Source organism: Delphinapterus leucas, chromosome 12 (genome assembly GCF_059928025.1).
Source record: "Delphinapterus leucas isolate spDelLeu-1000000601 "Yukka" chromosome 12, BTC_Dleu_Yukka2, whole genome shotgun sequence".
In the NCBI taxonomy this organism is placed as follows: Eukaryota; Metazoa; Chordata; class Mammalia; order Artiodactyla; family Monodontidae; genus Delphinapterus; species Delphinapterus leucas.
Genome location: NC_143140.1, coordinates 68,386,616 through 68,674,973, shown reverse-complemented (window position 1 = coordinate 68,674,973; position 288,358 = coordinate 68,386,616). Strand labels below are relative to the sequence as shown.

General features: G+C 38.5%; 3 protein-coding genes across 9 annotated transcripts; 2 read left to right on the top strand and 1 right to left on the bottom strand.

Moving 5' to 3' along the window:
- Positions 1-22,219: 22,219 nt before the first annotated feature.
- Positions 22,220-56,283, bottom strand: MYB (MYB proto-oncogene, transcription factor). Its single transcript, XM_089921675.1, has 15 exons — positions 56,242-56,283; positions 54,039-54,380; positions 51,938-52,009; positions 50,342-50,434; positions 49,875-50,095; positions 47,929-48,163; positions 46,512-46,592; positions 45,967-46,071; positions 44,396-44,650; positions 41,472-41,614; positions 40,149-40,263; positions 39,931-40,056; positions 38,714-38,824; positions 35,947-36,054; positions 22,220-25,006 (listed from the first exon to the last, which is right to left on the bottom strand). Exons 1-15 carry the CDS (start codon positions 56,281-56,283, stop codon positions 24,890-24,892), a joined length of 2,166 nt encoding a protein of 721 aa, XP_089777801.1. The 3' UTR covers positions 22,220-24,889.
- Positions 56,284-164,269: 107,986 nt separating this feature from the next.
- Positions 164,270-245,738, top strand: HBS1L (HBS1 like translational GTPase). 7 transcript variants are annotated; one of them, XR_002642532.2, is made up of 18 exons: positions 164,281-164,464; positions 167,890-167,955; positions 176,167-176,295; positions 179,175-179,369; positions 215,864-215,972; positions 220,349-220,611; positions 221,083-221,248; positions 223,954-224,071; positions 226,649-226,795; positions 228,482-228,556; positions 229,274-229,391; positions 230,021-230,089; positions 232,834-232,938; positions 235,797-235,887; positions 236,315-236,423; positions 240,496-240,596; positions 241,843-241,949; positions 243,088-243,192. XR_002642532.2 is itself a non-coding variant. In XM_022557220.2 (18 exons), exons 1-18 carry the CDS (start codon positions 164,422-164,424, stop codon positions 245,221-245,223), a joined length of 2,061 nt encoding a protein of 686 aa, XP_022412928.1. In that variant the 5' UTR covers positions 164,282-164,421; the 3' UTR covers positions 245,224-245,738. The 7 variants fall into 7 exon arrangements, 6 of the variants coding, with proteins under 6 accessions (XP_022412944.1, XP_089778143.1, XP_022412928.1 ...); XM_022557220.2 differs by lacking the exon at positions 241,843-241,949 and adding an exon at positions 245,212-245,738 and having other exon boundaries at positions 164,282-164,464; positions 243,088-243,232; XM_089922017.1 differs by lacking the exons at positions 240,496-240,596; positions 241,843-241,949; positions 243,088-243,192 and adding an exon at positions 245,212-245,738.
- Positions 245,739-245,851: 113 nt separating this feature from the next.
- On the top strand, positions 245,852-277,048 carry ALDH8A1 (aldehyde dehydrogenase 8 family member A1). Its single transcript, XM_022557206.2, has 7 exons — positions 245,852-252,877; positions 256,247-256,394; positions 258,346-258,501; positions 260,102-260,251; positions 264,976-265,232; positions 267,076-267,237; positions 273,070-277,048. Exons 1-7 carry the CDS (start codon positions 252,728-252,730, stop codon positions 273,520-273,522), a joined length of 1,476 nt encoding a protein of 491 aa, XP_022412914.1. The 5' UTR covers positions 245,852-252,727; the 3' UTR covers positions 273,523-277,048.
- Positions 277,049-288,358: the final 11,310 nt, after the last annotated feature.

Below are 288,358 nucleotides of genomic sequence, written 5' to 3'. Positions count from 1 at the left end.
CGTTTGCATTCCAGAGCTCCCAGTAGGATCAGGCTGAAGCTGGAATTTTGCTTGAAATCACTCCCTTGTTTGGTTTCTTTCCCCTTGCCTGTCCCTGCTCCCTCGTTCCTTTTCTCCTGAGAGCACTTTCACTGTAAATGACTTGAACACATAGCCCCTTCACAGGCTCTGCTCCTAGCAAACCTGACCCAAGCCAGCATTGACTCCTGCACGGTCCATGAGTTTCTCTCCCTGAGATTTTCACTCCTGGAGTTGGGAGGTAGAAAGCTTGTCAGGATGAGTCTGAAGCTGACCCACAGAAAGCTGGGGAGACAACCCTGAAATGCTACAGTCCCCACCTCCAGCTGTCCTTGAGGCATCTCAGGACACCCCCAAGGTGTGGTTGAGATAGAAGCTGTGGTTCAGGTAGTTAATTCCATCCCTGTCAACAGACGTTTGGGAACTTTTTGAGACCTGGGAAACTTTATTTCCCTCTGACTGTGTTATCTTCTGCTTTATGAAAAGCCATCTTGGGAGTGGGGGGAGGGTGAATGGGACGAAGGTAGCCAGAAGGTACAAACTTCCAGTTATAAGATAAATAAGTACTAGGGATGTAACATACAACATGCTAAATATAACATGCCATATGTTATAGTTGAAAATTATTAAGAGAGTAATTCCTAAGAGTTCTTATCATAAGGAAAAAATATTTTTTTCTTTTTCTTTTCTTTTGTATCTATATGAGACAATGGATATTCACTAAACTTATTGTGGTAACCATTTCATGATGTAAGGAATTCAAATCACTATACTGTACACCTTAAACTTAGTGCTGTATTTCAATTATATCTCAATAAAACTGAAAGGATACAAAAGAAAAGCTGTCTTTATAAAATGTAACTTTATATTTAGCTATCCCTTGATTTTACAAAAGAAAGAAAGACAAAAGGAAAAAATAAGAAAGAGAAAAAGAAAAGAAAGTAAGCCAGACCCTACGCTTGATAATGGTATCTGTCAGCATCTTTCTGTTGAACGCATCATCTTCTCATTTTGACAAGCGCATGGCAAACGTTAACGCTGCCCTCACTTCTGTGCCTTAACTGAAACTTGGTTTTGCCTAATGACAGTTTTCCTTATGACCAGTTCTCAAGAATAGACTACTCATATTCCCTCTCCTCTTTAAACTTCACACCTTTAAACTGCAGTCATATGTTGCCACATAACAAATTACCACAGGCTTAGCAACTTCAAGCAACACCTAATTATTAGCTCACAGTTATGTGGTGAGCAATTTCAGAAGGTCTGGCTGGGTTCTCTGCTTAGGGCCTCACAGGCTGAAGGTGCTGGCCGAACTCAGCTCTTATCTGGAGGTTCTGGGGAAGAGCCTGCTTCCAAGCACGTCCAGGCTGTTGGCAGAATTCTCTTCCCTGTGGTCCTCATTTCCTTGCTGGCTGTCAGGTGGAGGCAACTCTCAGCTTCTAGAGACTTCTCTCTGGTCCTGGCCCAAGGCCCCCTCTATCTTCAAAGCCAACGATGGGCGTGAATCCCCATTATGCTTTCTGACTTCCTCTTTTGCTACTTTCTGGAGAAAATTATCTGCTTTTATAGGGCTTACCTGTCTGGCTCAAGCCCACCAATGGAATCTCTGACTTGGGGCTATAATTACATCTGCAAAATCCTTTCAGAGCAGCACCTAGATGAGCGTTTGATTGAATAACTAGGGCACAGGAATCTTGTGGGAGGGGTCATGTTTAGAATTTTGTCTACCATGGCTACCAACTTAGAAGCATTTTAGTACCCCTTGAGGGTCTTGGATTAATGTGGAAGCCTCCCCATTCCATAGCTGGGGTATTTTCTCCTAGGGTAACTTCAGCTTTTGGAATTATTTGCTGCTCACTGTTTGGATGTTGTCTGCTACTTCTTCATCATCTTATTTTTGTCTTCGTTGAGTTGGGTGGAGGGTTTAGAGATTCCTTTCACTTTCTTGTGAGGCTAAAAAATATTCTTTAGAAAGTATGTTTGTGGAAATTTGTATAGGATCTCGTTATGTTGTAATAGGAAGGCATTTTGGAGTATATAATCCCCTATAATGATGCATTCAATGCCCACCGATTCTTTAATTAAATGAGAGTGTGTGTGTGTGCGTGTGTGTGTGTGTGTGTCCTTACGAATGATACAGCGTGGCTACTGAGCAATCAGAATGGACACCAGCCATGAATGCCCAGTACAACTAAAGAGCGGCCCTGCTAGCTCCAATATCAAAGAGGCACTTTATAAAGTGCTACGAGAGACACAAAGATGAACACAAAAAAGAAGATATGACAAACAAATCTTGGGAGGAAGAAGAGCTATGTGTATAAAAGATAATGGAGAAAGTTTAAGCATTAAAAGAGAGATAAAACGCTTTGTGTAAGAGGGGAGAAAGATTATTTCCAGCTAAGAAATCCAGAATATTCTATGGGAATACAGCCCCTGAGGTGAGGCCGTTGGAAAACAGGCATCCCAGGCCTTTCAGTCTCATCTAGAGAAAAACCATTTTTCAAGATCCTGCTGGAGTGCCCTCTGTACCATGCAGGTTAATGTGCTGGTAAACTACTAAAGATACTTTTGTGTCTAATGCAGGTATAACTCTGTTTTCTGCGTGAGGTCTAATTTTGATTATTTAAAGATAAACCATAACATCAAGACATCAGTTTCTTGACATCAAGAGACTCAGAGACTAGCCATCAGGTTATCAATTGCTTTTTATTCTCTGTCCAAAGTAATATTATAAAAGATTCAGATATTATTGCCTTGGTGTTTTAAATTGAAGTATAGTTGACTTACAGTATTATCTTAGTTTTAGGTGTACAACATAGTAATTTGATATTTTTATAGATTATACTCCATATAATGTTATGATAAAATAGTGGCTATATTCTCTGTGGTATACATTACATCCTTGTATCTTATTTATTTTATACATAGTAGTTTGTATCTCTTAATCCCCTTCACCTATTCTACCCCTCCCCCTAGTCCTCTACCCCCTGGTAGATGCTAGTTTATTCTCTGTATTTGTGTGCCTGTTTCTGTTTTGTTACATTTGTTCATTTGTTTTATGTTTTTAGATTCTACATAGAAGTGAGAACGATTCAGTATTTGTTTCTCTCTGTCTGACTTATTTTACTAAACGTAATACCCTCCAGGTCCATCCACGTTGTCACAAATGGCAAAATTTCATTCTTTCTTATGGCTGAGTAAAACGCCATTGTATATGTACACCACATCTCTATCCATTCATCTGTTCATGGACAGTTTGGCTGCTTCCATATCTTGGCTGTTGCAAGTAATGTTGTTGTGAATATTGGGCTTCATGTATCTTCAAATCATTGTTTTCATGTTCTTGGGATTTATACCCAAGAGTGGAATTGTTGGATCATATGGTTGCTCTTTTTTTAATTTTTTGAGGAACTTCCGTACTGTTTTTTATAGTGACTTCACCAATTTACATTCTCACTAATAGTGCATGAGGGTTCTCTTTTCTCCACATTCTTGCCAACACTTGTTATTTCTTGTCTTTTTGACAATAGCCATTCTGGCAGGTGTAAGCACATTGGTTTTTCATAGCTCAGGCCTCTCACCTTTTTTTTGCGATACACGGGCCTCTCACTGTTGTGGCCTCTCCCGTTGCGGAGCACAGGCTCCGGATGCGCTGGCTCAGCGGCCATGGCTCATGGGCGCAGCCGCTCCGCGGCATGTGGGATCTTCCCGGACCGGGGCACGAACCCGTGTCCCCTGCATCGGCAGGCAGACTCTCAACCACTGCGCCACCAGGGAAGCCCGGCCTCTCACCTTTTGACGGTCAGTCCTGAAACAGAGGATTTGGTCCACGACTGCACAATTGCTTTAAAGAGGATGTGCTGACACTTTCAGCAGCATCTTTCCGGGTAACAGTGATGAATGTGGTGATTACTTTGATAGACTGAAAACATGGCTACAATTATTTGGCTCCCTTTGCAATGTGACTTGATAGCTCTTCCCATCAAGAGGTGGGGGGAGCCTATTTCTGCTCTCCTTGACTCTCAACTGACCTTGTGACTTGCTTTGACCAACAGAATGCAAAAGAGGTGACATCATGCCTGGTCTGCAGAGACTGTGCCTGCTGGCCTGCTCTTTTGGAACTCTCTGGAGCCACCAGGTAAACAAGCCCAGCACCCCATGCAGACGAATCCAGAAGCAGAGCTGGATTTCAGGTACTTGAGGAAACACAGCTGAGATAAGCAGAAGTGTAGGTTCCCAAGAAAAAGTTAATGGCTGTTATTTTAAGACACTAAGTTTGGGGTTGCTTTGTTATACTATCACAGTTCCATTTCTTTTCTGAGGGAGGTTAAAAGGGCAAGTCCCACCCTATTCTTTAGTAGCAACATTAAATAGGGACCTGGGACAAAGATGTCTCACAGGAACTTTGCAAGTGTATTTCATTTGTTTCAGTAATGGGCAAAATTTCTTTCTGTGATAGGTACACATAGATTTTGTGTAATTACTTAAGAACTACAGTTAAAAGTCACAATATTTTATTTCCATCTATTTTTTTCTCTCTGAGTGAAAAAAACCCATTGAATGTGTTATGAGTTCCAGGTGCTTCAGAAGAAAAAAGGTTAAGTTTAATTGAGAGTCTCCTGAACTTTTAAGCTTTCAAAATGCTCCAGCAATGCTATTAGATAGCATTGGGCAAATTGGTGGGTGCAGTGTGGGGTGGGACGGTCTGAAACATCTGAATAACATAAAAGTCTTTTTAGTCTTTGTAATTCTAATAGTTGATTTCTTTTTCTAAGTAACATTTATAACTCTTTAACTGTAAGACGTGGGCATCATTCCTCACTCCTGCCCTCCCAGCCCATTTTATACGCAAGAATACCAAGGCTCAGAGAGATTGTCACTTGACTTAATGGTAGAGTCATGGCATTTTCCCATTACCAGCTGACACCAAAACCCATACTTTTTCTTTGTGTTAATAAATGATCAGTTGTTTGAAATTTGATAGTATGTTTCATTTAAGTTCTTTAAAGTGGTAATAACTTTTCTTCTTGCATAACATCCATGTCTTTAATTTGGAAAATACTGAGTAGGGAAATGATTAATTATAACAATATATCATTTAATTTAAAAAAAAACACCTCTACAGTCCTACTTGCAGGCTCAGCTTTCAAGTATTTATAGTCTACTACTAACCTCACTGCTAGCTTTGTGCTCATCTCCCCTCCTCCCCGGCAATATTTGATTTGTGAATATTTTAAACATCCAGAAAAGTTGAAACAATTTTAAAGCAATCATGCATCCACCCACTGCCTTGATTCTATAATTAACATTTTATAATACTTGCTGTATCATATCACCTACTCATTTATCCTTTCCTATCCATCCACCAACCAATCTTTTTATATTCACCCTTAATCGGATAGCTCCATAGCCCAGGACAAAACATTGCTAAGAACATTGCTTTGTGGACAAAGGTTTGTCACCTCACCTTGGCACCAGGGTCTGCAGACAAAACCACTGATGATCTGAAAGTCAACTTCAAAAGAGGGATGCCAATAAAAGCTCCAGCTGCAATCAGTTTCAAAATGACTTACATGGCCTGAATGGAGGCATTGCCTGCCTGCTAATGGGAAGGGTTGGCAAGAATGCAACTCCTGCCCACTGGCCTAGAGGATGTTCCTTTACTGCAGCTCTAATTCTGAGTCATATGTTGGCCCTTTTCTCTTCCTTTATTTCCTTTTGTCCTTCTTTTCTGTCTTTCTTCTTACCCTTGGGACTTTCTTCTCAATAGTGATATAAACAAAAATAAAGGACAGGGAAGGGAATCATGGAATCACAGGATATAGAAGGACAGGAGAACACCCTATGACTCTGCCAAAGGGGCCAGGTGCCTGAGATTAAGGGTAAAGTTCACTGAACACAAAAAGCTAAAAAACATGTACAATGATGGAGAGAAGAGGCAAGGCAAATCCAGAAGAGTGACACAGCTAGATGTTAAGGACAAGTGGTCAATATGTGCTACTAGGGGTCTGGAGGAAGGGCCCTGGAAATATTCCATCCACTACTGTTTTAAAACCATAATGCCCACATAGCCTGATAACTGATTTTTTGGCCCTGGAACATGCTACTTCATGCTTTATTCCATTCACTAAACACAAGTATTGAACCAAAGAGAACCAGTCTTACAAATGGATTTGAAATTTATGGCTTTGGGAGCCCCAGAAATTCCAGTGTATGCCGAGAGTTTTTGTAAATCATGTGGGAAGTTCTGTGGCTGCGTGCCCTGGCTGCTGGGAATTTCTCCAGTAAGTGAAGCCCGTTGAGTCCTCCCGCTACTAAAACCACAACCATCCTGTTCAGGGATACACAGTTAAGCAAAACGTCACTGCTTACCAGGAGAGCACTCAGAGGGGAGCATTTAGAGGAATAGAAAGAGGGAATTCTGGAGGAACTTAGACAGTATGAAGGGTAAGGAAAAAATCTACTTGACCTAAGTCTATTATTGATGTAGTACATTACTTATGGGTTTCCCTATGCACAAGATTACTTGGAACTTTGCTTGAAAAATGAGGGTTTCCGATAACAGTTTGTGAAAAAGAATTAAAAAATTAAGCCCAGGACAAAACCAATCGTGTCATTTTATGGTTATGGAGATCACATGAGGCTATATCTGTTGTGAGAGAAATGGACCAGGACTTGGAGAGGGCACTCATGGTGGGAAGGGCTATAGAACCAGAGTGGCTGGGAGAGAACAGCAACTGACCCATGGGAATGGAAGATTAGTTGGGGCAATTGGGCCGTCACAACTGCCTTGATATCCCAGACAACCATCTGGGATATCTAGCTCTTTGCATTCCTGAGTCTGAGTATGTCTTTGGTCTTTATAGTCTTAAGCGGCTCAAATAACTGAAAATGATGACTTTCTCTCATATAAGGTGTGCCAGCATTCCAGAAGCTCTATGCGTGTGAGAGAAGCAGAGAAATGAGCCATCTCATCTTTACTCACACCTCCATGTTTTTCTTCCTAGGAAGTATTAGGATCTCAGCTATATTAGAAACAATATAATTTTATAGTTGATTAAATAAACCTATGTTTGTAGTCAGTGGTTGCTATGGACTCAACCACTGACTAACAAAATATTGAGTGTCCACTCAAAATTTATATAAAATTCATATGTTGAAGCCCTAAGCCCTGATGTGACTGTATTTGAAGGTAGGGTTTTTAGGAGGTAATTAAGGTTAAATGGGGTCATACAGTGGGGTCCTAATCTGATGGGATTGGTGGCCTTTTAAGAAGAGGAAGAGAAAAAGAGATCTCTTGCTTTCTCCACATGTACATACTGAGGAAAGACCGTAGAAGGATCCAGTGAGAAGGTGGCCATCTACAAGCTGGGAAGAGAAGCTTTACCAGAACCTGACCATGCTGGCACCCTGATCTCAGATTTTCAGCCTCCAGACTGTGACAAAATACATTTAAGCCATACAGTCTGTGGTATTTTGTTATGGCAGCTTGAGCTGACTAACGCAGTGGTAACAAGACCAAAATAGGAACCTAGATCTGACTCCTGATCAAATACATTTTTGCTCTTTTTTAAATATATCAACCGGCTCTCATTCATTCTTGTTCTCTCTTTCTCTTTTCTCTCTTTCTCTGACTTTCTCTCTCTCCCTCTCCATCCATTTTCCCAAGTAAGTGTTGTGTTCTTGGATTCTAGCTGACCTAGTGATGACAGAGCTTGGCAACATGTAACTTAAAAGGGGCTTTTCAGAGGTCTAGGAACCATTAGGCAGGGGATTTCTATGTGCTGCTACAGTATTCCATGTTTCCCTTTTGTAGTATTCATATACACCCTTAAAGTTTTGTATTTTTCCCTAGAGCATAAGCTCCATGCGGACAGAGGCTTTTTGTGTTGTTCATTGCTATATCTCCAGCACCTAGCACAGAGAAAATCATCAGCTGTACCTTCTGTCACAATTCTCCCATTTATCTGGTTTAACAGCATTCATGAAAGACTTACTTTGAGCTAGGCACTGTGCCCATGGAAGATAGTAATGGTATAGTGGTTCTCAAAGTGTGGATCCTGAACCAAAAGCATCAACATCACCTGGGACCTTGTTAGAAATACAAATTCTTGGGCTTGGCCCCAGACCTACAGAATCTAGAACTCTGAGGATAAGGCCCAGCATCTGTGTTTTCACAAGCCCTCCAGGTGATTTAACTCAGGTTTAGGTTTGCAGTAGTGATGACCTCAGTCGTTCATTACAATTGCCCTCATTCTTCTATCTCGGTGGAAGGAGTCCTTAACACACATCACCTGGGTATTGCCAAAAGCTCAGCTCAGAACTGCTTGAGCCCGATTGCACATTGGAATCACCTGGGGTGTTTTCTAAAAATACCAAATGCGGGGTTCCTTTCCTGGAAGTTCTGCTTCAATCAGTTCTGGCTGTGGCCTGGGCATTAACGTTTTAAATGCTCTCCAGGTGATTCTAATATGTAGCCAAGACTGAGAACCACTGAGGTAGTTGGAAGGCTACAAAGGGAAAGGGGAATTGAAACTGAGCACACTGAAGGAGGCTGAAGTATTAGATTGAGTCACATGAAGTTACCATAGTTATAGATCAACCTCTGTCGAATGTCAGCAATTATATATGATTTAACATATAAGATGCTCTCAACTCCCAAACAAAAACGGTCACGGCATATAGCCAACAAAGGCCCAGAAATGAAGAAATTATAATAAACTCAATCTGTTTAACTGAAGCAAAATCCATTATCTTCACCACTAATAATGAAACTGCTGGGAATTCCCTGGCGGCCCAGTGGTTAGGACTGGGTGCTTTCACTGCCGGGGTCCTGGTTCGATCCCTGGTCTGGGGAACTAAAATTCCGTAAGCTGTGTGGCACAGCCCAAAAAAGGAGCTGCTATTGTGATTTTTGATTACTTTTCCTCAAGGGCTGGGGTCACAAACTTTTCTGCAAAGGGCCTGATAATAAATATTTTAGGATATGCAGGCCACATGGTGTCTCTTGCCACTACTAAACTCTGCCATTGTAGTAGGAAACCAGCCAGAAACAATATGCAAATGAAAGGGCATGGCTGTATTCCAATAAAACTGTATTTACTAAAACAGGCAGATTTGACCAGGGACCATAATTTGCCAACCCCTGTTCTACATTATGAATTTTCCATAAGAGTGCTAGATATGAGTTGCCTAAGACTTTTGCATGATGAAACAGCTGCCAGTTGACTTAAGTAAAGTTATACAAATCAGCCATAAGACACAAAGAGAGCTTCCATATGTCAAGTAGCTTTCAAGTGATATGATGTAGTACTGTTGAGTTCCTTGGAATAGAAGGACTCCCATGTAGGCAGCAATTGTGAGCCTTGGGGACAGAGATGGGAGGAGTCCCAAAGTGTGGAAACCCCTTTTCCCTTCTTACACAATTAATGTTGAGCAAATATTATTGTATTAGGCTGCTAGGGCTACCATAACAAAGTACCACAGACTGATTGTATTAAACAACAGAAATTTATTTTCTCACAATTCTGGAGGCTGGAAGTCTGAGATCCAGATGTTGGCAGGGTTGGTTCCTTCTAAGACCTTGACTTGTAGATGGCCATCTTCTGCCTGTGTCTTCACATGATCTGTGTGTGTGTGTCTGTGTCCTAATCTCTTCTTCTTGTAGGGACACCTGTCATATTGGATTAGGATCTACAGGTATGACCTCATTTAACATTAATTACCCCTTTAAAGGTCTTATTTCCAAATACAGACACATTCTGAGGTACTGGGAGTTAGGACTTCAACACACACATGGGGGTGGGCGCATAAATTCAGCCCATAACAGTTATTAAATGCATTACCTTCATAAACAATGCACACGTCAAATAAATCCTCTAAAATCACTGTAGTTTCCCTTTGCAACATTTTAATGAATGACCTCTCCTACTCAGAGATGGTTAGAGCTGGAAGGAGTCTACAGCTTAGCTCATCCAAAGCTCATTTTGTAGCTGAGCAAACAGACCCAGAGAGATGAAGTGGCTGGCCACAGTCATACTGATAGGGCAAGGGTAAGATGTTGCAGGGATATTCATGTTCTTTTATGGAGTTTCTAAGTATTTATTGAGCACCTACCACATGTTGGGAATTGGGTTAGATGCTAGAGATAAAAGGGGGGTTCCTGCCCTGGAGTGGTTTGGACATGGACCAACCCATGGGCCATAGTTAAGCATGTGGTGCTGATGTGCATGGGAAAAGTGTAAAAAGTTTGTAGGAATGCTGAATACCTGTTGTTTCATCACTAGTAAAAGGGTGAGGAGGAGAGTGGTTCACGATGTGGAGTAGAAGGATGTGCTCTCACTCCCTCTTACAAGAACACCAGAATCACAACTAACTGCTGAACAATCATCGACAGTAAAACACTGGAACTCACCAGAAAAGATACCCCACATCCAAAGACAAAGGAGACGCCACAATGAGATGGCAGAAGGGGCGCAATCACAATAAAATCAAATCCCATAACTGCTGGGTGGGTGACTCACAAATTGGAGAACACTTATACCACAGAAGTCCACCCACTGGAGTGAAAGTTCTGAGCCTCACGTCACACTTCCCAATCTGGGGGTCTGGCAACGGGAGGAGGAATTCCTAGAGAATCAGACTTTGAAGGCTAGTGGGATTTGATTGCAGGACTTTGACAGGACTGGGGGAAACAGAGACTCCACTCTTGGAGGGCACACACAAAGTTGTGTGAGCATCAGGACCCAGGGAAAGGAGGAGTGACCCCATAGGAGACTGAATCAGACCTACCTGTTAGTGTTGGAGGGTCTCCTGCAGAGGCGGGGGGTGGCTGTGTGTCACCGTGAGGACAAGGACACTGGAAGAAGGAGTTCTGGGAAGCACTCCTTGGCGTGAGCCCTCCCAGAGTCTGCCATTAGCCCCACCAAAGAGCCCGGGTAGACTCCAGTGTTGGGCCGCCTCAGGACAATCAACAGGGAGGGAACCCAACCCCACCCATCAGCAGACAAGTGGATTAAAGTTTTACTGAGCTCTGCCCACCAAAGCAACAGCCAGCTCTACCCACCACCAGTCCCTCCCATCAGGAAAGTTGCACAAGCCTCTTAGATAGCCTCATCTACCAGAGGGCAGACAGCAGAAGCAAGAACTACAATCCTGCAGCCTGTGGAACAAAAAGCACATTCACAGAAAGATAGACAAGATGAAAAGGCAGAGGGCTATGTACCAGATGGAGGAACAAGATAAAACCCCAGAAAAACAACTAAATGAAGTGGAGATAGGCAACCTTCCAGAAAAAGAATTCAGAATAATGATAGTGAAGATGATCCAGGACCTCGGAAAAAGAATGGAGGCAAAGATCAAGAAGATGCAAGAAATGTTTAACAAAGACCTAGAAGAATTAAAAAACAAGCAAACAGAAATGAAAAACACAATAACAAAAATGAAAACTACACTAGAAGGAATCAATAGCAGAATAACTGAGGCAGAAGAATGGATAAGTGACCTGGAAGACAGAATGGTGGAATTCACTGCTGCAGAACAGAATAAAGAAAAAAGAATGGAAAGAAATGAAGACAGCCTAAGAGACCTCTGGGACAACATTAAACACAACAACATTCGCATTATAGGGGTCCCAGAAGGAGAAGAGAGAGAGAAAGGACCAGAGAAAATATTTGAAGAGACTACAGCGGAAAACTTCCCTAACATGGGAAAGGAAATAGCCACCCAAGTCCAGGAAGCGCAGAGAGTCCCATACAGGATAAACACGCCGAGGAGAAACACGCCAGGACACATAGTAATCAAATAGGCAAAAAATTAAAGACAAAGAAAAATTATTGAAAGCAGCAAGGGAAAAATGGCAAATAACATACAAGGGAACTCCCATAAGGTTCACAGCTGATTTCTCAGCAGAAACTCTACAAGCCAGAAGGGAGTGGCATGTATACTTAAAGTGATGAAAGGGAAGAACCTACAACCAAGATTACTCTACCCAGCAAGGATCTCATTCAGATCCGATGGAGAAATCAAAAGCTTTACAGACAAGCAAAAGCTAAGAGAATTCAGCACTACCAAACCAGCTCTACAACAAATGCTAAGGAACTTCTCTAAGTGGGAAACACAAGAGAAGAAAAGGACCTACCAAAACAAACCCAAAACAATTAAGAAAATGGTAATAGGAACATACATAGTGATAATTACCTTAAATGTGAATGGATTAAATGCTCCAACCAAAAGACACAGGCTTGCTGAATGGATACAGAAATAAGACCCATATATATGCTGTCTACAAGAGACCACTTCAGACCTTGGGACACATTCAAACTGAAAGTGAGGGGATGGAAAAAGATATTCCATGCAAATGGAAATCAAAAGAAAGCTGAAATAGCAACACTCATATCAGGTAAAATAGACTTTAAAATAAAGAATGTTACAAGAGAGAAGGGAGGACACTACCTAATGATCAAGGGATCAATCCAAGAAGAAGATATAACAATTATAAATATATATGCACCCAACATAGGAGCACCTCAATACATAAGGCAACTGCTAAGAGCTCTAAAAGAGGAAATCGACAGTAACACAATAATAGTGGGGGACTTTAACACCTGACTTACACCAATGGACAGATCATCCAAACAGAAAATTAATAAGGAAACACAAGCTTTAAATGACACAATAGACCAGATAGATTTAATTGATATTTATAGGACATTCCATCCAAAAACCACAGATTACACTTTCTTCTCAAGTGCACACGAAACATTCTCCAGGATAGATGACATCTTGGGTCACAAATCAAGCCTTTAAGAAATTTAAGAAAACTGAAGTCATGTCAAGCATCTTTTGTGACCACAACACTATGAGATTAGAAATCAATTACAGGGAAAAAAACGTAAAAAGCACAAACACATGGAAGCTAAACAATACGTTACTAAATAACCAAGAGATCACTGAAGAAATCAAAGAGGAAATCAAGAAATACCTAGAGACAAATGACAGTGAAAACATGATGATCCAAAACCTATGGCGCGCAGCAAAAGCAGTTCTAAGAGGGAAATTTATAGCTATACAGCCTACCTGAAGAAAAATCTCAAATAAACAATCTAACGTTACACCTAAAGGAACTAGAGAAAGAAGAACAAGCAAAACCCAAAGTTAGCAGAAGGAAAGAAATCATAAAAATCAGAGCAGACATAAATGAAATAGAAACAAAGAAAACAATAGCAAAGATCAATAAAACTAAAAGCTGATTCTTTGAGAAGATAAACAAAACTGATAAACCACTAGCCAGACTCATCAAGAAAAAGAGGGAGAGGACTCAAATCAATAAAGTTAGATGGACTTCCCTGGTGGCGCAGTGGTAAAGAATCAGCCCGCCAGTGCAGGGGACACAGGTTCGAGCCCTGGTCTGGGAAGATCCCACATGCCGCAGAGCCCCTAAGCCCGTGCACCACAACTACTAAGCCTGTGCTCTAGAGCCCATGAGCCACAAATACTGGGCCCTCGCGCCACAACTACCGAAGCCCGTGCGCCTAGAGCCCGTGCTCCGCAACAAGAGAAGCCACAACAATGAGAAGCCTGCGCACCACAACGAAGAGTAGCCCCCGCTCGCCACAACTAGAGAAAGCCCGCGTGCAGCAATGAAGACCCAACTCAGCCAAAAATAATAATAATAATAATAAAATAAAATTAATTTTAAAAAATAAAATAAATAAAATAAAATTAGAAATGAAAAAGGATAAGTTACAACAGACATGGCAGAAATACAAAGCATCCTAAGAGACTACTACAAGCAACTCTATGCCAATAAAATGGACAACCTGGAAGAAATGGACAGATTCTTAGAAAGGTATAACCTTCCAAGACTGAACCAGGAAGAAATAGAAAATATGAACAAACCAATCACATGTAATGAAATTGAAACTATGATTAAAAATCTTCCAACAAACAGAAGTCCAGGACCAGATGGCTTCACAGGTGAATTCTATCAAACATTTAGAGAAGAGCTAACACCCGTCCTTCTCAAACTCTTCCAAAGAATTGCAGAGGAAGGAACACTCCCAAACTCATTCTATGAGACCACCATCACCCTGATACCAAAACCAGACAAAGATACTACAAAAAAAGACAATTACAGACCAATATCACTGATGAATATAGATGCAAAAATCCTCAACAAAAAAAAAAAAAAAAAAAAAAAAAAATCCTCAACAAAATACTAGCAAACAGAATTCAACAACACATTAAAAGGATCTTACAACATGATCAAGTGGGATTTATCCCAGGCATGCAAGGATTATTCAATATATGCAAATCAATCAACGTGATACACCATATTAACAAACTGAAGAAGAAAAACCATATGATCATCTCAATAGATGCAGAAAAAGCTTCTGACAAAATTCAACACCCGTTTATGATAAAAACTCTCCAGAAAGTGGGCATAGAGGGAACCTATCTCAACATAATAAAGGCCATATACAACAAACCCACAGCAAACATCATTTTCAGTGGTGAAAAATTGAAAGCATTTCCTCTAAGATCAGGAACAAGAAAAGGATGTCCACTCTCTCCACTATTATTCAACATAGTTTTGGAAGTCCTAGCCCTGGTAATCAGAGAAGAAAAAGAAATGAAAGGAATACAAAATGGAAAAGAAGCAGTAAAACTGTCATTGTTTGCAGGTGACATGATACTATACATAGAGAATCCTAAAGATGCCACCAGAAAACTACTAGAGCTAATCAATGAATTTGGTAAAATTGCAGGATACAAAATTAATGCACAGAAATCTCTTGCATTCCTATACATTAATGATGAACAATCTAAAAGAGAAATTAAGGAAACTCTCCCATTTACCATTGCAACAAAAAGAATAAAACCTAGGAATAAACCTACCTAGGGAGACAAAAGACCTGTATGCAGAAAACTATAAGACACTGTTGAAAGAAATTAAAGACAATACCAAGAGATGGAGAGATATTCCATGTTCTTGGATTGGAAGAATCAGTATTGTGAAAATGACTATACTACCCAAAGCAATCTACAGATTCAATGCAATCCCTATCAAATTACCAATGGCATTTTTTACAGAACTAGAACAAAAAATCTTAAAATCTGTATGGAGACACAAAAGACCCCGAATAGCCAAAGCATCTTGAGGGAAAAAAACGGAGCTGGAGGAATCAGACTCCCTGACTTCATACTATACTACAAAGCTACAGTAATCAAGACAATATGGTACTGGCACAAAAAGAGAAATATAGATCCATGGAACAAGGTAGAAAGCCCAGAGATAAACGCACGCACCTATGGTCAACTAATCTATGACAAAGTAGGCAAAGATATACAATGGAGAAAAGACAGCCTCTTCAGTAAGTGGTGCTGGGAAGACTGGGCAGCTACATGTAAAAGAATGAAATTAGAACACTCCCTAACACCATACACAAAAATAAACCCAAAATGGATTAAAGGCCTAAATGTAAGACCAGACACTACAAAACTTTTAGAGGAAAATACAGGAATAACACTCTTTGACATAAGTCACAGCAAGATCTTTTTTGACCCACCTCCTAGAGTAATGGAAATAAAACCAAAAAGAAACAAATGGGGCCTAATGAAACTTAAAAGCTTTTATACAGCAAAGGGAAGTATAAACAAAAACATGATGGAGTACGGGCAATGAAAGTTCATGTGGCATGGGCTGCGGGAGGACGCAACAAGAGGAAGTGGTGACCAAACCCTCAGAATGGGAGAAAATATTTGCAAACGAATCAACAAAGGATTAATCTTCAAAATATATGAACAGCTCATGCAGCTCGATATTAAAAAAACAAACAACTCAATCAAAAAACGGAGAGAAGACCTAAATTGACATTTCTCCAAAGAAGACATACAGATGGCCAAGAGGCACATAAAAAGCTGCTGAACATCACTAATTATTAGAGAAATGCAAATCAAAACTACAGTGAGGTATCACCTCACACCAGTTAGAATGGGCATCATCAGAAAATCTACAAACAGCAAATGGTGGACAGGGTGTGGAGAAAAGGGAACCCTCTTGCACTGTTGGTGGGAATGTAAATTGATACAGCCACTATGGAGAACAGTATAGAGGTTCCTTAAAAAACTAAAAATAGAATTACCATATGACCCAGCAGTCCCACTACTGGGCATATACCCAGAGAAAACCATAATTCAAAAAGACACACGCACTGCAATGTTCATTGCTGCACTATTTACAATAGCCAGGTCATGGAAGCAACCTAAATGCCCATCAACAGACGAATGGATAAAGAAGATTTGGTACATATATGCAATGGAATATTACTCAGCCATAAAAAGGAATGAAATTGGCTCATTTGTAGAGACGTGGATTAATCTAGAGACTGTCATACAGAGTGAAGTAAGTCAGAAAGAGAAAAACAAATATCGTATATTAATGCATATATGTGGAACCTAGGAAAATCGTACAGATGAACCGGTTTGCAGGACAGAAATAGACACAGATGTAGAGAACAAACGTATGGACACCAAGGGGGGAAAGCAGCGGCGGGGGGTGTGGTGGTGTGATAAATGGGGAGATTGGGATTGACATGTACACACTGATGTGTATAAAATGGATGACTAATAAGAACCTGCTCTATAAAAAAAAAGTAAAATTAAATTTAAAAAAAAAAGAAAAAAGCTGAGGAGTTCTTTCTGAAATTCCTGCTTTCCAAGAATCCCACACTCTTCCTTTATTTTATGGTATCATCAATTTTATGGCTGTACAGATTTAATGGCAATTTTCAAAGAAAGAAAAAAATCAGACCATGTTAAAAACATATCCTGATGTAAAATGTTAAAACATGAAAAAGGACATTTTAGGTTTAGAGAAATATGGTTATGGTTATGAAGATTTAGAGAAAAATGTGAAATAGACCATTTTCTTAGTACTTTGGGGGTATCCAAGACCATATTGCTCTGCCAGTTATTTGAAAATTATGTATATCAATTTATGTATAGTTTTGAACTCTGCCTTGCATGATAAGTGCTCAATAAATATTCAACAAATATTACATTTGTTGGATAAGTGACTTAGATTCTTGGCAAATATCTCTTACCTGTTGTTTTCTATTCTCTTTGACTTGTATATTTATGCCCCTTATTTGTCTCCTCTTGTCATTTGGTGGAGTTTCCTGATGGAGTGTCATTAATTCATGTCTTCAATACACTATGTTCAACCAGAATACATGTTTCTAATGTCCTTTCATTTTGGAAGATTTGAAATAGGGGAGAGAAATGGATTTGGGATGATCTGAGTAAAGCCAAGTGGCTATGACCTTATGCAATAACCATCTTTCCAGTGTGCTTCAGGCTGGTCATTGTTCACTGCTTGCACTGACTCAGAAATTGACCAAGGAAGGGAAGGTGAAAGAGTCTTCCCATCATTAGGTAATTGGGACCAATAAAAAATAGGTGGATGAATTTATATTCTTTAGGTGAATAAAAGAAAATCGTAGCTCTGTCCTTAACATCTGCTCCCAAACACAGGCTAAGGGAGATTTATTAATTTTCAAATTCAGTTCAGAGGATGTTTTCCATCAGGAAAACCTAACAATCTTAAGTACTCCAGTGTCTTTGGGTTACTAAAGCTTTCTTTGAATTTCATTTGTCTTTGATCTGAGGACCTCTGTGTGCTTTGTAACTATATACAGGATTAAATACTTCCTCCATTTAACTAGAAATCCCAAAGCACAGAGGTGTAAAGTGACTTGAACAAGGATTTTCAGTAAGTTCATTAGAGACTGGTTTAGAACCAGGGACTTCTGGATTAAAATAGTGTTGTTGTTTTGTTGTGTTAATATGCTAAACTTCTTGAGCTTAAAATCCATTTTGATAGATCATGTGCAATAGAATCATACTATTAAAGAGGTTCAGATACACGGTGTATAAAATTATGCTTCCCCACATCTTGTAAAAATCAAACAAAAGGTGGATCTGAAGGCCAAGGTTAGCGTTAACTAACAATATCTGTCACATAGTAATTCTCTGGATTTAAGAAACCCTTGTTATAGTTATGGGCTTAATATTTTTCAAATATTCTATAGACCAGTGGGCATTTTAATGAAGTATTATGGGCTCCACTGGAATTGAACGCTATGGGGAGGGTTAGAATGAAAGCACAGGGTTGGGGGACTAGAAGGCTTTTCCTAAGGCCTTAGTGTGATCCCCTAAGACCACCTGCCTTAGAATCACCTGGAAGCTTGTTGAAATATTTCTAGGTCTACACCTGACTCATGAATCAGATCCCTGTGGGCGAGGTCAAGAATCTTCATTTTAAGTAAGTTCTCAGTGTGTTTCTGATGCCCCCGAAGTCTGAAAACCACTGGAATATAAGAATATGTTCTAGATTAAGGAGTGTAATAAAAGAAATGTTAAAGTAAGCTGAAGATACCCTCGAGAGCAATACTGGCAGGATTCCTTAACGGGCAAAACACCAGGCAAATCAAGGACTATGCCATATTTTAAAAAGTCTGTTGAAGATTTAGTGTTTGAAAACAACAAGGAGGATTTTAGATAAATTATTGGTTGAAAATATTCTGCTCTTAAAGGGGAAAAGTGTTTGATGCAAACGATTCTTCCAAACAATTCTTCCTTAACTAATTACTTTATATAAGATAAACTATGAAAACAGCCTTGATATACTTCAGATCAAAGGATATTTTTCAATAAGATTTTCTGGGATTAAAGCATATTCTTTTGAAATTAAGAAGCAGTAGGAAATATACTGTGTAGAATCCAATTAACTGGGTATAAAATTCAGACTGCAATCATTTGGTCCTGTTAACATGAGGTTTAAGTTTATATTATGTATAAAAAAGGGATTCGAACAGAATTATTTCTACAAATCAGGGGTAAATTAATCATTTTATTTCCCTGAACTAAAATCATTCAATGACCACCCATATCTCTAAGGACTAAGTCCAAACGCTTGCAGAATATTTATATGACTTCCTTCTCCAGCCTCATGTCTTTCCCCCAGGTTTCCCATTCGGTTTCTCCTCATTCTGACCTCTCAGATCTCACCAGTCTTCTTCTCTCTGCTGGGAACCTTCCCTCTTTCTCCTTTCTTCTCCAGCATGTAGTCAGCACTTAACACATATTGTATTATTGCTAATAATTCCATTACTGACAATGGAGAAAAGTGGACACATTAAGATATATTTTCAAGGTAAGAGTAGTCAGGTCTTTCTGAGCCCTTGGGTGTAAGAGGGGTGAGACATCAAGGATGATACTTAAATTTTTGGCTTGAGAAATGAAGAAATTAATTTAAAAATTAGGCCTAATTACCGCAAATGAGAAAAAAAGAAGCACTGAGTGATTGCAAGTTTTGTTTTGTTCATACTAAGTTTAAGATACCTATGGGTGAGGGAGAGATGTTAACATGGAATAGGATACAGGAGTCTGGACTTTCAGAACAGGGTTAGAGCTGAAGATAGAGATGGTACTTAAAGCAACAGCAGTCTTGAAATCCCTTGGAAAGAATGATGTAGAGAGAAGGTGGAAAGGACCACTTCAAGGCCAAAGGGAGAAGGAGTAGCAAGCAGAGGAAACCAGTGAGGAAGGGAAAAAAGCCACAAGAGGGTACCCTGGAGCCAAGAGAGGAGAGTGATTCAAGAAAGTGGGAGTGGACTTCCCTGGTGGTCCAGTGTTTAAGACTCTGTGCTTCCAATGCAGAGGGCGCAGGTTGGATCCCTGGTCGGGGAACTAAGATCCCACATGCCATGGAACTCGGCCAAAAAAAGAAACGAACAAAAAAAAAGTGGGAGTGTCGATTCTGTTGAAGGCTGCCAATGAGTGAAGTAAAATGAGGCTTAAGAAGTAACCACCGGATTGGGCAACATGGAGGCCATTGGTGACAATGACGAGGGTGAACATGATGGAGTAGGGGCGATGAAAGTTCATGTGGCATGGGCTGCGGGAGGACGGCAACAAGAGGAAGTGGTGACCAAAACCATAGAAGATCCCTTAAGCAGTTTTGCTGAAAAGAGGAGCAGATAAATGGGGCTTTTTGATGGTGATATGGGATAAAGAGAGTGTTACTTTTTACTGCTGGGAGATGTAGACCATGTTAATGTGATAAGAATGATTTGGGAGAGAGGAAGACACTAGCATATAGGAGAAAGATAGTATCTGCAGGATGAGGCCTGGAGGATATAAAGGTTGCAGAGGCCAAATGGAAGGGCCAGCCCTTGTTTGCAGCCAGGAGTGTTCGTCCATGCTAACAAGAGGGAAGGCAAGGATGTCAGTACATGTGCTGGTCTGTGGGTGGCTTTGGTGTGGGATGGTGAATACTTATATTTTGTCATGGATGTGTATGAGTCAAGGTTATCAGTTGGGAATTGGATGGAGATGGGATGGAGAGGGCTGAGAGAAAGTGGTGTGAAATGGTTGCCCAGAGGGAGGGAAGAAAAATACACTAGAGAATATCTCCAGGCAGTACCATTGCCTAAGTGTCCATTTGCAATTTGTCATCATGAATTTAAAGTAAGACAAGTCATTATATTTGGGTGTTTTTCTCCAGCAAACTTCAGATGCTACCCTCACCCTGCTGCCCCCCTCTTTAGCTTGGCTTTGTCTGTCAGTCCTGCTAGATTCTTCCATGGAAACTTGTGTGGCTCCCCCAAGTCTAGATCTGGTCCTCTCCAGTGGTTTCTGTTACCCCTATACGAACATACCATAATTGTCTACTTATGCATCTGTCTCTCCCATCAGAACATAAGCTCACAGAAGGCAGGGAATTTTTTTTTTAGATTTATTTATTATTTATTTTATTTGTAAATTTATTTTTGGCTGGGTCGTGTGCAGCTCGCAGGATCTTCATTGAGGTGCACTGTCTTCTCTCTAGTTGTGGTGCACGGGTTCCAGAGCTTAGTTGCCCTGGGCATGTGGGATCTTAGTTCCCTGACCAGGGATCGAACCTACGTCCCCTGCGTTGTAAGGCAGATTCTTTACCATTGGACCACCAGGAAAGTCCCGGGATTTTTTAATCTATGTTGTGCTGCGTTCTAACCCCAACTTCAAACACAGCACTTAGCATACAGTAGGTGCTGAACATATACTAGTTGAATAAGAGAAACATGGTCCATAAGGCAGATATCAGTCTCTCCAGTTTCCACATTAGCATCAAGAACATTTGTGTCAAATGTTAATTAAAAAGAATTCTAACCTATTTGTTGCCCAAACGCTAATTTCCCTAAGATTTATAGTTCAGCTTCCTCTTACTGTAATTCCCAAAGTTACTACGTATAATTGTATACAATTTCACTTCATTTCTTAAAAGAGGTTTTGCCTTTTGGCTGATTTCTTTCCTTTACCCTCTAAAAATGATGAATAAGGAAGACCTTATTTTATAATTGCAAGATTAAAGGAGAAAAATAAGCACCAAACTTGTAAGTATTTTAAGTGCAGTGTAACAGATCTGCCCGTCACATTTTATCTACTAGATAGTTTTCTTTTTCGAATTAGAAACCCATGCGTTTAAGGAAAATATACCCCATATTTCCCACATACAGTTGTACAAGAAGGAGAAACATATATTTAAATATGTTTAGGAATACTTTGAATGATTAGGAGTATTTTGAAAAGATATAATTTAGATTTAAAGTTAATTTTAATACAAAGAGTAGATATAACACACAATCAAGGATGTGGGCCTCAGTGGTACTTACTTCTCCATTGCTAGGTTACAGACCTGCTTTTTCTTTGACGATAGTCATTATAGTGACTTATGTCATCAATAAGCATGACAACATTTTACAAAGATGCAAGAATGCATTTACTATTTCATATGATCTTCACAATACCCCACAACCTTGAGATGTATTTTTATCTCCAATATAAGTAAAGTAAAGTTTAGGGAGATTAAGTAAAACTCTTACCAAGTCACAGAGCTGGTAAAGGGCAGAGTCTGAACTTAAAACAAGACTGTTTGGGCTCCAAAACTGATTTTCTTTCAATAAAGCAGTGTGGAGAACCTCTTATTGGAAGTCCCTCATGTTGTTAAAGGTCTCTTGCAGTTCTAATGTTGTATAATTTCTAAAGAGAATAAGTTCTTCCTTGTACATTTTATCCACCTTGGATTATCAGCCCTATTAATGGCTGAGAGACAGTTTAGGATATTCTCTGTGTCTCTCCTATTCTCCGGATGTGCACATGTGGACTCAAACTTTACACATAGTGACTCAAAAGGACAACCATTGTTTGGGTAGTAAGTAATGCTGTTTCCATTTATTTTAGTACTGGAATCTCTGCGGTAGACAGCAGGAGAATTAAAAAAATGTCTAGGACAGATAAAGGTTTTAGAGATGCTTGTGAAATGGGTGCTACATTAATGTATTTATACATAAAACCTAAATTTACACTTCTTTTCATTAGTTTAGGTGCTTAGTCTCTAGTTATTAGGTTATGTGCTTATTTCAAAAGTAAATATTTTGGTTCTATATAATGCTGAATTCACTCTTGCCATTAATTTATTTTAATAGATATTCAATGACCCCTAAGTTGAACTCTGCAATTGGCAATGCACATTATCGATGAGATGAACATTTGACACACCACACAGCATGCATCACTTAATTATGGAAAGCTTATGTAATAACGAGCATTTGTATAGTGCATTATTTAACAAAAGTGCATTGTAGGAATGAACTCATTTTACAGATGGAGAAAAAAGGCTCAGAGAGGTTAATGACTTGTTTAAGTTCAAGCTCCTAGTAAGTGGCAGAATTAGCACCTCGAAAAGACTCTGCGGGTGTGTGAATGTAATAAGCTTCCTAACACTGAGATGTGTTATTATCTATTAGAAAGACAATCAAAGAATACTAAGCGGTCTTAAAGACTAATAATTAGGGGCAACAGATCCTTGGCTCTAGGAACACCAAGTGCATCATGCATATGAGAATTCAAAATCTGAGTTGGAAAGGAGTGACTAAAGGAAATTGTAAGGAAACTATGTGAAAGGGATATTGTAGCACAGTGAGGAAGAACACTGAGCTGAGAGATGGAAGCCAGTGGAAGTTGGACAGAATGGATGCCTCGGCTGGGTCGCCCTGTCCTTACCCCAGTGGAAAAATGTCCTCTGGCTCTGCCCCAGGAGGCTGATCAGCTGCCTTGCATCCAGGTACTCCTGTACCTTCTAGCTTCTGGTTGGTTCTGCCAATGAGGACCCTTGACAGAGATGGGAGGGACAGGGAATATAAAGATAGGGATTACCCTTGGCTCTCTTTCTGTGAGAATTCCAAAGGTCGCTGCTCCTCTCAAGAGCTCCTGCTTTCCATGACTCTCCCCTTCCACATGACAGTGTCCTTCAGGCCTGCATCCATGAGCACGCACTACCCTTTGTGGTCCTGCTACCCGCTGCCCACATCCGTGGTATCAGTACCCTTGTAAACGACCTCTCCTTGCATTATTCTAATTCAAACGCTGCTGGAACCCTGAATGATAGATTCTGGACGATTCTTCCCAGCTGTCATTCTGCACGTGATTATTTTGGGAACTACTGAACTTGGTTTGCTTGTCCTTCTTTCTCCAAAGTTATAATTCTTGGCTTCTTCAAGTGAAGTTCAGATGGTGTGCAAATTATTAACAGAGGAAAGTGCTCTGCTTTCACTCCATTTTCTTAAAATTGTAACTATTGTCCACAGTCGAAAGTAAGACAGAAGTCAAAAGTAAGTAAAATAAGGGCACAGCTTTATTTCACTACAAGGCAGTAAGTACACTGTCATATCAAAAGTTCAGTGCCGGCCATCTTGCACCGAATGTTCTTAAGGCAGCAACTGGCTATCGACCCCAGCTGCAAACACAGGTTCTGTGTGGCAGTTCTGAGACTATACACTTAGAGACCACGGGGAATGCTGATTAAACACATAACCCCTGAATTAAAGAACAGTCAGGCTGAACTCAAAACAAAACATAGGACTTCAACAACACAGATCTCCCAAGAAAGAAGTGCAGTGCATGCTCTTATAAACCAACAATAACAAAAGACAAAAAACAACCACAAATGCAAAATCTCCCAAACAAGTTTTCCAATGTATTACAAAAGGAAAAAAAGTATATATATATATAAAAAATAAAAAAGTTTGAAATACTAGTGCATAGTCAATTACCTAACACCAAGTTTCTTTTCTCTCCGTCCCAAGCTCTACTGCCCCTCTGATACTAGCAGCATGTCTACAGGCTAAGACCATAGCAGCAAAACACATTTTTTTTCATTTGGCATGTACAAAATTAAATTACTGAATAAAAATATAATTTTTTATAAAACTATTTCATACAGTAATAATTTTTAAAGCAAGCTAACAAAAAAACCCTCATAAAATGGTTTAGTACAGTAAATGTACCTCCAATGTTATTAACCATAAATGAGCATTTACAATATTGATTACTTATTCCATGGTGTTAAGCCAACATTTATAGTAATGCATTGTGTTTAGTGATTGAGAAAAGTGAAATATTGGAGTACCTTTTTGTGTAAAATTTCAAAAACCCTATCACAGAAAAAATACTGGTCCTCTTAAAATACAGATAAATCACTTTATGTTTTTTTTTTTTTAATCTGCAGTAAGATACTAACTGACTACAATTCATGACCTAATAATTTAGGTAAGACTGTTATTTATTAATTTTTTTAAAAAAATTCGTTTAGTTGGGTGAAATCTGATACGATTTCATCCACCTAAATGCACTTGGTGCTGTTCTCAACTGTTGTACCACAACAAAAATAGGCTCTTCTCCCATTCATGAAAAGTTTCATGTAGAGGAATGCTATATCCCAAATCAACTTGAAGTGTTCTGAAAACCATAATGCTTGTCTGCAAACGTCTCACATGACCAGAGTCCGGGTTGAGAAGGCCTTCACGTATTTACGAGCCTGACCGGAAGCCGTCATCTGATCGTCTGTCTTCCCACAGGATGCAGTTTCCCAGGCACCGCTACAAGGCTAATGGGGAGAGAGAAGGCAATGGCAAGGTCAGACCGGGAAGCACACACTTTAGCCCACAAATGGATTCCCAGTCCCAGCAGGGCCAGCAGAAAAAAATGGTGACCTCCAGATAGCAAGTAGTAGACACCAGGGAGCCTTTGTCAGATAAAATCTTCCCTCTGACAACCAGGAATCCAGCATTCTTAAGTGATATTAATTATCAGAAATTGTTTATCGCGAAGAGAGAAAACCCACTCCAAGCACTATGATAAGATACAGCTGTATCTTCACACTTGAGTGCCTTTTGTCTATTAGGAGATTTTACAGAGTTGGAGACAGGAATGAGTCTAATCCCCCAGGTACCTAAGGTGAGCTGTGGGCATTTACTTATTAAGCAAACTGGTGAGTGCTTGAGCCACCCAGCAAAGAAGCTCCTGTAGGTGCTGGAATTGATCAACACCTACTAAACATAGTATATCTTTTTAAACAATTAAATTGATTAAGTTGAGTTATGAAAATTTAAATTTATCAATTAAAATGGATATTTATCAATTAAATACCAATTAATTAAGAAATATCGGTTTACTTGGATAGCTTACTTTTTAAAGATACAGGATGGAACTAATATCTCATGGGCAGCATCTCGATCCTTCACACACATGATCTCATTTACACAGCACAACTACCCTGGGTGGGAGGTTCATTCTCTCTTAAACTGGGCAGGAAATGGAGACTCAGAAAGTAAGGATAACTTGCCCAAGGCCACTCTATGGGTAACTAGAGTAATGGTTTTGAACGTGTGTCTGTCTTCTGCGAGCCCTGGCTCCTGCCTTCCCTCCATGTTGCTTCAAACCAAAATATGTACTATTTGTGCCCTACTTAGTTCCCAAAAGGATTTAAGATGCTTACAAGGTAAATATAAGCAAAGAGAGTTTAAAAAGTGGACAAGGCAGGGTCACAGAGAAATGTGGAAAAAATAAATAATACGAAGAAGAGGTGAGATTTGCATTCAAAACACTTGCCATGAACTATAATGCACCGGCAAGATGTAAACTCCAAGCACGGCTCTGAGCTCTCTAGCAGTCAATGCAAAGAAGGAAACAGAAACACAAGCAGATATAAGATTTGCTGTCTGTAAGCTCAAAACGAAATCAGTGGTTTTAAAAAGCACAACTATTCCTAGTATTGATATCTAAGAGGGATGCTTTTCATGGACAAAAGAAGAATAAGAAAAGAAAGGCCTCTGCTGTCCTTTAAGAGAAAAAATGAACACATGTGAAACCGGTGGAGTGACGACAGGCAGATGAGAGGTTTGTGGTCCCACGGCCAGAGGAGGAGGAGAGGGGACACCAACGAGCAGCCAGGGCCATGCTCTAGGCAAAGGGCATGAATAGGCAGGGTTTAGATAGACAAGTGGTAAAGAGGGTAACCCAGGTGGGAAAATAACATGAAAGAGTCAGGAAGCTGCAGTTTGTACATTGCTTGTGGGAGGGACTGGGAGACAGAGAGGAAGGGACACAGTGGGTTAAATGACAACATTTAACAAGTGCTTACTACGCACCACTCACGCTTCTAAGTATTTTACATGTATCATCTCATTTAATTCTCATACAAAACACCAGTGGCATAAGTATGGCTCATTACACATGTTTTACAGAGCAGGCAATTTTAAAGGAAGAGAGGGCTGAGGCAACACCCTTAAAGTCACCCAGCTAAGAAGTGATGAAGTAGAAATATGAATCCGGGCTCTAACTCGCTGCTTCCATTAGAGTTCTTATCAGTGGGAAGTTGTAGGGTCCGGTCAGCAGGGCCTTGGAATGCAGGAAGAAGTGCTTAGATGAGGTGTCAAAGTCATCAGACTTTTAGCAAATAGGTAAGACAATTCCAAATGAACGTGGTATTTGTATGGTGATGGGGCTTCCTTGCCTAGGGTCTGGAATAAATTTTCAGTGACATAAGGTTTACAGTGCCATGTTTCTAACTTGTAAACTTTCACAGGACACAAAGTAGATTACCCAGTTTCTGCCCAGTGTGTTGTGCCATCTCACTGCCAATGTAAAGGCACCATCCAAGTTTACACATATTTACTCTCAAGGCTCAGAGGCTCAATACATAACTTGAAATACTACATAGGCAAGATTGATTATCATAATATTTTCCCGGAACGGTGAATCACAAAAATGACAGGACAAAGATGACAAGGCGTTCTGGGCTGACGTCTGCCATTGAGTCACATTTAATGTTTTACTAAGTAAAATCACCAGAGTAGTTTAAGCATTCTTTGATACAGTTCTGAATAAATGATGTTTGTCTAGTTTGAAGGAAGTGGGTTACATGTACATATTTCTTTGGTGTGTTATCTGCCCATCCAAGTCTCATATTTTAGTTTAGTCGACTGCTTACATGTTGTTGCTAACATTTTTCAGTGCAGCACTGAAACACCTAATTGACACAAGGAATCCAATTAACAAAATAAAATTTAATGTTATCATTGTAATTTTGAGCTTGTATTTGTAGTGACACACATAGAACATATATGACAATGTGACATATAACAATGTGACATCCTAACATATGACAATGTGACATACAATAGCAATATGACATATACTAACTACCATTTGAGAGTGAATAGTTAAAGATGATGGCTGTCCATCATGAGTACTATGCAGGGCTTAGAATCAGTGATGTACACAGAACAAAGTACATGGATCTTAAAAGCAAGTGACTAAAGAAGATGCAGAGGGCTTCCCTGGTGGCGCAGTGGTTGAGGGTCCGCCTGCCGATGCAGGGGACACGGGTGCGTGCCCCGGTCCAGGAAGATCCCACATGCCGCGGAGCGGCTGGGCCCATGAGCCATGGCCTCTGAGCCTGCATGTCCAGAGCCTGTGCTCCGCAACGGGAGAGGCCACAACAGTGAGAGGCACGTGTACCGCAAAAAAAAAAAAAGCAGAATAAAATATCTTAATATGCTAATATCTTATATGTAAGCAAAAAATAACAAAGATACACACAAAACCCAAAAATACATATTTCAAAAGAATACATACAAACAAATGAAGGGGAAGGGAGAATGTAGGTGAAAACGGAGATAAAAGTGAGGAGCAAGGAAGAAAGGATTGTTTCTGTTTTTCTCTGGTTAAGAATTTTTCTACTTAGCCGTGCTTCAATTAACATAGGATTAATTTTCTATATTAAAGTAAATTAAGTATCCTAAAATCCTATATTAAAAGAATCTCATGCTTGCTTTTACAATGCCTCTTGGTAAAAGTCAAGTTCTGATCCTTGACAACATAGTACTTAATTCGGGATTCCCAATGTCTGTTCAAGAGAATCTAACACAGTTACCAGCTTAGTATATTTTCAACTTGGACTTTAACTGTGTTCTTGTTGGATCTCCCAGATGGCTCATCACTTATTCATGTTTGGCTCTTCCTCCAGGACCAGATATTTAAAACAAGATCAATATAAAGAAGGTACCATATATTTTTAGTTAGTACTTTGAAAACACTTTTCAAACAGTCAGCTTCCCCCAAGTCAAAATGAAATTTATGAAGAAATAAATCAAATTGACTGAACTATCCGAATTTCAGAAAGCAGAGCATTTGAGGGGCACCTAAGCCCTGAAGCTCAGAGTTGAGGGAGGGCAAGACGACTTGGAACACCTGAACCTCCCAGTGTAGACAGACACCAAGACACAGTAGCCACTGTGTGCAAGAACCACTGAGCGCAGAACAAAAAGGCGAACGTGAGTGGGCAGCTCCTTTTCCGCACCGTGAGAGTACAAAGCAAGCACTTCTTAAAACCATGAATGGAAATACTGGTCAGAACAGACACATACCTACTTTGTGAAGGTAAAGGAAGAGCAGAAGGTCGAATACTCGGGTAAGAAAGGAAATGCTGAGGTCCACCAGCCAAAAGGGCAGCTGCCTCCTCCTGCTATTTCTTTCTGCCTCCTTACCTTGAAGCCCTGGGGCCCTGGGCCAACTTTTCAAGCTGATGGAATAGTTCTGACAAAGGAGGATTAAATGTCTTCGTGCTAGGAGGATGTTTTTTAATACTGTCATATATATCCTTGGGCACCCTCCTCATTCCCTCTCCTTAAATGTTAGTTTCATTTACACTAAAGGATTAGTAAGAATTACAGATTTTGGGCTTCCCTGGTGGCGCAGTGGTTGAGAGTCCACCTGCCGATGCAGGGGACGCGGGTTCGTGCCCTGGTCTGGGAAGATCCCACATGCCGCGGAGCGGCTGGGCCCGTGAGCCATGGCCGCTGAGCCTGGGCATCCGGAGCCTGTGCTCCGCAACGGGAGAGGCCACAACAATGAGAGGCCCGCGTACCGCAAAAAAAAAAAAAAAAAAAAAAAAGAATTACAGATTTCGGCACATGAATTCTTGTTAAATGACTAACTCATGGTGCTGTTGCAGACATGTCACTCTACCCTAATTCATTACAACATTAATAATCCTACTGCACATCCTCCTCCTCTTGCCCGCGAGTTATCTTACTTATCCCATAATTTACCTTTAATTGCCCCTGGGCAGAAGTGAACTGAAAAAGGACTGTCAGAGGTCTAACTGGGATATCCTGCTGAAGCACTTTAAATAAATACGCAGATCCTTTATATAAAACAGAAGACAAAAAATGAGACAAGACCATGTCCACAGGTGGTTTTCTGTCAGAATTAAATTATCTCCACATTTTCACTTAGAATATGAATGGTTTTTTTCATCATGCTGAACAAGAACTGCCATTGTTGTTATATTCATAGAGCAGCTTCATATAGTAGCTGCTGCTGTCAGTAGCCTTGGCAGGGCATGTGCTTTACAGTTCACAGGCCTCATAAGAAACTTGCGTTAAGTCATAAAAAAATGATTTTGCAAAAACAAAACAACTTATAAGATGGTGTTATGTTTTTCTGTTTCATCTTTTAAAATAATAGGCAGATATAAATAGTGTCCAAAAGACTAAGAATTATTTGATAATTCCATTTAACCTATCTGAAGAAAAGAATTACTCTGGACTAAAATTCTAAAAGTCAGAATTCCTTCCCAGTGGGGCATCCTTTAAAATGTATTAGTTATCTAAGAGATAATGTTGAAATCTTTAGCTGTATCTTGAGAGTCAAGAATAAACCTGAGATGAAGTGTGGCTAAGGTAAGGTTAATGGTTATCAAACTTTTCCCACGCATAAATGCTTCCCTATGTCTGCACAAAACAATTAAATGCTCCCAACTTCAGAGTTGCTAACTTTTCATAGAAAAGAGACCTAAAAGTTAGCGTGGGTCAAAGGTCCAGATGGTGATGGAGGGTGTTCCATCCACCAGTGCCTCCACATCCCACCCACGTCTAAGTTAACAATCGCTAATAGGGATGGACTTTTCCCAAATTTGGAGTTTGTCGCCAATGTCTCTAGGGTTCTTTTCATCTTACATGTTGATAGACTTCCCAACAGTTGTAATCACATAGCCTCAGATGTCACAATTTTTTGGAAGAATAGCTCTTTCCTTAGTCACATATTGGTTTTCAACTATTGAGATTAAGATAAGTGCCAAATTGCTCTAAAGCAATTCTATCTTTGTTGGCCCAAGGAAGATTCAATATCACAGTGTTTACCAAACCCAACCAAACAAAAAAAAATCCAGGTCGTGTACTCTCTGGGATAGAACACTCTGAATTTGAGCTCAACTTGCCTTCCCCACTCATTTAGCCTTTCTCAGTTCACCCCAAAAACTGTACATGGTAAACTTGCTTATTATATAAGATATATTGAAAGCAGGTCACTGAAATATTATTGACAGCTATGTGAAATCTTGCCAGGGCAAGTGGAAAAAAGTGACCCAAGGGAGAACCAAATGGATACAGAGGTATCCAGGGGAGTAGGTCAACAACAGCACACTAACACTAAGAAATGCCTGGAAAGATCTATGTCACATGGAGACGGACTGTTTCTATGTCAGTTGACATGCCAACACAAGCAGCAGAAAAATAGAGAAAACCAGTAAATCAGTTGTTTCATCTCCATAACACCAAAGAGATCTGACTACCTTTATTTCAGGAATCAGTTGAATCAGCAATCTCTTTTGGTGACCCACTGACACAGTTCTGCCAGAGTGGAGCAAGGAATGAGAAAGAACATGTGAGAGGAAATAATACACCAGAGTGCAAAGTGAGGCCTCCTTGCCTATGTTTCTAAGGACAGGGACAGTGCATACCCTTTGTCTGAAAATAGGTACCACCAATGTACATTGGCAAGTGTGCCGCCATTTTTTTTTTTTTTTTTTTTTTTGCGGTACGCGGGCTTCTCCCGTTGCGGAGCACAGGCTCCGGACACACAGGCTCAGCGGCCATGGCTCACGGGCCCAGCCGCTCCGCGGCACTTGGGATCTTCCCGGACCGGCGCACGAACCTGTGTCCCCTGCATCGGCAGGCGGACTCTCCACCACTGCGCCACCAGGGAAGCCCTGTGCTGCCATTTTGAAAGTAATATTATATCCATTTGATCTTCATAGAAACCTTGTATGATAAGTGGAGGAAATAACTATAGTCCCCAATTTAAAATGAGAGCATTTTCATCTGAAGAAGTTAATGAATTAAAAACATGCAGTTAGAAACTGCTGATGTCTAGACTAGAACCCAGGTGCCTGTTGCCTGCATGCTAGCTTATTACACTCCTTAGCAATGCCAATCATGCAAAAAGCCATCCAAAGCACATGGAACTGAAGAAGTGAGCTTCAACTGCTTGCAATAATATCGTAAGATGCTTTGATGCTGTGCAAATGTGTTTAAGTATTAATGGCTTGAGAAATTTACTCAAATTAAACTCACTGTTTTTAAAAAGTAAGGCTAGGACAAGCCAAGTCAGGAAATTAAAATTTAAGGCTGTCATTCTGTGGTTACAAAAAAGAGGAAAGTGAGTGAGTAAAAAGCATATGAACACATCTTTTACATTTGGGTTTTAAACAGGAATAAAAGGAAATTATAATTTAAGAGAAAAATACAGAAGTTCTGAGGCTTATAACTTAAGTACAGTTTCAGATCTACCAATGAAAATGTCTACCTTAGGAAATGTTTATTGGCATAATGTATTTATTTCAAAATGTAAAGCAAATTGAAAGCACATTGAGAAAAACAGGCAGTTCTTTTCTCCTTGCTGAGGGAGCTGTGTGTGTGTGTATGTGTGTGTGTCTGCCTTGGGCTCTTTCAGGGTAACTTTCGAACAGCAGAATCCAGTAGTGTTCCACAGTGAATCTGCCTTTCCTGCTCCAAACTGCAAGCTTTCTAGGCTGAATGTCTATTTCCTCATTTGTGTATAAGCTTTTAGACTCCATTCTCTACTACCATACAGCGTGAGGAAAACAGCACAATGGTCTGAAAATCTCACATATTCTGAGCTGCATGAAAGACACAAATATCAAAAATGTCTCAGGACATTTTTATTATAAGAGTCGCTGTTTGTTTTTACAATTAAAGTTAAGGCAACTAAAAAAAAGAAGAAATCCAGCTATTATACTATTATGCAGCTGCTGCAAATTCCTTTTAAAAAAAGATCAAGCATAAATAATTTCAAAACCAAATATAACACTGTGCATAATGGTTTATAATAGCCTCTAGACATTATAGCTTACGGACTAGGGGTTATATGGAAAGCTCTGAGTTATTAAAATTCTTTGCTTCTCAATGACAACCCGCATAAAAAATGGGCATACTTAGCACCCTGAGTTTGGTCTCTACATACCATTTCCCACTAAAAGGATCACAGCACCTTAGGGAAATGGCTGGTTCCAAGAAGAGAGGAAGGAAATGTAACTATTACACGTATTCATGTATAAGCACATGCATTTATATATGCATTAGAAGCTGAACTATAAAGCCCCAATATTTGGGGCCTCAAAACAGTAACTACTCTGTCTAAAGTGTTACAGCTATAATTAAGCCAAGGATCATTACCATTGAAATGACAGAACACAGAATTGCACAGTTAGTGTAGTCTTCAATAAACTTTTCTTGTACCTAAGTAAATTTATTTAGTCAACTAGATGGATAGACAATCAACTGTACTATACAAATGACATTTTACATTTTAGAAGTTTTGGAAATTTAAAATATTTTAGAAGTCATATTTAGTTGTTTTAATTAAATGCACTCTAACAAAAATGTCTAGATTGTTTGGTTAAAATCCCATTTAACATTTGATTTATTATAAGTACAAATGACAAAATTTCTAGGTTATATAAAGCACTCAAGTTGAATAGCTAGATCATTTAACAAATGCACAATATGTTCAACAATACTGTTCATGAGAAATCTGCCTAATTAGGTCAAATTGAATTATCAATGGAAATATATGATAAAGCATAATGGTTTTAATAAAAAATTACCAAATTGCTTAAAATTACCTACATAAATATTGTTGAGTCAGGGTTATATGAAATATAGGCAATATATGCTTAAATATTTAGAATCACCTGATGCATTTTCTGATATTTATCACAAAAGTTTGAAACATTTTAGAAATCACATATTTCTATGGTACGAGAAGCTACGTTTCCATGACACAAAATGAAGGAGATACATGGTGCGTGCCATTCACTCATTCATTCTTAAAATGAATTAGTTATCTATTATAGCAGGTTATTAAAATATATTTGAGTGGTGTAAATCACTAAAACCATATAATGTAGATAGAAGCATTGACTCCAAAATCAACTTATAGGTCTCAATTATTTAGTTTAGTGGAGCCGACAAATGTTACCTTCACCACGTGATGTACGTAGGTGGCTTAATCTCAATATACAGTATCAGAATCTGTAGAGTGCCACATATGGCTCACCAATATACTAGAAAATACTGACTAATAAAAACAGAGCTACTAGACTTCCCTGGTGGTGCAGTAGTTAAGAATCTGCCTGCCAATGCAGGGGACACGGGTTCAAGCCCTGGTCCGGGAAGATCCCACATGCTGCGGAGCAACTAGGTCCTTGCGCCACAACTACGGAGCCTGTGCTCTAGAGCCCGCAAGCCACAACAATTGAGCCCGCATGCCACAACTACTGAAGCCCGCGGGCCTAGAGCCCATGCTCCACAACAAGAGAAGCCACCACAATGAGAAGCCCGCGCACCGCAACGAAGAGTAGCCCCCGCTCGCTGCAACTAGAGAAAGCCCGCGCGCAGCAACGAAGACCCAGTGCAGCCAAAAATAAATAAATTAAATAAACTTTAAAAAAATAGACCTACTACTTAATACTGAGTTTCAAAGATAAGTAATATTTCCATCAAATAAAATATAAATATGCTGATAATAAAGTTCCATACTGATTTTCTTTTAATTAGTATCATTAAAATCTTCAAGGTAAAAATTAGACAACCTATTTTTTAGAAATCTGACACTCTTGCCAAATTTTATGTAATATATATATTTTATATCTGTACCATGTTTGGCTGGATATATTTTATTTATATCTGCATAAAGGTTTAGATTTAGGTTTTGCTAAACACTATTTTGTTAGGCCAAAAGCTTTAGGATTTAGTTTTAGGGAAAGAACCAGGGGTTTTCAACCTACATAATGATAACTGTCCCTAAATATATATACATGTTGCACTTTGCCACTTAGAATGCACTTTTTTTATACTATTATAAATATCGGTCAGATCCTAGCCTATGTTACAAAATATACATAAAACTCAACCTAGTTTAATTAATGCACTAATAGCACTAGTCAAGTTCTATGCTCTGGTTATAATCCTTCTAATCCCCTTTCTTTGTCCCCCATATGTCCCCCTTCTGTTCTTTTCCTCATCTTCCAGTTCTTTGCCATATTCTGAGTCTTCTTCACATGGCTACCCAAGCCTGATTGACTCAGGAAGGACTCCAGATTCCCCGCAAGGACAGACTTTCCCTAGTCCACACTCCAGTCAACAGTCGCCTTTCATCAAAGCAGTTGGATCAGATAGAAGCCACAAGGAGAGCAATCTGATGGAATTAAGACACAAAGTGTGCCTACAGCCCTTCCAGCTGTATTTGTCTTTCTTAAAAATAATGCTAAATATCACAAATGCTTTAAAGGAGGTAGTCTTAAGAGTCTCACAATTTGGAGAGAGAAGGCCTACTACAGTGATGGGAAAGCCCTTCCAGGAACAGGACACTTTTTCAAATCACACTGCCTAAAACAGTGCCTTTCCCTCACAGGACAGCTGTGACTTTCCACTTCCTAATCCAGGTTCTCTGCATGCTGCAGGGGCTTTGGCTTTTCCTTCAGTGTAGCACAGGAGGATAGAGGGGAGGGCTCAGCAGGTGGCTGGGTATTGGGCTATTGAATGTTGGGAAATGCTTTAAATAATTTAAGGGAACAAATTTGCATTCTTATTTACATTTGGCTCGGGATTAATTTGGAATTTGTTGTATTTCATCAACATACACCTCCTTCAAAAAAGGGAAATCTCTTTCGATATTAAAACCCGTGAGCAGATGTTCAACTACAGATTAGCCACATAACACTGACAGTTGAGTTTGTCATTCTGATAGTCAAATATGTTGTAATTCCTTTCTAACTATCTAATTTCAAACTTCATTGAAAATCTAAACAGGGTCTGAGCTTTGATGGCTTAGTGAGGGAGTAGAAAACATAAAAAATTTTGAAACTAAAATTAAACTATACCAATTTTTTATAAAACCTTTAAAAGTAGAAGAAGGAGGTATTGACACATGTGTAATTAACAATCTTAGTCTCAGTCACAGTAAGAAATGTTTCACTTCATCAGGCTTTGGGAGCCTGCTCTAGTTAAAAATTTCCAGTGAGTCTCATATGAGTGGCAACAAGGAATTTTAGGAGTTTTTTAGACATTGGGAGTTGTTTAAAAGCGTCACTCCTCTATGTCTAAAATGTTTTTCTTTTTTAAAAAAAAAAATTTTTTTAGTGAATGACTTTTAAGATACCAATGTTGGAATAATAATTACCTGCAAGGGACTCGCCAGGGACCTGTTTTTAGGTACTGTAAATGCTTTGAGAACATTGTCTTCATCTTCTGATACTGGTGTCATTAAAACGGAACTTGTAAGAATATTCTAAAGGGAAAGAGAATAATTTGAAATTTAAATGAGGTTGGATAATAGGAGAGCCGACACAATTCTAACACTTTAGAGAGTAGATTACTATGAGTTGACACACATTGGCAGGAAAAAAATGCAGGTATTTGCCAGAAATTCTCTTCCCAATGAGCTAAACCGAGAACTCAACTATGTACTAACACTAATCCCGCTGTGGCAAACGTCACTAAAGCAAAAAGCTTCAGGGTCCCACACAGTTCTAGGCATGAGGCAGGCACTCAAAATACATCTGCTAAATGGATTAATAAATTTGTGCTTTTAAAAATTTACTAAACTCTGGTGAGAGAAATGTTTATTTTATATATTGGTAAAGAAATATTTTTGACCTACAGATTAATGGCAGTATAATATAATGGTGAAAAGTATGGAATTTAGAACTAGACTAAAGTTCTAACCCAGAACCGCCACTTATAAGCTATACAATCTTGAGTAAGTGACTAAGCCTCCCTGTGCCTCAGTTTCCCCCCGGTGTAATAGAAATGATAATGTTACCAACCTTGTGAGGATTAGATGAGTTATTGTATCTAAAGCTCTTAGACTATTACTCACCACTTAGAACACACTGAATAAATATTAGCAATTGCTATTAGCTTTGATTCTTCATAAGAGGAAAGGGCAATCATTCACAAGTTACAAACTTTAAAATCGATGGTTAACCAAGGGCAAAACAAAAGAAAACAAAACTACCAAGCCACGAAAAGACACAGAAGAAATGTAAGAGCATGTTACTAAGTGAAAGAAGCTAGCTGGAAAAAGCTACACACTGTATGATTCCAACGATATAATATTCCAGAAGAGGCAAAACTAGAGACAGTAAAAAGATCAGTGGTTGCCAGAAGTTGGAGGGATGAATAGTAGCAGAACACAGAGGACTTTTAGGGCACTGAAACTACTCTGCACGATACTATAGTGGTGGATAAATGTCAGTACAAATTTGTCCAAATCCATGGAACGAATAACACCAAGAGTGAACCCTAACATAAACTCTGGGCTTAGGGTGATGATGTATCAATGTAGGCTCACTAGTTGTAACAAATATACCCCTCTGGTGGGGTGTGTTGATGATCGGGAGGCTGTGCATATGTGAGGCCAGGGGATATATGGGAAATCTCCGTACCTTTTGCTCAACTTTGCTGTTAACATAAGACTGCTCTGAAAAATAGTCTATTAAAAAAATGGTGGTAGGGCTTCCCTGGTGGCGCAGTGGTTGACAGTCCGCCTGCCGATGCAGGGGACACGGATTCGTGCCCCGGTCCGGGGGGATCCCACGTGCCGCGGAGCGGCTGGGCCCGTGGGTCATGGCCGCCGGGCCTGCGCGTCCGGAGTCTGTGCTCCGCAGCGGGTGAGGCCACAACAGTGAGAGGCCCGCGTACCGCAAAAAAAAAAAAAAAAAAAAAAGTTAACAGGGTTAACTATTATGTTAGTTTAAAAAAAAAAAAAAAAGGTGGTAAGCAAAGCAATGCAATATCGGGTACAATAAAGGGAATTTACTATAGACACTGTGATTAGCACTATGCTAGATGCTACATAAAACCAAACAGGAGACAACTTAGCAAGGAGGAAATACAGGCATCCCCTGCTATTCAAAAGTTCGCTTCACACCACTTTGCTTTTATGAAAGTCCTATATTAGTACCTAATATTTTCGCTAACTGCTAACCAAAAGAAACCTGAAGAGAATTTTTGCTTTTCTTTTGCAGCCACAACTGTTACAGAGGCAGCACACACCCTGGGCAGTTAGAGTGGCACCACCAAGCTCCTTCCCCAGGCGCTACACTCAGCGTCTCAGCATCAAGCCCCATAGTTTTGAATGGTGTGAGCACCTGTGCTTTATGTCAATTTCCTTATTTTTATTCACTTTTTATTGAAGTATAGTTGATTTAAAATATTATATTAGTTTCAGGTGTACACCATGGTGAGCTGATATTTTTATAGATCACATATCATACACAGTTATTAAAAAATACTATCTTATCTGTGCTATACATTACGTCCCTGTGACATCTACTGTATAACTGGGAGTCCGTACCTCTTAATCCGGTTCACCTATTTCGTCCCTCTCCCCACCCCTCTCCCCTCCGGCAGCCACTAGTTTGTTCTCTGTATCTGTGAGTCTGCTTCTATTTGTTACATTTGTTTCTTTGTTTTTTTTTTTTAATTTTATTTAATTTTTGCACCTGTTAGCAAGATATGTCCGAAGGTAAACTGCTTCTTTGCTTTACGTCATTTTGGCCTACTAAAGGTATCATAGGAATGCTCTACTTTCAGATAGCAGGGGGAAACCCTATACTACATTTAGAAGACAAATAAGTAAGTTAAAAGAAAATGTAAAACTTAATATTCTGTTTTCATGGAAATGTGTATATACATGCAGCAGATTTTTTAATTGGCAAGGACTCAGATCATAAGAAAATAAACAAGTCTGCAATGGAACACAGTCTATTTCCAACACGTGTAGAAAATCTCACTTTATATTCAACATTAATAATCATAAGAAAATAAGCATGTGAGAGAATATTCAGAAGTATGATGCACTAAATGCCGAAACCACAGTGGTCCCACATGCCACACACAGAATTCTGTGAGCCGCCCACATCTCATAACATGTCATAACTTACGGGCACATCTGCCACAGGCGACGCCTGTGTGAACAGCTGAGTGTTCAGACTCTCCCCTTCCCAGTGGTCTGAGCAGAAGAAGTTTCCTGCTTTATCAGTTGGAGATTCCACCTAAAAGCAAACAGGAAGTGCTTTGTTGTTTCTAGAGCTAGAACTTCCCATGAAACTGTTAAACTCAAGAGTAAACTTCTGTAAGATGAATAAGGTCTGGGGATCTCATGTATAATACGGTGACTATAGTTGCTAACACTGTATTGTATAACTGAAATTTGCTAAAAGAGTAGAACTTAAATGTTCTCACTGGAAAAAAAGGTAAATATGTGAGGAGATGGATGTGTTAATTAACTCAATGGGGGAGAATCCTTTCATAAGGTACACATGTATCAAAACATCACATTGTACACTTTAAATACTTTATAATTTTATTTGTCAATTATATCTCAGTGAGGCTGAAGAAAAAGTAAATCTATGGCCAATCTCTCAACCACTTATCCTTATATGAAAATAAATTCAAGAGGCACTGTATCGAACCTGTTGGAAATGCTTCTTGACACCAATGTAAAACATTTAGCTAGTGGGAAGCAACAGCATAGCACAGGGAGATCAGCTCGGTGCTTTGCGATTACCTAGAGGGGTGGGATAGGGAGTGTGGAAGGGAGGCTCAGGAGGGAGGGGATGTGGGGACATACGTATGCATATGGCTGATTCACTTTTGTGTACAACAGAAGCTAATGCAGTATTGTGAAGCAATTATACTCCAATAAAGAGCTATTAAAAAAAACTACAATGAGGTGCAATGCCACACTCATTAGAATGAAAAAAATCAAAAAGACCAAAAAAATAGATACTATTAATTTAATTAGTTTCAATTTTCCATGATGTCCAAAAATTAAATATCTATGTATCAACCAGTCATCCATCCACCTATATATCAGTGATTTTAAAAAGTACAATACAAAACTGCTTCCTTCTCTTTCCTTTATACTCTCTCACATGTTTTCTGTTCAAACAGGAAGGAAATAGAAGTGGCTCGGCTTCCCAAATGCAAGATTGCATGCCTACAGCTTGGCAGTACCTCGTAACTGCATCTTATATGAAAATCTTTTCTGAAAAGTGGTGTTGTTACACAGTGCCTCCCCCCCTCCCCCAGACACATCAAGCTGCCCACAAGGGACAAAAACAGCAGGGTTGTTCCTTCCAAAGAATCTTGTGTTTACCTCTTGTTTGATCTTCTTCAGTAAAGGTGGTCCATTTTCTTGAAACTCAGCAACAATTCCAGATTCATCAGATTCCTGTTTAATCACATCTTGTAGGTCTTCTACTAGATGAGATGGTGTCTGAGGCTGAAGGGATGATTGGGTACATTTGTATCAGAGGAAAATTTCTGTCTGTGCTAATAAACCAACTAAACCCCAAGAACTTTGTGAGAACTTACTAGCATCTTCAGGGGACCGTATTTAATTTCTTGAGCTGCGAGTGCATGTTTGAATGGTGTAGGAGTTCTCGGAGAGCTTTCTAGGATTGACCTTTTGATAGCTGGAGTTCTGAAACTTTAAAAGGAAAACAAGTTTTGGTTAAATATAAAAGAACATATGTCCCTTACATTTCTCTACCTATTAAATTTAATATTTTTCTACTGAATACAATAAACTCATTGATATGGAATAGGGTATGATGATGAACCATATAGGTATTGTTAGGGAAAAGATAATATGTACATCACATATTTCAAAATATCATACCACAAAACTAAGAGCATTAAAATATTTCTCATCTTTCTTTAATCATTCTGAAAACACATGTAGTACCCCTAAGCCTTTATAATGACCATAAGTATTGTGAAGATCTGATGTCATTTAAAAATCAATTTTATCTATTCATTATCTCTTATCTACCCACAACAGAAAACATATGTTAACCTTTTAAAGTGTATTTTATATTGGAAACAATAAAATTGCTTTTTTAAAAGGTTTCTTATAATTCTTATTGATGTTCTCTCCCATTTCTTTGAATTGGTTAAGGCTTTATTGACTATAAATGACTACTTAATCACTCCTTGGCTTCTAATCATATAATTTTCCTGGGGATGGCAAAAGAGGTCCCATCTATAGATAAATTTCAAAAAGAAAAAATAAGATTAAAAAATTATGAACTAAGTAAAGAACCATACTCATTCTTAAGTTTATAATCAAAGAGGAAAGGAGGCTGAAAAAGCTTGTTTTTGGTGAAGAAGAAAAGGACTTATTGAACAAACAGAAAAACTGAATGGAAAAGTTATTTTAAAATTACCTTTGCATATATAGGAAATTTTTTTTTTTTTTGCAGTACACGGGCCTCTCACTGTTGTGGCCTCTCCCGTTGCGGAGCAGACTCCGGACGCGCAGGCTCAGCGGCCATGGCTCACGGGCCCAGCCTCTCCGCAGCATATGGGATCTTCCCGGACCGGGGCACGAACCCATGTCCCCTGCATCGGCAGGCAGACTCCCAACCACTGCGCCACCAGGGAAGCCCATATATAGGAAATTTTGAAATGAACTACAAAAGGTAATTTAGTTTATTCTCCTACCTTCTACCTCTAGGTAGTCCTAACATGCCCAGGACAGGCATATTCAATGTGGAGATACACATGACTGTGTATATAAAAGTGGATCAGTAAAATTACATACATATAAATAGATCAGACATTTGGGGACTATATTCTATTAATTAAATATAAGTAAATAAAATAAATAATTTTTTTCTTGAAACAAGGACTTACATAGTATTTTCCTTTTGAGTTTTCACAGTCTGCTCTCTATGAAATGGTGTTGTAACAGTCAATTTGTGACCATTGAGAGGGGTGGAAGTTAAAGAAGGCATTTCCAAGTCTAAGTTTTCATGGTTATTGGAAGTGTTTAAGAACTAAATATGGGAAGAAAGAAAATATACTTACATTAAACAGTGATTCTTTAGTCAGCCCAATTTAAAAATGACATGTTGTTAACAAGTAGGTATGTTTTACTGGCTCATTATATGAGATAACAATGATGTTAACAAGCACATAGTGTTTAATTTCAATTCAGCACCCGGGATTTGGAGTATGATTTCCAAGAAATAAAATCTAGAATCAATGCTGAAAAACTTGCAAAATCCTAAGAAAACATTCTCAATAAGGACACTTGTCATTAAAGAGAATGAGATGCACTTCTTATTAACATTAAAGGCGTTAAAGTGATTTTTTTTGGAAAGTAATCATTTTTTTCTTTCATACTTTGTTTTTTCTCTTTAATGATCTAGGAACCATTATTATATAAAGTTGACATTATGTGGAAAATTCTTGAATAATTTAAGCTGTATCTCTCAGAACACTGATGTTCTGGGAAAGTAATAGGTGTTCCTCAAATGGTTCCAAGGTAAAACAAATTTGGGAAACACACATATTGTAATCTCCTCCTGGAAATTCACAATGCACATCCGTATATTAAAAACTTTGAAAGGTCCTGCAGTAAAGAAACCATTTTAATTTTGTTTGATTCAGTGTTTCCCAAACTTATATACCTATATATTTAGATGTTTTTCTGGAACATCATTAAAGTCTTGTAGAACTAATATACTTCAGAACAGGGTTTGGAAAATACAAGCAAAAAAAGAAGATGTTTTTTTAGTGGGCATATCATTTGCTCATACCTAAGTTGTTCTTATAACAGACTCAACAGGCATAATTGGAAAAATGTTTTAAAGTGCCAAATTATCCTTTAGCTTCAATTATTTTCATAATTAAGGAACACAAGTCTTTGATAAAAAATTATAATTTCCATGCCTTAAAAAAGCTGTACGAAATAACATTCATTGGCAAAAACTGCCAATAAAATATTATGGCACGACTCAGAAGAGCCAATGTTGAGAAATTGAAATTAAAACATACGTTGTTTTTCTTAAGCATTTGTTCCTCATTTTCTCCCAAAACTTTTTCACTTAAAGATGGACTGGAACCTTTAAATTTTCTCGTTGCAGCTCAAATGTTATCTAAACATAATTTGGTTCCCTCCTCCCCTGGGTCAGTGAATCACATAACAATAACTGAACAAAGAGGCAGAAAATCTGTTAAAGTTTTTAAAGGGATGGGAGAAGAGGAAGAAATAGAAATGTTAAACTCTAGTGTTGAAGGAAATAAAAGCACATCCCAGGCAACTAACTCTCTTTAGAATCACCAAAAAGTCAGAGAGAGAATTATGACAAAATCATCAGTCCGTCTACAGATAGCCTACACTCTGGGAGGCAGTATGACTTAGCAACAGCCAGAGGCAACAACGGAATGAAATCAGTGAAGACAACAGTAATGAGTCATTTGTTCCAAAGGATTAGTTTCTAGATTATTAAGGGTCAGGTGTCTGTTGAAAATTAGTAACAGCTGTGCAGAAATTGTGCTCTACCTGCGAGGGGGAGAAAGGTAGGCTTTTGACAAGGGAACGCTTGGGAGTTGAACTGCTGACGTCAGCAAATATCAAGGAACTAGAGTGTCCAGTGGCTATGGGGCTGGCTTGGCCCCGCTTTTTTCGAAGGATGACCCGTGGAATTGTGCTGGGCCTCGCAGGAGGGAAGGGCTTGGGCAAGTCAAGTGAACCCTCACTCAACTTGCGTTTGTTCGCCCTCTTGCTAGGCTCTCCTGCAGGCCTATTCACATTGCCCTCTCTTTGCTGAAGCTGGAGGGCTTTGCCTGCGTGGTGTTGGCTAGGTGAAAAAGCTGCTTCTTCAAAGAATTCAAAACTGCTGAGATCACCCCGCGATGAAGGATCCTGAAACAATGTGGGAGGCGCAGAACTTTGAGACAGTGTGTGCATGATGTGTGCCATCACCTGAAACACAGCACTGAGAAAGAGATGCTGAATGCAAAGAAAACACCTGGCCCACTTGCTTGACCTCCTGAGAAACAGCTTCGGGATGAACAGTTGTTCTGGTACACTGCATGGTGCGTCTCCCATGCTGCCTCAAGGCTGGCCCTACCCTGGTGCTGCAGGGACCTAGGAGGTCCTCTATCATTTGCATGCAGTTCAAAGCAAAAAGAAGACTTTTTGATAGCACATTTTGGCAATGTTCATCCTCTGTCTGATGGGGGATGCAGTAAATGCTTTTTAACCAACTGGGAAACAAAGGAAATGAATTGAGTGTCTGCTTTTGTGATACTGAATTCAAGTTTGTTTCACCAGAGATGGTTTGTCTCAGTGAATCCGTTGGGACTGGTAATCAATGTTTTGTGGAGAAAGCCATGCGCCAACAAATGAACATATTACCACTTCAAATATATTGAAAGATGGCTTTAAGCTCCGAGTGAACATAATTCTTAATGTGCTATCCAAAAGCAAAGCACAATTTTAGGGAAACACAAAGGAGTAAACAAAGTACAAAAAAACAAGTTTAAAACAATCCAAATATCATTCCTATTACCCAAACTCTACTTATAGGTCATTAACTTTACTATTTTTAAAAATATGCATTTTGAAGGAAATATGTGAAAAGCTACCTTTTTATCTGGGTAGCCTAAGAAATCAGATATTGAAAAAATATATACACAGAAACTAAAGTCATACGTTTACGTTAACATATGCTAGTAACATGATATTCGCCATAGAAAATGGCAACAATTTGAGGAGTTTCCTAATCCCCCTTCCAAAAACATTAACTTGCCTTAAAAATTCTACTTACAGAATCTATAAATTGAAGTGTTTCTGCAAATTCTAAGAGGTTCTTAACATTGTCCAGAATGGTGCCTTGGTGGACGATCATGCACCTGGCTGGAGAGGCGCTTTCTTCAGGTAGGGAACCAGGATCCACTGGCAGAGATGGAGTGGAGTGGTGGTCTTCCAAACAGGAAACAGGTGCACTGTCTCCATGAGGTCTGCTGTGGTCGGCAATGGTGGTGCTGTGCCACCCAGGGTAGCTGCATGTGTGGTTCTGTGTCTAAGGAGGGGGTGGGGGAATAAAGAAAAAGCGGAGAGGAAAAAGGGAGAAGGAACTTAGCAATGAAGTTGCACAAGGTATCAGATGCTGTTAGAGGAAAGATAAAAGTCGTTGCATCATCCAGAACTTGCGCCTATGAGACAGTTGTCAAGATGTTTCCTTCTATCAATGCAAGACCCTGCTTTTTAATAGTGGTATAGCCTGTCATCTATAGGATTACCTTCACTGTCATCATTTTGTTAAAACTGCAAATAGGGGGATTATGTTACCAAGTACAACTCTCACATGGAATGTCTTAAAAATCTACTTTAACATAATTTCCAGTAGGATCATAAATGTTTGCTGCAAATTAAGAAGTGAACTATTCTCATTCTAACCTACAAAAAGGCTGGAGGATTCAAGAGTTAGAGTTGCTTTTATTTGCATATATTCTTGTGGCTTCTACTCCTTTTTTAATGCTACAGATTGCACTGATGCAGTGAAGGGCTGCCAAATCAACGTGGTTAGGAAAGCAGAAGAGCAAATTAACAGAAGTCTCCTTTCAGCATGACCACGCAACAGGAGAAATTGCAAAACATTAACTAAAGTTAAAAAGTGGTCGAAATATCATATGCACATAATCATTTTATTATTTAACCAAAAAGAAATCTACTCCTCAGAATACCTACTGGGTATCCCATCTTTTATTCTCTTTGTTGGTTAATTACATACTTTACAAAGTGCAAGCTGCTTTCCCAGTTTGCTGCCCAATCACTAGAAAAGATGTCAAAATTCAGTAATGGTCCACACAGCTTTTGTGTGTGCAAACAAAAGAGAGACATTTATGTTGCTTATGGAGAGATTTAATATATATCTTTTTTTACATGTATATACTGGACATACATCAAATCATATTTGAAATTATAAAGTATGAAAATCTAGCTTAAAAGAATAATAGAAAAAGAAAATATCGAATGAATAGGCACCCAACAGATACACAGATTTGTAAAAAAAAAAAAAATTGCAAATTTTCATTTTTTCTCTGCTAGTCTTTGAATTGATTACAGTCCTTCTGAAGAAAAGAAAAATCAAGAATGAGAATCACACATGGATATTGAGTTTCTATGGCAACACAAAAGGACTACTTCCAACTTAGTCAACACACATCATGATACCAACTGCATTTTATTACAAGCAACCTCTAGTGTTTAAACATTGTTAGTGGATATACAGAGTCTTGATTAGTGTGATATTTAGAAGATAAGGGAAAAGATACTGAAGAGCACTGGGGTCAAGCGTTATCCCCCGCCCAGATCAAGTAGGCTGTGACATCTTACTGGAAGTGCCTGCTGTCCTTTGAGTTCATTCTCAGTCGACATTAGAAGCAACTCTAGCTCCTTTATTCGCTTTTCTTTCTCAGGGTCTTCATCGTTATAGTGTCTCTGAAATTAAAAGTTAAGGGAGAAAAAAAGACAAAGATCTTGTGGGAAAGTGTAAATACAATGATCGTGGCCTGAGGTTCACGAGGGACCACACAGAACCCAAAGAGCCCTGGCGTGGAACAAACGCCAACGGAATCTGGCCACTGTAGAAATCTCTGAATGTTATCCCAGACATAAGGGAGGGATGTGAAACCTGAGGCTAGAGGAGATGCTGACGGAGGGATTGTTTCAACTTCTAACATCAGAGAACCTGAGAATTCTGGCAGTAATTCACTCCGGAAGTGTAGCTTGCTGGCCAGAGCTCTGCCCACCTCCCCACAGCCCCCTTTTCTTTTAACTTCAGTGGATCAGGTGCAAATAATCGTTGGGATGAAAGAAACAGAACTGTGCCTTGAGTAGCTAATGAGTTTCTTCATGAAATGATCTTAAAATGGGCTTACCTGAATGGCTGCAGCAGCTGGCTGAGGGACATTGACTATATTTACATGTAACGCTACAGGATATGGGACGTGACTGGAGACCTACATCAAAAAGGCAAAACATATATACACTAATATGTATAAAATAGATAACTAATAAGAGCCTGCTGTATAAAAAAATAAATAAAATTAAATTTTAAAAAAAGGCAAAACAAACAAAGGCTGAGACATTCATGGTTACACGTGCTTCAGGGGACTTGTTGGCTTCCTGAAGTTTTGCTCTAGGACTAAGGAAAACAAACAAACAAACACTTTTCTGATAAAATTCACAAAGCAAAATAAATAAATAAAACCCAACTCCATTTGGAAAGTTTAGCCAAGCCTTTAATAATTGTTAAAGAGCTAAAGCAACAGAGCGAAAGAAATTTAAGGTGCTCATCAATCCTGATAGGAAGTATTCCTTAGAGTAAAACAGAAAGAAAAATATAATCTAAAATACATTCACGAGTGTATGAAAGTTTTGATGGTAAAAACGGATGGCACTAGCTGTTTATAAATAAAAATATTTTTTCTGTGAATTATTATGAGCTTTAGGAAAGAGTATAGCACCTCTTAAGATAGTTCATTCACCTGAGACCAGTCAGGAAGGTCTGTAGTCAAATATATGGAACAGACAGAGAAGAGTAAAAACTACTAATATGTTTTGCATAGAATTTGCTTATGAGCTCTGAATTCTTGGATAAGTTTCACCATTTATTATTGTTGATTTTAAGATTCAAGTTTCTTGATTTTTTTCTCTTTATTCTTCTTTTCCCACCCATTTTGAAGATTTTTGTCCATAAATATAAATATCAAGAAATGAAGAAAGAATCACACCGATTCAAAGGAAGACAAAAGATGTCAGATGTCAGTCACAAAACTGCTCCTGATTCACAGTAAGAAGGTAAACACTTACTGAATGAATAAATTAAGATACTTCAGCTAGATCACTACCAGAATTGAACTTACAATCATCTGTTAAATGTCAGGGTCAAACTATTTCCTCTTTAAATGTAATATTACATTCACTTTTCATTTGAGCAGAGAAAAGTATTAGATACAACTGCACCTCCATACCCCCATTCTTCTTCAGCAGTACCTTGATAAGTAAATTTACATCCAAAAGCTAACTTCCCAAATTAGATTTGAAGCAGCAAGTTAGAATCAAACAACTTGGGTTTTAGTCTGTACTATCTCTATGAGCTGTGTAACCCTGGACAAATCACTTAACATCCTCATTTCCGGATCCATCAGGGATAACAACACCTACCCCTCTCGATTGATCGTGATCATGATCATGTTCATGAAAGCTGAGAAGTATGCACCTGAAAGGTATCATTATTACCTGGAGCTAAAATAACATCTCTCTCATTAAACTAAATTCTGAGGAATGGCTTACGTTTTGTGCTTCAGAAACGTGGTAATAGGAATAGTCATTGTTAACTGAGGGCTGGCCAGTTGGAGGGAGTTGAGCTGAAGGTAGAGCATGGGCAAAACCCATCAAATGGCTGTTCTTCTGAAAACTTGTGGCCACTGGTGGCTGGCTGGCTTTAGAAGACTCCTGCAGATAACCTTCCTGCTCGACCTTGCGACGCATGGTAGAATTCCAGTGGTTCTTGATAGCATTATCAGTTCTGCACAGAAATATATCACATACACATTTTACAAACAAAAATTTCAATTCATATTACAGTTAATTGACAGAAAACTGTTTCTAACAGAGACCCTTTCTTTTGGTCCACTACGAGTGTTTTTTTCCTTTTAATTGTTTCTGTCTTCTCTGCCTCCTAAAAATCATGCTTCCACTATCACCTAATTAAAAATTGATAGGTTTCTCTAAATTACATAATATGGAACTTATATAGTTTTCTATAAATGCTGAAGTCTTTTAGCCATTTTGTTTCCTTGTTAAGAATATTTCCAATAAAACACCCTTCATGTTTATTCTGATTGTGATACAAGACTCTAATACAACTTAAAGTTCTGGCTGTTCTAGAAAATTACTCCTTTGAGTGTGGCTTAGCAGGGCCTACACATCACAACAGGCACTCAGTAAAGTTTGGTGAGCAATAATGACGTTGCTGCCATCTCAGCATCTACTCTTTATCTAGAATAGCACTAGCCAGAGATTTTGAGTAAAAAAAATTCCCACCTTTTGAAAACTACCTCAAATGGTTCCATAACCAGGCAAATGGAACCATAACCAGAGGCGAAAATGCAAAATGGGATCCCGAAGGGAAAGAGGCTAACTCCCCAATATATTTTCAAACTGCAAAGCATTTTTACCAAGGTTTTTCAATTCTCAGGAAAACAGTTTCTCAATTCAAAAAAACCGTTTTAAGCCTCCCTTTTACTATTTCGGTGGGGGTGGGGGAATGTACGCTAAAGAAAGAGGAAGTTCAATTGCCCCTTAAATTTTTGGAAGAATCAACAGCATATCCTTTCAGACCATATGGGAGAAAAGGCCTCCTTTTATCAACCTCTTGAACTCTCTAAGCTTATACTGAACCAGGAGGGAGGAAATGTTTCAGAACATCACAAGAGAGCACTGCATAGGCCATGAGAGCCATAGCCTTCTTTGAAATGACCCTTTCTCCACTTTGGGGTTATGAAGCTCAAGAATAAAAATATTTAAAATATTTCCTATCCTACAATATTTTAATGTAAGATTTATAATTAGTATCTTCCAAACTAAATGACATCCGTTATAAACTGTTTAAATGGGGAAAGTGGGACAAAAATGAGCTTCCATAGATATCCCTCATAATGAGGTCATTTTCGTGCTTTGTTCATTAAAAAGAAAGCTTAACAATGACATTATTTAAAAACCTGGAAGCAGTATGATAATTCTAGAAATACAATCTTTCTTTATTCCAAAGAAAAAATTAAGCCAAGTGGTATAATGAAATGAACATGGTATCAGGAAAATGGTAGCCAAATTCCTTCTGGTCACTTAACCAGCTGTGTGAACTCAGACCAAAGACAAACTGTCTACCCTTGGTTTGCTTCTATGTGTTTAGAGTTTCGTAGTTTACAAAGTGCTCTGACATTTGTTTTACTCGATACTAGCATTGGCCCTACAAAGTAGGTTATACCCTGTTTTGCAAATGGGGCAACTGAGGCTGAGGAAAGTTGGCCCAAGCTCACTGTTGGGTGGATTCTGGAAGTCCTCAACCAGGTAAACTCTAAGATCTCTTCCAGTTGTAAAAGCTATGGATCTAGTTTATCTTGTGAAACATTTACCATCGATAAAATGTAATTCACTCACCATACATTTTAAAGCAGAATGTTCAATACCCACTCCCTCATTCTTCCCAATCAATATATTTTTTGACATATTATTACCGTCCAGGCAGTAGCTTTGCGATTTCTGCCCATCTGTTCCCCAGTCTCTTGTGTGCCTGGTAAATAATTCTGTCTTCCTCTTCTGTCCAGGAGGTTTTCTTAACTTCTGGATTCAAGTGGTTATGCCACCTCTCCCTACATTGTTTTCCAATTCTCCCCTTTAAGTGCTTGGCAATAACAGACCAACGTTTCGGACCGTATTTCTGTACAAGCTCTATCACCTTCAGATAAACACACAAAAATAACCTATGTTTTAATGTTATGTAATGAGTCAGTGTAATCATTCTTCATGTTACAAGATCTTTAGAAAATTTCTAAAAATCCCCTTTCATTCATGGGAAATATGGGAATGGAGTCCTCTGCTTCCTGTTTGCACACTTTACCTGTTTCTTCAAGTTGGGAAACAGTCAACAATGTTGGGGAATATTCATAATTGTGATTCACACACCAACGGAGAAAGAACTTACTCTCTGATCTTCTTCTTTGGTCCAAGGACCCTTGATAAGCTCAGGGTTTAGTACTTTCTGCCATCGGTGCTGGCACTGCACATCTGTTCGATTCTAAGCAAATAAGATAAAGTGTGCACTGTCATACAGATACGATGTGATAAGCACATGAAGACTGCTGTAATAAAAATCACACACGGACAATATGCAGTGAAAACATTCAAGAACATAGTTTAGGGCATATCTGGAGAGCCCATTACTTACAGCTAAAGAACATACAAAGAATATATCAAAGTTGCATCTAAAATTAGAAGCTCTGCATCCTCAGGGAAATAGTCCTGCCATGTGAACTAAAGGTTCATCGTACTGTATACCTGGTTGTCAATTTAACTTAAACTTAACCTCAGTGTATTGCATTTGGAAGTACCCACATGGATTAGGACTTCTTAGAGATTCCATATTGATGTTGGACTTCTATGGAAACCCACTCTAAATGACTCAAGCTTGATTCCCATTCAAACTAAGAGATGTGCTTCAATTTAGGACCACAAGTGTTAATATTGCGGAAAGAACAAAGGTGAATAAAGATAGGCCCTGTTTTATAAGAGTTTATAGTCTTGTAAGAAGTAAAAGACAAATATATAATTAACTAATAGAGGGCAGAATTTGATTCATATGCAAGAAGAGACCAAAGTAAAATGATATTGGGGTGGAAAAAGGAGCATCTTCTGAGGAGGAGAAATTATGTTTCCTTAGAAGGAGTACAGAAAAGCTCTTGGCATGGACTTTGAAGGATGGCTAGAACATTTTAGGAGGTGGCATCACCAGGGACAGAAGCCCTCAGGAGGGAAAGCAGAAATGAATTCAACCAAACCTGCTTACAGAGGGGAAGTAGGAAACAGAACTGGGGCTGTAAGTTGAGGCATATGGGAAGGCCCTCATGTGCCAGGCAGTCTACCTGATGTGTGAGACTTGAAGTTACTGTTGCTAGTTTTGAAAAGTAAAGTACAGCTGCATTTTATGAAGCTCCATCTGTCAGTGGTGTCTGGAATGTATGGGAAAGTGGAAAGCTACAAGTAGGAAAGCCAGTTATGAAGGCAATGCAATTGGCCAGAGAAGAGGGAAAGGGGCCGAACATACGGAACGGTGAGAAGAATAAACAAAGGAATCCCAGATTCCTTAATCCTTGCTTGATTGTAGGGGATGGGGGAGTATGTTAAGTCTAAAAGAACGCCAAAATTTTAAACCAGGGTACCAAAATTATGGCTATTGAAAAAATAGGAAATTTAAAAGAAGCTGACTTGGGGGAAGTACCATGAGTTTAGTCATCTACCATACAACAAATCATCAAAATGCTAATTTATATTATTCTAAAAAATTAAAAGATAAAATAAGAAGCAAACGTTTAAAATACATTGTAAAAATCCTTTAAAAATATATTTAGAAATTTTAATTATATGCATTACAAAAGAAATATAAGTTACAGATAAGGCATTTCTCCCTTACTTCTTATATACAAGCAAATATGTAATGTCTTAATATCATCTCCTACAATATCTTATTTAAATCTTTGGGAGAAGATTTCCTTTTACAGAAAGAAAAAAATTACTAACTCACCGGGAGATAATTGGCAATAACTTTCCAGTCATCTGTTCCATTCTGTTCCACCAGCTTCTTTAGTTTTTCATCCTAAGACATTTAAAGGTAATCCTAGGATATCAGTCATTAACTGTACAACTCTATTCAAGTTAGAGTTAAAGGGGAACCAACCCCCCACCAAAAAAAATCTCTCAAAAATAACCAAATTCAACAAATATTAAGGTGATATACTGGTTTACAGCATAGATTTATTTAGAGTCAGACAGACCAGAGTTTGAATCTTAACTCAGCTACTGATTAGCTGTATAAACCTGGGTATATCATTTTGCTTTTCTGGACATTAGTATTGTCATCTGTACAATGGAAACGATGATGTCAGCAGGGTTATTTGGGGATTATATGAGTTAATTACGCAAAACTTTAGCATAATGCCTGGCGCATTGAATGTTTAACATATGGTAACTTTTAAAATTTTACTTTGTGGGAAAAAAGTAATGAACTCCAGTGTTTGACTTAAGAGACATTGAACTATGGCAATAGATAGACTCTCAGTAAGAAATAGTTCAAGCTCTAGTCTAACGTTTAGTAAGTTCAACCTCTTTCACATAAAAAAATGTAAGATCACTTTTCTTAATTACACTCGAAGGCATGTATGATGTAAGAAAATCATTTAGCTTTTGTATCAATGTGTTGACAATTTAAATGACACCAAACTTATTAGAACACAGAAGACGCTAAACGTCAGGGTGAAATCTTTCAGTTCACAAGTGTCTTTCTAAACATGTTCAAGCAAAAGAGAATCCTCATGTTCCTGCAAAGGTAACTTTCACACACAATGTGAGTCCTCGCTATGACACAGTCACAGCAATTAGGAAACCAGTGTTACAAACAGAACTTCTAAATCGCTGAGAATCACCCAAGTGCACAATTTCCATAGGTAAATTATGGATTTCCTATGGACCTCACTGGAAATCCCGTCTGCCTGTCAATGAGAGCTCTGGTTTAAGTGAAGGAGGACAGGATGAAACCGAAGAAGAGTCAATACCATTTATTCTAACGTGAAATCTTCTACAATTCGTAGCAAATTTTTTTAAAGAACTTTGAAGAAAAAGCAACTTTTCTCTTACATTAATAATTTTGCCTCCTAAGCATTTTTCCATTCCCATAGAGATCAAGATTTGATAACCTAGCAGACAAAGAGAGGTGAGAAGGAGACACATCTCCATCCATTTTTGAATGCCTTCAGAACAGACATCCACATATATTTCTCTGTGTAATATTATATACCAAGAATGTTAAATGAACCCATTATAACAAGACAAGTTCTGTGAGTGTTTTGCTTTATTCTTTTGTTTTGTTTTTGGAAATAGCAATTCATTCATTCATTCAGGGAACATCTGTTAATATCCCACTTTGTGGCAATCGATTCTGGGTTCAGGGAACACAAAAATGAATAGACGTTTAGCTCTGCCTTCAGCAGACTTACAGTCTACTGGGCGGGGGGGCATATACGTTACAGCAACAATAAATAAGAACATGTATCCATTGGTTGGAGGACGAATCCAACCTGTCTGGGGAAGCCAAGGATGGCTTCACAGAAGAAGTGATGTCTTCACAAGTGATGAAGAAGTAGTAAGGGGCTTCCCTGGTGGCACAGTGGTTGAGAGTCCGCCTGCCGATGGAGGGGACACAGGTTCGTGCCCCAGTCTGGGAAGATCCCACATGCTGCGGAGCGGCTGGGCCCGTGAGCCATGGCCGCTGAGCCTGCGTGTCCGGAGCCTGTGCTCCGCAAAGGGAGAGGCCACAACAGTGAGAGGCCCGCGAACACCCCCCCCCAAAAAAAAAGAAGTAGTAAGAATTTGTGGGGCAAATGGACAAGAACAGAATAGGCAGAAGGAAACGCAGATAAAACAAAGTGAGGAGGGGACCTTCAAACAACTGCAAAAAGTTTGGAAAAGGATGGTATAGTGTCCATATGGGGGAGTGGTGAGGCAGGCTAGGATAAGAGTCAGAGAGCCCGCTAAGGAGTTTGAACATCTGTAGTTTAGCTGAAATTTTGTTTTTTATAAATGGATGCACTCTAGGTTTTTCCCCATGTTTTGATTACGTGATTAGTTACCTCTTCCCTGGTCCACCTAGTTTTCCCCAAGTGACGCTTTCCAGACTTGGGAAGCAGCCCATCATAATCATGGTCACACATCTCAATGTCTTCATCATCCTCGTCACTACTGTAGATGCTGCAGAGATAAAAATGGGCAGATGTGGACTGAAACAAGAGGATCCAAACTACTGGATTACAAAACTTACACCAAAACTCCTCAACAATCTTTTCAAAGGTTACGAAGATAAAACTTTGAAAACTTGCATAACGAGACTGTTTTTGGCACTCTGTTGCTCTAGGACTATAAACTGGTTCTGCTGTTATTGGTATCCACAGATACGGCAAAGGACCTGGCACTTTCTATTGCTCTGCATGTTTAAACCTGCTGTTAATGTTAGACCAGTGACAAGTTACACAATTGGCAACCTTCCAACCAATGAAGGTTTAAGTTTAAAACTTAATGTTAAGGACAATAAAAGGAACGAGAGCCCATGTCCTTTACATAAGTACACTCGCAAAACCTTTGGTATATGTCCCATCATTTAAGTAATATTTCCCAAATACAATAAAGAAAACCTCAATTATGTTATCCTAATGGGACTGGTGTTTTATTAAGAGAAAAAAATTCAAGAAGTAATGCACCCAACAATATAATTGTAGTCATCCCTTAAAGATTAGAAGATTAAGAGAATCTGAAAGGAACCTGAGAAAGGATAAATGATCAAGTGACCAAACTGCTTTGTAAATAACATTAATACCAAACAGTTCAAAACTCCAGGACAGGTTGATCCAACTTGTGGCCATGTTTACAATCCTCAGTTTCCAGAGTAACCAAGTGAATAATTAGGCCACATGAGAGTCAGAATCTTATTCATGTTTTTTCTACCTCTGACTGAATGGTTTTTGAAAGATCTTAAAATGTACCTAATTCAAAACTGAGGGATTCCCCCAGGTGGGTTTAAAAGGAACCCATTACTGTTTTCAAAAGAGGTTTTTCTTTTACCTACTTGACCAAAACTATAAATTTTGATGACTTTTGAAGTAACTCTATACATAATGTTTATTAATCATATAATGGATAGGTGAGAGTCATTTTACAGCCAGTTTACTTTTAGTTATAATTTTACTTATAAAACTTAAGATATGAGGAAAAATTATACTACCTTTAAAAATTTACTAAAATTTATCATTGTAATATTGAGAATTCCATCAAACTAAGAACAATAAAAATGATATAAAGCAATATCATAATGCAGATCATTATTCTAAAAGGAAAATGTATGTTCATATCAGGTTTTGTCTTCCAAAAGTAACTTACAAGTATATATTACCCATCCCTTACAAGCAAGCAAAAATGCTTACCCAAAATCCTGAATTTGAGGTTCTTATAATTTAAAACTATTATTTTGGGAAACAATCTGAAGGTCCAGGATGCATAGCGACAAGTAGGATGTGATCCAAACTTAAAACGCCACCACAAAAAAGACCACTAAACTGTGTTTATAATCTATAACCATTTTTCATTTAGTACCTATCCTTTTAAACAAGAGCCTGATCCTGTTTCACATTGTCAACAAGGGGCTCTAAACCAACTTCTGATTAAAAATTACAGTAGTTTCCCTTTAATAAAAAGCACAAGCATCATAAGGTGAAAAAAAAAAGTTATAATCCTAGAGCTTTTGAAAGGTTCATAGGGAACTCCTTGGAAAGCCCCCCAAATGAGGTGGCACCCTTGTGAAATATCAGGGATACCAAGAAAACCAGAATAATCTGAAAGTGGAGTCATAGATTCAACTGAATTCAACTTTGGGGGTTTGGGTGGATCTGGAGATCACGTTTTCAGAACTGAGGACTATATTTTTTTTTCAGGTTTTTATTATCTATTTTATACATACTAGTGTATATATGTCAGTCTCAATCTCCCAATTCATCCCTCCACCACCTCCCCCTTTCCCTCCCTTGGTGTGAGGACTAGGTTTTCCAAATCAGTAATTGGACACCACTGTCTGGGCAACAGATCAACACTCAGGAATAAGCAACAAATTCAGCCGCCCATAGGGGGCAGCCTACACCAGGTGAGAGAGAATAGACATCAAACAGGACTAGGGTTCTGGAGGCAAAGGTGCTAGTTCTGCCTCCACCTAGCTGCGTGACTTGGACAAATCACTTTCTCTCTCTCACGACCTCAGTTCCTTGCCTATACAGAGGGCTTGGATTTTACGTCTAAGGTATTTTCCAGGGCTAATAAGGGATAATTCCACATCTTCCATGACTCTTAAAAATTAAGCAGAGATGTGCAAAATCAGAGATGTGCTAAAGCAAAGTCTTGGGGAAAACTTGGTGTGCAACTTCCGCAGGTCCCGAAGAGGCCATGAGGGGAGCAGGGCGAGCCCAGGGCTGCTCACACTGTCAGCTCCTGGGTCCATCAGCCGGCTAGGCGCGGGTCTCGCCCTTGAGCTTTGCATGAGATTTCCTCGTTCTCAATTATCCGGGTCGTCTAAGTAGCATGATTAATTTCTACTAAGGACCTGAAATAACTTTTCCTTTATCTGCTCTGAGAAGATCTCAGACCCAACAGTCAGAAGACTCTCAAAGGCTGATTTCAAGCTTGATGCACCCGACTCCCCACCTGCTAGACCTGGTGTGGTTACAAGAGTACGACTATGAATATTACATTCTGTCAAGGAAACAAACCGTGCAAAGAAACGAAAAAGAAAAGAAGTGTTGGGGGTTGGGAAAAGGGAGGGGAGCGGGAGGAAGTGCCTTGTGGCCGCTACTGTGATTCTAGAAACAGGGTTCAGACTCATTTCGCTGACCTGGTTAATAATCCCTGCCGAGTTGACGTTCGCCTTGCAAGAAACGGCTTCGAGCCCGCAGCCGGGTTTCTCTTCCCCCTGAAGCAGGTTCAAGGCTCCCGCCCCTCCTGGCCGCCTCCCCTCTCTGCTACCTGGGAGCCACAGGGAACCTGCGCGGCCCCGCCCCGCGGGGACAGTCGAGATCTCGGGGCGCGGAGCCTCCCCCGCGCCTCCTCCCAGCACCCCTTCCCAGCTCCCTCCTTCTCCTATTCCTCCTAGTTTCCGCTCTCGAAAAAATAGGTGACCTCCTTTGCTCCACTGTTAAGTCCCAAGGGCGAAGGTGAAACCACTTAAGGGGCAGCACCCCTGCCCCGCGCGGCCGGGCCCTGGACGAAGCTTAGGGAGCCAGCGGCCCCCCAAGTTGCCTCTCTTTTTCTCCGGCACTCGGCCATGCCTTGGTGCCGATCCTCGCCCGGCCAGGCCCGGCCGAGGGTGCTGCAGCGGGGCCCACACCCACGCTCTTTGCAACTTCCTAGCTCTGCAAGAGGACCCGTGATCGCTGATTCGAAAACAAATAAGTAAAAGAAAATCAAGAAACCCGAGGAAAAGAGGGTGGGTTTACTTTGCCTCCAGGGACTTTTTCCCAAAACCTCCTGGCGAGGGTCCGTCCCGTCTCCCCTCCTCCGACAGGGCGACCTGAGGCTGCAGAGCTGGGCGCGGGGAGGAACGGCGACCTCGGCCGGGTCCACGTGCGCGCGCCGCGCCGGGACCTCTTGCACAGGGGAAGAGCTCCGGGGGATTGCGTCCCGGTTGCGCGGCAGCGGCCTTGGGTGCTGCCCGCCTCAGTCCCTTTCCGTTGAGTGGCAACCGTGACGGCCGCCGAGCGAGCGCCTACACCCGGCCACCCGCAGGGAGCTCCGGCGCGTCCAGTCCGGGAAGTCCAGAGACTGGTGGAAGCGGGAGCTTCAGCAAGTGACAGTTCGGACCAGTCTTTTCCTCCTCCGCTCCCTATTCCCCTCCTTCCGGCCGAAATGTAAGGGCACTTCATTCAAGATACCCGGCGAGCCTCCCCAAGTGCGGTTGACATGTGCGTCGCGGGTGCGTGGGAGCGGGTGTGCAATGTTTGCTTTAGAAGTAAAAGCCTCGCAGAGAATAATGATTAGAACCTTCAAAACCAGGGCTTAAAACAAGTTGCAAATGTAGAGACCCTTTCCTCCCCTACAATCTTCTTTCCAGCCGCCTGTCAGCTGACACTCTTCTTCGCCTCCATAAAGAATGAATGAAATTTACATGAACTACCTGCAGCTACTATACAATCCGGCATTTTCCTTATATCTGCCATATGCTCTGCACTTCCAAGTCCAAACATATCGCAATGCATCCAGCAATTACGCTGCGACTCCCTCGCCGACACCCGCGGCATCAAGCCAGGGACCTAGTGGGCTCCCCGGGAATGGTGGGCACCGCTCTGCCCCCGGCTGGAACGTGCTTTTTTCCCCCTAGAGAGAACGTACCCCCGTGCAACTTGCAAAATGAGCCGCAGGGCGTGCTTCTCAACGTCCTAATGCATTTCTCGCATAGGCTCTTCCATTCATCAGTCCCTCGAGCGGCTTCTGCTGCCAAGGCAGGGGCTCTAGGTCCTCGCAGGATCTGACAGCCCCGCAGAAGATCCGGGAACCATTTCCCACCTGCTCTCCCGGCGCCTGGCGCCCAGCGCGCCCCCGCCCGCGGCCGCCCGTCCGGGATCTCCGTTACCTGTGCCGGGGTCTCCGGGCCATGGCGCGGCGGGCGCGGGGCTCCGCTGGGAGCCGCGGGAACCGCACTGGGCTGCCGCCTCCCGCTGCCCGCCGCCTGCCTGCGTCCCTCCCCGGCTGCGCAGTGGCGCTCCGCACCGCCGGGGCGAAGTTTCTCAGGAGAAAGAGGAGGAGGAGGAGGAGGAGGTCGCGGAGGAGGAGAAGGAGGAGGAGGAAACAGGTTGATATTAAAGTGTAAACTCTGTAAACAGAGATGCCATCAAACAAAGAGCTTTGGACACTCCCCCTCCCGCCAAATCTGGCGCCCCTGCAGTGCGCACGCGCCCTGTCCACCGCCTCCGCGGTAGCCTTGTCTGCCGCCCGCCGGGCTGCGCGGCCGGCGGGGCCGCCGCTCCCCTTCGGCTCTCGCGCCGCCGAGCTGCTCCTGGCGCGCTGCGAGGCCCAGGCGGCGCGCGGGCGGATAGCCCGGGGCCAGGGAGGAGCGGCCGGGGGCCGCGGCGGCGCCCTTTCCTGAGCAAAACCCGCTCCGCGGCATGGGCCGCGCGGGGCCGCGCCACGTCCCACTGATGCTTCCTCCCCTCCTTTTCGGTGGCCGCACCGCCGTCGCCCCACTCGGCTTGCTCCTGGGCACCCGAACCGAGCTCGCCGGGCTCTGCCTCACTGTCACAGGGGCGGCAAGGGGGGTGGGGGGGTGGGGGGGACTCCGGCATTTGAGATTGGATTTTCTGCAGGGTTTAAAACTCAGCTCCCTGGCGATGGGGCAATGTTGGATTGGGGGGGTAGGTAGTAGGGGATGGGAGCATACGTTTGCATAGGATGTTTGGCTATGTTTTTGTTTTTTTAAATAAAGATCATGTCTAATTTAACTTGATGACCAAAGACACTTAAGAACGAGTGGGGCTGGAGCTATCACCGCTCACACATGGCGCACCCCGGCGGAGCTTTCACTCTCCACCCAGATCCTGGAGCCAACACGCCACCTTCGCATTGTCACATGCCTTCATTCTCACCGGGGCACACGCCCGGCCCCACCCACCCTGCCCGGCCCAGGCGGCGCCCACCACACACCTCTGCCCATGCAGAATGCAGCGCGCGCCCTGGATTACACACCTGCAAAATCCACAGGGTTCCAAACAGCCCGCCCCCAGCAGAACTCAGGAAACCCCACGTGTGCTTGCATGGCTTTAAAAGTTCAACAGTTTGTGATACGGAGGTCGGTATCCACGTTGAGCATAGTTTAGGACTCTTTGTTTTACGAGATAAAAATCACGAAAAACCTTCGTGTTCATCTAAGTAGGGGCTCCCGAAGAAGCAGAGGGAGAATATAAGTGCTGAATTTATAAGGATTGATGATTGGGGGATTTTAGGGGAGTTTTAGTTTTACTTCCGTTTATACACTTGTACCATTGGGGATTTTTTTTTTTTCGTTCTCTGTACACACTAATTTATTTTTCCTTTAATCTTATAGGAGTTTGAGACTTCTGCTGACTGGGTTTGTGAGTGTCCCATGTGCCCCGGCAGTTCAAACTTAGCTCAGAAAGCATTTTTCTTACTAAAAAAGCATTTTCTTACTGAAATGAGTCACAATTTTATTAAATGGTGAAGCATGCTTGGTTTCAAGATTTTATCTGGTGTTTTAAACTTTGTTTCTTAACATTGTAATATAGTTTAAATCCTTATCAAAAAGTGTTAGTTTCTAGTTAGGTTTTAACATTCCTTTCTTCCTGAGGAAAAAAAAATAACACTGAAACAAAATTATTGTGAGATAATTCAGTTCACAGTCTTGAAAGACAAGTCACTTGCAAGTTAATATATTTTAAAAGCCAATGTTTATTTCTAGTTTCTATAATAAAGTTTCTTTCTCCATATCAAAAATAAACAAATTAAAAAAAAACCTAGAACAAACATCTAGAACCCACCCTTAAAGTAACTGCATCTGTCTTTGGGATTATTATGAATCTAACTGGCATGATTCCCAAATGCTGAGCCTGTTTGGCACAGTAAGAGTGTCTGAACCCTTCCCAAAGTGAGCTCACCACCTCTTTCCCAGGATTTTTAGGAGATGGAAGTGGTCTATGATTCTTAAACTCCTTTTAAGTAGAAAATACCAAATTCAATTTTATTTCCTTTATTCCCTTTGTGCATCATTTTCATACATGTTGTTTTGAGAATTTATAATATTGTCATTCCCCAGACATTTTGGAGTTTAGGTTTACATTTTTTTTCCCTCATATGTGTGACAAAAATATGGATGGGGACAAATATAGTCTGATAAAGAGTATGCATGCAATGATTTTACTAGGCTAATTTGGGATATATTGCCACCTGATAAGTATGTGGAAGGATAGAATCAAATGGAATTATAAATTCTTGTATGGATGAAAATGTATTTTCAAAGACATTGCAGAATATGAACTGTAACTATATTTATACATTTCCTTCCTCCACTTATAATTATTGCAAATGCATTTTTCGATGACATTATATATTTCATTAGTATCAAAATCTTTTTTTTTTTTTAAAGATCTGCTACATCGGTTATTTTAGTGTGGCAGGCCTCGGTTAGATCTAAATTCAGATACAGCCTTTTATTTGCAATGTGCTAGATGGGGGTCAGCAAACTTTTCTGTAAAGGGCCAGATAACAAGTGTTTTAGACTTTTTTTGGGCTGTGTTGCATATTCTTCTACTTTTCTTTTTCTTTTCTTTACAACCCTTTAAAAATGTAAAAACCATTTTTAGCTTGAAGGCCATATCCAGCCTGCAGGCCGTAGTTGGACAACATTAAACCAGTGATCCTCAGTCTTTAGAATAAGAATCACTAAGTGTATCCATGAAAAATGCACAGTCCCAGGCCATCCCCCTAGAGACTAGATGATTCCATAGGTTTGTGGCAGGGCCCAGGAAACTCTGCATTTTTAATAAGTATCCAAACAGTTTTCATGGAAGCCGTCTCTGAATCAGTCATTGACTCTCTCGGTATTAGAGTGAAGTCAGGCTGCTTCAAGACACTTTTCCCTCTGCCTGTTGCCTCTCACCACCTTCCCCTACCTCATTCTCTTTCACCTCTCCTGGAATAAGGAATCAGGCTCTCAGAAACCCAAGACAACTTAGGTCCATGGGAAAGTTGGTGCCAGTGGCTGCTGGGCTGTGGCCTCCTATTTCTTCTTCCTTTACTACTAAACTTCTGCCTCATATTTGAAACTTGAAAGAAAAGGAATCACTTAATCACACGCTGGTCATCATTATGATCATCTCCTCCTCCAGAAAGTAAGCACTTAAAGCATTTTATTTTACTCTAAACACTGAGGGGAAGGGCTGACAGAAGAAAGATGTATATTCCAGCGTTTTTGCTTCTGACTGCTGAGAAATTCTGGGCACATGGTGGATCTTTAATACCTGTGAGCAGTGTCCCAAAGATGAATGAGGACCAATGGTGGTGACAGACCAGGCCCCAGGGGCCCCATGTCTCTAACCACCCACCTTTTCCCACCCCCTCAAGCCAATTTGGTTCAGAGCATTAAGAGGGAAATAATTACAGTAAACACCAAATGGTTAAAGTACAGACAATTCTTGATCATTTCAGTTAATGAATGACAGCTGTAGCATGTATAATTGAAATCCATAGGTTTGAGATAAACCTCATGTTGGCTCACAGCAAACCTTTTAGTAATAACAATGGGGAAGTGCTTAGTGCAATATGTTTCATAGATCCTCCATACAGGATGGTGACCAAAAAAATTTTATCCTTAAAGGATTACTGGGTTTGGCATTTCCTGTTTGTTTTCAACCTCCAGATCTTCATAAACTTATATGTGTATTCCTGTGACAACCAAACCACATATTTTCATTGCCATTTGAACTTTGTCTTAAATAAAAGGTATGAGGGTTTTTTTGTGTGTGTGATGTGGGAAGGACATTCCAGAGGAAGGGAAAAGTGTGAGCAAAAGCACATGATCGGGAACCACAAGGTGTATTCCAAGCACAGAGAATAAGGAGGTGTCCAGATTTCCTGGAGCAAGGAGAGTTTTGAAGGCCAGGTCAGAGTGTATGTGTTGAATGGAAGATCTACATTATCAGAGCGGTGCATTTGGAAGGTTAATCTAACAGTGTCACAAATAGATTGGAGTGAGAAAAAGGGGTAGGAGAAGAGGTCGGTCAGCTAATTGGGCCGGACTAGGACAGTAACCCTATTTAAAATGGAAAGGAGGGGGCAGATCCTAAGAACACTGCAGAGGCAGAACCTTCAAGACTGTAACAACTGATTGGATGGCTATTTGGAGGCACCATTAATAGAAATAGGGAAGTCAAGAGGGGAAGAGAAGTGAGTGCTAAGGAGATTCAAAGAGGAAAGTGAGTTTAGATTTCGGTATGTTAAGTTTGTGGTTTCTTTTGGAAGAGATCCGGGTAGAGCTGTTGAGCAGGTGGTAGAGAGTGTGGGATCAGAGCCTGTGGGAGAGGTCGAGCTGGGACAGCGGTGTCCTGGGGCAAAGCTTTGGGAGCCAGTCCTTAGATACGGACATTATTAAATGCTAAATTACATAAACCTACAATTAAATAGATTTTGAAAGATAATAAATATTAAAAACTCATCATTTCCTAATTATTTTACTACACTTCACTGTTAAATATGCTTTTGAGTTTATCTCTATTACCTCTGCATGATGGAAATACTATGTAATGTATGCGAATGTGCATTTCTTTTCAATTTTGTGTTCAGTGAAGTTGTGTGAGTAGCTTGAAATTGGCTCTGGTTGGAGTATTTGCCCCATAAAAAGTGGCAAATGCTACAACAGTTAAGAGTTGTCTGCGCGAAGGCAGAAATTGTGGTATAGCCTGGCTTTGCTAATAGGCATTGTACAGAGAGATGGCCAAGGGAAAGTCTTTGGAGAATATTTAAGAGGTTGAAAGACAAGGTTGAGACTGAGTGTAGGAGCTAGGTGGAGAGACCTGTTGGGAAGTAAAGAAAGTTTCTAGATATATATAAATAAATGTTATTATCTTTTCTTCTTTTGATAGGATTCTGTAATTTATCAGCTGACTTTGAAAGGTTTTCCTTTATTTATTTATTTATTTTTTTGCGGTACGCGGGCCTCTCACTGCTGTGGCCTCTCCCGTTGCGGAGCACAGGCTCTGGACGCGCAGGCCCAACGGCCATGGCTCACGGGCCCAGCCGCTCCGCGGCATGTGGGATCTTCCCAGACCGGGGCACGAACCCGTGTCCCCTGCATTGGCAGGCGGACTCCCAACCACTGCGCCACCAGGGAAGCTCGCTTTATTTTTTTTAAAGAATGCTTTTTAAAAAATATTTATTGTATGTATGTATGTATGTATGTATTTTGGCTGTGCCAGGTCTTAGTTACGGCACTTGGGATCTTCGTTGCATCATGCGGACTTCTTAGTTGTGGCATGCATGCGGGATCTATTTCCCCAACCAGGGATCGAACCCGGGTCCCGTGCATTGGGAGCATGGAGTCTTACCCACTGGACCACCAGGGAAGTCCCAGTTTTCCTTTACTTTGAAAAAAAGTATTTATTGGTCAGTGGCTTTCAAACATTTTGGATCATGACTCACATTATTCTACTCCATTCCATTCCAACCCATTCCATTCTATTGTTAATACATCCTGGTTAGAAACCCTATGTTGTTTTTGTGCCCTGCTTACAGGTAGTGAAGGACAGTTTGAAAATCGCTTCTGAGAGGATGAAGACCTCACCTCTTTTTGCTTCACCTCTTTTTGCTTTAGACAGTAACTTTTCCCCAAGTGGCAGTCCTGTCTTTTCAAAGCTTTGGGAGAAAGTCCTCAAAACCAGTTTACAGAAGTAATGTTTCTCCCCTCTCTTCTCACAACTGTTCGTGGCCAATTCCTCCTGCCTCTCCATACTTCCTCCACATGTGTAGTAAATGTAAACTAGCAGCTTTCAGAGTCAGTAAACAAACTAACGAGCTTTTTTTTTTTTTTGGCATTTAAAATCTTTTTTTAAATTAATTTATTTAATTTATTTTATTTTTGGCTGCATTGGGTCTTCATTGCTGCAAGTGGGCTTTTCTCTGGTTGTGGCAAGCAGGGGCTACTCTTTGTTGTGGTGTGCGGGCTTCTCACTGCGGTGGTTTCTCTTGTTGGGAGCATGGGCTCTAGGCGCGCGGGCTTCAGTAGTTGTGTCTCGCGGGATCTAGAGCTCAGGCTCAGTAGTTGTGGCGCACAGGCTTAGTTGCTCTGTGGCATGTGGGATCTTCCTGGACCAGGGCTCGAACCCGTGTCCCCTGCATTGGCAGGCGAATTCCTAACCACTGTGCCACCAGGGAAGCCCAAGAGCTGTTATTAATAGAAATTGTAACAGAAACAACAGTCACACTTAGAGGCTTATCAGAGTAACGAAATGACAAGGTGGGCAAGGCAGGTCATCAAACATACAGCAGACGGCAATTTCTCTGAGCCTCGTATTCCAAACCTTCAAAATGTGGAGATTGCAGGAGAGAGCTTGAAAGGTACTTCCAGTCTTTAATATTCTGTTTTCCCTCAAAATACCTAGGTCTCCCATTTTACCTCTATATACCTGACAATGTTTCCACAGTTTTTTTGGTTTTTTTTTTTGCGGTACGCGGGCCTCTCACTGCTGTGGCCTCTCCCGTTGCGGAGCACAGGCTCCGGACGCGCAGGCTCAGCGGCCATGGCTCACGGGCCCAGCCGCTCCGCGGCATGTGGGATCTTCCCGGACCGGGGCACGAACCCGTGTCCCCTGCATCGGCAGGCGGACTCTCAACCACTGCGCCACCAGGGAAGCCCCCACAGTTTGTTTTTATTGCACTGTGTGAAGCACGAGCTTGCAGAAGGAACGGGGCATTTTGCTAGATGATTCTTGATCGTTCAAGGCCTCTGTTCCACTCCTATCGTCACCACCTTCTCCTAGATTATCATTACTTCACCATGAACTACCATAACAGCCCCGCATCAACGAATTTCCCCCCTACGATCTCTTTCTCCCCCATCCATTCTCAACTCACCGCAAGCAAGTCAATCTCACTCTAACCACTTTTGGCAGTTCAGTCGTATGTTAAAATCCCATGACTGACTCCCTAATGTTGAGAAGCTAAGACCTGAACTCCTCCACTTGGCATTCCCTGTCTTGAGCTTGCTCTGGCCTCTGTGCCTACTCGGCCTACCCCCAGGGGGTTATGGCATTTAATAACTGGGATGGCTCATGTACCGACCAATCAGAAGGCCTGGCTAAGCACAACCTGTATAGCTCCAGTTGGGCGCACTGGCTGAGTGTCGTTCTGCTTTACAACACACCTCCCTTCTAACCTTATCTCCCGCCACGCTCTGTTCACTCTGCTTCCTCCCAAAAAAAGCATTGGCAATCTCAGGGCCTTTGCTTACACCATGCCTCCTGCCTGCAATGCTTTCCTTCCTCCTCTCTGTTTACATAAGTGCCCCCCCGCATCCCTCAGGCCCCGCTGAAGCCCAACCTTTCTTCTGAAATCCTCTTAGACTTCCCTAATCCACAATCAGCGTGCCCACCGGTGAGTTGTGTTCATGCCTCTATTCCCTGCCTTTTATTGAGCATATGGCCTGCGTTACCTTCCTTTGATATTTACTTATCTCTTTTCTCTGTCTTTATTTTTTATAATGTGCCTTATCTCATGTTGAGTTTTGATTATAAACTAGAGGAGAGGGGTGTATCTTCTGACTTTCTATATACTCAGTTCCTGGAGCAGGATCTTGAGCACAGGCACGCACATAAATATTTGTGGTGCTGTTGACAATTAATGAGGAATTAGCTGGAGCTGTCGTGTGCATGTGTTGCTTTTTTAAAAAAATGCATTAAATGGGGACTTCCCTGGTAGTCCAGTGGTTAAGAATCCACCTTCCAATGCAGGGGACACGAGTTCGATCCCTGGTCGGGGAACAAAGATCCCACGTGCCGCGGGGCAACTAAGCCCAAGTGCCACAACTAGAGAGCCGTGCACCGCAACTACTGAGCCTGCACACTTTGGAGCCTGCGCTTTGGAGCCCATGCCACAGCTAGAGAGAAACCCTTGTGCCTGCTGCAACAAAATATCCCTCATGCCAAAACTAAGACCTGACACAGCCAAAAATAAATAAATAAATATTTTTAAAAATACATTTAATGCCTGGCATTTGGGTGTTAGAGTTTACAACAGGCTTTGTCATATATTATCTTTAATCCCCATAGCAGTTCTTATCTTTCTGCCTATGGTTTTTCCCCTCTCATATATAATTTTCCCTAGTTTTGGGTGGGGGTAACTGAGGTTGAGAGAGGTGAAGTGATTTGCCCAGGGTCACACAGGTAATAAATTGAAGAGCTGGGATTGTTTAAACCCAGGTTTTTTATTCCAAACCCTGAGTTCACTACTCTATGGTAGCCTACAACTTTTAATTCCTCCCCCTTTACGTTCTTGTAATTCTTCTCAAATTGGATTCCCCCACATGGATTCAATTCTGCCCTCAGGTAAAGGTTGATAACCTTACAAATTATATCAATACCATTGTTTTAATCTTAGAAGCAGTGCTTTATTTCTAGTATTTATATAGATCCTTGTCCTTTTGGCAACTTGACTGCAGCTGTCGTCTTTCAAAGCATGTTTTTTTCACATATTGTTTTTCTGAATTTTATTTCTTCCATTTCTATCCTATCATTATATATTTATCTTTATTTATTTACTTTAATATGTCTTCATGTAATATTGAATTCCATTCCTTTACCTTAAGGAGCCATCCATTTTGAAACTAGTCATAAACTCAGTGAGTGAATGAGTGCTTATGTCCAGCAAATATGAAAAGCTTTCTTAGTCTTTGTGAAAACCATTTGGTAAGAACTGGCATCTTTTCTAATCACTAGTATGTCTTTCCTCCTTCCTTCTTTCCTTTCCTTTCCTTTCCTTTCTCCCTCCTTCCTTCCTTCCTTCCATCTGAACCCACAGTCTAAGAAGATGAAGTTCTTTCCTCCACCAGAACAAGGACAGGGGAATAGCTTTAAGGTAGTTTTTATTTTCTTTGGCCCTTCAAATCAAGTGGGCTACATAATTTAAAATGTGAATGAACCCTGTTGGGATAAAGTATACCATCTCTCTACTTTCTCCATTTAACTTTATTGCTAGAAATATAAAAAATCTGTGGAAGTGTAAAACCAATACTACAAAAGTTGTGACATCTATGGAATTATTTATTCTAATTTACTTTTTGGTGTTAGTAGTGGGTCTAAGGAAATAAATAAAAATAGTTAGCTTTTGTAAAATGTCAGTTCCCAGAATTATCTTAATTTGGTTTAAATACTTGTGTTAAGCAAACATTTTACTTTTCATAAAGAAAATCGCCTCTAAAGAAACTATATCAAATTGTTTACAATCTTTTTTTTTTTTTTTTTTTTTTTTTATGGTACGCGGGCCTCTCACTGTTGTGGCCTCTCCCGTTGCGGAGCACAGGCTCTGGACGCGTAGGCTCAGCAGCCATGGCTCACGGGCCCAGCAGCTCCACGGCATGTGGGATCTTCCCAGATCGGGGCACGAACCTGCTTCCCCTGCATTGGCAGGCGGACTCTCAACCACTGCGCCACAAGGGAAGCCCGAAAGAAGATACTTTTTATCTTAAGACTATTACTTTTTAAAATTCACAATTTGCTATATATCGATATATGAAGTTGGTGTTACTAATGTTTAAAAGTTTTAAAAAATCTCACTGCAATGTACTTAAAGATACCTTTCAGTATGTAAATATCAGAATTTTCATGATGATAATGTTGATTCAAATCCTAAAAGCATTTCACAGTAAATAGGTTTCTTTGAAAATGTAACGTGGGAACAGATGTTATCAATGCAAAACCTGATGTGTTTCCAGCGTAGTGGTATACAATCTTTTGCCATGTTATGGATTTATTGGTTTCTTTTGAAGACTGTCAGAAGGTTTTGCATAGAATGACTCATTCCAAAGAACATGCCAAGCAAAGTTTTGAAATCAGAATAGGCTAAGTTGTTGGTGTTCTCTCTCAGTGAAAGGCATCGCCTCCCTTTCAGTTAGTCAAACCAGGCACTTGGAAGTCACCCTAGACTCTCTGCCCCAACCTTCAATCAAGCACAAATTCCTGCTAAACTTATTTCTTTAACATTTATCCAAGTTTCCCTCCTTTTTATCCCTTCTACTACCACTTCAGTTTAGACACTTGTCAGCCCCCTGATGCTGTGCTAGCATCCTTAAAAGCCATTTAAGGATGGCTTAAATCTCATTTAGTTTCATTTGCTTAAAATCCTGCTTATAGCAGTGGCTCTGGACCAGAATATCAGGGTCATCTGGAAACTGTTTTCAGACTACACATGCCTCCCCTACCACCTCCACCAATGTCCCCTTCACGCTAAAAAGTGACCTACCTACAGGGTAGAGATCAAAATCCTTAGCATTACATCTAAGACTCCTAATAGCCTCATATCATTCTTATGTCCTCAGAACAGTCCACTGCTCATATGTCACCACAGGGCACACTGTGAATCAATGCCTCTAACAGAATGCTTACTTTATGTTTAACCTTTGTTTCATTCTGCCTGGTCCTCTGGAACAGTGGGTCTCATTTTTAGTGACATAAGAATTACCATTCAATATGCAAGATTCCTAAGTAACCATGTCTGTTCAATAGATCCTAGATTCAATAGAGTCAATAGACTCCAATTCAATAAACCTCTCTGGAATCGAGGAATCTGCGTTTTTAATAGGCAGAATTCGATGATGCTGATTCGATGGTTTATGATAAGCACCTCAGAGACCAGCATTTTGGGTTCTATTAACCTGCAGGTAACAAGTCACTTTCACTTTGTGGATATTTCATAAATATTTGAGGCACGGAATTAGACTGAACATAGCTTTTAGTTCAAGAGTTATGTCCATTTCAGGATTTTTTTAGGCCTTTCCCCTGTTTCTCCATTCCTACCACTCACATACACACACACACAAACCCCAAAACCAAACTAACAAAAAACAAACGAAAAGCCCACATTCCTGCCTTCTGTCTGGCTGTCTCAGAGGAAGTAGCATCCCTGAAAGATCTTAGTAATGAAGAATCTGAGACTCAGTCTGGTCAAAAATTAAAATTTATCAATAAAATGAAAAGTGATATTACCTGTAAATTTCCCCTGATACATAGATAATTGAGTTTTCTGTAGACGACTGCTGACAAATAAAATTTAACGCCAGCCACATATATCTACCTCAAAAATTTTTTGTGGCTGTGTTTTAAAAAAGTAAAAAGAAACCGACAACCCTAATTGTAACAATATTTTTATTTAACCTAATATATCTAAAATATTATCACTTCAATGCACCATCAGTATTAAAAATTATTAAGAAAATACTCTGCATTCTTTTTTTGGTACTTATAGCACATCTCAACTCACATGCTAAATTTTTATCAGAAATATTTGATCTGTTATGAGAATTCACAAAATGTACAGTTGAAAAAGTAAATTTACAGAACCAGAGTGTTTCAAGCATACTTAAAAGTTTTCTAGTAACTGAAGCAAGTGTCAGGTTTTAAATGTAATATTAATTTAAAAATAACAAAATTTTAAATTCAGTTCCTCAGTCACGCAAGCCACAGTTCAACTAATCAATGGTCATATGTAGCTAGTGGCTACTATATTAGACAGTGTAGCTATAAAACATGGAATTGTTCAAGATCAGATACTTATTAATAAACTATCTTCCTAGAAACCTTACAACTATCCACCCTAAAAAATGGTAAAATTCCTCAATTTCTTTTTGGTTACTGGAGTGAGATAATCTAATGATGATTTTTGGAAATACTGAGTGAGCTGAGAATATCACTCATTTTGAGAGAGATTGTGGAATTCTAGGCCTAGAAGAGGTTTAACCCATTGCAGCAAGTAGAATGGAGAATAACTCCACAGAGATTTTTGAATAAGGATTTACTCCACATAATTTTCCAAAGGAGCATGTCACCTTCTGAGGTCAGTCATTGTTTTGCATTTCTGGTTTTGAGTCATGCCTGGAGCCATGGAATTAGTTGTCAATGATTAGGCATACCCTCTTTAAAGAAAACAACTGGGCTTCAGTAGAGTTGCGATCAGGTTTCATGTAAATCTAAGAGCTCTCCTTTTATGGAATATATGACTTGATGTTCAGAGAAGAAAGGGAATCAACCACAAATACTCAAACCATCAGAAGTAACCAACGTCAGCTACTTCCAAAAGTCAAAAAGGCAGGGCTTGAATTATACTTACTTATTTAGATATCCTCTTGATCCCCCATTTGTACCAAAAAGGATGTCAAACAGCTCCAGCAAAGTGGCTTACAAAATGTATGATGCTTTGGTATAGCAAGAAAGATTTGTATTTGTCTTTTATTTCTGCTTCTGGGATTTAGAAAATAATTTCCAGGATTCACAGCAGTGTCATGTTGGCTGTATTTACATAATAGAGCATCTAGCACTTTGTTGGAGACCAGCAAACATTCCATCAGGGTTCACTCTGTGATCACCACAGTAGACTGGTATACCCCATCCATCTCCCCCTCAGAAGAGAGGCTCTCCGCTGCCCTGGTCACTAGCCCCATCTCCTGGGTGCTGGGCAGACCACGGCCCACTTCAGTGTGCTCCCCAGGCAGCCCAGAGGGCAGCTCCGATGGAAGGCCTTGAGCACGTTCCTCAGGGTCAGCAGGAACAGGGTCAGCAGCAGAGTGACAAAGCTGCAGGCCAGCACAGCTGCCAGCAAGTCCTTCAGCGCTGGGGACAAAGATGAACATGACAAGTCCCTACCTTGAAGGAGCTCAGTGTAGGGAGACTAGCATGTGGTAATTATCGTACAAGGTGCATGAAGTTCTGTGGGAGAGAGCTTAGGTTGTCCATAATTATCCACCAACTGGAGAAGATGTTGGTGAGTACTTGGCCTATATTACCTAGTCTAATGTGTTCTCAGTAGACTGTCCTGTCCAAAGATACTTTCCCTGTCTACCTGACACTTAGACACCCTAGGGTGAGATCAGATTCCTGTTCAAAGATTGCTTTGAATTGAAAGACCATATGGATCCATTTATAACTATTACCTCTAAGGGTGCATTCATTTTTGAGTTGGGGGTTTGGTCGAGAATAGGCCCAGATTAGATACTGGAGTGAAAAACCTCATTCGGTAGGAGATAAATCCTAGTGAGAGTACCCCATTTGGTGGACTTGAGAAGCAGCCTAGAATTAACCTGAGTTTTTTAGTTTTGTCTAATTCCTCCTCTGCCTCTAATAAATAGAGTACCCCTAATGTGCACATTCTATTCAGCGTTTTAAAAAACATTTCCTTCAAAGGCAATGTCCTTCAAAGACATGAAGTCTTTAAGATTACATATTAGATTCTTATTTTCCTTTTTTTTTAAACAACCCTTATTTAAATCCATTCGTACTTGTATTTGAAACTTTTTTTAAAAAATTAATTTATTTATTTTTGGCTGCATTGGGTCTTCATTGCTGCAGGACGGCTTTCTCTAGCTGTGGCGAGCAGGGGCTACTCTTCATTGCAGTGCACGTGCTTCTCATTGCAGTGGCTTCTCTTCTTGCGGAGCACAGGCTCTAGGCACGCAGGCTCAGTAGTTGTGACTTGTGGGCTCTACAGCGCAGGCTCAGTAGTTGTGGCGCATGGGCTTAGTTGCTCCAAAGCATGGGGGATCTTCCCGGACCAGGGCTTGAACCCGTGTCCCCTGCCTTAGCAAGTAGATTCTTAACCACTGCACCACCAGGGAAGTCCCAGATTCTTATTTTCCTTAATGTAAAGGGTCATGCTGAGGCCACTTGAACTACTGTGTGAGAACAACTACCTACCTAAGTGAGGTGAGTTAATCCACTGATGGTATCAGAGACTCCATTTGTTGTCCTATATCCTAGGATAAACTCTGTGGCCAAGTATGTGATCCTAAAGTCTTATTTACTGTGGTTGATCAAGAGATTAGCTCCTGCAATTACTTGGCAGAAGGCATAAAACTTCAGGTCAGTATGAAAAATGCAGTTTTCACATCGCTTTTTCATCTCACGATAGATCTAAAAGAACCTTGATTTGGAAGGTAGCATTGCACAGCTTAACTAAGGGCTTGGCTGTCACCAAGTGGAAGAGAAGCAGCAGGAGATGCAAATCCCTTCTCCGAGGCTGGTGCAATATCTTGTACCCAGATACTCTGTTTATTGAGTTACAACTTTGGGGATGATGCTCCTAGGGTTTCAGAAAATGAGTAAGATTGCTCCTATTTTGTTTTCTCCTCACAGGCAGGCCCTCCAGCCTTTACTGGGTTTATTTGGAAAGGAACCTGTCTTCAGAGACACGCTTCGCCTTGAGAAGACCAGATTGCTCTTAAGGTAGGTGAATCGTGATGTGCAGACAGAAGCCGACAACCTGGAGCCTGTGGAGCGATCTGCTGAGGCTGCCTCACTCGGCGCAGGGCAGGGAGTGGGGGGAGATATGACAACACTGATAGATCAGAGAGACAATGTTACCTCAGGAGTATGTTGAAAAATAGTTTTTATATATACACTATTCTGAGCCTTATGAAAATTCATTGAAAGAAGGAAGGATGGGGGAGTGGAACAAGCAGTATTTGTAGTATTTGTGTACTAAAAGTTGGTCTGAGTTCCTGACCAGTGTTTGCACTGAAATATTGCCAGTATTCTGTATTACACATTATCATCAGCCATGATTTTCTCTCATTAAAGACTTTTGGTTAAAAAAAAAAGCAAGAAACTTTCAGCTGATTTTTCACTTCAGTCCAGAAGTCCTAACAGAGAACAGTCACAAATCCAATAAATATTAAAAATTCAAAGTGTATTTTTTGGGTTCTCAACCTGGGTCCATGAGTAGACTTTAGAGGACACTTTAAATTGCATGTAAATTGTAATGAATATATTCATTTCATTTTTAAAGGGGAGAATTTTGCAGTAATCATTAGATTCATGAAGCCCTTGGTGGACCCAAAAAGTGAGGTATGCTATTATGTGTCATTTTGTGGAATGAGTTTAATTCTGCCTCAGGAAATGAAGGTGAAAGAAGGCAGAAATCATAATAATTCAAATCTAGTTTTTAAATATCTGGTTAGTCCATAAATGTGAATTTGATGGAAACTTAGTCAAGTATGTTATCTGCTACATGCAAAGATTAGAGACAAATGGAGGTATTTATTATATTTTAAAATTATTGAAGATAAAATCATGTGCTTTCTTCCAAAACTTAGACATTTCTACTTCAAAGAATTAGAACTTTTAGAATGTAGTTGTTTGTTTCCAAAAAAGATGAAAACCTTTGTAAGATTTTGGTATAAGAACAAAGTTAACCTTTTCCTCTCCCCAGAAATAAACATTAAACTAAAGAGAATCAGAATTCTAGTCATAAGCTCTTATTTTTTGCACTTGAAGAACTGAAAGCTTTCTCTGTTTGTTATTTTCTGAGGGAGGGGGTTTCCTGTGTGTCTTTCTGAAGCTCTGGGGATCCCCTCATCTTTTTAGTCCTAGTTACCTCTTCCTATACAGCAAGCATCATTGGAACCAATAAGGGCTTTTGTGGCCATCATTTGCCATCCCCAGGCCAAGCTGTCTGCATTTTCTCTTGACTCAATCAGGATACTATTTCCTGGTATAAGGCTTGAAGTACCTCCAGGCAGTAGGGCCTGCCTCAAGGGAAGGCAGAAGCTGTCTGATTTGAAAGGATAAGAGACTGGATCCTTAGCCTCACAAATCATGCTCACAATGTCTGAAATTCTATCTTTAGAAATGTAGTACTTTGAGATTTTCACTCTTCTGATGTTTGTATCCTTTAAAATGCAGTCTTTCCTAGGAATCCTCCTTGTTAATCCAATATTTTGGTTAGGGCCATTGGGACAGCTACACATAAACGCTGAGAAAAGAGGTTAATGGTTAGGTACACGAGAATACAGGAGGGAACAGTGGAGGCCCGTCCGGCCTGGGAGGCAGACATGTCCTCCTGGATGGGCCTTGGCTGTGTCTTTACCAGGGGAAGAGCTCAGAGCTTAGGCCCTGCCCACTTTCTCTGCAATTCTAGGAATGACCGCTAGGTCATTGGGCCCACTTGTCAATTTGCCTTCTACCCAAGTTGGTAATAAAGGAAGTCTAAAACCTGATCAGTTTTTCAAACCATTATGGGTATGAAAGGTAAAATTTTCTTTTATGCCTGGGATCTTGACCTTTAAAAATCACAAGTGGTGTTTTAAATGGATTATTAGAGCAGAGCGCTTTATTGTAATTCAGTAAAGAATTCTATGTCTCCATTACACAGACTAATGACACCTCCAGACATAGTTACAGTAATTTTCCCAGCTGATATAATTTAATTAATGATATAAGGACATAATTACATGTTTCAGTGATCTCTTGCATATTTACAGGAACTGCTGTAACTAGTTTAATTAGAGTAATTATGTAAATAGCTGATAGTACACAACAAATTACAGAAAAAAAAAATCTCCTAGTCTAGTATGTTCAGTTTCTAAGCAAGCTTATAAAAGGAAAACATTTACATCTGAGGATTAAAGTTAAGACTCTATGGCCTCTAAATTTTGTTGTTCCTAAACCAGGCAGAACATAACTGTTGGAGGTTTAACAGTTAACTTTCTTCCTTTTGTAGTTCTGTTGAAGACCTCATGTCCGTTGTTGTTCTATGAAATTGCTCATTCTGCTTTGCCACTGGCTCCAGTTTCGCGATGAGTTTTCTGTCATATTGGGTAGGCTATTGCACTCACTGAGAATTGGAGAGGGTGATTAGGGAAACAGACCTCACACCTCTCTGTCATTTCCTTTCTTGGCCTTTCTTTAACTGATGTAGTCTGTTTCCATCACATGCACAAAGATGTTTCTTTGGATCAGGCTCCAAGTCCTCTTTCTGTAGTTAAACACACATTTCTAGAGTCTATAACTGAAGTTCTACTATGAAGTTCTAACTCTGGTTTGCCCATCACTCAGTTCCTTTTGATGTCGCCTTTCCTATTGAAGTGGTCAGTCTCAGAGTCCCTAGGAGGAAGCAAGAGCCTCCTTTTAAAGTGAAATAATGTCCCTCCTTAATCAGCTGGTGTGTTTCTGTTGACTGGTGTCAGGCACACCCTCTCTCTTCCTTTACTTTCGAAGACTGCTGGATCCATGTCATCGTGCTTCATATGTAAGAAGACCTCAGGAAATTCAATAGAGCCCAAAGAAATATCAACCTTAAGTAGAGTAGAAGGGGACTTCCCTGGTGGTGCAGTGGTTAAGAATCCTCCTGCCAATGCAGGGGACCTGGGTTCGACCCCTGGTCCGGGAAGATCCCACATGCCATGGAGCAACTAAGCCCGCACGCCACAACGAAGAGTAGCCCCGCTCACTGCAACTAGAGAAAGCCTGTGTGCAGCAACAAAGGCCCAACGAAGCCAAAAATAAATAAATAAAATAAATAGATTTTTAAAAAAGTAGAGTAGAGGGTCAAATTTAAATTATAATTTGCTCAAATTAATGACTCTCGCAGGCTTTGCACCATCTTCCTCTGCCTAGATTTTCAGTCTTTCCCCTGCCCTGCCTTACTTCTCATTGTCCCACAACAGGAAGCCTCATCTCTTGACTGTCCTGTGAACACATTCCAGAACCTATGTGTTCATTTCCTTTTCAGTCTCCTTTTCTATTGGATTTTACCCATTTTTACTCCCTTCTCAAGTTCACCTCCTGCGCGAAGGTTTTCATTACAATGTTTTTTTTCCTCTTCCGGGACACAGTCTCCATTAAGTAAATCAGCGAATTCTGTACTGTCGTGTATTGTGCTCTTGGTGGAAAGAGGACTGTGTCTGATACTTCTTTATTCCCCACCAGCGCCTATCATGGTGTTGGTTCACAGCAGGCATTCAGCAAATTCTCACTCATGGATTCAAGTGTATTTAATCAGGACTTCTGTAGGTGGCTGTACAGGCTGTATATGTACAACTCTAGGGGTTACCTTCCAAGATCATACTGTTACAAGATGTCAGCCCCTTTCTTCTTGGCGCCACTTGCTACAGTCACCTCTGTCTTTAGCTCCAAGCCCTTACCAGTTAGTCTCACTCTGTTGAAATCTGGAATTAGTCCCTTCACTTCCACAAGAAGGTCCAGTGTCCTCCCTTAAGAAATTCACAGGCTAACAGGGAACACAGACATAGAAATACATAATTGCTAAATCTTTTGATATATGTAAAGATAAAAGTATGCAGGAATTATAGAAGTGGTATAGGGGAGGAAGTCATATTTAATTGTAGAATTAACAAGACTAACTGATGTCGAGTTGAGAAAGATGTCAATAAAGGAGTTAAGGTCACTCCTAGGTTTCTGGCTCTAGAGACTTCATAAATAATGATGCATCTTGTAGGAAATGTAATTCTGGGTAAGGAGGAGAGGGTTTGAAGAGAAAATAATAGTTTGGACATGTGTGGCCTTTGAGATGCCTATGAGAGATGGAAGATGCCCAGGGAAGTATTATTTTTGTTGGATTAATACTGAGAAATGGAAAAATGAGGAGCATCAACTTCATCAGTATACGGTTGGTGGTTGTGTGGGGTGTTTGAACTCCCAAAGAGAGAGTTAGGATGAGAAAGGGAATGGCCCAAGAAGAGAGTTCCCAGGAGTTCCTGATGGGGAGGAAAATCTAGCCAAGAGCAGAGTCAGGGCAGAAAAGCTCCAGGAGCTCAAGGTGTCATATGCCAAGTTATGATAACTGAGGATCCTGCTTTAATCAATCTGTAGGAATGATTCCTAATAAACACATTCAAATGTCAATATTTTCTTTGCACATGAAGCAAATGGATAAACGTTTCCTTTCAAAATATTTTTTACATTATTTATTTGTATAGTAAGTCCTTTAGTGAGCTGTTATCTGTTCAAAAGAAAAATGAAGTTAGAATTAAACACTGAAGTAGGTGTCCCTCAAATGAGTACGGAGAGTAGGTTGAGGTGTAAGAGCTGATAGTAAAATGAGATCATCAAGGCCCACTGGTGTGCAAGGAGGCAGAATTGCTCATCTTTGTTCACAGCCCTGCCCCCATGGCCAATTTCCTGTTACAGTGAGCTGTGCTTGGTGCCCTTGACCTCGGAGCCCCTTGCAACAAACTATTGTAACCCATCCCCTTCCATTTCCATGTTCTTTTTCTCTGCTATCTTCTACTCTGCTTGTTCCAAGTTTGTTTTAGGTGTTTAGCCCATTGTTGCTTTAGAGTTTGTTACAAATGGTTTTAAATACCTTCTATGTACTCCTACATGCCTCTGATTCTGAAATGTTATCTCCAGTTTGGATCTGTTTCTTGATATTCAGACTCAGGTAGCGAAGTGCCTGGCTCTCACCTTTGGATCCTTCCAAATCTTTCCTTCCTCAGTAGAGGGCAACTTCATTCTTCCATTTATAAAACTTGGAGATTATCCATCAAGAACTCTTGTTGGCTTTACCTTTAAAAAGTATCCAGAGTATGACCGCACCTCACCACCTCCATTGCTACCACCCTGTGAGTAGCTGCCTACCTACAAATTATACTTTTCTAACTGACTGCCTTCAGTCTACTCTCAACACAGGAGCCAGACCCTCTCAGAAGACGAATCAGGCCATGTCACTTTTCTGCTCAAAACCTGATGGTTTTCCAATTTAGAGTAAAAAGCTAAGTCCCAGTGATGACATATGTGTGATTCACCACTGCTTTGCCTGCTGCCCTGACTTTGTACCTTGTATCACCCTACTGTTCTTGCCCAGGCCACTCCGGTCACCGTGACCTCTTAGCTGGTCCTGGAACATGATAGGCATATGCTCCTACTTCAGGGTCTGCTTTTCTTCTACCTGGATGTTCTTCTTCTGTCCACATGACTTGTTTCCTCTCTTGCTTTAGGTCTTCACTCAAATTTCCCTTTTCAGGGAGATCTTCTTATGTATTCTATGTAATATTTCTGCTCCCCACCTCCAAATTCTTAACACCCCTTTCTTGCTGAATTTTTCTCTCTGGCACGTAACCACTTTCTGATGTACAATATATTTGGACTCACCCTTGTAATTGTCTTTTCCTCCACTAGAATATAAGTTCAAGAAGGAAAGAGGCCTTGTTTCTTCACAGCTGTATCTTCTTTGCCTAGAAAAGTGCCTAGCATACATTGGGCACTCAGTAAATATTTCCTAAATGAATGAGGGAATTAAAAAAAAAAGGACATCGTTACTTTGACACAGCCTGTCAATGAACCCCACTTTCTTCCCTACATTTCCTGGACTGAGTGGAGAATTCCTGAATTCTGTCTAGGATAAAGGGCCTGGGTAGGGAATGACCAAAAACCATTCTCTTCTCTTTTTCCTATCCTCATCATCATATCATCTTTTCTGTCAGTATCATTAATTGATCATGTTTTCATGTTCCAGGGACTAGACCAACAGCTTGACATACATTATCCCATTGAATCTTTACAGCAACACCAGTATTTAAGTATTGTCCTCCTTTTTTTTTGCGGTACATGGGCCTCTCACCGCTGTGGCCTCTCCCGTTGCGGAGCACAGGCTCTGAACGTGCAGGCTCAGCGGCCATGGCTCATAGGCCGAGCCGCTCCACGGCACCGTGGCATGTGGGATCTTCCCGGACCGGGGCACGAACCCGTGTCCCCTGCATTAGCAGGCAGACCCTCAACCACTGCGCCATCAGGGAAGCCCTGTCCTCCTTTTTGAGATGAGGAGACTAAGAGTTAAATCTTCCCAAGGTCACACAGCTAGTAAGTGGCAAAGTCAAAAGGTCTCAGACTGCTCCCCACCCCAATTTCCCTAGATCCATATTTGCCTATTTGATATATACATGTAAAAACAGGGCTTGTGGCAAATGGCTTGGACTGCATGTTAACAGGCAATGTCCTGAGCCCAAACACAAAATAAAGCTACAACAACAAAACAAAGCATTCTTTTAAAAGCATATGCTCAGTTAAGTAAGTTGAATTATGGTAGGCACTGCTGTATTTGGGAGGTCCTTTATTTCAATGGAAAATGATAGACAAGAGCTCATGCTGACTAATTTATTTAAAAAGAGATAATGAACTTTGTATTCTGAAAAGTCAAAGGTTAATTTCTCCTACGGTAAAGAACAGAAACAGATGAAAATAAGACTGTAACTAGTGTCATTTTGCCTTAAATATCCTGGTGAAATTTTAGTCAGTTTTCCAAAGGAAGCAATTTAGCTTCCTAGGATCAAGAAAATAGATTCAAGAAACCAGTTTTTACAATATACTTATAGACTGTGAAGCCTATACATTTTGCTATGCATTCAAGTAAAATAAAACATTTAATTCTAAAAACTGGTGACAGGAAAGGATTTGATCATGATAATAGATGTTTTAGAATGAAAACGTGGAGACATACTTTCTTCTCCTCAGAATAAGACATTTCAGTTCTTCCTCTTAACACCTCTACCTCTTATTTGCTTATAGAGCAAACGTTTAAGGGGCATGGGATTGAGAACGAATGTTCTGATGCCAAGGATCTTCTAACGGCATAAACTGAAGTCAGAGATATTGAACACAGGGCTCAAAGAGGCTGTTATTTCATCATGAGTTTTGTAACTTCATAGAAGATACTTGAGGAAATTAGTATCTTATACTTAGATGTGTATGTTTTATTTCTTCAACAGGATTTTGTAAGAGAGAGAACACTTTTAAAAAAAAATTAAGAGCACAGCATTAACTTGACGTTATACAACAAAAATAGGAGGGTTCCTTGAAGTCATTGAAAATAACACTCCCACATAAACTTGTCACCTTACAAACACTACATTTCTTTTCTTTCATTTAAAAACTTGGCAATTTGTCTTTCTAAGTCAATTACTACATGGGCCTTCTTTTTAAGCAGCTAATGGAAAAGAAGTAGGAGTAAATTAATAGTAGGTAATAAAAAAGATAAATTTAAATGCATGCAAGCACACATTTGTCAGAGTACTTTAGTTAGAAGCTTTAAAGGAAGTGATCTAGAATTATACAAGAGAATGTGTGTACCCCTTAGAGTGATAAAGAAGAATCCATTACACAAACCAGACTATTGTTGTTTATTAGCGCAGAGTATTATTTTTGTTGTTATGATGTGTGCAATCATTTTTACTTTTCATATACCTCATTCAGTAAACAACTGTTCAACTGTTTTCCCATATTTTTATTGTTTACTGGAATTAATTTAAGACGCAAGCATAAAAAATCTAAAGACCATGTAGTGGTAAGTGTTGCTTTGGAAATATACAGCTGAGCTCTGGTCTACCTACCAGTCAAACCTTAAGATGTTAATGAATTCAGTAATTTCCTCCCCTTCTCCTTCCTTCTTTGGTGAAAGGTTCAGAAAAATGAGAGTTACTTTCTTCTTATTTTCGTTTTTTCTCCCACAACACACATTTGGGCGTTTGAACCTCTTACCTCTATAATGTAGAAGAATAGGTTTATAAACAACCCCAGAAATTGGCCTTCCTTAATTGTAAGAGCAATATGATTACATTTGAAAATGTTCTCAGCTGGAAACTATAAATATTAATACAAATACTTTTGTATCCATATGTTTTCTTCACAGTTTTCCTCACCGCGTACTTATTTTTTACCTATCTGCAGGTTATGTACAATTATGTGTCCTATTTTCTGAATTTGTTCTTAAGCGAAAATTCCGCTTATATTCTTAACTTTCTTACTACCCTACTTTTTCGCCCCACTTTCAACCACTGTTAACACATCCAAGGCTCATCTCAGAAAAAACCCACTCCTCCTTCAATGTTGTGGGAATTAGTTCACCCTTTTCTATATTATATCATGACTCTCTTGGAAACTTATCCATTCACTGGCACCTGTGCTAAATATTGGCAACGAAGAAGTAAATAGATCCAGATTCTTGAATTTGAGGGAACAGGTGTTTAGGGAGTTAATGCTTATAATGAACTCTAATATATTATGATATTATTATGATATTATTATGATAACAATATATGTAAGGGATCACAAATGAAACAGACAAATGAAGGACTTCACAGTGGAGGAGATGTTGAATTGGGACTGGCAGAGGTCTACCAGAAAGAAACTCAGAAAACATTTCCCAAAGAGGAGCAAGTATGAGGGAATAATATGGAATTGAAAGGTGCATGGCCCTATAGGGGACAGGCAGATAAAGAGAATGAATGACTAGGCTAGGAATGATGCAATGGAAAGGGGTGGGGATTGTGGAGAATTCGAGACTGCAGGCCACATCTAAAGCAGAAAGTCATTTTTTAGCTTTGGCTGGTTGCCATATAGGAATGTAGACCCAATGTTGACAAATTTTCTATTTTTCACAAGAAGATAGAAGTCCTGGGAAATGTTCAAACAAAAATCTTTTTAAACACTGTAAGACCCGAACAAAACATGTCTGTAGGATGATTGAGTCCACAGATCTCTAGCTGGCAATCTTGGCCAATAACACACTCCAAAAATGGTTAGTTCTGGGTCAAAACAGGGCATGTGCTCTGGGGGATGGGAGAGATGGTAAAGAGTGGCAAGAGATAAAGATGGAGAGATGGGTTGGAGATAGTGTTTCAAAGACCTTCTATTCCTTATCTTGGTAGTTTGGGCTTCATTCTAGAGGTAATAGAGAACAATAAAATAATTTTATGTAGAAAAATGCCATGATAATTGGATTTATTGTAACTTCTTGAAAATGTTCACAATAATTTACATTTAAAAAAATTTTTAAACAAATTTGGAAAGTAGGTTTACATGGTCTGTTCACAGAGGTAGCGTGCATAGTAGTAGATCCAGTACTTGTATGTAGTTCCAACTGGGATTAATAAAGTACTCAGGAATTAAATGAACCATAGGACAACTCTATTACCACCATCACCACTTCTGTTTGCAGATGCAATTGTGGAAACTGGGTGCTTGGCTGGAACTTTCTGCACTGTTAAAAAGGGTTGTCAGCACCCCCCCCATTCTGAACATTAAATAGGAATCCATCTTGCTAAAAATAACTTGACATGCACAGGTAGAATAAACAGGTAGACATTTACTTATTTGTATGCAGAGCTGGGCCAAGGTTCGGGTGACCTCATGCCAGAAGGATGTGGCTAAGCTGTACTCCACTGTTCACCTGCCCTCATGGCCATGGCTACTGGCGTTGCTTTAGCCACAGCTGTCTCCCCTCTCTTTGCTCCCTGAGGCCTGTTAATGAATGGGCTTGAAGGAAGGACATCTGTGTTTTCTAGCAGAGCTTCAGGGCAAGGTCAATGCATTGCCATTCCGGAACACACTGCCAGATTGTAGGTCTAAATTAAAGCTCAGTACTTTTTTAGGCATACCAAAACGGGTCTCTGATGATGTAGTCACATAGAAATCTGACTGTGACTGTGAGGTAGTGTTCTTGACATCTAGTCCTGGGTTGGGTTATAAGCACTGTGGGAAAGATGTGTTCTCTTGGCTGCCCCGCTACAGCTCTAAGTAGGGTCTCTGGGTTTACATGGGTCCAGAGTGAGTGTGGGCTCACAAGCGGAAACTAATGACTAAAGTCGGGCTCTGAGCTCTTAGTCACGTCTAGAACTAGGACACTAGTATCCTTAACAGTGAAAATGTCACCTCAAACCTCTATCAACCCAGAGGTAATAAAGTGAGAAAAGTCATTTAAGAGTAGAACTCTGGATTGGGAGCGATGAGATTAGCCCCATTTGGAGGTCTGTGTCAAATCATTGTTTTCTCCATTTCTCAGTTGGTCCAGTTGTAAAATAGAAATAATATTGGTCCTACCTGATGGAAATGAGTATCCCTTGAGTATGTATTGAGATGTGCAAAAGTTCTTGAAAGAATATATTAGTTTTTTAGTTAAAAATTACACTTGTGTAAAAAAAGAAAAGACAATTCCCTTACACTCTATCTTAATTGTGACAAATACTTCATATTAGGAGACGTGCCATATAGAGGTTAGTCTTACCATATAGAGGTTAGTAAAAGACTTTTACTTTCATTAATTTCTAACAAGTGGTATCATTACTTCGTGTCTCTGAAGTGCAGTATAATTGGCAAAAGTGAAAATGAAAACAATTTTAAGAACAGATGATGCAAGAGAAAATTCCTGGCCTTTTGGGCCCTTCTATATGGTACATATTGACATTCAGGGGAAAGACAGACCAAGTTTCCTCACAGATGTTGTCCATATAAAACCCAAATCTTCCATTCTTACTTTCACCGAAAAAGGGGAAAAAAAGATATCCATGATTAGAGGGAACTTTGGGACTCACTTTTATGGTTTGTCAACTTCCTCGTTCAAACTTTCACTACTTTCATTATCAGTTTCAAAGACAGTATATACTTTGGAATCACTTTTTGCTCATTTCCATTCCTAGTACTTTTTTTTTTTTTGGGTGACTCTTTTAACCTAGTCTTCAATTATTCTAGGAAAGACTCTGAATTCTTATTTTCCCCAACACTTTTTTATCTTCTTACCTACCCCCTACCTCAAGCTAATTTCAAGGAGAGTTTTGGTTCTTCCATTCAGTATCCAGTGCTGGTTCTTGAATCTTTCTGAGAGGAGTGAGCCATCTACTGTTGCCTTTTGGTATGACTTTTGAAACTAGAAAATTCTAGTGGCAGAGCTTAGATAATCTTATAAACAACAATTATAAGCAGTCACATAAATTTACAAATTAGGCCTATTAACAAAAAAATAAATTTTAAACATTGACATTTTTTGCTGTTACCTTGGTTATACATTTTTTTCACCTGCATGGTCGGGGTGGAGCAGGTAGAGAAGGCAGATGACGGGCTTAGGAAGTATATAAAATCAACAAGGCCCAGGCTCCATCCCTAAGAAATTCTGATTTAATTGGTCTGGGATGGGGCCCAAATATCAGTATTTTTTTCAAAACTGCCCAGATAATTTGAATATGTCAGAGTTAAAAACTACTGCTATGATTTTGTTGCTTCTTATTTCTTGGAGCTGGGTTTTTTTCCAGTGAGCAAAGTGACTCTGTGACAAAACGTCAGGCTTTTAACAAAGCAGAAGCTCCCTCGTGGAATATGTTTCTGAAAAGTTTCCAAAGAGAAGCTCATGCATTGACATGGCCAAATGATCAAATCCTATGAATTGTCAGTCAGAGCTTTCAAGTGAAAATTTCCTTTTTAACTTTTTGTATTTTTTGACGGTATGTGTAGAGGGAATAAGATAGAATTTTGTTGAAAATTCTGCTCCGTCTTTCACTGAATGTGTCAACTTGAGCTAATTACTTCACTTTTCTAACTCTAAGATGAGCATAGTAATAGTAGGTAGATCACAGGGGTTTGTAAAGATTAAATGAAATAATGCATGGTCTACCCTAGCACTGAGCCTAGTGCCTGGCCCATAGACACTTCTCAGTGAAAGTTAGAATTATTGGTAAAGGGAATTGTACTGAGAAGCAACTTGTAGTGAACGATGTATCTTGTTCTCTAAAAGTGTCTTTTAAATTTTTGCTGAAGTCTGGCTTTAGACCCTAATGGGTTCTTTACAGAAAGTAATATTAAACTGCATATAGGCAACTCTTGACTTCTGATGCATAGCTAAGCAGTTCAACTAAACTTAACTATGATTTTACTGCCAAAATATGTTCCTACTACAATGACTAGGCTAGGGCACAGCTCATATGGCTGCAGAGGAATAAACTGAAGTCTACTTTTCCTCTTAGAATCCTTAGCAAGACGCCAATGACAGTGTGTGGGTATGCTCTATAGGTCAAAAGATGTAAGTAGGGTTTTTAGCCTTTAAAAAAACGCTTTACAACAATCTTAAATGAGGTTTTAAAAGTAAAAAAAGTCTACCTCTTACCCTATCCTCTTATTACCCCAGCATGGGTGTTTAAATTTCTTACCTTCTTCTAATTCTATTTACAGGTCTGCACCTATACCATGTCTTCCTTGACTGAAGGTTGCTCTATCACTTTTGCACTTGGTCTTTTTCCCGCAGGCCACAGAGCTTAGTCATTAGAAGTATGGGCTCCAGTGTCAGAGTCCTTACCTTCCCAGTCTCCACCACTGGCTGCATGACGTTGAGCACTTGAAGGCCTCTGAGTCTCAGAGAATTGCTATGAGGAGTTAGCACACAGCTACTCCATACATTTCAACTATTATTTAATAGTTTTTTTGTAAACCCTTTCAACTTGCTAACGATTTGCATTATTTAAATGCCAATGTCATTTTTCACTGATGAAATATTAGTATTCTGAGGAGTGGAAATTACACATACCCTTAAACATTCCAGTTTCTCTTCTTACTATTTTCCAGATTAAATTTATTTTAATTGGATATATCCAAGTGTATTGAGCAAGTATGTATAGATAGAAAAGAACAAAAAAATATGGTTATTTGATGAAGGTTCTATCAGGCAACCACATAAGACATTGTTGTGTAGCTCCAGATTACACAAAATGATTTCTAAACCTCTGCTGGTTTGCCGTGTGGTTCCTCAGAGATGAAGAAGTTAGTGTAGGTGCACGCTCAAGTGAGTCTGATCTAGTGAGGTCTTCTTGGTCTGAAGCAACGCCAGGTATGGTGCTAATAAGAAGAGAGATGACCTCTTTGTGCTCTACACTTTCCACCTTCAAACGAAAAGTGACCAGCTGCTGATTTACTAAGATTGGGGGATGAGGTGTGATGCTCAGTCATTAGACAAATTTCTATCGCACACCTGTTACTCGCTAGACCATGCAATGTGGACAAAAGCAGGTGAGGCCTGACTCCTGGAGTTTACCATCAAGGAGGGGGGATAAATATAAATCAAATAATCGATTGAACAAGTGTAAAGTTATACCTGTGGGACTTCCCTGGCGGTCCAGTGGTTAAAACTCCACGCTTCCAATGCAGGGGGCGTGGGTTCGATCCCTGGTCAGGGAACTAAGATCTCACAGGCTGGGTGGTGCGGCCAAAAAAAAAAAAAAATTATACCTGTAATATATTTTAGGCAGGAAAGGTGCATGGAGCAATGAGAGTCTAAACTTAAGATACTTGACCTGGCAGGGAGGTCAGAGGAACTTTGCCTGAAGAAGCCACAGTTGTGCTGAGAACAGATGGATGAGTAAACATTGACTAGGTGAAAAGGAAGGAAAGTGCATCCTAGGCAGAGGAACAGAAAGCACAGGAGTCCTGAGGCAGGAGGAAGCAGAGCAAGTAAAGGGAATTGAAAGAAGGCCAGGTGGCTGGTCCTGTGACACAGTGGAATGAATTGCTGTCACATTGATGGAGCTATCAGTGTGCTAGAGCTCGTTTACACCAGCAAATGTGAACCGATTCCGCACACCTCTTCCCAACTTCACATTCAGTGACGTAAAGTTTGTAGCTTGAAATTGGCCATGGTGGGTGTATCTACGCATAAAAACTGCTAACTCTTTTTCGCCCCCAGAGAGCTGGGTTACCAGCACACCACTGGATTGAATTATGTGGAGCTATGCCCAGATTCAGAATCCAACCATTCCAGATGGTTCTTAATCTGAGAACTGAAGTAGCCAAGAGACATGTCTTGGGAAAGAGAAAGAGATCGTGACTTCCAATGATTATCACACCTCATGCAGCAAGAGCAGACCAATTGGTACAAGGAATGTCCTCTAGCATTCTGGCTTTAACTTTTCCTTTCCTTGTTCTTTTCTTTTCTTTTTTCTCTTCTGTTCTGTTCTTTCTGTTTTTACAAATAAAATGGCTCAAACATCCATGCCAAATACTTAGGAAAGCCTAGTACTCTCCCTGAGATTCTTAAGGATTCCCAGGATGGGTGCTTTCTTCCTTCCAGCCACCTCTCACCTTGACCTCTTGCAGAGCTCCCTATATGCTCTCTTCATCCTGCTGCCTCTGTCTGCTAGTGGCTCTCAGTACTGCTTTACCTTCACCAAGTCATCACTCATCACAAGGCCATCACCCATCTTCTTTCATTGCCCAAAGTAGCACCAACACAAGATGCAAAAAAGAAATCCCCTTGAACTTCAGGATTAGATCTTCCTGCCCTAAAGTGCCTGCCTTGAGTGGCCTCCCCCTGGGCTCCCAAAGCTCTACTGTATCTCCTTCACTCCTCACTCCCCCACTCCCACTGCCTCCTTCTTGTAATATTATTTGGAAAATTTTAATTTGCAATCTCTATCCCAGACGAGGCTCAATATCTTTGCACATCCAGAAAGCTTATCATACTCTTTGCTACACCAAAGAGCAATCAACCAGACTCACCCTCAGTAGAAGAAAGAGCTAACAATACGTGCGAAACGATTTTTTTTCTTTCCTTTTAAGCAGAGTTCACTTCTCCACCAATCAAGGGTCTTGGGTTTTTATTCTTCATTTTATAGGAACAGTAGTTTTCCTTTACCGTCGAAAATATGTTAGAGCTGGAGAGCCGGAAACAGCATGCCCTCTTTGAATCTTAGTAGCCCCAATTCACTTTAGACTGCAATAAAAAATCTTCCCGGGGTTTCCCTGGTGGCGCAGTGGTTGAGAGTCCGCCTGCCGATGCAGGGCACGCGGGTTCGTGCCCTGGTCCGGGAAGATCCCACATGCCACGGAGCGGCTGGGCCCGTGAGCCATGGCCGCTGAGCCTGCGCGTCCGGATCTTCCCGTGTTATTGGGGATTGATGTGATTTTTCATTTCAGACCCTGGCATGATTAGAATGAAATGGTCTGCACACCTCCTCCTCTTCCCTCAGTCTGGAAGCCTGGACGCCGGCTTGCTGCTGCAGGTCACGTCAGGCAGCCTGCCTGCTCTCAGCAGCCGCCCTCCTGGGCGTGACCTCCTGGGCGTGACCCTGAGGGTCTGTCTCCTCCGCTTCCTCACCTCCTTACTCTCCTAACACAGAATTCCTAGGTAGACTTTAAAGAAAAGATTCTATGTGCCATTTCAGCCCGAGAAGAAAGAAGCTGTCACAGGAGAATAGAATGGAACCTGCATTATTATTAAGAAAATACCTGGCCAGGAAAAATTGAGCAAATTTTGCCCATCAGGAATAAAGACGTAGACATAGAGAATGGACTTGAGGACACGGGGAGGGGGCAGGGTAAGCTGTGACAAAGTGAGAGAGTGGCATGGACATATATACACTACCAAACGTAAAATAGATAGCTAGTGGGAAGCAGCCGCATAGCACAGGGAGATCAGCTCGGCGCTTTGTGACCACCTGGAGGGGTGTGATAGGGAGGGTGGGAGGGAGACGCAAGAGGGAGGGGATATGGGGATATATGTATAAGTATAGCTGATTCACTTTGTTATACAGCAGAAATTAACACACCATTGTAAAGCAATGATACTCCAATAAGGTTGTTAAAAAACAAACAAGAAAAGGTTTGTCCCTTATCCTCAGACTTCCTTTAAGTTTTCCTTTCCAGGCCTTTCCCCACACACATAAAATCTGTCCAATTCCTTCACACTAAGGTATAAATGACTGATAAGACTTGATATGTTATTGCTTCTAGAATTATTTGCATTTCATCAGGAGAAAAACATGTAGTCGAAGGAAACACACTGTTTATAGGATGGAGAAAACTATTTTGCAAAAGGGCACCTTTGTGACACCTTCAAAATTATTTGTCCCAGTTTAAGAGTTATTCCTTGAGACCAACGTGAGCAGAAATAGAAAGTTTGTGTTTTTTGGATAGGGAGGTCCTGTTATAATCAATTCAGCACTGATATGTGAAGTTAGTCCTCCATTTTTAGAATTAGATTGAATAGGTCTTTTTTTTTTTGAGGCAAAAATCTTGGGGAGGTTGAGAGAAAGGAGTTAGTGGCTTCTATTTAATCTCTTATAAATGCATATTGCCCGTCAACACTGGCCCCAATGCTCATCTCAGTAAACTGTAGAATAGGTCTAGAAAGGAAAGAAAACATTTAAAGCTTATGTCAGCCTTACTCTGAGAGTAAGGGGTCTTCTCTGTGCTTTTAACTCTTGTCTTTCAGCAGATCTAAACCAAACGAGAAATATTATAAAAGTTAAACCTTTTTCAATGCCAAGTCCTTGCTCACACTGGTAATGCACATTTTAAGGCTTCGACAGCATATTGAGGCAAAGTCAAATGAACGTCACGAGGTCATGACTGGGTTGGATTTGGCAATTTGATCTACTAATTCCAGAAATGAAGACTAGAGGTCTGTGCAGATGGAAATGAAGGACAATTAGACATATTAACATGTAGATTCAAAAATAAGATAGCAGCGTTTTACTCTGAGTCTTTGCCAGTAGAGTTTAATAAATTAAAATGAAATGCAGTCAAGTTGAGACATCAGAAAATGAGGTCAGGCAATACTATGCAAACATCTCAAGACTTGGTTAATGGACCCTGGCACTTTGGGAAGATGAATTCCTTAAAGCTGACCAGTGAGTTCTTTTGTGGTTTGAGTGCCTTATCCACTTTCTGACGGAAAGGACCTGCACAACGAACTGGAGAGAAGACAGTACTTTTGGTTCAGGCAAATATGAAAACCAGGGATTCATATAAAGTTTTAGAGTTGCCCTAAGTTTTTAAAGTTACTAATATTTAGGAGTAGTTTTTTCCCTTTGTTTTTGCATAAGGTCTTCTATCACGAGGTCTGCTTGTAACGGCACTGCCTAGCTGCTATGAAAGGAAAACTAAAGAGTTAAATAAAAATTATATTTTGTGGATAGAGAGAGTAGGGGATTAGAAAATAGACATACGGATTGTAATTCCTGGATTATATTTTTAAGCACCGCCTTTGCTCCTCTTAATATTTTGTTTTCATAAAGCTTTAGCCTCTTATAGTGCAAATTGCACCTTGCTTAAGGGCAGCAAGATTTACTTAATGACTGTCTGCAAATCATTTTAGAATCTTAAGGGAGGAATGTTATTAGAGTGGAGAGCAGTAAATGCTCTCTGTGCAGGGGAAAGCTTCCCCAGCTCATGGCAACAGGCTTTGATCTCATCAGCCCCCAGAACGAATTTCTGCCTTGAGCTGTACAGAGACTTTCTTCTAAGGAGAGCAAAGCTCTGTGCAGACATTATCTAATTCTTCCTCGTAACATTCATGTAAGTTTGGGTAGGCCAGGTGTTATTGTTACCCAACCCATTCTGCAGATGGAGAAATAAAACAGAAAGTTAAGTGATCTTCCCAAGGTCAAAGAGAAGTTGAACAAGAGCCAGGAAGATTCCATTTGGGGGTTCCCAATTGTCGGCCCAGAGTCACCTGCTGACTCTGGGACCACCAGGTAGCTGTTGGGTCATGCAGGTCATGCAGGGCTATGACAAGAGTGTAGTGGATAAGGATTCTGAGTCAGAGGCCCTGAGTCTGCCCCTTTCTACACTAAATGTGAGATGTTGGACAAGTTATTAGTCTTTCTGGAATTAGTTTTTCTTCTTTAAAACAGGGTTATATTAGAAGTGTGTTCCCCACAAGTCTGCTGGATTAGATGAAATAATGCGTTTTCAATTTATGGCATGTGATGAAATAGTCTAATCAAATTAATATCCTAAAGTGTAAAGACTATAACCATGAGGTTGAAATTCATAAATACAAATGCAAAATTTGATAAATCAATCAACTTTATTATCTAGATTCATTTCAAAATATGCAATCAAAATAGTCCACCATTATATTTACAGTAGATTTTATATGATTTTAACGCAGTAAATTTGTGTCTTTGATTCTCCCAACCATTATTTCATGATCCTCACTCAGACAGACTCAACTGTGCTCCTAGTAAAGCAAATCCTACTAGTGACTACGGAACTGTCCTTTTCTTCCTTTCCAAGCTTTTCTCCTCACCTCTCTGTGTCCCCCTACCTCCTGATGGTGCCCACGAGAAGTCATTGCCACAAAGCCCAGGAAACATGCATTGGGCATGGCCACCACTGCAGCTGGTGCTCTGGGTTCCTCATGGAGCCTGAGGGACACTGAGTCCTCTGGAATTTTCAAACTGCCACAGCCAAGCTGTGCCCTGCACGAGACTGGGGGGCTCTGTCCACCTTGACTGGGTTATACCTTTCCCCATGGCTTTCCCTCCTGTGTCTTCTTAGAATAACAGCTTCCAGAAGAATATAGCACTTGGGGTCTGGATCAGGGGAGAAAAATTGAAGGACAGTTACTGTTCTGTACTTAGAACCCCTTTTCCTCTGACCACTAAGGTTTCATTTTCTGAAACTGGATCGTAACTACCACGCTTGTCTGAATCTCTCTGTCTGTCTGTCTCTCTTTTTTAAGGAAGGGTTTTCTCCTAGGAGGACCTCACAATTTCCTGTAAATGATTTGTGGCAGGCAAACAATCTAGAATAATAGACATGTCTAAATAGTTGGTTGAACACAGACATCATTCTCTATTTTCCCACAGAGATATAACTGTGAAGTAAATATATATGTAAAGTTATAGTTAATAAATGTAAACATAATTTTAAGGGTAGCTGTTTACTCAATATTTTTTATAAATCCTATGAACCCTTGGGCTTAATTGACTTTATTTAGTATATGAATGGTCTTCAAATTTATAGTAGCTAATTCTTACCCTTCAAACAAATGAGAATGAAAGTAAAAAAGAAATATTCACTGACCACACATACTTAAAGTTTCAGAGATTATAGCATTTATTAGGCCAAATAATGTCCCTATTCATAGCTGAGAAGTCTGTTTTCCAATGATTTATACTGTCATCTTTTGCTGAGCGGGTAAATTATCCTAAATATTTTGTTTCTTTGCCTTCTTCATCCACTCCATTTGTTCTATATCTAATCCCACATCTGGAGACATAAAATTCATAGATTCTAAAATGAGATTAACTGACAACTTGTTGTTCTTGTTTTTAGAGCATGAAGAAATTTTCCCCTGGCTGGGGGGAATGGCTAATGACAGTATTCAAAACTGAACTGGTCAATTTCTGCCAGGTATTTGACATCTGAAAAATGATATCACTTTTTTTTTTTTTAGTTTGGAATATCTACAGGATTTCCTACTTACTATACAGGTATTATTGTTTTGGGGGTTTTGTTAAATTGTATCTGAGACTGAACAGAGCAGAACTTTCATGGCACTTGAACACATGAGGGAACACACACCACTGCCCTCGCCCTCTACATGGAAGCTTGGCTCAAATATAAATTCCTCTGTGTCCAAATCAGAAGTATGAAGAATTAGACTTTATATCTAGACTAGGCTTTTAAACATATCCTCATTAGAGTATTAAGATTTATGATGTTGTTTTTTTGTAACATTCTGTTTCAAGACATTAGAAGTACTGGAACAAAAGCATTGGAATTTTGTGTCCCAGGGTTTTTTGAGGACTATATTTATATGACTGGAGCAGGGGAAAAACTCTAAAAGTGTACAACTAAATCAATGCTTGTGAAATTTCCAGTTTGTTCTCCTTGGACGAATAATGTTAGACTAAATATTAGAATGTTACACTGAATTGAATTTGGAGGTTTTCTTGAACCCTGAAAAATGTGTGTGTGTGTGTGTGTGTGTGTGTGTGTGTAAAATCACATACTGGTGATTACCTAAGGAAATCATTACATTGACTAAACTCCTAATGGAAGACATAATAGCTAAAGAGACGAAAGGTCTTTTATTTTATTGTTTTTTTGTGCTATGGGTTTTTGACTAGCAAACCTTTATAATATGTATACACAGGAACCATAATAGAAATTTTATTGCTTAACTCATTTTGAATGATCATTAGGAAGTACTTTCCCCCCAACCGTTATTTATTATGAGAGGTGAGTTTATCTCTTTGGTGATTTCAAGACTTGTATTAGTTACATGGCATATAAATAAAGGGGTTAAGAAGAAAAGCCAAAGGACTTCAGAATGACTGCAGGCTACAGGAGTAATAAGAAAGTACTAACAATGTGACATATTTATAAAAATTGGCAAATCCCAGACTGAGGCTGGGGATGGAAAGGAGAGTTGCCTTCTCTTCGTTTGTCCCAGTGCAAAAGCAGTTAAATCAAGTTACAGCCTGACCTGCTGGGAAAGTACGGTTAGCAGTCTCACAATTATCACTGTTGTTCAGTTGTAAAAGAAAGAAGGGTTTTTTGTTGTTGTTATATTTTGTTTTGATTTGAAGAAGTGTTTCAGCAAGTTTAGGAAGAGGAAGTTAAATCCATGCCAAGGTATCTCTGATTTTTGCGGGTATTCCCTTCTGCTCTCCTCCAGAGCTGGGAATTTCCCTCCCTTTCTCCATGTGTGTTCCCACCCCCAGCTCATCAGTGGAGCAGCTTGCAAATAAGCCTTTTCCTCATTCTGCCCCCTTTTAGGGAATCCATGCCTAAACAGAAAGGTTTTTGATCTATTTGAATACAGTACAACAATTCAGGTAGAATTTTATCCTTCAAAGAATCTTTTTTTTCCCACCCCAGAAGACAATTCTTCATAGGCACCATAGGCACAGAAGAACATTTTCTCACCTGATTATCTCAAAGTTAGCACATGTAAAGGAATATAATTTTGTAATTTTCAGTTAGGAATTTCTAGTTTTGTAAATTTAAATTAGTTTTGTAATTTGAAAGTTTAAATGATTTCATATTAACTCTTATCATTCATTATAATATAATAGAATAAAAATATAAAGATAATAAACTCGCGCTTATAATCTATTTTCAATTTCCTCATTTATGGCACATTACTGAATAGTTATTGAACATTGGCATTTTCCATCACCTGCAATCATATTTCTTATTTAACTCTAAGATTTAAAATAATGTTCAATAAGAAAACAGTGTTTTTTTCCCCCATTTTCAAAGATAGGAATAATTAAAAATAATTTTAATTCTAAATAATATTCTTTAATGTCCCTAAGTTGGCTGTAGGAGAGTGCAATACTGGGCAAGGATTGTTATTGTTCAACATTCAAGTGTGTGTATTACTTAGGTCTTTACACTGAAGTTATTAAAAAAGAGTCCTGATTCTACTCTGGGGTTGAGTATGGCCCTGAGGGCCAAAGAAATGAACATATACTCCTTGAATAATTTATCCTTCTCTACAGAACTGGACTGGGGAAAAGGATCGGTATTACTGATTATGTCTTTTGCCTCAGGCTCCAACATGGCTTGGTAGGGCTCTGGTACTGATCTTGTTTTCATTTAAAATTTTGATATTTTGTTCATCATGACATTTCTTACCTTAATTAAGATTTTAAAAAATTATTTCATTAAAACATGATTTCTCTAGATTACTAAGTTTTGGGGGCCTCCTTAAATTTTGCACCCAAGGCAAATGCCTCACCCCCCCTTATTCTGGTCTGCACCCAGCTTTTCTGTTTTGGCTCCGTTTTCCCCAGTCTCTAGAGTATCAGGGTCATCTCTGATTACTTGGGTTGCTTAGTACCTGGAACAGTGCTCTCACAGAATAGATGTCTGGTAAGTGGTTAATGATATTGCTGATGAAGACTAGCTAATGGGTCAAGCCTCGTCTTTTCCAGTACAACGAATCCAGCGATGTGGGCCCCAAGCATCACTTTGTGAGAGTAGCAGCCTCCTTCTCTACATGAGCCATTGCAGACCCATCTCGAATGTCCCTTGAATGTGACCTGCATCTACATGACAGTAGAACACAGGGGTTGTAGAGCCAGATCAGCTCAGCTGGTCCACTCACCAGCTTCATGACTCTGGGCAAGTTACATAACTTCTGCAATCAGTTTTTTAAAATCTATATCGTGGGGATATTAATAATAGTACCTGACTCATGAGATTTCTGTGAGGATTAAATGAATTAATATATGCATCTTAGACTACATCCTCTAGGAAACTGCCTGAGGCAAAAGCTTCGGGATTAACTCTATTAGGAAGTGAAACCCCAGGGAAAAGGGGTGAGAGGAAAAAGAATTTAGTAAAAGGCAGGAAAATATGGAGAGAAATACAAGTGTTCTAGTGGGCGGGCCACAGTTTACAGGTACCATGGTCTCACAGAACCTCTCCAAGAGCTGTAGGAAAGCATCTAGAAACAGGATCTCAGAGAGAGGGACGAACAAGCAGTTTATCTGCTGACCCCTTCCTATCTCCTGTCTTTCACTGGTCAATGTCTACCAGTGGGGTTGTAACTCCACCTCATGTCTGAATTATATTAGCTGGCCCTCTAGGCAGCTGTTAGGAAGGCAAGAATCTCCATGGGTCCCCTCCAGTCAGTGTGCTGGTCCAGTGGTCTCTCTGTGTCACTCAGAACCTACCATGGTGGCTCTTCTGTCTTTAGTGGCCACTCTGGCTATCGCTTTATAGCCACCTGGACAATAAGAGCCATATTATTGGAATCTGGGTTCTTCCCAATGTTCCCAACCCTGGAAGCTAGCTGCTGCTCCCTCAGCAAACTAATTTTTTGTATGTGTGAGGCAAGCCCTTGTTTTTTGCATGGACTGGTCCCTGTGCCTCATAAGTGGTTCTTGCGGTCTTCAAATATCAGGATTCTTTCGGTCATTCAGAGCTCAACTCGAATATTACCTCCACAGAAAGGCCTTCAGTTGAGCTTTCCTCAATCTCAGATGAAGAGGTACATGGATGCCCTTCTTCTTTCAGACTTTTATTTCTATTTGTAAAACAGGATGTACTTTTGCCCTACAAATGAAGGACATTTTATGTCATAGAAGGAAAAGGGCGTGAATCTGGGCCCTCAGCTTGCTCTCACACCCTGTAGCTTGGCAGTTCACACAGCCAAACCACAAATGGAACTAATGTCTCATTATTGGCTTCCCACCACATCTGACTTAACATGAATCAGTCCCCCTTCCCTGTCAATATCAAAATTGGCTTGTTCAGGATGTGAAAAGATGTCATTTCTCTTCCTGTTTCTTTTTCATTCTCTTTAGAGCAATTAATTTTGACTTTGAACTCTTGGCTTGTACTAAATTTAAGACTGGCAATGGAAATTTGGAAAGAAAAGTCAGTGAAACACAAATATAAAAGATACTTTTTTACCTTGTTTCCTTCCCTTCCATCTCTTTGCTTCCCCCTCCCCATGGAACATGTGTCTGATACACCCCCTGCTACCACATCCTAGTTCTTTATTCCAGATACTTGTGTCACTCATGGTTTCTTACCACCTCTGGTCCACACAATGCTAAATTCTCAAGTCTTGAGAATTCATCTTGTAGCAAAGATAATGCATCATTAAAAAATTAGAATAAAATGTTCTAACATTTCCTCTCTAATTATAGTTTAATTTAGGGTCCTTCAAGGAAAAACAGTTAATTGACCAGTTACTGTCCCTGTTTCAAAATTAACAGGAGTCATTCTAGTCTCTGCTTTCTTGTTTATCCCACTACCAAGTAACTTCTATATAAAAGATAATAGTCAGAACTGGCATCTTTATCTAACAAATCCAGAATTAAACACACCCATTTCAGCAATTGAAACTCTCTGCTTCCATGCAGATAACCATCTGTTTGTTGAATGCTCATTTCTGTGACATCTTTTTTTTTTTTTTAAATTAAAGAACATAGTACTTTATTTCCCCTCAAAATACCATGTTTACTCTCGAGGATATTATTCCTCCCTCTTTTTTTCATTTAGATATAATGCAAGACAATGTGTTGAGATAGATGTTATTTGCTTACAGTTAAAGGTACTTGACTATTAATAGTTGGTAAGCTGACAAAGGTGCAGGTGGTGTCAGATTTTTAATCGATTTGATTGCTGGCAGACTTGGGATAGAACTGGGAAACCCACTGGTTAAAATAAAAATCAGCTGCAATTAACAGTGACAGAGCGTTGGAGATTCTTTGTTTGCAGAACATCAACATTTCAATATTATTTACCCAAATTGTATTTTCAATAACGTTTAGCAGCCTCTTTAATACAGAAACAGGAATAGATCATCATGACAGTATACAGTGTAGGAAATGAAATGTTTTCATGATAACTGTCCTTTAAGAGCCAAAAGCATTTATCAAGAGTTTTTAAGTAACAACAACAAAAAAAGATTAACAATTTTTTTTATTTGGTAGTAGAAGGCACTAGGAAATATCTTCAAATAACTAGATAGAGCAGAGGTTAAAATCATTAAGTAATATTTGACTGAAATGTTTGATACTTACTTTAAAAGCTTAAATGTTTGCATAAATGTGGGGCAAATGCTCAAGAGACACTTTAAAAAAACATATCTAGATTCAGTGTTCTACATGCCTTTTTTTGGGATAACTGAATTCATATTGCTAAATTTTTTCATGTCTTAGTTTATCATGAATAAATTTATTAGTAGTTTTACTTTTCCATACATTTCTTGAAATTTTATTTTAGAATATGGTATGTATTATAGGATCTTAGTAAACTATAATGTTAATTGTAAATCTGACTATGTCTTGAGAACATGATTTCCTTTAAAACCTGTGAGCTGAGAGCTTGGTATAACTCGCTTTGCTTAGCATTTTGATACAGAAGTATAAATGGAGCCCACAGAATGTCTGCATCTGTGGCTAAATGTTAGATACAGAGTATGTGAGAGGTGCAGAGTAGAAAAGAAAACATTCTTTTCAAATTTATTTTTTAAAAATAACACTAGTTAATTTGTCTCCTAATAATGAAAGGAAGGACTGTAATCTAGAATATCATTGGCCTTCTTCCTCACGTATGAACAGGCTAGTCCCAGATTGATATAACTGAAGATGTTTACATGTTTGTCCTTCATATTGTAACTTGGTAGTTATTTCTAAATAACCTGGTAGAGCAGGTAACTTCTGAAAATAAAACAAATGCAGGACCATTTGTAAAGCTTTCCCACTAAGTCATTTAATATTTAATGACAGTAGACCCTGGTTTCTCTGCTGCCTCTCTTACAAATCCTTAGTCTCCTTCCCATGTTCCCCTTCCTCCTACCACTCTCTGAACTGGCGCCTGATCCCTATCTCTGGCTCCATCTTCTGGGCCAACTGCTGCCATTTGATTTCAAAAGCAAAGTAAATGTTTATCAAGCATCTACCCTGTGGTCCTTTCCTAATAGTTATTTTATTTTCATAAAAATATTGTGAGGTAGGTTCGGTTACTCCTGTTCAAATATAGGGATACTGAGGCTTAGAAAGTTATGTTCAACATTACTTTAAACTCAACATTAGTTTGTGAGGATCGTTTGTTTATTGTCTGTCACCATGATGTCTTCATGATGTTTGGAGACTGTCTACTTTTTGCTCAACAATAGTTTGTATAGAGTAAGCGCGAAATAAACATTTGAGAACGAGTGAGTGAATGGTCAGATAGGCATTTTACAATTAGTTTGATCTGAGGAGTTCAAAAGCAGCAGGGAGACCAGGAAGCAATTGCAAAAGCCCAGATAAGAGATGATATAGTTTGGTGGGGTGGTGGGGTGCATGGTGATGGGGGCGTGGGGGGCCATGCTCCTAGTTTACAGAAGTTTACTGTTACTGTTACAGTACAGTTCCTAGCACAGTGCTTAGTAGTATGTGTGTGATACTAATTTGCTTAAAGGATTTGAAAAATGATGCCTTTGAAAGTCATGATTATAAGTATGGGGTGATTTAGAAAAACAATAATGTCACTCGTCTATGTTACAATTCATAATTATAGCAAAAACTTACATAGTATATTTTATATGATAGACATGAATTCTAAGTGCTTTCGTTCTATTGCCTCATTCAGTCCTTATAACAACCCTGTAAGATAGATACCAGTATTATCGCCATTTTATAGGTGAGGACACTGTGAAGGTTAGAATATTGTTTAGGGTTGCACAGCTAGTAAATGTAGAGTTTCGATTTGAACCCAGGCAAGTCTGGCTTAAATGTATTCTTAACTACCATGTACACAGCACCTTAGAGATAACTCAGGATCCATTGATTAACATAGTTATAAGTAGTTATCCCATTTTTCAAAGATGAACACATGATTAAATGTTAAAGAAAGGTGATCAAAATCTATAATACTCTTGTGCAAACATATGTCCTTCTATTTCTTCCATCATCTAATATGTTCATGCTTAGCATTGTTAAAAAAAATAAAGATTTGAGTAGTACTTTTGCATCTATAACTCATTTGATTGTTACAACAAATCATAATAGTGGATTGTAAACATAACTATCCTCCATTTTTAAGAGGAAGATGACACAGCCAATGCTGGAAGAGTAGAGATGAAGATCAGGGCTCCTGTTCCTAGTCCAGTATTTCCATAGCACTAGTGATTGGGTGTCTGACCCAAAGTCTTTCAACAAGAGCATACATCTTAGGGAACAAGCTAGAGAATCCAGTGTTACCATGCATATAACAAATATTGAATTTCCGGCTGAGATTTCCTAGGTCAGATGTATAAGTGGAAACCATTGAAATTCTATAAGAATACTTGCTAAAATGTCTCAAAGTAATCCTATACTGTGTTTTGAATTTCTGAAACAATTAACTGTTTATGTCCTGATCTCCAGGAGCGGTCTTTCTTTAACAGTTAGAGGAAAGTTTTGTAGCTTAGTAACCATAACTTTTAAAATTAATTAATTAATTAATTTTTGGTTGCTTTGGGTCTTCGTTGCTGCGCGCAGGCTTTCTCTAGTTGCTGCGAGCAGGGGCTACTCTTTGTTGCGGTGCATGGGCTTCTCATTGCTGTGGGACTTCTGTTGTTGCAGAGCATGGGTTCTAGACACGTGGGCTCAGTAGTTGTGGCTCGCGGGCTCTAAAGTGCAGGCTCAATAGTTGTGGCGCACGGGCTTAGTTGCTCCGTGGCATGTGGGATCTTCCTGGACCAGGGCTTGAACCCGTGTCCCCTGCATTTGGAGGCGGATTCTTAACCACTGTGCCACCAGGGAAGTCCAACCATAACTTTTTACCACCTTGTTGAATTGCTGTTATTATTGCTATCAATTTTTGTGATTTGGTGACTTGAATTTAAATAATTAATTCACCAGTAATCAGTCTCGGCTCATCAATTCACCAAAATAAGGGAAAATAATAATATGTATCTATCACTTAACGTTGTTCTCAGGATTGACTATATTAATTTGTGAAATGCTTAGAACGGCTCCTGGTCCATAGCAATATTCAGTAAATGTAAACTATTACTATTACCATTGTTATTATTAACATAAATGTTAATAACCCTTAACAATGATCTTCTCTGGACAGTATTGCATTTTAGATGGTGGCACCAAGGAGAAAAATGTTATCTATGTAGCCAGCTATCTTTGAGAACTCATTTGGAATCTTTCATCCCTTATTTTCTCTTAAATCTTTGTTGACCCCATTTATATTATTACAGTCCCCTGTTAGAGCTGATAACGTCCCTGATTTTACTCTCTGTTATATAAACGTAGAAATTTTTCCCCCAGGTGTATGTTTTGGGTGACATCTGGAACCTAAGTACCATAAGTTCAAATGTAGAGCAAATAAGGATCTAGTTGTAGTTTAAAAAGCATTTTATTGCTCTTGACTACCAGTTAACAATTTATTAATTAGAGAAGATAAAAATTTTAGTTGTCTTTATCAAGTGTACCTTACAGGATTGATGCCTCTGTGTTAACCTTATTTTGTGGTGATAGCTTCAACTACTTTTCCATTTGTTATGTTACTTGACATTAATATTATTTAACAAATCAAGAAATAGAATATTCAAAACAAAGAAGTCTACAAGAAAAAGATTTTGACTCATGAAAGGGGTACCCCTAACTTTCCTTGCTGGGTAGAATGAATAGTTACTGGGTAATGAACTCAGGACAAAGTTTTTCAAACAAAATGTAATATTTTCATTTTCCTTTTTCTTTGAATTTCACTCTTACGGATTTGTGGTTATAATGAAACATCCCTCATATTTAATTCAGAGCTGTCTTCTGCGACTGGAGCCATTTCTATGCCAAAGCTACAGGCTTCAAAGATGCCTGGCTGTGTACACTGGGAAGTTGGTGTGAATAACTGAGCCAATGGACTGTGGTGTTCTCTAAGACCGGTGGAGCAATAGTCAAGATTCCTCCCAATCCTTGGGAATTTCTTTCCTTCTCACTTCCTGCCCTTGTCTCCTTCCTCCATTTTTACCTCCCTTGTCTATTTCCTTTTCCTTTGATATTGTCAATTTCTTTACTCTCTTCTTCTTGGCTTCTACCATCAATCCATTTTTCCCTTCCTTTCACCCTTCCATCCTGTCTTCTTCTCTCCATTATTTATTTCCATGTAGGCAATTCTGTGGCAGTTGTAAATCCAAAAGGCAAACTGCTACTTGAAAGACTAAGGGACTGGGCTTCCCTGGTGGCACAGTGGTTGAGAATCTGCCTGCCAATGCAAGGGATATGGGTTCGAGCCCTGGTCTGGGAAGATCCCACATGCCGTGGAGCAACTAGGCCCGTGAGTCACAACCACTGAGCCTGCGCGTCTGGGGCCTGTGCTCTGCAACAAGAGAGGCCGTGATAGTGAGAGGCCCGTGCACCGTGATGAAGAGTGGCCCCCGCTTGCCGCAACTAGAGAAAGCTCTCGCACAGAAACAAAGACCCAACACAGCCAAAAATAAATAAATAAATATTAAAAAGAAAAAAAAAAAAGACTAAGGGACTAAGGCTAAAACATTTGTTCAGGTAATCTTTCTGTCCTTGCTTGCTTGTCCTATTTCCATAAGGGTTCAGTTACAGCATAGCTTTTAGCTGTTGGTTTACTCTTGCACTTACAATCCTGTTCCTGGCCCTACCCATTTATACTCTGCATCTTTATGTGATCTCACTCTTATTTACTAGTAAGCTGCTGAGTTCTGCTCTGTATCACCTTCTGTGTCATGCATCAACCTAGCTGTCCTATGGTGAGCCCTTCACTGGGCCTACCCAACCTACTTCAAGGGGGGCACAGCCATCTCCCAAGCTCACTCCTTCCCTGATCTTTGCTAAGGAAGACTTATTCATTCATTCAACAAGTATTTACTGAACGCTATACATAATAATAAAGTTAAGAGCAACAGGCCTTTGCCCTTTTTACCTATTGAGTGTTTTTTTTGTTTTTTATTTAGTTTCCCACTATAAATTCTATTGAATCTAAGAAAGCAAATATTTTTATACATTTCATCTGGCCTCCTTCAAATAATGCTGAATAATTGTTTTCTGCACAAAATTTAACCCAACAGACATTTTCAAGTATAATCCACGTAGCACCAAACACTTAACTCATCTCATTTTTTGGCTCTAAATATGATGTCCTTATAAAATTAAAGAAACAAACAAAAATTCCTGAAAGATTGACAGAGTTCTTCATTTCTGGTTCAGACATTTTGGTTTTGCTTAGAGCCTAAGCCTTAGATAGATGCAATAAGAATTCAGTAATATGTACATTTCCCCCAATTATTATTTGGTGGTTGTGTGTGTTTATCAAAATGTGGAAAAAATACATGAAAGATATTAAGTCCACAAGGAATCTGCCTTATCTCAAAGTGCACACATTTGCAGAAAAATAAGTTTTCCAAAGCTGTGTGTGTTGAAGTAATGGAAGAGAAATCACCCTGGCTCTAGTAAAATGACCATTTTGGAATAGGCAACGCAAATGAAAAAATAGTAGACTTCTTTGAGTCTGGTGTCGTTTGTACCTCAATGCAAAAACACCACATTGCTTAGGACATTAAACAGGGAAGTTATATGAAAAGGCTGAAAATAAGCAGTCTTCTAATTTCCCACTAAGCCATCCTGGTTTATGCCTAAGATTAAGATGCAGTATCTTCTCTTAATGAACCTCTTGATGGTAAAGACTTAATATGAACAGAGTCTCTGTGACATGCATTATTTCATCTATTCCTTTTTCGTTTTGATGTAGATATTAGTGTTTCCATTGCACTGGTGAGAGCTCCAAAGGGGTAGATTTGTTGTTCAAGGTCACCGCGGCAGAGATGCTGTTCATACCTAGGTTTGTTTGACTCCCAAATCCGTGCTTTTTCGCACTATACATTACTTTTTTTTCTCCTGTTTGTGAAGTTGAAGGAATAAAGTAACTCTGTCATCCATATTTGCTGCAAAGTGTTGCTCACTGGCAGGGCCTGAGGACAGCCTTACAACCTCCCCTCTTGAGGAGTTCCTAAAACCCTACTGTAGTCCAAAGAACAAAAGGTGCAGGATTAGGAATAGAAAGGCTCCCTAGGCACAGGAATGATGGAAGGGGATATCAGAGACCCATTTACAACACTGTTGTAAAACAGGTGCAGTGGAAAGCTGGTAGAAAAGTCCCATCAGGAAGGTTAAGAAAAGAGGCAGGTGAAGAACTGATGGGGCTGGAGGACGGGTGGGTAGAGTAAAGAAAGGGAATGTGGCTCAAAGGTGAAGAGAGGAAATGGTTAGAGAAGGGAGAATGAATGAAGATTATCAGGAAGACACAAGTAGGGCTTGTGGTGAGAGGAGAGGGTGGAGGGCAAGGCAGAGATGAGAGGGGGAAGAAAATTTGCCTAGAGAACAAAGAAAAGAATAAGCACAGTTTTATCTCCATTAGAAAAATGGAAATTTGTCTTCGGTGACAGGTTGTTCCAACCCATTGTGTTGTGCTAAGATATTGAATTATCTCAACTGTTTGCCATTAGAAAAGTGTAGATTCCCGGGGCCACGTTATAGCCAATGCTTAATAACGTGCCTAAGCTTGTGGTATATACTGTATGCAGTGAGGAGATGAAAATAGCATGTGATGGTAGCCACCTAATTTCTCATCTATTAGCCAGAATCTTTCTTAATTAAAAGAGTATGCAGAGATGAAAAATAATAATTTTACAAAGCATAAAATAACTCATCTCTTGGGGCCAATTATATGTGATTCATAGATTTCTTAGAGGTGAATTATAGCTTAAAATATAACATGTAGATTCTTCACCAGGTTTTAACAGTCCTGTTTAAGTTTGTTGGAAACTTTGGTAAACTGCCTTAGATATCCAAAGGTCATACTAGGTTCACAGCCCATTTTACGGAGGTTTGAAAATCTTTCAGCAATGATGAATTGGATTTCAGTTGAACTGCATGCAAACTTGGGCCAAGTTTTAAGGGAACACTGTTTAGTTCTTTCAGGTAGAAGCCAGGTGAAACTCAAAGGGTCCAAAGTGGGTTTTGCTTTGAGTTTCTTTAGGGTTCTGCTTGAACTTGACACTCAAAGTGAAACTCAGGAGATCTGAACCTCTTGCAAACTCAGGCTCAAAGGGAGGTTTTTGGAAGCAAACTTGCATGTTGAAAATGCTGAGCTAACAGTGCTAATTGGTGCTTTAGTTTGCTTTACCCAACCCTCTGAATAGAGTTTCATCTGGAAAAAAAAAAATTTCTGTTAGCAGGTCTAGAGTTTAGTAAAGATTTGCAAGAGGACTTTGGTCTTGCTGACAGATTATATGCAACGAGGAGAATGCACAAATTGCCATAATGCTAGATTAAAAAGAACAGTCGACTGGATCAGACAAGTCCTATTATCACATCCCTGTATTGGGACTAAAAGCATTTGGGAGCAACTCAGTTTATCTGGGCAATTCAAGTGAAATCTGAGTGTATTACAAGCATTACCTAAAGAATTGCTACGCTATAGATTTGACCAGTGACATGAAAATCTTCTCTTACTTATGAGAATGAATAACTGGAAAGAAAACCCTCCACACCGCCCCCCACCCCAGTTAAACAGATCCACAAAGAGCAATCTATGACAGTTCTTTAATATAAAGTCACAATAAGCCTATAGGTGAGCCAATCGCCAAGACATTTTATAAGATATACTTCTGATCTGATAAGGGGTTAGTGCTAGAGCAGAGGGGATTTAATTTAGTTTTGGCAAATATATCTGAATATTAAACTTAACAGAAATGAGGGTGTTTTTTTTTTTTGAGAAAGGAAACAAGTTGGCAGAATTTTGGCATATCAACAAAAGGAAATCACACAAAGAAAAGGATTAGTCAAAATAAAGATCAAATGAAGATCAAAAATAAATTGGCTTCCATCCAGGAAACATTTACTGCATTTTACAAGCAGGTCTTTCCTTCCCAAGTGTGAAGAACAGAGGAACCACCTGATCTTCCCCTAAAGGTCATCAAGCATACCACATGTCAGGAAGAAATGCTCCCAAGCCCCTGAGAAAGCCCAGCATAGGTGGTGTATTGAAAGTCACACCTCATAGTCATCAAACCATAAACAACATGGAGGCAATGAATGGTGGTAAGCAGATTCTAAGGAAGTGATGTACCAGCTATCCAGCTATTCATACTTCAGAAGTACACAGTAGGTGCTTTAACAAATTGAATAAACCATATCTATCTTATCTGTTTGTCTGTCTGTCTGTCTCTCTCTGTTTATCATCTTTCTATAAAGTAGACATTCTGGAAGATATTGTACTTTTTCAGGCTTCAAAGGATCCTGTTTGATGCGTCATTATAACCAACACCACATAATCTGTGGGGCTCAGTACAAAATGAAAATGCAGAAAACTTGTTCAAAATTCAGGAAGAAATGCTGTTAAAGGTATTATATATAAGGCTCTTTCATTCTTCTGGGGTCTCTGTCTCCACTTACTGTGTTTTTAAATTTCCTACTTAATGTCACTTTAAGTAAAGAAAAATTGAAATTATTAGCATGAATCTTTTATTTTTATTAAAAAAAACTTTTTTTTGGCTGCGTTGTCTTTGTCGCTGCGCGCAGGCTTTCTCTAGTTGTGGTGAGCAGGCCCAACTCTTCATTGCGGTGCATGGGCTTCTCATTGTGGTGACTTCTCTTGTTGCTGAGCATGGGCTCTAGGGTGCGTGGGCTTCAGTAGTTGTGGCTCAAGGGCTCTAGGGCGCAGGTTCAGTAGTTGTGGCACACGGGCTTAGTTGCTCGGTGGCGTGTGGGATCTTCCCAGACCAGAGCTCGAACCTGTGTCCCCTGCATTAGCAGGCGGATTCTCAACCACTGCGCCACCGGAGTAGTCCTATTAGCATGAATCTTACTGCTCATCTTCATTTTGTTCATGGCCAATCTTAAATGCAAATTTAAGAGCGTTGACTGTGTATGCATAACTACTGAAATTGCATAGTTCGTATTTTGTAGTTCATCTGTACGCTTTTCATTCTTACCAGAACAGTGGAAATGTTTCACAGAATTAACTCAACTGTTTTTATTTCACATCTTGATATGCACACATTCTACCAGCACTCTCTACCTTCAGTTTACTGATGAGTAAGGAAGGGCTTAAAAAAAAAAACAACTAGAGGATTTACAGATGGCTTACTGGAGAAGGTGTCATCCAAAGATAGTAGGAGTAAACTATAGACGTGAGAGTTTCAGGATAATATCATTCTGGTAAAGAGGCAGGATTACTGTATGAGATTAAATAAGCATTAGCACATTTGATGATTTTATTTTTGTCTTATATTTTCTTGTTCTTGAGTCTTTTGGATTCTCTGTAATCAAATGACACATTTTGTAAATGAGGTGTTCGTATTCATCCTGGAAATTTGATCACCCTCAGCAAACTTCAGAGTCATTCAGAAACTTCCATCGTTTGGCCACGGATTATAAACTGAATCTTGACTAAACTATTCAGACAAACATTCAAGATGTGTTGGCAGTTTGAATACTTTTTCTAGAACCATGCCTAAAAAGAAATTCTACAAAGAACACTAAATCCTAGACTCCACAAAGGAGCTAAAAAATGGAAGGATTCTGGAAATTGAAACATTATTTCAATCTGATAGGTGACCTTCGGTGAAATCAATTCTTAGGTCTTTGCAATAATATAATCATTCTACTTGTGTAAGAAACTAATTGAGGCTACCATTTTAGGAAACCATTAGCTTTGGTGTTTATTGCACTTATTAATTTTTTAGATGAAGAAATACAAATAAGTTTTTATTTTTTTAATACAATAACCTATTAAATTTTATTTATTTATTTATTTTGGCTCCATTGGGTCTTCATTGCTGCACGTGGGCTTTTTCTCTGGTTGTGGAGAGCGGGAACTACTCTTCGTTGTGGTGTGTGGGCTTCTTATTGCGGTGGCTTCTCTTGTGGTGGAGCACAGGCTCTAGGCGTGCAGGCTTCAGTAGTTGTGGCATGCAGGCTCAGTAGTTGTGGCTTGCGGGCTCTAGAGCTCAAGCTCAGTAGTTGTGGCGCACGGGCTTAATTTCTCCGCATCATGTGGGATCTTCCCGGACCAGAGCTTGAACCCATGTCCCCTGCATTGGCAGGCGGATTCTTAACCACTGCACCACCAGGGAAGTCCCAAATAAGATTTTAATATTCCCTTAAAAAGTGTTTTATACGAATTTCTGAGTTTGAAATGCATTTACTCTTCAAATTGTTTCACTATATTGCAGATAAACATACTGCATGCTGAACCTAAATTACTTACACACACATGTACTCATCTTACTGGCATATGCAAGTAAATAGATATATCTACTTAAGGAACTATTATACAAGGATGGTTAGGTTATATGAACGTGAAAAGGAAGGGAAAAACATTCTCAAGGCGCATACAGTAGTATCTCTTTAATTTTGAAGCCTCATATATCTGGGCCATGCAGGTAGCTGATAAACTGGCCCAACATGAAGTGATGAAGCTTTGGAGCTAACCTTGGGGAAAAAGTCTGCACAGAATCTGAAGAACTTATGGCCTATACATTTTTATTGAAGGTGTAAGTCCAAGAGCTAGAGTAGAAAACACAGTTTTGCTTAACCACACCATTAGAGTTGAATAGATCATCTTTAAAAATCAAAATGAAAAAGAAAAGAGGAAAATGGAGGCTGGACAGCCAGTTATGTGAGAGCATGCTTATAACGAGGGCATAGGTCCAGTCACCACTATGCGCTCCATGGCCACATATATTCCCCTAAATCATAACCTCAGAGCTATGCTTCATTAGTCATATGGGTAATCACAGAAGAAAATGTGGGTTAGTTTGTGCAGATGAAACACTGGTCCAGGAAGAAACATCCCAAAGTGTGTGCTCTGGAGACCATGGTTCAGAAACATTTTACACAAGGGAGAAACGTAAACAGCAAATGCCATATGCTTTTGAATTGTTTTAATAGTAGAGATAGCTTTCCACTTTCATTCAATTTCCGTTGTGACCAAGCATCTGGTCCCCAGCTACATACAACAATGACCACAAACCCTGTATTTAGTAGGTCTACACTTACTTGTTAAACAGAAATAAATTGTCCATTTAAATTTTTATTTATTATGACCTAGAACTTCCCTCAATTATGTGCCTTACTTTTACCTTACAAGTCTGATGAGGAAAGAAGGGTATAATATTGACAGGCATTTTTGGACTTGACTTCTGGGAATATTTATTTTGTGATCCTCTTTTTTGCGTGTGTGTAAGTTTCTTTGTGGAAAGGACGGCCTTAAGAAGCAAGTGGTCTGCTTTAGTGGTCTGTTTCTGTAGTCTTGCCAGGCAGTGTCTATTCATTTCTTCATAGCCAGACCTAAATGCCATTGATAATGGCACAGGCATATGTGACAGAGCAAGAAAAATGTCCATCAGATTAATCTGAATCAGTAAGTCCAAGCCTGCTTTTATTCCTGGAGTTTTCACTAATGTGTTTTTATAAATTTTAGAAAGTAGCAAAAATTGAGCAAATAAATGCTTAGTATTATCATGAAAATAGTTTGATCTTGTGGACCCTCAAAAGGATCTTGTGGTCCCCAGATAATACTTTGAGAATCATTTCTTTGACAGTGATTATCTCCTTAGTTGATGAATAGCATTATGGGTAGCATACTATGCACTTCATCTTTACCTTGCTTGTTTTTCGCTTAACAATGTGTTCTAAAGATCTGTCACCAAAGATCTATCCACATCAATGCAAGGAAAGCTTCTTAACTTGCTTTTGTAACAGCCTACTATTCCATTGTCTGGATTTACCATAATTTATTGTAGTAGTTCTCCTTTGATAGACACTTGGGTTCCCTTTGCCCCATTTAAAATTTTTCCTATAATAAACAATAACAATGAATTACCTCGTAAATAACAGCGTTTTATGTACAAGCAGGTATAATTGTAGGGGAAAATTGTAGAAATGGAATGCAAGTTGCAGTTTGTCACGTCTGCCCTTCATGGAGTTTGCTCCGCTTTGCACACCTGCCCAAGGTACATGAACAGACTTTCTTCCCAAAGGTATTGCTGGGAGCTTTGCTAATCTGGTAGGTGAGCAGTATTATCCTAGAGTAGTTTAAATGCGCATTTCTCTTGTTATGAGTAAGGTTGAACATCTCTTCATATGTGAGGACCCTTTGTATTTCCTTTTCTGTGAACTGTAGTTTTTCTTTTAGATTGTTGATCTTTTTCTTCCCAATTTCTAGGGGTTTTTAGAGGATTGGAGAAAGTACATAGGGGCCTTTAAAGTATTGTTCCTACTGTGAATTTCAAATGCTTTATCTCAATTTGTCATTTGATTTTAGATTTGCTCCTGGTGTCTTTTGCCATGTAGAACTTTTCCACTTTTATGTAGTCTGCTTTATCAACCTTTTTCTTATCCTGGTTTTTGCATTTTGAGAATTGGTTTAGAAAGGCTTTTTCTATCCCATAGTTGTAAAGGAACGCACTGAAATTTTCTTCTTGTACTATTACCTTCTTATACCATGGTTTACATTTAATCATTGGCACGTTTGTAGAGTACCTTTGTGTACAGTGTAAAAGATTAATCCAATTTAATATTTTTCTATATCCTACCCACTTTTCACAACACCATATATTGGAAAAACCCATCTTTTCCACACTGAATTGAGAAGTAACCTTTATCATGTAAGAAATTCTTGAATACATTTGGTTCCAGTAGTATGTGAAAAAAAATTAAAATCTCATAAACCTGTATGATGTGTTCCAGCAATGCAGGAATCACTTAATATTAGACAATGTATTTATGTAACTTATTAGATTAGGAGATGTTCCACCCACCATGGTGATAAATGTCAATAGTAAGATCAAATTGACTGAGGAACCAGACAGAGACGCCTCCTGATAAATCAAGAAAATTTAGTTATCTGGAACCTACAGAAGGAAGTCATTGCAATCAGTATACACAGCAAAGAGGCCAGCAGCATTCTCCAATAACAGACAGAGGACACTGGCAGATGTACAATTGCAGATAGCACGCCCAAAAGAGTTAGAGCCCCAGGAGAACTCCTAGAAGTTCAACTGACACCCTCCACGTCCAACCTCATATTCCTGTGGCTGCAACAATTTTCCTGCAAACCAGAGTGGATATCTGTGAGGAACCGTGTCATCAGCGTCAGGTATATCATCAGTCTTGGTGGAACCTAATACGTACTAGACTACCTGGCACAGTATAAGACAGTGTGCTTTATTCAGTATATTTATCCACCTCGGCCTCTTCAAGATACACATCCTATTCCAATTATTTTTCTAAACTTAGAGCTGTGGAAAAGAAAAAGCATCAGTTATACATTTCTTTGGTAGTAATGTTAACAACCTCTTAGCTGTAAGACCTACCCTATAAAGAGAAAACACATATAATTATCTCAACAGATGTAGAAAACGATTTGCTGGTAAAGAAAAACTCACAAAAATAGAAATATTAATAAACTAGGACTTTACCAAGAACTTATAGCCAACATTCTTATGATGAAATAGTAGGAGAATTCTTACAAAGACAAGAATTTCTGCTAAACTACTACCATTTAGTATGTATTGAAGGCCCTTAAAAATACACCAAGAAAAAGAAATTGAAAATATAAATATAAAAAGGGAAAAGGTAAAATTGCCACTTACGGGAAATATGATACCTATACAGGAAATTTAAAAAGAAGCAATAGGGCTTCTCTGGTGGCGCAGTGGTTGAGAGTCCGCCTGCCGATGCAGGGGATGCGGGTTCGTGCCCCGGTCCAGGAGGATCCCACATGCCGCAGAGCGGCTGGGCCCGTGAGCCATGGCCGCTGAGCCTGCGCGTCCGGAGCCTGTGCTCCGCAACGGGAGAGGCCACAACAGTGAGAGGCCCACATACCGCAAAAAAATTAAAGAAAGAAGCAATAGATAAACTGTAATATCTAATATGAGTCCATTAAGGTGGCCAGATACAAAATTAAGATACAAAAATAGTATTCTATATAATAACAATAACTGATAAGATAATGTAAAAGGAAAAAAAGTCTTACAATATCAACAATAATAAAAAATTATTAAGATAATAACAATAATAATAATAAATGAGTGAGATCCATATGAAGAATGCAATCAAGCTTTTCTTAAGGTTGTCAAAGAAGACATGAAAAAATGGAGAGATAAGCCTTGTTCTTCAATGGGAAGACAATATTATTAAAAATCCCTTTAATTCTAAACCAATTAATTTGTAAGTTTAATGCAATCCCAAATACAATATTACCAGAATTTTAAATGAAGTTTAATTTTTAAATTTCTCTGGAAGATAATTAATTCAAAGAGAAAAATATGCAAAAATGTTTAATAAAAGATTAGGGGAAAATCACAGTCACTGGAACTTCTATTACTATATATGAAAACCTAAAGCTTTACTAATGAAAATAGTATGATATTAGTGTTAAAGTGGATATAAAGATCAATAGAACAGAATAACTAGCCCAGAAGTCAACTCTATTTGTATATAGATATTATGTGGTAATTTGAATCTAAAGGGAAAGATTAATAAACATTATTGGAAAATTTAGCAAATGATTCAGAAAAAATAAGGCTAGACACCCTACCTCAATTCATATACAAAAACATATTCAAATTTCAGATGGAAGAGGAGCTATACATAAACAAAAACTAGGAAGTAAAAGTTAGATGATTTCCAACTTGCCTACTTAATAAATTAAAATGGGATATATTAAGAACTGAGCACATAATAGGCCCTCAATAAATAGAGACTCTTTACCTTCTTCTTCTCACAATGCCCAGCACGTGGTAATATTGTCTATATAAATATGTTCAGAAAAGGTGATACCCTTTGCTCATCATTTAAGTCATCTTTTACTGTCTCTAGCCTTTGGTCTAAGCAGGAACATCTCCTTACGGTAGGTTCTCTAATACATTGTTTGTCTTGTAAAATATAGCAATCGCTTAGAGTCACAGCACATCATGGATCAAGAATGCTCCTTTAGGATCTAATTCCTCGGACATAATTTGATTTTTTGTGCATTCTTGTATAGCTAGAGTGCCCATGGCTAGCACACCCATGGTCTGCTCCGTTTCCAAACAGCCTGAGTGTTTTCTGAGAAACAGAGATGAGTAAATGTTTGTTGTAGTTAAACCAATAGTCAGTCCCAGACTGCTCTCCTACTGGGACATTAAAATATTCAGAATGATTGTCTATCTTCTTCAGAGTGAAGATAAAATGGACTAACCATTGGGAGAAAATAGGCATAATAAAAGTAAAGCATTCATTTGACTAAATGCTACAGGCTCTTTCCCATAGCCCACATAATTTTAGCAGTTTTGTGTCGTATTTTAAGTATATCTTTTTGATGATAAAGTTTCAATGAAAAGAGCTTTCAATGGCTAAGTCTTGAAATTTTTCACAATTCAGTCCGTATACACTAACTCCCATAAACTAGTACATGTTCTATATCAATGTGTGCTTATTTCTTCCATATTTGCTTATTGTTGTTTGTAAATCTAATAGACATTTATTGAGAACATAAAAGGGGTTTTCTTTTCATATTTTTGGTATCTGACCCTCCAAAGCAAGGAGTGTTGCCTAAATATGCTGAAGTTGTCAAAACCTAGCATATTCTCTATGGACACCTGCTCCCCTTAAATCAGTATAAAGCTACATCACATCAACATTTTTGGTGGTAAGTTTCTTAATCACTATGTGGATGTTGTAAATATCTAATAGGATAAATCAAATACAATGCATGTTGATTATGAAGTGAAATTGGAAATCATACAATAAAGTAAATAAAATCAGTGAAAACAATGATGGAAAACTTTTGATTTATAGACAAAGCTATTGACAAATGAGGACCTGGTAGAATTGGATCAATTAATAGCCAAAGAAAAAATAATTGACAAGAATGATAACATAATAGGTATTTCAAAGAAACTTATTTGCATATCAATGTACTAAGAGAGCACTTTGGGAAATTAAAACTCTCGAATAATTTTCAATGACTCTTACTATGATCTTTTTACAAATATGGCAGATTGTACACCTTGCTAGCCTGCATCTTTGTCAGAAAAATTACCTTAAAAAGAATCAACTCAATTCATTCTTTGTTCTAATGATTACTGCACAGCTACAATTTTAACATGTATACTGCTAACTAGAGATGAAATAGTTTTGTAAGTTTTGGTTTTATTTTTCAAAATAGGATAAATAATCTTTCATTTACTCTAGACAAAATGACATTTTATTTCCTATTTTATGTAGATTCACTTTAAATGAGCTTTTTCCAGGACAAATTATCCCGTGATAATGAAGACTTGCTATTTGGTAAACCATTAGCTCTACCCTGGAAGAAACTACGGAGAACAAATTGAATAGGACAGGATCACTATGCTAAAGATGCATACTATTGAGTCAATATATATAATATTTCCTAGTTTTCTTATTCTTTCAGGTCATGCACACTATTTTTTTTTTAAAGAATCTTTTTTTTTTTTTTAATTTATTTATTTTTGGCTGCGTTGGGTCTTTGTTGCTGCACGCGGACTTTCTCTAGTTGCGAGGAGCCGGGGCTACTCTTCGTTGCGGTGCGCGGGCTTCTCATTGCGGTGGCTTCTCTTGTTGTGGAGTACAGGCTCTAGGGTGAGCAGGCTTCAGTAGTTGTGGCACACGGGCTCAGTAGTTGTGGCTTGTGGGCTCCAGAGCGCAGGCTCAGTAGTTGTGGCGCACGGGCTTAGTTGCTCCGCGGCATGTGGGATCCTCCCGGACCAGGGCGCGAACCTGTGTCCCCCGCATTGGCAGGCGGATTCTCAACCACTGCGCCACCAGGGAAGTCCCCATGCACACTATTTTGAGAGGGGAATCAATGATATTTTCCCCTAATCCCTTTTCCTTATTCCCAGTAAAACTAGTAGTTCCAAGATGGTGAAGACAATGATCAAAATGACTACAAATTCAAGGTGAATGTTCAGCCCTTTATTAAACAAATGCTGCTTATGTTTTCTTGTTTGCATTTGTATAAAGATCTTATTTATTGTTCCTGCTATTTGATGGAAGGAAAATATTTTATAGCTATCTGAGATCCTTTACAAATAATGATATAAACTCAGAGGGAAGTTGGCTTTTATGAGGAAGTTTTATTATGTTTGAATATGAAGAGTGCATTTGAAGGTTTTCCCCTCTATGTTTCTTTGTTGAGTTCCTGTTTTTACTTTAGAACTTGATGGGGGAAAGAAACAGAGGACTTTAGTAAAGCATTAAAATAATTTAGCTTTTCATCCATACCAATGAAAATAAAAGGGAAAATTCTAAACGTCTATGATATAAATGAGTTTTTACTTATACACACAGCTTAGCCAGGGCAGTTTCAGAAATGATCTTCCTATATTAAATGATGATCAGTACCTTTTAAAATGTATTGCTAACCAGGATTTTATTGTTACTAGTAGAAATTCTACTCTTTACAAAGGTTGTCAAAGCAATATTTATTTTATTTCTCTCTCCACTTCTACCTCCACCTTAATATCTAAGAAAATAGAGGTAGATAGTTGTGTAGGTAAAGAATATTCATAATCTCTGGTGCTATAACTGCAATTTCTAAATAAGAAATTATGCTTGCAGTCTTGCTCAAAGAATGATCTTCAATTAGGATCTCAATCTGAGGACTAGATACGCAGGACTGCTTTCTGTAGAGCAAAGTTTGCTAAAGTCAGTGAAACCAGATAGATCACAACCCAGGAAAAATACACCAAGTGTGCAGTTTCTGAATGAGACTAAGAGAAATAAATTTTTAAAAAAAGAGAAGATTCTATTGATTAAATATTTTTTCATGACAAGGCTGTGTCTTTGCACCTTTTAGTGGTGAAAGAAGATTCCAGGGAGGTTCAAAGGGAGCTTCACTGCTCCTTCTGTTAATTTGGCGACAAGTTGGGTCCTAAATTCAAAAGAATTGTTCTCTTCCCTGGCTTTTGAGGCTTGATATTCACTTCAGTTGTGACTCCTTAGTTATTCTGGGCAGAGGGCAATCTTCTCTAAAGCCCACATTTTGCAAGCTACTTGGGGAGAGTGCTATCCCCCAAATAGCTCCCTCTGTGAATCCTAAAGAGTCAACAGGCAAGGTCTCCTTCTCTCTCACTGCTGTTGTCCCGGCTGTTCAAGTGCCCACGTTGCTCCCTTCAACCTAAGTCTTGACAGGGACACCTGAGGTCCTCCAGTCCTGTTTCCAGACCCCAGCCATGGCAGCTGCCCAGCATCGTGCCCATCATGCCAGGAAGCTCTCCGGCGCATCTCCTTTCTCCTTTGCCAAAAATGCAGCCCTCAATGACCATCTTTACTATGCACAAAACTGCCCTTTGTTATTGCCACAATGGATGATTTCCTTCGGTGATGTAGAAAGGACTCTTCTGCTTTTCTGCCTTTACTAGAATGACGAAGAAAAGGAAAAAAATCTGTCTCAAGGGCACACACTTTAAACTTATCTGCTGTCTTCTCACAGATAGAACAGAGGACTGGAGTCAGTTTTTCCAGCTCTTCCATGCTGCCCCATGGAAATCCGAACTTGCCAGGATGGGAATCTTCTGGCCCAGGTGCTTCTTGTTCTTTCTGATCTACTGCTTGTTCAGTTGGAAGGAACAACAGGAGGAGCCTCCATTCTCTCTCTTGATTCCCCACCATCATTTTCAACAATCACAGTAGCCTAAAGAATAAATCAACTTACTCACTGTGGTGACCCGGGCCTCTGGTCTTAGCCTCCCAGGGCACAAGCAAATCCCTTGTGTGATTTTTGGGCCAACTTGTACTTACGCTAATGTGCGTTTAATGTAATTACTGCTTCCACCCCCCCCCACCCCCCATATTAACGTCGATTTTTGTAATCCATCAGTGTTTATTGAATACTTTCTAAGTGTCAGGAACTGTGGTGTGTTCTATTGGCACGCTTTATGGTAGATATTCAAAGAAAAGATAAGGAAAAGGAAAGAAAAGAAAAGGGAAAAAAGGAAAAGAAAAATGGAAAGCAGCAGTGATGAGGTTGGAAAACATCTTTGTCTTTCTCATTTTGCCTTATGTTCCTTCACACGTGCTCTCTCCCGGTTGCCACGCCTCGGCAGCAGCTCGTCCCAGATGGCAGGGGGGGCCGGGGAGTAAGAGCTACTCAAGTCTGAAAGGCTTCCTCAATGTATGGATGAATGGATGGGTGACCATGTGTTTACTTTACTATTTTTAGTGTTGTGTTTCTGAAGTTAGATTATAGGTAGCCAAGAACCTAGCTTTTTTTTTTCCACCCTCTCCGCACCGCCGTTACCACCCTCAGTCCTATTCCTTTCCCTAAAATTTGCTTTTCTTCTCAGGCTTAGGACAGTTCTTTCCATGGTGTGTTCTCTCTGCCTCCAGTACAGTGATGTAGTCTGTCTTATTCCCTCCTTGGCTGTGTCTGTTCTCCAGGGACGATTCATTCTAAAGAGTGTTTTATGCTTTATGTTCAGCCTTCCTGTACTCTTTAAGGTGTGTCTCGTGTGGGTATGTACACATATACATATGTGTGTATTTCTATATCTATTAACTTGATCATTAATTGGTATATTTAGCCCACTTACATTTAACATAATTATTTATGTATTTGGGTTTTTAGCTACCATCTATTTGTTATGTATGTTATATTCTCCCAAGCATCTAGCCAGCAACGTTGGTCTCCTTGCTCTTTCCTGAACATGCTGTTATATGCTTATCTCAGAGTCTTTCTACTTATGCTTCCTGCTGCCTGGATCTCCTTTCTCCTAGATACCCACTAGGCTTTCTCCTTCACTTACTAAGATCAGATCGCTGCTCAGACATCACTTTACAGAGAGACTTTCCCCAACCATCCTTTCTAAACTAGTTCCCCTTTCCTACTCCCATAACCAGTTTTATTTATTTTTTTATAGCACTTACCATCTTTTGTTATATGGTTGTTTATGGGTCTGTCTCCCCAGTGCAGATACAAACTTCATGAGCTTGGATTTTGTTTATGGCCCATAGTCCTAGCGCTTAGAATGGTACCTGGGACAAAGTAGGCATTCAAACCGAAGAGACACCACCATCACTGCTCCTCCTTTGGATTGTACCATTTGAGTGTGCTCTGGCCAAATTCCAGCTGCCAATATCCGCGTCTCCACACTTGAGGAAGCTTTCCATAAACTAGGCCATTTTGTCCACTTATGCATCTGACTTGAGGATTTATAACTCCCCCCCCCACTGCCAAAGAGCCACCTTCAATTGATGATTTTCAACATTTGCTGCATAAATACTATAGCTCTCTTGTCCTTGAGTGGGGGGTGGGTGGGAGTAAGGAGATGGGGGGAGTACTTCTGAGACTGAGGTCACTGTCTTAACAACACCCTGTTCAGCTACCATCCCTTCCCTTCCCAGTATCAATTCTCTGGCCCCCTACCAACTTGCACCTCTCAAGTAAAGATTTTGCTTCAAATTCTCATCTCAGGATCTGTTTGGGGCAACCCAAACCAAGATAATAAATACTTGCTTTTGTTGAAGGAACTACTCAGTTCAGTGGATTCTGGATACATGTTTAGAAAAAAGGCTGAAGAGTAGACAGTGCAGCATAGCTTCATGGAAGGTGGAAAGTTAGTTCAGCAACAAAGAGAAGAGGCTTCCACATCCTAGGGAGGAGACAAGATGGTTACAATATGAAAAAAATGAATATGAACTCTTGGCAGCAACTGAGAATCAGTATCTGGAATTGAGTCCTCAGAAATCTATAAGGCTGAACAGAAAAACAGGGACACATAACACTGACTTCTCATGTGAAACCTGGGCAGTTGCACAGAGCCCCATGCTCAGAATGACCCTGGACTTGGCTTAATGCTCTGCTGTTGCCGTCTTGAAATTCTTAACAATATCTTTTTTATCAGGGTGTCTTGCATTTTCATTTTGTACTGGGTCCCACAAATAATGTAGCCAACCCAAGACACGTCATAATTTCTCATTACAGTTGAGGAAGATGAATAGAATATCAAGGATTTGGAACGAAAGAAATAGATTATATAGAGCTAGATGGTAGGTCACTAAAAAATCCTTAGGTTCTTCCTATAGTCTACTTTAATGAAGAGTGCTTGTTTCTTTTTTATTTTTGTTTATTTTTTATACATCTCTATTAGAGTATAACTGCTTTACAGTGTTGTGTTAGTTTCTGCTGTACAACAAAGTGAATCAATTATATGTATACATATACCCCCATATCCCCTCCCTCTTGAGCCTCGGTCCCACCCTCCCTATCCCACCCCTCTAGGCGGTCACAAAGCACCGAGCTGATCTCCCTGTGCCATGCGGCTGCTTCCCACTAGCTATCTATTTTACATTTGGTAGTGTATATATGTCCATGCCACTCTCTCACTTCGTCCCAGCTTGCCCTTCCCCCACTGTGTCCTCAAGTCCGCTCTCTACATCTTTATTCCTGCCCTGCCACTAGGTTCATCAGTACCATTTTTCTAGACTCCATATATATGTGTTACCGTATGGTATTTTTTCTCTTTCAGAGTGCTTTTTTCTTATTTCAGATAGTTATAATTGTTTTAGAAGCAGAAATAAGTGATCTAGCAATATTTCATGACATTAATTACTTGGTATAAGTCATTAAGGCACTTTTGGATAGATGTGATATGTATTCTTAGTTTATAGTTTGATTTGTTCAGAGAAAATAATACAGTTGATACTAACTAGAAAAACTATGATGGAACACTTACAAAAAAGGCACACTTGTCATCTTCATTAACCTGCAATATTCTGTTCTTGCGGCATGTGCCCTATTTGCTGCTGGTGACTTTTAAATTGATCATTCATTTGACTTTCCAGTTCTGCCAAGAATTTTTGATATTTCCAGTCTGACAACTGGCATGTAAGATGCTATTTTTTAAAATATACCATTTTGTTTGCAAGGCAGAATAGAGACACAGATGTAGAGAACAAACGTATGGACACCAAGGGGGGACAGTGGGCGGGGGGAACGGTGGTGGTGGGATGAATTGGGAGATTGGGATTGACATATATACACTAATATGTATAAAATAGATAACTAATAAGAACCTCCTGTATAAGAAATAAATAAATAAAATTTAAAAATATATACCATTTTGTTTATTCCCATTTAAAATAGTGGAGATTTTAAATGGTACATTTAAATACTAAAGAAGTCTTTTGATATGAAAAAGAAAAAAAATTGAGAAAAAAACAATTATCCTTTATAGGAAATTTTGGTTTGTGGATTTTCAAGCAGGGTGGCAAGAAGTAGTACATTGCAGCATTTTCCACTAACTAAAAACAGATGTCATGTGATGATGGGTGTTACATTTGCAGCTGACACCCACTTCAAAGAACAGGTGCCTCTAGATGTTTCAAAAAGAAAAAGCAGCTCTTGTACCAGTCTATAGCAGCCTTCAGGAAGTGATGTGTGGGAGCAATGGGAAGACTAGCTCAGCGGCAGCTCTGGGTCACTATGTCAGGAAGGTACATCAGGGCACTTGGGTTCTCATCGTACTTTCTCCTGAGTGAGGTTTCAAAGTCAGAAGCTAAATTGCTGGATGATAACATTTATGAAAAAGTAATGACTTTTGCACTGTTTTAAAAGTGCAAAAGAATGAAGTTGAACTCTTACCTTACACAAAAACTAGCTCAAAATAGATGAAAGACCTAAACGTAAGAGATAAAACTATAAAACTCTTAGAAGAGAATGAGGAAAAACTTCATGACATCGGCCTTGGCAATGATTCTTAGATAAGACACCAAAAACATAGGCTACAAAGGAAAAAATAGATAAATTGGACTTCATCAAAATTGAAAAGTTTTATCCATCAAAGGACACAACAGAGTGAAAAGGCAACCCACCAATTAGAGAAAACATTTGCAAACTACATATCTGATAAGAGATTAATAACCAAACTATATAAAGAACTCCTCCAACTCAACAGCAACAACAACAACAAAAACTGAAATAAAAAACGGGCAAAGGACTTGAACAGGTATTTCTCCAAAGAAGATGTGTAAATGGCCAATAAACACATGGAAAGGTAGTCAACATAATGATCATTAGGGAAATGCAAGTCAAAACCACAAGGAGATCTCCCTTCATACCCACTGGGATGGCTGTTAGCAAAAAACCAAAAAATAACATGTGCTGTCAAGGGACGGGACAAATTGGAATGGTTGTGTATTCTTGGTGGTAATGTAACATGGTGTAGCCAACTGTGGAAAACATTATGGCAGTTCCTCAAAAAATTATCATGTAATCCAGCAATTCTACTTCTGAGGATATGCTCAAAAGAATTGGAAACAGGGACTCTAACAGATATTTGTACACCAATGTTCATACATATATACATATGTACAGTGGAGTATTATATTCAGCCTTAAAAAGGAATGAAGCTGACATATGCTACACATCGATGAACTTTTTTTAAAATTTATTTATTTATTAAATTTTATTTATTTATATTTATTTTTGGCTGTTTTGGGTCTTCGTTTCTGTGCAAGGGCTTTCTCTTAGTTGTGGCAAGCGGGGTGCACTCTTTTTTTTTTGGGGGTGTGCACTCTTCATCGCAGTGCGAGGGGCCTCTCACTGTCGCGGCCTCTCTTGTTGCGGAGCACAGGCTCCAGACGCGCAGGCTCAGCAGTTGTGGCTCACGGGCCCAGTCGCTCCGCGGCATGTGGGATGTTCCCAGACCAGGGCTTGAACCCGTGTCCCCTGCATTAGCAGGCAGATTCTCAACCACTGCACCACCAGGGAAGCCCTATTTATTTTTTATTTATTTATTTTTGGCTGCATTGGGTCTTCGTTGCTCTGCACGGGCTTTCTCTAGTTGTGGCGATGGGGGCTCCTCTTCATTGAGGTGTGTGGGCTTCTCATTACGGTGGCTTCTCTTGTTGGGGAGCATGGGCTGTAGGTACGTGGGCTTCAATAGTTGTGGCACACGGGCTCAGTAGTTGTGGCTCGCAGGCTCTAGAGCTCAGGCTCAGTAGTTGTGGAGCATGCTGCTCTGTGGCACGTGGGATCTTTCTGGACCAGGGCTCGAATCTGTGTCCCCTGCATTGGTAGGCAGGTTCTTAACCACTGTGCCACCAGGGAAGTCCCCACATGGATGAACTTTAAAAATATTATGCTAGGGCTTCCCTGGTGGCGCAGTGGTTGAGAGTCCGCCTGCCAATGCAGGGGACACGGGTTCGTGCCCCGGTCCAGGAAGATCCCACGTGTCGCGGAGCGACTGGGCCCGTGAGCCATGGCCGCTGGGTCTACGCGTCCGGAGCCTGTGCTCTGCAACGGGAGAGGCCACAACAGTGAGAGGCCCGTGTACCGCAAAAAAAAAAAAAAATTATGCTAATCGAAATAAGCCAGATATAAAAGGACAAATACTGTATGATTCCGCTTAAAGAAAGGAGCTAGAATAGGCAAATTCATAGAGACAGAAAGGAAAATAGTGGTTATTACGGGCTGGAGGAGTGGGGAATGGGGAGTGATTGTTCAATGGGTACAAAGTTTCCATTTGGAATGATGAAAAAATTCTGGGGACGGATAATATTGATGGTTGCACAACAGTGTGAATGTGCTTAATGCCACAAAGCTGTACACTTACGCATGGTTAAAATGGCGAATTCTGTGTTATGTATATTTTACCACACTTAAAAAAAAAAAAAGGAAAAGAAACCATTTAAGCAGAAAAAGGTAATGACTTTACTAGGCTTTTAAAAAATGATAAAATAGGCATATGAATTTTAGGCAAAAGAGAAAAGTACCAAATGTAAAGCAACAAATCTCATAATTGCTTCACATCATGGTGAACATCATTTCAGACATGTCTCTGCATTTATTTAAGATGTTTGAATGAATGGATAAATGGATTGCAGTTGTTTGGACTAAAATGTAGAACATAAATAATTTAATAAGAATGAGATCATACTATACACGCTACTTTTTTTTTTTTTTTTTTTTTTAGTGGCACGTGGGCCACTCACTGTTGTGGCCTCTCCCGTTGCAGAGCACAGGCTCTGGACGCGCAGGCTCAGCGGCCATGGCTCACGGGCCCAGCCGCTCCGCGGCATGTGGGATCTTCCAGAACCGGGGCACGAACCCGTGTCCCCTGCATTGGCAGGCGGACCCTCAACCATTGCGCCACCAGGGAAGCCCTACACACTACTTTTAAAATAGAAATGTTATATTTAATTTGACCTAAATATAACACAATAAAAAAATGAAAATGAAACTGAAGGAGTTATTGAAATTCAGAGAAATGTTTCTCTTTACCACAAGAAGACACACTGGTTAAGAAAAGAGGTTGCAATTTTTTTTTAAAGCTACATGTTTCAATTTTGGATAATGTATAGATTGACTTCACGCAATGAAAGAAAGGTGATCAGTACCCTTACACTTTTTTTTTTTTTAAGAAGGATATTAGTTTATTTATTTTTGCTGTGTTGGGTCTTCGTTTCTGTGCAAGGGCTTTCTCTAGTTGTGGTAAACAGGGGCCACTCTTCATCACGCTGTGTGGGCCTCTCACTATCGCGGCCTCTCTTGTTGGGGAGCACAGGCTCCGTAGTTGTGGCTTCCAGGCCTAGTTGCTCCGTGGCATGTGGGATCCTCCCAGACCAGGGCTCGAACCTGTGTCCCCTGCATTAGCAGGCAGATTCTCAACCACTGCGCCACCAGGGAAGCCCCAGTACTCTTACACTTTCATCTCTGTTCCAGTCTCGCAATTTTTTGTTGCTTATATTATTTTCACTTTGTTAGAATGTATAGTATTTATATACTATTCCAAAAAGACAGTCTCCCAAATTTTTTAGTCTTAATTTTATGTTTAATTGGATTTAATGATCACCGGTCTTTTCTCCTACAGTCTCTTTTGTTGAGACTTTAGTTTTGATTCACCTCTAAGTTGGTTACCTTTCATTGTTAAACATAAGTTTTTTCAAGAAGAGCTTTATTCCCTGAATGCTTTCACATTGAAGAATGCCTGTACCTGTATATCTGAACGTAAAATTGGCAGGGAACAATATTCTTGAGTCATATTTTCTCTCCTTCAGAGCACTGTAAGCATTGCTCTACTGTCTTATGGTATTGAACATTGCTATGAAAATATGTGAGGCCTCACTGATACACCCCTACCCCCTCACCTGTAGATAACTTCACTTTTCTGTCTGCCTGGATTTCAGAAGAATCCTTTCTTTGACCTTGAAGCTCAATAACTTGACCAGTATATGCCCAATGTTGGCAATCAATATCAACCTTTCCTAGTAGACAGTGTGTCCATTTGACCTGATGAATCAGTTTTTCCTTCATTTCAGAAAAATTTTTTTGAATTACACGTTTCTCTTTTCTTTCTTTCTTTCTTTCTTTCTCTTCCTTTTTTTTCTTTCTTTCCCTTTCTTTCTTTCTTTCTTTCTTTCTATTACATCTATAACTTTTTCACTAAGTTTGTTGAGATGCTATTTCAAGGACCAAATTTTCAATATGTTGGATAAATTATCTCTATCTTCTAATTACCTAATTATCTTTGTCCTCTATTTCCATACTTTTTAAAATATCTTTATCTTTGGATTCACAATGGATATTTCAAGCTTTTTTTCATTGAATATCAGACAGTTCAGTGTTCATATGTGCATACATATATGCATATATACATTCAGATCCTTGTGACCTGAAGATATTAAAATCTATAATAGTATAATTTTGTGTCTCAATTTTTTTCATTGCTCACTAAGAGCAGGGGTCAGCACGCTTTTTTTTGTAAAGGGTCAGAGAGTAAATATTTTAGGCTTTGCCAGCCATATTATGGTCTCTGTCATATATTTGTCTTTGTGTTTTACAATCCTTTAAAAATGTAAAAACCAATATTTAGTTGCAGTCACAGATCGTACAAAAAAAAGTTGTAGTGTGTGTACGCCTCCTTTAGAATCACTTTATCATCTCATTCTGTTGTTTATCAGCTTGACTTTCTGTACTTTTTATTAAATCTATACACATAGTAGATTATTTTATATACAAAATACTATGGAGAAATCTGCTTCTGTTTCTTCATTTTTTTCTTTCGAACAAGGTTCTTCACCTAATTTTGATGCTAAAATATTTTCCTCCCTCCCACTCTCCCCACCTCTTTCTCCTTTCTCTCCTTTTACTCTTTTTCTCTCTTCCTCCCTCCCTTCTTCCCCCTCTTTCTTTTCTTTTCTGTTTTCCTTCCTCTCTTCCTTCTTTCCTTCCTTCCTTCCATCCTTCCTTCCTTCCTGTCCCTTGCTCCCTCCCTCCCTCTCTCCCTCCCTCTTTCTCTTCCTCCTTTCCTCTTTCTTTCTTTTTCTTTCTTCTTTCTTTCTTTCTTCTCTAGTGTGTTTGTCTAGTTGCTGTGACGTTTCTTTTCCTCTTATCCAGGTTTACTTAGACGGCTTAGTTCAAACACCCTGTCTTCTATAATAAAGTGTGGGTGTGTTCTCCCTAATTCTCTTCCCACTTATCCCTGGGACCTATTTGTTCTTTCCCTTCTGGGCTAATGTTTGAGGGTAGTTTTATTCTTTCAATTTGCTTTTTCTGTAACCTAACAACAGAGAGGAAGGAAGAGAAAAAGAGTGAGCTTAACTTGGGCTGGTACAGTCCATGCTGGGAAATCTTATTTTGCAGAGTCTTCCTAGGGTGTTACATGTCCTGTCCCATGGCCCACTCCAGTTAGCCAGAGGTATATCTCATCTATGGGCTTTGGCTTACCACCCCAAGATACCACCGCACCTATAAGATGGTAAGTACTGCTAGCCTACTGCCTCAGACAAGCTTCTAAGTTAATTTTAGGTGATTCTACTCTTGAAGAATTTCTCTTGACTTTTCCCACCACTAACAATAGGCTCCTTGAGCCTACTCTACAAAATGTTTAGCTCATTTTTTTTACTCCTTACTGATTATGTCTGGGGAAAGAATTGGAAACTATACAATGTCAAATTGTGTCCCATCAAAAATTTTTCCCTCCTATTCACCCCTTTTCTAGTTTTATAGTCCAAGTTTATTTACTTTTCCTGGTATGCTTGGAAGGGAGATTCTGTGATTCTGCTTTATTCTACAATTTTTCCCCAGAAATCTTTAGAAAAATATATCTCCAAAATAAAGATTCTTATATGATCTACACCAACATAATGCCAATCAGTGTTATTAAATTTGAAAGCCATGATATTTTAAATCAAATAAGTGTTATAATACTTAAATACTGGTGTGAAACTATAATAAAGTTATGATTATGATTGAATAGGTAGCATAATCTTGGGGAAATTAAAAAGAAAAAAACATGGATCACAGGATTGGAAATGACCCATGAAGAACACATTTTGACTGTGTACTCTCTCTGGAGCATGGGGCTAATGGCGTGTAGAGCAATCTGCTGTAGAGAGACTGGATAGATATAACACACACACACACATAGGGAAACAAGAGTGTAGCATGTGAACAAAGTGGCATTTCAAATCAATGGGGAAAGACAAAATTATTCAATAAATGGTATTACAACAAATGGCTAATCATTTGAGTGAAAAAATATAAATATATAGTATACATATCTTTTTATGCAGGAGTCTCTAATGTATATGTGTATTCCTACCTCAAGTAATGTCCAAAAACAGATGCGAGAGATACTGTGTTCTTAAATGTTAAAACCAAAAAAAAAAAGTTAAAACCCAAATCTTTAACTTCCAGAGAATAACTGTTGATAGTTTTACAATCTCTAGGTAGAGTGAAACTTTCCAAGTTTGATGCCAAAGGTAACAGATTAAATTACATAAAAGTGAAAACCTTGAGTTTTTTTGATAACAACATCAAAGATTAAAAATCAAAAGGAAAGAGACTGATGAAAGTATTGCTACATATGTAACAAAGGATTACTGCATAAAGAGTTCACAGAAATAAATAATAAAAATATCCAATATGAAAGTGACAAAGAACATGAATAAGCATTTCACAAAAGAAGAATATAAAAGAGAGATAAATATATTTTTTAAATTGGGTATTATTAGTAACCAAAGAAGTACAGGGGTTTAAAAACCTAGCAAGGTATCATTTAAAGAAAAACAACAACAGATAGACAAAGATTGTTTTTAGTGATAATATTTGTTGTTGGCAAGTTTTATTCACTTCTGGAAGTACTTTGGTGAGAATTCAAAATATTTAAAATTTTGACCAGGTGATTCCACTTCCAGAATTCTATCCTAATAATTGAACTATATCTGTGCATAGGAATCTTCATAGCAATAGTGCTTATAGTAGTGAATAAATTGTAAACAACTGTATGTTCAGTTAACTAAATTATTGTGTATCCATGCAATAGAATCCCACATAGCCTTTTAAGGTGATGCTGTACAGGAATATTTAATGACATGAAAATATATCTACTGTAGAAGTAAAATGCAAATTATAGACATTGCATACACTTCAGAACAGTTCCCTACCCCGCCATGCCACACACACACACACACACACACACACACACACACACACACATACACAGGCCTGTGCTTTTCTCAGAGATGGCATTTCTGGACATTTTTATTTTACTCTTCTTTTTTCCTTTGTACTTTCTAAATTTTCTACCATAAACTCTTATAAAGAGAAAAATGTTAAATTTTTTGATAATAAGTGTCAGAAGTTTTTGCCAGTAAGTGTCTTCTGAGGGAACCGCCCTGATAACATTTTGTGGTTTTGATATTGTAACATCTGCTTTCTAGAGTGAATTTAATCCTGATGTAGTGTCAGTAGAACTCCTTAATCAGAAAGACCAAATTGCTTTTTTCTCCTGCAATGTCGCAAAATTATTTTCCCAATCAGGCTTAAAAACAGAACTTAAAAATGGTGTGCACTGAAACCATGGTGGTGGTGTTAGGTGAATGTAAAAGTTATTTAATTTGCCCCTAATAACCATAGAGGAGAAGAATAACAAAAGTGTCGGGGCAGGCTGGAAGAGAAATCTGAAGACCCAGCTTCTAGTTCCATTTGGTCCATCAGCTAAAAGAGTGATTTGCAGCTAATGAGAAAAAGAATAATAATTACAGGCATTATTATTATTAACCTCTTGATTACTATATATTACTTTCTACAGCACTTTATTATATTATCACTAATTCTCACAAGCTCTTTCTCAGGATATTAAGTATCCCAATTTTACTGCTGAAGAAACTGAGGTTTAGAAAGCTTGCTGACTGTTAGCTACCTCCCTAGTTTCAGAAAAAGGTGTGACAATATTTCCAGTTTGTTTCGTTCACTAAAGCCCTGATTGCCCCACTAAACATCTATTAAAGACAGTAGCTTTAATTTACTTTAGATGCAGTGGCTTACAAAGAAAGGCTCAATAAATTATCCTGACCGAAAAACTTTCACTACTGTCATAATTCTATTCAACAAATACTTAATAAATGCTTCTAAATACAATGTACTGCATTCATTATGGCAGGAGTACATGATTGTTGAAAATGATCCTTGCTCTGTAGAAGTTTAAAATGCAGAGTGCTGGGTTTGGATCCCAGGTCCTTCACTTACTAGCTACGTGGACCTTTGACTTCTCTGTGTCCCAGTTCTTTATCCATACAATGAGAACAATAATAATGCCTACCTGAAACCTCTTTAGGAGGATTAAAAGAGTTATATATAATGTGTTTAGAATAGTGTTTGGTACTTATTAAGGTGCTAATATGTATTTATTGTGGTGAATTATATAATATTGATAGTGTTCATTGATAGAACTACTGGTCTACTTCTTTGAATTTGTAATTCCTTCAAGCCACATCCACATTTCTCTTGAGCAATGGCCCTGTGTGTGTGTATATATCTACGCATTGAACTAATTTATGCCTTTTTGCTACCTGGTCCTCTGCTTGACTATAGTATCTGAAAAATAGGATCAGTAATATTACTAAATTCACCAGTCCATTGGCTAGGTTAAATAATACAAGATATTTGAAAAGAAATTGTATTCAAAATGTGTATTTATTATTGGTATGTATCAGTCAGTTGTCTTCTCAGCAGCTTTTTTTAAATACATAGGTTTAAGAGAAGATAAAATTTCACTAAAAATCATAATTAGGGTCAAATCTAGAATGAACTCTCACAACAAGGTAGTTCCTAAGTGTTTGAGGTATTGCTTCTTTTAAATATGTTCCAAACATGCCAGACATTGTGAATAGATGTTTTTCTAAAATTTCACAGGATTCTGTGTGTAGGTATCGGGTGTAAGTCTTGTTTTAATACTTTAATAGGCTTGAACACTAGTCTTTTAATGAGTTTGTGATATCATACAAAGTTCTGAGTATGCATCCTCGCCAAAGTTGGCAAATACCAAGAATATAATATTCATACATTGATAAAGTCAGAAAAGACAGCCCTATTTCATAAATAATAAGAGAGTTATTTGAACAAACGTGAAGAAACAGGGGAGTAAGTGACTTGGTTAAGCACCTGACGTAAATTAGTAGCAGTGCTGATTAGTTAAATATTGAAACTCTTGGCAAGGAACAGTTTTCTGTCCACTAAGTCAGATGAGACTGTTAAACTATATATACAGAAATGCACACTTTCTTTCTTAATCTGGTTTATTTTTCTATGACTTCATTGCAATTCAAAGAATAACAAAGAACAAGGACTGACCACACTCAGGAGATGATCTGGTCTTTGGAAAATATGCTTTTGCTATTCTTTAGAGTATTTAAGGTAATTTCCTTATTCATGAATTATCAGGCATTAAGGAAAAAAACTCAGTTACTAAATGGAGAGTTCAACTGTGACCAATCTACCTATCAGGTGAACTCACTCACTAACGAACAATGGAGTAGTGAGAATATCTGAAGCGGTTAGTATCTCAGAAGATTCTCAACCTCGGGCCAGGCCATTTTCACTTAAAATATAACCATAATCATGCACATGTCAAAACTCATTTACTATGAAACTGATATTGGTTTTGAAATAGGTTTAAGTGTAGCCAGTGAAATATCCCATAGACTTCCCTACTGAGCTCTCTGTCTTCCTTTGCTTATCTTGAAATGCTCACTGTTTGAAATACATTGAAATAACATCTTATAATATAGCTTTAAAAATTCTACTTTATAGCTAACTTGCAATTTGAAAAATCTTTTTATTTTTTCAAAAAAATTCTCTAGAATAGAAACTCAAAATACATCCTGTATTACAAGTCTCATGTTAGACTTGAAAGGCTCAGAGTATTTAATCTTATTTACATTAAACAATGCAGTAAAAATCCAACAAAGCCTCAAGTGTTTAAAAAATTGTTTTTGGAAATAAGAAAAGCTTAATTTAAGCAGTAAAGATAATTATCATGCTTAAAAAAGAATAAGTAGCAGTGAATCACCAAGGACCATTTTACTATGAGTCATAATGATATGTGATCAGAGTTTTTAGTGGGTAGACTTTTTTTTTTTTTTTTTTTTTAAAGAATACCCTTTGGTGGTTTTCTCCTGCCTCCGGATTTTTCATAATTTGACATTGCTTTCTGGGGTTGAGACTTTTCATCTCTAGAAGATTCACTACACTATAAATACAGTGCTTGTGGTTCACATGGTACAACAGAGTTGATCATACAGATGAGTTCCCTTCAGTGTCACCTGCTAAGGCTTTTTCTCCACCCCACTCTGTCTCATGTGCAGACAAGTAAAATGTTCAGTTGATAAACAGGATGGTTTAAGGTGAAAGGTGAGAAGAGAAAAAGGATAATGTGAAGTTTTTTGAGGGTAGATATATTACATCTTTGTATTCGTTCCTTGTGACTAGCATGGTTACTCCGCCCGTAATAGGACATCAGTAAATATTTGTTGACAAAGAGAATAAATGGATAAATGAGTAATCATTGAGAATTGTTCGTAGCCTCTTTAAAAAATTTTTTTATTTTTATTTTTTAAATTTTATTGAAGTATAGTTGATTTACAATGTTTTGTTTAATTTCTGTTGTACAGCAAAGTGACTCAGTTATATATATACATTCTTTTTCATATTCTTTTCCATTGTGATTTATCACAGGATGTTAAATACAGTTCCCTGTGCTATACAGTAAGACCTTGCTGTTTATTCATCCTATATATAATAATTTGCATTTTGTAGCCTCTTTTATTGTATTTGGGAAAGCAATTTGAATAAGACAAAATTGTGAATAAGGACATTGGAATAATAATGTATGTTAGTAGTGTTTTATAGTACATGTAAGACACTTTCACATAATTTATCTCATTTGAACCTCACAAAACTCTTGTAAAGGAGGCAAGTGGTATTATAGGTGGAAAACATAAGGTTGAGGATCAAAAGATGACAGTGTTTTTCTTCAATATCTCACTAACAAAGCACCGACCTCCGGCAGTGTCTGTCTTCTGGATGGCATATCATTAGTTGTGGTCACTGTGGTGAGCAGCAAACCATCCCAAACATTAGAGTTATGCCAGTTTAGGGATGAAATAATTAGTCTAATGAGCAGCTTTATGTATATGTGGACAGTGACAGGGAATGGAATGGAGAAGCTTATAAATTAATATTATGCAAACAATAAACATTTAATGAGGGCTTACTATGTGCCAGGCACTTTGATAGGTCCCTTCTCATACATTTTCTCCATTTTACAAATGAGGAAATTGAGGTTTTTAGAGATTGAGTGACTTTCGCGAGGCCACACGGCAAATACATGGGAGGGGTAGAATTTTAACATCCAGAAAGAGTGATAAAGTTTTCTGTCTTAAAGAGCTTGATATTTGGTTGGAGGAAAAACCATGAGTTACATGCATCAACTGAATAAGTAGAGATACAGCACAGAACAAACTCAGTTGTTCAAATAGTGTATATGGCATGAGCTAGAAGGATTAAGTTCTTAGGAGAGGTGGAAAACTTGAGTTGACCCTTGATAGGTGGGCAGGATTTAGTTACCTGTAATGGAAAGGTGTTTCAGACAAAGTGAAATGCATCAGTAAATTGTCAATACAGGGATGAACATAACAGAGTCAAGGGACAATAAAAAACCTGGGAGGAGTTTCATGACCATTAACAGCTATCATCTTACATGATTTAGGGCATGATGCTGGATATGTCAGAAAATTCAGAGGCATCTGACATGTGATATGAGGGATCAGAGAGGGCAGTCAAGGCCTGGGTTAGTTGAGAAAGGCATCATGGCAGAGCTGGATCTTCAGCTCAATTCTCGTAAAATCTTAGAATTTAGATATGCGTAGAGGAGGAAAGAGAGACCGGGAGAATGCTCTCAATAAAGACATGCTGGGTTTATGGTATGTTTTGGTGGAGAGCAACATTGCTATGGGCCTTGGAGTCCATGCTAAAGGGTTTATGCTTTTTCAGTCAAAATTTCAAACCATTGAAAGTTTACAATTGCCTGTCAAGAAAGACAGACAGAGATAAGACTTTGTTTTTGTAAAGCCTACTAAAGAAAAAAGAAACAGCAGCTCGAGTTAGAACTATTAGGAAGCCATTAAAATAATTAAGCATTAACATGTGGAATGGGCAGTGGAAAAGGAAAAAATAGATGGAAAGACCTCAGGACCTATTGGACATGAATTGAGGAGAGGGCAAAGAGAAAAATGAAGGAGTCTGGTCTGGTGACAAGAAGACTGAGAGCATATTGGTCATCTGCATGATATTCGGTAATATCCACCGTTCTTCACATTTATGGGGTTATTTCACCCATCACCCTTATGATGAACCTATGGAGTGGATATCATTTTTCCTGTCTACAAAAGAGGAAACTGAGAGGTTAAACCAGGGTCCCTAGGCCCCAGGCAAGTAATGCCTCTGAGCACATGGACCTGGCGGTGGGGAGTGGTGGGGATGTGAAGAACTCGAAAGCATGGTCCGTATCTTCCATATTGTAGAGATTCTATTTGTTTACATTTCAACATTTTTGAAATTGGGATGCATCTTACAATGATATAGTCTTTGTCAATGGGGTGGCAGTTGTAATGTCCTTGCCTGAGCATGTATAAACTTGTCATAGCTGTTTATGTTCTGGTCGATTCAATTTAATTACATGCATGTTGATACTACATGTATTGAGTTTAATTGTCATATAAGATGTCTTTTAAAAGAGTATTATTTGGCATTGAAATTTGAAACTATTATTTGGCATTGAAATTAAAAGTGACTGTTTACAAAAAAAGGCATTTAAACAAGGCAGTGGGGCCTACCTTTGATATTTGTTGTATTAGTTTTCTACTACTTCCATAACAAGTTTACACAAATTTAGTGGCCTAAAACAACATGTGTTTATTATCTTATGGTTCTATAGATCATAACTCTGACACAGGTTTCACAAGGCTGAAATTAAGATGTTGGCTGGGCTGAATTCCTTTCTGGAGACTGTAGGGGAGAAGCTGTTTCCAGCTTCCTGGGGCCGCTCCCATTCCTTGGCTTCTGGGCCTCTTCCCCCATCTTCAATGCCAGCAACAGCGGGTTGATTCCTCAAATCACATCTCTCTAACCTTCTATATTCACATCTCCCTCTGAGCCTGACCTTCGCTGGGAAATGTTCTCTGCTTTTAAAGACTTACGTGAGTAGGTTGGGTCTACCTACATAGGCTGGGATAATCTCCTCATCTCAAGGTCCTTAACCTTAATCTTTACACTTTTACTTCTTAACCTTAATCTTTACACTTTTACTTCTTAATTTTTTTTTTTTTTTTTTTTTTTGCGGTACACGGGCCTCTCACTGTTGTGGCCTCTCCCGTTGCGGAGCACAGGCTCCGGATGCGTAGGCTCAGTGGCCATGGCTCACAGGCCCAGCCGCTCCGCGGCATGTGGGATCCTCCCGGACCGGGACATGAACCCGTGTTCCCTGCATCGGCAGGCGGACTCTCAACCACTACGCCACCAGGGAAACCCACTTCTTAATCTTTAGATCTGTAAAGTCCCCTTTGTTTCCGTGTAATCTAACATAGTCATAGCTTCCAGGAATTAGGACTTGGATGTCCATGAAAATTATTATTCTGCTTACCACACTGGGTAAAGCAAAAATTTGTCTTTTGAGAAATGACCACAGCTCTATATTTCTTGCAAAGCAACAACAAATACTTTATAGCACCCCCAAAAGGAAGTTATCACAAAGCAGGTGCAACTATATTATGTTTTATTATTGAGATGTATGCAGGAGATTTTATCACAAGCCAAGCAATGCAACTAGGTGAAGGGGAAATTGTCCAGTCTGCCAGAATGGATATAAGATATTTCAGTGCCAAGAGGCTTTCCTGATAGAGATTTAGAATATCAGAAGGATAATGATTTTCTAGACTGTGCAAAACCTGAGCCACATGGGACTTCCCTGGTGGTCCAGTGGTAAAGAATTCACCTTACAATGCAGGGGACGTGGGTTCGATCCCTGGTCAGGGAACTAAGATCCCACATGCCATGGGGCAATTAAGCCCAAGCACCACACTACTGAACTTGCGCGCCTCAACTAGAGAGTCTGAGCGCCACAAACTACAGAGCCCACGTGCTCTGGAACTCGCGTGCCACAACTACAGAACCCACGCACCCTGGAGCCTGCGCTCCACAACTAGAGAAAACCCACACGCCACAATAAGAGAACAGCCCACATACTGCAACGGAGAGCCCGTGTGCCACAACGAAAGATCTTGTATGCGTCAGCGAAGATCCGGGGTGCCACAACTAAGGCCTGATGCAGCCAAAAATAAATAAATAAAAAAATAATAAATAAATAAATCTTTAAAAAAATATTCAGCATTAAAAAAAATAATCTGAGCCACATAACTTCCCACTTTTTTAGTGTCTAAATTAGCTCAGCATTTTTTGCCCAGTTAAGTTCCAAATGTATATAAAACTGGCTTTGTTAAAACTATAAATTGTCCTCTCTTTGCTTCTTGACCTCTTTCTATATAAGAGTAAAAGAACAAGACTAGCTTTATAAGTCGGAGTACGTGTTATTCCTGGGCAAGAGTACGTTAGTGACAATTTCCAGTGTGGGTGGATTTGAGCTTCTGAAAGATGAATATTTTCCAGTTTGACTTTCTATCAACATCAAAGACTCTATTGTCATATCTGCCCCCATTTACGGCTTCAATCTTGGGCCTCTTATAAAATATGTTCTCAACCTTAAGATCTTTTACAGAGGTCTTGTTTCACATATTTGTTTATAGTTAATTAAATGGAGGCTTTCTGAGTACTTACCTGGGCCAAAACTGTGTTAGAGGCTTCAACGTGTGTCAGCATATCACAGTTAATCCTCAGAGTGTGTCCAGGAGGCATATAGCCCATTACTGGGAGCTGGGCCTTGTTTGTTCCCAACAGTGTTCCCCATGTTACCACTCACCAACATATAGCCTGGACTTGGCTCCATATGTTATTGACTACAGTAATCATTCCTCCTCCAATATCAAAGATTTGCTAAGGTGGAGGCTATTGAAAGCTCCAGAGGCTCTGGTAGATTTTAGAAATATTACAATACATAGGCAAGACAACTGCTTTTAAGAAAATAATAGTTATTTAGATAATTGGTTTCTGCTACTTTTATTTAGCAAAAATCAGTGTTAATTTTCAGTCATATACGTGTGAGGGTTGTAGGTGGTTAAAACTAACAATGTTTTGGATCTAAAGCCCTAGCTCCTATAGATTTTCTCAACACATGTGATCACTCAATAAATGTTAGCTTAAATATGTGACTTAAAAGTAAAATATTAAGCACTACCAAAACCTAAAGAGAAGTAGCTGGCTAGATAGTGCATAAATAAATAAGAAATGTGAAACAGATAACCAGTTTATGTAAATTTTCAATTCCCCTTTCAATATTTCCATCTATTGCTCCCATCTATTGAGGCCCACAGAGCCTGTTTATAGAGTAAACATTATTTTCCTAGTATCAAATTAGCAACATTCTAAAATGAGAATCCGTGTTCCCAAGTCACTATTTCCCCAGAGTGCAAATGTGAATTTATGTTCCATCACACAGCATCTTAACTATATTTTCGATCCTACACAGATTAAAAAATTAATATGCCATTCCTAATGGCGCTGGCTTTTCCTGGTGAATCATTTGCATGTGACTGTGTTTCATGAGCTCTCTAATTACATGCTACCAGAGGACAGAAGTTATTGTAGGTTGCTCTTTTGTCTATAGATATGATAAACCATAGCAACAATACAATATTTAAGAATATCAAGAGTATCCCTGGGTGTGAGGCAGCAGTAGGCTGGTGCTGGTTCAGACTGGCTCGTGAGAACTGATTGTGTACATTTCTTCCCAACTTAGCTTCAATGACTTCCTGATGGTAACCTGAAATTGGATATGGTAGGAGTCTTTATACCATGGAAAATGGCAAACAATGCAAATCAGGTTCAGTTGTTTGTTTGTTTATTTATTGGGAGCTGGCCTACCAGCTCACCAACTGGTGTGGGTGATTTCTGTCTCCCAAAGAAAGAAATACACACTGTCTCTCAATATTTACTCACTTTATCCCAGCTGACTCCACGCTAGGTCAGCTGAGCTATTACCTTAAGAGTATGTAAGACTGCAGGCAACAAAAGGATCCGCAATCGTTAACAAATTTATACTGAGTGCCTGTTACACACTGTGGATGTACATGGAGGTGACCAAAGTCAGGGACGGTCCCTTGCTCCCAAGGTGCTTACAACTGGTGGAGGAGACTGATGTTAATCCAAGAAGAATATAAGTGTAAAACTCAGCTGTAGTAAGAGCTGTGAAGGAGAGATAAATAATATTTCCAGCGTGTATAAAAGGAGGATTTGAACTCTTCAGGGGAGGAAGGAAAGTCCGTACTAAATGATGATTCCTTGAGATTTAAAGAAACAGCCGGATTTAAACAGACAAAGATGGGGAGGTGCAGTACAAAGAAGGTGCTCAATAAAGATAAATGGTAGGTAAATTGCCTGCTTGTGTACTGGAATCTCTGTTCAGCCTTGATAGCAGTTTCTCGGGAAACCTGGGTTTCTTTCGATTTCAAAAGCGTATCACTCTGAGACAACAGCTGGAGGTGTCTTTCTGACCCCTCTTTGGTCTCTTAAAAACTGGCTTTCAGGGACCGTTGGCACCTGCTCACTGGAAGCACTCCAGCTCTGTGTGAGATCAGATGATAGGAAAGCCATGGCCTTTAGGTACACACCAACCACACAGGTAGCTGTGGTTTGCCTAGTTAAAAAAAATTTTTTTTTCTACTTTAGAAGCCCAGAAACTGCTAGCTTCTTGAGTTGTTGTGACGCCGTCTGTCTTCATGTCTGGCTGTTTGTTCCCATGTGCACTGTGACTCATGTTCTGTCTTGTCCCTTTGCCATATGGTTTATAGAGGTAAAATTCCCTCAAGGAAACACACACACACACACACACACACACACACACACACACACATGCTATCATTGTTAAAGTAGCGGAACTTAGGTTTGGAATGCAATTGTATGTAGAATGTCAGAATATTTTGCTGAAAAAAAGAAAACATAATCATAATATATATATTTTTGGTGGTGAAAGGGCTAGGAGGTGTGGAAGGTAGGCAGGACACAAGTATTATTTGGTGAGAGTCATTGGTAGATATGCCAACTGGGACCTGTGGTGGGAGATCTTAGTTACCTCATGTGGGAAGGTACAAAGCTCACACAGTAGTCTAAGATTTATGGGCTGGGAAGGGGAAGAAGATAGGTGTGCTCAGCCATCAGGCACTGCATTAATTTAACCATTGCTGTCCTGACACTTAGCCCTCAACACTCCCAGCCCTTTCTTTCTCATTGAGTCTCATAAAATGTTTATAAAGTTCTGTCTTAATTCCTATATCCATGACATCACCACAGAACACAGTTTTTCCACGGAATCATTATAAATACCCTGATCCAGCTCTTAACCATTGTCTATACCATGAGCAGAAAGAGCCCCTCCTAATACTAACAGCATCCATATATTGAGTGTATACTGAGTGCCAATTATTAGAGTTCACCTATCATGCTGTAATCCTCACAGAAATGCCACGGAGGAGGTATCATCTCCATTCCATAGATAAGGAAACTGAAGCGTAATGATATTAAATAGCTTCACAAAATGCACTTATGCAGGGAGTGTGGCTATATGTGGCTCTAAAGCCTACACTCTTTCTACTATGTTAAAACAGTATTTTTGTTTCTCTCCTTTTTTTCTGCATACTCTAGTCATTATGGGTAAGAATTTGGAATAAATTATTTAATTGCTCTTTCTAAATCTCAGACTAATTTTTCCTAGTTTTAACAATGATGTAACCATACTATTCAAGTGATGGAGTCCAGAGTAAATTTCCTTATCTTCTTTCAAATGCTGCTGAAGTTAAGTAAAAATAGGTGTGTTTTTTTTTTTAACACATCTTTTAAATATAAAAATCTTTAAGGGTTTCTGAGAGCCTGGGGTGTTCAAGGGAAGGTTTCTGTGCTGAGTTCCTGTTGATGGAATATTTTAAACAGAGCCACTGGTGTTGACTTACCGTGATTATCTTTGAGACTTTAAAGTCCAGAGTGTAGAACCACAACAATAGTAACAGACACAAGGTGTGTAATATAGAAACACAAAGTTCAGAAACTTTGCCAAAATCATAATGAATTTAGAACCCAGCCAATCCAGAGTAAATTATTACATAAACAAAAAGAGAAAATGCATTAAGAGAACTACCTCTGTGAAAGCAAAGTGAAAGCAGGTGACTTTGTCTCTCTACCATATAATTGCATATGCAAAACACATTAAAACGTCAGCCTGAATTAGGTGATCTTGAGCAGGCCATCCTTAGAGTCAATCCACAGAAGCATTTTTGTCTGTCTGTAGACGTGGATGTGCCAGGGATGTCAAATCAGCATGCTCCACCCCAGACACCCCTCTGCTGAGGGGCTCCCCTACAGGCCCCAAGGTAGTGTAAAGCAAATCTTCTGAAATTAAGCCCCAGCCCTAAGCCGAGAGCTTAACTGGAGGTAATTTTACAGCCTACCTTATCTATTTGTAGGGGAAGAGGAGTCCCAGCTTTGACTCAAAGACGTATACCAATGTCACTGTTTTAAAAAAATGGGTTGTGGGCTTCCCTGGTGGTGCAGTGGTTAAGAATCCACCTGCCAATGCAGGGGACACGGGTTCGAGCCCTGGTCCAGGTACATCCCACATGCCACGGAGCAACTAAACCTGTGCGCCACAACTACTGAAGCCTGCGTGCCTAGAGCCCGTGCTCCGCAACTAGAGAGGCCACCACAATAAAAAGCCAGTGCACCACAAAGAAGAGTAGCGCCTCCTCGCCACCACTAGAGAAAGACCGCTCAGCAACAAAAACAGCCAAAAATAAATTTAATAAAATAAATAAATTTATTTTTAAAAATGGATTGTAATTATCATCCTCCACCTCTTATTTATCATGGGTAATTTTTGCTTTGACAACCCAAAGTCTATCACATAGATTCTTTTTCTTTCTTGGGATTTTCTTGATGAAATATTTCCTACATATAATTTTTAGTAAAAGGCAGCTCTAAGTTACAGTGATTTTACTGCTACTTATTTTGATGATTGCAGCATCTCCACCAAGTTTACAAGATTTTTCATTAATTTTGATTTTTTTTTTTTTTCGGTCCATGCTTTAAATTTGCAGCATGAATTCAATTCTCAGCAGGTTGGTTAGAGTGAAGATTGAATTTCAGAAACTACTATCTGTCTATCTATCCATCCATTTATTTATTCATTCATACATATATTTTTTGTTTTTTATTTTTTTTTTGCTATATGCGGGCCTCTCACCGCTGTGGCCTCTCACTGCTGTGGCCTCTCCCGCCGCGGAGCACGGGATCCGGACGCGCAGGCCCAGCGGCCATGGCTCACGGGCCCAGCCGCTCCTCTGCGCGCGGGATCCTCCCAGACCGGGGCACGAACCCGTGTCCCCTGCATCGGCAGGCAGACTCTCAACCACTGCGCCACCAGGGAAGCCCCATTCATTTATTTTTTCCACTCTTCATAAAATTATGGTTTTCTATATTTGACTAATACTATAAACACTACTTCTAATTAGGACGTTTTCATGGCTATTACATCACAGTTAAAATGTATTGATTTTCAGTAAACATTTATTTGGCATCTTCCCTCTGAATAGATGAAGGGTTGAGCAACTGTAAATAAAACCTGCAAAAGATTGAAGGAAATATTCATTCTAAGCCATTACACTTATTGAAATTAGCTGCCTATGCTAATCAAATAAATGAAAATACTCAATACAATTATTACTGTAGGGCTTCCCTGGTGGAGCAGTGGTTGAGTGTCCACCTGCCTGATGCAGGGGACACGGGTTCGTGCTCCGATCTGGGAAGATCCCACATGTCGCGGAGCGGCTGGGCCCGTGAGCCATGGCCGCTGAGCCTTCGCGTCCGGAGCCTGTGCTCTGCAATGGCAGAGGCCACAACAGTGAGAGGCCTGCGTACCGCAAAAAAAAAAAAAAAGTAGGGAAGTAGGGTGATCTTACATACCGATTAACCAGAGACATTTCCTATTTATGCCTTTTGTCCTGACATAATTATTAACAATGTCCTGTGTTACTCTCAAAACTGCTTTGATTTCCATGATAAATTTTATGGTCATCTTGACAAATAAGAACTCAGTGGTTTAATTTTACCACATTAAGCCAAAGAGTTGAATGAAATTTGATAATAATCACCTGCCTTTATGTTAAATTGGTATAGTCTTGTGTTAAGATTTTAATTCCCTTGTTGTGTATATATACATACATATATATAAATATTTGTTATTTCTTTAGTGGTTTCCTTGGGATTATTGTTAACATGTAAGTTTTAAGACCATCTATTTGTATTGAGTGACAATTTCAATAGTATGCAAACATTTTGCTCCAATATTGCTCTGCTTCGTCCCTCTCCATTGCGTTAGTGTTGTCATAGTAATTACATCTTTATAGATTATAAGCCCATCGATACAGTCATATGATTGTTGTTTATACAGTTGTCCTTTAAATCAAATGGGAGAAGAAAAGAATTACCCAAAAAAATGCATGCATGTAGTCTTTTATATTGACCTGTATATTTTTCATTACTGGTGTTTTTACTGCTTCATGTGGATTCAAATTATTATCTAGTGTTCTTTCATTTCAGCTTGAAAGCCTACATTTAATATTTTTTGTATTTTGTTTATTTTTTAATGTCTTAATTTCCTCTTCATTAAAAAAAATGTTTATTTATTTATTTATTTTGGCTGCGCTGGGTCTTAGTTGCAGCACATGGGATCTTTGTTGAGGCATGCAGGATCTTTTAGTGGTGGCATGCAGGCTCTTATTTGTGGCATGTGAACTCTTAGTTGCCACATGCATGCAGGATCTAGTTTCCTGACCAGGGATTGAACCAGGCCCCCTGTATTGGGACCATGGAGTCATACCCACTGGACCACCAGGGAAGTTCCCCCTCTTCATTTCTGGCTGGACATAAAATTCTTGTTTGACCGTCTTTTTCTTTCAGTGTTTGAATATGTTATCACACTGCCTTCTGGCCTTATTAGATTCTGATTAGAGGTCAGAATCTTATAGTTACTGAGGATCCTTTGTACATGTTGAGTCACATTTCTCTTGGTTTTCCAAGATTCTTTATCTTTGCTTTTCTACAGTTTGGCAATGATTTGTCTAGGTCTTGATCTCTTTGAGTTTATCACATTTGGGATCTACTGAGTTTTTCGAATGTGCAGATTAATGTTTTTCATCAAATTTGGAAAGTTTTAAATAATTATTTGTTCAAACATTCCTCCTGCTTCTTTCTCTGTCTCCTTTCCTTCTGGGACTTCCACTATATTTATCTTGGTACAACTGATGTTGTCACACAGGTCTCTAAGTTTCTGTTTATGTTTTTTTCATTCTCTCAACTTCTCTGCTCTTTAGGCTGGATAATCTTAATCTATTTATCTTCAAGTTCATTGATTCTTTCTTCTGTCAGTTCTAATTTGATATTGAGCCCTTCTGGTGAAATTTTTATTTTGGTTTTTGTAATTATCAACTCCAGAACTTTCATTTGGTTTATATATTATAATTTCTACTTCTTTGTTGATATTCTTTATTTGATGAAACATCATTCTCACACTCTTCTGTAATTCTTTAGTATGGGTTCCTTTAGTTCTTTAAACATATATGTAATAGCTGATCTAAGTCTTTATCTAGGCAATCCGAAGTCTGTGTTTCTTCAGGACAATTTTTATTTACTACCTTTTTCCTGTAATAGCCATACTTTCCTGTTTCTTTGTGTGTATTGTAATTTTTATGTTGAAAATTGGACATTTAAAATAATATAACAAGGCCACTCTGGAAATCTAGAAATCCAAGGATTTGTTGTTTTTGCTATTGCTGTCTGTTTATTTAGTGACTTTCCAAACTAATTCTATAATTCTAATTCTCTATGTTTTGTTGGGTGTGGCCAATAAAGTCTCTGCTCAGGTAGCTTAGTGATCAGTTAGGAATTAGAGATTTCCTTAAATGCCTTTAACTAGTAAATCTTTTGACCTTTGCTGAGGGGCTCTGTGTGTGTGTGTGTGTGTGCACATGTGTGTATGCCTATGGGTTGAGGTATACTTTCAACCTCAGGCGGAAAGTTTTTATTATGTAAAAAATGAATTACTTTTTATACTATACGTCTTCTGTGTCTTAAGTTAAAAGCAATGTAAAAATTCCTAAGACATTTTTAAACAGCAAAAATCAGCACTGCTTCTTTCTAGCCTATACATTGCCTTTGTTTTCTAATTTAAAAAAATGACTTTCTTACTGTACTCAGACATCCCTAGAACCATGTGGCAATGCTTACAAACACCTTCTTTCTATAGCAAAATACTTGCTGTTCACAGAAATAAATGTGTCAGGCTTGCATTAGACTTAGAGTGTAAATAGTTGGGCAAGCAGAAGTCTTGAACAGATTGTCTGCTTAAATACCATTGTTAGTATAAAAAGTGTTACAGTGAAACCACGATCCCAAGAATTCACTGTAATTCTGCAATATGCCCTCCAGCATATGGAATGGTGATGTTTCAGAATGTTTTAAAATGTTCTGTTGCATTTGATATCTTTTTGTGTATACCCCAAAGCATGATTAGACATTTAATGTTCTTTAAATTAATAAAAATTCTGAAGAAAACACTATGAAAAGCATCTGTAAAGGCTTTCTTCGTCTAATTTAAGATTAAAGGGTTCTAAAGGAAATTCATGGTTAGAATTTGGAGGCACAGCTTCCATGTTCCATTTCAAACATCTTAGCACACTACTTTTCATAGTAAAACATATGCTTAATGCACAGAAGCTGCTGACTTTTGGGGTTCTTTATATGAGAGACTAAGTGAGAGAAAGGCCCCCCAAAATAAAGCATATCCTAAATTAGCCTAAATATTTGTGATTTGTGTTTCCCACGTTTCATATAATTAGTAACGTCTAAGTTAATTGGCACATTTTAACTGCATCAAAATTTCACACCAGGGATATATATTATCAATGGGAACCTACAAAGGTTTCTGAATCTCATACAAGAGTTTGTGCTTTAAACTGAAAATATCAATAGCTATTTAATGAATGCCTTGCTGAGATATCAAAATGTTACTTCAAAAGCTGTTTGTACAGTAGAGAATAATGAGGGAAGAATCTAAGATTTGTGGAAGAACTTCTCTTCTGAGTTACATCTTTAACTTGTTCCCTATTAGACACATGCATTTTCTGATTTTCAGCATTGCAGTGGTCCACTGTGTGCTGAACACCACCATATGTAATTTAGCTCTTATCACGCCAGTGTGGCACTGTATTTTTGCCAGAAACTGGGGTGCAGAGCACTCATTCCCTGCAGTTTGTGATACACTTTGTCATGTGGAAATCTAAGAGGTATCCCTAGTGCCTTGTGTGTTTTTTTTTTCTTTTTGCGGTACATGGGCCTCTCACTGTTGTGGCCTCTACCGTTGTGGAGCATAGGCTCCGGATGCGCAGGCTCAGCGGCCATGGCTCATGGGCCCAGCCGCTCCGCGGCATGTGGGATCCTCCCGGACCGGGGCATGAACCCGCATCCCCTGAATCGGCAGGCGGACTCTCAACCACTGCGCCACCAGGGAAGCCCATGCCTTGTGTTTTATGAAGACTTCATGGATATGATCTCTTACGCCTGTTTACATTTTCTCTCTCTCCTTATAGGATTCCAAATTTGTCAAAGAGATCAAGCTGGGACTTGAGTGCCATCCATACTCTTTATTCTCTAATCTCTCTCTATAGGCACTTGATCATTAAAAGCTATTTCCTCCTCCTTGAGCCAAAACAAAGAAATAGACAAAGAAGCAAACTAACAAATATATCAACTGATATAAATTAACTTCTCTTAGGCAAATCTCAAAAGCTCAGTAAAGATACTTAGATATCCCTGAATCATGATAATGGACATAGTCTAGGCTCAAACTGAGTTTTTTTTCTTCTACATGTTGTACCAGCCAGGCAGCACCTCCAACTTCAGGGCTAAGTCCCAGTTCCATGAACCACTTCCTCTGAGTTCCTGGGGTTTCAGTACCAACAAGCCATGGCTCCTCCTCAGAGGCTTTGCTGGGTCCTTCCTCTAGGCTTCCAGGTTCTTTTTTTTCTTTTAAATCTTTTGGCAGCACCACATGACATGTGGTATCTTAGTCCCCAGAGCAGGGATTGAACCTGCGCCCCCTGCGTTGGAAGCGCGGAGTCTTAACAACTGGACCACCAGGGATGTCCGAGGCTTCCAGGTTCTGATAACTCCTCCTTCTTTCTTTTAGCCTTTGGGTGGCAGCTGCTCCCTGGGATTGCTTATCTGTTTTACCTCAGTGTCCCCCTTTTGCTTTTTCAGTTTTCTAATACGTATTTGATCTTTCATTTCATTAACTTGGTGTTGTTTTTGTTTTCCTGACTGGACCCTGGTTGTACCAGTATGGGACATCACAAGGCTGACAGGAGATGAATCATTGCCTCTGCCAGGATGAGAGACCTTTGCTGAGACAACACCAATGAAATAGGAAGCCGACAGGAAGGGGCAAGCCCTTTCTTCAGCCCCAGCTTTCCTGCCTTCCTCTAACATCTTCTGCTGGTTGAGCCCAGCAGGGATTCAGATGGCAAAGGAGGAATGTGCTTTGCAGAGTCTCAGCCCCAGTAACACAAACCCAAGTATAAAAGGTGGGTTTGGGGCTGAAACCCTTTATAATCGGCACACACAGTTTTGATCATTGCTCTTGAATATTAGTGAGCTCAACTGGACTTCTGACAGCATTAGAAGTCAATGTATTATGTTAGGCACCAGGGAAAGAGGCATTCCACAGCATTAATAAAACACTATTTTTTTTTTTTGGTCTTGAATACATATACAGAGATGTACATTTTTATTTCATTACTAAGAATTTTCATTTAGCAAAAAAAAACAGTGAATATGTGTGCATACTTTCCAAGATAATTTGATGGTTCTATAATTTAGAACTAGAAATCAGAAGGTAATAAAGATGGAGTTGTAGAGCTTAGTGTAACGTTCTGTTGAAAGACTTGAAAGTGCATATGGACTCTGAACAGCAGAAAGTTATAGTGCTGAAGTCGCAGTACTATCATGTTTTAATCTTTTTTTAAAAAAATAGAAGGATTTTTATTTCTTTTTTATTTTTGGCTGTGTTGGGTCTTCGTTGCTGCGTGCGTGCTTTCTCTAGTTGCGGCGAGCGGGGGCTACTCTTCGTTTTGGTGTGCAGGCTTCTTATTGTGGTGGCTTCTTTTGCTGAGGAGCATGGGCTCTAGGCATGCGTGCTTCAGTAGTTGTGACACTCGGGCTCAGTAGTTGTGGTGCATGGGCTTAGTTGCTCCACGGCACGTGGGATCTTCATGGACCAGGGCTTGAACCCGTGTCCCCTGCATTGGCAGCTGGATTCTTAAACACTGAACCACAACAGAAGCCCTTATCATGTTTTAATCTTTGCTTTAAAAACTATTTTTTTATTTTACTCAACTTATTTGTTAAATTAATACTTTTTTTCTTTATAAATGTTGAACTGCATCTTTTCATTCATTTGTTCATTTAAAAGTGTTTATTGAGCACTTACCATGAGCCTGGAAATGTGCAGGGTATTAAGGATATAGTAGCAAAAAAAAAAAAATCAGGATGTTTCCTGCTTTAAATGTCCAAAGATAGACATTAAGCAAGTGGTATAATAAAATTGTTGGGTTTTATTATAAGGAAAAAATTGTTAGTTTATAGCCCATGTACCTATGCCTATGGAGTTAGAGAAGGTCTTCCTTGTGTCCAAGGAGCAAGGTTTGAGTTGAAACCCTGAAAGAGGAATAGGAGTTGAACAAGGGATGTAAAGTGGGATGGAATGAAGGAGGAATGTGGAGCAAGTGAGGAGTCAAGAGAAAGGGGAATGGAGAAAGAGGATTCCAGGTCGAGAATAGTTCAGATTCAATGACAGTATTACTTTCTCTAGATTGGACTCTCCTACAGTTTTATATTATCTTTTCTTTTTCAGTTTGTATCTCTGGTTTCTAATGAAAGGCTTATCATATAGTAGGTGTTCACCAAATGAATGAAAAATGTCTGAGTGAATGTGTTTTCCCTTTTCCCAATATTGAACCTCACTGATTTTTCTGGTGACCAAGATTCCAACGACTAGGCACTTAATAGTTTCAGGTTTAGGCATGCTGGTTTTAGGAAGCCCAGTTTAAAGTATAAAGTTCTCAACCCCTAAAAAGAAATAATACATTGACTCATATTCAGTCAATAGTAGAAAAATTTGAGACAATACTAACATTTGATGGTTCATGAAAGCACTAGAGGTTCAGGACCTCAAAGAGGAAATCAGGTGTTGTCATGCTTTGGCTTTACCTAAAACACTCAAATGTAAAACATCATCATTATTTGCTCAGTTCTCTAAAATGGAATTTAAAAAGCCTTGCATCTAATTCACTTATAATTTTTATGTTTGCACTTTAAATGAACATAGGAATAGAAAGCTATTTATTTGTATGTGAATTTTTCTAATAAAATTCTTAAAGATGTGAGAGGTGAGATGTTATTCTATAAAGATAAAAATAAAAATAACATGAGTTTTTCCACAGGTCTATATAATCAAATTTCTAATTAGACAAAAGAAATAGGGATTTCCCTGGTGGTCCATTGGTAAAGAATCCACCTTCCAATGCAGGGGATGTGGGTATGATTCCTGGTCGGAGAACTAAGACCCCACATGCCGCAACTGAGCCCGTGTGCTACAGTTACTGGGCTCGCGTGCTTCAACTAGAGAGCCTGTGTGCCACAAACTACAGAGCCCACATGCTCTGGAGCCTGTGTGCCACAACTAGAGGAGAGAAAAACCTGCACGCCACAACTAGAGAGAAGCCTGTGCGCTGCAACAAAAGATTCTACATGCTGCAACAAAGATCCCATGTGCTGCAACTAAGACCCGACACAGGCAAAAAAAAAAAAAAAAGAAAAAGAAAAAGAAAAAAAAGACAGTCAAAAAAGAAAATAAAAAGATAAAAGAAATAAGCACAAACACACAATAACCAACCAAACAAAAAATATTAAAAAGTGAAAAAAAACAAGTGCTTTATTTAAATTCCTAAGTTCTTAATTAGAGGAAGAAAGAAATGAAGGAAGGAAGGAAAGAAGGAAGGGAGGGAGGGAGGAGGTGAGGAAGAGGGGCGAGGAAGGAAGGATAATTTTTATTCCTGCTACCTCATGTCATAGTAAAATGGTAAAATGAAGTCAAGTAGTCAAGCAAGGAAGGAAGGATAATTTTTATTCCTGCTACCTCATGTCATAGTAAAATGGTAAAGTGAAGTCAAGTCAAGTAGTCAACTTCTCACCTTCCTCCCTCCTTCCCCCCATGTAACCCTTTGGTATGTATTATGCCAAAATATATGGTCATGGGTTTAGCCCACTTCCTGGGCTTTTCCCACCTAAATAGCTATATTTTCAAAGTCACTGAGTGCCTGACCTATCTTTGGCACTGGTCTTAACAGTCATCAACTCCTCTAAAGCATCACATTGACTTTCTGATTCGTTCCCGTTCTATTCTGGTTAATCTGTCAACTTCTGGTTGCATTTTTGGTTCAAGGTCCCAACCATCGTCCTGAAGTTAGAAGCCAAGTGAAAAAGTCAGGTGAAGAGCAATTAATTATCCATTCATGAAGTAAGGATAGAGATCCTAATTTACTATAATTAAAAAAAAAATTTAGGGACTTCCCTAGCGGTCCAGTGGTTAAGATTCCGTGCTTCCAAAGCAGCGGGCACAGGTTCAATCCCTGGTAGGGGAACTAAGATTCCACATGCCCTGTGGCGCAGCCAAAAAAAAAAAGTTTTTTTTACATCCCTGAGAATAGTACAGAAACCTGACCAATATGTCCAATAATAATACTCTTGTTTGACTATGTATGCATAGCTCTTGTTTCTGAGGTAGGGAGGGGCTGGCTGAAATAATTAGGAAAATGTGGCTTTTTAGGGCTGGACTTTGTGAACTTTTAAAAATGTTCCTATCTTAGATTTGTTTAATTAGATTTTAGAGGAACAGTTTTGAGACCGTGTACCGCACATTGGGACTTGAACCCATGGTCTTTTAATTAGAATCACTCACCTGGTGACTAGACTTACTGAGGCTCAGGTTCTTTGTGTCTCAGCGCAGAAGGAATTCATCGAGAGGCAAAGTGATAAGCAAGTGGATTTATTAATACAGGATGCTTGTGAGAGATGCAAGCGGGCAGGCGAGGAGGCTCTGCCCCGAGGATGAAGTGGGCTAAAATTTTATAATCAAAGGAAAGTGGGGGAGGGGAAAAGACCGCCTTCTCTGAGTAGACGTCAGGCTTACATCACTAGCTCCTCCTTCGTATTGGGCAGGAGAGTGTCTGACCCTATGACGTCAGACTGTCATAGCGCTTATTCAAATCAGTAGAAGAGTGGTAACATTTTTCTTTCACCTAATGACCTGGAGCGTGTCTCATGCTTTTTTTTATGTCTTCATAGTTAAGCAAGCCTGCTTCGTTCCACAACGTTCCGATAGCTTTCTTGAGCGATCATCATTTTACAGTGGTCTCCCATAGTTTCCTAGGTTTCCCTATCTATAATCACCTACTGGGATTTCTACAACTACCTGCATAACTATCCTATTCTATCCCTATCAGTTTCTCATTTGAAATTTGACATAGGTAAAGTGCCCTATTAAAGTATTAATGAATATATAGAAAACCACCCTCATTTTCAGTTATTGGCTATTGGACTTGACCAACGGTTGCTACAAATAAAATTAATTATAGTGTATTTACAACTAACTAAATAAAGACTCTGAGACAAGAAAATAGGGGAAACTGGGAAATAGAGGGGAGATAGAGCACATTTTCTACAAGAGAGCTCTCCTGGACTTCGCTGGTGGTGCCGTGGTTAAGAATCCGCCTGCCAATGCAGAGGACACGCGTTCAAGCCCTGGTCTGGGAAGATCTCACATGCTGTTGAGCAGCTAAGCCCTGTGCCACAGCTACTGAGCCTGCACTCTAAAGCCTGTGAGCTACAACTACTGAGCCTGTGTGCATGCCTAGAGCCCATGCTCTGCAACAAGAGAAGCCACCGCAATGAGAAGCCCGTGTACTGCAACGAAGAGCAGCCCCCGCTCGCCACAACTAGAGAAAGCCTGCGCACAGCAATGAAGACCCAACACAGCCAAAATAGTTAATTTAATTAATTTTTAAAAAAGAGAGCTCTCCCTCCTTACTAGTATGCAAAATGGATTACAATGTTTGAAGCAAAGAAGAATTATAGTCCCAATTTCAAGCACACCATTTGAGAATGAGTCAGGGCAAAATGTTTAATCTCAATTTTAAAATAAAGATAATGGCCAAAGTAAATAAAACCTTTCTAAAGATTTACTAATTTTTCAGGCAAAATGACAGTTTGTCTCTTTGTACTCATGTAATAAAGTCTGAAAAAACTTATTAGACAATTTTTTGCCTGGAACTTAAATAAATGTTTCTTCTTTTCATCTTGTGGCTAATGTTTTCCTATGATCAAGACTTTGCATGCTTCTAACACCCACCCAGCCCCATCACATAATTTTTTTGGGGGGGCGAGTTCTGAGTGACAAGTACATGGATACAACTGAATCATCCTTCTGCAGGCATGTTTTTCTTATCAGATTGGTTTTCAAGTAAATTTATACATTTTAAAAGTGCATCCGTTGAACAAGATTAGTCTTTGCAAGATATGACATTTATCCTAGCAATGGGTGATAGAATTTTACACTTTAGACATGTGAAGCAAACTAGATAGTAAGCTGACATATTGTTAAGTAGTTCCTTTATTTCTGGTTATCAGAGTAATCTTTCATTAACCAAAATGAAGCTGAAAGAGTGTTATCATGAAAGTTTATTGGATTAGGGCCAAGTTTGCACCCTCCTATGATGCTAGGATTTTCCAATAACCAAGCCAAGTTAGGTCTTGCCTTAATGTAAAAGAGAATTCAGAAAGGCTGACAACTGAGAGGTGGAGTGAAGAAGCAAGCAGAAGTTGATATTTGCTTGGATTTCTGTGGTGAGCCTTCCAAAGAGAACCATGCAAAATATAAGAAAAGCTGGAAGTTGCTTCCTACCATGTAATTTTAGGAAAGATGCCATCTTGCTATATAAAAATAATCATATTAAATTATATTCCTAACCATGATGTTCCGTAAACATATATCGCTAACATAATAAAGATATATATTACTAAATAAAGATCCAAAATGTTATTGTTGGGAAAAATATTAACAACCTAAATTTAAAGCATCTTTTTTGAGGGATATAAAGAATCTGTGGACTTTTAGAAATCTGAAAATCACATTCTACCACATAGTATAATGGTGTGAACAACTCCAGACATGTTTTATTAGCTTTTAAGGAAGTGAAGCATGACTTCCCTCAAATAAGCAGCAGAGGGTTTAGGTAGAGAAAATGAAATTATTTGACTTGGAATTTGACCAGGATGTGGAGATATTAGCACACCTTCCTCCTGAAGTAGTGTGTAATCTTTAACAAATACAAGTGTGTAAATGACTTAGATTTTACTTATTTTCCAGAAAATAATTCCCTTTGCTTGACGGGTAAATAAAACCATTATGTGTAAGTTCTGCAGGCCTTTTGGAAAGTTCTCTCCCTTACCTTCACACAAATTTCTCTCATCTCCTTTTCCATCCATTTCTCCCAACTTCTCACCTTCCTCCCTCCTTCCCCCCCATGTAACCCTTTGGTACATATTATGCAAAAATATATGGTCATGGGTTTAGCCCACTTCCTGGGCTTTTCCCACCTAAACAGCTATATTTTCAAAGTCACTGAGTGCCTGACCTATCTTTGGCCCTGGGTCTTAACCGTCATCAACTCCTCTAAAGCATCACATTGACTTTCTGATTCGTTCCCGTTCTATTCTGGTTAATCTGTCAACTTCTGGTTGCATTTTTGGTTCAAGGTCCCAACCATCGTCCTGAAGTTAGAATGCTTTATTATGTCTGTCTAAATTTCTTTACTGATCTTGTCTTTTCCTATTCCATTCTCTTTTTTTCTGCTAATTCCCCATTTATACCTCTGTTACTTCCCCAATGCTTTTCTTTCAGTCTATTATTTGCTTAAAATAATTTCTTGACTTAGCTTACTATTTGATTAAAAATTGAATCATAGACCAGAGTTGCATGAGCTTTTGAAAGGACAACTAGTGCAATCTCTAACCAAATGAAGAAATAATCCTAGAATTTTCTCGGTAGGATGTTCTCCATAATGGGAAATTAACTATCTCTTAAGACATTCCATTCCATTGCTGAAAAACTTTGTTTAAATTGTCCTTGTAGTCAACTGAAATTTCGTCCTTGTAAAGCCCACCCTTCTAGGGCAACACAAAATCAATTGATTCCATTACCTATAGGGAAGTTCTTAATATACTTCATAATAGCTGTTGTAACTTCCTTTGGTCTTCTCTTCTCTAGACTAATTAGTTCCAAGCTATTCAATCATTTTTTTCTAGAGTGTGGTATTCATTTTCTTACATCAGCCCTGGGTCCAGAGCTGAGAAGAAGAAAGAGGGGCCAATATAAAGGCCAGTCTGTTTGGCTCTTCCTGTTGGACTTGTTGGCCAAATTGTGATTTTTAAAAAAGAATCCTAATTTCCAATATCATTTTCCTCTTAAACTTTCTATTGTTTTCTCTTTTTTTTCCTCATTGACTGTCAGTGGTTATGACTTACCTATACTTACCAGCACATTAAAACAAATGTATGTACATTAATATGTTCTGAGTGTGGGAAAAGCATTGTCTCACCTTTTGCCAGGTCTAAAACGCCTGACTGGACTTCCCTGGTGGCACAGTGGTTGGGAATCCACCTGCCAATGCAGGGGACATGGGTTCAAGTCCTGGTCCAGGAGGATCCCACATGCCATGGAGCAACTAAGCCCGTGTGCCACAACTACTGAGCCTGAGCTCTAGAACCCGCGAGCCACAACTACTGAGCCCGTGTGCTACAACCACTGAAGCCCACGCGCCTAGAGCCCGTGCTCCGCAACAAGAGAAGCCACCACAATGAGAAGCCTGTGCACCGCAACAAAGAGTAGCCTCCGCTCGCCGCAACTAGAGAAAGCCCACACAGCAACGAAGACCCAACGCAGCCAAAAATAAATTAATTAATTAAAAATAAAATAAAATTAAATGCCTGCTAGGGAACAATTAATTCTTAAGCGTTTTACTAAAGTTTTAAAAACATTCTTATAGAGAATGTTGTGTATTTATTGAAATTGATTAAGACTATTTTAGTGACATGGGTAGTGGTCACTTGCTTAATTTCTTGCTCTCTTCCTCTTTCACTATTCAAAAAATGACTCAAGGAACAAAAAGTTGAGATAAGTTTGAATCAATTATCAGCACAATTAAAACGTAATAACATTGTAATAATATTTTTTTAAAAAATCATAAATGACCCATATTAAATTACTTGGGAAGGGGACATTTTATCAAACGTTTCTTTGTTGAGTTGTGGTTTTTAAAAAAAGCATAAATCTTTGAATAAAATATTTGTTCCTTAATACTTTTCAGGAAATTAATGTGTTGGGTAACATGTTAAAGAGTAGAGACTACAGAATTTCATAACATAAATTTTTAAATTAGAAAATCAAGTCCTTGTTACACTAGCCTTCCTGAGTTATTTTAGTATAAAATATCAATGGAATGGAATAAAAAGATCTTTTGTGATTATTCATGGAATACCTAGGAGGCAGTTTTCAGAATTGTGGCTAGTAACCAAAAAAAAAAAAAAAAAAAAACAGACCTACCACAATACCAAAGCCTCACTTAAAACAGACTGTTTAAACTTTTATTCTTTGTCATACAAATGATCATAATCAATAGTGTTGAACATTAACTTTAACTATAGTTAATATTTTTATGAATTATCAGTCTGTAGGTATGTGAAGTCTTTATTAAAACACGGCAGTATTTATTGCTATCTCCCCTTGAAATATTTTTGGGTTGATAATTATTCTGGTTATCTGTTGCTACATATCAAATCACCCCACAACTTATAGGTTTAAAACAAAGACACCATTTATTTTTGCTCATAAATCTGCAATACGAGTAGGATTGGTGAGGACAGGTTTTCTCTCTTCCACTCAGCATCAGCTGAGGCATCTGGAAGGCTGGGGCCTGGGATCATCTGAAGCCTCGTCATTGTAGATGCTGGCTGTCATCTGGGACCTCAGCTAAGGCTGACGCTGAAACACTGACACATGGTCTTCCCATGTGGCTAGTTGGTGTCTTTACAATACTAAGTGGCTAAGTTCCAAGAATGAGCATCCCAAGAGGATTAGGTGGAAGCTGCATCATCTCTTATGGCAGCGTAGAAGACGCATAACGTTGCTTCCACTGTAGGCACTGGTCTACCCAGTTTTAAGAGGGGATATATAGCCCCCTATCTCTCAATGGAAGAGTGCCAGCATTACAAGGTAAGGAAAATATGTTGGACGGAATATACTGGTGCAAACATTTTAGGAAAGTATAATCTACCGCAATTGTGATGGAAAACCATTAGGAGTAATTGCTCAATGTTCTACTTGCAAAGGATTAATGTCTATTCAATTATTTATCTAATGCAAACATGGCTATAAACCTTCTAGTCATATCAATGTGATTATGTACATTTCAACCATAGTCAAAGAAACTCTTGCTTATTTAAATCATACCCCTAGAATCACAAATCAGTATTCTAAGCAGAAATGAGAAAACTAAGCAGAAAATGACTAATCACATTGAAAATTTTCCTGGTTCAAGTAAAAATTAGGAGCCAAGCTCCTAAATTACCTTTGGTCATAAAAAGTTAATCAGTATCAAGTGGCCTCTTCTCAGTGTGATGTTTTCAAAACTGCTAACAGATTTTATGGGATAGTGTGCAAAATCAGTGGTCTAATATATAGGCAACAGTGTTGTGTGACTGTCCCATACCCCAATTTGCCAAGATGACCAACACCTCCAGACTTATACACATATTGAGATGAGAAAGAAAAAAATGCTTCCCTTCTGCTTTTCCCATTTTCCAACGTTCCTCTTAAGAAATTCTAAGAACTATCCCAAGTGGCTTAAATGGTTTTGATTTAAATTATTTTACTCTTGTCTTCTCAGAGTTTTTCCAGATTTAGGTTCCTAGACAACGCATTGGCACCATACCTCATCTCTGCCTTTTCAAAGAAAACAGAGCATGACAAGGCAAGGGAGGGAAATTCCTCAAACAGTTCACTGTTCTAAATGACTTCTAATGAGACCCTATTTTACCTTTTCAAACCCTACCTTTTATGTGTATGCTTTTTTTCTCCTTTAAATTTAATTTGTAAATTTTCTTTGCTTTGAATTTTCCCTTGGGATTTAAAAGTGCTTTGCCCTTTGATGTGTTATTAATATTCTGCTGGTGCCTTGCAGCATTTTGTACCATGGATACACCTCTTTCCCATGGCTAAGGTGCTGTATACGTCCCTAAACTAAACATAACACAGGCAGCATTCAAGAGGACACAAAGAAATGGACAAGCTGTAGATCCAAGAAGTTATGTGTGCACTAACAACGTATTTCTGGCAAGCCTGAATTGAGACCAGAATGGACAAATAAGTATTTCATCTTCTCACTGAAGTATTTCCACCCAACTATCTTTCTTATCCACTGTTCTTCAAATTTCCAGTCAGAACTAACACGTTTCCCTTGCTCATGCTTTTTCAGACAATGCAACAATCAGACCACATGATCCTTCTTTTCTTATTTGGTATCTTCACCACTGCTCTACATTATTCCTTGTCTAAGAAACTGTAGACTTTTAAGGTGCAACTTCTGATCGATGATTGAAGGAGAGGAGTAAAATGGAGGAAATTAGCCCATTAATTCAGCTTATTTATCCTTGACTTTGCTTATCAAAGTAGATTCAGGTTTGGTGGGGTTTGTAGCTTATTCAGTTTTGGAGTTCTTCTTTAGGAAGAGAAACGTGAAATAATTATAAAATTATTTTGAAAAGCAGGTACATATTTAGATTGAAAAAAAGAATCTCAAAAGATTATAAATGTATTTAAAAAGCTGACAAATACCACCACCATCATAAAACCCTTAAAAATAACAATACATCTATGAATTGCCTATCACACTTCTATAATACTTTTTCCTATATCTTTATTTGCATATAATTTGATTACCTCTTCCCATGACAATAATTTTGTAATATTTCCTGTAGAGAGAATAGAAAGATAATTCAATCTTTCTATTTGTATAAAATTTTCAACAAATATTTTTTAAAAATCTATTATGTGCTTGGCATCATGAAATATAAATATGAGTTTATAGTTTGGTGAGTTCAGATTTCTTGATGACTTACTTTAAATTATGATTTGTTGGCATTTTCAACATTCTTTCAACATGCATCTTCCAAATGCATTTATGTGTCATGGTAGAATTCTACAGGTATAATTCAAAGCATCATTCCGTCATAAAGGCAATAAAGTACACATATTAACCATCAAATATAAGTACAAAATAATTCCATAGAAAATATGTTTTAGTGCTAAGGGAATGATCACTGTGGAATAAACTTATATTAAAAAAAAGTTTTGAAGTTGTCTTGCTATAGCACAGAGCTGAGAAAACATTTGAGAATGATCAGCCCTGCCAAGGGGCAAGAAAGTACTAAACATTCTGATGGGCCAAGAGGCCTGAAGTAATGTTGTGAAGGCCTCATGGGGGCACTACCACTGGAGGTAGTGGTAAAGTTCAAGGGTGTCAGTGTGATGGATGTCAGCACCAAGGCACGAAACCAGACCAATCCCATCTCAGTGGGGACTGACATAACATTCAAAGACAAGATGGGCTTCGTCCACTGCAACGGAAGTCAATGGGGCCTAAGGAGAATTGTTGGAATGCTTTCTATATAACAGGAGATGTTATATTTAAATCCTCACTGTCCTTTAAGGCTGTTCAGTTTTTATCCACCATCTTACAGCATGGTAAATAAGGCATCAGAGGATGAGCAATTGACCCAAGATTGCATAGCTGGTAAATGGAAGAACAAGGCTTTTCACTCAGGTAGCTCTTAACCACTGTAGTAAGTTGCCACTGTGCTAGATATTTCTCCCTCTCAGCTGAGAATTTGCAGAAGCTCCTCACTGCACCCATGTTCCTCAATTTCAAGGATGAAAATTTGATTTTCAAATTGACTAAATATTTATCTGAAAGAGATTGAATTTCACTGAGACTCTTCAAAAAAACCCAGCTTTATTGATATATAATTAACATATCATACATTTCACCCATTTAAAGTGTACAATTTTTAAAGCGTTTTTTATGTATATTTTCAGAGATGTGTAGCCATCACCACAATCAATTTTAGAACAAGTCCATTACTCCCAAAAGAAACACCCTGCCCATAAGCAGTCACTCCCCATTTGCCCCTAACTTCCCTAGCCCTATGTAGTCATTAACCTATTTTCTTTCTCTACGAATTTGCCTTTGCTGGACATTTCTTATAAATGCAATCATGCAATATATGTTTTCTTACTGACTTCTTTCACTTAATGTAATGTTTTCAAGATTCATCCATGTTGTAGCATATTATCAGTATTTCATTCCTTTTTATTGTCAGATAATATTCTACTGTGTGGAATTAACACTTAAAAAAATAACCCATTCATCAGTTAATGGATATTTCAGTTGATCCTGCCTTTTGACTATCATGGATAATGTTGCAGTGAACATCTGTCTGCAACATTTTGTGTGAACATGTGTTTTGTTTCTTTTGGGTATATATAAAAGAGACTTGTAATCTAGAAATTTCTACTCACAGCCTATATTTCCGTATTGTTCACTCTCTCTTTCTCATTCCTTGCAAAGTTTCTTTTTCCAGAATCCTATTGATATTGCTGTCTCCAAAGTTATGAAATTCTTCTACCTTACAAACATATTTATTTTATAAGTTATAAACTTACTCAACAATCATTCAACAAAATGTATTTTATTTATTCCAGTTTTGTACTAGTCACTATATTGAATGCTGGAGATACAAAATAAGCTAAAGGATGTCCTGCTTTTTGTTTGTTTGTTTGTTTTTGTTTTGTTCTGTTGCGGTACGCGGGCCTCTCACTGCTGTGGCCTCTCCCGTTGCGGAGCACAGGCTCCGGATGCGCAGGCTCAGCGGTCATGGCTCACGGGCCCAGCCGCTCCACGGCATGTGGGATCTTCCCAGACCGGGGCACGAACCCGTGTCCCCTGCATTGGCAGGCGGACTCCCAACCACTGCACCACCGGGGAAGCCCAAGGATGTCCTGCTTTTAAGGAATTTATATCTAGCTGGGGAGATGGATAGATACTAACATAGACAATTAGAATATTATTTATATGTGTTATAACAGAGACTACCAGCAGGTACTTTGAGTGTCCAGAGTAGGGGTGCTTATTCTGTGAGAGTCAAGGAAGGCATCACAGAATGTGTGATGCTACTGGGGTTCTCCTGAGTAATATAAGAGGGCATGAAGATTGAAGGGCATTCTAGGCAGAAAGGGTAGCATCTGCAAATGTCCTGGGGCAGGAAGAGCATGAAACACTAAAAGCAAGAACTATGGTGTAGATTGACTCAGGTAGGGTGGAGGAGTGATGGCAGGTGATGTGTGAAACCAGGCAGCAGTGAAATTACAAAGGATGCCAATGCCTTTCTAAGGATTTAAACTTACTTTGTAAGTAATGTGGCTCCATTGAAAGATTTTAAACTGGAGGATTCGTTATTTTTAGAACACTTAGAACAACATGAACTTGAAAAAATGAATCTTATAAAGAATTCCTGAACCATATTTACTGTCATATTTTATGACAAAGTGCTTGACAGCTAGACAGCCCAGGATTGGTGGTTGAAAGAACTTACCTGTGTAGGAAGGTTTTGCCCTCGCATTATTGTTTTGCTGGTATTCCCCAATGAGTGTAGTTCACATCTAAATGTAGGACACTTTGACTTCTATTTTGTTCTTGTAGAGAATCATTCTGCCTTATGAAGTTCAGGACCCCACCATTGCCTTTTCAAAGTTTTGATATGTTCTGCATTAAGCTCTATAATACCACACAGAAATTTTAAAATCACCCACTGAATTTCTTTGAAGATCTCTTTCAGCTTCCCTGAACACCTTCTTGTTTGTTTAGTTATGCTGTCAATGCTTCTGTAAAACAAGGAATCCCTGGATGGCCTCAAGCCCTTTGGGGGAAAAGCTTTATCTTGATGTAGCACCTATTCACTGGATCTTGCCAGTTTTCACTCATCTATGTGCATGTTTAAAAAAAAGAGAGGGGGCTTCCCTGGTGGCGCAGTGGTTGGGAGTCCGCCTGCCGATGTGGGGGACGCGGGTTCGTGCCCTGGTCTGGGAGGATCCCGCGTGCCGCGGAGCGGCTGGGCCCGTGGGCTGTGGCCGCTGAGCCTGTGCGTCCGGAGCCTGTGCTCCGCGGCGGCAGAGGCCGCAATGGTGAGGAGCCCGCGTACTGCAAAAAAAAAAAAAAAGAGAGAGAGAGGAAGAAAGTGAGAAAGAAAATAAATGAAAGAAAAAAGGAAAGAAAAGAAAAAAATGAATAATACACGAAGATAGGGGAAGTTCCATAGAGGAGGGTAAGAATATCATTAGGTCAGACAGAGGGTTATGTAACTAATTTAGAAGGTCAGTAGGAAAATTGTCACCTGTTTATAGTTTTACAGATATTTGGTAATAATAAAGATGAATAGATGTACATTATTAATGTGTAATCATAATCACAGAACTGCAAAGGACCCCAAAAGAATCCTCTACCTACATATGTTGTTTTACATTTTGGACTATAGGCCATACTTTCTTAGGCATTTAATTAGAAAACTCTAGACTTTTCTCATATGCTGTGTCTACTGTCACAATTACAATGATTCTCCCTCTCTTCCAACTCTTCCTTTCTTAATGAGTAAGAGCAATTCCTTTATTTCTTTTTAAGAAGTATGGAGTACAGGAGTCACCATAATGTATTTTCCAAAATTCCTATGAGTATTTAAGTAGGTGCCAAAGTAGTGTTGTTTCAGCAACAATAGAAAATTCTAAATTTCAGTCTAAATTGATTGGTTTAGAATAGAAAACAGAAAACAAACTGCACTCTGGGAAATATTGATATATTACCAAATGAATTCTAACTCAGATATATCAAAGTTCTTAGTTTTTATATATATCTTAAAAATTGGACACTAAGAGGGTATAAAGGAAACATTTGAAAACTGTATGGCATATATAGTCTCTTATTCTATATCAAAGATAGGCTTGAATATACCAAGGATTTTTCCCCCATTTTTCTTTTTATTTAGTTTTTTTTATAGAGGTATAACTTATGTACTGAAAGGTGCAGATATCTTAAATATACAGCACAATAAAATTTTACATATGTATAAAACCTCCCTTGCTGTTTTTCAGTGCTGTGTATTTTCCTACTAAATGGATATGCCACATTTCATTAATCTAGTCTACTGTTGAAAACATTTGGTTTGTTTACATTTTGGGGCTATTATGAATAAAATTGTTAAAAACATTCTTGTACACAAGCACTGATTTTTGTGGAGTCTGTACTGAGATGTGGCATTTCTGGGTCACAAGGCATACAAATGTTTAGTATTTGGCAATGCTGCCAAAAGTTTTCAAAGTGGTTATACCAATTTGCACATGCACTAGCTATGAGACTTCCAACTGCTCCACATCCTCGCCAACGCTTACTATTGTCAGTGCTTCTAATTTTAGTCATTCTGGTAGGGGTACACCCATTATGATTTTATTTGCATTTTTTGATGATGGATGACGTTGAGGATGCTCAATGCCCATTACAGATATTATTTTTTTGTGAAGTGCCTCTTTGGGGCTCCTACTCATTTTTAAATTGTTGGGGTTTTGAGGGGGGGTGCATAGGCTTCTTTGTATAGTATAGATATGAGTTCTTTGTGAGATATATTTGCTGCAAGTATTTTCTCCTAGGCTGCAACTTGCCTTTTTACTTTGTGAATGTTGTCTTTTGATGAACAGAAGTTCTTAATTTTAATAAAGTTCACTTTATGAATCTTTTCTTTTATGGTTAGTGCTTTCTGTGCCCTGATTAAAAATCTTTGCCCCCCTTCATGCTCTAAAGATATTCTCTTATGTTTTATTTTTCTACAGTTGTGATGAAACAACTTATTGACAAGACTATCCTCTTCCTTTCTAAACTGCAGTGGTATCTCAGTTGTAAATTGGATGATCACATATGTGATGACTTCTTTCTTCACAGTGTTTCGATAGTATATTTGTCTATCCTTTTGTCAGTATCACACTGTTGTACTTACTATGGCATTAAAGCGAGTCTTAGTGATAGTGTAAGTCCTCCAACTTGATTCTTTTCTGAGATTGTCTTGGCTATTCTAGGATCTTTGCAGCTCCATTTTTATTACAGAATATGTCAATTTCCATCAAAAAACTTGTAGGATTTGACTAGGATAATATCAAATATAGATTAACTTGGGAGGAATTGACCTGTCTTCCATTTAACATAATAATAGTGACTCTTCCAATCCATGGACATTGTATATTTTTCCATTTAATGTTATTTTATTTTTCTCAGCAATGTTTTCTAGTTTCAGTTTAGGGCTTACCCATTTTTCCTATATTCATCCTAGGTATTTGATATTTTTTATGCTAATATAGCTAATTTATTTTTAATTTTTATTTTCCTACTGTTTTTTCTTATATATATTTTGTGGGTATTGATGGTGCTAAACAACTTATTAATTTTAATAGTTTAGTTATATATATTTATCTTGATATTAAAAATATATTATTCACAATAGAATAAAAATATTATGGAATAATTAGAATTAAATCTTCAAAAGTTGTGCAAACAAGTCATTGAAAACCAGAAAGCATTACTGAAAGAAATTAGACATATGATGTGCATGTGTTGAAAGACTGCATGTTTAAAATGTCAATTTTCCCCAAATTGATCTATAGATTCAACAAAATATTAGAGTCCCAGCCAGAATATCTGTAGTAATTGATAACCTCATTTTAAAATTCATATGGAAATGCCAGGGACCTAAAATAGCTAAGAGAATTTTGAAAAAGAAGATGAAATTTGGAGGATTAACATTACCTGATTTTAAGATTTTTGAAGCTACAATAATCATGACAGCATGGTATTGGTGTCAAGCTAGATCAAAAGATCAGTAGATCAATGGACCATAATGGAGAGTCCAGAAATAGACCACACATATATGAATAACAGATTTTTGATAAATATGCAGATGTAATTCAGTGGAGAAAGGACCTTCTTTTCAACAATGGTGCTGGAACCATTGAAAATACATATAAAAAAACAATCTTTGATCCAAACCTTACATTATATACAAAAATCAACTGAAAACAGATCATAAATCTAAATGTAGAACCTAACACTATAACACTTATTTAAAAATAGGAGAAATTTTTTGTAACCTTGGGTTAAGCAAAGGTTTCTTATGTATGAAATCAATAGCACAATCCATTATTTAAAAAAATTGATAAATTGAACTTCCTCAAAACTAACTTCTCCTATTTGAAAGACACTATTAAGAGAATGAAAAGGCCAGTTACAAATTGAAAGAGGTATGTCCAAATTATATATCAAAGATATTGTATCCAGAATATAAAAAGAACTCTCCAAAGTAAGATTAATATTGACATTAAAAACTGAAAAAAGATTCAAACAGACACTTTACCAAAGAGGATACAGAAATGTCAAACACACATAATATCTTTAGACCATACCAACTGCTGGCAAGGTTGTGAAGAAAATGGAACTATGTTGCTGGTAGGAATGTAAAATATTGCAACCACTTTGGAAAACAGTTTGGCAGTTTCTCAAAAAACTAAAGATAGGGGTTTCCCTGGTGGCACAGTGGTTGAGAGTCCGTCTGCCAATGCAGGGAACACGGGTTCGTGCCCCGGTCCGGGAAGATCCCACATGCCGCGGAGCGGCTGGGCCCGTGAGCCATGGCCGCTGAGCCTGCGCGTCCGGAGCCTGTGCTCCGCAATGGGAGAGGCCACAACAGTGAGAGGCCCGCGTGCCGCAAAAAAAAAAAAAAAAACAAACAAAAAAAAACCTAAAGATAACATCATATTGATAATCCAACCATTCTGCTCCTAGGTATTGACCCAGGATAAATAAGTTTATGTCCATACAAAGGGTGGTACATGATTCAAGCACCTATATGGATGAATCTCAAAATTACTATGCTGAGTGAATGAAGCCAGAGAAGAAAATAATACATATTATATGACTTCCTCTATATAAAATTTTATAAAATACATCCTATATCTATAGCGACAGAAAGGTGATCAGTTTTTGCCTAAGGCCAGGGTGAGGAGACAGCGAGGTGCAGGAGGGAGAGATAATAAAGATACTTGAGGAAATTTTGCAAATTTGGATAAGTTCATTATCTCGGTTGGGTTGATGGTTTCGCTGGTGAATATATATGTCAAAGCTCATCAAATTGTATATTTTAAATATGTGCAGTTTATTCCTTGTCAATGATTCTTCAATAAAGGTGTTAAAAACTTTATAAGGTAGTTATGCTACTTTCACTTATAATTTTTTTTAAAAATTGATATTAAAATGAATTAGTTGTATAGTTGTTTGTGGTATTTGTTAAATATCTCATAGCAAGATATTATATCTATTATATATTATATCTATCTTTTCAATTCATTAATTTATTTAGCAAACATTCAAAGTGCCAGGCATTAGGGCGCTAGAGAAACAAACATAAAGCTTTCCAATTAGTGGGGTAGAGAACTAGAATTTACTGAGTACTGAAGGAGTTCAGGGCATGTCACCCTAAAATATGCTTTGGTATATTGATTATTTTGAATTGAAGTAACTTGAGAAACATCAAGAAGGGCTCTCAGGCCTTTTCCTTTCCACCTAAAAGCAGGTCATAAAATTTCCTGTGAGAAAACTGTCCTTCCTATACCAGAAGACAGATAAGATACCATCCTTATCAACAGAAACTAGGAATTGATGCTGAAATGGGTTTGTACAAACTTACTGAAACATCCCTTATCTTCCACTAGTTTTGCTGCCCCTCCCTTGCCCCCAGAATACTTTTCCTAGTCACAATTTACAACCCATAGCCCAAACCTTTGTCTTGTCTGTGTGAAATCCTTCTACAAGGATAATTATTCACAACTCTGTACGTTACATACTGTTACTATCTCCATTTTACAGACGAAGAAACAGGCTACAACATAAACATTACCTAAAAGTGTAAACACTTAAGCCATATGAAATTAGCAACTATTTTTGTGTAAAATTTTGTCTTCGAGTTACATTGAACAGCAATGATAGTTAAAATCAAACATTTGGTGGTTAGACACATTCAAACACATGTGTAAGTTACCATTCAAGCCACTTACAAATATGAGTTGAATTTGTATCATTATTTTTTTCCATTATGGATAATAAAAAGCTAAGTAAGCTTTTGTTTCTAGAATTTGATATATCACCACTTCAAAAATATAAAAGTAAAACTAAAGTGTAGTTTCTTCAGTAAAATGAGGAGGTTGATTTTTTTACATAGCATCATTCACTTTGTGACCTAAGAAGTGACACTTAATAATAGGTTATAGATTTATTCATTAACAACATTCATCACCATTTAAGGCCAGTATCTAAGAAGCTATATTTAGTAATCTTAGCATGTTACTGTGTTGAATGAATGTTCACTGAATCCTCTATGATCTGATGATAATCATTTACATGGCTAAGGGCAGACAGGTGTTTACTAGAGGTATTAATGCGGGATGGAGCACATACATGAAACCACGAATTGCATACACAAATGCATGGTGACCTATTGTAGCCAGGTTCTCAATGAAAATATACCCGTTTATGAAGAGTCTTTTTTTCGCCTTTAAAACTTGGACTAATTCTTATACCAAACGTATACAAGTTTGTTAATGCCCATTAGCGCCTAAATAGGCCACAAAGATGAAAGCTGGATGAGACAAGGTTCGTGCTCTTACTGAGCACACAGTCAGCTTTTTCACTAGATTATCAGAAACCAAATTTGGAAAATAATCTGGAACGCCGGCGTAGGTCAAGGATCCCGACTCGAAATATTAAGTCCAAACTAACAAATTATAAAAGGTGTAATTCGTCTCCGACGAAAGCCCCTTCAGTCAATTTAATCTGTGGGCGCGGCCTCGCCGAAACGCACCCCTCCCGTGAGCATGAGTGCGCATGCGTTCTCAGAGAGGCGAATGACCCTGAGAGGTTGCCGTACTCAGATAAGACGTCGTGCGTGCGCAGGCGCTCAGCGCTGAGGCCTGCCGGAAGCCAAGATGGCGTATAGGTAATCGGCAGGCCGCAGTTGGCGCCTTGTCAGTATTTGAGCTGGTAGTTTGTAACCGGCTGTGGCGAACGCCCTCTCCGCCGTCATGGCCAGGCATCGGAATGTCCGAGGCTATAACTACGATGAAGGTAGGTGGCAGGGTTATGCCGGGCCGTCATTTTTATCGTTCCAGCCGGGATAGCAGCCGGTTGGCACTCACTTCCATATGTTAGTTTCTCGTCAGTGGTGCCAGGCTGGCGCTCAGAGGAGGCTCATTTGGAGAAAATTACAGGACGCCTGAGCTCCACCGAATGGCGTTGTTTTAAGTCGTGTTTTTTCCTTTCTGGGATTGGTTTTATTTAGGGTAGGGGAGATGTTGCAGGGCCTCATATGGGAAGGACTTTTGAAAAGGTTGGGATCCGGTGATAGTTACCCACGTAAGCATTATTACCTCTCCCATTGTTTCCCCCCAGGTCGGCTACACACTTTCCTACTTCGAGCTTCTCTCCCCGACCCTCCTTTCAAACAGGCCCATGAAACTTTCTTATTTGTAAAACAAGGATTAACCTAATGCTTACATTCAGCTGTTCTGCTGTAACTGTTAGATTTAAAGGGTAAATCTTGTGTGTTTGTTCCTACACACTTAGTGCAGAACCTGGCTTGAATTAGCTGACTAACTTATTTTCTATGCTTTTCAAGTTAAATTGGAAACTTAGGAGATGGTAGAAAAAAATACATATTAAAATGACCCAAAGGGTAACTTGATCAGATGATCTTGAGGTGTGTACTCAGTTCTTGGTTGGTCATGCTGAATATAAATGTACTTTTTGGGAAAAAAAGTAGTGTTAAAAGAAAGGGTGCTTCTAAAAGGACTTACTGATTTTAAAAGTGAAATAAAAAAATATGAATGTTGTCCAGAAGTTTAATTTCTATACAGTGGATACTTGTAGGCATCACCAAGCATCACACAAACTAAAACTGTAAACAAGTATGAAGGAGTGCAAATGAATAAAGATCTATCACTTTGTTGAGTACAGGGCATGCAGTGTGCTTAGTATATTGGTGGTGGTTATTAGCATTCCCAGCAGATTATTCTAGAACATCAGTATGCTCTAATCATAGCGGAGGGCAGCTAATACCCTTTGCTGCATTTGAAGGCAGTGATCCAGTTAGCCTGGCACGTGTTAGGTTCCTGGTGGTCACTTCAGAATGGAATTCTTTTTCAGTATTGCAGTGGATGTTAAGTATTGCCTGTGGAACCACTGTTACCTGAGAAATGACTTTAGCCTGGGAGATATTTTTGCAAATATGCTGTAAAAGACACGAATAGGTCTAATTACTACTTACGCATTTCTTTAATAGATATTTATCATGTCCTCAATCAACATTGAGTGCTTGGAGTACTGTTTGAGCTTTGGGGACCAACAGAAAGATGTTTGAGGGAGTTTAAAGAGGGAGATACACAAATAACGGATGATTATGAAGTGCTATGGGAGCTACTTAGGGGAGAACAACTGTTCAGAATGAGTCGGAGGACTTTAAGCAGAACTCGTATGTGAAGGAAGGCATCCTGAAGGAGAGGTGCTTGGCTTGAGGGAGTGAGTGCTAAGTATCTTCTCACCTTAGCCACCCCACATCAGGTTTTCAGATTTCTTTGGAACAGTTGATGACATCATAACCAAGCTGTTCCTATAGCATTGGAGGTCCATCCCATTTTCTTGCTTGTGAAAGTTCTACTTATTTTAAGTGTCCAGTTTTTTTCTCTTCTCAGTTAAGCTTTCCCTTCTCTCATATAATAATTTAAAAATTCTCAAAAGTAATATAACTTCACTACAGAGATTTTTTTTTTCATTACAGAGATTTTTATGCTCCAAAATCTATTGGTTCCTCTCCTTAACTTTCATTGTGTTCTTCTCTGTAGTATGGGTAGTAGTTTACAAGACTGCCTCACCTACCAATTAATAAAAGTCCCAGGAAGGCAAAGCCCATACTTTATTTTTATATTTACTCCATTAGCCAGTACAATGCTTTATGTGCAGCAAATACTCTAAAATATTGTTGAGGAAAAGAACTACTTGACAAAAATCCCAGGAAAGAATTCTTTTTATCTTCTGATACTCTAACACTTTTAGGGTTCATTTCAGTACTGAAAAACTGACCCAGTATAAAAAGATTCTTGTCTTTAATATCCAAATATATTTTTTTGTGAATGGCTTCTCATTTATTTGCTAATATTTTTTTATTAAGTCGGGATTGTGATCTAATAATTTATTGAATGTGTAAAAATTTACACATTTTCATCCAATAGTAGCATTTATGTAATTTTTCTTTGCCATAAATATTTGGTCTCAGCCTTTGAACATGCTGTTCCTGCTGCTGCTACATGAATACCCTCAGAAATTAGCTAACTATCCTTTGGAATTGGTTTAAAATATGATATTCCTGGGGATCTTTCCCTAGCCACTCCACTCCCAATTCTGTTTTTGTTGTTCCTATGTGTGTTCCCAGATCATTCTGTATTCTTATGTCTCAAACACTCGTAATATTGTTTTATAATTGCTCGTTTTCTCATCTGTCTTCCCTTGTTAGATTTTAGGTTTGTAGAGATCTGGGAATGTGCCTGCCACTCAGTCTTGTACCCCAAATGTCTCTGATAGCCCCTGGCATAGTGTTAGTATTTGTTGAATGAATAAATACACTTATGTAAACATGTTTATGTTCTTTGTGGGTTTTTATAGATTGATTCATTAATTTATAATAAAACAAGTATTAATTTATGCCAAGCATGTGTCAGTAGTTGTCTAGACAGTCTTGCCCTGAAGGAGCTTATAGTCCATGGAGTGAACCAGGTACGGTGCTTTGAAGACATTCAGTTAGAGGAGTGTGCTAGAGAATAAAAGTGGCAGGCAGGGGTTGCTGCTTTACCCAGAGTGGTCAGGGAAGACTTCTGAAATAGATGACATTTGAGCTGGAACCTTAACTAGGAGAAGGAAACAGCGGTAGGAAAATCTGGGCAAAGAGCATATTGTAGTCAGTTTGAAAAAAGGCCAATTAGCTAGAGCAGAGGGGAGTTTAGGATAAGGTGGGTTTTGTGCATTACCTAGCTTTACATGAAGAAAAACTGCCTTCATGGTCTGATTGTATACCCTGCGCTAGTCAGTTGTATGGAAAATAAATGTTTTGGTTAGAGCAGGCATCTGGTGAAAAAATGGATGGAAGGCTTATTTCAGATTTTTGTCAATACTGGAAGGACAATTCAAGTACATGGTGTATGGGATTATTCTTTGATCACACGAAGTGAAAACTTGGAAAAACTTCTTAAAACTCAATTAGCTTAAAAATCTAAAAACATGTATGTCTTTATAAATATAGAAAGTCGGTAAATACCTACTTTGGGTAGAATTTTTAGAATTTTTTTTTGAAAAGTGGACATTCTAAGTCCCTTTAATTTAGATGAACAATTTAATTAATTTAATTTAATTTATTTTGGAGAGAATTCAGATGTTTCCTCATTAATAACTAAGAATATAAAAAGAACTTGTAAGTGAATTTATCTCTTGTATTTTTATTTTAGATTTTGAAGATGATGATCTCTATGGCCAGTCTGTAGAGGATGATTATTGTATTTCACCATCAACAGGTGAATTTTTAAAAATAATTTGATTTTCATTATTTGGGTATTTAAAAATGTTAAGTAAATGTTATTGTCATTCTAGGACAAGCATGTTCCAGGAGACTGTTATATTATGTACCCTTTAGAAAGATAATTGTATGTGAACTTTAAAGGTATATAAAATAATTTCTTAACTTACGAATGGAATTTAAAATTTTGATTCCATCATTTGACTTTAAACAGTTTGAAGAAAATTCTGAAAACTATGGTTTTCCAATATTCTTTGCAGCATGCAATTAATCTGAATTGACTAAAATGGTAATTTAGTCAATAATGAAAATCTAAAACTTCTGAAGGAAGACAGCAGTTAATTTTATATTCCTAGGAAAATCTTGAATATTAGAAACACTGAAGTGTTATGCATAGACTTCCCTTCATACAGTACTTTATCTACTGTAAATAAACCAAATACCTGTAATTCAAACTTCTGATGGAACTGCAAAGTGATTTAGAGTTCAAATTCCTGTAGGATTCCACATAAGAGCTGCATCTTCTGTCTCATTTGCTGAAAAATTTCTTCTTTGCGACCATATAACGAAAACATTTCCTATGTTCTTTACAGCAGAGACAGTCTTTATATATATATATATATATATATATTTTTAATGTCTTTATTGGAGTATAATTGCTTTACAGTGGTGTGTTAGTTTCTGCTTTACAACATAGTGAATCAGCTATACATATGCATATATCCCCATATCTCCTCCCTCTTGTGTGTCTCCCTCCCACCCTCCCTGTCCCACCCCTCTAGGTGGTCACAAAGCACCCAGCTGATCTCCCTGTGCTATGTGGCTGCTTCCCACTAGCTATCTATCTTACGTTTGGTAGTGTATATATGTCCACACCACTCTCTGACTTCGTCCCAGCTTACCCTTCTCCCTCACCGTGTCCTCAAGTCCATTCTCTACGTCTGCATCTTTATTCCTGTCCTGCCCCTAGGTTCTTCAGAACCTTTTTTTTTTAGATGCCATATATATGTGTTAGCATACAGTATTTGTTTTTCTCTTTCTGACTTACTTCACTCTGTATGACAGACTCTGGGTCCATCCACCTCACCACAAATAACTCAATTTCATTTCTTTTTACGGCTGAGTAATATTCCATTGTATATATGTGCCACATCTTCTTTATCCATTCATCTGTTGATGGACAGTTAGGTTGCTTTCATGTCCTGGCGATTGTAAATAGGGCTGCAATGAACATTGTGGTACATGAGAGACAGTGTCTTTGATCCAGACCTTTTCTCACTAATTTCCCTAAAAATGCATTTGTCTTCAAATTTTAGCCTACTCTATAAACAGTTGGTTAAAATGCCTTGATAAATTTTACTATGCCATAAAAGCGGGTACAGTTACATATAGTTATGTACAGCATAAATATAATTCATAAAACTCATTTTCCACAAGTTGAAAGGTTTAATATAGTAATTAAAATTTCTATCAGTGTGCCTTGTCTTTAATAACTTATCGTCTCCTGAGCTGTTTTGTGAACCTGCTTTATGCCTCCTCTTAGTCTCTGAAGACCAACTATGTCCCTTCTGACTTTTTAGAATTCCTTTTTCTTTATAAAGGCATAGGTGCTCTAGAAGTTGTCATAGCACCTCTACTCTTCCTGTCATCTTTTTTCCTGTTAACTTATTACTCTGTAATGCATCTAGCTCTTTATGTGTACTTTAATCATTTAGCCTAACTAATCAGAGCCTTTCTTCTCTTCCTTTAGTGTTACACTGTTATCAGTCACGATTTTATTAGAAGATAGAAATTACACCAGTTGTTTTGCCAGAGAGATTCTAATGTAAAAAGTTGTTAACTAGGTATTAGAGACAAAAAATACAAACCAAAATATCAAGGAGGTAGTAACTTTAGGAAGCATTTATCATCTCTAGTTCCTAGGGGAACCAATGGACAAGGTTGAAGCCAACCTTTAGAATCTGGTGGGGGGCTCCTTTGAGCTGGGACCTAGATGTGTAACAAGAGGGTTCTGCTTTGTTGCTTTGCCATTGAAGTTCAGAGGAGGGACTGTAGAGCTGGGACTGAGACCTGAGGAGGGGATGCTCTGTGGCTGGTGTCTCTGAAGGGACACTGTGAAGCTGGGCTTCAGCCTTTTGAAGAGGGAATTCTAGCGGGCTGTATGATCATGGTTGAAGCTGGGTCTGGGAGTTTTGGAAAAACTGCAAACTGATATAAATTGCAGTTACTGGAACAAATGATTTCTGCAAGATGAAGTGTTGCTGGGGTGATGGTGACCAGATAAGAAACAAAAAGGAAAGGAGCATGTGTGTTCCTCTTCCAGCCTTCCAGTCTCCCTTTAGCATCTGCCTGTTGGCTCATCCTAAAAGGGAGCCAGCTGTCATAGAAGAAATGTGCTTTGCAGACTTCAACCCCAGCATCACAGAGCAGAGTAAAGAGACTGGGTTAGAAGCTGAGAGGTGGCTTAATCAGCATTCCTTTAAAGCTTCTTATTCAGTGATTCAAAAAGACCATATTTTGTAGGGATTAGGGATAAAAGAAATTTCAGTTTTTCCAAGGAACCTCCCAGGCACTTGTCATTTGCAGTGTGTTAAAAAAACTCTATGGGTTAACCTTTTGGGGTGCCTACAGTTCATTATCATCAGTTGACAAGGTGACAAAGTAATGTCTGGTAGCACTAACTAGTATTACAAGTGAAGTAAAAGTCATGGCATGTTCATGAAACTGAGAAGGTGATGTGGGTGTGATAATTAGATTTGAGTTTTTTTTTTTAAAATCTCATATAATAGAGACTGGATTGAAGGTGGTACATAAGTGGTTGTAGATAGAGTAGTTAGGAGACTATTATACTAATCTAGAGGAGATGAGGATATTTCAGGACTGTGTTCTCAAAATGTGGTCCATGTATCATTTGCATTACTTGAGGATTTGTTCGAAAAGTAATTCTGGGCCCCACCCCGTAGTCAGAAACTCTTGAGGGTGGGACACAGCTACTGCTTTGAGAACCATTTGTTTAGGACAGGGGTGACAGCAGGGGATTTGCAGATAGATTCAAGAGATAATTGCAGGAGCTAAGGTCTACTTGGAAGTTGGTTGACTATGGCTTGCACAAGAAAACCTTCATAGGGAGAGGGACTACTGAAAGACATCTTAATATTGCAGATTAATGCATTCATTTATCTAGGCTTGTCTAAATAAATCATGCTTAACCTTGAGTAATGAGCTAACCCTACACAAGGTCAGGCATTCTGAAGGTGTTTTTCTGAGATTTGCTTTTATGGCCTACCTTTCTTGAGGTCATAGTTTATCCCTTGTCTCTCACAGCCCTTGATATGTGTCTTGTCTGTGGTTCGTATTCAGGACAGTCTGACTCTTTGAGAGTTACTTTTGTATATACTCCAGGAAGTCAACCGACTTTATCAAAGCAGGAGATAGTTAAATGGTTTTGACTTTCTTCTGTGACAAACTGGTATTTTTAACAAAAGCATGTAGTTTTGGATTTTTAAATTTTCCAGAACATGTATAAAGTAGTAGTAATATCAGATCAGACACTTTTCCTCTTTAGTGGTATATTTTTCCAAGCAATTTTCAATTAAAAATGAATAGTTTTAGAAGGATACTTTCTGTTCTTAAAGAAGCAGCTAATGTCATCAAAGAGATGATTGAATTCATGGTCTAATGAATTCTGGTAATTGAATGACTTTATCAATTAATAGGAGTTTCTCTAAATTTTATTATGTATTTTTTTTAACTCTGCTAAGCACAGTTTTCTTGATGGAAAGGTGATTTCTAAATGTTGTAGCTTTTTTTTTTCTTTAGAAAGATTGACTTTGATGCTGAATATTGAACATACATTAGGGAGCTGGTGATAGCAAAAAGAGCCTATAAATAAAACTTTGAACAGTTATAAATCTTGTTTCAACTAATATAATTAGAAGTGGTAAAAGATAAACTGAAGCATATTAACATTTTTAAGAGTTTATTTGAGCAGATATCAGTTTGAATCAGGTAGCTCCAAACTGGAAGTGGTTAGGAGCACTCCACCAACAGGAGCTGGGGCAAGGTTTTTATAGAGAAGACATGAAGCAAAGCAAGAAAATTATTTGGTTGGCTACAGCTTAACCCATTACATTATTTGGGGGAGAGTAGGTGGCTTTCTGTGATTGGTTGTTCTTAATCCTGAGGCCTTTGCAGGATTGACTCTGGATTGGTCTTCCCTTTGCAACCAAGGCGTTAGAGCCACTTCAGTCTCATGGCCTCCTTGTATGATTAATTTAACAGTAGTTAATCTTATTCAGTCCATTCCATGTTAATTTATTGAGCATCGATTAACATGTAAGGAAGCTTCATAAAAGTTCCCTTCAAGTGACAGTATGGTGGGTAAAGAAGTAGTCCTGCCTGAAGGAGTCTGGAAAGGCTTCTGGAAGGAGGTGGGATTGGGACTGGTAAATTTGGGAGTAAGAATGGCATCCTAGAGAGGAAACAACAGTGCTTGAGCAGTGGCCTCTAAGTGAGGCATGTTTGGGAAGACTCACATGATTAATGCAGTTGCAGCACAAAGAGGGCTCAGAAAGGAAATAGCCAAATTGTGGAAGATGGTTTTTAATTTTAGGCGTGTAGTTTTAGCTTATTGAAGGTTTTTTAGTTAAGGGGGTCATGTTTTAGGAAAGTAACTGATGACAGTATACAAAGTGGACTACATCCGGGACAGATGAAAGGGGAGACTTGTAAGCTCTTTCCTACCTTCCCTGATGATACCAGTCAGCTGGGAGTAATTGTAAAAATAGAGATTCCCTGCCCCATTCCAACACCACTTAACCAGAACCTCCAGGGGAAGAAGCCTAGAAAGCTGTATCTTTAATGAGTGCCTCACATGATTTTTATTTTAAGATGTTTAGGAAGCAATATTAGGCAATTGCAGAGTCAGGTTTTGAATTCTCTGAATTTTTATGTTTATCAAAATGCTTTAAATTGTAAAAGTCACTATGGGTGTCCAATTTTTCAGAAAGCATTTCTGGCAAAGTTTGTGATTAAATTTTTAGAAAAGAAGAGCACTTTATATTTATCCTTTTCTCTCCATTGCTTTTCTCTCACTCTTTTTTATCATATTTGTTGCCTTTTGGCTCTCATTTCAACTTCAGAGATCTGGATACTTCTTTTTTCCCCAGCAGCTATTTTCCCTGGGGAATTTTCCTACCCACCATCCCTCTGCACTCCTGGGCAAATCCAACCATCATTTACTTCTAAAACAGTGGCCACAGTTTCTGAGTTGGATTTGTATGTGGGAGGGGGTAGGAAGCCCCCAGGAAGAATAGCTCCTTGGGGGTAGAGTAGAATCCTGGATTTTGACAACTTCCTTTTTCCCTGTCAATATTTCCTAAGTGAAAATTGTTCACAGACGTATCTGATTTCTTCTCTCACTTTATTTTTATTTTATTTTTTTGCGGTACGCGGCCTCTCACTGTTGTGGCCTCTCCCGTTGCAGAGCACGCGTAGGCTCAGTGGCCATGGCTCACGAGCCCAGCCGCTCTGCGGCATGTGGGATCTTCCCAGACCGGGGCACGAACCCGTGTCCCCTGCATCGGCAGGTGGACTCTCAACCACTGCGCCACCAGGGAAGCCCACTCACTTAATTTTTGATTTGTCTTAGGTTTTTCCTCACAGTTCAGAGCTATGAGAGAAAGTTGGGGAAAGTATATTTGTTACTTTTAGGCTAAACTGAATAGTTAATTACAGCCAGGAAAGTAGTTTGAAAATCATCAGGCACAAAATGGCCTGGTTTACATTTTTTAATGCTACCACATTTTATTGTATCTAAAATGCCATGGATTGTAAGACATATTGTTATTTTATGTACCACTTAAAAATAATCAGCTGTCAGTCTAAGTATTATATAATACTAAGATGCCATTTGATTGTAAGACATCCCTCATTCTGAGATTTTTAACGTATGAAAAAAGTGGTCATCTTAGAAAATCTGTGAAACAGGATATTTTTCCTGCTGTTTAACTATGTTGACTTTATAATGGCAGTATTGTATTTTACTTGCACAAGAGGGAGGGAAAATAGTGATATGTATATAGCATAATATGTACATTTTTGAAAAACCTTGTGGTCTTCAAAATTGTATACTAAAAAATAGCAAAACCTCTGGGAAAAAATAGGATCATAACAGACCACTCAGCCCGTAAAGTATCAATACTAATAAACCAATAATCATCTAATAAAAATGCTTGCACATTTGGAAAGTTACATTAACTTCCTAATAAAGATATATTCCAATATATATGGGACTTTACATTTAACAAAAAGGTGAAAGCTTGATAGAGGTGTAAGGAAGAGGTGAAACTAATGAGTAATGTTGCAAAGGCAAAATACTCACAGGTCTTAGAGAGCCAAGCGGTAAGCATGCACAAAACAGGACACATGGCCAAATGGAGCCAAGAGGAAGAATGTGGGGCTATCTGGCATTAAAGTACGATTCCAATTACAGTATAATGTTCTATGGTTGGTGTTACTGAACTTTGTATTTGCATTACAAAGTGTTGGGGGGAAAATCTCATAAACCAAAGCAACTTGAATGTTACTGTCATCATTCCCCTGTTGACCATTTGGTATAAACTAGTTTGTGTTAAGGAAACATGCATTATAGCAGAATAGATTGAATTCTCTCAACTGCTCTTTATTTCTCTTATTCTGTTCTCCTCTTTCAGGATGTCTTCCACCTCTTCTTCAGTTTTTCTGATGTTCTTGCCTTCTTTATTATAACTGCTCTGGTCTTCAGTGATTACTTAATCTTCTGTGCTTCTGTAGCACTTGTCATCTGTACTACTCATTTGGCTTTATAAAATATGTCATTACCTTTTCTTTTTTTGTCTTTCCTGCTAATCTGTAAGGCCATCATTGATTTATACTATAAATAAATAGCACTTATGCCATGACCTTCTGAGTATAGGTGTTACCCTTAAGTCATAGTATTTTCTATTGTCTATATATGTGTTATCTTTACATTTTGAATGCAGTTAGAGATTCCCTTTCATGAATAGTGCCTTCCTGAAAACATGCACAAAAGTCAAATGTGGGAACTCTGAGCAACAGGCATACATATTATGTGCTCTTCCAGAAAGCTAAATAATATAAAATCCTTGATAACACCTTGCCTTTAGAATACTGTATTGATGTTTTTATCCTTCTTAAACTTATTCTTTAATTTCATTCCTTGGCAATTGAACACATTCTCCAGGACTTGAGTTCAGTGGGCATCCAGTTGACGTGGAAGAGTGAACACTTGGGGCATTCATGATGATTCTCTCCTTTGCTCACACGTATTTCGTGTATGATACTCAAGCATATGTTGGCACTTTGATATTTTGTCTTTCTACCTATTAATGAAAAATATAATGCCCAGTTATATATTGAGTAATGACACTGCCAGTACTGCAGAGTAGCACAGACTTCTGTCTGAAAGTCAAAGTTAGGTATATGACACTAATATACAGTCTCAGTGTATGATTGAAGTATAAACTGTTTAAAAGTTAAGGCCTATGGGGACTTCCTGGGCGGTCCAGTGGTTAAGACTTCACCTTCCAATGCAGTGGGTTCGATTCCTGGTTGGGGAGCTAAGATCCCACATGCCCTGTGGCCAAAAAACCAAAACATAAAACAGAAGCAATGTTGTAACAGATTAACCAAAGGCTTTAAAAATGGTCCACATCAAAAAAAAATCTTAAAAAAAAAAAAAGTTAAGGCCTATGATTTTGGTCAACTCTTGGGTTCAGGCAAAATTAGTAGTTCTTGGAAGGTGAAAATCTAGTCTGTTTTTGGTATTTTTTAATTATGCAAATGAACAAATTTGATATGAGGTTTAAAGTATTTGTATCAAAGAAACAATTTCAGAGAAGATGGAATAGCAGGCAAGGATTAGGAAAGATAATTTTTGAAAACTGTGGAGAAAGTAAGCTCAGTGTTCATGAGATAGAAGGAAAGAAGGGAGACAATTATAAGAGGCTAGTGAATGGTTAGTAAGGACATTTGAGCAGAATTTGGGTGTGATATGTTTTGTCTTTGTTTTCATCCATTATTATAAATGTGGGCAAATGGCTGTAGGTGGTAGGTCAGAATCTTTGATTTTTATTTTAACTGTTGTTAAAGGAAAAAGTTAATGGGAAATGGCTATAGTACAACATTCTTTAATCATTGTATATTCTAGCTGCTCAGTTTATTTATTCACGACGTGACAAACCTTCAGTTGTTGAACCTGTAGAAGAATATGATTATGAAGATTTGAAAGAATCCTCCAATTCTCTTTTGAACCATCAGCTAAGCGGAATTGATCAAGGTATAGTAAAAAGTAGTCTATCTATGTTTCTTATCTGAAAATGATTAATAATCAGTTTACCGGAAATTATCAATTTTATTTTTCATAATAATGATCGTGGGTAGTAATGGTATGAACTACCATTATATCTTATATCTTCAAGGAAAATTTATATTTTATTATATTTTGTGAGGACTAGATGGTTAACTGTATGGTTGAAAAATTGTGTGGCTGTTATTTAATAACTGGAATTTTTTATTGAAATCTCCTTAGGAGAGGAACTTCAATGATTTGTTTTCTTTTAGCAATATTTATTGTTTCATAAGCTCTATGTAGAGCTTATGGTTAGATTACAGAAGCTCATTTCCTTGCAAAATGCTAGGCTCCAAAAGTCTGGTTTTTATTAAAAAAAAAAAAAATTAAGTCTGAAGTAATACTATACAGTGTCCTGATTGGTCACAGTCATGTAAATTAAGTTTCAAGGTAGAACTCGTAAATGGTAATGGCATTGGTTCTGAGTTTGCTTCTTTTTAGTTCTCTTAAACATTTTAACAAAGATATATTATATTTTGGTTTTTGCCTTTTATAAATAAATTTCAAATATGACATTGTTTCAAACATACTACTCAAGCTATAGATTGATGAACAATGTAGTAGACCTAAAATCACCAAGTATAACAGTAATGCCATCTGTTGGTAATGAGCAGGGCTGAGCTGATTTGCTCTTTCTGTGGAGTGTGGCTTTGTTCTAGAAATGTTTTTAAATTGAAAATTTATAACAATTTAAAAACAGGAAGGGGGGAGTATATGAATCTGAGAGCTGATCTTTGAATAATTTGGTAAAATATATGTCAGCTGCTAGCCAAATCAAGAAAAATGGAGAAAGCACAAATATACAAAATTAGAAAGTGGAAAGGGAAACAACAGAGAATAAAAAAATTCATCAACTCGGCAAATACATTTGTCAATCTGGATAAAAGTTTGTAGAGGAGCTGCTGTATAAATTCCTTGATAGTTTCAATTATATTTTTAAAGAATGTGTTATAGTTGTCATTGTCAGGGGAGAGGGTAGGAATAAAGTAGAATCTCTGCTGTGCCTCAGAATGATTAAGGAGGTATGAAATTCAGAGTTATGTCTGAGAATGAAAGTTAATCATTCCCACCTGACATATGTGAGTAATTGCATGATAACAATAATAATGATTGTAGCTCACCTCTACTAACTGCTTTCCGGGTATTGTTCTAAGTGCTGTTCAGGTAATTGCATATTTAGTCTTCATAACAACCTTATGAGGTAGGTCAGGTATTGTCTTCATTTTACAGGGGAAGAAAATGAGACACAAAGTTACTTGGCTGAAGTTGCACCAGCTAGTTAAGTGGCATTAGGATATGAACCAAGACAGCCTGACTCTGTATGTCTACTCTGTGTATGTGTAGACAACAGTTACTATAATTAATTAGAAGAGGCCCTGATGCTAGCTATATACTAAGTATTCTGTTCCAGTTTTAGTAATTCATGTATTTATGAAATAGGTATAATTTTTCAAGTTTAGCTTATTAGCCTATAATTAATTTTGGACTCAAGCAAAGCAGAATTACCCAAATATTTGAGAATTTATTTTTAATAATTAAAAAAGGGAGCAATGGAAAAAGTATTAAATACTTCTTTTTTTAAAAAGAAAGGATATTGCGAGTAGATTCCTTGTTCAGTATGTAAGCATGTAAAAATGTAATATACAGTGCATTCTGTGAACTGGTTTCATTGGATTAGGGAGTCTGAAAACTTGAGTTATATTTTGATTACTGCTAAACTTAGTAGTGCCATGATTTTCAGTCCTCTTTATGACTTAGAATTTGATATATCTAAGTCATAGAGTTACTGTGAGGATTACAAAGGATATATATACATATGTGTATATGTATAGTGCATATATATGTATTAATATTTTGAAAATTGTCAACTGCTATACAAATATAAATTAATATATTCATGCATTTTTATTTGGTGGCCCCTAGGTACCAGGTACTATTTTAGGATCTAGGGATATAAAGCCTTTGCTGTCGTGGAATTTACGTCATTATTGAATGTTATTAGTAATTACTTTTTATAGTAACATAGTCATCAGAAAATAAAAATCCTTAAATATTTTAGACATCCAGATTTAAATTTTTGTGTTTAAAATGAATGTCCAGGGACTTCCCTGGCAGTCCAGTGGCTGGAAATCCATGCTTCCTCTGTAGGGGGTGCGGGTTTGATCCCTGGTTGGGGAACTAAGATCCCACATGCTGTGCGATGTGGCCAAAAAAAAAAAAAAAAAGAAAAATGTCCATTCTTTCCTTAATCTATTGGATTTCCTAATATTTATGGCATTTTTATGCCAAGTTATCTTGCCCATTTTTAAAGCATTGTTAAGGATGATTTTAGTCGGCTGAGTAGAAACTGAAGTTAGCCTAAAATAGAACGTACTTAATAATAGTTAAGGTAGTAATGCAAGAAATCTAAGAAATGTACTTAGTGATTAACTGGGTTCACTAACTCGTTAGAAATATTTTCGTAATTAACCCTCCCTTTCTACACACTTAAAAACTCATCAGTATAGGCCTCATCATCCTCATTGACTGAAATAGATTTTAGTGTATACAATTTACGCTTTTTTCAAGGATTAGTCAATATTACTTTGGAGACATTTATTGTAGTGATTTCTTAATTATTGAAATTGTTCCTCTGATAAGGGAAGCTAGGTATATTGTGGATAAAAATATAATCACTGTAATTTTTGCCAAGGGAAAATGAGTTGAACATCCTACTATAGTTTCACATCCTTTTTTCAGTTTTGAAGATTGAGGGTTCTTTCATGACACCACGTAGTATAGCTTTTAATTATTGTTGTCTGTTCTAGCTCGTCTTTTTTCATGCCTTGATCACATGAGAGAGGTACTTGGAGATGCTGTGCCAGATGACATATTGATTGAAGCAGTTCTGAAGAACAAGTTTGATGTGCAAAAGGCTTTGTCAGTGGTTCTGGAGCAAGATAAAATGCAGAATTTGAAGGTCAAGAGTGAGGGAGCAATATCTACAGGAAAGATAGCAAAAGGTATGCTTTTACTTGTTCTCTTTTAGTTTTACAGTTAATGCTTTGAAAGAGGCTTTGATTTGATTGAGCTGTTAAGAAAAATGGGCAGAACATTTTGCATGTTATAATAATTCTTAATTATTATCAATTGATTTTCCAGTTTGTGAATTTTTAAGCTCAATGGCTGCGTTCCCTTCACTCTGTTAAAGCCTGTTTTTTAATTTCCCTGCTTGTTCTAGTAACTAACAGAATATAAGGGAAATAAAATTAGATAACAGCAAGACAGAACACTTTTTGCTTTTAATTATTGGGTTTTTTTTTAACTTTAATGGGTCAGGAGATAGAAATTAATAGACAATGTCAAAAAAATCCTTTTATGGTTATAACATTTTATGAATATAATTTAGTTTTATTTAAATATCCTAAGTATTATAATTCTACTACTCTTTCATTTCATAGCCAGATCTTTAATTTTAAATTTTAGTATTTGGGGTTAAATTTAGAACTTAGTCCACAAGAGAAGGGAACCAATTATATTAATTGGTATGATGCCTGTCAGTAGGAGCATGATGATTTGTTAACTGGGTTGATATTTCTCATAACCTAAAGACTAGATTTTTGCCATAGCGAAATTGTATACAGTCTGTTACTATGAAATAAGGGTCATTTTTATGTAAATTAAAATTTTTTTATTTTGGTGGGGGGTGGGATACACTTTTAACTGACCAGTAATATGAGAATGAGTCTGTAATGTGTCATCTATATTAATAGTTTATCCCAGATCACAGTAGAAATTGTAGGGTATTATTTGTTTGCATGTTTTTAATACATTAAAAATACAGAAGATGAACCTAGTTCTTTCCATTGGTTTTTTAAACGTTTTGAATTTGAGACAATCCTGACTATAGTTTAAGTATCTTAAAACCTCACATTTGTAAAACTTGTGAAAATTAGAACATTGACTAACTTGGTAATTACCTTTGTATATATCAGTGAACAAAGTATGAAGGTCACTTAAGATGGTTAAAGGAAGGTAAAATCCTTTTTTTTTTTTAGAATGTTCGCTTTTTATTAAATAATGATCAAGTGTCACTTTATTCATGCCATAATCAAAAGAAACATTTAGTAATTAAATGCCTCATTTCATGTTTCCTTTTGGTTGCTGTGACTGTCTTCTGCATATGTGAACCTATTCATCTGAAAATGGCTCTTGTAAGGTAAGGAGTCTTATTATCTTCCTCTGAAGTTTCAGCTGATAATGTTCAAAGCTCTTGTCCTCAATCTGCAAACCATTTGGATTGCAGTAGCAAACCCTTTGATTTTTCTGGCCCAGTAGCGAAATATGGATTATATCATAATTCTTCGGTTGTACCAAGTCACTATTTACTCCATAAAAAAAAGAAACTTGACAGACCTAAAAGTGAAAAGAAACTAGAATCATGTAAGTTAACAAAAGAGCTGTCGCTAGCTGACCTAATTGATGATATGCCAAGAGATTCTTGTAAAAGTCAGCCATCAGTCAGATTATCATCCACAGATAGTCTGGAGAGTCTACTTTCAAAGCGTCTAGATGCTGATTTGTTAAGACCTCATGCATCTGAATGTATTTCCAAAGATGATTCTGCGTTCAAAGGAATACCAGATTTAAAATCCTTGATGATAAAGAGCACAGCACCTAATAACTCTTTATTTATTCAAAATAATTCAGTACCTGATTTGCAAAACATTCCAGTACAAAACAGTTTAGGAAGTTTAAATAATCCTTTGCTCTTAACTAGCTCATTGGAAAATATGGCTGTTGGTAATTTAAATGCTAGTAAAATGACTGAAGTTGGAAGTGTTTCTTCAGTTGAACAAAGCACCAAGAATTGCATATTAAAAAATGACAACTTGCAGTTTTTCCAGTGTGAAAGTCCATCCTTAGCTGAACTGTTTCAGGAGCACAAAGAGAACAATCCGAGCCAATGCTTTACTTTATCTGATCTTTGTAACCAACCATCTGCCAGTGTCACAGATCTAAGTTTGGGATCCTTTCCCTTGTCACAACTAGCAAATCGGTATCAGTCTTCAACTGGAATATCAGAATTAACAGGATCTCTGTCATCTTTGGCATTTTGTAAAGCTTCTCCAACAAGAGACCTTGAGAATTTGTCACTTTCTGATTTGATTGCAGAAACAATTGATATAGATAGCTCTCAGATTAAGAAAGATTCCTGTATGCTCAGTTTATGTGAAATGAGATCACCTGGAATAGATTCTAATATCGATCTTAGTGTCCTCATAAAAGCCCCAGATTTTGTTCCAAAACCTGTAGTAGACCAATCAGTTGCTCCAATACCAGGAACTAAAGTTCTAAGTTCAAAATTAGGGAAAAGTTCCAATTCTTCTGAGGTTAATAAGAAAAACAGTAAAGGCTCTCTGACTAGGAAACCACCTTTTTCTGTCTCTTGGACCAAGGCCCTTGCTGCCAGACCTTCAGCTTTTGCTGCAACACTGTGTCTTCGTTACCCATTGAAAAGCTGCAAGCGACGCACCCTTAACCTCTATAAGACTTTTCTGTATAGTAGACAAGTTCAAGACGTAAAGGACAAAGAGATAAGTCCTCTTATAGCGATAACACCATTTGACTTCAAATCAGCATCTCCTGATGACACTGTGAAAGCTAATCAAAAGAAAGCTTTTACTAGAGAATAGTAACACAAGGAAAACTTAATAACTGTTGTAGAGCCTTTTCTTTTAAAGTCTTTATGGGATTACTTTATATTATGGGATTTAAGTTGTGATTTTTGTATTAAAATTGTCTCAAGTCAGTTGATAACTTCAGTTGATATGTACTTTTGCACTGAAATATTTTTTTTTACTCTGTCTTCTTTTAGTGATAATTGGCTTTAAGTTGATAGCCTACAATGGGTGTATGTTTACAAAGTGCTTATGGAAACTTGATATTGTGAAATCAAACCGCAGCTATTTTTGTTTAAAGCATTCAGCTTTATAAGTTTTTACGATGAGACATTTTCTTTTATAAAATAATTTTGTGCTCTGTTCTTAAATGAAAATGCCACCACTTGGGATTATTACGGTTTAGTGATGAAGATTTTTCTTATGATATGTGGCATAGCATAGCTGAGACAGTATTATATTTTAAAATATTAGTGAAATCATTCCCAATTTCATTATTTTTCTGCAGGTGAGTACTAAAACTTTTCTATTAGAAAATCTTAAAATTTCTGACTTTTAATAATACTGTGGAGGTTGTTGAAGTACATTTTTCATGATAATGAAATGAAAATCCTTTTAAGGGACCATGTACATATTAAAGATGGATTAATACATAAATTATTTTTATACATTTTCAAAACCATTTGTGCTAAATGAACACTTTAAAATAAATATATATAAAGTCTTTTCAAGTATGGTTGCATGTTCTTTGAATAGATAATCTTATCAGATTTCCTTCACTTTTTTTACTATAAGTAATGAAATGTGGAGTTTTTCTCTTTGCTACTGACAGCCTTATGTGCTATAATGACAGTTTCAACAGTGGCAGGCCAAATAAGAGCTCTTCTAGTCAGTAGAACAAGTATGTAATTCATCCCTTAAAGCAGTCATCCTCAACTAGCAGTCAGAATCACTGGGGGAGTTTTTTTTCAAAACACAGGTGCTGTGGTTTCACTCCAGCTATGGTGAAATCAATCTCTGAGGGATGACACTTGGGAATGTGTATTTTCAAAATGGTCCCCAGTTGATTCTGATGGGTTACTTCTACTTGAGAACCGCTGCGTTAAAGAAATCAGTAGAATGAAAGAAATTACTAATGCTGAGGATAACATTGGCCAACTTGAATTTTTAATTTGTATTTTCCAGTAATTAGGAATACCAAGGAATATTGCTAATTAGGAATTTAGGGTCTTTTGCCTAAGAAGATGCTGTTTTTATATTATTAGTTATTTCTTGCAGGAAAAAATATACAAAATGTTATTTCTTAATGAGAATAAAATAGCTATATTTTCCCAGTAAAGAAATATTTTTCTCTCACAGCTACTTTACTATGCATTTGATAATTTTTTTTGTTGTTTCTTGTTTATTTTCAGAATGACATTCCAATCTTTTTAGTTGTGTATGATGTTTTTATATCCAGTGTTTTGGTGGGAAAGCTTAAGCCAGCCTATGTCTTCATTGTTCTTGACCAAACACTTTCTTGTGATGTCTTCAGTTTTTGTTTTTAATTGCAGATTTCAGTGTGTATCATTACTGATGCTTAGATAATATAAATCACAAGTTATATTTTATGCTTGATTTTAAAGTTTGAATTACTCCAACTGCTGATTTTGTTTTTCTAGTCTTGAACCTTAATCAAACATTTTAGTAATTTTGAACTATTAGTCTATGACTCATCAACTAGGTTTATATAGTGTAGGCAGTCTCCAGTTTAGAAGTGAATTGTATTCTAAGTGTTTGTTTGGAACTGACAATAATTCCCGATAGATTAAATGCTACACAAGTGGTCCCTTTGCTTATGAATGCACAAATACTTGTTTAATTCATATTGAAGTTGAACAGTGTTACTGTTGTATTACCTTCTTTTATAACAAACTAATTTTCAAGTGGAAATATACTTTTTAAACCATATAGCAGATCTTGTAGAGTGAACTAGATCTCCCTTTGTTGGCTGATCAGGATTGTAACTACTATTTATGAGATTTTTTTTTTTTTAGGGAAAAAAGTTTCTGTATTACAGGGTGATAGGGAAGGTAACAATTTTTAAATGTCTCCCTATTTCCGTTTTCTGGTCTGTCAGGCATGTATCTGACATGCTCTTGTCCTGTTGACTGAGATCTCTGAGATTCAGAGACTGGAACCAAGAAGACCCACTGTCCCTTCTACCCTTGGCCATTGGCCCTAGGTAGACAAGTGCCTGCTTGTTCACGGATGCATTGCTAGTGACAGCAGTTGTTTGCACTAAGTGCATATTCTGCACCAGCTGCTGTTTATTGACTGACTGCTGTCTTGGTAGCTCAGGTATGCTAAGTTTTTTGGTTTATTTTCCAGTTCAAATACCAGTTTTGAAGTGCAAAGCCATTTTTATTTGCATTATGATCAAGTGCATTGATAGTTTAGGAATAGAAATAATGTAATTATCTTCTAAATGATATAAAATACAAAAGACACTTAAAATGACCATTTTTCCTCTTCACTTTTTTTGGTTTTTAAAAGAGCTGGTGTTCATAGATGTTTTTCCCTCTTGCATTCTAAAGTCTTTAGTTGACTTTTTTGGTTATGGTTCTTACCATTAATTGCCAAGAACCAGGGTTTCACTTCTGTACAGAATATTTTGCTTAACTTTTCTTTCTTAATTGTTATATCTTTTTCCTATTTCCTAGTTACTGAACTGGTATTCTAGCCTCTTCTCCTCCCTTTAGCTTTGAATCTTTCTTTCTTAAACTTTTCTTTCACCTTTTTTTTTCTCATGTAAATACTAATAACCATTTCCAGTGTGTTATATTTAACTTTTAGTAGTCAGTGGGAGGTCATAGAACTAATTGTCATACCAAGGATAAAACTAGTCCAGTGCTTTTCTATATGTGGACCATTGCAAATAAACAAGTACACAGTTTATATATTGAGGAAGAGCTATGTATCATGTTTCTGTTTTGTGTTCACTCAAGTGTATATTTTCTTGTAAAATCAGTTTTGTAATAACCTAGAAATTATTTTCTATTACTTTTATAAACAAAGGTAATGCTGACTAGACGGGGGGATTCATATGAATTTCTTTAGTAGTTTTCTTTTATAATTATATAAGGCTCAGTGTATGCAGTTGTATATTGTAATTTTAATTTCTAGGGTGTAAAAGACTTGTTACATTTTGAGAGTATATATACATTTTTAAAAAGCTACATTGAAATAAATTATAATTCAGAGGTTTTCTAAAATCAGGTGTGAAAACATCACAATTTATCCATTAGGATTTTTTATGTAGGCTTGATATTTCAGAGTGGTATTTTAATAATTTATGATGAAGGTTTCTGTAAACAAATTGGAAAACAAGCTACGTGGTTGTGAAGACTTTCTTTGAAGATATTTGTCATTTAGAATTCTTGTTTTCCAAAAGGTAGAATTTTATGTTTTTACTTTTTAGGACTCACATAGAAACATTATTAAAGTATAGAATATGGTGACATGGGTAATATTGCAAAGATGGCAGTGGAAAGTAAAAGAATCGATAAAACTACACATTTCTGATGTTGACATGCCTGGTTTATATGACTTAAAGGAAAGTGTCATTTTAGTTATAGGACATGTACTGAGATGAACAAAGATCTGATTCTCAAATGGGAGGGGAAAATGGGTTCTTAAACACATAATTATATTTGTTACAGTGTGTGTGGCATGCATGACGTTACACTCTCCAGAGCTGACATCTTTGTCTTCCTGATCCAAGCTGCCACCTCCTCCTCTGCTTGCTGTCTTTATAAGCAATATCACCGTCTTCCAGTTGCTTAAGCCAGAAACCTAGTTAGCGTCATCCTTGATTTCTCTCCCTCATTTACTTCTTACAGTTGATTACCAGTCCTATTATTTCTGCTTTACAAATAAGTAAATATATGTGTGTATATATATAGTTGATTGTTGTTATTTGTGGTAGTTATGTTTTATAAAGTCATAAATTAGTGAACGAAATATGGGAACATTGACTTGGTGAATACTGAACCATTGCTCCTACAAGAAACACAGGGTTAGGTTCCTGTGATCCTCTGGTCACAACATTTTTGTCAGCCAGTCAATACATAACCTTGTTTTATGTATGTTTAAAGACACTTTATTTAATATATATTATTTATATATTACTGATTAATTGACATTGGACTCACAGCCAGTAGCACTATAACTTAATGCCTAAACAAAGTGTTATCTAACATGAATCTTTTATTTGTAAGGCATATTGCAGCTGCCTTGTGCTTAGGAACACTACAGTGCTTCAGACTACTCTTGGGGACCATTTTAAACAGCAAAATTACCAACTAACAGCTCAGTGTGAAAAATGTGGCAATAAAGAGGCCATGAAAAGGGCACTTGCTTATAGTATGAGAGCCGAAACAAGAAGGCAGAATGTCACCTTGTTTGACCTCAGCCGGGAACGTGCCTATTGGGCTACTCAAATTTTGTCCTGCTCTGCACTTGTCCACAAGAGACTGCAAAATTGTCGAAGTAATGATTTTTAGTGAGTAGTTGAATTCATGAATATGGAATCCTAAAATGAGGATTGACTGTACATTTTTTGACCCACTACTCTTTGGTCTTATTGCTACTTTTTCTCTTAAAGGCTATTAGCTTTGCAGAATTACTAAAATATTTAAATTTACTTCTCAGTTAATTTTCTCTAAAACAATTTCTGCAATACAGCCAGAGTAACTTTTGTAAAATGTAGCTCTAATTTTCTGTTCCCCTATATAAACCCTTTATTTTATAAGACCTTTTATCAACTGGTTTCACTTTGTGTAACCCACTACCCAAATCCACCCAAGAACACCTACCTGAGTTTCCTCTGCTTCTATAGTACTTTGCCCTTCCCCCTCCATTTCTCCTCCTGGCAATTAGCTCTTGAGGTTGTAGTTTATATTCACTTTACTCCTAATTCTGAGATAGGGGAACCTTCATATGTACCCATAATTCACTGTATTCCTTTTTATTACCACCCCATATAAAATCATAACCCCCCCATACATATAGTTCCTTTCCTTTGTAACCCTGCTTTATTGTTCCTCACAACCCTTACATCATCTGACATTGCATGTGTGTACACAGTTTTTATCTGTTTTCCTACTGCTCCCCAGTCTCCCCCCACCCTCCCACGCAATTTCTATGAATGTAGGGTTTTTATGTGTTTATTGCTATATTCCCAGCTTAGAATACGTCTGGCACATAAATGTCGGAAAGGATTTTTAAAGTAAAAAGTAAGTCCCACTCTTAAATACTGTCCCACATCTTGTTCCCTAGAGGAAGCTGTAAAACCTGAAAAGAAAAATTCTTTTGTATTATTCTAGAAACTATTTGCATGTTACACATATCAAATGTATATATGTCATTACACAAATGAGAAGATACTAAACACTTCAGTGTCTATATCACTTAGCAAAGTATATTGCAGATCTTTCCTTACCAGTGTATAGAGATCAATCTCACTCGTTTTAAAAGCTGTGTAGAGTTCCATAATATGTTTGTACATTAAACAGCCCCTGTTGATAAACATTTTAACTTGCTATCACTAAATGATCCCAAAATGAACATCCCACGTTTCTAGAAATTGAATTTCTATGCCAATGAGTATATACTTCAAATTTTTTGATAAATACTGCCTAATTGTCATTAATAGCGGCTGTGCTAATTTCCTTCCCACAAGTTTATGAGTGTTTTTGTTCAGATTCTCACAGATAGGATTATTACTCTTTTTGGTGTTATTTTCCTCATAATTGGAAAATATTTTTTCCATTTATTTATATGTCTTTAATGAGTGAGGCTGGCTGCTTTCTCGCATATTTAAATCTATTTGTATTTCTCCTCCTTAGAACTACCTATTCCTAATCCTCACCCATTTTTCTGCTAGCTGTCTTTCATAATGACTTATATATGTGTGTGTGTGTATTTAATATATTCAATTTTTATATTTAAATTCTTAGAAAATCCTTTTGTTATATGCATGGCATATACTTTTTCTTACTTTCAGTTTGTCATCTTTTAAATCATTATTTATAAGACAAATTGTTGACTTTATTATATTCAAATTTACTAATCTTTTATGGGCTTTTGTTTGAAAGTTCTACTTCAAGATAATTTTAAAAAATTATTTCTTATATGTTTGACAGTTTCTCTCTTTTTTAATTTATTTTTTTAAACATTTGAGTGTTTAGTCTAGCTGCTATTAGGGGATAAGGCAGAAATAGAGTTTTTCTGCCAACATCTTTTCTTTTTTGATGGCTGGATTTGTCACAGTTACCTTTTGTTGTATTACACATCCTTTTTCTTTTTTAACCTGCTTAGAAATGCCATCTTTGAAATATGCTAAATTCTTCTCTCTCCATCTGTCTTGTCTGTTTTGGGACTCTGTACTATTCCATTTCTTTGTCTTGTTCTATGCCAATATCAACTTTTTAATTACTGTAGCTTTTTATTACTATTAGTTTTTAAATATTTTATAGGCTGTCTTATTTTTTTTTCTCCTTTTTCATAGTTTTCCTGAATTACCTCACGTGGCTCTTTTTCCCACATGAGCTTTAGAAACAACTTATCAAATTACTGAAAAAAATCTAGTTCTGATTTTTATTGCGATGTTTAATGTTATCAAAAGATTTTTGGAGAAAAAAATAAACCATTTTCATAGATGTAAAAGGCTTTAGCATTACACTAATAGACAGTAAACATTACATTATTTAAATAGGTTTTCTAGTATTGGTCAACACTGGAACATTCCTAATTGGTCATGGTGGTTTATTCTTTTAATGGGATGGATTTTATTTGAAAATATTTTATTTAAAATTGTTCTATCCATAAAATTAATTTACAGTTTTGTGTGTGTGTGTGTGTGTGTGTGTGTTGTCAGGTTTTGGTTTCTCGTGGTTTTATAGAGAGCTTAGAAAGTTTTCCTGTATCCTAAAATAATTTGAAGAGCATTAAAATTATTTGTTTTATGATAGGAATTATCTTTCTCAGTATTCTAAGGTTAGTTTTGGAAGCTTTACTTTTCTGAGAAAGCTGTCCATTTCATCCGGGTTGACAAATGTATTTGTTTAGTACTGTAACAAACATTGTCTTACTATTATTTTAGATTCTTCTATGCTGTGGTTAAATCTCCGTTCTTATTTTAAATACTGTTTTCTTTCCTCTACTTTCCCCCTCTGCCTGCTCTTTTTCCTCTTGAGTTTTACCTTGTAATTTAATTTTCTTCCCCAAAGATGGGCTCCTAAATTGGTAATTAGTTCTACTGTTTTTAATTCATTAGTTTGTGAGTTTATGACCTAATCTCTTCTATTTTTAATATTGTACCTTTCTGAGTAGAACATTCAATTTAAATACATTAAAGTTTTTTACCATAAAAATTAATATTAATTTTTGAAATTTCTAACACAGATAATAATATAACAAACACTCATGAACCCACCATTTAGTTTCAACAGAAGGTAACATTTGCCACACATACTTCTGATCTCTCTCTCTGTCCTAAGAAATAAATTGTTAGATTAGAATCCAAGTTCTACCCTTTCCTTGTTCCTCCCCACTCCCTTGAAGTTGATATGCGTGTTTCTATTTTCTCTTGCTTAACTTTTGTCTCTGTAGTTATTGTTTTTCTTATGAATACTGTGTTTGCTGTAGCATATGGGTTCTTTTAGAGTTACTGTTATTTTCTGGATAATCCACAATTTAATATTGATTTCCTTTTTAAGCCAAGAACCTAATTATTCTTTTATTTTTTAAAATTTTTATTGGGGTATCACTGTTTTGGAATGTTGTGTTTCTACTGTACAGTGAAGCAGAGTTCCCTGTGCTATACAGCAGGTTCTCATTAGTTATCTATTTTATACATATTAGTGTATATATGTCAATCCCAATCTCCCAATTCATCCCACCACCCCCTCCCCTGCCCCCGCTTTCCCCCCTGGTGTCCATACGTTTGTTCTCTACATCTGTGTCTCTATTTCTGCCTTGCAAACTGGTTCATCTGTACCATTTTTCTAGATTCCACATATATGTGTTAATATACGACATTTGTTTTTCTCTTTCTGACTTATTTCACTCTGTATGATAGAGTGAAGTAAGTCCATCCACGTCTCTACAAATGACCCAGTTTCGTTCCTTTTTATGGCTGAGTAATATTCCATTGTATATATGTACCACATCTTCTTTATCCATTCGTCTGTTGATGGACATTTAGGTTGCTTACTGTATTTGCTGTAGCATATGGGTTCTTTTAGAGTTAACTATTATTTTCTGGATAATCCAGAATTTAATTTTGATTTTCTTTTTAAGCCAAGAATCTTTTTTGTTTTTTTAAATCCCAGGTTGTGGTGGGATTTTTGTTTGCTATTTTTGTTATGATTACTGGTTTCATTGTACTGTTATCAGAGAATGTGGTCTGTACCTTTTACTCTTTGAAGTTTATTGAGTTTTTCTTTGTGGTCCAATGTAGTTTTATAATGATTTCATAGGCCTCTGTCAAGTATACGAATTCTGTTTTAAGAAACCAAGATATGATATATTTCTGTTACTTTTCAAATTTTTGTAGAGTTCAGTATTCTTACTTAAATTCTATTTCCTTGATTGGCTATAGGCAGAGAGGTAAGTTAAAATATATTTTATTGCATAAACATTTCACCCTGTACATTTTGATAGAAGATACCTGATCTTTCCGTGGATTTGAAATTTTCATTAATATAAAGTTCCTGGTTTGCTTGTTTTATGCCTTTTGCCTTAAATTCAGTTTGTTTAACATTAATATCATGTTTGCTGCTTTCTCTAAGTTTTATTTGTCCATTCTTTTGCTTTCAGTGTTTTGAGTCACTTTGGTTTAGTCGTGTTTTCTATATTTGTGTGTAATTTGGTTTGTCAAAGACAGATGGTTTTTTCCCATTTATGGCATTGATAGGATAGATGTAGTACCTTCTGTCACTTAAAAAATATGTTGTTGTCTTTTATATTTATGTATTTTAATATATGGTCTGTGTTTTGACTTTGTATATACCCTTTGATAACCTGGAAATATTGTAGTTTATCTTTTTGTTTGTTTGTTTTTTAATTTACTTTCTTTTGGCTGCGTTGGGTCTTTGTTGCTGCACGCAGGCTTTCTCTAGTTGTGGCGAGTGGAGGCTACTCTTCATTGCGGTGTGCAGGCTTAGTTGCTCCACGGCATGTGGGATCTTCCCAGACCCGGACTTGAACCAGTGTCCCCTGCATTGGCAGGCAGATTCTTTTTTTTTTTTTGCGGTACGCGGGCCTCTCACTGTTGTGGCCTCTCCCATTGCGGAGCACAGGCTCCGGATGTGCAGGCTCAGCGGCCATGGCTCACGGGCCTAGCCGCTCCGCGGCATGTGGGATCGTCCCGGACCGGGGCGTGAACCCGTGTCCCCTGCATCGGCAGGTGGACTCTCAACCACTGCGCCACCAGGGAAGCCCCCTGGCAGGCAGATTCTTAACCACTGTACCACCAGGGAAGTCCCTATCTTTATAATGTAATAACATGTTACCATTTAAAAATTTTGCCAACTTTAAACAGTATATATGTGTTGATCTCTCATGAAAGATGCAGAAATTAACACACTTATACTTCATCTCCTCTTTATTTCTCATAATTTTTGTTAATATTTTAAGTTCTTAGGGAAAGTATTTACCTTTACACCTTTTATAATATATTTAAACTCTTATTAACTGAATTAACTTTAAACAGTTTTTTAATGAGTCCTGGCTTTAAAAGTTGAACTCATCAGAGTTATACTTTTTCATACTTGACCTCTTCTCTCCCTTTATCTCCTAATAGTTTTAGTCATTATATACATAGTGCCAAGATTTACAGCATTTTCTTAGATTCTGTACTCAAAATTTCCTTAGCTTTAAACCAACCATAGTTATCTTAAAATTGATTGGTTTCTCATGATTAGGCCTCTGTTTATCTCTTGTTCGACTTTGACATCTTTTCCACCTCTCACCTTCCCCTACCCCCAAAATATACATGTTTGAAATATTTCCCAAATCATTGAATGTATGAAAATGATTCTGTGACCTGTATCTGCATTATAAATAATAGTTCTTGGTTCTTCTTTCTTTCCTGGAAGGCTTTGCAGACATTGCTGTATGATTTTCTATTATTATATGTTGCTAGCTAGCCCATTCCACTGCTTCTAGTGTGGCTCTTTTTATTTCTGTAAGTAGTTTTTCTTGTTTTTTTTTTAATCAGTATTTCTTGTGAACTCTGCTGGCTTACTTTTCAACTTTTTCTTCTGTCGTTTTTATCATCTTTTCTTTTATCGTGTGTGTGTGGGGTATGTTTTTTGGGCAAAGTGGGATAGAAACATCTTTACTTTGTCTCTTTAACTGGATATATCTTTCCGGCAGCACTTGATTAGATTAAATGCCCCTATCAGCTGTGAAACTAGATTAATTTGAGAGGCCTATGAATAATTTCTTTCTGGGTGTGTGCTATGACAGACCTTGTTCCAAAGGTTTAGATGCTTAGGTATAATAATTCTACTGTCCATATCAACATGACTTTAAAATGACATACCATTGAACAGTCTAGGAGAAAGTTTCTTTTATTATACTTACTTGGAAAATTTTTCAGTATTTTTAGAATTTTGAATGAGAACTTAATATCTGTATGAAAATTAACCTTTTATCTTTTAATAAGTTGGAACTCTTTAATTTCTAAAATGATGTATTAAATGTTTATGTGTCTTCTTAACTTAGATAACGTTTTAGTTCATTTTATTAACATACATAATATTGAAAGTAACCATTATAGCAAATACAAATAACCTTAGAATGGGTTATCATATAATTTTGTTATACATTCATATGGGTGAACTGCTAAAAGAGTGTATATTTAGGGGGTAAAATCATGGGACAATCTGTTTTCTGTTGGTATTTTCCTTGCCACCTTAAACCTACCAAGGGCAGGGGGATTCATTGCCAAAACTGTAAAACTAAGTAACATAGACTCTTGGGTTTTTTTCCACAAAAAATCCAGCAATTGAGATACACATAGTATTATTGTTTGAAAGGAAAATTCTGGGCAGAAAAATCTTACTATTTATGGTTTAAAATTTTATGATTAGAAGAGAAACTTGGAAGAGAAATAGTTTTCGACAAAATGGATATTACTGTGTGAAATGAGGTTTAACTCTTTTGATTGCTGTTGAGTCTTTTTCTAATGTTGGGTTTACTTTGATTCTTTTAGAGAAATAGTTGATCTAAATAAAAGTAACCATTAAAGAAAAAATAGTTGGTCCACAAATATGGAAAAGGAATCATGCGTAATTTAACATTTTGGGGACTTCCGTGGCTGTCCAGTGGTTAAGACTCTGCGCTTCCACTGCAGGGGGCATGGGTTTGATTCCTGGGGGTTCAATCCCTGGTCACGGAACTAAGATCTTACATGCTGTGCAGTGTGACAAAAAAAAAAAAAAAAAAAAAAGTTAACATTTTATATGGTTCTTAAAGTTGATATTTCCATTTGCCTCACAAATAAAGTAGCCAATAAATGTTTATATTAATCATATCATTAAGGAAATTCATTGTTTAAAAGCGTTGGAGTCTCTGGAGAAATATACTTTAATACTGGACAATTCAGGTACTATTTTTTTTAATTAATTAATTTATTTATTTTTGGCTGCATTGAGTCTTCATGGCTGTGCGCTAGCTTTCTCTAGTTGTGGTGAGCGGGGACTACTCTTAGTTGCGGTGCGTGGGCTTCTCATTGTGGTGGCTTCTCTTGTTGTGGAGCATGGGCTCTGGGCGTGCGGGCTTCAGGAGTTGTGACATGCGGGCTCAGGAGTTGTGGCACGGGGGCTCCAGAACGCAGGCTCAGTAGAAAAGGAATAGTAGAAGAGCCTGCGGTGCGCGGGCTTCTCATTGTGGTGGCTTCTCTTGTGGAGCATGGGCTTAGTTGCTCCGCGGTGTGGGTGACCTTCCCGGACCAGGGCTCGAACCCGTGTCCCTTGCATTGGCAGGCAGATTCTTAATCACTGCACCACCAGGGAAGTCCTCAGGTACTATTTTTGCTAAGATTTGTCTTGAGTAGTATTGGTTTGCTCATACTGTTTAGAAACCTATTATGCATCATTTTCCTTTCCCTTTGAATTTCATCATTTTTCCTTCAAACAAAGTTTTTTCATTTACAAAAAATAAAGCCTAATTTTACATAATGAGGATATAGTTATTTGCTAGCATTGTTTTGCTAGTTTTGTAGTATTAATAGTCTATTAAACAAACGTCATACAGTTTCTCTGTATAGTACTATTTGAATATCTGTAAAGTATTATTTGTGACTATACTCAGATGATGATTATCATATTCTTGCATCTCAATGGCAAATTGTTCCCTAGAGAAGGTACAAGAAATTAAAGATAAAGCAGAGTTGTAAACACTTGGAACAAGGTCATTTTTTTTTTAACTTGGTTATTGTGCTGTATTTGTCTCTTTCTTCAACATTACCTGAGTAACTAAATAGGAGTGCTAGTGATGTTAGATCTTTAAGAAGAGATGTAACCTCTTTTTTCTCCCTTCTCCGGTCAAATATATTATGAGATTTTTATCCTTATCCTGGAAATAAAGACTATGATTAATTTGAAAAGTCGGCATTACAAAGAAAAATTATTACTATAGGATGTTATGAACACTTCTGAATCTATTACGTATGAACTTTTCAGTAATGTACTTAAAATATATTATTTTGCTTTAATTCTTTTTTATATAGAGCTATATTTAACTACAGTTTTTCCGATGTCCCCTTTTAAATATATTTTTTCCTTGAAAAATATTTTCATTAATTTTTCTGTCACTGAGTAATTTTATTAAAGCAGTTAGAAGAATTTTATACTTGTACAGAAAACTTTAGAATTGGCTTTCTGCTTTAAAATTCTGTGGGCTTTTGAAAGGAAGTGGTTTATTTCAGTGAAAAAAAGTAGTTCAGAATGTTCTCAGATATGTCTTAAGACTCTCTTTGTGTATACACCTACACTGGAAAAACTGAAGCATTAATTGCTTAATTTAAAAATAATTTGCTTTAGACTCTCAAAACAGCTTATCTTCTTCGAATAGCTAGTACCATATAAGAATTGCATGAATGTTAAATGCAGTTTTCTTTTAATCCTAATTACCTTGCTTTTTTTTAAACCATAGAAATTATAATCAGATTACATATATTTGTATATACTTTCTTGTTTCATTCCCAGGCAATTATATATACTTTTTAATATTTTTTGAGTGCTTGGCATGTGCTAAAGAATTGCTAAGTATTCAGCAAGGGATTAGGATTAGAATGGGAGCCGATAAATACAATTCAGTTTAGCCAGCATTTACTGCATGTTCGCTTTTTATCAGAAAAATGTGGTAGCCATTGAGGACATAGATTTAAGCCCCAGACTCTTTCTTAGAACTTTATAGTAGCCCCTCAGGGGCTAAGTCTGGTTTAATAGAAGCACCAAATATAGCCAGGATGTTCTCCCTCTGAACAAGTTGCCTGTTGCTTTTTATTGGCTATGTGTAAAAGTATTCTGTTCTGGGAGCTGCTACTTCTCAAGGGAAGATGGGGAAGTGAATTAATACATTGAATGTAAACTTTGTGTCGGGCTTTGTGTATATTTTATTTGATTATTATGAGAATCTGTGAGGTAGGTGGAAGAAACTGAGGCTTATATGAAATAATTTGTTATTTCACACAGCTATTAGAGGCACATTGTAACTCAAACTGAGTTCTTTTGAACTTGAACACCCCTTTAAAATTTTTTTTTAATTTTAATTTTTTTAATTGAAGTATAGTTGATTTACAATACTGTGTTAGTTCATTACCCTTTTCATTGTTATATATTACTTGCAACAAGTTTTTATACTATAATAACTCAATCTTATTTTGGATTTGTTGGTGAGTATCTTACGGATAAAATTAAATTTCTTGTTAGGGAAACCAGTTTTATCATTAGTGAGGTACTTAAAAATTACTTTCAACTATTTTTTTCTGCTGGTATTACTTACAGACTTTGGCATTCCTATAAGAGAATTGATGTCAATTTCTAAATCCTTGCAAATTAGTGGTCCTAAGAAATGAAGTCCTTTTCTAGTTCATTTAATCTTAAATCATTATGTTGTCTTCTGTTCCTTACTTAAGCAACAATTCTGTTTGATTTAAAATTCTGAAGAATTTAATTTTTTAATAGTTGCTAGCTTGGTGCCATCTTTAAGCACATGCTTAAATAATAAATAACAGTGTTTATTGAGTAAAGCTAGAAAGTCCAAATGAGCCAATGGATACCTAATCCCATTATTCAGAATTCAGAACTGTTAGCATTTTGATGCATTTAAGCAATAATAGTAGGCACTATTAATGAACACTTAGTACACACCAAATATTGTACTAAACTCTTTATATCTGCTATTTTATTTAATATTAACAATAATCACGTAGGGATTTTTATTTTTTATTCTAATGTCACCAGGAGGCTCTGAGGCTGAAAAATGGCTAAACACCTTGCCCAAGGCCACAAAACTAGTAAATGGTGGAGCCAACATTCAGAATAAGATGCTTCTGAAGTTCTATCTTTTATAATTTGTGTATGTGTTTCTACGTATAGGGAATATTAGTTTTTTTTTTAATGGAACCACTCCACTTTTTAACCCATTAACTTAATCATATGCTGCAGACTTAAAAATTTTTTTTAACTTTGTTAAATTTTATTTTTAATTGTGGTAAAATACAGAAAGCATAAAATTTACCGGGTTAACCATTTTTAAGCCTATAGTTCAGTAGTGTTAAGTATATTCACATTGTTATGCAACCAATCTCCAGAACTTTTTCATCTTGTAAAACTGAAACTCAATACTCATTCAACAGCTATCCATTTCCCCCTTTCTTAGTCCCTAGCAACCACTCACAGACTTTTTTGGTATGCCAATAATTTAGGCTTCATAGTGTTGTTATTTTATCTACCAAATACCTATTATAGGAACTTAAGTTTTTCAATATATTTTACCAAAAATGCTTCAGTAAACATTTTTGTACTTTTTGTGCATTTTTTTCAATTCTTTTATAAAAGATTTTTCTAGAGTAGTATTGCTGGATAAAAAGGTACAGGCATTTTTAATGCTTTTAGTACACATTGTGAAGTTACCTTTGGGAAGACTGTACTAATTTACTTCTTGTATTTAACTGTGAATCATAATAGCATTGATAGCATTAGTTTATAAAGGATAATTATATTCCATGAAAAGATTTTATATTCATATTGATGTTTTCATTCATTAACAGAGTAGGTAATAGTCAGAGATCGATTATGCCTTTTGGGTGGGGGAGCTGCTTGTGATGACAGTCACCTTTGTGTCCCTGAAAATTGTATCCATGGTGCATTGTGCACGCTGTTATAGGTTGGCAGTGTTAAAATACCATTTATTCATGAGAAAGCAGTACCTAACTTATAAGTTTCTGTAAGTAAAATAACCCAGGTAATGCAATTGGCACAGTGTCTGGCACATAGAGAATGCTCAACAAGTGATAGCTGAACTTAGTTCAAAGAAATAAAGTGTTCTTTTACTACCATCTAAGGAACAAGTGCTATAAAAAGTGACTATATTAAAGTCGAATGCATTGAGGGGCTTATATTACTTCCACTCACTTTTCTTTTTTTTAAGTCATTCATGATGTAAAGTTACATTCATTGATGTAAGCCCTTTTGAGGGGATTACCTATCTTCTCAGCCATTTTTAACAGCTTGATATAGATTCTTCCATGTATTTCTTTATTTTCACCTAATATATAAAAATAGACACATATACATAGAGGGATTTTTTATTACTATTGTAAAAAAAGGATGTACTATAATTTTCATTTTCCTTATAATACACTGTCAACTGGAGTATTTTCCAATGTATTCTTTTTGGTAATTACATAATATTCCGTGGTATGGCTGTGCTACAATTTATTCAAGATTTCCCATATTGAAGGATATTCATTTTATTTCCAATTTTTGCTTCTATGAACTATTCTGTTTACAGAACATCTGTGTACATATCCTTAAAAACTAGGGCTTTTGATTCTATCAGATAGATCCCCTGTGGTGGGATTGGTATTTTAAAGGTGTACTGTTTGCTTTAAATAGATATGGCCTTTGCTTTATGAGAGGTGTTATGTTTCATTTTGGACAGTCTGACAGGTAAGAAGTTAATGTCTCATTGCTGATTTAATTTTCATTTCCATGACCATTAACGAAGTTGAGTATGTTTTCATATATTCACTTGCAATTTGAAGTTGTGAATTGCTAATTATATCCTTTGCCCATTTTTTAATTGGGTTGTCTTTTTCTTATTAATTGAAGTCTTGGTATTATAGATATTAATCTTTTATTAGTATATGCATTCTAAATAATTTTCCCAATCTTTTCATTTTCTTTATTTATGGTATTTTTCCAGAAAAATTTAAAAATTGGATGCCATTATATCTGTCTTTTTTAACTTACCAGGTTGCAGTCTTGGATTAAAAAAAAACCAAAAGAACCTTAACCTCTAGGTTATAAATATTCTCAGTTTTCTTTTGAGAGAAATATTATGTGAGTTTTTTACATTTAAGACATTTAATTCCTCTAAAATTTATTTCTGTGTAAAGTGTAAAAAGTGGTCGAACTTTATTTTCTTTCAGAGTTTCATTAGAATTTAAAAGATGCATCAACTTTATGCTCTGACCAGTGGCATGTGGTATAGTAGAAAAGGATGATAGCTCTCAGATTATAGTTTTGTAATCTAGCTCTTTCATTTGCTATCTGTAAACTTACTGGATTTCTCTGAGATTTGGTTTTTTTCTTTAAAATGGCAAAAATATTATCTATCTCAAAGTATTATGATTTATCCTTAACCCAGCTTGTACCATATAGTAGTATCTTAAAACAATATTAGTTTCCCTTTCCTTCCCTTTACTAATTGCTTTAAAGTTCATTACATTTGTTATTATGGAGTTATTTCTGGATATTGGATAATATTGGATATTACTAAGTTTTCTTAAGTTATTTAGGAATGACTCTTTGCCCCAATTATGAATTCAAGATGAAGTGTGGAGATGGTTGTGACCTACCGTATATCTTTTTTTAAATTCTTTTTCTTTAAAATTGAAGTATAGTTGATTTACAGTGTGTTGGTTTCAGGTGTATGGCAAAGAGATTCAGTTATATGTATCTATTCCTTTTTAGATTTTTTCCCTTATAGATTATTATAAGATATTGAGTATAGTTCCCTGTACTATACAGTAAGTCCTTGTTGGTTATCTATTTTATATATAGTAGTATCTATTTTATATATAGTAGTGTGTATATGTTAATCCCAGACTCTTAATTTATCCCTCCCCCTTCCCATTTTGTGTATATCTTTTTAAAACTTAAATTGTTTAGGATTATTCAAATACAGCAGCCTCTCCCTTTTTACAATCATGTTCTTGAAAATCTCAAAGATAGAATTTAGGAAAGAAATTGAAGACAAAGTTGAAATAAGGATTAAATTGAATCTGTATAGGCCCATGTATGTGTGCACATGTGTGTATTTTACAGTCACTAAAATAAAATGGTGTAAATGACACCTAAATAATGAGAATATTAATGAAAATTCATGTCTTTAATTTGATTATTAATGCCAGTTTATCATTTATCATCTCTTGCTAGTTGGACTCCTTTCTTGAAATTTTCAGCAAGGTTCTTATTAACTCTTTTCCTTATTTCAGCTCATATGCATACTATGAGCCTTTTATTTCTACTGTGCCTTTTCCTCTACCTAAATGTTTAGTGTTTTTCTGATTTTATGACGAGAAATTGTCGATTCTCACTGCTAGTTTCCACAGTAATTTGGAAGAGCACAGCTGCTTGTGTGGACTGGATTTACATTCTAGTGGAACCACCTATCTGTTAGCTGTGTGCCCTTAGCAAATTACTTAACATCCTGTGTCACAGTTTTCTCATTTGCAAAATTAGGATAAAAATAATTCTTATTTTTTAGGGTAGTTTTGATGTTAAATGAAGTCTTAAATGAAGCCATTATAGCATTTCTTGGCAGACAGTAGGAGCTCATTATATTTAGATTATTCTGTGTTGTTGAGGAGGCATTTCTCAAATATACATTCTTAGCTTTGTCCTTAATAACATCATGCCGAAGCTTAAGACATGAAGGATTAACAGGACTTGTTAGGGAGATGCTTAAGGGTAGATAATTCCAGCGATGGTGATATAGATTAGGGCTCTCAGGGAGAGTTTAGAATAAGTTAAAACAGAAGGCCTAGGGAAGAATGGTGAGGAACACTGCTACATTTGTCTAGTTTTTTGAAAAAGGGTTTTGTTATATACAGTTTCATTTTGTAAAATAAAAGGCTTTGTTTTATAGGCTGTCCTATTTCTGGTCTAACAAAATTTTTATTACAGCAATATTTAAAAATGAAATATAAATGGCTTTTTTAAAGGAAAATTATTAGTAACATAGTATTGCCTTTATTTCTTAACTCTTGAAGTAGCAAGAACTCTTATTGGTCCTAATATAATTTAAATTAATTACATGGATTATAAATTTTGTGGATACTGCTTCAAGGCATATAATCCAGCCCAATATAAGGTTGAAATCTATTCATCAAAAGTTTCTTTTAATTTTTAAGATTGCTGGCTCAATGATATTTATAGAAAATTGAAATCTGATCCCAGTGAATATTTTTTTAGGATACAACATTTTTGTCTTCTGTGTCATAGGAGATGGATACTGCATAATGGATTTGACGAGGGAGTTTATGCTATATGAAGGATGTTTTAAAATGAAAACATAATTCATACTAAAGAAATCACAGTGTGGTTGTAATATTGAAGGAAGTGGTTTATTCTCTGTAGCCTAGTTGGTGTGCTTTCTGAATGTACATCTGATAACTAGAATTTAAACGTGTAGTCAGATTCAGTGAAATGATTTTCTATTTGAAATAGTTTTTCATTGAAAATTTAACACTCATTTCTTTGAAATTTTGAAAATCTTTATTTTTGTGGGTATGCCCATATTGAAACATTTATAGGAACTATAATGATTGATGGCAAAAATTGTATTTACCTGGAAAACCTCAGTTTAAAAAAAAAGAACCTTAAATGTTTTTTAAACTCAGGGTGTTTTGATCTGAATGATTTTAAGTTGTAAACTTGTCTTCTATCTTGACCATATAAATACAAAAAGAATTTCTTCCTTTTGAAGTCTTTCAAATCACCTATTAACTATTTTCCTAAATATCAAAGTAGTATATTTTTAATGTAGAAAAAGGGGAAAAATCACTCATGATTTTCTTTCTTTTTTGTCATTTTTTTATTTATTTATTTGCTGCGTTGGGTCTTTGATGCTGCGTGTGGGCTTTCTCTAGTTGTGGTGAGCGGGGGCTACTCTTCGTCGTGGTGCGCGGGCTTCTCACTGCGGTGGCTTCTCTTGTTGTAGAGCACAGGCTCTAGGCGCACGGACTTCAGTAGTTGTGGCACACGGGCTCAGTAGTTGTGGCTTGCAGGCTCTAGAGCGCAGGCTTAGTAGTTGTGGCGCACGGGCTTAGTTGCTTTGCGTCATGTGAGATCTTCCCAGACGAGGGCTTGAACCCATGTTCCCTGCATTGGCAGGTGGATTCTTAACCACTGCACCACCAGGAAAGTCCCACTCATGATTTTCTTACCCAAAGACAAAAATCTTGTGTTTTGCCACATTTCCTTTTATTTTTTTTCCTATGCATTTTTATTTTTTATGTTATTAAGGTTTGTACATACAGTTATACATACAATTTTGTATCCTGTGTTTTCCCTTTTTTCATTTTCTAACTGCAGCACACATTTTTAAACGTGGAATCAATTTTTACGTCCCAGTTTAATCCACAGACTACTTTAAAAATATTGATTAAAAAATTATAAAAGGCATTTTAAATTTAAACAAAAACTACTGTTCTGAACTAGTGTTTTCACATCTTTATAGGTCCTATTCAAATTTGAAATTACTTAATGCCATCAGGTAAACAAGCTTATTTTTTTAAATGTCCCTTGTAATCCTCTCATGTTTAGTTATGGATTTTATGTGAAACAAACCAAAAAACAAACCTTGGTTGTTTTTAATTGGATTTAAGAATGTTATTTCCTAGAGAACAGTTTTAATTAACTAATACCCTATTTGATGTGGCTAATAGTATTAAAATGTTCAAACATTTTACAGTTGATGTCATTTAGAGATTTAATGATATATATGTGGGGGAGAGATTCTCACTGAATAGGCTAAGTAGTTATTTTTTAAAACTAGGAGTATGAGGGCAGGAACCTTGAAAGGTCATTTGAACTAGTTTCCTGACTTGAGACAGATCTTCAAACATCTTTTTAGTTATGAACCTCAGACCAGGCAACAAGATATAATTTGCAAAGAATGTTAAACTGGACAAATTGTTTAACTTACATAAACCTCACTTCTTCATCTATAAAATTAGTTTTATACCAGATAAGTCATTCTCAATAATTTTTTCTGTCCCAGGACACCTGAGATATACCACTTTCTTGTCAGCATCAGATCTGTCAGTGACAATGATTTTCAGAGGGGGCGGGGGCAAGGCTGTGCTTGTTTTCTTGATCTACCTTCTCCCAAGCTGAGAATCCCTGGCTCAGAGAATATATTACTTTTTTCCATATATCAGATTATGTAATCTTAGTAAATATTTGAGTGTCTAGTATGTACTAGGCCACTGGACTGGATCTTGTGGAAAAAGTTTTAAAAATACACTTGGAGCTCAGAGGTTAGTTGGAGAGGTAAGGCACATACTTATATTGATATTTTACAATACAGATGAAAACAATATATGCTCCATCAAAATATACAATAAAGGTTTTTTATTTCAAGTCACATCATTTTGGTCTGGAATTATCATTTTCAAGAATTTGGGGGGCTTCCCTGGTGGCGCAGTGGTTGAGAGTCCGCCTGCCGATGCAGGGGACACGGGTTTGTGCCCCGGTCCGGGAAGATCCCACATGCCGCGGAGTGGCTGGGCCCGTGAGCCATGGCCGCTGAGCCTGCACGTCCGGAGCCTGTGCTCTGCAATGGGAGAGGCCACAGCAGTGAGAGGCCCGTGTACCGCAAAAAAAAAAAATAAATAAAAGAATTTGGGATTATCACGTGTGACCTAAAATTGATAGTATTATGCTATAACGTATGCTTTAGACCCTAAATGTCATGTTCCCCACCTAAAATGAGCATAAGCAAAAGGTGAAGAAGATAGTATCTGGATGTTTGTCATTAGAGGAAGACTAGCCTACCCTTGTAATTTCCCACTGGAAATTAAAATTGTACTAAATAGAAACTTCTTTGTTATGCTGAGAATGATTTAACTGCTAGGCTCTAACTGTATTCTTAGGAGATTTTGAAATGCAAACGTTAAATGAAGTCAGCATTACTGATTTGAACATTATTATCAGAAGTATCTGAGTAGATACTAAAAATCAGAAAATCATGATTTGGACAGAGCATTAACATTTTATAGAGGCACTTGATTGAGCAAGTTTCGTATACTTTTAACTTCAAAATAAACCTGGTTTGGTTATCTTGGGAAATCCCCTTCCATGAGGTCCTGAGGAAGTGCAACCAGAAACATGGTAGAACGGAGAGGGTGCCTTGGAAACAGCCTGAAGGAAAAGACTCCATTTATCAGGCATGTGATCTTTAGAAATCTACTTAAAGTTTCTTCTATAAAATGGTGGACTGCACCAAATGACCTTTAATAATACAACCTGCAAATTTGCATGATTGCATGAACCTCAATTCCATGTAGGGACTGTACAAGGAATGTGAACGCTTATTTTCTGCCTGGCTCTGTTAGTCAGCATTCCTTCATTGGACATTTGCTACCTTCTCACCTTTCATTTTCTGTAAGTTATTTCATCCATTTCCAGGTCTCAAGTTACTTCTTGTGTTTTAATGGTGCTCTCATTTCTTCTGTTCTGCAGACTCAGTTATCCAGGTTTCTATCCAATTTCTATTTGTCTTGAAAGAATCTCAGATCCAATATGTTCTATATTCATATCTAATTTAGAGCCCTAGGGATTTAGATCTCTTTTTTTTTGCCTCCCTAACATTTAATTCATCACCATATTCTGTTACTATATTGTCTCTCATGCTTGTCCCCTCTTACTTATTTCCTATGCTGTGGTGCTTGCTCAGCTGTAGTCATAGCACTTGTGGTCTCATGCAAAATTCTCTTAATTTCTTTGTTTATATTTTCTTTCAGTCTTGTCATTCTACATGTCCATCACATCTAGAATGAAAGCTACCTGATAACAGAGAGTATTAGTCATCTTGTGTCCCCCATGCCAAGTAAATGTTATAATTTAACTTGAAAAACTAAAGACCCGAGATAGTGTCTAAGCAGTGTTTAAAAAAACACAAAATATTGGTGGCAATCTCCATCTATTTAGGAGGAAGCAGTTCCTCTATGGACTGCTCTAATTTTGCACTTGAATAAAAGGCTATCGAAGAGAAGCAATATCCTGACCAGCAGACTTTAGCTCTCTGGAATGTATTCTCTATTGGGTAATGACATAGGCATCCACTTTTCCTTGCTAGAAAATTTGGGAACTGTTCTTTGTCTCACTTTCCTACATACATTCCGGCAGCAAACATTCCTAATTTTACCTTGTAGTATCTTTTAAATAACCCTTTCTCCATCGCCATCGTTCTTATCTTACGTCAGTTCATAGAATTCCTTACGCATATCAGTACAACAATTTTCTATGTGCTTTCTCTCAGTCTTGTCTCCACAATTCATTTTAAAGCACAATATGGTATGTCATACCAATGCTTAAATTCTTTTAGTGGCTCTTATGTTTCAAAATCAAGATAAGTACCTAAATGTTATATGTGGCCCTAAATGAGTTGCCAGTTTTTCTGTCCTTAAGTCTCACACAATTAATCTCTTTCCCTATATCCCAGCCATGCCGATCTACTGTCACTTGTATGCATTGTGTCATGTTCCCTGAGCCCCTGTTCCTTATTTTTCCCTCCAAGATTCATTAGGAATCTTTTGAAGGAAACCTTGCCTAATTCTTCCAGTATGGTGGGTTAGTACCTTTCCTATGCACTGTCACTGTACCTGCATTATAGCAGTTCATACTGTAATAATGTTTGTGTGGTATCTCTATTAGACTTAAGGTTTCTTGAGGATAGGAATCATGTCTTATTCTTTGATCTGTCTATTCCAATACCTAGCACAGTGTCATACAGCTGACAATTTCCCTCCTCTCCACCATGAATTAATATGTGATTGTCAGAGAGTAATTTGTGTCTATAGATTCAATGTGGTATGAATCATTCAGTACTTAATATATGCCAGGCATTACTCTAAACACTTAACATGTGTTAACTCATTAAATTCTCTTAACATACCTATTAGGTAGGTTCTAATATTGTTACCATTTTACAGATGAAGAAACTAGGCACTGAGGGAAGTGAAGTGACTTACTTGAAGTCACATAACTAAAGTGGCAGGGCCTGTATTCAACCCAGGCTATGTGGCAGCAGAGTCTATGTCTTACCTGCTTTACCAGACTCTCAAGTGAGAGTTGAATTGGAGGATTTTGACATGGAGTGGTTATTGGGTGTATAATATGTATTTAATTCTTTTGTTAATAACTATTTAGAGCAGTATTCAACTGGAGGTGATTTTGCCCCACAAAGGACATTTGGCTCTGTCTGTAGACATTTTGGGGATGCTGTTAAGCATCCTGCAATACCTGGGACACCCCTTTGCCTCCATCAGAGAAATATCCTGCCCAAAATGTCAGTAGTCCTGAGGTTGAGAAATCCTGCTTTAGAAAATCTGAGAAGAGCAGGATAGATTTGACCATGTTTTTTTTTCCCCGTAAGAGATGACATGTTCAAAGACGTCACATTTATAATTCCCTTTAGTTTTCACCTTCATTCCTTTAGGAATTTATTAGAGCATTGAAAGAGCTATTAGGAAATTATTTTGTTTATTCAATTCAGCATTCAACAGACATGTATAAATGATGCGCCATGTATCACATACTTTGGTTGCGGAAATAGAAAAATCCAAAAGATTCAGTCCTTGCTGTCAAGAAGCCTCAGAGCCTAACAAGGGGTTACTTAACACAAAAGACAAAACTGTTTAGAGCATTACTTTCAGCCTTACTAGAGCATTCTGAATATAAAGTTCATTGGATTATTGATTGGATGAACTTTGTACCTTTGTTTCAAAACATGAAATAAGAAAAAATCAAGAGCATCTCTGAAGAATAGTATAGAAATAAGTTTTTAGTGTTTTGAAATGTTTTAATATATATGCTTCTCACTTAAAGGTTTTTAATTATAAAAATTATACATAGTCATTGTAACATAGAAGTATGTAAATTTTGATATGAAAAGTCACTTCCTCTCTTTCCTAATATCACTCTCTAGAAGTAATAACTTTTTTTTTAAACTTTTTATTTTATATTGGAGTAAAGCTGATTAACAATGTTGTTATAGTTTCAGGTGCACAGCAAAGAGACTCAGCAATACATATACATGTATCCATTCTCCCCCAAACTCCCCTCCCATCCAGGCTGCCACATAACATTCAGCAGAGTTCCCTGTGCTATACAGTAGGTCCTTGTTGGTTATCCATTTTAAATATAGCAGTGTGTACATGTCAGTCCCAAACTCCCTAACTATCCCTTCTCCCCACCCTTCCCCTCTGGTAAGCATAAGTTTGTTCTCTAAGTCTGTGAGTCTCTGTTTCTGTTTTGTAAATAAGTTCATTTGTATCATTTCTTTTTAGATTCTTCATATAAGGGATTCATACGATATTTCTCTTTCTGTCTGTAGAGGTAATCTCTTTTAAAAGTTCACTTACATTCTTGTAGACTTTTTAATGCCAATAACATAATAATATAGCATCTTTGCTGTATAATATTGCAATTGCTTTTCCCATTTAACGTGTTATTGTTTCTTTTCAAGCATGTAGGTTTACTATTTTATCTGAAGCAAATTATTTCATTGTTTGGATACATCATAATTTGTTTAACCATTCCCTTATTGAGGTACATCTACAGTTTTTTCACCATTACAGACAGCATCACGGTAAACAATGTTGTTCATCTATTGTTGCACAGTAGCGTTAGTGTTTCTGTAGAATGCATTCCCAGAAATATAGTGTATATAGTAAAGTTTTTTATTTTATCAAATTTTCTCCCTGCCAAAGGTTGTACCAGGCTGTACTCCTGCCAACGGTGTCAGATAGTGCTCTTTTCCCCATTTCCCTTTGCAACGCTGGATGCTAATTTAAAAAAGTAGAAATCCTTTTACTTATTCCTCTGTGCTGTTTTTCCGTTTGTCCCCCCTCTTCCACCATCTCCTCTTTTCAGTCCTCCCCTCGCTCCTCCTGCTTATCCGTCCCCACCCCCCCTACCCCCGTTTCCTCTGCCACACCTTTCTTTGACTTGTGTATTTTGAACTGGTCTATTTATTGGTTTGTGGGAGCTCTTTATACACACACACACACACACACACACACACACATATATTAACCCCTTGTATGTATTTCCTCACATACTTTTATGTTTGCTTGTGGTATCTTTAATCAGGGAAAATTTTTAAAAATTTTATGTAAAATTTGTCAGTCTTATTTGAAAATTAAATATATTTTTATATTATTCTTCATATCTTTAATCAACAAGGAATTTATGTATGAAACACCATAAACGTATGATAGAGTCTTTTTCTCAAATGGATAGCCAGTATTCCCAATACAATATTGAATATAACCCATTCTCTTCCCACTGATTTGAAACATCTCTTTGCATATGTTGAATTCCTACTTAAAACTGTGTAACCTATATATTCCTATAAGAACATTCAGTTCTTATTTTTATGTATAGCAAACATAAATATATTACTATTAATTGGTTCATTTACAGATGCTCTTTTCTAATTCATCAAGCTATTTTTGTGCCATTACCACATTTTAACTTACTTCAGCTTTATGATATTTGATATCGTGGTAGTTCTAGTCCCCTATCATTATCCTTAACTTAAAAATTTTATTGGTCATTCTCTCACATTTACTTTTCCAGATGAACATCAGCTTAGCATGTTCTTCTCTTTTTTTTGTATGTACTCTTGAAACTTAACTTGTATGACACTTAAGCGAATTAAAAAAACCACTGGGTTCAAGCCAAGGTGAGGTATACTTTTTGTGTTACTGCTTATCTGTGACTAGGTGCATGTTTATTCTAGCACTTTTTGATCCTATAAATGCCTAAAATCATTTAAAAAATAAAGGCGGTTAATGGGTGCAACAACATCCAGTCAAACTAAAGATACTTACAGTAAATATGTATTGACCACAAACTTCAGTAATTATTTTTGATTTATGAGTTTTCTGGCAAGGATATTCTATGAACAATGATGAGATAATTGCATAGAATAAGGTCTTTTTTGTTGTTGTTGAGAATATTTTAAAATAGTTGGTGTTCTTTTACAAGTATAATATTTATTACAAAATCTTTGTCAGGTAGATGGTATTGTTGGTGATACCCTTATTTTGCACATGGGATAAACTCAGTCTCTGGAGTATTTGATGACTAGGTCAAGGCTCAAGGTCGTGAATGTTTTGGTGGCAGAGCCTTAGATTTCCAGCCATGCTGATTAGAACTGATTACTGCAGGGTGGAAGATATCCGTAGAGTTTAAAGCACCCTAGGACTGAAGAGTGGGGGATGCCTCATTAATGGCTACGGAGAAGTTAGGGAATTATAGACTGATGAGACGTGGCAGCATCTTTTATGAAGAAATCATTATTACATATAAATTTCTATGGTTTTTTCTCTTACCTCTTCTTAATTTAGCCTTTCCCATTTCTAAATAGTCTCAGTTATTATCTTCCCTAATTTAGAATATTTAATATTGTTTTACTTTCTACTTATTGAATGAGAAAATAGTCCTTGAAAATAAATCTATAAAAGATCTTTTTCGTTTAAACAGTTCTTTCCTTCAAAGCTTCAGTTATATAGTCTTTAAAAATTTATTGATCACTGCCCAGTCTTTTTCAGAATATTTGCCCCATTAACCCTTACAAATGACTTTTCCATGTTATTTTCTCCTCCTTTTTGTTTATTTTTCAGGGTCAGATCAAAGCTCATTTCATTTGTTAAGTTGTTCCTAATTACTCAGGTACATACATAGAATACTCTTGCTTATTCTTTCTACAACTTAATCTCCACAGTGTTTATAATTGTCTCAGAATAGTGTATAAACTCTTTGATGGACTTCCCAGGCGGTCCAGTGGTTAAGACTTCACCTTCCAATGTAGGGGGTGCGGGTTCGATCCCTGGTCAGGGAGCTAAGATCCCACGTGCCTCGGGGCCAAAAAAACAAAACATAAAACAGAAGCAATATTGTAACAAATTCAATAAAGATTTAAAAAAAAAATGGTCCACATCAAAGAAAAAAATGTGATTCATACCTTTTTTTTTAATCTAGCTCTGTCACTGCCCAAGGCTGCATAATCTTTGGCAAATCAACTGTTTTGAACTTTAGTTTCTCTAAAGTAAAGTAGGAATAATTATACCCATTCTGCGTGGTTGCTGTGAAGGTAAAAAAGAGCATATAAAAACCTCCTGGCAGGAAAAGCATACAAGAGTGCCCATAGGAAGTGCCAGATGGACTTTCTAGAACCCAGCGCTCTAAACACTAGGAGGTGGCTGGTATTTTATTTATTTATTCATTCATTCACTTATTTATTTATGGCTGCGTCGGGACTTCGTTGCTGCACACGGGCTTTCTCTAGTTGCCGCGAGCGGGAGCTGCTCTTCGTTGTGGTGCGTGGGCTTCTTATTGCAGTGGCTTCTCTTGTTGTGGAGCACGGGCTCTAGGGGCGCAGGCTTCAGTAGTTGAGGCACCTGGGCTCAGAAGTTGTGGCTCGCGGGCTCTAGAGCACAGGCTCAGTAGTTGTGGTGCACAGGTTTAGTTGCTCCGTGGCATGTGGGATCTTCCTGGACCAGAGATAGAACCTGTGTCCCCTGCATTGACAGGCGGACTCTTAACCACTGCACCACCAGGGAAGTCCAAGGTGGCTGATTATAAGTGCAGGAAGTAGATAGAGAGTAAATTGAGGTTATTGCCTTAAGAAGAGAACTAAGATAACTTGCAAAAACAATAGAGATCAACTCATGGTTTCAAAACTTAAACCCTTAGGGGTTGATCATTAAACTCTGTTTCTTGAATGCTTGTTGTGAGTAGAGCACTGTGTTGTGTGCTTTGTACTATGTAGACAGGTGTATGAGGCACTTCTTATCCTCAAAGAGCTAGTTAGTCTAATATTGATTGTGTTGTAAAGACCAAAGGAATTAGTCGAAAGAGCGTAAATCTTGTGGATATGTAAGCAGGAAGTTTCATTAAGTTCAGCAAGTCTATGACAATCGTGTGGTGCTAGGGAAATTTGGCTTTGAATCCTTTACAAAGGAATATACATTGAAAAATGTCTTCAGGAAAGGGACCTAGATAACGTCATATTCAAGAGACAGAGGCAAGTAGATTTTGCTGCTTAGATCTTAACCCCAGGAAGGAAACAGTAGAATTCTGGAAGAAGTAGTCCAGCAAGTGGTAACCACTAGGGATAGAAGAAACGTTGCTTTAGAGACAAATGGAGTATGAGAAAGGAGAAGTGGACAGGTAGGTGAGCTGATTAATTAAGTACATGCCCTGCTGCTAAGGTGAAGTCACTTCTTTGTTCCTTGGTTTTGTTGTTGTTGGTTTTTTTTTGTCTACAAAACAAGCAGGTTGGACTTGATTAACTGGGTAGCTGTTATTTTCATCCAAATGAAAAATCTAAAAGATGATCAATTCTTCATCCTACTAGAGACTGAACACTAATCACTAATATATTAATCACTAATATATGAATCTTCAGAACATGTTTCTTTCTGGTGACCATGATTTGGTGGGTGGGTTTTACATGACTTGGGGGAGGACATTGGTACTTTTCTTTGGAATGGCACATTTTAACCTCCTAGTAGGCTATTTGATTTAAAGGACACCTTAATGGTTTGGGTGTCACAGACACATACATCCACAGAACTAGAAACCGTTTAATTTACTTCATTATGTAGATGAGAAAACGGAAGCTAGTGAAATTAAATGAACTGTTTAAGCTGTAAGGTAGGTAACAGTTAATTAGTGGCAGAGCAGGAATCAGAATCCAAGCTCCTTATTTGCATCCAGTACTCATTCCATATGCTGCCATTATTTTGGGACTTTCAGTGCTCAATTTCTTGAGGTTGTTATACAGAAAATGAATTTGTTATTTGGTTGGGGAAGATGAAGGAATACAGTACACATTTTACACTTTTATGTGATGAATATATGTATCTCTTACTGATCCACAACTGATTACTTTAGTTATTAGTTCATTTCTGACCTCTGTCAGTAGATTTTGCCTGTCATCAGCATGATGGTAGTTACGAGGGGGACTGTGTAATGCGGTTGGATAAGTCAAAGTATGTCACATTGCCATTAATAACAGCTTAATGGAAAATTTACTAAATGTATGTTTTCATTGACTATGGAGAACATCAAATTGAATTAACATATTTCCAAAATAGCCTGAATCAAGGTTATCTCTCAAGTGGAGGGTTCTAGGATTGGAATTATTGAACCCCTTGAAATAGCATGCAACATTTTGTGTGTGCTCTATTTCTCTGCCAAGAGTGTCCCATTGTTTTCATTAGCTATTTCAAAGGGGTATCTGACCTAAATAAAAAAGTTTATGAACCATTGCTTTAATGGGTTATATTCAGATCTGTAGTACTTTTTCCTCTAAAAAATACTTTCATTTACATAACCAAATTTTTGAAATACTACATCTTAGGTTTGAGGTTTGATATCCTCTAGATAGGATCACCAGAAATGAAAAATAATATATTTACTGCATCCCCAGAAATATTACAGGTTCATATTGTGACTTTTCTTTGCTTAAAGACCCACCTACTTTTTAAAAAAAGTCTACATTAACAGTATTTCAATGTACTAAATGTATAAGTGAGTCAAGGGATTTTTTACACACAAAATAGAAGGTATTAAAATTAATCTTAATAGGAAGTGGGGATTAGCCCTGTATAGCCTGGACTGAGACGTTTTTATGCTTTATGGTTCTTTTTCCCTGTTTTGACGGAGGCCAAAGTCTGCCATGCCTCCATCAGTCAGGGTGTTCTCCCCACCTACACACACCACTGCCCTGCCCCCTCCTCTCCATCACCATCACCATCACCACCACCATCACCATCACCATCACCATCATGCTCTCAGTTTCCTCCTTCCTTATCATTCACTCACCTCTCACTCTTTTTTACCTTTGCTAGAACTTTGGAACTGCTTTTATCCTGGAAATCAAACCCCTCCACAATTCTCAATCTGTTTTCCTAGTGTTTTTTTCTACTTCCTTGCCTTACTTCATGTATATCCTCTCAAACCCCAGGGTCTGGAAGGTCAACTTTATTTTCTTTTCTGCCTTTTCCAACAATTATTCCTTCACCCACCCTCCTTCCTTTTCTCCCCTTCCATCTCTGCTCCTTTGAAGTTTCTGTCTTTTGCCCGAACTAGCCTTTTATTACTCTTCACTGCTCTCATCTCTTGAACAATCTCATGGTTACTTTTCCTTATTCATCAAGACTTTGGAAGCTGGCTGACAGTGTTCTTCTACACCCTAAGCTCTTCATGATCATAGCTTGTGCATCAATGTGGAGAAACAAGTCCAGCGGCCTGGACTTGCAGTTCCTTGACCCCCTCATTTCCAGTGACCTTCCCCTCTCGTCAGCAATTCACTGTAACTCCGCCTCTTCCGAAATCATGAAACCGCTTGTCCCATTCTGACAACAGCCACCTAGTTGTACTTCTTACATCGTTACCTTTTCTTGACCTTTGGACCCCTCAACATTCTTTCAGTACATCAGTACTCTTCCTTTGTCATTTTATTTGTTTAATTCAGCTTAGAGCTCATTATTTATCATTTCAATAACTTTCCCCCCTTTTGTTGCCAGTACCTTCAACCACCTTGTTACTCTGCCCTTTTTTTGTACCTGTTGGGTAGAAACTTCACTCTGAATGAAGCAGTCAGTGTCTTCTCTGTGCCTGTTCCTGAATGGCTGAACCTTGCTGGAAAAAGCCACATGGATAGGCAGATGGATTCCACTGTAGATTCGTTATTGCAGATCTTAAATGGGCCCTCAATACTATCCAACGATTCCCCTATTTTTGTGTGTATTCAACTCATTCTTTGTGCAAAGATTATTGAAAACTGTATTTGCTTCACCAGTCTTTTTACTTTTCTTATTCACCCTCAGTCTCACTAGGTAACTTGTTGCTATGTTACGGAGAGAATAGAAGCTAACTGTCAGGGGTTTTCATCTTCTAGCTTCTCAACATTGTATGAGAATGTTGAGATCTGGCTTCTATTACAGTAAAAGTGCCTTTCTCCTATTTTAGTTCAGTTTCTACCTGTGCTTTATGTCCCATCCCTCTCTACATTCTCAGAAATTCTAAAATATCTGACATGATCTTTTTTCTTCCTGATATTTTCAGCCAGTCCTTTCAGTTTTATGTTCTCCATCAGATGATGCCATGTTTCCCTTTTGCTACCATTCTACCACATTCCTCCCTTTCCAACCAGATTTTTTTGAGAGAGTCATTAGTCCATATCTACAATTGCTTATCTAAAGCCCTTGGGACCAGATTTGACTCAGAAATCAGATTTTTTGGATTGAGAAAAGCATTAACGTCTGTGGTATGATAACCCCAGTGGAATTTGGGGCAGCACCCTTTAATCATCACATTGTTATTTCTGCACTGAAATGTATGGCTTTCCACTTTAAATGGGATAAATAAGGGCTACAAAAAGCTTCACTTTAGTCCAGGTCAGGTTTTGCTTCCAAATGAGTTAAAACAAAAAACCTTAATTTTTCAGAGCTTTTGGATTTTGGAATTATGTGTAAGAGATAGTGGACATGTACTTGCTGCCTGTTTTCTCACCTTCTTTTTTTTAACCCATTCTGGCTTTGCCTTCCCTCACTTCTCTCAGATGGTTCTTGCTAACTCTACCAATGACCTTTATCTAAAGGAATCGTGTCACTAGTGAATGTTTTCAGTCGTCTCACTTGACTGAACAGCAACCTCAGACTCTGGTGATGCCACTTCCCTTAGCTTCCTGGGCACCATCCTCCCCGGCCCTCCTCTGTCACCTTTTTGTAGGCTCACTGTCCTCTTTCTTGCTGTCCTCTATCTGTGATTAAAGGTTGAATTTCTTCCAAGGCTTTGTCCTGAGACCACTCCTTTTCTTACTCAGTATCCTCTCCCTTGGTGATCTCACTTATGTCAGTGCCTCCAGCAACTAATTATGTGCTGATGAATCATAAATACATGCTCCAGCCCAGACTTCTCCTTTGAGTGTGACCCTTTGTTTTATCTTCTCCTCTCTTTCCCTTCCCTCCACTTTCTTACATCATTTTGTTGGCTTCCAGTTGTGCTAGAAAAAGCATTAGGATCTTTGCTATGGCTTAAAGGTCCTGCATTGCCTGGCCATTGCCCCCCTCTTCAGCTCCATTTAACTGTGTTCCCTCTCCCCTCTGCTTTTACTCCCTCTGAAGGCAATGCTGCCTCCTGCAGCAGGGCCCTCATACAGCTACTCTCTGTTTGGAATGCCCTTCCTTTCTGGGTAGTTTATTCTTGCTCATTTTTTGTGTCTTCACTTAACTCTCATTTTCCTGTGGAAGCACTCTAATTCATGTGCCCTGTCACCAAATCTGATAGTACCGTATACAGATTATAACACTAATAACAGTTGTAATTTTATTTTTTATGATCAGTTTTCTCCACTAGACTGTAAGCTCTCTCAGTACAAGGATTATGTCTGCTTTTGTTCACCACTATATTTCCAGCGTAGTGCTTGGCATATAGTAAGCAAATAGCAAACATTTTGAATGAATTATGTACATTAACTTATCTTTTCTAATTTTTAAAAGTAAGTTCTGTATATATATTTACCAGTGTAGCAATGCGGTTTCCATAGTTTTATGTGGACCCGATCCTGATGGTACTCTTACTGAAAATAATAAAGATACATTCTGAAGAATTTCATATATATTTTTTAAAGGATCAAATGCATAAAAGTCTTACTTTGATCTAGCTCGTAATTTATTCTCCTTCATGTTCTTAATTTACTTTTTCTATGTTGACTTCTTCCCCCGTATTCTATGGAGATATCTTACTAAGTCTAGTATTGCGAGCAAGTAAAATATATGCAGTATCTAGCACAATTCAGCAGACTCTCAACTTGCTCATCAGTTTGTAGGTATCACGATTAAAAATAGTTTAGCCATCTGCTAACTGACCGGACAATTTTAGTATTGTGAAAGGGTGTGGTAGGAGAGGGAGATATAGGGTCTAGGTATAATGTCAGAATGAGGCTCAATGCAGAAACCACCTTGTGACCTCTTAATACTGAAACTTAAGAGTCAGTTCAAAATTAGGAAGAGATTTGGTGGAGGTTAAGCACAGCAGAGTCCTGACAATGGGGGATTTCCCAGAATAGGGTGACAGAAGAATTTCTTTCAGCATTTTAAAATTTCGCTGAATATTTTTTAGAGAAAAAATACGTATAAAGATGTGATTCTGTGAAAATTACCATAATATGTATTTAATGTGTAATAAATGTTTCTAGGAATCAATTTGAATTAACTAGACTTTTATATTTTACTCTTTCATTAGGAAAATCAATAGATTCCCAGTCATCTCGAAGTGAATCTGAAATTGTGCCAAAAGTTGCTAAAATGACTGTATCTGGAAAGAAGCAAACTATGGGATTTGAAGTGCCTAGGTAAGGTTTTTAACCCCTCCCCCCTTTTTTGAAATTAGTATTGTCTCCTTGTTAGACTGTAGGAAAGAGAATCTATTTCAATTTTGCATAATATAATCATTGAAGTATAATGGGTCCTCAGTATGGCATAGTACAAAGAAAAGGGGATGAGAAATTAAGCTTGATTCTAGACTTACCTATGTATATTAACCTACCTCACTGTCAGTTTCCTTATACAAATTAAATATAGCTACTTTAACGTTAAAAACCTATGATTTTGTGAAATCTAGCACTGTGAGGTAGGGACTCCTTTGCCACTAGATGGTGCAAGTAAGCAGTGTTTGGAAATTAAATGTAGTTGGTGAATCAAGGAATCATTAATTAAAATTTTTTTACTATTATCTTTAAACTCTTTTAGATTTTCATACTGAATAAAATGGATCAGTATAACAAAGACAAAATATAAAATAAAACTTACCTAGAATTGCAAATATCTAGTGAGAAATGATAATAAGTCATACTTTAGTACACTCATTTATTCTTTCTTTTCACAGTCTTTAGGATTCTCTCAGGAGTTTTTATAGACAAGGGAAGTGGGTTGCTTGAGACATAACAGCACAGTTTAAAGACATTAAGTTTAATTTTTTTTTTTTTTTTTTTGGCCGCACCGTGCAACACGTGGGATCTTAGTTCCCCTAAAGACATTAACTTTAAACTTCTTTAAAAGTTTTCAGGTTTTTCAATCATTTCCTAAATCTATTATTTATAAATTATATATATTTTGTCTATCAGACACGAAACACTATTATCAAATATAAACGATAGAGGATTTTTTTTCCCCAATTTCAGGAAATACAAACTCAGCAGCCATTTTTTTCTCCCTTACAACATTCTTTTATGTAAATTAATAGAACTATCCATGAGTCTTGGTTGGGAAGAATGTTAATGATTACCTAGTTCATTTTTTTTGTTTTATTTTATAGAAGCAAGACTTTATTCATTAGATTTCAAATTTAGTGAGGGAAAGAAGTCCATATCTAGGACATAGTAGGCATTCAGTATATGTTAGTTAAATGGATGAATGAAAAAGTTAATTTTTAATTTGAGTAACTTTAGCCAGTTAAAATAACTCTGAATCCTGATTCAGTAACAAAAAGCTCAATGTATGTCTTTTCTCTCTGAATGAAGGTTGGGTTGTAAGAATCGTAAGTACCTTTTTTATTCTCATGTCTTGAGTGCCATTTAATCCTATTATGGAATTATTTTCATTGAGAGAGGAAAAAATAAATAGAATACACAATTCCTTGTTCTAAGGATTTTATAATCTTATGCAGAAGGTTTAGAAAGCAACATGCAGATAAGCATAGTACAAAGAAAAGGGAATGAGAAAATAGGCTTGATTCTAGACTTGTCTATGTATATTAATCTATATATTAGAAGTAAATGCATAGTTATCTATGTGAATATTTATAAAAATAATGGGTAATAAATGATCAAGAAAAAATAAATAGTAAATATAAGTAAATAATTCTTAGAAACCCACCTCTATGCTTTACAAGTATAATGCAAGCGTTTCAAAATCTTACAAGACTATATGCTTCATGAGGACAGGGACCATTAATGTTCATCATCATATTCCTTTCGTAGAATAGTTGTTTAAATATTTATTATTGATCAGAGTCCTTGGAGAAATACATTTTATTTTAAAAATAAACCTGGAAATAGTATAAAGGTAAAAAGCAGCCTGTGAGCCAATATTTTGATGTGGCCCTGTGGGAGATGTCATCAGAATGTGAAAGGTCTGCAAGTACAAATGGAAATACTCAGAATGCATATAGTTGCTCAAGGACCAAGCTATATTTACTTCAAATACTTTTATAGGATTTTGGGGGGACATTTATAGTAGGGATAATACTTAGGCTGTTGATTTGGTCTCAAGAAAGCACAGAGAAACATAAACACTTTTGAGTCAAGATTTCAGCATCATAGATTTCTACATAGTGTGATTCCCAGTGGCAGCTTATAAAGAAAGGATAATGCATTCCTTAGAAGAAACTGAAACAGCAAACTTTTTCTTCACTAATAGTAAAGATAGTAAATATTTCTCTAGAAAGTGCAGTAAGTAAAAATCGTTAGAACCTTGCATAGAGAACAAATAACTCTGTGCTTAACCTCTTCAATCTAAATTATTAGCTTTCCAGTATCATTTAAATAACTCTCAAAGAAAGATTAAGCCTCTAGATTCATGTAGAAATATTCCCACTCTTGGAAAGATGGTTTTAAAAAAAACAGACCGGTCACTTTAAAATAGTAGATAAGGTTACAAAATTATATCAGAAAACACCTGAAAAAATATTCAACCAACCTATACTTTCTTTTGTACCAGTCAGTAATTATAATCCTGAACCCAGAATGGTCATTTTTAGACCTCATCTTTGAGATTTTTCAAAATCTTAAAACATTAGCTTTTACTTCATATTATGCAGGAGTTTTTACTAAGTACAGACTTTTGTCGATGCTTTTCTAATTACTTTGACCCTTTTCTCTAACATTGTACAGTTTAGTGAACTAACTTGCAGTTTGCCTAAAATTTACTTGAAGGGAATGTTATTATGAAAGTGAAAGAAAAGCAAACCTTTCATGTTACTGAATTGTAAATGAAATAATCGAGTCAGGCCATGTTTTGTGACGCTCTTCCTATCCTGAGCAGGGCTGCCTAGATGGGTGGATGAGCTGAGTTGCAGGCCTCAACCCACTGTGTCAGCCATAGCTGTTCTGCTTTTATCTGTTTTCCATGTTGGAGTTAGCGTGAGCTTTCCTTTGAAGAAAAGCCTCTGTCACTGAAAACAGAAAGATTTGCAGCCAGAGATTGTGATTTCTCTCAGGTCTGATCAGAACCAGATTCTGTGACGTGACTAGTCATTCTGGTTGAATACTTTCATTGTAATTTGTAGGGTTTTTTTTTACTCCCCTAAATGCAGAGTTATCATGTTTTTGTTTTAGAGAACTAGCTGTGGTCATTCAAATAAATGTTTGCAAATTATAGTTTAAATTTGATTTACTTAACTTGGTTGGACCCTTAAAAAAAAGAATGGGAACATTTTCCACATACTGATATTTTTTCCCTGTAGTTTGAGATGAAGCTAATCTGTCTAAGCAGTGTTTAAAAAGTGAACACCAAAGTTGGTTAGTGGAGATTTGCAAAACCAAAATAAAATGGGAATGAATATGAGGCTTTTAATGAAGTTGCAAATATAACGAATGTGATTTTTTTCCTGAGGCATAGGAGGAAGGGTCAGTGTTGAGCATGTAAAAACACCCTGAGAGGGAACAATGAATCTGTTTTTGTTATTGTGGGCAAGAAGAAAATATTGACAGATTTACTGTTCGTATACATTTCCATTAGCTGCAATCCTTATTTTTGTAAACTGCTTTCTGTATGTAATTCTTCTCTGCCAGATCCACATTGAGTCACATATAATTGGTTTCATTCTTAATAACTTGCAATTTAACCTGTTCTTTGTCCTAATTCTGTGTCGTTGAAGGAAAGGTAAGACAAATCGTAGTCTGGTTGATTAGATTACATCCTTTATAGCTATCCATGGCATAGCACTGTTATAGTTTCTATGGAGGATAGTCCAAGAACTATCGAAGAAATAAGATCAGTGTTTACTTTTGGAGGCAATGTCATTGTCAAGGAGGAAATAAGTTAAGCTAGATGGTATTGCTTCTACTTTACATATCTGAGTTCCTCAATAGATTGTAAGCTTTTGGGATCAGTTGATAACTTTTTCATTTCTTTATCTTTTCTTCTCAACATCAGTGCTAGTATATGTTAATATAGTTTTTAGTGAATCAAGTGTCTGTTGAATTAATGAATTAAAACTCTTTTGCCAAAAGTAATAAGAAAATGTACACATTTAGCAATATCTCCCTTAAGGATAGTGTTTGAGCAAAAAAAATTGTAAGTCTCTGTCTGGTTGGAGGAATGAGTTAGGGATAAAACTGATAAAGCTATTTTTTTAGTACTGATTTATCTCCAGGAACACAATGCCAATTTTTACAAAATATCTCCTTTATGCCATCTGTTTTGATAGGATTGTATAGCTAAGCTATGGGCTTACACATTGAATTTCAGTTATTTTATGGGATATTTTCTTCTTATCTTAGTTTTTGGTCGTCTGTTTTTCTCTTGGGATCTTCCATGTATGTATTTGTGTGGTTTGGGTCTAGCTACTTATCATTTCCACCTTAACAGACTCTAGCCACTTAGTGAAGATCATTTTTTGGTCTGCAAGTGTAAGGAATATGAAGAGACAACTTCTCTGCTCTTCTGACATTATAGGATGTCAGTCGAATTGTTTTAAGCACTTTATTCCTATCTATGCTTTCTGTAGAGTAACTGCTGAAGAAAATGGTCATATTTTCCACACACCTCAAAAAGGACATTCTAGTGAAGATACCGGCCTTGTTTCTTCTGATGTACTTCAGACCGCTTCTAAATCAGCCCTTCCATCCCACACCATTCAAACATCAGAAGAGCAGAGTTCAACACCGACAACAGTGAAAAAGTCTAGCAAGCTGAGGCAACAAATAGATATCAAAGCAGAGCTGGAAAAGCGGCAAGGAGGGAAGCAGCTCCTCAACCTAGTGGTCATTGGTAATGCCCTTTGTTCCTCTGGATTGTCAGTCAACTGCTTAAGCCCAGTAACTTTCTAGTGGCAGCATGGAAACTCGTTCCACTCTGCATTTCTCTGTGGGTGTAAATAGACATGAAGCAAGGAGGCATTGCATCATAATGTCAAGTTTCCAAGATCACTCTGGGTGAAATAATGCCAAGTCACTAAAGAGGTCATTAGACTTGGTTGTGGCATTTTCATTTTGTGAACATTTGAAAATTGCCTGTCTCATTGATAATCTTAATTTCCAGAAATAAAGGAAAATTTCCCCCCTTTAAAGAGACATGCTTTTTTCCCTCCATTTAGACATCTTAACTGTTATTTGATAAAAATTGGTATTTATTACTCTAAACACTGACATGAACTATTGAATTACATATTCCTGCAATGCCTCAATGTGAACAACATCTAGAAAATGTATCTAGTATTAATCCTCAATCAATTTTCCTTAGGTCATGTTGATGCTGGGAAAAGTACTCTGATGGGCCATTTGCTTTATCTTCTGGGTAATGTAAACAAAAGAACTATGCATAAGTATGAACAGGAGTCTAAAAAGGCTGGCAAATCTTCGTTTGCATATGCATGGGTCTTGGATGAGACTGGCGAAGAAAGGGAAAGGTAGTCACTATTTCAAACTTTTCATTCTGAAATGGTATATAGTCTTTTAAATAAGTATGTAAATATGTTGAATATGCATGAGACAAAGCATGAAATATTTTAGAGACTATTTTTAGAAAAAAGTTTTCAATTATCAGGGAAATGTTTTTATTGTAGTTTTCATTGTAGTCTACATACATTTTTTACTCTTCCAAATTCTATGAAAATAGTTTAAAAAATGTTTATTAAAAATTTTTTTTAAAAGCAGAGAAAAAGGCAGTAAAAACCCTTAGCTAATTATTCTGTGGGAGAAGTTTCGGTTGTCACTTCCCTGAGTACATGTCAAATTGTCTTGATTTTGAATGAAAATTATGAGTAAGACTCTTAATTTAAAATTAATATATATAATGTTAATATACATAAGATTATTATATCAGGTTATAAAGGAAAGGTAACTTTTTGTAGTAAACTGTCTTCTGTCTAGAATCAAAATGACCGGTAAATTCAAATTACCAGGCTTAATTCATCTTTATACTTTCTGTACTATGCTTTTATGAGACAGAGTCAACAAACAAGTAATTAAACCTGTCTCCTACCAGGTAGATCTAATCCATTTGATTACTTCTGTATGTGTTACTGTGTTCAATGCTAACTTTGGTGAGATTTTAGGAGAATATAGATATTCATATACCTCTGGCCAAAGTATTTCTTTTGAAGTCTTTTTAGATATTTCATGTTAGAACTGGTAGGGATGGGGAAGCCAATGGCACCTTTGTCAGGAAAGAAAGAGGACACTTATAATTAAGTGAAATGGCAAATATACCTACTGTCTCAAAATAATAAAGACTGAAGCCCTCTGAAAATCCTGAATCAACAAAGAAGTTACTCTGTTCTCCTTCATTCTGAATATGATTAGAGGACATACTTGGATTTTCATACTTTTTAAAAGTATGTTTATTTTCTTGGAGTATTGATATAAGATAATTCTCAGTAAAGCAGGTCACAATATTCCTTAGCTCTTCTGGTAAATAGAATTTTATATCATAGTGGTTTGAGTTTTGTTTTGTTTTTTTCTTGTAGGTGTCTTTCTTATTCTTCATAGTATCACAAGCTTGTTTTACAACCTAGTAAGAAAAAATAGTTGGACAGTTACACATTTTGGGAAAATGAATATTGGAAAACAGAATTTTGTATGATATCAGTATTAGAAGACTAAATTTCCACCTATCAGCTTATTAAGCAGATTATTGATGTATGGCTTTTTAGTTTTTTTGTACCATCTATTAAGTAGGTAAAGAGATTGAGGACAGTATAATTAAGTTAGAATGGCTTTGTTTGAATTTACTTCATGTGTAAGTTGAGCAGGCAAGTAAGCTAATAATCTATCTCTTTCCTAGAATAATTAATAATTCTAGTGTTTTTTTAACAATAAATCTGCTAGTTGGCTGTCATATTTTTGCTGCTGGTACTTTTCTATTGCTCAGCATGCTACAATTTTTAGAATATTCCTTTATTCTGTAGGTAGCAGAAGCTTCCATATACATAATGGGAGTTTTAATTCACCACTATATATTCCTTAGTAGCATTTCAAAAATACAGTGAATTGCTTATCCTACCATGTTAAATATTTATAAATCCTCTGTTCTGCTCATGCGTTGGACAGAAATTAGTAGCCTGAGTGACATTTTCATATCCTCTCAGTTACAAATGCAGAGCAGAGCTGGGTCAAAAGAGTATGGTCAAAGCAGTCCAGGGAGGAGCTCAGACTCAGTCTTGGTTCATCACTATTCTCAGGCACTTATTTGGGGATTATTAAAGAGAATTAAGTATCATTTTTGCAAACTCAAATGGCCCATGGTTTCGGATTAAACTAGAGTAACTTGACTAAGGAGACCCACAGTTACCTGACTGCTAGGGTGAACACATAATTTACCATTATAATTGTTGGGACACTTTGGTAGTAGAAGGGAGTGCTCATTCCTTACTATGGACTATCCTGGGCAAACCAGGATGAATAATTACCTAGTTTATTGCCCATGTGATTTCCCTTTTTAAATTCCTGCAGTCTAGAAAGACTTGCTACTTTTGTAGACCCTCCTGGGCTTTCTTATATCTGAATCTATGTTTTTGTGGCTAAGAAGAGGCGCTGTGTTGGACTCCAAGAGGATGACATGGGATGTAAAACCACTACTGTCCCTGTCTCTCAATTGTTAAAAAATTGTTCATCTCCTTTGATATTTCCTGTTTGCTAAATGTGTAACATACTGACCAGCCTTACAAATGAAAGTTTTATAAGTTTATTTCTATAATTAGTGAAGCATAAATGTAAGAAAATGAGGAAAGGTACATCCTGACAGTGGTCATTCTTCATTTTTATCTTTTCTCATCTGCAATATTTATTGTTTCCCACTCCAGATATGTCCCTATATATCTTTCTTTGTTCACAATCTGTACTGCTTCTTACTGAAAAAAAAAAAAGGAAATGGGAAGCATCAATCATTTTGATTAAGCTCTTGTTGTATCCAAACCTTGTTTTAAAGCCATACCAGTGTAATTCTGTTACAGCAGAAATTCCAGATAGCCTAATTATTCAAAATAATAGACTATATAATAGAATTCCCATTATTACTTAAGAATTTAGACTGTCATTTCACCTATATTATTAAATAATCCATAACACTGATTATTTCTATGGTGCATTCTAACCATTTTATGTTTTCTTTAAGGGGAGTAACAATGGATGTTGGTATGACAAAGTTTGAGACCAAAACCAAAATTATTATATTAATGGATGCTCCAGGCCATAAGGATTTCATTCCAAATATGATTACAGGAGCAGCCCAGGTACCAGATATTTTCTTAACCAAAGTACACTGATTGTACATAAAATTTCCTGATGCTGAGGTTATAATGCTAGGATTATAACTTTTAAAATATTAAAATTTTAAATTTTAACTTTTTAAAAAATTTGAAAAAAAATAGAGAAATGTATTTTTCATGATCTCTATTGGTACTTTATAAAACCTTTTCTAATTTATTACAAAGAAGCAAATGTATAAAAGCTACAAATTTCTTTGCAGTAAAAATAATGGTAAGGGCTCAATGAGGCATAGCTTTATAATTCATTTATTACTAAGTTGGAGTGAAGATTTCAACATCTGCCTTTTTACTATATTTATATTCAAGTCATATATCTTTTTAAAGAGCTAATTTATGCAGAAATAGTGACGCTTGGGAGTCTTCCCCCTGTGGTTTTTTTGCTTTCTTAAGATTAAAAAACCATTGCAATTTGTAAGCTTACATGATTCTTAATGAGGATACTGAAAAAACCAAAGATAATAACTTTAAATAATTAAAACAATGCAAATAGCACTACACATATAGGACATTGATTTCTTCTATAATAGATGACTACTGGAAAATATGGAGAGTTCAGAAGTTTGTGTCACTTGGCAAAAGTGTTCAGTGATTGACCATTTTCTGAGTTCTTCCACCCATTTAAAGGGAATGTTTATCAACAAATGTTATGAGCATGTCAACCTAAAAAGGATGTTATATGAATAAATTAGAATATATTTGAAGATAAGGAAGTATTTGATTCTATTTAAGGAAGTTGACATATAATTTCAGAATATTAATTTACAGTCCATGGACTGAATGAGATAATGAAGATTGAAAAGTAATAATTATCACGTTGATTGACTACTGAATACAGGCCAGACTCTGTACTAGGTATTTTGCATGCATTTAGTTTAATCTAATCCTTGTAACAATTCTGTGAAATACATATTAGCCCCATTTTAAATTGATATACTTCTCATTGCATTTACCAAAGGGTATATTTTTCTTTGTTTCCTTATGTGTATGTGTGTGTATGTATGTATGTGTGTGTGTGTATGTGTATGTATGTGTGTGTATGTATATATGTTTTCATTCAGTGAAAACTTACTGAATGTGCCAAACACAATGGTAGGCAGTGTGGAGATATGATGGACTACAAAGCACATTTCGATAGTTTAATGGGAGAGGCAAACACCAGAACATACAATGACACTGAAATGTTTTTTAATCATAGAATCTTAGAGTCCGGAGTAATCATAAAAGAACATTTACTCCAAACTCCTGATGGAATTAGGGTAGGAAAGGATTTTAGAGATTATTTAATTGAATTCCATTATAAGACAAATGAAGAAATAGGCTCAAAGATATTAAGTAACGTACCCAGTGTATGAGGTACTGTGGTAGGCTTTTCTGGATACAGAGATACATATAGCACATGTTGCCTCTCCTCAAGGAAATCACAGTGTAGAAAGGTAAGACATGTAACAATGAAAGGCTAACACAGATGTACTACAAGAAGAATATACACAGTATACATGATGGATGAGGAGAGATCGCTTTTTACCACTTAAAAGGCTTCCTTGAAAATGTATAGGCATTTAAGCTCCCAAAGACAAGCTGTTGCTTAGAAGGAATAGAGAAATTGCCCAGTAATGTTTTTTGAGATGTTAATAGGAAAGAGGATCAGGAAGGATACTTACTGACTTAGGTATCTTAATACCAGTTCAATGACTTTCAATTTTTAATCTAAAAAAGTAAATATAATTTGACAGTTATTAGCAAAACCTGATGAGAAGGAGATTTACAGTCATTGAGCCTAGGATTTGGACGGTCAGGGCTTTAAGTAAACTACATTTATACCCCAGTGTTTCTGTGAGGTGAGATAGCTGTCTATTTGCCTGAGGTGTGAGACCTGCTAGTGACTACACATGAGTGAAAGAGCCAATTTTCACATTGATTGCTTTAGTTTGTGCTCTTAACTAAGAACCCTTGATCAAAAGAACTGGATCTCATTGAAGAAATTAGGAGTTTAACATTAGAAGTCATGAAGGATTGGGTATGAATGATGCACTTAAGAGTAGATATAAAGCAGAAGGAATATTTGGGTAAGAATTAAAGGAAAAAGAATAGAAATAATAGTGTAAATTGCCCCCCACAAAGTATGTACATGATACTTCTGATTTAAATTATAAAATTCTGTTGTATTCCGAACAAAGTATCTGATAAATTCTTTACTTACTTTATGATCATTTCATTTCCTATTATGGTGTGGATTATATGATGACATGTGAAAATCTTTAAAAACTGATAGCAGAAACATAACCCCTTTGCCTGGTTATAATAATTATCATGTAATCAAATATGGGAATTTTTACTTTTTTATGTCATTATTTTTTTGGCACATGCTAGTGCCAAAATTTTAATCCATCTGTGTAATTCCTTTGATTTGCTTTGTGTTTGGTGTCAGGTTGGAGTCTGCCTTTAAAATCTCACCCACACAACTAATTTAATAATCTGTCCTTTGAATTAAAATGCTGTGACATTATTTGCTGTTTTGATTGTTATTTTTTTCTTTTTTAGGCAGATGTAGCAGTTTTAGTTGTAGATGCCAGCAGGGGAGAGTTTGAAGCTGGATTTGAGACTGGGGGACAAACACGAGAACATGGCCTCTTGGTTCGTTCTCTGGGAGTGACCCAGCTCGCAGTTGCAGTCAATAAAATGGATCAGGTATTTAAAGGCTTCTTGAAAATTCGTTTTCGATGGTAGTTAAGATGATGTTCTGCCGTATTGATGACCTCAGGTGTGACTAGTATACATTTTCTTAGTCCAGTTGTCATATTTTAAAAAATAAATTCATGATGCTAATAGTAAATAAATGAGGTATTAGTAATTTTTAAGCAAGAAGACAAATTCTCACTTTCAGAATTAATTTATAAATCTTAAAGTCATTTTAAGTTATAAAAATGCATATTTATTTTAGTATAAAGAAAACCTGAAATAACCTATATTTCTAACTCCCCCGCCCAATTTTTAACTTTTCATTTTGTATGTCCATCCAATTTAATTTTACACGTAAAAATCTTTTTTTAATAATATTGGGTTCTAGTCTGTTTCATTATCTACTGTTTCAAAAAATTGACAATATTCTTGTTCATGTTTCCAAGTAATTAATAATTTTTACGCAAAGAGGCAAAGAGGTAGTTTTTATAGCTTTATTCTAGTGTATTTTAAAGATACACTAACATTTATTCAGACAATCCCCTACTTTTGAATATTTCCAGTTTTGTGTATGTGTGTGTTTAGAAATAGTCTATTCTGTGGAAATTTCTGGGCCTAAGGATATATATATATATTTTAAGACTTGCTGTACATGATGAAAATACCTTTGAGAAAAGTTCTAGTTATTTACTTCTATATGGTGTGTTCACTTCCCAAAATTCTTATCAACACTGCTGTTATTAAAAGACTGTATTCCAATTTGATATATAAAACATGATTTTTCTTCTTTAAACTTACTCTTCTATGAATGGTCATAATATTTAAATATACTTTGTATATTATCATTTGTATTTTTTCTTTTGGAATTTATGTAGTTTGCTCATTTTTGAAACTTTAAAAAAATCAATTTGTAAGCTTAATTTAAAGATATTACTATTTCCTTTTGATTTCTCTCATTATGCTTAGGTATTTTCTTACCCTGGGATCAAATTCATATTCACCTAAGTTTTTCTACATAGCTCTTTTATAGTATCATTATTACATATACCTTTTATTTTTTCCCAGTACTTTAGTATGTAAATTTTCAGACATAAAGAAAAGTTGAAAGAATGTTACAGTAACACCCATATTATACCTGCTACATAATATTCTACCACTTGCTTTATCTCATTTTTGTCTATCTACCCCTGTATCCATCCATTTATCTATCTTATTTTGACATGAATTTCCATGTAAGGTACAAGTTACAGACAGTGTTACATTTACTCCTAAATACTATAGCATGGGAATGGTTATCTAGAGTTCATATTACATATACATACACTAAGATGTCTGTTTGACTTGGAGGGGGGGGTGTCAGTAATTTTATTTTATTTCAGCAGTTGGTCCAGGCACAATTTAATAAGTTATTCACTTTTTCTCCCCACATTTGAAGTCACTTTTAGCATATCCAAAAAATTCTGTAAACATTGGAGTTTGTTTCCAGCCTTTCTGTTGTAAGAAAATTTACTTTTAGATCTTATTAATAGTAAGATCTGACATTGTGAGCTTTAATTTTAATAGATTTCATATTTAATAGATTTTATAATTATATTTTACAGTCTTGACTGTTTATATTTTATTGCAAAAATTTTAATTTTTTATATATAGCATGGTCTGAAGCATAGTTTTAAAAATAAATTGGATCTTTATCAGGTTAATTGGCAACAAGAAAGGTTTCAAGAGATTACTGGAAAACTTGGGCACTTTCTTAAGCAAGCAGGTTTTAAGGTAAGATAATTTTAAATTTATTTGGGTACTTTCCTTAAGTCTCATCTTACTGATATGAGAGAAAAAACTACTTTGCTCTTCTTGTTCAGTATTTTAATTCTTTTTGTTTTTATTTCTCCCTGATATTATGTATATCTTACATTCTTTGGATTACTTTATTTGTTTGTTTGTTTGTTTGACTGACCATTTATTGCCATGCCATGCGTGGCATGCAGGATCTTAGTTCCCCAACCAGGGATCCCTGCAGTGGGAGCGCAGAGCCCTAATCGCTGGACTGCCTGGGAATTCCCTGGATTACTTCATTTTAGAAAATTGCATACATTTTATAAATTGGCTTGGATCTAGTATAAGTAGAAGACTTTTTCTCCACCTATTAAATTAGATGTATAGGTTTAGGGAGGTCATAGAGGAATGTGGAAACTAGTAGAGAGAAATTTCTCCAGCAAAAATGTGAAATATGCCTACGTTACTAGGTAAAAATGCTTGAGTGTTTTGGAAACACTCAATGCTTAATGCTTGTAAGTTTCCCTCCCACAAAATCAAGAAAGTTGAAAACTGTTGTATCAGGTAACTTCAGGGCAGTAGTTCTCTGACTTCTATTACTTTTTAAAAAGTACAATGTTGCTTTTGCAAACTTGGTACAGTTATGCTAATAGTGAACCTTTTAATTTTTTAAAAACAATGTATTGAGTTTCATATGTTCAATCTTTTCTATAGGAAAGTGATGTAGCTTTTATCCCTACAAGTGGTCTCAGTGGTGAAAATCTAATCACAAGATCTCAGTCAAGTGAACTTACAAAATGGTATAAAGGACTATGTTTATTAGAACAAATTGGTAAGAATACTGCCATATTAATTTTAATGCATTATGAACTTGATATTAATTATTATTTAGAGTTCTTTATGGGGGACAGTGATATGTGTGAAAAAGCATAGGATTTGTAGTCAGAGGAGCTAGGTCACCAATTTTGAAATTATTTGCAATATTTAAACTGATGCTAAATTTTTCTTGTTTAATTAATGCCTGCTCTACCTACCTCACAGACTGTTGTGACATTAATGAGAAAACACATGTGAAAACATTTTATAAACTAGAGTATTATATGAATCACAGTCAATTTGCTGTTAGTATTTATTAAACAATTATTTTCTGAGAGACATGGGAGTATAGTGGACTCATTGGACATGAGTCAAAAATTACTTTAGGGCTTCCCTGGTGGCGCAGTGGTTGAGAGTCCGCCTGCCGATGCAGGGGACACGGGTTCGTGCCCCAGTCTGGGAAGATCCCACATGCCGCGGAGCGGCTAGGCCCGTGAGCCATGGCCGCTGAGCCTGTGTGTCCAGAGCCTGTGCTCCGCAATGGGAGAGGCCACAACAGTGAGAGGCCTGCATACTGCAAAAAAATAAATAAATAAATAAAAATTACTTTAAAATTAAACCTTGCCATTTTACCATTTTTTCCAGATTCCTTCAAGCCTCCTCAAAGATCTGTTGACAAGCCTTTCAGATTATGTGTATCTGATGTTTTCAAAGGTAAGTGCTACCTCTATTGGCCTACTTTAGTATGGTCCCTGCCTTTCCATTCACTCCTGACCTCTTTTGTTGGACAAAATTATTATGTTGTCTTCAGATTCTTCCTTCTTTATGCCAGTGGTATACAATTCTAGTTACTTAACACCCCTGCCTAGAAGAATCTTCAATTTACTTACCATTTCCCCATCTCATACTCACCTTCCAAGTATAAAAAAACCCTGATCCTTTATCTGTCTAGCCTCATAGTTTTTTTCTCCCGTTAGATTCCTTTAGTTTCTGTATCCTTCAACTGAACTGGATCATTCAGTATTTCCTAATCACATAGGGTTTTTATTGCCACTATGTCTACCCATGTTGTGCTCTTCTCTCTACTTGTCCATTTCCTACCCATATATAGCAGTCTGGGTCAGGAAATAGACACCACACATATGTAAAATGGGAAGTTTAATATAAAGGATTATTAATATATTGAAAAAAGTGACTGTAAGATACAAGGGCACTCTATGGTACCCTAGGGCTGAGGAAGAGAACCCAAGGAAGGACAAACTCAGAAGAGGTGTTGTAGGAGGTGTTGTATTAAATACCTAAGAATACATCCAGTTTAATGTGTACAAGGCTCTACACAGAAAAATATAAAATGGAAATGGAATAAAAGGTCTTAATAAATAAAAGGATGTAACTTATTATTCCAATATATAACTTATATATTGGAATAATCAGTATGGTAAAGATGTCAGCTGCTCCCCAAATCTCCATTATCACAGAGCAGGAAGTAGAGAGTAGATTTGGAACTGAGCAGCAATAAATTGATAATTCTGGGGTGATAATTGAGGTCACCCACACACATACCCTAAGGTGTTGCTCTGTGTTCTCTGTATCCTCTGTCACTGCATTTTTCATGCAGTTTTATAATTGTTCCTGTGCTGTTTATTTCACTTAGATTGTGAACTCCTTGAGGGCAAGTACTGTCACTTCTATATCCATATTTGCAAGACCTAGCTCAGTGCCTGGCATATAAAACATACTTAATAAATGTTGTTTAATAAATGAATAAATGAAGGTGCTTCACAAAAATCATTCAGTGAAATTGAAATTTATTATTATCATTTTCCAGCATTCTAGTAGAAGAGGAAGTACGGTAATTCTTTTCAAAATGCTTATTATCTATTTAAAATATAAGAGGTGCTTAATTTTCTTTTTGATTAATAGGGTTTGCTGACTCTACTTGTTTACCTCTTCTTTCTTCAGGCAGCTTCCTGGCTTCTGCCTGCATTGCTTGCCTCAATCTCAGTTCCCACTGAGATTATCAAATGAACTCTTGGTTGCCAACGTCAGTACACATTTTTCAGTTCTATCTTACTTCCATCTTACTTGAATTTGGCATTACTTCTGAGGCTTGTAGCCACATCCACCTTGAAACTTTTCCCCCTTGGTTTCTGTGACCGACTTTCTCCTGCTCTTCTGTTCCTTTCACCTCTCTGTATCCTCTCTGTGGGCTCCTCTTTCTCTGTCCCTTGACTCGTGTTCTGTCACTTCAGTCCTCTTCTTATTCTGCATGCTCCCTTTGGACCGACATCCATGATTTCATCTATCTCCTGCATCTTGATGCTTCCCAAATCTCCAACCCAGACCTGTTCTCACTCTGCAGATACATCTGCTAACTGCTGCTGGGCATCTCCCCAGGGAGTGTGCTCCCAGGGTACCATTCTCATGGGTTTGGTGTGATTGGTGCCCCCTTGAATGCATCTTCTCCATCTGTATGTCTTGCAGATACTTCAAATTCACCAAGGCTAAAATGGATCTTGTTCTTTAATTTTCTATCTCACAGTTAATGCACATCTCAGATTTTTCTGTTTTTGCGATTATCCCCCATTTACCTTATCACCTTAAATCTGTCATACCTTATTCTCAAATTCTTGAGTTTCTTCCCTTTCTGTAGTCCATGTATGCATTTCAATCAACCTCCCCATCTCTCTGACACAGAAACACCATCATGTCACTTTTCCATTCACAATTCTTTTCTGGTTTCCCATTACTTAACTGAGGATGAAATTCAAGCCCTAAGTGTGATTTATGAGGCCCCGTTATTATTTGTCCCATGTCTACCTCTTTTGCCTCCTGTCTTGCCCTTTCCCTCATTATTCCAAATGGTCCCCATATAAATTCCATATAAATGACACATGGGTCTTAGCACGTCCCACATTTGGTTATGACTGTGCCTTTGCACATGCACACAAACTATCTGGTAAACTCCTGTTCCTTCTTCTAAGTGCCTCGCTAAAGTGTAGTCATTCTCCATCATCATGGATTCTTTGATGAACCTTGTTTTTTTTCCATTGCACATTATAAATAACATTTGTCTCAGGACAATGTAATTGTTTTTGCCTTTCTCTTCACTAGTGTAAACTCCTTGTAGGTAGGGACTTATATTTTCATCTCTTTATTCCCAGAGTTTAGCACTGTGCCTGGTACTTAGTAAGTATTCAATAAATTTCATTTCAATAAAATTGAAAAAGGAATGAATTCCCACTTTTTCTAATATAAATATTTTTATTTATAAGAAAAGAGTAGAATGTGGTGTGTCATATTTAGTAGATATATTAAAAATTCTGAAATGATCATTGCTTAATGTTCATTGAACTACTAGTTTTATATAACTACTAGGAAACTTAGTATAGCTAGCAGTATTAAACATAGATGATATTGTTATGTGAACCATTATAAAATTTTGGCATGTTTTGTAGATCAAGGATCTGGATTTTGTGTAACTGGTAAAATTGAAGCTGGTTATATCCAAACTGGTGACCGACTACTAGCAATGCCTCCTAATGAAACTTGTACTGCAAAAGGTATTCCTCTGCAAGATTCTTTTGTTAAATAACCCTTAAGTTGAGACAGCAGATTTTTAAAAGTAGTTTAGTTATTAACTCCAGAGTAAATAACCTCTTACTGAAATTGTAACTGACTGTCAAAATGATACTAACTGTTGAAGGTAAAAATGTGAAAACATTAAACGATTTTTTTCTGTTGTGACTATGTGTGTATAAATGTACATATAACATTCTAACTGTGGTAGCATTTTTTTTCTTTTTTTTGACATTGATTCAAGAAGGCTGGCTAGGATTGACCCAGATGTATAGACACCTGTCAGATACATTTAAAATAGTATTCAGTAGCAGAAATTAAGTCTGACCCCATCCTGGCACTAAATAGTCAGTGGCAAAGCAGAGTGCTACAGTCTGTTGTTTTGAAATGTGTATTTCAGAATTACTATAAGTTAACAACCTAGATCATGTTTATACCAAAAGAAATTTTTCACAGGAAGACTTAAGAAAATAAGATGCAAATGGAGAGAATCCTAATGTTGAAAAGAGAAATTGAGCTAGTTTTAAGTGCCGCAATTATTGCTTTTGCATGTATATGACCTTTCATAATAGCTTATAACTGTTTCTATCTTCTGATCATTTGACCTTACCTGTATACATGTTCTTCTTTTTTGAATTCTGCTTAAAAGTTTATAATTCTGCACTTACCTTATTCTAGCTTCCAACTAAACTTCTGACTTCAACATAAAACTGAAGATCTGTTTTATGCTATAAAGTAAACTTGCAAACAAAAGGTCTGTGGAAAATGATTCTTTTTTAAAAAGTGTATATTATTTTTATCAAACAAAATTTTCTTGATCTCTAAGCAAGTAGAAAGAAAAAGGTTAAATGGAAATAACTTTGGCTTTCATTCCCTTATTCATCTTTAAATTTAGCTTAAATTATCTCTGCTGTTGTTTCTTAAAGTGATCAAGAGCTGCAATACTATTGAAATACTAATTTCTTTATATGTTAAAGACCTTTTTGAGAATAGGAAATTTTTTTTTAATATAATCAGACATGAATTAAAACCATGATCCTAAACCATGGTCATAGACTTTACAGATTGGCTCCTTTGTGAGCTCCAAAATCATAATTTGGTCACCTCTGAAAGTTCTACATTCTTTCCCTCTTTCTTTCCTGTCCCTACCCTACCAGAAAAACTCCAACCACTTATCTTTAACCCAGTGGTTCTTAAAGGGAAGCCATATGAGAAGCACTGCTTCACTCCTTGAGAGCCACCCTTCTAACCCAACTTGGAGATTCTCAGTCCTCAATTTCTCACCCTAATGCTTTTGATTGATTTATTTGATTTTTTAATGCACGCTTCTGTCTGAACACTTTAGGTGCTACTCTGGCTCACTAACCAGTAGTGTCCTAAAAAAGAGAACTGACTAAATCTGCTACCAACAAATGGAAATTCGAAATTACATTTTCACTTTATTAACATATAAGTTCATAGAGTGTTAAAAAAGAACTTCTTTCTCCAGTGAAGAAAGTGCTTAAGAAGATAAATATCACATGTAGGACAGTGTAACATGTTTGGGGGAAGGAAGTCAGATTATATATTATCTTCAGAAAATTTTATATTGTTAATTGAACTTCTAGTATGAAAGCTCTTAAATCCTAAGCTAAAGGCAATCTCTAGTCTATGTAAGTAGCTAGCTCCTGACTTGAATTCCACATTTCATACCAAAACTCAGATATGGTCATGTTAAATTTACATGTAAAAACTAAATGTAATTAGTTGAAAATTTGACAAACATTTTAAAATATCATAATTGTTAACGTTTTTAGAGTCAGGAACCTCTTTGACACCTTGATGAAAGTATGGCCCCTCTTCTCAGATTAATGCAGATGTGCACCTACATGAAACTTTGAATAAAACTTTAGGTTGTCTCAGAGCCCTTAAAGTTCTCCTTGAACTCCCAAAGAGTCTCAAAGAAACTCAAGAGTATGCTATATGGAAAAAATAAGTATTTTCAGGAGGAGATGGGTGAATTGTAATTTACTAAAAACATGTCAATCGAGAACTGTTCCCCAGTGGTTGGTCTACATACTGTCTTCATCGTTAAGACTCAAGTTCCTATAGAAAGGAACTTACCCCACAGAATCAGAAAATATGAGAAACCTTTTAAAAGCCTTTATTCAAATACCTGAGTTTTATTGCCCTTTGCAATTATACTCTAGGATTTTCCCTCGGTAATAAAGGTAGCAATAGCTGGGATCATTTTTAAATTAAATTTTCTTACACTATTAATCTCCTCCTTTTCATAAAATTATTTATCATTGTGCATCTGTCTCTCTGGGAAGCAGTTCTTTTGAGCCATGAATAATGAAGGGGCCTGCCGAGGGTACCATCTGACTGAGCACCGATGCCCTGTGGGTTACTCAGAGATTGTTTACGTCGTTGTCTAATTGGAGCAAAGCTTAAATACTACTAGTCATCTTCCCCAGTCTCATCTATTATGTTTTGAAAATAACTGGGACTGTACTATTATGCCTGTAGCCGTTAATAGAAGAGAAGTATTAGAATGGGGCCTATTTAATGAATATACCAGTCGTATAAATGAGTTTAAAAAATCTTGATTAAATAAGTAGAAATCAGCCTTTTATGGACAAATACAAGACACTTTATGTTTAGGGTGGTGGTCCAGAAGAGTCAAGTCTAGAGGAAGTGTGTTTTCCTCAGTGCTTACAGTTAACACTTCTCAATCTCAATCCATTCATATTGAAAATGATGAGTAGTGACTGATGAGGCACAAATCAGCCAAACTCCCTTGGTTGTTATGGTTTGATATTGAGATGTTTCACTGTATGCTTTGGTTCTTACTCATTTCCAGGAATCACTCTGCATGATGAACCTGTTGACTGGGCGGCAGCAGGCGATCATGTTAGTCTTACGTTGGTTGGGATGGATGTCATCAAAATCAAGTGAGTGAGAAAATGAGTTTAAGCGACCATTGTTTTGGATGTAGGACCTCAAAACGCGTAAAATTTGCAATTCACCAGCTCAAATGAAAGAATTGAGTGTTAATTCTGAATCTCATTTGGCCAGAAATAGGCACTTGTGGAAGTGTAAGAATGATAAGCAGAACCTACTAAAATTTAAATTAATACGTGTCAACGTGTGTACCTGACATGTTCTTTGAGGGAAAACAGTAATGTATGAAAATGACATAAGGTTAATAATGGTGTAAAGCCATGCTTTAACCCAAAAGGGACTATTTAGAAAAAGTCCCTAATTTACTGGATTGTTTTACCTTGTTAATGGTTTTAAAGGTTTCCTATTGGATGTGTATTTAATTATCCCCCCAACTACCTGCTCTCCTTTTTTGTTTTTGTTTTGTTGTTGTTACAGTGTTGGCTGCATATTTTGTGGCCCCAAAGAACCCATTAAGGTTTGCACTCGTTTCAGAGCCCGAATCCTCATCTTTAATATTGAAATTCCTATCACTAAAGGATTTCCTGTAAGTTTCAAAATGTTTGTTACTGTTTTTATAAATTCAATATAACTTTATCCTAAAAAGTAGTAACTCTCTTTATAGGTGATGTTGCTATTGTTATTTTCAACTAACATTTGTATTACTCTCATCCAGAAAAACATGAAATTGGAATTTGAAAATCATCTTTATTGTGTTTTTTTTTTAATTTTGATCCTTAAGTCTGGGGATATTTTTTTCAAAAAGGCATTGAGAAGAAATTTCATAATCAATAGGATACAAACTGATGATAAAAAAATCGTTTAGGGAAAATCGTAGACACTTTTTTGCTGAGTTCCAAATGTTACTTCTTAGACTGGGTCTTTCTGTTTTGGTTTTTTTTTTTTATAATAAGCTTATTTGTAGTTTTTCTGATTATAAAAGTAATACATTGTTATGGAAAATTTTGGAAAACACACAAAAAATAAAAATGATAAGAAAATTCTGGGACACAGCAGTTAAGAATCCTCCTGCCAATGCAGGGGACACGGGTTCGAGCCCTGGTCTGGGAAGATCCCACATGCCATGGAGCAACTAAGTCTGTGTGCCACAACTACTGAGCCTGTGCTCTAGAGCCCTCGAGCCACAACTGCTGAAGCCCGTGCACCCTAGAGCCCGTGCTCTGCAACAAGAGAAGCCACCGCAATGAGAAGCCCGTGCACCGCAACGAAGAGTAGCCCCCATTCTCCACAAGTAGAGAAAGCACACACACAGCAAAAGACCCAACACAGCCAAAAATAAATAAATAAATTTAAAAAATCATATTTAACATCTTATTAAAAAACAGAATCTTCTATAATTGTGTAACCTATAATTATCTGTTCTTTACATTTCAGAGTATTTTTTTGTGTACATTGGTATCTATGGGTATATTTTGGGGATGCTTGACCTAGGTAAACTTTAATTACGCTGAAGCTGTGAGGTTGGTTTGCAGGTTATCATTGACTAGCACCATTTGAACATGCACATTTATGGGGAGAGGGGGATTTTATACTGTATTGTTACTTATCCAGAAAAGATACTACTTGTGAATAGCATGAATTCTTTGTTTTATGTGTAAATTTTTTTTCAGCTATTTGGGGCCGTACTCTGTTTATAGTTTGGTACCTTGCTTTTGCCATTTAACTAATGGACATTTTCCCCATTAGACTTATTTTTCTTTTCTTGATCAGCTTATTATATAGTACAGGTTCTGCATGAGAATCAAAAATGTTTCTCGGTGGAATTAAATGGCTTGCCTTTAAAAATATAAACAGATCATTTTCTCCATTTGATGCATCTTTGAAATAAAAGTAAGGGAGTAATAGTAATTGACCTTTAAACTTTATTTAAATTAGTGATAGTATTTTAAAGATTGGGAATAAATTTATTTAGCACATTTAAATTTATTTTATACCTCTGCACCTTTATTTGAGATAACCATGTGCTTTGCTTATAATTCTTTGTAATTATTTCTATGTAAACTTGATCCTATAAAATTATATTTATAAAATAGTGTTTAAGTATTTTAGTTTTATAATTATATTCCATTTCTCCCATATGCTAAAAAAGGGGAGGGGCAAAAGCTCTGTCCAAAAAATCAGTTATTGTTGCAAATACTTCTTTTAAATATTTAAAATTCATGTGTTGATAAGCAAGAAATTGCTATGAACGAATGGCACTCATTCTTAGAAAGCAGTATGTCCAATGGAGAGAAGCTGAAGAGGTTGGTTACTGTGTTTTTACTCATGCGGCAATAATTTTTGCCAATGGAGAGGTAGAGAGGTCAGGAGGTTGGTAGTTACTTTGAATAGTAATACTGTCTTCCTGTGTACTGTAGTTTCTTTTATGAATTAAAAGTTTTTCAGTGCTGCTTTATGAGATTCTACTTGCTTATGTTGATTCACGAATACCAGGATGAAATTTGTTTCAGAAAAAAAAATCACGTTTTGCCATTTAATCCACTCTCTGTGGGAAGAAACTTCCACAATTTTTAAAAATTTAACCAAGGAGAGGCTTCCTAAGCAATTAAATTTCACTATTTAGGGACTAGTTCCTTAATACATAAATGTTTTTGTTTCCCTTAGCTTATATGGTAAACTGTCTGTATATTTAAGAAGAAAAAAAAAGAAGAATGGGTGAGACTTTAACTAAATTCATGTTTTGATTTATTGTGATAAAATATTTATAACAGAAAATTTACCATTTTAACCATTTTTAAGTGTACAGTTCAGTGGCCTTAAGTACATTCACCTTGTGCAACCATCACCACCTCCCATCTCCAGAACTTTTTCCTTATCCCAAACTCTGTACCCATTAAACAATAACTCCCCCATCACACTTTCCCCCTGTCCTCTGGTAACCACAGTTCTACTTTGTTTCTCTATGAATTTGCCTATTCTACATCCATCATATAAGTGAATCATACAATATTTGTCCTTTTGTGTCTGACTTATTTCACTTAACATAATGTTTTTGAGGTTCATCCATGTTATAACATGTATCAGAATTTCATTTCTTTTTAAAACTGAATAATATTCTATTGTAAGTATTTACCACATTTTATTTATCCATTCATACGTTGATGGATGTTTGGATTGTTTCTGTCTTTTGGCAGATGTAAATGATGCTTCTGTGAACACTGGCATACAAGTATCTGTTTGAACCCCTGCTTTCAATTCTTCCGAGTATATATCTCAGAGTAGAATTGCTTGATTGTATGGAAATTCTGTGTTTAACTTTTGAGGAACCACTAAACTGTTTTCCACAGCAGCTGCACTATTTTTACATTGCCACCAGCAGTACACAAGGGTTCTAATTTCTCCTCTTCCTTGTTATTTGCCTTTCTTGTGTGTGTGGGTGTTGGGGGGGGTGATTTTTTGTTAGTTTGTTTGTTTATAATAGGCATACTGATGAGTGTGAAGGGGTGTATCGTGGTTTTGATTTGCATTTCCCTAATGGCTAGTAATGTTGAGCATCTTTTCATTTCTTTATGTATTTTGGGTTTTAATTCCTTATCAGTGTATGATTTGCAAATATCTTCTTCCAGGCTGTGGGTTGTCTTTTTACTCTTAAGTATCCTTTGATGTACAAGAGTTTTACATTTTGATGAAGTCCACTTTATCTACATTTCCTTTTGTTGCCTTTACTTTGGTGTCATATCCAAGAAGTCATTACCAGATTCAACATTAAGAAGATTTCCCACTCTGTTTTCTTCTAAGAGTTTCATAGTTTTAGTCCTTTTGTTTAGGTCTTTGATCCATTTTGAGTTAATTTTTGTATATGGTGTAAGATTCTTTTGCATGTAGATATCTAATTTTCCCAGCACCGTTTGTTGAAAAGACTGTTCTCTCCCTATTGAGTGGTCTTGGCACCCTTATTGCTGCTTAACCTATTTGATATTAATTTCCTTACATATAAAACGTGAACAGTAATAGCTAATATATAAGGCCATGAGTTAACTTCAGGTTTACCATGTGTTAGGCACCACTTTAAAATAACATTATCGGGTTTTCCTCATTTAGTGACGAGAGACCTGATGTTGGGGATATTGGGGGGAAAACGGTTATTACAGGATGTGCCCCAGATCACACAACTAGAATGTGTAAAGTTAGGATTTGAACTCAGGTCTGCCTGACTTCAAAGCCTGTCTAAACTCCCATATAATATTTTACTCTCATTATCCAGCAATGAATACAATTCATTACTGCTGAATATCATGCGAATCCCCTTCCCTCATTTTTATGGTGAAACAGTTCACATTTGTTGAACATCTGCTGTACCAGACACTGTCTCTTCTGTTATTTAGTTCTCATCATAATCCTATAAGGAAGGTTATGTAATTTACTCAAGTTTACACAGTAAGTGGTGGAGGAGAAATTGGAACTGCTTCCCATGACCTTTTCCCCTAGTGAGTTAAGGGACAACCTGATTGGAGTGGTGGGACTTAGGGGAAGCAGCTGGAGATCCTGCAACTCCAGGCAGTAGTGCTGAGGCTAACGTGATTCCGTGTGAGTGCCAGAGTAAAAGACCAGAGATGCTGCAGCGAACAGCTTTGTAGTGTTACAATTTTTTGTTTTAGGTGCTGTTACACTACCAAACCATCAGTGAACCTGCCGTTGTTAAACGATTGATTAGCGTCTTAAACAAAAGCACTGGTGAAGTCACAAAGAAAAAGCCTAAGTAAGTGTTTTAATGCATAAATAATAAACACAATTTAAGCACATTCCTTACAGATTAATTCATTTGTGTAATATTTCTCTTTGCGATAAGTGAAGTCTGTTTTTACTTGTTCCAGAAATCATTTTTTTAAAGGACTAGATGAAAACACAAAAACAAATATTTAAGCTCCTGTTTAGGTAGGAATGCTAGATATAATTTCAGTTATATATGATGGTGATGGGTGTGAATTGTAAATAAAAATGTAAATATAAGTTTATATGTAAGTATCAAGCCCTAGATACTGATGATGTAAAAATGAAGGCATTTAAAAAATCAGTCCTACATTTTTGAAGATGAATTTGAGTTATGCCTAGCCACTTGTCCCAAATTCCAGCTGATTGTGCTTCTTAACTTTCTTGTCACCCCCTCATGGGAATCATGCCCTATGCTAAGAATACCTCAGGAAGAGAGTGAACTAAACACTGTTTTTTTCCCACCTGGAAAGTACTTTTGTTTTCTGCTTGAAGTCCACCTGGTGCCTAGGCTGAGGTGGTCACCACATGTTGGTCCCCTCTGCTTACCATTAATATCTAAGTCTAGGTGTGGACAGTTCCCCCTTGGCTGGGATAGGCACGGGATTTTTTCAGAGGAGGTGCTTCCTGAGAATCTTGAGTTTCTTACTCTAATTCAACTAAAGGTTGACCACAGTTTGGTTTGGCTGCTTCAGCTTTGGGGTTTTCCTCACTTCAGCCCTATGGGGAATCCCACCCAAAATCCCCTTTTTTTTCAGTCCTGGGGTGTTCCTCCTCATTTGCACCTGTGTAAGAGGCCAAGGTGGTTAGAGGGTTAATTTAGGATTGGCTGCACGTAGAAGAAAGAATCTTCACACTGTTCTAAACCCATGCCTGTTTCTCCGTTAGTTAGAAAAAAGAGGCTACTTCACCTCTCTTTTAAAGATAGTTCTTTATTTTTAACCTGAGTCTTTAGCTTCTAGCATGAGTGTCTGCCATAATGTACTGAGAAGTGTGATAGAACTAATGGCTGATGTTTCTTGAGGACCACTATTTTCTAGGCTCTGTCATAAGTGCTTTCACATGGTTTACATTCTCAGCAACCGTATGAAGCAGGTATTATTATGTTTCCCATGTTTCAAATGAGGAGGCTGAGGCTTAAAGAGATGTATAACACGTTTGAGATCACAAAGCTAGCAAGTGGCAGGCCCAGGATTCTAATCTAGTTAGTTGGGTCACATAAATTCTTTTGGCAGGAGGCGGGCTGTTTGACTTGGAAAATTCTCAATCTGACATTGGCTCATCAGATGTAATCCTGAATTTTACCCTCCCTGCTCATGCTGCAGAGTCTAGCTCAATGATGGTAATTCTAGGTTTTAATATATTCTCATGCTAGTTTTTCCTGTCTCCGTATTTGTAGCTTTGTCCTTTTATTTTGCACCAACACCATTTGGCCTTTCCCCTTTGTTTCCATTCCTGGCACATTGTAGACTCGATTGCTTTATATGGGATGGAATCAAGCTTTCTAGAACCAAACTTAATGCAAATTATGAATATATTAGATGTTCTCCTTCCTAAGGAATGGGACCTTAAGCTGAAATTGCCCAAAGCCAATATTTAGAATTTTGGGAATACGTTTTTTAGAAACTTTGGCTTATTCTATCTGTCTGTCCCTGAATTAATCTTTCAGAAGGGGAGTTTATGAATGCTGTTCTCTATCCTTCTAGAACACATCAAAATTGAATTAGGGAACATTTCAGAATGTCCCCTTTGGGTTCTCCCTCTTTCAGTAAGTCTGGTGGGGCCCGTGCACAAGGATTCTTGGTGGTTTTGCTTATTTGTGTGAAGCTGTTTGCAATCAGGCCCATGCCTCATCTCCCATCATTTCCTACAAACATCATACTGTGAAAGAATCTTACATGATTTTATCCTGAACGTCTGTTAAAGAACCACTCTTCCTATGTGAGAAAAGAGAGAGGAGGGAGGGAGAGAGAGATCTAGGGTAGTGTGTTGGCACTAGGAGATTATCCTCTTTAAAGATAACTTTTTAACACATAATCTACCAATTAGGATTTTACTATGGAAGACATAGGACATTGCATTCCTTTCTTTAAATGCAACTGCATCACTCTTCTTTAATTTCATGAGGGAATGAAAGGGAAGACTTTGGTGGAGGTGTCTTGAGTATTTTAGATTTAGTGTCCTTCAAAGGATAGAGTTCAATTTGGAGGATTGTTTAAAACACACACACACACACACACACATACACTCATACACACACGAACTAGCTAATATTTCTTAAATCTAGAATTACTCCTCTCATTTCTTTCAACTAACCCCCTCAAATTCAAAGGCATATATTTTCATTTTAAGAAAATCCCTTTTTACTTTTTAAGTTTTTGAAAAACTAAGTTGATGTGTAGATGGAATGTGAAATATTTTTCGGGTTTTAATTACATTTCTTTACCTTTATTAGATTTCCATTTTATTTTTCGTGATAGATTGTTGACCAAAGGCCAGAATGCATTGGTGGAGCTACAGACACAAAGACCAGTGGCTCTTGAGCTGTACAAAGACTTTAAAGAGCTGGGGAGATTCATGCTGCGCTACAGTGGTTCTACCATAGCTGCTGGTGTAGTCACCGAGGTATTTTAAAGTGACTGATTATGTATCCATGGTTATTATGTCTTTTTCTACTTTCTTGTTAAAATTTTACTTATTTATTTTTATTTTTTGGCCGCGTTGGGTCTTCGTTGCTGCGCACGGGCTTTCTCTAGTTGTGGCGAGCAGGGGCTACTCTTCGTTGCGGTGCGCGGGCTTCTCATCGCAGTGGCTTCTCTTGTTGCGGAGCACAGGCTGTATGTGCATGGTCTTCAGTAGTTGTGGCTCGCAGACTCTAGAGTGCAGGCTCAGTAGTTGTGGCACAGGCTTAGTTGCTCCGCGGCATGTGCGATCTTCCCGGACCAGGGATCGAACCCGTGTCCCCTGCATTGGTAGACGGATTCTTAACCACTGTGCCACCAGGGAAGCCCTCTTTTTCTACTTTTTAAGAATGATTACTGAGATTTTATGGCTTAACGGGAGTGCAGTTATATTAGAACAACATTTTAGAATTTTATTAAAGATTAAAAGAATGACGGGAAGAAAATGTTTCATCTTAGATCTTCTCATAACGAAACTTCCAAACTGTCTTCTCCACCAGTAATATTGCTCAAAATTAAAGGAAATCCATTGAAAAATACATCTGTATGCAGTCCAAATCATGAGAATAGACTTTAATAAGAGTCAAATGAATTGGGGGTAGTGGTTTTGTTTAACAAAGTGCCCTCATTACATTTTTTTTTTAATAACTGGTTCTCAGTTCATTCATTCAGAAAGTTCAGTTAATATATCAGTAATGTTTCTGAAACATTAATATATAATGTAAGGTACAGTTGAGTTTTGGAGAAAATAGCCAGAAATGAACCAGAATTTCAGTGATTTAAATTTTCTCCCACACTATCATGATTAATATAGATCTTATGAATACATGCATGCCTTATTTTATTGCACTTCACAGATACTGTGTTCTACAAAATGAAGGTTTGTGGCAGCCTTGCATTGAGCAAGTCTCTAGGCACCATTTTCCCAACAGCATTTGCTCACTTCATGTCTCTGTTTCACACTTTGGTAACTCTTGCAGTATTTCAGACTTTTACATTATTATTATTACATATTTGTTGTGGCGATCTGTGATCAGTAATCTTTGATGTTATGCCTACAAAAAGGTTATGACTCACTGAAGGCTCAGATGATGGTTAGCCTTTTTTAGCAATAAAGTATTTTTAAGTTAAGGTATGTACATTGTTTTCTTAGACATAATGCTATTGCACTCTTAATAGACTATAGTATAGTGTAAACATAACTTTTCTATGCACTGGAAAACCAAAAAATTCCTATGACTTGCTTTACTGCGATTCTCACTTTATCGAGGTGGCCTGGAACGGAACCCACAATATCTCCGAGGTATGCATGTATTTTTAAAAGGGGCTTCATTACTTCATATGCTTGTTTTCTGCATAAAAATTACTCAGTTCATTTAACTGGATGGATACTTTGGACATAGGGCTTTAGGTTGCATCAAAATTCAGTTATACGTGTACCATGAAAAAGGCTCTGGAGTTAAACTTAAGTCTAAGTCTGAGTTACTGCTCCACTAATTCCTAGTTGCAGAAGAACAACATTTGTCCTGTAATTTATCCACCTATGAAAATGGGGTAATAGAATCTACCTTCTGGAGTTGTGAAATGAAATGGTCTGCATAAAGCACTTGGCACAGTGATTGCATTTAGAAAGCATTCAGTAAATGTTACCTAATAGCAGCAGCAGCAGCATCACATTTAACTGTCAAAACATTCTTTATGAAAGAGCATTCTAAAAATAAGATGCAGTCTCTTGTGCAAAGTAATGGAGAGATTATAGAAAATCTCAAATAACAAGACTAGGGAAGGAAAAAAGTTGCAGGAAAAACAAAAAAGTTTCACCTGATGTAATGATTGCTCCACTGCCATTTTTTCCTTTTGTTGTTGTTGTTCATATAATGTGGTTGGTTAAATTATAGCAAATGCTTTTTTTTTCTTTTACAGATAAAAGGCTGATGGGTCAGAATTTCTACCATGTTTCTAAACACAGTGAGATAGTTAACCTCCATGTTTTGAAAGAATCCAGTTATTCAGTTAAAGCAACAATGTGCAATTGATATTTTTTTAAAGGAGAGAGAAAATTCAAGCTATAATTAGCTGCAGAGAAGTATCATTCGCTGCGCCTACAAAAAGTTGAAGTTGCCAGCTGGCAAAGAAGGCTAATATTGCACTTTCATTGAAAAAACTAGCTTTTCCTTTGAAATGTTACTAATGGATTTACCTTGCTGAGACTTACGGAAGTTATCAGAAATATGTGTTAGAAGACATCGAATCATCATGACGTGAACTCTACTTCCAGCCAAACCACCAGATGTTTTCAGTTTTCTCTTTTGATTTCAACTTACAACACACATTTTTAAGGAAGAATAACTAAAATGGGTTATTGAGGTAGTTAATATTTGACCTGAGCAGTTTTTTAGTTAACTGTAAGAAAAGATTTGTTGAAGGTTAATAAAGGTATTTTGTGTTGAGCAGTGAGTGTTCTTCCTTCAACAAACAACCATTTGGAACTGCTTAGTTTGCAGTTATTGGAAATTGTTCCTTTGGTAACCAAGATATTATTTAAGGTGTAAAGCCAGCTAATAAAATGCCTTTGTTTGAGCATAACAACAAAATGTGTTGTGTTTCTTCGATGTTTATGAGATTCTAAGTAGGACTTGGGTTTTATGGGATCTTTTTCACCTGAGGGTTTCCCCAGTCTTTCACGTGAATTCTTGCTTTTTATCCTAGTAGCAGATCAAATTTAATTTCATCCATTTCTAACCATAACTTAATTTTATTTTTCCCATTCTCACTTTTATAATTACATGTATGATGACTTTATCTCGTATTCCTTGTAGATTGTAAGTCCCCTATGAGTAAGAGTCATGTTTTTCTTTAAAGTTTCAACAAACTCCAAGGTATATTTAGTTAACAGGTACTTGTTGAGCTCCCTCCTGGGTACCATTGCTTTTGAGTGGATTTTGTCCTCAGCTGAGGCTGGGACTGTGTTCTTGCTTTACAATGGTGTGTTAGTTTCTGCTTTATAACAAAGTGAATCAGTTATACATATACATATGTTCCCATATCTCTTCCCTCTTGCGTCTCCCTCCCTCCCACCCTCCCTATCCCACCCCTCTAGGTGGTCACAAAGCACTGAGCTGATCTCCCTGTGCTATGCGGCTGCTTCCCACTAGCTATCTATTTTACGTTTGGTAGTGTATATATGTCCATGCCACTGTCTCGCTTTGTCACAGCTGGGACTGTGTTCTGATGAACCATATGATACAATTTTTTTTTAATTAATTAATTTTTAAATTTATTTTTGGCTGTGTTGGGTCTTCATTTCTGTGCGAGGGCTTTCTCTAGTTGTGGCGAGCGGGGGCCGCTCTTCATCGTGGTGCGCAGGCCTCTCACTATCGCGGCCTCTCTTGTTGCGGAGCACGGGCTCCAGATGCGCAGGCTCAGTAGTTGTGGCTCACGGGCCTAGTTGCTCCGCGCCATGTGGGATCTTCCCAGACCAGGGCTCAAACCCATGTCCCCTGCAATGGCAGGCAGATTCTCAACCACTGCGCCATGAGGGAAGCACCGATACAATTTTTTTATATTGGGAAATGGTGTGATTTATATATTGATGGCTTACCATATTCAACAGCATTTCTTCTTAATTGAAGAATAACATCCATATGGTAAAGTGTACAGAACATGAATGTGCTGCTTGGTGGACGATCACAAGGTGAACACATTTCTTTACTAAAAAGTATATGTGTAGCTGTCATTTGAGAGTAAACTTGCTAAGGCAAAAAAGCATTTTATTTATATTAGTCAGAAATTTAACAGATACAACTGACAGAAACCTAATTTAAAGTGACTTAAGCAAAAAAGAAAGACCTGCAGTAGCCCTGACTTTCAGCTGGTCTTGCTCGAGTCACAGTGTCAGGCAAGGACTAATCTGTACTCTGCCTTCTCCAGTGTTGGTTTTGCCCTCAGACTCCATACGGAACCCCCTGCGGTTCCACACTTAGATCCTCAGACCCTCCATCAAGGGCAAGGATAGGCTAAAAGAACATGTCTTTTCCAGAAGTCCTAGAAACATCTCACCATGGACTATAACTGAGTGTAATTTCTTTCCTTGGGGCATCCTTTAGATGTGATGTGAGTATCACCCAAAGTGCACAGCTGAGAATTATGGAAGGGTTGGAAGGAAATTCAGGATGCTATGAAGAAGGGGAAATGGACTGGGGGCGGGGGGAGGGGGTGGGATGCAAAAACAAGAAACATCCACTCTGTATGGCATACAAGGTCATGATAGCATTAAGAATTTTAGATAAAACTTTAGCATAAAACAAATAGTAGCAGCAGTAGTAAAAATGAGTTTATTTCTTCCTTCCTAAATTGTGATAGAGTGATCTTTTTATTTACATTATGTTTACAATTGATTGTTGTTGAGGGGTGGTAATATTAAGAGAACCCACTGTGGGAGGTTGGGGTTAAATGACAAGATGTCTGGCGAGCACGCCCAAGCTTGGGTTTGGTCTGAAATCCTCCCCCTGATACTTACCACACTAAATAGTACATCCATATTGGGTCACTGTGCTTCAGGTACTTCTTGTCTCTGCTTCTTCCTATTTATGGTCACGCTGTTTCTTTACCCAAGTGGCTTTGTCCTCTTACCGTGACTCTTCATGGGCCTCCACTTGATCAGTTGCCTCTGTGGTAACCTGGCTTAAAAAAATTTCAGATCCATGTTTGGGCTTGTTAGTGTTTTTCCACACGTTCGTTATTTATGACAATATTTGAATTTTAGAAACTCAAATATTGGTTTAGAAAACAATTTCTGGACATAGTTTGTTTTCTCCCAATAATATGCAGATCAGTAATAATTTTAACTATTGTTAAAATGTAATCATTCCCTCTAGAAAATTTGGAAAATACAGAAAAGTAAAGAATAAAACTCACCCATAGTAATATTGCCTAAATATCAATATTACTGCTGCTAACATGTTGATGTATTTCTTTTCTGTCTCTAGGGCATATTTTTTCTTGGAGTTGTGATCATTAGTCAAGCTCTTTTCATTTTATAATGTAATCAAGATTTTTTGATAGAAATATTAGTAGCTTTTTAAAAATGATGTAAAAATATAAAATTAGAAACCTAGATATATTGGAATTAGGATTATACAGCTAATTTTTTAAAAAGCTTCCAGATAAGAAGGCTCAATAAAAACTCCTGGGCCATTATTTTCCAACTTCCCTCTAAAATAGTCACAGAAATATGTAAATAGGAAAACATTCCTTCCTTCATCCCTAAGAGTCTGCCATATCCATGCACAGAGGGAGCTCTGGAGCGCCGGTCGTCATGGGGCTGACAGTTCAGCCAGGGGCCTTTCTCAGCACTACAAACTACAAACGAGAGTTAACAGTGTGAAAGCATTCAGGAGGAATGCACCCTAAAGACAACATTAGAAGGGGGCTAGGTGAGGAGGGGGGACCATTAATACTGAAGTAAAATTGTAATACTTCTATACAAGAGTCTCTTGAGTTAAACTAATTCAACCCGTAAGCCACAATCTCCTACCAATTCAGGATTAGTGGAGGGAACGGGGGCAGGTTTTGCATTGGCAAAATCATCCAAGAGGGCAGCTTTTAGCCTTCAAAGTAGCAACATCAAGATCCCACCAACAGTAAAAACCATTCTTTAGAACCCACCCACCTCCAGTAAGAAGAACCACGTCAGTGAGAATCTTAACAGTGGGGCACAAGCCAGCAGAACCACACATTGACATGAGGTATGGGTACAAGTGGCAAGATGAGGAGAGCCCAGCAATAACCCTAGTTGAAGACACCTAAAGTCCTTCTTAGCTTTAGAATCTTGCCAGCAGAGCAAAAGTAGAACGGATCAAGTAATTTACAACCTGGTTCTTTGAAAATGCCAAAGATATTCAAGATTTTTAAAAGGAAAAAAAAAATATGAACACACTAGGGGTGAGATGAACCATGTAACTATACGTGTTAATGATTAATTAGAACACTGTGGAACACTGGGTTCTGCTCCTGTGTACCAGCTCATTGCTGTTTTCTCAGGGAACCCCCGGCCTCTGACTAGTGTAAAGGAAAATGGGTTACTATGTGCTTCAGTGGGACCTTGTCTCTCTCCTTGGAATATTTTCGTGGGTGCAATTTTATATTGACTTGTATGATTCATTTATGTTCTCCTTCCGCTGAAATGTAAGTCCCAAGAGGAAAGAGACCTTTTCTGTTTTGCTTCTGATTCTTTTTCAGCAATTGATGTAGTCCTTCACACATGCAATTGTTAAATGAGTGAAAGAATTAACACCGGTGGTGGCATTATGGAGGATTTTCATTTCTTTACATCTGTATTGTCAGAAAATTACAAGCTTTTATTTCTATGATAATGCTGTGTGTGAAGGCGCTGTTTTTTAAAGTGAAGGAAAGAGAAAACTTGTTAGAAGCAAACTTTAAAACTGCTTCTGTCTGTCCTCTTGTCTGGTGAACCTCAGCTGTAATTTGGAGTCTTTCTTGAGCTGGGGTGACCCTCTTGATCCTGGAAGATTCAAATGTGCCTGCATTTCAGAGAGGGAACCAGCAATTGACTGGCTGCTAGGGATTCTCCTAGCTCTCAGGTGGACTATGAGATAGATGGTGGGAGTAACTGACACATTAGTACTTTCCAATACTGGGCTTGGGTATATTTCTTTTTATTTAAAGATGGTTAAGAAATAAGAGGCTTGTGGCAAAATCGGTAGTACCTGAGCACATGCAGGCAAAAAGCTTTCTTTCAGGTGTATTGCAGGAAACAAAAGTTTTCTTTCAATAACTGCTGCATGGTGTCTGTGAGAAGTAAGGGGATATTGCTGAGCTGAGAAAAGAATCAGAACAGGTTAGAAGAGACTCCACGGAAGCCTAAATCGTAATAGCAAAATTTAAACATTCAGTGAAGCCTGTAAAATAGATAGCAATTGCCGAAGAGTTGATGATATAGAGGTTGTCCTTGGAAACCACTCCTAGAATGCAGATAGGTGAAAATGATGAACAGGAAGACCCCAAGATTGCACCATATTTTATGTAAAACATCACAAGGGAATTTTAATGAGATTAAGCCAATCTTGGAAACAAAACAAAACTCCCCCAAAAATCATCTTCAAAGAAACAAAAAATTAGCTTTAGTCTTTTCGGCAGCGCTAAATTCCAAAAGACAGAGGGACACAGGAGCTAAATATATAAAACTCAAAGTTAGAGGGACTGTAACTCACAAATTCATCACTCATATGACGTTACTTATAGGCGGGGTAAGAGTCTCAAAAGATGTCCTTCTGGGAGAGGGTGAAGGGATTGGGGAGGCAGGATTTTAAATGTCCAGATCATGAAGAGGTAGTTGAACACTTTAAGATTGGGGACATCATGGTAGAAAATTCTTTAGCAAGCATATGTTGATGCCGATCATTTGTTGATGTCATCAGTCAAAGACCACCAGGACACAACCGTAGTCAAAATTATTATTTTTTTTGATGCTTGTTGCAGGCAGAGAGACCGCCGTGGAGTCTAGGTGCTTCTCATAAGAAGGTGTGAAGAATTGAGCACATGTAGGTAATGAGGAGGGAGGGCTCAGGTGAGCAGGGGTTTCTTCTGGACTGGGCACGGTCAGAAAGTGGGAATAATTCTGCAGTTGGGTATCAATTTTCATATAGGAGGTAGGAGAAATGGAACGCAGTAAAGCAGCAGTCATGCATATTGACCACAAGAGGGCGATGTTAAGTCATTTTCATGGTTTGCACGGTGCCTTTTGGTCTGTGCTCAGGTGTGAGGACAGTATCTCACTTCATCAGGAGCACAGAATAACCTTGTCTGATGTCAGAGATTTAGGAATTGTCAGTGTTCAGTAGGGGAACACCATGGCCCAGCTGTGAGTGCCAGGCCAGCTTTTAGCTTTCAGAAGATCCCTTTTCTCTCTCACATTGAAGCCACTTAAATATGTATTAGTAAATTAATGGTGAAATAAATGAAATAAATGTGGCAGCACTATTTACAATAGCCAAGACATGGAAACAACCTAAATGTCCATTGATAGATGAGTGGATAAAGAAGATGTGGTATGTATACACAATGGAATATTACTTAGCCACAAAAAGAACGAAATAATGCCATTTGCAGCAACAGGGATGGACCTAGAGATTATCATACTGAGTGAAGTAAGTCAGACAAAGACAAGTATCATATGATATCGCTTATATGTGGAATCTAAAAAAATGATACAAGTGAACTTATTTACAAAACAGAAACAGACTCACAAAGAAACTTATGGTAACCAAAGGGGAAGGGGAGAGAGATAAATTGGGAATTTGGATTAACAGATACACACTACTATATATAAAATAGATAATCAACAAGGTCCTACTTTATAGAACAGGGAACTCTACTCAATATCTTGTAATAACCTATAAGGGAAGAGAATGTGAAAAAGTGTGTTGTGTGTATATATATATATAAAATTTTGCTGTACACCTGAAACTAACACAACATTGTAAATCAACTATACCTCAATTTAAAAAAAAAAAAACTTTTCCAGTCTTCTTTGTCTCTCACATTCCCTGATTAACTGTGACACAGAGCATCCTTTCACGCACTCATTAGCCCACTGTGTTCCCTTTGCTATGAGGTGCTTTTCATATCCTTTGCTTACCTTTCTATGAGGTTGTTCATTTCTCTTACCAATTTGTAGAACTTCTTATATACATCATGGACATGAGTCCTGGGTGCGTTACATACATTGTATATAGTTTGGGCTGATACCGTCATCTTCATGGCACATCTGGGAAGATGTGGGCTGGGGTGGCAGCCCCGGTTTTAGGATGGACAGTTCAGCGACAAGGCAGAGAGAAACTGGTGGGTGATGGAAAGAGAAAGTCTGCCTTCAGCCACCTCTGAGGGTGAGGGCAGTGATGCACTGAGGAAAAAGCACATGATTTGGAGACTAAAAGGACCCTTACCAACTCTGCAATTCTGGACAAATTCACCTCTCCGAGGACAAAAGAAGGGAAGTAATGACCTTTACTTTCTATAGGATTGTTGTGTGGAATAAATGAGTAAATTCATGTAAAGACCTGCCTCACAGCCTGGCACTTAATCAATGTTCGAGCAGTGAATATAGTGTAAATCCAATAAAATGATACACACAGATGCCTTTTGACCATTTTAAAGGGCCATGAACACATAAGCTGATGTTGCTTTAACATATTATTATCCATTTCTCACAACGTACTGGACAGCTGTGAAATATTTGGGAACTCTCTTCATTCGGAGTTTAGAGACTGAAATACTCTCGGAGAATGTCATGTCACCTCCCACTTTCACTGATTGGCAGATGGGGTCACTGGGGCTGGAAGTGAGGAGGGGACTTAAGTCAGGAGTCGGGAGAGCGGGGGGATAACCTTCCTGAGCAACGCAAAGGGGAAGGGCAGGCATGTCCTTTCCTATGGCTGGAACAAGGGCCCTTCTGATGCTGGAAAATTTCATAGATGGGAAATTTTTACCTTGTAGCTCATACATAGATTCCTACGATCCCTCTACAGGGGAAGTGTACTGCCGAGTGCCAAACAGTGGAAAAGAAGAGGTGAGTATATTCACTCAGAGAAGACTGAAATCTACTTTGCCTGTTGGTGATTTATGGTAACTTAATTTTCTAGGAGCAAAGGAAATTGAGAAAAGGTGTAGGATTGTTAAACATTAGCAGAAGGAAGGTTTTTAGTTCTAGGAAGGTTTATTTTGTAATTGGGTATATATGATACACGACACCAATCTCAGGTTACCATATGCAGAAACAAATAATAATCCAGGTAGCCTAACACAAAGCCACAACTCACAGACATTCCTTGATGGGTGCCTAGTAAAAAGCATTATTTGTAAGAATGATCAGTATTACTAAGTGATCCTTTTTCTCAACCAAGTGTTGCCTAAATTTGCCATTATATTCATGGATTTCCACAAAATGCATTACTTCACAAAAATTAGCAAAATCTTAAAACCCAGGGATTTATTTTATATTATCCTGTAATCTTCATGTCTTCAAAATATCTAGTAAAGTAAAACCAATCATTTGAATGATGAAATGCAGAATCAAATTCCTGCATATTTTTTTTTTTTTTTTTTTTTTTTTTGCGGTACGCGGGCCTCTCACTGTTGTGGCCTCTCCCGTTGCGGAGCACAGGCTCCGGACGCGCAGGCTCAGCGGCCATGGCTCACGGGCCCAGCCGCTCCGCGGCATGTGGGATCTTCCCGGACCGGGGCACGAACCCGTGTCCCCTGCATCGGCAGGCGGACTCTCAACCACTGCGCCACCAGGGAAGCCCCCTGCATATTTTTGAAGTTAAATTTAACACTACTTTTTCTTACTCAAAGTACTTAATGGTGCACACATTAAAACTTTTTTTCAGTGATGTAGAATTAATATTATTGAGGAGTTTTGTAAAATATTTGCGATATATTTGATTAGTTATTGCACTGAGAGTATAAATATATTTGGGCTGATAAATGTGGCTGATGAATTTATACTCATCTAAATGGATTTATGATCAAATTAAATGGATTTTAATTTATTTTTTTAAGGCACAAAGAACTAGATTATTTAAAAGATAATTGTAGCCTTCATATGTAAATGAGTATTATATGCAAGGTTTATTTAAAAAAAGAACTAAGCTATTCTTTCTCTACTGTTAATAATATTCTAAATCTGTCTTGCATTAAAAAGAAACCTTTAGACTTTTGGATTAAAGTTTGCAAATATTGGCTAATCTGTTGGTTAAACTGTAACCTGCAATTTTGTTTGCTTCAAATGACCTGGGATAGACGTGGAAAATCCAGCTTTTCCAGCCCTCATTGTCTCAGAGCCCTTTCCAAAGTAAAGTTAAAATTGACAAGTATGCCAAATTCAGGAGAAATATTTTCTGCAGCTAATGGCTCAGCCCTTGCAGAAGAGAGAATGAGGGATGGATACACCTGCTCGCAGAGGAATAGATATTTTGGATTTTCCAGCCATCCAGCTTGCAAACGTTCCATCTGATACCATAAATCCCAGGTTTTTCTGGCTTGAAAAATATGGTTACCATGCAAGCCACATGCCCAATTTCCCCACAAGTCACTCACAGAAAGTGCGGCCAGTCTGTCAACAGGACTCCCATTCATTCAGCTTTTGCTTTGTGCTGTGCATTCATTAAGCCATTGAACACAAATTGTCCCAAATCTGAGTCATAACCTATAAATAAGACTCTATCATCATCCTTATTTTACAGACCACAGCATGCTTAGATCAGTGGTCACACACACACTCGCAGTAGCATTTGCACTGTAGCATTGGGGTCCGACTGCCTGGCTTCAGAGATCAGCTGCACCGCTTAATACCTACGTTCTTGACCTAGAGCTGAACCTCAGTCTCCTCATCTACAAAATGGGGATAATAATAATACCTACTTCAGAGTGTTGTTCTGAAGATTAAACAGACTGACATATGTAGAGCCCTTTGCATCTGGCATATAGTAAATGCTTTATAAGTATTATCTTTTGCTAATATTGTATGTAGTACATTATATGTGTTCTACATTAAATGGATGTAGGACATGTGACATAGGACAACTTAGAAAATATGACTGGACTTGAGTTTTCTGCTTTTCTAAAAGATCAGAGTTTTGCATCAACAACTGTAGGAAGATTAGATTTGACGTTGACTGCTGTAGGTAGGAACCGTCCTCTTGTTGGCTGGCAGCAGGGCATCAACCACCAACTTTCCAGACATTTGTAATTAAGACAAGAATCCTTTTATACCTATTTTAGCTCAGCTGAAGGTGACTTTGTTCACATAAAGAAAATGAGAAGGCATGTAGATCCGATTTGGGGTGATAGGGCAGCTGAATTTTCAGATCGTGTAATACAAGAAAGATGCCGGAAGCTTGTGGAAAAAGATTCTGAGACTGAGCCTGGGTCCAGTGGTGGAAGAAAGCTGTGAGTGATTATGAATGTCATGCATGTGAGAGAGGAGAAGGGAGAGACACAGGCTCTGGATTTGCCATCTCTGGAAAAGGCATTGCTTAGACGTTTGCCTAAGAGAGGAGAAAGACAGCAGAAACCCTGATAATTCATTCTGCCTCCATGAACTGGCTTTGCTGATACCTTCCTATACATTGTTTCCTTTTGGATTTAGCTCTAAAACCAGGTCCCCAAGCTATCTGTTCAACCACAGATGCCCTCTTCTCCAACAGAGGACCTTTCCATTGGGCGGAGCCAGGCAGGGGACTGGGACTGTGGTTATGCCATAGCAGGCCAGCTGTGGTCTTGGGAGCCACAGAGATCTGGGTTTGCATCCTGATTCTGCCACTTATTAGCTGTGTGACCTCTGGCAAATTACTTGAGCTCTCTGTGTTTTAGTTTCCTTATCTGTAAAACAGGCTTAGCAATACTCATGTTACAGAATTTTAAAAGGGATTTAATGAAATAATTTGTGTAAAGCATTTAGCACATTCCGTTATATATAAAAATTAGTCAATAAATAACTAATATGATTAGTCATTCCAAGTGAAAATGACAGTCTGGGATGTGATTTCAAAGAAACTTTTAGACCTTATCAAGTATGTCAAAACTGCATTAAAAGTTTAGAGATTCCATACATCTTAATTAAGTTTCCTCTCATATGATATTCAGAAATTTTCTATATTTTGAAATTATTGAAAACGTATACCTGCTACGCAAATAGATTCTATTATCGCCACATTCTGGATACCTTGGTCAAAATGGAGCATTTTTCTTTTTTTGTGGTGCCCCGACTTTGCTGGTCAGGTAAACACCACTTTGTGGGCGACTCAGTATTGGGAGTGTCGAATACTTGCAATTAGGCAGAAAAAACGTTAGCCATGTACGGACCTGTGGATTCTGGATTCATCCAACCCTCGGGAGCAACAGTCTAAGGCGACCCTCTTCCGTTTGCCCCTCCGAGATCGAAGCAGCGGTGGAGGCCGCCAGAGCAGCTTTTCCGGGCTGGTCCTCCCGGAGGCCCCAGGAGCGCTCGCAGGTGCTGCAGCGGCTGGCGGATTTGCTGGAACAGTCCCTGGAGGAGCTGGCCCAGGCTGAATCCAGGGACCAAGGTGAGAGGCATCTGTGCCAGCCTCTTCCCTCTTTCCCAAGCTCGCTCTCTCTAGCGGAGCCGGGGTTTAGCGCCGCTGTCCCTTCTTTATGGGAAGAGCACGCACTATCTTCCTGGCGGTTCACACGCTCCTTCCAGGTTGTCAGTTGATCTCTTGCCTCTTAACCGTGTGGATGGAACTCAGGACACTTTCTTCATGTTACCCCCACCCACTTGGACCTATCAGCTAGCCCACCCATGTGCTTCTCACGGCAGTGGTAGAGGATGGAAAGCCAAACCAGCCAAGGCCTCTGAAGGCCGAGGCTTGCAACTGGCCCACTTCTGCTTCATTCTGATGGCCAAAGCAAGTCAAGGCCCAACGCCAGTTCAGGAGGAACGGAAATAAATACATTGTATATTTGGTGGAAGGAACTGCAAAGATGTATGGCAAAGGGCATGGATATGGGGAGAGAGGAAGAACGAGGGCTGAGGGTGCAGCCCTCCACTAGTTCTAAGTAGAGAGTTTCAAAGCAAATTTGTTTCTTTTCTTTTCACTACATGATTCATTTATTAGTTTTAAATTTTTAATTAATTAATTAATTATTTTTGGCTGCATTGAGTCTTCCTTGCTGCGAGCAGGCTTTCTCTAGTTGCGGCAAGCAGGGGCTACTCTTCGTTGTGGCGTAAGGGCTTCTCATTGCGGTGGCTTCTCTTGTTGCAGAGCACAGGCTCTAGGGGCACGGGCTTCAGTAGTTGTGGCATGATATTTATTTTTTAATTGAAGTATAGTTGATTTACAATATGTTAGTTTCAGGTGTACAGCACAGTGATTCAGATATATATCTATATCTATATACATACATATACAGGTGACAGCTCTTCAAATTGTCTTATATATGTATATATGTATGTATATATACATATATATGTTCTTTTTCAGATTCTTACCCCTTATAGGTTATTACAAGATATTGAATATAATTCCTGTGCTCTACAGTAAGTCCTTGTTGGTTATCTATTTTATATATAATAGTGTGTATATGTTAATCCCAACCTCCTAATTTATCCCTCCCCCTCCTTTCCCCTTTGGTAAACATAAGTTTGTTTGCTAAAGGCAAAGATAACTTGAAGAGCAGTCACACAGTTTTTTAGAAAGATTTCTGATATGTCGGTCACTGTTCCACTCCCAACACAATTTCCCAATTTTTTTAACTGCTTCCCAGAAGTCAGGGTAATGGAGTAAATGTCTGTAAATCTTTGTAGTGATATCTGTTAGGAAAGGCCAAGATCTTTTTAATTTACATGCGTGCTGTAAAGCAGCCTAAAGTTAAGAAGCAGCCTGACTCCAAACCCTTAAGAAAAAAATGCTTCCTGACACTGCAGAGTCTCCCTGTATCACTAAAGATAACTGAGGAACAATCCAGGGAAGCATATGTCTAGGATGTGCATGGGGCACGTGATGGGTGAGCAAGGGCCACACAGCATCCTGTGCCAGCTTCCCACCAGTGGCTCTGCCATGTGTCCATCTTAGTGACTCCACTGTGTGTTGAGGGGACAGTTAATATCACCACGTGCTTTTTTGGTGACGTGCAAATACAGCTGTCTTAACACCCATTATTCCAACCCCTCTGTAGCATGTCCAAAGCTTGGTGATTTTGAATTGAAAGAGCTGGTGTGGGTGAAGTGATAGCATCTGGCGAATTCCTGATGATAGCTATGAATTGTTCAGTCCACAAAACAAAGATTATTTGACTCAACTCTAACCCCCTCTACTTCATCTTACAACCTCACATCTAATTGTTTCACAGTTTTATCAAACTATGATCAACGCTCTCTGTAACCAATGAATGCCCATCCCAGGCTGGAAGAAACAGAGGCTACTTCAGTGTGAGCAGGATACGTGTGTGGTATTGCTTCCTCCCAGTCCGAGGTGAAGAACACTGACAGCGCCTTCTGCTGTTGACTTCTTACAGGGAAAACCCTAACCCTGGCGAGAACCATGGACATTCCCCGGTCTGTACAGAACTTCCGGTTCTTCGCTTCCTCCATCCTGCACCACACGTCCGAGTGCACACAGATGGACCACCTGGGCTGTCTCCACTACACGGTTCGGACCCCCGTGGGCATCGGTAGGTGCTGCAGTGAAAGCCTGGACCACAGCTGTACGTAGAGATGCTCAGTCAGCCCTGTAGAATTGATCTAAAGGAACAGACTTAAAAAAAAGGAAAGTAGAAATTTCTTCTACTTTATCTGAAATTTAATTGGCCTTAAAAATCCAATTCTAGTTTATTTTCTTTGTGTCAAATTCCCTAGTTATTCCTGGAAACTTGTTCTGGAGGAATCACAGAAAAAAAGAATGATACTGATTGTAAATTCACAATCCAGGACTTTTTGTCCCTTGTAATTAAAAAAAACCAAATTATTTCCAGAGAGCGTTGTGATTAAGATCATAGATTTTAGGTTATGTGTGGGGTAAGTGATTTAAATTTTGTGTGCTTCAGTATCCTGAGCTGGAAACTGGGAGGATCGTTTAATTTTATCTTTATATATCTTTGTGTGAATTATGTAAGTTAGTAAGTGTAGAGCACTTAGAACAGTGCCAGGGACATGGTAAATAAGCCTTGACTGGATTATCTACTTCCCTCTTTCATTTCTCTGCTTCTTGCCCTTTAGAGGACATATAAATGTCTGCAATAACTAAAAGTTTCCACTAGATGTCACTGTTTCCTCTGAGAAAAAACCAACTACCGTCCATACTTTACTAGTTATATTTTATGATAGAATAAAAGAAGATAAGTTAAGGGGGAAGAAAATGGAACATTTTACCTGAGCCCTTCGGAAATGGTATTTTCAAGGCGTTATGAAAGCTCCAACCTCCTCCTAAGAAGTATGCTAGTACATTATGCTGCAAAAATATTGTTATCCCCTAAAGAGCAGATTTTTCAGTGGGAAATTTAATAATGTAAACTATGTTCACTTTCATAGCTCAGGCTTGAGGGCAGAGTATAAAATAAGGTGAATCCATCTACTGATTCATAATGTAGGTTTTATTTTTACACGTTTTATGGTCAGAAGCCTAGGTGGTTTCAGAATGTTACATGGAGACCCACTGTAGATGTTGGTTCTGTTACTTACCCAGCAAACCTATCTGGTCAGGATACAGGTGAGAACCTAGAAAGATTTTTTTTTTTTAATTAAAAAATACTCTGGGTTAGCGAAAATGGATTTCACAGTCTCAGAACCTATTGCTCTTATTTTACAAATAATTCTGAACAGCTAGAAATTTTATGTCTCAATCCACAAGAGATTAGAAACAGAGATGGAGAAATTTAGAAGAAATAGTAGCTGGCCTGTTTGATTAATGAGGAGGGAGAAGTTTAAACAGTACAGAGATCAGTCTACAACTCTCAAAATTGATCACATTCTGAGAATGTTTGGGGACAGGTGACAGTCTTTTAGCCCCAGAACTTATATTGCTGTTGTTCATAAATATAATTGTAAGTCATCAAGAAAAGAGTAGACTGTCCTGATTATAGTCTTAAAAGGTACAGCTGCTTGTAATACAGTTTAGAATTAGTTCCCTGAAGTTGGCTACAAAAGTTTGGGATTTTGGGAGAGTAAGCTGAAGTTTGGTGTAGCATGAAGGAGTTTGCATTCATAAAGCCTGTCTGGCCCATCTGCTTTGAGGGGCATGTCATTGCTGGCAATGCTTCTGTTATCCTCTGTTAGCTGGTCTGATCAGTCCCTGGAATCTGCCCCTCTACTTGCTGACCTGGAAGCTGGCTCCAGCGATCGCTGCTGGCAACACTGTGATAGCCAAGCCCAGCGAGCTGACTTCTGTGACCGCGTGGATGATGTGCAAACTCCTGGAGAAAGCAGGTAATTGGGAGATGGGGCACGCGGTTGGCTTTGGAGATGTATGTTGTGTAGGCTTCGGCCACCGTAGGGTCACTGACATTTGAAAAGTTATTTTGGATAGAAATCTGCTCAGCACCGAAACAGATCCCAGGGACATCTCTGATTTTTCGTTTCCCTGATCCTCTTCTGAGAAATCCCCTTCATCCACGGGGCTCGTGCCCACCGCTTCCTTTCTTCATCCCCAGAACATGCTACTGCAGGATAGCTCCTCCCTGCACGGGCTCCACGGGCAGTCCCCTGAGCACAGGATAGCAGTACAGCAAACGGCTTAAAGAGCTTGATAAACTCAGACACCAGCCTGCCCCAGACTGTGTCTCCAATAGTCAGTTTAAATAGTACGTTTGAAACACCAGTGGATTTTGATGCAAAGAAGAATATTGCTAGGTACCTCTCTGGTTTGCACAGCTATAGAATGCCTAAGAGAAACAGCCCATTTTCAAGAGAATTGAATATACACCCCTCAGTTTTCCCTGCATTTGGAACCACTGCTGAGATGCTGATATACTATGGTTCCTTGTCCCCCTTTTGCCGATGGTTTAAAATGTGGAAGGTGTGTTCCTGGTTTCGCCTGGAGTGTTCAGCCGACACTGCACCGGGGTTGGAAGGTTGCAGGCAGGAGGCTCTAGCTTGTAACCCACAGGAAGCCCCTCACTGTTAGGCCCTCAGCTCATGTCTCTGCCCAGCCTGGGTGGGAATGATTGGCAGGTGGTGGGGAACAGGCTCTGTCAGTCTCTGCTGTGCTCGTTTCCTTCAAGCCCACAAAGAAGGTGTTGCTGGGCTCACTTAGATCCATAGAAGGAGTGGTTGGTAAGAGCCCATCTCTCTCCTGTATGCCTTTTCTCTCAAAGCAAAAACATACACATTGGCTTCCAGGAAAGTTGAGCCAGTTCCTACTCCAGGGTTTAGATGACAGGTTAAATTGTGCCCGTTGAGGGAAGAGCACTGGGCCTCATGACCCTAGTTTAGCTGCCCATTTCCCTTGTATCCTATGGAAGAATGAGGCCACCCAGCCTAGGTCTTTGGGATGATGTCGATGGCTGCCCCAGGCCTCTGGAAGGTGCATGATATGAACATCCCTACCTCCCTCCTGTCCCAGAACGTGCTATCCCTCCCTTACAAAAGAGACCGCATTCTATCCCTTTCTTTGCAAAATGGAATCTCTAGTATCTGCAAAGGTCCAAGGTGTTTCTTCCCTGCCTCTTGACTGCCGGTTCCCTGGTGTGAGATAGAAGTGGGGCCTTCGCTCTGCTTTGATCCTGTGTTGGATACACAGGGAGCTGGGGAGGGTGCCACAGAGCCGTGTTCCCGAGACCACTCACTCCTAAGATCAGCTACGTCTTGATCTATGATGATTTCTCTTTTCTTTTTTTTTTAAAGCTTTGTTTATCTGCTGGTGCCTGACTTACGTCCTCCCCTATGTGACAGAGGATGTCACAAGCCTACATCTGACATTAATTAATTTATTTATTTTTGGCTGTGTTGGGTCTTCGTTTCTGTGCAAGGGCTTTCTCTAGTTGTGGCAAGCGGAGGCCACTCTTCATCGCGGTGCGCGGGCCTCTCACTATCGCGGCCTCTCTTGTTGCGGAGCACAGGCTCCAGACGCTCAGGCTCAGTAGTTGTGGCCCACGGGCCTAGTTGCTCCGTGGCATGTGGGATCCTCCCAGACCAGGGCTCGAACCTGTGTCCCCTGCATTTGCAGGCAGATTCTCAACCAGTACGCCACCAGGGAAGCCCCTGATTTCTCTTTTCTAATCACCCTCCTCTTTCATATAACCCAGAACCTGGTCTGCCTGAGAGTTTTATGTTTCCATTTATTTACCCAGCATTGCTCTTATTCTTGTGAATGAATAAACCTATTGTACCGAGACAGTCTGTCCCTCCCTCCCTCCCTGGGCTGGCTTTGCCAAACTTTCCTCCTCCAACAAACACTGAGAGTATGATGGTCCAATTGCACCTGACATGAGCCCTCAGTTTCTCCACTGGGATTGGGAGGGGGTGTGAATGACATCACTTAATTCTGCTTTAGAGCACTCTAAGAGAAACTTGCAATAGTGTAAGAAAAGAAAGCTAAAACAACGTGCTAAGGCATTTTGGATATGTCAACAGCTAGCTCCTCTAGTCCGCGGCATTCAAACAGACTTGGTAAGTGAACTTTCTTTGAAATAAAATCATCGAATATTTATATAGATACACCATGAATACCTCTTTGGGAGCCCTAGAATATTTGTTTTTTTCCCTTGTGGGCACCAAACGTTTGCTCTCATTCCTGAAGTGTCCACTGATGGCAGATTTCTGGCCCTTCCTATTAATTTTGGTTCTGCTCTGTTTAAGCTTAAAATTTTCCTTGTCGTGATCCAGGCACATCCTAGCTCTGGAGGGACTTCCTTCCCTTTCCCGTCTCTTAGCCTCCTACTCTGAGTTTTACTGAATTGTTATTTGCCAATTAAACTGCCTTCTCTCTCTTATAACCAGAATCTTTTAAGGGTAGAAGGCAGATTTATCTAGAAAAATTTCATTAGTGTCTGGATCAAATGGCAAAATGGTTCTGAGGAGTACTGGCCAGTAGATAGCTCTTAACTTATTAACATCGGAGCTCAAAGAAATGTAATCAATCAATGTATTAATACGACGAACCTCACAGAGCTGTTGGGAGATCTATAGGGTGTAGCCCATTTACAACAATGACCAGCCCACAGGAAGTACCCAATAAATGTGAACGTTTACTGGTACTCTTTAAATTTTTTATTCTCATTAAAATTATTTTAATAGCATACATATGTAGCATTATATCTTATTTTTCATTAATTTATTTTATTTATTTATTTATTAATAGATCTTTATTGGAGTATAATTGCTTCACAATACTGCATTAGCTCCTGTTGTACACAAAAGTGAATCACCCATATGCATACGTATGTCCCCATATGCCCTCCCTCTTGAGCCTCCCTCCCACCCTCCCTATCCCACCCCTCTAGGTGGTCACAAAGCACCGAGCTGATCTCCCTGTGCTATGTGGCTGCTTCCCACTAGCTATCTATTTTACATTTGGTGGTGTATATATGTCCATACCACTTTCTCACTTCGTCCCAGCTTACCCTTCCTCCTCCCCGTGTCCTCAAGTCCATTCTATGTCTGCGTCTTTATTCCCATCCTGACCCTAGGTTCTTCAGAACCAATTTTTTTTTTTTTAGATTCCATATATATGCGTTAGCATACAGTGTTTGTTTTTCTCTTTCTGACTTACTTCACTCTGTATGACAGACTCTAGGTCCATCCACCTCACTACAAATAACTCAATTTCGTTTCCTTTCATGGCTGAGTAACATTCCATTGTATATATGTGCCACATCTTCTTTATCCATTCATCTGTAGATGGACACTTAGGTTGCTTCCATGTCCTGGCGATTGTAAATAGTGCTGCAATGAACATTGTGGTACGTGACTCTTTTTGAATTATGGTTTTCTCAGGGTATATGCCCAGTAGTGGGATTGCTGGGTCACATGGTAGTTCCAGTTTTAGTTTTTTAAGGAACATCCATACTGTTCTCCATAGTGGCTGTATCAATTTACATTCCCACCAACAGTGCAGGAGGGTTCCCTTTTCACCACACCCTTTCTAGCATTTATTGTTTCCAGATTTTTTGATAATGGCTATCATTAATTTATTTTAAATGTGATGTGTTAAAAAAATTTTTTTTAATGGGTATTCATTCTATATGGCAAAGTAGGCCATGGCACAGTGGATACAACGAAAGGCAAAACACAGACCCCATGTCTGCCCTTAGCTGGAGTACCTTCTAGTGGTCGATATGTAATGAACAGGAAAATCCATAAAACACATAAATGAATACATGCAGATATAGAGCAGTAGAGTTTCCTGAGAGAAAAGATTGGGGCACCTACTTCGGGGTGTTCTTGGTCAGTCAGTCTTAGAGCGTGATGGTGCATCCATATCATGGGGAGCTGGACCTTCAACTCAAGACTCACCTTCCTGGGGGAGCCGTCCCTCACTCCCCTGGGCCGAGGTAGTCAGTCTCTTCTCTGGCTTCCTTTTTTGTTTTTTTTTTTTTTTGGCGGCACGCGGGCCTCTCACTGCCGTGGCCTCTCCCGTTGCGGAGCAACAGGCTCCGGATGCGCAGGCTCAGTGGCCATGGCTTACGGGCCCAGCCGTTCCGTGGCATGTGGCATCTTCGCGGACCAGGGCACGAACCCGTATCCCCTGCATCGGCAGGCGGACTCTCAACCACTGCGCCACCAGGGAAGCCCAGCCTTTCTCTGGTTTCTTTAGTGCATGAATGCTCCCTCTACTTCACATTTGCTCACTGAACTGTGAGTCGTGGATGCCAGCTTGGAGCAGGGCTCTCCTCCCTCCTGGGCCCCGACCTGCCTGAGGATGTATTTGTATCTCCAGCCCCTGAGGCCCAGTCAATACTATGGAATGAATTATATAGAATGTTCAACCCTGCATTTTTCTAGGACAAAGCCCCCGGAGAAATCCCGCCCGGGGCATAGTATAGGCAGAGGTGATGCTGTAGTCTTTGTTTTGCTATTGAACCAGAGACAGCCGTTAACATTCCCTCCCAACCCCATTCACGCCGTTGAACTTTGAAGGAGAATCTCCATGTAACCTGAAGTCCTCGACATACTGAGAAGAATCACTGAAACCAATACTGCTTCCCACCCAGGTGTTCCACCAGGTGTTGTAAATATTGTGTTTGGATTGGGACCCAGGGTAGGCGAGGCGCTGGTGTCCCACCCAGAGGTGCCCCTCATCTCTTTCACTGGGAGCCAGCCCACGGCCGAGCGGATCACACAGCTGAGTGCTCCCCACTGCAAGAAGCTCTCGCTGGAGCTGGGGGGCAAGAATCCTGCCATCATCTTTGAAGATGCCAACCTGGAGGAGTGTGTTCCGACCACAGTCAGGTCCAGCTTTGCCAACCAGGTATGTCCTCTGGGTTTTTTCTTCCCTTTTGTTTATTTGCTTGTTTTTAACTCAGTAGCCCTGTCAAGCTGGATCTGTTGCATCACAGTGCAAAACTGGGGTAAGTCAATCCAGGACTATTTCAGTGAAAGGAGAATGGTTACATTGTGTTACTCCATTGACTATCTGTTCAATCATAATGTCACTCAGAAGCCTTGTGGCGTCTCCTGTGCAGCGAACTCCTCTTCTTGAGTTACACAGCTTTTATCGGGTGATGACTTCTTTTTTGCTTCTCCAAGCTTCCCCATTCCTTTATTTATAGTTTTCCCAGTCTTTTCTTGCTGTCCAGGTGTCCTAGCTCCTGGAAACCTTATTATCCCTCCCCAAAGCATCCCAAATGCATTCACACACTTAGAAATAAATACCTGAACAAGTCTCAAGCAAGTTTCTTAACTTAACATCATGGAGGAGCCTTGAGCAACTTTGTTTCTCCTGATTGTTGGATGGGTTGTTGTGAAGATGAAATATCAATGTGATGAAAATATTTATTTATGCATATATGTACAATCATACATACACAATACTGACAAGTCCAGAATGTGGTTTGTAAACTATTACATGTTATGTTCAAATGATGATAAGGATGATTTTTCACTCAGAAATCTGTTAGCACCTCTCCCTGGAACACTCAGTACCTCTATTTGGATGTCCAGTAGCATCTGAAACTTAACCTGTGCAGAGCAGAACTCTTGATTCCCCTCCCTCTCCTTTCCCTGCGGTACCTCTGCTCTCCCCGCCTTGTGTTTGCCTCTCCAGGGAAGAGACTACCATCCACTCTGAGACTCAGGCCCCAAATCTGGGACTCATCCTTGTTCTTACTTTCTCTTTTCCTTATACCTCACTAATCCACCAACAGGTCCTGTTAGTTCTATCTTTAAAATCTATCCTGAATCCTATCATTTCTCCAGAGCATCTATGCCAGTTTCCTTATGCTTTTGGGGTCCCATGCCCCTTTAAGAATTTGTTAACCTCAGTGGACTCCTATCACTTTTCTCATCTCCATTGATCCTGCCTTGTCCAAGCTACCTCCACTTATCCGAATGTCTGAAAAGCTCTCTTAACACTCCCCTGTTCCCACTCTCCTTCTCTCCAATTATATTCTCCACACGGCTGCCAGAACGATCATTTTAAAATGTAAGTCCAATCCCATCATCTTGCTGCTTAAAGCCTTCCATGGTCCTTTCATGATACTGCAGATAAAATGCAAGCTCTCTGTGAGTCTATGAACCTGTAAGACCCTGTGTGGTGTTGCCTCGCTCCTAGCCCCCTGCCTTTGTCTTCTACATCCCTCTGACCCCTGTCCCTGCCTCCATCCCCACCCTCAGCCCCACTCACCTTCCTGCCTTTCCTCACACACTCCAAGCTCATTCCTGTGGCAGGTCCTTTACATTTACAGCTGAGAATTCTCTTCCTTCAGATCTTCATCCATCCAGCTCCTTCACGTCAATCAAGGGTCAGTTCAAATATCCCCTGTTCACCAGTGCCTTCCAGGACTCCCTTTAATAAAAGGGAGTAAAAGCTGCCCCCCCATTATTTTCTATTCTCATTCTCTGCTTAGTTTTCTTGTATTGTTTTGGTCACAACCTGAAGTTATATTGTTCATTGAGCTTTACTTGTGCTGTTGCCTGTCTTCCCTATAAGACAGTGCCTTCCACATGGTGAAACTTCATCTTGTTTACCACTGTCTCCCATTGTCCAGACCAGTGCCTGATACGTGACAGGCACTCAGAAGTGCAGGGTGATCTATCCAAGAAGGAGTGGGCCCTCCTGTTTTGTCACTGTCCTCATGTGTCATTCTTGGCAGGGTGAAATTTGCCTCTGCACCAGCAGGATCTTTGTCCAGAAGAGCATCTATAGTGAATTTTTAAAGAGGTTTGTAGAAGCTACCAGAATGTGGAAAGTTGGCATTCCCTCTGACCCATCAGCCGACATGGGAGCTCTGATCAGTAAAGCTCATTTGGAGAAAGTAAGTAAATCCCTGTGTGTAAGTTACAGAAAGAGTTCTTATTTTGAGAGGAGCTCAGCACGAGGCATAACACTATCTGTGCTTTGAAATACTGTTAATTACTACCCTATTTTTTGATAATTATGATGTGTGGGAAATTGTCTCTGGATACAGAGTCTGAAAATGTTAGAGATGAGTACAGAAATGTAGTCCAGGTTAAAGCAGCCTCTACATGACATAAATGAACTTGAGAAGTCAGTAAAGAGATGCCACCAGTAGAGTGAGGAAGGCAAATTGCAGAGCATGAAGGTCAGGTGATGAGAATGATGTGAGCTGAGAGTGGCAGGGATTTCCACCGGTAAATGTTCCCAGTCAGTCCCCAGGCAGTAAGGGTCTGCCTCTGGCTTACAGCAAACGGGAGTCTAGAAGTGCGAATCCAATCCAAATGATGCGGTCCTTAGTTGGTGGGGTGACTTGTGGGAGCCTCCGTGGGAGAAGCCATTGATGTTCTCTGGGTGGCTTATGGAATTTGGGTCTTCAGGATCATTTTAATTCATTACCTGGTGGGACTCCCAAAATAAGTCATAGAATTTCAGAGCTAAAAAGACCTCATTTCCAGCTGTAGTAACTCAGGCCAACCAAGGGTAATGGTAATACACCCCTATCAGTTAACCAGTGAGGGACAGAGCCTTCACTTAAGTTTGAAGAACTCTCTGACACTGCACAGATTTGGTAGACTTACTACATTTTAACTTTTACCTTCACTATAGTGTGGAGCACAGATGCCCGTAGGTGGGAAGGTGTAGTCTCAGTCTTGCTGGTCTCTTCTTACTTGTTTTCTCAGTAAAATGGGAAGCAGGGTGAGGACGGGAGATGGTGTTGAAGGTTTCAAGAAGGAGGAAAAGGTGTGAGATAGTCTTGCAGGAGATCAAGAGAGAGAATGGGCTTCGAAGTGACTGTATTGTTGCTGGGGCAGCTCCAAGGGCTCACCTGGAGCTGTGATCATTTACGATCACATTAAATAAATATGTGGTCATTTATTTAAAGTGAGACCGGCCAGCATGACTGTGTTTTCCTCCAGTCAAAGTCACCTACAAGATTGCAGGCACATGGGCAGCTGTCCCCAGAGTGCCTGTGGTGGACCCACGGTTGTGGATGTTCCCACCCTTGCGGAGCGAGGCATCACCAGATACAAGAGGCTCCCTTGTCCTCCCTTATCTGGCTGTTCTAGACAAAGGGATACACGCTACCTGCCCACACATGCAAATAATTGGTGAAAAATAACCTCCTGCATGTTCCCGAATGCTTTCTGTGGCACAGAATTAACTTCCCAGAAGCATCTTCCAGTAGACTCAGGCCATGGTGTCATCTAAGGTCCCCTTTGCAATTCACCATTCACCTGAGACTCAAAGTTCTCTTTATTAACTCAGCAGAAAAACTGTTCTTCCGTCGTAGGCACTGTTATAATAACTATTTAAGTTCCCCAATGAGGGGAGGTGTATCAGTGAAACAAATCAAAGTATTTGACTTTCCTGTAGCAGTTGAAAGATTTGTAGCCCCCTGTCTTTTGTGTGTGAGAGAAACTGATGCCATTCACTGGCTCCTATTGGTAGTTAGGGCTTTTCTCTGTTGTACTCTGAGTGTTTGTCCCTTTTCCCCCACATAGTGAACTTGGGTCAAATACAGGCTCACCAGGTTTCAATGTATTGTAACGCCTGTGGGCTTTAATACAATATTTGTGATGCTCAGTGTATCCCTGCTGGCCCAAAGGGGCCCTCTCTTTAGCCTGCCCCCCCAATGCCCTCCTGAGCTCCACCACAGGCCCTCCCCGAAGCATTTCTGCTCTCTGACAGCAAGCAGCCTCAGGCCATGTGAGTTGTTCTGCCCCACACGGGCGACAGGACCTCTGTCTACTGAGCCCTGGTTCCTTTCAGTGGAGAATGATAATCAAGGTCCCATGGGTGCCCCTTAGATGATGCCCCATGATAACGAGACAGCCAAGAGGATGTGACTTAAAGCCTGGTTGTGCTGAGCTCTTGTGCTGCCCTTTTAAGAAGTCCAGCTCGGAAAGATGGTAGCTCATCTCAGCTCCACGGTTCTATTGCTTCTAAGGGGGAAGATTTTGCACAGTGTTAAAAATAGTTTTTCATAGTTAAAAACTTAATTTAGTGTTTATCGTAAGCCATTTATTTTTATTTTTTAAGGAAGAACAATAAAGATGGTATTTCCATTATCCCACCACACATAAAACTTCGGGTAGCTCTGGGTTCCCCTTGTTTTGTGGTCCTGTAGGTGGATCCCTCCTCTCAGCTGTGCTCAGAGTCCCCACCCCTCCCCAGTATAAAGTCTCAGAACCTTCCTGCTGTGGCTCAGAGGGTCCCTGGACACCTTCCATCCCTACTACTCTGCCCAGAACACGTACCTGGATGCAAGGAGTCACAGCTTTACCTTCTGGGTCTCTCACCAGGTGGGCCCCTGATGGGGGGCTCTCAGCTCAGGTCTTGTGAGGAAGCCCTAGGTGTCTCTGCCCTTTGAGAGGGAGCCAATGGAAGCAGCTTGGGAAGTGTATGCGTGTCTTTTTCAGGCTGTGACTCTTTTCAGTTCAGTGTGCCAAACCTTGATCTGGGATCAAGGCGGCAGCAGGCACACTCCACTGGCAGTCGTCTTTCCTCTCCTTTCGCCAGGAAGCTTTGGGGTCTGCGAGCCAAGGAATGGCCGGCTGCCATCCTTGCATTGCACCCCTCCTCTTCTGCAGTAGGTCTCTGTCTTCTCCAAATCAAATTAATTGACTTCCCTGGCAGTCCAGTGGTTAAAACTCTGTGCTTCCACCACAGGGGGCGCGGGTTTGATCCCTGGTCGCCTGGTCAGGAACTAAGATCCTGCGTGCCGTGCACGGCCAAAAATAAATGAATGCATGAATAAATAAATAAATCAAATTAGCCACGGGATCTTTGTTTCCATCCTGTGGGATTGTCACAACAGATGGTGATGCAGTGACAGAAGAATCCAGCTAGAGGCTGTGACAGTTGTTTTGTAATGGCCAAGGGCTCCTAAGTGCAAGTGTGACTTCGTAGGTTCCCAGGACGGTGGCGCGGACCCACAGGAAATGGCAGGTGATTCTGTCCTCAGGGAATGCAGAAAAATCTCCCTTGCCTATTTCACAGGGTTGCTTTTTGTTTTCATTTTTGTTTTCCTTTTGACTCTCCAGAATCCTTCCCTGCTTGACTGTCTGGAGAATCTGGCTCTAGGCCAGACTTCCAAAGATGCAGATAGCCAGAGAGAGAGAATCCTTGAGTGTTGACAGTGAGGCGGCGGGGGGGGGGGGAAGCACAGAGGAAGTTCACAGGTATATCCCCCAATAAGGCCAGGCTTCAGGTCTAACTAAGGTCCACTCTTGCGGTTTCCTGTCCTCCTCTGTCAGTTAACCCCGCACCCCGACGTACACAGTGGGGAGCATCCCTGAAATCTCTTAGCTCGTGAGTGTCAGATCGTGCATTATATCATGATCATCATCACCATCACCAGCAACACCAACGCAAACGACAGCAGCTGACTTTCAAAAGACTTACTATGTGTCAGGTATCACACTAGGTATTTTATGTATATTATTTTATTTAGTCCTCTCAAGAGCCCTATGAATAGGTGACACAGTCAATCCCATTTTTCCAGTGAGGAAACTGAGGCGTAGAGCTTTTCTTTTTTTTTTTTTTAATTTATTTTTGGCTGCATTGGGTCTTCATTGCTGCGTGTGGCCTTTCCTCTAGTTGTGGCGACTGGGAGCCACATTGTGGCTTCATTGTGGTGCGTGGGCTTCTCATTGCGGTGGCTTCTCTTTGTTGTGCAGCATGGGCTCTAGGCGTGCGGGCTTCAGTAGTTGTAGCTCGCAGGCTCAGTAGTTGTGGCTCGTGGGCTCTAGAGCGCAGGCTCAGTAGTTGTGGCGCACAGGCTTAGTTGCTCTGCGGCATGTGGGATCTTCCCGGACCAGGACTCGAAGCCGTGTCCCCTGCACTGGCAGATGGATTCTTAACCACTGCGCCACCAGGGAAGTCCAGGTGTAGAGCATTTAACAGCCCTCAGCTGATAAGTGGAGGAACTGGGATTTGAGCACTGCCGTGCTCCCAAGCCCACTCTTCTAACCTCTGTGCTTTGATTTTATGGCCAAAACTACTCAACATTAAGCGCTAACTGCTCTCTGCTCTCTCCTCTCAGAAAAGGTTTCATAAGAATATTTCACTGCGTCTTATAGCACATTCACGGTTACAAAGTTGTTCTTCTGAGCTGCAAGTATAGATATCATTGTGTCACCCAGTGATACTTTCTCTAGAAAAGAAATTCAGTTTAGTGTGTAACTTATATGTTGAATAATTTGATACGTTCACAATTTGAAAACTGACACTTCTCTTGGTATTTTATTATCCCAAGAGCTTCAAAGAGAGAATCATGTAGTTTTGTTTAGACACAATCATCTCAAACCAGAGCGCTCCTTGCACTGTTGGAATCGCTGATAAAGGTTTTGGCTCTACATCCAGCAGGGGCCTCTGGAGACTCATCTGCACTCGCCTTGTTCACACAGGATGCTGCCTCTGCCATCTTTTAATTAATGTGACCGGGTTGCTTCAAAAGAGCAAGAGAGTCGGGGAAGGAAAAGTCCAGATGTATTGTGGACTCTACCCACAAACTCAACGAGAGCTTTTCAGGGAAAGCTTTGAGATCATTGTTCACGTTGGGGAGGAGGAATAGTGGAGAATATAAAGCTCTACCAAATGCTCGCTTTTTCAAACGTCTTTGACTTCATGGCTTATTAAGTGTTCTATAAACTGAAGCAAAGTTAATAATGAGACATTATCTTTTTATTTTTACATGGCAAACATATAGCTCTACAATGAATATAGTTCTACAATGGAGTACTAATCTAATATTGGGGCAGAATGCTCAGATAGATACATGATAATCCGTAGGATTCCAAAATATCATTCCACACTTTACCCTGCCTTTGATGTACTATTTGACTGTTTTTTAGACTTTTACTTTTGGGGATTACTTTTCTACTTCTCCTATGCTTATAACGCCCCTCAAGGGTAGAAGAGTGTATCATTGTGACTTCAACAACATTTTCAAATATAAATAGATACGCCATTATTATAATGAGTCATTTCTGTAACCAATATTAAAAAAAAAACATCTGTCATTATCTCCGAGTCACTGGGTCAACTTATTACATAATTTATTTCCCCTTATTGTGAGCTTTACTCTATTACCTAGATATATTTTCACAATATAATCAGTACTGAGATGAGACATTAGAAATTATTTGTTCTGGAAGCTCAGCTATTGAAGGGCACCCTGGCTTTTAATTAAGTCTTATATACCATTCAACTTCCCATTTTCTGCAATGGACATAGTCTCCCCCAAAGTGAGAAAATATTAGTCTGTGTATTTAACTACTGAATATACCTGAGTGTGAGTTCTAGCTTTACTGTTTATTATCCATTTGAACCCTCTGCCCTTTCTGAGGCTCAATTATATAATCAGCATATAGGAGATAATAATACGTAGTTTATAATAGTTTTGAGAGAATTACCTGAGAATGTGAGAAAAGCATTTATCTGCATGCCTAGCACTTAGACATTAAATAAAAAACTCTCCTCCTCTTACCTATGAGGGCTGAATGCCCAGATAATACTTAGAGCACTTCTGCACTCAGGCTTACTTAGCAGCTGAGTGAAAATATAATCAACCTTAGATTTTGGGGGGGAATGACCTTATACATCTTGATGCTTCAAAAATATTGAATTTTCTCTGCTTTGTGTGAAGACAAACGATAAGTTGTTAGTATATTTTTTACCTCTCCAGGTCAGAAGTTACATCAAGAAAGCTCGCATGGAAGGGGCCCAAATTCTGTGCGGTGAGGGAGTGGATAAGTTAAACCTCCCCCCCAGGAATCAAGCAGGGTACTTCATGCTTCCCACGGTGATAACAGACATTAAGGACGAGTCCTGCTGCATGAAGGAAGAGATATTTGGTCCGGTGACGTGTGTCGTCCCCTTTGATAGTGAAGAGGAAGTGATTCAAAGAGCCAACAGTGTTAAATATGGACTGGCCGCCACGGTGTGGTCAGGCAACGTGGGGCGTGTCCACCGGGTGGCCAAGAAGTTACAGTCAGGCTTGGTCTGGACCAACTGCTGGCTCATCAGAGAGCTGAACCTGCCTTTCGGGGGGATGAAGAGTTCTGGTGTGGGTAGAGAAGGAGCCAAGGACTCTTATGAATTCTTCACTGAAATCAAAACCATCACCATTAAACACTGACCTTGGCCATTGGAGAAGCTGTTACAGTTGACGCCTGGCTGCAGAGAGAATCAGTCATCCAGTGTGGTGAACGGAATTCCTGGCATAAATTTCAGCCACGTCTTGACTCAGCAGAAGGTTATCTCTATAGCTTATCCTCTGTACTTAGTATTTTTACCCTCTGGTGAAGAGATGCAATCTCTTTTCACTGAAGAGTTGAAGAATAGGAAGGCACAAAAAGGAAGCCAGACAATGATCAGGCTCCTCTTAACTTGTGTCTTCGTAGTATTTTTTCATCATTTTGATAAAATTCTTGGAAATTCACAGATAACCAGATTTATTTTTTTCATTTGCAAGTATACGGTAAAAATAAAAAAAATAATCTACAAAGCCAAGAGAAATCACCATAATTTCTACCTTTGGGGAGATTGTAGAGGTTGTTTCCCCATCCATCAGACACGGGCATGGCTCACTGGTAATTGACTGTACCTCATTATGCAAGGGGGCCGTGAATGTTGATGATGTACTTTACGTGGGGTTTGTCAGAGCAGGCATATATGGTAGGTCTCACTAAATATATCTGTATAAGGACAAAGAAGAATAAAATAACTACTACTTTTGGAGGAAACTTAGAACAAGGAGAGTTTGATCCATTCCTACTATGGAGACTAATCAATTCCAATTCTTAGCGTATGTATCTCAGGAGACTTAAAATTTACTAATCCTAAAGGAAGCAATAAATGTTAAGCAATTTTAGTAAGTAGTATGGCATACACCTTGTTTATGAATTGTCTTTTATTCATCCTTAGCCTCATCCTCTTAGGAGCACGGACCTTTTACTAAGTAACAGTGGTATATCTAGCACTTGTTTCCTGAATCCCCCAATAATCAGAGGAGAAATCTGAGGTTTACAGAGATTAAGTAGCATGTTCAAGGTCACACAAATGGTGTGGGGCAGAGGAAGGATTTGAACCCGGGGCTCTCAGACTCCATACCCTAGGATCTCTGGCCATTTCGCGCTTACCTTGGGTTGTGCTTCAGAAGCAGCGAAGTCCTTATGGTTCATGGAACACATCGTGTTGGGTGTCCCCTCTGTGTCTCCCTCCTGCTTTGCCTCTCCTCCCCCCTACCCCTTTTCTCCTACCTCACTCCACTCAGTCATGCAACCCAATCCATGAAGCCAGGAATTCCTCGAGTACAGCCCTTTCCATGCTGACTGAAATGATCTGTTTGCATGTCTCATTTCCTGATGGGACAGGAGTTGCTGAAGGTCAAGGCAGGTGTTATTCCCCTTTGAAGACTCGGTTCACAGCCCAGTGCCTGGCACATAGAAGATGCTCAAAATGAGTTATGGGATGGAACGAGGTCTTCCTGGGGCACTGGGGTATTTGTTGCGTGGCGATTGGGGGTTTGGGTCAGGGGGTGCAGAATAATCTTTACACTTCTGTGTAGAACTTGGCATATGTTGGCTTGTTTACAAATGCTGAAAAATATAAGTCCCTCTGAGGTCAAGTGATGGGTGTCGGATCGTACCTGGTTCTTAGCTTCTGCCTCCTCTCCCCTCTCCTGTCCTTGCTTTCCCTCTTCCCCGGCTGAGGTTCCTTGACCTTGATCAGATAAGTCTAGGACCAGTTCTGAGTGTCAGCAGAAAGAAATTCAGTAGCTCCAGTGTCTAAGAATTTGCATCTTCACTCTTGTAGTTGGTCTGATCCAAGCTCATCCTTATTTCTAAGACCTAAGCCCTATTTTGATTCCAAATTCTGGCAACTGAACCTCTTAGCTCCCAGTGCCTGAATACCCATCTCCCACCACACTGGTTTTCTGTCCAGGAGACTGTTCTCTCTAGGATTTGGAGTCAGCCCTGCTCTTGTCACTTCTTTCCTGGGCTCTGGATCCCACCTTGTGGAGGGGCCTGCTTCCTACTGACACATTCTGGATGCCATTTCCCTTTATCTGTGTTTCTTTGGGTCTCTAGAAGCTCCTGTGGGCTCACGTGTCAGTCTCATGGATGCAGATTTGACCAAATGCTGTTCTCCCTCAACTCACCACTGCCTTAGCTCTCAGGTCAAACCATTGGCTACAGTGTCTTAGCGCCCCAGTTAGATTTTTCCTCATCTGTTCTATCCCAACCAAGTGGGTGAGTTTAGTCCTAAGACCTTACCCGTCCCTGGCCATCTCATACTGTCTCAGGCCCCACATCAGCTAAGGGTGCCATTTGGGTCTGTGCCTACCCCACTACAGAGTCCCACCAGAGTGCTACCTCTGTGGCCATGGGGCTGTGCTCAGAACTGAAGTAAAGAGAATCAGGAGAGATGGTCACAAGGGTTTCAACTATATTTGTAACATTTTATTTCTAAGCTGGATAATGGGCACTTGGGCATTTACTATACTATTTCCTAAGTAGGAAACACTTATATACCAAAGGGAGAGTGGCTGATGTGAAAGACGAACCTGGAGCATGCCCAGGAGAGTGCTGAGCAGAGGCGGAACCACGCCAGCCTCCGAGGGCCTGGGCCCAGGCAGCAGGGATGGAGAGCAGGAGCTGAAGGGCAGCAACAAGGACCCTGCGGAGCAGCACTTCTCAGATTTTGATGTGCTTCTGATTCACCGAGGACTCTTGTTAAAATGCAGACTCAGATTCAGCAGGTCTGGGGTGGGACCTGATTATACTTTCAGCGTGGAAGGACTTAGAAGACACTTTGTGAAACACGGGTGCAGGTGTCTCCCCACTCCCCAGGTCCCTGGATCAGCTGGCTGCAGCATCTGCCCCTCCTAGAGACAAAGGAAGTGCTCAAAAACCAGGGTAGAAGAGCTTCCTGGGGAGGCCTCCTGTATGGCTGTTGGCACAAAGCGGGAGATAACTGGGGCCTTCGCATGCAACTCAGAGGAGGCGGAAGGAAAGGCAACTCCACCTAAGGGTGAGATCCACCGAAGAGTGTCACCATCTGTGATAAAGTCCACCTCACTTCGAAGGTTATGAGGATACAAGCTGAACTGTCCGAATACCCTAGAAAGAAGCCTGTCTCTGACCCTCTCACACGTGGGACTGTACAGTTAGTCCCCCGCTCGGTGATGGGTCTTATGGGTAAACTGCTTTTCCAAACTGCAAAGAATAACTTTGCCAACTACCTATAATAACCAACCAACATGCTTTCTTATTAAAAAGATATTACTGACCAATCAAGGATCATCAAATATTTGGTAAAAGAGAAATGTCAAGATGTGTGAAAGAGTGACTGACCACAGGAGAAACAGATAAAAGAAAGAAGACAAGAAAAAGTGAACTAGCATCTTCAGAGTGGTTTGAGGCAATAGTGGGTTCCCACAAAAGAAGAGGCTACTATGAAAAAGGAGCAGGCAGGGGTTCCCTGGTGGCGCAGTGGTTGACAGTCCGCCTGCCATTGCAGGGGACGTGGGTTCGTGCCCCGGTCCGGGAAGATCCCACATGCCACGGAGCGGCTGGGCCCGTGAGCCATGGCCGCTGAGCCTGCGCGTCCGGAAGCCTGTGCTCCGCAACGGGAGAGGCCACAACAGTGAGAGGCCCGCGTACCGCAAAAAAAAAAAAAAAAAAAAACAGGCAGGGAACATGAAAGAAGCCATGACAAATTAAAAATTCCCCAAATACATTTTAAAAATCAGGAGAATTGAACCATTGGTATGGCTGAAAACTAAATCAGTAATCTGGAAGATAAAGTTGAGAAAATAGCTCAGAATGTAGAGAATGACAGAAAAGGAAAGTATCCAAAAGCTGGGATGGAGGATAGATCTAGAAATCTATTCATATGTAACTAATCCAAGATCAGAGGACAAAAATGAATAATCAAATAAATTAGAAAAGATAACTTTCCTGCCCTAAAAAATGACTTTCAGATGGAAAATACCCACCATGTGCCAAGAACTATTCTGTTGAAATTTTGAAATTCCTAGTATAAAGCTTTCAGAGAGAATTCCCAAGATACCTACAAAAAAACAAAGAACAAAAAACCCCAGAAGATTAATAATATTGATGCTAGAAGACAGTAGAGCAAGACTTCAAAATTCTCAGGGAAAATTATTTTGAACTTCTGCCGGCAATTATAGCCAGCAAACTGTTACTCAAGAATTAAGACAAAATAAGATATCCAATGACTGAGAAAGTTTGTCCTATGTTCTCTTCCTGGAATGACTTGGGGATGTAGTGCAGGAAAAGGAAAACTGAATCCAACGAACAGAACTGTCTGAGGAATAAAATGAAAAGATGTTTCCAGTTACCAGCTGTTAATCAGGCCTAGAAGGCAACTGGCCCAAATTAGAACAAGGAAGACAGGAAGTAGTGATTGAAGAACATGTTTAATAATCTGGAAGATCTTAGATATGTAAGAAGGTACATGTATGGCTGTTCTATCCATTAGAATAAAGGAAACAAAAACTATTCAGATATCATGATAAGATAAAGCAAACTGAAATGTGACATGACTTGGAAAAATAGAAGGGGTGTAAGTAAAAAGAATCCATTTTTCCGTCATTTTTGGGGGGGTGTATATTTTTGATAGCATAAAATCACATTCCCATCTTTATGGGCCTTACATACTCCTTGATGCTGCAGTTAATATTTATATATTTTGAATATCTGAATACCTGTTACTGGTTTTCAGTTTTTAAAGTCAAACTATTTTGGAAACTTACCTAAATTAACCTTGGAAGATGTCCTCCAGCGCCCTGAGTGCTGCAGGTCTGCCCAGGAGGAGGTTCTAGAGAGGCAGACCCAGGAGACCCCTCCTCCCACCTCACCTGTTCTTTCCCTCCTGCCCACGCAGGGAGGGTGAGAGGCCCTTCTGGCCGTCTGTAATGGATATTCCCCTAAGCCTGAGACCAGACTTTTAAAAGAAATCTTCAAAACCTGTGGTCCTTCTTTGCTTTGGATTTGCTTAGCTCCTGGCAATTTCTGGTGTCCTTTCCTTGGAGCTGTTTGCAGCTTCCTGTCACCACCATTAACAGTAGGTAGATCCGCCCCAAGCTGTCCCAGTGATGAGCCCCTCACTTCAGGCTTTGCAGGTGAGCGTTTCCAGGTATACTTTTAGGAAGACATTTTGCTCATGCGTATCTAAAGCAAGCCTTCTGGAATATGTCCCGGTGTTCATTAGTCTAACGGTCCCAAGCGTTCACGTTGTCAGTCTCTGTTGCCACACTTGTCAGCGCTGCAGTCAGTACTGACTCACCCAGGGCCTGGGCAAACCATTGGCATCACTACTCTGAGGCTTCTGCCAAACAAATGCTAGGTAGCTCTTCTGGGAAGAGTCATATTTCTGATTGCAGCCGGCCATTCATCAAGCGTCTGGAATTTGCCTAATCTTGTCTGTTGGCCCAGGATATGCCCTCTTCATGCTCTGATTAAGCTTTCGCATCCCACACCTCATTGCATTTCTCATCCACATTCCTTAGTCCAGTCTTTATTTCAGGAGATATCATTATACTCCAATCTCAGATAACTGCCATTCCAGTGTGACTCAACAGTTTCTAACAAAACTTTGAAAAATACTCCTTGGAATAGTAAGGACTGGTGGAGTCACTGAATCATAACCAGGTAGAGTCTCCAGGGATCTTGAGATCACCCTGTACAGCCCTCTCCCACTCCCAAATGGACAGCTGAAGCACAAAGGGATTAACTGACTTGCCAAAGATCTTACAGCAAATAGAGCCTCTCGTTGGAACTGGATGTACAGAAATACACAAGTATCAAAGAGGTAGAGGTATTCTGAGGACAATGGAAATAATTGCAGATTCTGGTAAATATTTTGGTATTCCTCCCACAGATAGTAAGCAGCTGGCCTCTATCTCCACTGAGGATAAGATATGGGGGGTGGGGGGAAGGTTCTTAATTACAGTTTGAGTTTTTATGTGAAAGAAGTACTTCATTTGAATGTTTCAATCTCAGAAATAATGAATGGTGAAGGAGGGTGGGAGCCCCTTTCTGGACTCTAAGCACGGCTGGTGCCCCTGTCGGGGGCAGATGAGCTGCAAGGGTGAGGGTTGGGAGTAACTTCTGTGACAGCACGAGCTCACCAGGTGCCGGTTGCCAGTGTGGAAGCGGATTCCCGCACAGGCATCAAACGTTCTCTCCGTAGCATGCAGCATCTCATCAAGGGGTCCACATATCAGATCACAAGGTCTCCCTCTGGGAAATAAGCAGCAGGGGCGCACAAATTTCTAAACAGGAGAAATCTGAGTTTCATGCAACATCCTTGAGAAATCAGAGCGTGTAAGAATCATCAGGATGGGTAAAAACCTGAAGATCAGCATATTTATCTCTTCAGGGAGATTTTTGAACCATTTCTCTGATATTTAAAGTTGAGCAGAATACCTGCTTCTGGGGTCCTTTTTGCATTCAGTTCAGGTATCTTGGGTGAAGTGCACCCTCCTACTAAGTAGTAATAAATCACCAGAAAGCAGTTCCAAGGGGTTATTTATAACTCCCTGGGATTCCATGGCCCCTGGCTGGGCCTTGGGCTGAGTTAATGGTCTGTGGTCAGACTGTGTTCCATCATCAGGATGGATATTGCCCTGTTCCCTGTGGCAGTGACATAAAGCGCTTATGAAGCACTTGCTCTGAGCTGTGACCGCCCTCTCCTCTCCTCTCCTGCCCTTCCTCTGTTAGCCTAAATAAAGGGAGAGAGTTCACAGCTCCTGGACAGTGGTCACAAGGAATGTACTGCACCCTTTCCTCAGGATGTCCATAGTGCATCCTAATCTTGAGAAAGACTAACTCCCTGAACTTTAAGGTTAGAAATAATTAGACAAGAAAATCCCTTCCCTTGATTTCTTGTAACTGTCAAAAATGATGAGTACTGAAAACATTGCTCCAGGCCAGACTTCTCACTCTCCATGAACCTTTGCACTATATTGTTTATAGAAAGAATATGATATCCCGTGGCATGATAACATGAGCTTTGCTATTTCTGCCTTTTGACTGTTCATTTTGCTTTGCTATCTATCACAAGAACCCAGATAGCGCCAGAAACCTAAATAAATGCTGTAATTACTTCAGACTGTCCAACACACTCTCCCTGTCATTCACCTCTCCTTCATCACAGAAGAAATCTCCTTCTGTCTTCACCAACCCCTTTTGGAAAAATGATTTAAACCTTGGCAGCAATAGATAGATTTGTATATCCTATTTTGATTGCTTTGGAGGTCAACCATACAGAAAGCAACATTTAATTTTCAAGCTCTGAAGGATCTGAAGGTGGCCCGGTCCTGTTTTCCCTTTTGTCATCATTTGTATATTTTGAAACACATAAGTGTCATCCCTATGCTTCCCACGCAGTGCTCTGAAGATGAATTTCAACACTCTTCTATTCTCCACAGACTGCAAGCTCCCAGAAGGCAGGGATTATTTTTTATATTAGATGCATGCCAGGATTTTCTTTTTTTTTTTTTTTTTTTTGCTGTGGCGCGGGGCATGCGGGATCTTAGTTCCCAGACCCCCGCAGTGGAAGCGCGGAGTCTTAACCACTGGACTGCCAGGGAAGTCCCTGGTGCCTTTGACAGAGTGGAAAGTGAATACAAGTTTCCTGTACTAAATTTAATAAAAATAAAAATCACTATATGACTGTATGAACTGTCTTGTGTTCTGGAGAAATAACATACTATTTACTATGAGACTGAAACCAAGTCGTAATAATTAGGCTAGTCTTTACTTATTTCTGGGTAGGTGCATTCATCCCACAAACAAGAATACAGAAGCCAGGCGTCCTGGCCCATCAGACAGTCTGATGCCAGGTGCTTGTTCTTGGCAAAAGGTTGGTGGCCCAAGTGGTGGGGAGTGGAGCCAGAGCCCTCAGACCACTCAGGAGGTGTGGCCTGGCCCAGGCCTTGTTCAAGTGCATTGTATTCAGAGAGTTCATTAAAAGTGACCCCTTGACCACCACTCTTCAAGGGCCTTGGTTCCACTGTGTGGCTGAAAGGCAGTGGTTGTGTCACCAGTGCCTTAGGTCTCCCAGAATGACTCATAGAATTTCTGTAATGCTCTCCAAAGTGTATGTCTGGGATCTGAAGGAGGAAGAGACACCTTGTACTCGAAAACTTAAGAGAGAGTAGGTACTAACGAATCAATCTAATAAAAAAAGTCAAATTGGCAGCATGAACTAACATTTTTGTGGGAATTTGAAATCAGATATGTATTGACTTAAGTGTTTCAGATTAAACTCACTAAAGCAATGCATTCATACCTTATAAAATGAATGGAATAATCTGGCCATTTGATGAGGAGGTGACATCATGGGCCAGAAAAGTCCCTGGGGCCAGAGCTTGGACGTGTCATTCACAACTTCTACTTTCAGTGCCTAAAACCCTGAAGCCATTTTCTTCCCTTTTCCGCTCTTTATTCCTGTGATAGTTCTGTTATCATGGAATATGTAAAGTTCTGAATTACATCCATGCCCGAGATACAAAAATATTCATTTTATTGCTGTAGTATAGAAAAAACTTTTCCTCTATCTTCTTAGGTTTGTCCCTGGGGCCTGTAAATTAAACTAACAAAAGACAGATTAACAAGAAAAAAGGTAACAAGTTTATTTTTAATTTTATGTGTATGGGGGCTCCAGAGAAAAGAAATAACCCCCCCCCCCACAAAAAGCAGTTATACCTGGGGGGAAGGGCTCATATGCCATTTTAACAAAGGGCAATAAATCGTGGAGAAGGGACTAAGTGAAGGAAAGAGGGTTAGGGCTTCTAGGGATGGTAAATTGTGGGAAGGTAAGTATATGGGGGAAACTAATGCTAGATAAGGGTTATTTAGTAAGATTTGTTGATGCAGACTCACCTAGGTGATGCCTCCATCTCTGGTGATAAAGGTTGTTCTCTTTCTGGTGTGGGACACCTGCACAAGGGGAATTTATGCCGTTTTTTGGTAGGTATTTTGCTTTCAGTTCAAAATAATCCTTATACCATAATGGTATACTTTGGGGTGGCATATACTGATACCCTTTATTTTATATATTTCCCATCTCTTAAAGAAAACAATGCCCATTACAGTCTAAGTGAAACAATATTTAGATGTTACACTTGGATGAGAATATTCTGGGAGAAAAACGTGCCCAGTTGGAGGGCAAGTGATGTGGATGCTGTGAGTAACTGGGATTTTTAAACATAGGGTTTTCAAGGCCCTGGGTACTCAGAGAGCTGCATATGAACAAGGAGAAAATGCAAGGACTAGTACGGATTCTGTATTTCTGGGTTCCAGGCTTATTCGAGGACAGAAATGAAAAACGTGAGTTCCAGTGGGTAGAATCATCATTTTAAGAAGGTCTATGGAAAAAGGAGTTGAACTAACCCACAAGGACTTTACCAAGTCTAACTACTAGCCTGTTATGGAAAAGTGGACAGGAAGTCCAGGTCATGAGTGTGAAATGGAAGTGGACATTTTTCATAGTTTTCTCAAGATTTTGTATCTGAAACGAATCTTTTCAGTAATAACTTAGAACAGAGATTTCATTAAGGGTTTGATTTTTAGTATGTTATATTTTCAATATTCAATGAGAATATTTTGAACGCCCTTTGTATTTGTAGGGTCATACAGTGAAACAGAAAAAGAAGACCAGATTCTGAGTCTTTTGCTTTACAGAGCTTTTAAGTGAGGGAGAATGAAAAAAGATGACTAAAGAATAAAAACAAAATTAAACAATTAATCACAATTAATTAATTAAATTAAAAATTTTTAATTAAAAATTAAAAGGCAAACTCATATAAGTAAATAAAATACAAAGCAAGGTGGAACTTATCACAAGGTGGTATTTTCCTCATAGGAAATGGTCAGGAAAGTCTGGAAGAGCACAGGGTTTAGTTAACGGGTGGGATACTGAAATGCTAGAAAAGGAAATGCATTTATGAGCATGGAGACAGTTTAAGTAAAACATTATTGTGATCATGTTACTCTTTTCTAGAGGATGATTCCATTCTTCAGGAACTGGTGAATTTACTGGCTCTTGCAAAAGAGGAGTGTTTCTAAACAGACATCTCTTGTATCCCTTTGCCCAGGCTGAGGTAACTGTGCGTGAATTGTGTTCAGTGTGAGTTTCCTTAAAAGAAGCCAGGTCCTCTGAGGTAGGTTAACTGAAGCAGTGCATTCCGGTGCTGGGAGTCTCTGTTTAATCTGGGGACACTCACTGTCTTCTGGGGAGCTATTTCGTTCATGATGATTTTTCACATCCTCATTTGCTTTCCTCCAGGAATTTCTGATCTCCCGTTAAACTTTCCTTGGCCTGTTCGATGTTTATTTTATGGTGTGGAATTTCCCCCATTTGGATATTTATTCTTGACCTGATTTTTTTTAACTGAATGGAGATTTCCTGAATTAAATAATCACATCCCTAAAAACGCATGTTTTGTAAGAAAAACTTTCTCTCTTTTAACAACTTCTCAAATCCTTTGAAGGCTAAGCTTGCAAACTGTTACATTGCTCTAGCAGGGTTTACCTTAAAGATGTTAGCACAGGATTTTAAAATGCAAATATTTCTATACCCACTTCCCTCTGTTGGAGTTGCGAAATGATGTACATATTGGACCTGGCCAGATTTAAGGGCACACCATGCCTCAATCCTATTTGACCTTATTCAGTCATTGAGTCCCACTTGGCTTGCTCTGCCTTACGGTGGATGGAAAATACTGAGAGGCCGCCTGACCCATGGCGGGCTCAGAAGGGGTTCATTTACCAAGGTCTGGGCAGTGCTGAAGTGACTGGCAAATGACTTCAAGGTAATGGGAAAAATAGAATCCGGAGTTGAACTAGTTATCCCCAACCTCAAATCCTCCTCAGTGGGAATGACATTAATGAATTGCATTTCCTAACTGTGGTGGGAGACCTGGGACCACAGCACTCAGCTTCATTTGCTTTCAGAGCTTCACTGTGTTGGGACATAATTTATTTGGGAGTTCCCTGGTGGCCTAGAGGTTAGGATTCCGGCCTTTCACTGCCATGGTCCGGGTTCAATCCTTGGTTGAGGAACTGAGATCCTGCAAGCCGGGCAGCCAATAAAAACAACATAATAATAATTGTTTGTTTTCCCATCCTGGTGACATAAGCTCACCAAAGCTGAGGAGGTCGGGATGACTCCTTTTACAAACGTTATTAAACCTTCTCTGTAGAACCAGACAGAGGGCCTGCAGTAGCAACTGCCTCGGTGTGTGTGATGCCTGTTTGGGCACCTCACCTGGGAGTGGGGATGTGGAACACCTCGTTCTTTTCATTTTTTATTTTTGGTATGTTTTATAGAGTAATTTTACCTGTGTGCCGGTCTCTGGAATTTTTTTTTTTTAATATCTGCCTCATCAAACATTCTCCACCCTTAGGTATTTCTCAGATACGGTCAGAACAGCCTGTGCTCGGAGCTTGTATCACGGGCTCCCCTGCAACCTGTACACGCATTTCTGTCATTGAGTATTGCTAAGTAAGATGAAGCGTTGAGATTATGGGGATTTGTATTAGGTTACAGATTCTTGAGACAGCATGTGAGGTTGCATGGCAACTACTGTTCCCTGGTGCAGTTTTTGAGAGCAGCCTCTCTGCAACCTGTGCAGTTTTTAAGGAAATGGCTGAGTGGTTTTGTTTTGGTCTGTGGCAGGGAATGGGGACAGATGAGGAGACACTCGTCTTAGCTTCAAACTGTGCCAAAGAGAAGGAACAGAAAGAAAGTCCAGCCTGGCTAGTCGTCCTTGGCCCTGACCTGGTACATGAGCTGATGTGCACTGAAGTTCCCTCCTGGTACAGGGATGGAAGGTGGCTGGGGAAATATGGGCTCCTTTGGGGCTGGCTGTTTTCCTGCACAGAGCTGCTCTGTATTGGGAAGAGTTGATGCTTTTCATTTCTCTGCTGTCTTGAGGGCCCTGGGGTGGGAGAGTCCTGGGGTGGGAGAGCTAGGTGACCCTGGCAGCCACGTGTAGCCTTTCCCCACAAGAATCCTGGAGGACCTCTGTGAGGGGAAGTGAGTGAGATTTCGTCAGATCTATTTGTATACCCTGATCTAAGCATCATGGATCCTGGCCATTTGGTTTATGGCTCATGGTCTCTGTCAATCTGTAGACAGTGTGAGTTTCGTCGGGCTGAAAATGGCTTCATTATGAATGTTTCTTGGCCAGCCGAGGAAGTACATGCCGAGGACGACAGTGCTCCTCAAGTAATGAAAAGAAAATGCCTCTCTGATCATGAATTATTTTTTACATCTGAACTGGAGTTCACAAATCCCAGTTAACATAGTTTTATTTACTGGTTATAGGACTTGAACGGAGTGAGAAGAGCTTAGACTAGTAAGGTAAGAACAGGTAGTTTTGCTGTATCGTTCAACACAGGGTCTGGTATGGCTGGGGCATGGCCTGGTTAGCTGTAGAAGTCTAGAAAGAGCTAGGACCCTGCACTGGATGTCCCCAGCAAAGTGGGGCAGGTGCTGGAGGGCCTGCCCAGCAGAGCTGGGGCAGGAAGCGAGAGAACCATTGAGGCAATGACCACCAGGGAGCAGTCACTGCAAACAGCTGGAAGCAGAAGGGCAGACATTACAATAGAAAGGAAGAGCAGCAGAGGTTCCCAAACTCTGGCAAGCAGGGCTGGTCTCAGGAGATGTTGTTGTAGACAGAAGGCTCTGCTGGAATTCAGGGGTGGGGTTCTGATTTCCAGAAGGGAGGTAGGAAAAAGCAAGACAGAACCCCAGTGCTAGACAGTAATGCCAGCAACAGGACGGTTACCCAGGGGGGAGCTGTCACTAGTCTTACAGGTAAAATAGTCTTATCTTAGGGACTTGCTTATGAGAACTAAGGTGCAAGGTCAGGGTTAGACCAGACATCATATTGACTTGAGCCTGGAGCTCCTTTGATCCCTTGTTTCCCAGCCCAGGGGATGCTCAGTCTGGCAGGGCTGATGAGCCTGTGTGTGAAGTTCAAGTGGATGGTGTGTGTGGAAGATGGAAGGAGGTGGAGTGAGAAACAGCTGCAGAAGCTGGGACCGAGCCCAAACCGGATCCTTCTCAGTCTAACGGAGCTATTGTGAGCTCAACATTAGATACAGCACTTACAAAAGAAAATCCACTTGAAAACTATTAGGTGAAATAAGAATGGAAGGATTGAAATTTCATTAACAGAGGTGCCAGGCCATCTTCAACCATAGAACAGTTGCCTGTGCTGTCTGTTCTTCTGTCAAACCCTTCCCCCCTCAGGCTCCCACCATCCACTTCAGTCACTCCTGCCTATTCTACTTAGCGTTTAAAACTCATTTCAATCACCGTTTCTCAGGGAAGCCTGCATCCCTGGCTGGGCAACATCTTCCTTCCAAGTTGAGGTAGAATTTTACATAGTTTGCCTGATTATTTAATTACCTTGGGTCTCTCCCACTAGAAAACAACTTCATGAGGACAGAGAGCCTGTCCGTCCTGTTGGCTAATGGGTCCTTAGAACCTAGACTCGTTCCTGGTATATTTCAGGTGTTTACTAATTATTTGTTGAATGCATGAGTATTTTGAGAGAAATGGGACTTATTTTTGTAGGTGAAAACAGGAGCATGACTGTTGGTATTCGATACTGTAGAGAGCTTATGAAAGTAGGTTATTCTGTAAACACATTTCAAAGACTCCCAATGAATTTGGGGAGACCAGACTGGAGGAAGCTATAAAGACTCTGAGTACTGACAATTAAGTAAGTCCTTATACATCAGGCCCAGGTTTGACCTAAAAATAAGCAAAAGTGAAGATAAGTAGTTTCTTTAAGGAAATTCAAGTTCACTTATAGGGCATATAGATGCCAACAAATTTTATTTTTCCTTCTCCCTACCCCCTGCCCTCTGTACCCTGTCCACCCATAGGTACGTAGATAAATAATATAAAAATAAACATTGAATACATCCTTTAAGATGACCATAGGTCATGCCCATAACTAGAATGGAGGCTGTAGAAGTGAGGTTCCCCTCATTCGGTTTTGAAGAATGTTAGAGTTCTTCGGTTTCCAGCAACAGAATCTACTATTGGCTGTGGTGTAATTCATATAATCAAAGGGAAGGCTAGAAGGCCAGGCTTGGGAATTAATAAAAACTGGCACATCTCTATGTAGCCAAAACTACTACTCAGTCTTACCTGGTTATGGCTGTGTTTTTTAAGCCTATTCCATTTTTATTCTTTTTATCATGTTGCTTGGGTTTCAAATTCTAGGAGAGAGCAGCTTCTTGGGTTGCTTTCAGCCCGGAACATCGTAATCAATACTTCCACCAGACGTTATCCAATGGGCAGAGCTAATTTCTTAAAAAATAATGGAAGTGTTATTTCCCAGAGAAGGAGATGAGAGTTCAGGGCACCTTCAACAGACAAATAAATAAACAAAATGTGGTGTACACATACAATGCAATATTATTGAGTGTTAAAAATGATGAAATTCTGATGGTTGCTACTGTGTGGATGAACCTTGAAAACATGATGCAAATTGACATAAGTCAGATGCAAAAGGGCACATAGTGTAGGCTTTCACTTATATGAGGCACCTAGAGTCATCAAATTCATAGAGACAGAAAGTAGAACAGTGGTGGGACTGCCCTGGTGGTCCAGCGGTTAAGACTCCACGCTTCCATTGCAGGGGGCACGGGCTTGATCCCTGGTGGGGGGACTAAGATCCCGCGTGCCACATGGCGAGGCCAAACAAAAAAAGACAGAAAGTAGAACAGTGGTTACCAGGAATTGGGGAGGTGTTGTTTAATGGGTATGGAGTTTCCGTTTGGGATGAGAAAAAAGTTCTGGAGGTAGATGGTACCGATGTTTGCGCAACAAGGCAAATGTACTTAATATCACTACACTGTACACTTAAAAATGGATAAAATGGTAAATTTTATGTCATGTATATTTTACCACAATAA

What these genes read in the sequence shown, in the direction of transcription:
- MYB (XM_089921675.1), bottom strand. Translation starts at nt 56,283, where the DNA reads ATGTGGAATTATCCCTTATTAGCCCTGGAAAATACCTTAGAC. An exon ending in ACTCAAAAGGAAAATACTAT is followed by an intron (nt 40,264 to 41,471) that starts GTAAGTCCTTGT and finishes TTCCTTTTAAAG; the next exon opens with TTTCAGAACTCCAGCTATCA. An exon ending in TGAAGAAGATCAAACAAGAG is followed by an intron (nt 38,825 to 39,930) that starts GTAAACACAAGA and finishes GTTTGCTTTTAG; the next exon opens with GTGGAATCTCCAACTGATAA.
- HBS1L (XM_022557220.2), top strand. Translation starts at nt 164,422, where the DNA reads ATGGCCAGGCATCGGAATGTCCGAGGCTATAACTACGATGAAG. An exon ending in TTGTATTTCACCATCAACAG is followed by an intron (nt 167,956 to 176,166) that starts GTGAATTTTTAA and finishes TGTATATTCTAG; the next exon opens with CTGCTCAGTTTATTTATTCA. An exon ending in ACTGGCGAAGAAAGGGAAAG is followed by an intron (nt 221,249 to 223,953) that starts GTAGTCACTATT and finishes GTTTTCTTTAAG; the next exon opens with GGGAGTAACAATGGATGTTG.
- ALDH8A1 (XM_022557206.2), top strand. Translation starts at nt 252,728, where the DNA reads ATGTCCTTTCCTATGGCTGGAACAAGGGCCCTTCTGATGCTGGAAAAT. An exon ending in TCGGACCCCCGTGGGCATCG is followed by an intron (nt 258,502 to 260,101) that starts GTAGGTGCTGCA and finishes ATCCTCTGTTAG; the next exon opens with CTGGTCTGATCAGTCCCTGG. An exon ending in GTAAAGCTCATTTGGAGAAA is followed by an intron (nt 267,238 to 273,069) that starts GTAAGTAAATCC and finishes TTACCTCTCCAG; the next exon opens with GTCAGAAGTTACATCAAGAA.